Source organism: Bos taurus, chromosome 26 (assembly GCF_002263795.3).
Source record: "Bos taurus isolate L1 Dominette 01449 registration number 42190680 breed Hereford chromosome 26, ARS-UCD2.0, whole genome shotgun sequence".
Lineage (NCBI taxonomy): Eukaryota > Metazoa > Chordata > Mammalia > Artiodactyla > Bovidae > Bos > Bos taurus.
The window spans coordinates 14,607,441-14,871,586 of record NC_037353.1 but is presented as its reverse complement, the minus strand read 5'-3'; the positions used below and the strand labels follow the sequence as shown (position 1 = coordinate 14,871,586).

The 264,146-nt window shown below is 43.3% G+C and overlaps 2 protein-coding genes and 1 non-coding gene across 9 annotated transcripts; 1 reads left to right on the top strand and 2 right to left on the bottom strand.

Moving 5' to 3' along the window:
* Positions 1-22,794: 22,794 nt before the first annotated feature.
* On the bottom strand, positions 22,795-47,578 carry CEP55 (centrosomal protein 55). 2 transcript variants are annotated; one of them, XM_059881835.1, is made up of 9 exons: positions 47,272-47,578; positions 45,984-46,178; positions 43,741-44,016; positions 40,864-40,932; positions 33,125-33,275; positions 31,563-31,876; positions 29,934-30,005; positions 29,149-29,274; positions 22,795-23,307 (listed from the first exon to the last, which is right to left on the bottom strand). In XM_059881835.1, the coding sequence occupies exons 2-9, from the start codon at positions 46,164-46,166 to the stop codon at positions 23,287-23,289; spliced, it is 1,212 nt and encodes a 403-aa protein (XP_059737818.1). In that variant the 5' UTR covers positions 46,167-46,178; positions 47,272-47,578; the 3' UTR covers positions 22,795-23,286. The 2 variants fall into 2 exon arrangements, with proteins under 2 accessions (XP_059737818.1, NP_001192690.1); NM_001205761.3 differs by lacking the exon at positions 22,795-23,307 and adding an exon at positions 26,691-27,302 and having other exon boundaries at positions 47,272-47,530.
* Positions 47,579-68,190: 20,612 nt separating this feature from the next.
* Positions 68,191-248,481, top strand: MYOF (myoferlin). Of its 6 annotated transcripts, NM_001193212.3 has the most exon segments (56): positions 68,341-68,517; positions 96,622-96,677; positions 99,069-99,160; positions 120,068-120,176; positions 122,962-123,049; positions 141,487-141,492; positions 141,942-142,102; positions 142,954-143,082; positions 147,038-147,100; positions 147,185-147,235; positions 148,389-148,419; positions 148,891-149,006; positions 149,633-149,759; positions 151,733-151,836; positions 154,372-154,440; positions 154,536-154,579; positions 157,056-157,138; positions 160,332-160,370; positions 162,377-162,501; positions 165,242-165,358; positions 178,985-179,162; positions 180,317-180,441; positions 182,616-182,722; positions 185,080-185,272; positions 186,802-186,957; positions 189,657-189,788; positions 191,682-191,845; positions 194,360-194,474; positions 196,059-196,164; positions 197,561-197,706; positions 200,097-200,270; positions 201,266-201,374; positions 202,698-202,775; positions 205,222-205,403; positions 205,497-205,655; positions 205,781-205,879; positions 206,818-206,979; positions 208,880-209,045; positions 212,396-212,472; positions 215,789-215,800; positions 217,982-218,080; positions 219,826-219,951; positions 222,100-222,255; positions 222,666-222,757; positions 226,558-226,728; positions 227,684-227,832; positions 229,982-229,984; positions 229,986-230,122; positions 232,661-232,749; positions 232,840-232,935; positions 236,441-236,582; positions 238,787-238,886; positions 242,399-242,589; positions 244,687-244,796; positions 245,153-245,300; positions 247,769-248,481. In NM_001193212.3, coding segments are annotated over 56 exon segments (6,186 nt in total). In that variant the 5' UTR covers positions 68,341-68,429; the 3' UTR covers positions 247,808-248,481.
* Positions 167,723-167,795, bottom strand: TRNAE-UUC (transfer RNA glutamic acid (anticodon UUC)). The gene has a single exon. It is a non-coding gene; the product is annotated as a tRNA-Glu (tRNA).
* Positions 248,482-264,146: the final 15,665 nt, after the last annotated feature.

Sequence of the window (264,146 nt, the reverse complement as noted above, 5' to 3'; positions counted from 1 at the left end):
CACACAGTAATTGCTCCTGAAATGTTATCAATTATCAATTGCCATAATTAAAATCCAGGTAAATTCTGCATTCTGAACAAAGATATAAAATACTTTCGTGTAAAAAGAATGGGGCCCAAAAATATATTGAATAAACTTGGCACCCAGGAAAGACAGTCACTCCAAGTACACACAGATGGTGAATGTGCCTCTGGCACCCCAGTTTGACAAACACTGAACAAACCAGTCCCCTTACAGATGAAGAAACTGAGGAACAACACGAAGTGACTTGCCCAGGGACTTCCTTGGTGGTCTAGTTGTTAAGACTCTGAGCTCCTAAAGCAGGTGGCACAGGTTCAATCCCTGGTTGGGGAACTAAGATCCTACAGGACATAAGGTGCAGCCACCAAAAAAAAAAAGAGACTTGTCCAGAGTGGTGCCTGGTTAGTGATAAAGCCCCTGACCCAGACGTTTCTGTCACACCCCTGTTGTCCAGTTTTCTGTTATAGTAAGTTAGACAGAGAAGAAAGTGTGCCTGTGGCCCTAGACCCAGTGACCACTTCCCTGCCAGACACCGTCCCACCACCCACAGCCTCACTCTCTTCCCCTTTGCCATACTACCAGGCCCATCCATCTTGTAATCATCTGGGCATTAACTAAGAATTTGGGGCACTAGCATAAGGTGCTCTCTGGTGGGGCGGAGGGGGAGAGGGCAGTCATATCTGTGTTTGCTTATCACTGTGGCATTTGGGGTCTGAGTTGACGATGTGACCTCTGAACTGAAGGGCAGATTGCATGTCAGTGGGAGATTTTCAACTTGAACCTGGATTAAATTCAGGTAGTAAAAGGGAAGCAGTTTGCTTTCTGACACAGACCAAAAAGGGCAAGAGATTGAAGTAAAGGGAACTCGAGTGTGATTTGGTAACTGCCTGGTTGGGGCCACAGTGTGTTAGTTTCTGTGGAAGGGAAAGGAGGATTCTGTGTGTGTGTGAGCACATTCTCGATGCACAGCATGGAGGCAGGAAGAGATTTTCCCAGAGTGGCCAACAAGAATTCAGTCTCTGCACTAGAAAGCCTTCTCCATCTTTACCCTCCTGAGTTCTCTCAATGGCAAAATGCATCTTGCTAGCATAGAGGTTCCCAGACTTTCACATCATCTACATGGCATTCATTGGCCAAAAGAAAAACCCAACAGTTTAGTTTATTAAGCAGCTGGGGCCAAGTGACTTAATATGACTTAATGTCCTAACAACTTAGTAGCCATCTGGAAAAATAATAAACATCAATTAAAAAAAAAGTTTTCATTTCTTTCTCAAATAATGACTTCCTAACAGAATGGGTGACCCTATTGAGTTCATAAAGCGGGGAATCAGATGGAAGGCTGCCACTCTCATCTCCTGCTCCACATTGATCTGAATCTATCTGCTTTCCATCACAGTAATCCCTGAAGACCCAGATTTGTCAATGAGTTTGATGTTGGAACTGTGAATAAGAGCTAGTAGTCCATGTGGAGTTTGGTGAATGTTGAGTAGTACTGTGTTTCCGGGACTCCCCAAGCACACATGGGCAGTGGTTAAGAACACAGGCTTGAAAACTTGCTTGCTGGAACCAGAGTCCTGACTGTACTACTCACTGTGTCACCTTGGGCTAATTATTTTAGCTTTAAGTGTTTCAATCTTCCTGTGTATCCAAAGGGCAGAATAAAAGTATTATCTTATAGGTTTTGAGGGAATCAAGTGAAGTTGCCACCTGTAATGCACTTAGCACAGTAGATGTTCAGGGGACACTGGGTCAGGCTCTGCTCAACACTGTGTGTGGACTTAAGGGCTGACCACACAGCCCTGTTTGCTGGGATTGTCTCAGGTCATGAGATTATTATTAGAACCCTCTCCCAATATGAAATTGCTCTGATTTGGAAGATAAATTATCTGGCAGCCCACTGTTACATTTTTTAACTCATTTAGTGCTCCTACGGAGAAGGCAATGGCACCCCACTCCAGTACTCTTGCCTGGAAAATCCCATGGACGGAGGAGCCTGGTAGGCTGCAGTCCATGAGGTTTCGAAGAGTCGGAAGACTGAGAGACTTCACTTTCACTTTTCACTTTCATGCATTGGAGAAGGAAATGGCAACCCACTCCAGTGTTGCTGCCTGGAAAATCCCAGGGGCGGGGGAGCCTGAGGCCATCTCTGGGGTCGCACAGAGTCGGGCATGACTGAAGCGACTTAGCAGCAGCAGCAGCAGTAGCAGTGCTCCTACAGGTTGCAGGCACTGGGATTTGAATCTAAGCAGTCTGGTTATCTGCTTTTTGCCCTAATTTGCCCTGGCCCCTGCTCTTAAGCACTACAGCAGTGCTTCTTAACTGGGGTGAGGGCAGGAGGTAGATGTTATGCGCTCGCGTACACACACACACACTGCCACAGAGACATTTGGTAACCATCCAGAGACATTTTTTGCTTGTCACCCTAGGGGGTTGTTGTGGCATCCAGTGGGTAGGGGAGAGGCCAGGGCTGCTGCCAAACATCCTGCAGTGCACAGGACAGCTCTGCAGCAAAGACCTGTCTAGCCCCAAGTACCGATAGTGCTGAGGCTGAGAAACCCTGGGCCAGAGGCTGCGTCCTCTTGCAGCCTTGGCACACTCTACCGCTTACTGTTGGCTTCCGCTGTGAAGTCCCACCCTGCAGCAAAAACAAGAAATGTGATTCTTTTCCTGGTAGGAGCTTCACCATGAACTCTGTAACCCCTTTCATCAACCCACTGGTGAGGCTCAACGTCGTGCTGTGGCCCCAGGTGTCCACAGCTGCAAAATCCCCTTGTTCCGAGGGGCCGGGTACAGAGTCCCCTCAGTGCACTGACATCACCTGTTCCTCGGAGACAAGGCGGGAGGAAACCACAGAGGTGAGCCCTGGTCGTGACAGCTGGATTCACTGCTCAGGGCCATTGTTAGCATCATGTTTCTTTGCCTCTTCCACGCTTAGATAAACTGGTAGAAATGGAGATGAGGATCCACCAAATATAAATAAGGGCGGTCTAGTTTCTGAAATAAATGGAAGGTCATATTGAGGGTGACTCCTGTGCCTATTTATATTTTTAACCAAACAAGAGGAGGGGATTTTTTCCTGTGTGTGGGTTTTCTTAATTTTCCTCTGGAAAAACTTTATAAAGTTTGTATGAAAATGCTTTCTGGTCTGCAGTTTCCTCTCCAAACTTCTCCGTAGCCAGTCTGTGTATCATCTCTTTATCTATAGATCTATGTCTATCAGGTTTGAAACATAAGTTCTTGCAAAGTCCAGAATATCTCCTTGTACAATTAGGATCTATTCTGGAGCAGAAGGCAAAGGGCACTTACTCCTGTGTAGAGATTTAAAGTCTCCCTCCTGCCTCTGCTCCTCCCATCTTATCAAGGTGTTTAGACCCCAGGCCCCACTGCCCTGAGTATTCACAGCTGAGTAACCACCCCAGCCAGGCCGGTAGGGTGCAGGGAAGGCCACCTCAAGCTCCTTCTTCAAGGAGGCCCATGAGTTCCCAAGTGGACAGGGCACCGAGTGGCCTTCGGATACATGCAAAGTGTAGGACGTGACAGCCACACCGTTCTGAGTAAATAGCAGGAGCTTTCACGTGCCTCAGGCCTGTAATCCCCCTATCCATGTCACACCTATTGGCCAAAACAGAGAAACCCAAGTAGAAAGTGGAAAACGAAAAGCTAAGTCCAAGCGAGACAAGTGATCGGCACCTGGTCATGAAGTATTTGCGTACTAAAGGCCCAGGGCAGGCATCTGTCAACCAGACCTGGTGGCCCAACCACAACTAACGCATGCCATGCTGTAGCAAAATCAGAAAAGTGAGCGGACACTAGGAAGAGGCAAGGTGGATGCAGACAAGGCTTGGAGCTTGGGGAGGAGGGCCGGGCTGGGTCTCGGCCGCCGTTTATACCCTTCAGGCAGGTGTCCTCGGCAGGGAACAACCTGGTGGTTTGCAGGCTTGTGCTGCAAGGGCTCTTCTCCCTGACCCTTCCACTTGTCGGTGGTCTCTGCTTCAGCCCTCAGAGCTGCCCCCCCAACACCTATCACACTGGGGGCGCTGACTGGACAGGAGTGTGTCCCATCAAGCCCACCACTTGCCTGGCAGCTGTGCTCAAGCTCACCGCTGCGGGAATCTCGCCTGAGCAGAGGAAGAGAGGAGAGTAGGGGCCAGCCTTGTGCAACTGTGAGGACTGAGATGTACAATGAGGGTCTGGCGCCGGCCGGACCTCGGTTGTTGGAGACCTAGTGTGACGACACTTGGTTTCCTGAGGCAAACGAAGATGGTGAGGACAGTCCTGAGGAAGCCACTGCTTCCTGAGGGCATCTTAGGAGCAAAAACTCCAGGAGGGATCAGCCTCACCTCTGAGGTGACTTTGAGGAGAAAGGACAGTGAGGAGCAGGGGGCAGGGCTGGGGGTGTGGGGAGGGCAAGGGAGAATAATAATAATAGAAGCAGTAACAATATTAAGAGCAATCAACACATATGTACATGGTAACTACCATGACCCAGGCACTGTTTTAAGCACTTATTTGTATTAAGCCACTTAATTTTCATAACAATCCTATGAGGTAGTGTAGTGTTTATAACATATGGCTGCAAATTTTTTGACACTCCTCCCTTCAAAAAGTGGAACCTAATTCTCCTCCCCTTGCATGTGAGTGGGACTAACTTTTTGCCTAATGAATGGATGTAGCAGAAATGATACTACTCCACCAGTGAGGTCATTAAAAGCATGTGACCTCTGTCTTGCTCTCTCTCTGGCATCACTTGCTCTGGGGGGAAAGCAACCACCATGTTGTAAGGACACTCAAGCAGCCCACTGAGGGATAAAGTGCAGCCCACATCCAGCACCACTGTGTCAGCCAGGTGAGAAAGTCACTTTGGAAACAGCACTTCCAGCCCCAGCTGAGCCTTTGGGTAACTATGGCCCTGGCCCCTATCTAACCAAACCTCTAGAGAATCCTTATAGCGGAGTCACCCAGATAAGCTGCTACTGAATCCCTGAACCATAGAAACTTAGAGATAATACATGTTCATTGTTGTTCTAAGCCACTAACTTTGGGGAAAATTTGTTTCATATTATAGCAAAGATAATGAATGCAAGTGGGTACTTTTAAAAGCACATTTTACAGATGTGGAAACAGAAGCCTAGAGAAGTAACGGAATTTGCCTAAGGTCCTCATAAGTATGGTCTGAAACCAGCCCGTCTGGCTCCAGATTCCATGTTCTGCACACTGTGGTGAACCTGCCAGGACTTGAAACCATGAGAAAACAGAAGCTTGCCCAGGAGGCGGGGCCCAGTGGACTCAGCAGTGGTTCCTCCGCTGACTGCTCCTGGTCCTGCCCGTTTTATCAGCTGGCTGTAGTCCTCCTGTCCAAACTGGGAGTCAGCAGGAGCCTTTTCAGTACATTTCCTTCCTGCTTGAATTGGCCAGAATTAATTCCTATTGCTGTCGCCAAGACGGCTAACCTTGGAAGATCTGCCCTCCCCAAACCTTGTTGTTTAAAGGTGGTCTTTACTTTAGTGGCAACCAGATTGCCTCTAAGATAGGACCTTAAACCCACAAAAGGGAATTTGGTGATCACCTGGCTCCATTCTTCCAAGGAAAAGCCGCAACTACAAATTTTTGTACTCAGAAAAGCAATTCAGATAAGGTCCATTTCTACATAAATGGCAGCTTTTCTCTGTGGCCCCCTCTCCCTGAGGAGCCACACTGGCCAGTCTAGGAAGGAAAGTCGTCCACTTAACACACACTGATGGTTCCATCCTTACCACATGCCAGGCACCAGACCAGGCTCTAGAAATGTGAAGATGGGGGGTGGATGATACCATCACAATCCCAAAAGAGCCTTCTGCAACCCAAGATGTGGCTTTATTGAAATTCTGTGTATCCCAAGGAGACCATTGGCCAAGGTCTTACACAGTATATTGCAAGATTCCTCTTGCATCACTTATTTTTAAAAAAAAAACTTTATTCCTTCTATGTTTCTGATTATAAAACAGTAAGATCTGGAAAATATAAGAAATAATTCAGAGAAAATAAACATAAACAAATATAAGAAATAACTCAGAGATAACCCTGTGAAATTTTGCTGGGTAGATTTCCAGCATTTTTTTCTATGCATCTGAGGCTGGCTGTAGGCATATAGTACTTTACAAATTGGGGGTCAGGGTACACCCATGAATTTGTAATATGCATTTTTTAAATTGCCTGGAACATTATTTTCCTGCTTTGTACTTCAGTTCCCCTAATGCAAAAGGCTGCCCCATGACACACCTCTTCCTGCCGAGAGCGTGCCTGCAGGTGGGGCAAACACCCAACCACACATACCCTCCAGCAATGGCTCTCAGACATCCATCCTTGCTTCCCTTTCCACTGGTTTAAAGTGAAACAAGAAAAATATAGGCCACGTAGTTTTTCATTGGGGTTTCCCTGATAGCTCAATGGTAAAGAATCCACCTGCCTATGCAGGAGTCTCAGGTTCGATCCCTGGGTTGGGAAAATCCCCTGGAGAAAGAAATTGCAACCCGTTCTAGTATTCTTGCCTGGTAAATCCCATAGACAGAGGAGCCTAGCAGGCTATAGTCCATAGGATTGCAAAGAGCCAGACACGACTTAGCAACTAAACAAGTTTTTCTCAAAGCTAAATATGTCCACTTTTAATTGTAAAATTATGTTCTGCTCACTTTTATGCTAAGCTTCTTTTTCTTTTAGGACAAAGTATCTTTAGAAGAAACAATCCTATGTAAAAAGGTTGACCTGTGTAAAGATCCTATGAGGACTTCTCTGATGGTCCAGCGGTTAAGACTCTTCCTGCCAATGCAGGGGACACGATGGGTTCGAGCCCTGGTTGGGGAAGATTCCACATGCCTCAGGACAGCTAAGTCTGTGCACCACAATTACTGAGCCCACACTCCAGAGGCCGACCGGACCCCGGGATATGAGAAACCACGGCAACGTGAAGCCTGCACACAGCAACTAGAGTAGCCCCCACTCGCCACGACTAGAGAAAGCCTGCACACAGCAGTGGAGACCCAGCATGGTCAAAAATACATAAATAAGTGCATTTTTTAAATGGACTAAATATTTAAAATCGCTTACTTCTTTCTTTGGAGAAAAAAAACAAAAAACCTATGAGATTTGTTAAGATTTATAATAGAAAATATTATCCTGACCTGTGAGGTCCCAAAGACCAGGAACTTCTGCTCCAGGCCTCCAGGAAAACTCAGTCCAGGCTCAGCAGCCCAGACCATGACAATAATAAGGATGCGTGAATTTATAGAAGAAAAGACCTCCACATTAAAAACCCTCTCGTGTTCATGCTCTGATCTCCTCCTAAGGACAGTTATCCAGGGCAGGTAGTGTAGTTTCTCATTCTACACATGAGGCAGTGGAAGGCCCCAGCAGGGCAAGGGGAGGGGGTCCAGCTTCCATGGCTGGTTAGGCCCAACGGAGCAGACCCAGGTTGCTGACTGCCATCCCAGTGACCTTGGACAGGTTCTTAGACGGGCTCTTTTTGGAGCCACAGCAGTTTTGAGGTGACACCAGGTCCCACTCAGAATAGAGATAGGCAGTTGCAGTATCAAACTTGATGGAATATTCTGAAATTCCTCTCCAGGAACCACGAAGTTACAACCCACTTAAGTGGCCAGAAACCCAGGCCTGGGGGCTTCTTCTGCCACTGCTGGGGAGGTGCAGACTCTGGGGAATCTAGGCACAAGCAGCCGCAAGCCCAGCAATGAAGGGTGTCAGGAAATGCCTGGTCATACGGGTGGCAGCCTCCCAGGCTGGATGTTGGTTCTGAGGCTGATGGGTAGCCTTTCAGGAAGGGCTCCAGGGGGTAATGAAAGGGGTCCCCAGAGCCTAGGCAGCTGGTTTATGGGACATACTATAATGGGCAGAGTGCTGGACCCACCCAAGAGCCCAGTTCAGGAGCTGCCTGCCCTCGGGCACAGCCATCACCTTCTGGAGCCTCAGCTTCTTGTCTCACAAATGAAAATATTAAACAAAATAAATTCTAGAAACCTAGCTGCCAGCAAGGGTCTGGTGGCAGAGCTGGGGAATACTTTTAAAGCTGCTCCACACTGCCCCCTCGTGGCATCTGACTATGGTCCCTCAAAGCTCAGGTGTGCATCCATCCATCAATCCATCTTTTCTTCTTTCCATTTAAAAACACTAACAGGCACTCTGCCAGTTGTTGAGGATGCCAAAGCAAATGATATATAGTCCCTGTCTTAAGTCTGTGGGGAACTCACAAAACATAGATAAAATATGGGACCAACCCCTGGGTGAATGTCATGGAGATAGGTGGGGCTAGTAGCGGGCCCTCCCGGGAGACTCAAGCAGGATGCACAAAGGAGCTGGTGGGTCACTCAACAGACAAGCACTGAGGACAGAAATGAACTGGGGTGGAGGGCGAGGCAAGTACATACATGTCACTGAAGGGGGAAGGCAGACGTGGAAGAGTCGAGGAACATGCGCATCAGTCCCCACCCAGCGTTTCACCCAGCTTTGTCCAGAACTGTGGGTTCCTAACAGACTCGGTCACCTGAAGTGTGGAGCAGGGACTGATCTGGGGCATTGACCTTAGTTTGCTTTCTGGGCTTTTCTAAAGGAGAAACTTCCTAGAGCAGTTCCTCAACTCTCCCCCAGAACAGGGTTCTCTATCTGGGATAAGATCCAGTGCTTAAAGAAATGACTTCCGTCTTTGCAGCCTAGTTTTGGTAGCTGAATTCATCTCTGAGGCTGCTTTAATGGACCCTTGCTTCTGTAGAGGGAAACCAGAACTGAGTCCTAAGGGGAGAGGATGTGACAAATCATAGCCCAATGACAATACAGGAGATGAATTAGGAGAAAGTGCTGTCCCCAGGGGCCTGGTGTGTCTCTGAGGAGCATATCAGCTCTTAGATTTCAGAGAGTGGGGGGATTAGACAGCCCTGGGTCCACATCTGAGGTGGGGAGCGGGGGGTAATAACCACCTGAAGGAACAGAACCGCAAGGAGAAGTGGGGACAGGTAGTACTTGGAGCTGTGGTCTGACTTCAGTCAAATGAGGAGACTGGGCTCCTGCTGCGGGCAGGGGCTTGAATGACAGTTCTTTGGATGTTTAAGGATGAAGACACTGTGGAAAAGAGACCTTGAGACAGGTCTTATGCCTGTTTCACACATGTATATGCGTGTGCACACACACACACACAGTACAGAGATGCTGTTGGGGGATATATACCTACCTGATGGCTGCCCTTTGGAACCCCATCCTGTAATTGGAAAGTTTCCCGCACTGTGGGTCCTGCCTCCCCAAGGTCAGAGGCTGACACCGGCTTTCTCAGCTCCCTTGCAGCAAGACTGTATCCTAGGTTTAGCCCAATCAGACACCCCATGACTGACTTGGTCTCCAGGAGAGGACATGAGGAAGCTGGGGCGGCAGAGAATTCACTCTGGGGTGAGTGTTTAGGGCACTGTGGTGGGGGTTCCAGCACCCAGTGACCACACCAACAGTGGGAGCTGAGCATGACATCTGTCCAGACTGGGAAGTGTCCAAAACCAATTCTCTGGACCCACTTCAGAGATCTTGTAAGCTACATTAATGTCTTTTCGGTTTAACCCAGCAGAGTAGGTTTGTATGTGAATTTTGCTCCTCCTGTACTAAGGATTATTCCTTAATCTCAGAGCCCTCTGACCTGGCTTCATCAGAGTCCTAGCTCTCTGGGAAAATGCTCAGGCTTACCTGAGCATTGGCTGAGTGCAGGCCCCAAGTCCTTACTTTCTTTAACCACTACAGGAACAAGGCTGTAAGTCCTCGCCAACTTTCTCCTACTTTACTTTCCCTCTCTCCAAGTTGTGTTGCAAAATCAGCCAGTTCTGTCTTGCCAACCACGTCACCTCCACTTTTTCTTCGTCTCTTGAAACTTCTGCTATTTCTAACAATTGCCAACAGAAAGTTTTTCCAGGGCCTGGCATTGAAGGGGACCCTTAGGGAGTAAGGGTGTGTGTGAGTGCATGAGAAGGGAGGTCGGGGTGGGACCGGCTACCAGAGAATTAAGAAAGAGAAGCTCCTGGTTGAAGTTGCTGACACAGTACGTTCTCTTTTCTTACAATTTAGGAATCTATTCTCTATACTATTATGCATGGAGCAGTCTCTTTCCTTCTTTGGGGGATGGTGGTGAGGAGCTGAGATCTCTGAAGTCAGTCTTTTCTAAATTGTTAAAAAATCATAGCTTTTACTGACAAGCACATGATATGATTGACTCATGTAAATCTCAGAAAATCCCTTGTGGGAGGTGAGCAGCACTTTACTATTTGTGTCCCCATCTTATAGCTAAGAAAACTGAGACCAGGACTTCCCCGGTGGTCCAGGCGTCGAGAATCCGCCTGCCAGTGCAAGGGACACAGGTTTGATCCCTGCTCCAGAAAGATCCCACATGCCACGCAACAGCTAAGCCCATGTACCACAACTACTGCAACAAGAAAAGGCACTGCAATGAGACTCAGGAATCACAACTAGAGAAAGCCCACACACAACAATGAAGACCCAACACAGCCCAAAGTAAATAAACACATTAAAAATTTTTTTTAAAGAAAAGAGAACTGAAACCAGAGAATACCCTGTCAGGAGTCTTGGTTGGAAATTCAACTCAAAGTTAAACAAACAAAAAGAAGGAGGAGGAAGAGGAGGGTAAATGTGGGACGAGGGGGGAGGAGAGAAGGGAAAAGCCGTGTTCTGATTCAGGTAAGCAGAAAGGCCAGTAGGTGGATCCAGCTTTAGGCACACAGGATCCAGGGACCCAAACAACTTATTTGGGTGTCTGTCAGCCTCCTGACTCTCTTCTCTGAACTGGCTCTGTTTCAGGCAGCTCATCCCCTCATGGGAGCACAGAGGGCACAGCAGCTCTTGCCCACTTCCTACAAATTCAAAAACTCTTTTCTAACATTTTGGGCAGAATTCCCCACGATGGCTCTCATTGGCTGGGTTGAGGTCATGTGCTCACCCCTGGAATCGGGACCAAGTCTGAGAAAGGGCAGATTCCACAGAGAAAAGTCAGAATGCTGAGACCAGAGGTGGGCAGGGACTCTGGGTAGGCTAAAGCCATAGAGGTAGAGGGGTCCACAATGGTAACATGAAAAGTGGATGTGTCAGTTCACTCCAAAGCTACCATCTGACTGAAACTGTAGGCGAGACTCCAACAGAGAACAAGCTGGCCCCCTTGATGCACAAAACCACGATAGGCAGTAATACATTTTTGTGTGACTTCGGCATCTAAGGTCCAGGAATGGGCCAGCAGGTCTGTGCTCGAGTGCTGGTTTCATCCTAATGAGCTGGGTTGACCTTGCAGATTTAACCACTTCAGTTCAGTTCAGTCGTTCAGTCATGTCCAACCCTTTGTGATCCCATGGACTGCAGCACGCCAGGCCTCCCTGTCCATCACCAACTCCTGGAATTTGCTCAAACTCACGTCCACTGAGTCAGTGATGCCATCCAACCATCTCATCCTCTGTCATCCCCTTCTCCTCCTGCCTTCAATCTTTCCCAGGATCAGGGTCTTTTCAAATGAGTCAGTTCTTCACATCAGGAGGCCAAAGTATTGGAGTTTCAGCTTCAGCATCAGTCCTTCCAATGAATATTCAGGACTGATTTCCTTTAGGATGAACTAGTTGGATCTTCTTGCAGTCCAAGGGACTCTCAAGAGTCTTCTCCAACACCACAGTTCAAAAACATCAGTTCTTCGGAGCTCAGCTTTCTTTATAGTCCAATTCTCACATCCATACATGACCACTGGAAAAACCATAGCTTTGACTAGATGGACCTTTGTTGGCAAAGTAATGTCTCTGCTTTTGAATATGCTATCTAGGTTGGTCATAGCTTTTCTTCCAAGGAGTAAGCATCTATTAATTTCATGGCTGCAATCACCCTCTGCAGTGATTTTGGAGCCCAGAAAAATAAAGTCTGTCACTGTTTCCAGTTTCCCCATCTATTTGCCATGAAGTGATGGGACTGGATGCCATGATCTTAGTTTTCTGAATGTTGAGTTTTAAGCCAACTTTTTCACTCTCCTCTTTCACTTTCATCAAGAGGCTCTTTAGTTCTTCTTCACTTCCTGCCATAAGGGTGGTGTCATGTGCATATCTGAGGTTTACTGATATTTCTCCCGGCAATCTTGATTCCAGCTTGTGTTTCATACACCCCAGCGTTTCTCATGAGGTACTCTGCATATAAGTTAAATAAGCAGGGTGACAATATACAACCTTGACGTACTCCTTTCCTGATTTGGAACTGGTCTGTTGTTCCATGTCCAGTTGTAACTGTTGCTTCCTGACCTGCATACAGATTTCTCAGGAGACAGGTCAGGTGGTCTGGTATTCTCCTCTTTTTAAGAATTTTCTACAGTTTGTTGTGATCCACATAGTAAAAGGCTTTGGCATAGTCAATAAAGCAGATGTTTTTCTGGAACTCTCTTGCTTTTTCCATGATTCAGCGGATGTTGGCAATTTGATCTCTGGTTCCTCTGCCTTTTCTAAAATCAGCTTGAACATCTGGAAGTTCATGGTTCACGTACTATTGAAGCCTGGCTTGGAGAATTTTGAGCATTACTAGTGTGTGAGATGAGTGCAACTGTGTGGTAGTTTGAACATTCTTTGGCATTGCTTTTCTTAGGGACTGGAATGAAAACTGACTTTTTCCAGCCCTGTGGCCACTGCTGAGTTTTCCAGATTTGCTGGCATATTGAGTGCAGCACTTTCACAGCATCATCTTTTAGGATTTGAAAGAGCTCAACTGGAATTCCATCACTTCCACTAGCTTTGTTCGTAGTGATGCTTCATAAGGCCCACTTGACTTCACATTCCAGGATGTCTGGCTCCAGGTGAGTGGTCACACCATCGTGATTATCTGGGTCGTGAAGATCTTTTTTGTATAGTTCTTCTGTATATCCCTTGGTATCTTTAATTTTCTTAACGAGATGTCTAGTTTTTCCCATTCTATTGTTTTCCTCTATTTCTTTGCATTGATCACTGAGGAAGGCTTTCTTACTTAGACTCTCACTTTTCTCATTTACAAAACAGAAATAATAATACCTGTCCAATCTCCCTCATTGAATTGTTGTAGAAATGAAATTCAGTTCAGTTCAGTTGCTCAGTCGCGTCCAACTCTGCAACCCCATGAACTGCAGCACGCCAGGCCTACCTATCCATCATCAACTCCAAGAGTTCACTCAAACTCATGTCCATCGAGTCGGTGATGCCATCCAGCCATCTCATCTCTGTCGTCCCCTCTCCTCCTGCCCTCAATCCCTCCCAGCATCAGAGTCTTTTCCAATGAGTCAACTCTTCGCATGAGGTGGCCAAAGTACTGGAGTTTCAGCTTTAGCATCGTTCCTTCCAAAGAAATCCCAGGGCTGATCTCCTTTAGAATGGACTGGTTGGATCTCCTTGCAGTCCAAAGGACTCTCAAGAGTCTTCTCCAACACCACAGTTCAAAATGTTATACCTTGAATTAAAAAGCACTTTGAAGAGTCAAATATAAGGTATTATATTATTCTTGACGGGAGTGCTGCGACGGGCGCGCTAAAGCGCAGGCGGCTGCGACGGGCGCGCTAAAGCGCGGCCGAGAGGAGCCACCCCACGTCCGAGGTCAGGGGCAGAAGCCGGGAGGACCCCGTGCCCGAAGGGCGGTGGCCAAGAGGAGTTACCCCATGTCCGAGGTCAGGGGCAGAGGCCAAAGGTACCAGACTGCGACGGGGCAGGAACGGCCGAGAGGAGCTACCCCGCGTCCGAGGTCAGGGGGGGTGGCCCAGAGGAGATACCCAGCATCCGAGGCCAGGGGTGGCGACGAGAGGAGTTACCCCACGTCTGAGGTCAGGGGCGGCAACGAGAGGAGTTACCCCGCGTCCGAGGTCAGGGGCAGCGGCCGGGAGGAGATACCCCACGCCCCAAGCCTAAGGCCGGGGCAGCGGCCGGGACCACCAACCCCATGTCCAAGGAGCCGTGGCTGCGTGGGCGCAGGAGGGCCTAGAGGAGCTATCCCACATTGAAAGTCAGGAAGGGCGGCGGTGAGGAGATACCTCTTGTCCAAGGTAAGGAGCAATGGCTGCGCTTTGCTGGAGCAGCCCTGAAGAGATACCCCACACCCAAGGTAAGAGAAACCCAAATAAGATGGTAGGTGTTGCAAGAGGGCATCAGAGGGCAAACACACTGAAGCCATACTCACAGAAAACTAGTCAATCTAATCACACTAGGACCACAGCCTTGTCTAGCTCAATGAAACTAAGCCATGCCTATGGGGCCACCCAGGATGGGCAGGTCATGGTGGAGGGATCTGACAGAATGTGGTCTGCTGGAGAAGGGAATGGCAAACCACTTCAGTATTCTTGCCTTGAGAACCCCATGAACAGTATGAAAAGGCAAAATGATAGGATACTGAAAGAGAAACTCCCCAGGTCAGTAGGTGCCCAATATGCTCCTGGAGATCAGTGGAGAAATAACTCCAGAAAGAATGAAGGGATGGAGCCAAAGCAAAAATGATACCCTGCTGTGGATGAGACTGGTGCTAGAAGCAAGGTCCGATGCTGTAAAGAGCAATATTGCATAGGAACCTGGAATGTCAGGTCCATGAATCAAGGCAAATTGGAAGTGGTCAAACAAGAGATGGCAAGAGTGAATGTCGACATTCTAGGAATCAGCAAACTCAAATGGACTGGAATGGGTGAATTTAACTCAGATGACCATTATATCTACTACTGCGGGCAGGAATCCCTCAGAAGAAATGGAGTGGCCATCATGGTCAACAAAAGAGTCCGAAATGCAGTACTTGGATGCAATCTCAAAAACGACAGAATGATCTCTGTTCGTTTCCAAGGCAAACCATTCAATATCACAGTAATCCAAGTCTATGCCCCAACCAGTAACGCTGAAGAAGCTGAAGTTGAATGGTTCTATGAAGACCTACAAGACCTTTTAGAACTAACACCCAAAAAAGATGTCCTTTTCATTATAGGGGACTGGAATGCAAAAGTAGGAAGTCAAGAAACACCTGGAGTAACAGGCAAATTTGGCCATGGAATACGGAATGAAGCAGGGCAAAGACTAATAGAGTTTTGCCAAGAAAATGCACTGGTCACAGCAAACACCCTCTTCCAACAACACAAGAGAAGACGCTATACATGGACATCACCAGATGGTCAACACCGAAATCAGATTGATTATATTCTTTGCAGCCAAAGATGGAGAAGCTCTATACAGTCAGCAAAAACAAGACCAGGAGCTGACTGTGGCTCAGACCATGAACTCCTTATTGCCATATTCAGACTTAAATTGACGAAAGTAGGGAAAACCACTAGGCCATTCAGGTATGACCTATATCAAATCCCTTATGATTATACAGTGGAAGTGAGAAATAGATTTAAGGGCCTAGATCTGATAGATAGAGTGCCTGATGAACTATAGAATGAGGTTCGTGACACTGTACAGGAGACAGGGATCAAGACCATCCCCATGGAAAAGAAATGCAAAAAAGCAAAATGGCTGTCTGGGGAGGCCTTACAAATAGCTGTGAAAAGAAGAGAAGCGAAAAGCAAAGGAGAAAAGGAAAGATATAAACATCTGAATGCAGAGTTCCAAAGAATAGCAAGAAGAGATAAGAAAGCCTTCTTCAGCGATCAATGCAAAGAAATAGAGGAAAACAACAGAATGGGAAAGACTAGGGATCTCTTTAAGAAAATCAGAGATACCAAAGGAACATTTCATGCAAAGATGGGCTCGATAAAGGACAGAAATGGTATGGACCTAACAGAAGCAGAAGATATTAAGAAGAGATGGCAAGAATACACAGAAGAACTGTACAAAGAAGATCTTCACGACCAAGTTAATCACGATGGTGTGATCACTGACCTAGAGCCAGACATCCTGGAATGTGAAGTCAAGTGGGCCTTAGGAAGCATCACTACGAACAAAGCTAGTGGAGGTGATGGAATTCCAGTTGAGCTATTCCAAATCCTGAAAGATGATGCTGTGAAAGTGCTGCACTCAATATGCCAGCAAATTTGGAAAACTCAGCAGTGGCCACAGGACTGGAAAAGGTCAGTTTTCATTCCAATCCCAAAGAAAGGCAATGCCAAAGAATGCTCAAACTACCGCACAATTGCACTCATCTCACACGCTAGTAAAGTAATGCTCAAAATTCTCCAAGCCAGGCTTCAGCAATATGTGAACCGTGAACTTCCTGATGTTCAAGCTGGTTTTAGAAAAGGCAGAGGAACCAGAGATCAAATTGCCAACATCTGCTGGATCATGGAAAAAGCAAGAGAGTTCCAGAAAAGCATCTATTTCTGCTTTATTGACTATGCCAAAGACTTTGACTGTGTGGATCACAAGAAACTGTGGAAAATTCTGAAAGAGATGGGAATACCAGGCCACCTGATCTGCCTCTTGAGAAATTTGAATGCAGGTGAGGAAGCAACAGTTAGAACTGGACATGGAACAACAGACTGGTTCCAAATAGGAAAAGGAGTTCATCAAGGCTGTATATTGTCACCCTGCTTCTTTAACTTATATGCAGAGTACATCATGAGAAACGCTGGACTGGAAGAAACACAAGCTGGAATCAAGATTGCCCAGAGAAACATCAATAACCTCAGATATGCAGATGACACCAACCTTATGGCAGAAAGTGAAGAGGAACTAGAAAGCCTCTTGATGAAAGTGAAAGTGGAGAGTGAAAAAGTTGGCTTAAAGCTCAACATTCAGAAAACAAAGATCATGGCATACGGTCTCATCATTTCATGGGAAATAGATGGGGAAACAGTGGAAACAGTGTCAGACTTTATTTTTCTGGGCTCCAAATCACTGCAGATGGTGACTGCAGCCATGAAATTAAAAGACGCTTACTCCTTGGAAGGAAAGTTATGACCAACCTAGATAGCATATTCAAAAGCAGAAACATTACTTTGCCAACAAAGGTCCGTCTAGTCAAGGCTATGGTTTTTCCTGTGGTCATGTATGGATGTGAGAGTTGGACTGTGAAGAAGGCTGAGCACCGAAGAATTGATGCTTTTGAAGTGCAGTGTTGGAGAAGACTCTTGAGAGTCCCTTGGACTGCAAGGAGATCCAACCAGTCCATTCTGAAGGAGATCAGCCCTGGGATTTCTTTGGAAGGAATGATGCTAAAGCTGAAACTCCAGTACTTTGGCCACCTCATGCAAAGAGTTGACTCATTGGAAAAGACTCTGATGCTGGGAGGGATTGGGGGCAAGAGGAGAAGGGATGAAAGAGGATGAGATGGCTGGATGGCATCACTGACTCGATGGACGTGAGTCTGAGTGAACTCCGGGAGTTGGTGATGGACAGGGAGGCCTGGCGTGCTGCAATTCATGGGGTTGCAAAGAGTCGGACACGACTGAGTGATATGATCTGATGCTTACCTTCTATTTGGTTTGTTGAAACTAGCTTAAAATCCTCTATATTTTCCTAATTCCCTTCTTGATCTGTCTTTTAAAATATTCATTACAAAAGTAATACATACTATAAACAATTTTAAAAATATAAAGAATAAAAAAATTTTTTAAAGAAAAAAACCTATAATCCCCCTCACCCTCAAAAAATTACTATTAACATTTTGGTATTACTTCTTTCTTGTCCCTTTTTCTGTGTGTATGGATACAGTATGGCTTTTTGTAGTAAAGGTGGCACATATAATACAGTTTTAAAACCTACTCTTTTCCTATAAATAATGTTGTGAACATTTTACAAGACATTAAATAGTTTTGCATTAACATCAATTTAATGGCAGAATGGCCTTTCATTATGCAACAAAACCCTTATTGTTAGACATTTGAATTGTCTCATTCTTCCCTGTTAGCAAAAATACTACAACACAGGGACTTGCCTGGTGGTCCAGTGATTAACACACTGCCTCCCAACGTGAGGGACGTCGGTTCGATTCCTGGTTGGTGGACAGACTGCATGGCCACGGGACAACTAAGCCTGTGTGCTACAACTAGAGAGTTGCCCAAACACTGCAACTACTGAGTCCGTGCATTCTAGAGCCTAAGCTCCACAACAAGAGAAGCCCAGGCACAGAAACAGTCAAAAAGAAAATCTATATGGCATATTCTAATAACTTGGACTGCAAGGAGATCCAACCAATCCATCCTAAAGGAGATCAGTTCTGGGTGTTCATTGGAAGGACTGATGTTAAAGCTCCAATACTTTGGCCACCTGACGCGAAGAGCGGACTCATTTGAAGAGATGCTGGGAAAGATTGAAGGCAGGAGGAGAAGGGGACGGCAGAGGATGAGATGGTTGGATGGCATCACTGACTCAATGGACATGAGTTTGGGTGAACTCTGGGAGTTGCTGATGGACAGGGAGGCCTGGCGAGCTGTGGTTCATGGGGTTGCAAAGGGTCGGACACGTCTGAGCAATTGAACTGAACTGAATAACTATTTGTCCATACTCATGGCTATTTCCTTAGAATATTTTCTAGATGTGGAATTTCTGGGTCAAATATTTTGCAAAACTCTAAGACTTTTGGCATCTATTGCATACCCAGAAAGTCTGTACCAAATTATACTCCTGTGAGTGGCAGATACACGTCCATTTCTGTATCAGCTATTTTAGCTGATGTTATCATGTTTTTAAAATTCTTACAACTTTGCTATCCTTTTCCATTTTCAATTTAGACTTATGATTCCTTCCTCTTGATTACTCTCTGCTAGTGGGCCTCTGTCTCCCTCCTGCCTCTAGGTGCCAAAGAGTTCTGAGCCTAAGCAGCTGAGGAAAAATCTATAGTGTGCAGAGCCAGGAGTCAGAAGACCAAAGTCCACACTCCACGCCCACATTTAAAAGCTGTGTGACTTTTGGTAAGTCACTTAATTTCCCTGAGTGACAGTGTCCATGTCTGTTACTTAGAGATCTACACTTGCCCCTGGTTTGCCTGCCTTCTGGGCTGTGAAAGAGCACACGAGAAGTGGAGCACACATACACATCTGGGATGCTTCATACGTGCTCACTTAGCTTTGTCCACTGTAACAACCAGTCTCCTAAATGTCCCCAAGGAAGGATACTTCCTGGTATTTATTCCCTTGCATGCAGAAACTCTCCTTGAATCTATGCTGGTCCTGTGTCCAATTTTTAAGTAGCAGGATGCAGAGGAAGTGACACTGTGTGACTTTCAAGGCTGAACCTTCTGACTTAAACTATAGGAGAGATTCCAACACAGAAAAAAACCTTGATGGCCCCATCAACAGGTAATACATTTTTGTTTTATGAAACTAGGTTTGGGGCTGTACTATTACGCTGTAATGAATGAGCAAAACACCCATCAAATTTTCTTCTAGTACCTGAATCTGGGAGTGAGTTTAAAGCTTAATCGTAAAAAGTTGTTGTCTTTGGAACCAGATAGCCTGGTTCTCAATTTTTGCCAGCACCCTCTTAGCAGCTCCATACTGGGTAAATTATTAAACTCTCTGAGCCTTACTATACCAATCAGTGAAATGGGTATACTAGTACCTGTCTCAGGCTGCTGGTAAGATCAAATTAGACAATGTGCATAAAGCCTTCAGCACAACAGCAGGCACGTAGTCCTCAATACACTTCAACTACTGTGGCTGTCCGCCCCCTGACCTTCTTCTCTGAACTGGCTCTGTTTCAGGCAGCTCATCCACTCATAGGAGCACAGACGTCATAGTGGCTCTTGCCTACTTCCTACAAACTCAGAAAAATCTTTTCTGATTAAGTGCCTCATTTATTTGGTTCCTTTAATTAAAGTTCTTAAAAAGTATACATCAAACTACCCTAAATTTTTTTTTACCTCTTGCCTCATTCATTATCACTGTGACACCGCCTCTGGGCATGGAGATGCCCGGTCTTGGAGATGTAGTTTTGGTTAAAATGCCAAAGCCAGACTTAAGATAGTCTACGTGGATTTCCAAAAGTAAGTTTCCTTAAAGAAATGTTTTATATACATTGATGTCACTGATCAAATATTTACTTGATTTATGGTCACATTCTTGAAGTATGCTATATGGTCTCTTTTTGCACCCATGTTTATTTAAAGGTTGAATCATACTTCTTGTTCCTCAATGGCTCTACTAAAAATTCTAAAGAGTCAGGTATTTCTTAAAGACAGTGGTTAAAGACTGTCATATGACTGAAATCACTATTTCAAATGGACCCTCATTCAATTGCTCTAAAAATGTCTGTTGAGCACCTGCTTTGTGCCAGACCCTGCCTAGGCACCAGAGATGAAAAGGGAAGACAATTTCTGGGTCTTAAGAAGCTTATAGTCTATTGGGGGGTGGCATGGATGAAGGGAGAGAGTGACAGGCAAAGGGAAAATTATTATAATATTGAGAGGAAAAGGCTGTGGAAGAGGGTGATGTAGGAATCATGGAAGCTCAGAGAACATTTCCTGCCTTATCTTTAACCAGGTTTGCTGGTGAGGGTATGAGATAGTGGGCGAGATGGTGGGACAGGCTTCCACCCAGGAGCCATTCCCCAGCCACTTCTTCTCTAACATCTAGGGGTGGCCAATGAGACAAGAGGGAAGAGGGCAGAGCACAACCTTTGAAAAAAATTACACTGCCATTGAGGACACAACATAAACTGGTTAAAACCGATTAGGCCCAAGATGGAAGAAGACGTGACTTCCAACAACCCTTAAGCCTCATTATACGCATATTGTAATACACTGGCATATGCTAATAACATGCCCACAGGTGCCATGACAGGTCCCAGGCCAACCAGAAAAGGCGAAAAAGTGGGCAGTGGCCCAATTCCTGGAAACTCCTGCCCCTTCTCCAAGATAATTGGAATAATCTTCCCACTCATTAGCCTATGAAATTAAGCAGCCCATAAAAACTAACCACCCCTGGTACCCACCACCCTCGAACCCCCTACCCCCACACTCTCACCTCCCCAGACGGCCCACACTCCATGACGGGTGTTCCCCCAGGACCCCTCTTCCCTCCTGAGAGGACCGCATTCTGCCTATGGAACGTGTATCTCTCTCAGTGAGCCTGCTTTCCCTTTACTCTGGCTTACTTGTGAATTCTGTCCTGTGCCAAACCAAGGACTCTCACTTGGCACCTGTCCCAGAAACTCACCCAAGACCTGAGACACGACCGTCCTCTTGACACATTTTCCTGTAACCTCTTTACAGAGGATATTAACAAGACTACTTCTTACCTATCACGTTGCCTCACTGAATTCCTTCCCATGTGGAGACATAAAGAACCTGAGCTTCACTAAGTCCTGAGACTAGTTGCATAGTTTCGATTGAAGACTGTGAACAGTCCCATTGGAGGTGTGCAGTTTCACCACATTTGTGTGTGCGCTCACTCAGGCGTGTTCAACTCTTTGCAACCCCATGGACTATAGCCTGCCAGGCTCCTCTGTCCATGGGATTCTCCAGGCAATAATTTTGGAGCAGGTTACCATTTCCTTCTCCATAGTATCTTCCCCAGCCAGGGATCAAACTTGTGTTTCCTGCGTCTCCTGCATTGGCAGGTGTATTCTTCACCACTGAACCACCTGGGAAGCCCACAGATCAGATCAGATCAGATCAGTCGCTCAGTCGTGTCCGACTCTTTGCAACCCCATGAATCGCAGCACGCCAGGCCGCCCTGTCCATCACCAACTCCCGGAGTTCACTGAGACTCACGTCCATCGAGTCAGTGATGCCATCCAGCCCATAAGGGGCACACAATTCTAACCTGTTCTTCACATCTGCTTTGCTGGGACCATTCTTGGCAGCCATCTTGCAGGAGGGGCAGTGGAACCAAGATCTGACCAATAGGAATGTGAGCAGAGTGCGTCACTTCCGGTCTGGCACCACACCATCTCATAACTGTGCCAGACCGGAAGTGGATGAGATGGTGTGGTAGCTTTCATCACTCTTACCCTGCTTCTTTGACGTAGGGGGCCTCGTGTTCCAGGTACTGTAACTATAAAATGAAAGAGGGTCCCCCGGCCCTCCTAAATTGTGAGATGAGCAAGAAAGAAACCTGTAGTTAAGCCACTGAGATTTCGGGGCTTCCTTGGTAAGGGAGCCTAGCCTGGCTCATCCTGATACATTGTAATCCAGTTCTAGTCACTGAGATCCAAGGGAAGTGTACTGTGCAGTTTCCCGGTGGCTATTTCCACTTGCAACACATTTCCTTTACTGAAGAAAAGGAGAGAAAGGTATAAGGAGTGCTCATTCATTGCCCTGGCCAGCTGTCGGTTTCTCAGTTTTGTGGAGAAAAAGAAAAAAAAAAAGATTTGTCTCATTAGATTGTGATGCTGGTAATTGCATTATTCACTGTGAGCATGAGTAGGGAACAGAGGGTTACACAGAGCCTTAAGGTGGTGAAATTGCTGGTCTAAACTAGGATTATTTGATTCCAGACTTCTTTTTTTAACAAACAATAAGTGCCCTGATGGTGTCAGGGCTTCTGAATGCACCTGCCCTCATACTAGTTACGAAGAGAATGAGAAGTGTGGTTATAATGGATGAATAAAATGAACAGTTGTTTGTGGGGGTAGGTGATGTTACTGTCATCTCTTATCTTCATCCTCATTCACAGTATAATCGTTACTGAAAAGTAAAAATAGTCCTGGACAGTATTTCCTTGCCTGTGATGTGCTCTCATGTGTATTTTCTGGGCTCAAATGTGATTTACAAGTGGCAGCATAATGTAGATAACAGTTCTATCTCTATAGGCTAACACATTTGGGTTCAGATACTAACTCTGTCAATCCCTTTGATGTGTGACCTTGGACAACTGACAAACTCTCTAAACCATGGTTTCCTCATCTATATAATGGAACAGTTCTGGAAACTCACAGGTAGTGTCACTATGAGGAGAAAATGACATGACACAGGAAGTTTATAAGCATATTGTGTGGGACACTAAAAATGCTTAATATACAGGATTCCCTAAAATAGGTTGGATTTTGATTTGCATAACAGCCTAGGAAGAGGGATGGGGCAGCCATGAACATTCTCATTTTAGATGGAGGAAGCTGAGTCTTAGAGAGTTGAAATGACTTGCTCAAGGTCAGAAATAGATTTTCATCCCAAATCCCGTGATTCCCATTTCAGGGCCCTTGCCATAGTAACATGTTTCCTTGAAATTGCCAAATATGCTCAGTCGTGTCTGACTCTTTGTGGCCCCATGGACTGTAGCATGCCAAGCTCCTCTGTCCATGGAATTCTTCCAGAAATGGAAAGAGTTGCCATTTCGCACTCCAGGGGATCTTCCTGACCCAAGGATTGAATCTGTCTCTTGCGTCTCCTGCATTGGCAGGTGGATTATTTACCCGCTAGCGACACCTGGAAATTCCAAAGAAGCAATACAAAACAAAATTTAAATTCTGAGATGCTTCCTTTTTCATTTCCAATAAACAGAATAATTTTCTTTGGAAGAGAGTTATTACTACAGTTATTACTGTATTACGTGCAAATGTGAGCGACTGTTAAGTTTGTACTGGAAATAACAAACTCAAAAGGTTGGTTTTTTTACGTTTATTTTTGGCTGTGCTGGGTCTTCATTCATGCGTGGGCTTTTCAGTTGCAGTGAGTGGACATCAAGGCTGACCAGTGAATGACAGCACAAGTGAGGTCAGTGCCTTGTTAGAGGTCACCCCACGGGTGAGAGAGGAGAGGCTTTGTTGTGGTGTGCAGGCTTCTCCTTGCAGTGACTTCTCTCGTTTCAGGACACAGGCTCTAGGGCACTCGGACTTCAATAACTGTGGCACAGGGGCTTAGTTGCCACACAGCATGTGGGATCGAACCTGTGTCTCCTGCATGGCAGTTGGATTCTTTACCACTGAGCCACCAGGGAAGCCCTCGAGGTTTTTTCCTAACCCTCTAGTCTAGTTCCACCCCACCACCACCTATCTCCACTTTATAAAGATTGAGTGAAAATACACATCTTCCTAATCTACACAAGGTGGCATAATTACCATTCTACAGAATCTGTAAATCACACAGCAAAGCTAACTTTTTTCTTTCCTCTTCTTCATTATCTCCTCTGATATTTAACATTCAAAACAGTTTACTTTCTCTATCTTTGTTGCAACATGCCTTTCAACATCAAGTTAATAAGATACAAAGTGACATCTTTCACCCTATCACAATCTGGATCTACACCTCTGCCCTTTGTCATCACAAAGTAACCACTCTAACACAGGCCATGTTTTCCTTTAAGCAATGTTGAATGATTCACTCTCAACATAAGTCTAGGAACAAACACTGTTAAAACTTGAATATTATGTTTCCTTGAATCTAGCTTAGTCATCACCGCTTTCATAAAGCCTCTCCTCTTTCACCCGTGGGGTGACCTCTAACAAGGCACTGACCTCACTTGTGCTGTCATTCACTGGTCAGCCTTGATGTCCACCTTGCCTTGGCTCTTCTAAGGTGGTTCCTGCTGTACCCTCTCCACCTCTAGTGCCTGGCACCACACCTTGTCCGTTGCAGATTCATTAAATATTTGCTGAACCAAGTGAGGAAACCTGTGCTTGGTATATCCCCTAAAAGAGGTGAGACTCCTTCAAGGGCTTCCCTGGTATCTCAGTGGTAAAGAATCTGCCTGCCAATGCAGGAGACGCGGATTGGATCCCTGGGTTGGGAGGATCCCCTGGAGGAATTGGGAACCCACCCCAGTATTCTTACCTGGGAAATCCCATGGACAGAGGAACTTCACAGGCTACATAGTCCATGGGGTTGCAAAGAGTTGGACATGACTCAGCAACTAAATAACAACCTTAGGGCAATTTTTGGGCTTCACTCGCGGCTCAGATATTAAAGAATCTGCCTGCAATGCAGGAGACTGGAGTTCAATCCCTCAGTCAGGAAGATCTCTTGGAAGGAAATGACAACCCACTCCAGTATTCTTGCCTGGAGAATTCCATGGACAGAGGAGCCTGGCATGCTACAGTCCAAGGGGTAGCAAAGAGTCGGGCGTGACTGAGCGACTAACACATACACACACTTATCTGTAATACTTGTTAAACTGTGTAGTGGAAGATGTGTTGGTCCTTGGGTTAAATCAATACAGTGTGTCTGGCAAGCAAGAAACTGAAGGTTATTGTCAGGTGCTAATTCATTGTCCTACAGCTGCATGCCACTCCTTCTTTCTCTGGTTGCTTGGTTTGACACAACTTTAATCTGAATCTGAGTGCTCCTGTCTACTTGTGGACTGCAGGATGCACCCTAGGGCTCAGCCTTCCCTGCCCCTTTCTCCATTATCTCTTCAGATCCTGGGTAACTTGAACCTACCTTTTACCTTTGGTGAACCTACCTTTTACCTTGGGTGTCACCACTAGATTGGGGGTTTCCCTGGTAGCTCAGCTGGTAAAGAATCCACCTGCAATGCAGGAGACCTGGGTTCAATCCCTGGGCTGGGAAGATCCCCTGGAGGAGGACATGGCAATCCACTTTAGTATTCTTGCCTGGAGACTCTCGATAGACAGAGGAGCCTGTGGGCTATAGTCCATGGGGTTGCAGAGTCAGACACGACTGAGCAACTGAGCACAGCAGAGCACGGCAATAGATTGTACTCTTCAGTGTCTTACTCATGTTTCCCACTCAACCATCCAAAGCCAAAAAATACTAGGTTCAAAGCAGAGAGCACAGCACAAACAACAAGGAAAATAAAGAGAACCAGACCAACAAATACTGGATTTGCCTTAGAAGGCAGAGCACTGGGGATCTTGGAAAGAGTAATTTTTCAGGAATCATTTCATACAAACCAAAATGGTAGTGGCTCTAACAACCACTCCCATTGGGAGTCAGGGCCTCCCTCATGTTCCTACAAACCTGCTAAGTGACTGGGTAAGTCACGCCCCTCTCTGGGACTCTGTTTCATCAGGGAGTTAAGGCTGGACTAGTTCAGTAGTTCTGTCTTCAGTTTTACCCCAAAATGCATCTAGAGAACTTGTTGATAAGGCATATTCCATGCTTCCCACCCCCCTCCCCCCCAGAAACCCTGATTTGGACCTCAAAGAAGGCTGAGCACCAAAGAATTGATGTTTTCGAACTGTGGTGTTGAAGAAGACTTTAGGATCCCTTGGACTGCAAGAAGATCAAACAAACAAATCCTAAAGGAAATCATTTTACACTGTATGTTTATCTGTAACTCTCTGGCACCCTTCTCAGGGCAGAAATCTTAATACCAGTCTATATACATATACTCTCCTCATAGCAAAATTTATTAAATAACTCTTTATTCTTTTCTCCTTTACATTACCAATAGTAGCCCAGTGTTAAGCATTTTAGAAAACCTGAAGAAATTTAAAAAAAAATCTTGGTTTATGCACACATGTATAAAAATATTCAGATAACCAAATATCTGCTCATTACATCACCCAGCTTTCAAGACTGCCAAAAATAAATAAATAAAACATTTGCATATCAAAAGAGAGGGCTCGGTGGTTTTGTTAAAATTCATTTTAACAATTTTAGCTAACTAACATGTGCTGATGAAATTCAAGTTAAAGGTATAGCCAGTTAACATCACAGAAAGCACTGTGTGGCTAGTAAGGAGTATTCCTTAAACAGAATCTACTTTGTGCTTCAAACACAGCTAGGTCTACAGTTTCAACAGTAAGCAGCAATAAAGATGAAGAAAACGCCCAACTTTTCTAATAACTGCTCTATCATAGAAAGGAAATATAAATGAAAAGAAAAAAGTATCACCATCTCTTCACAAAGAACATCAAAGTCAGAATGGTAGGTTTATGAAGTGCTTGGATTAAAAAATAATAACAATAAAGATCCCTGGTTAATTGCCTTTGATTTTTTAAAAATCTGAAAAACATAAAATATTTGCTTGTTGGTGTAACAGATTTGACCTACAAGCAATAACCTGAACTATCTTTTCTTCATCAAGTACTTTAACAGTGCAAAATGTTGGCGGTCTCAGCATTCAATGCTCGGAAATGCAAAGCAGGCAAAAAAACAAAAACAAAAACAAAACACAATGATTCACTGCTATGCTAGAGTCTTAAAGGTAGACAGGCAGTTTCTGATGTGAGGTGAAATAAGCAATTCAAAATGTCCATTAGCTAACGTAAGATACAGTATTGAATCTTTTGGCACAAAAACAAAGAATAATCACATTGCTACTTGGAACAGTATTCAACGTGGACGAGTAGATCTCGGTGTTCGGTGGCTGGATATTGGATATTGCACTTAGGACATTCCACCAGGCTTTCATTTAACGCAGCAGTGGGACATTTTGGTGAGGCGACTTTTCCTCTGTTTTCAGTCTCCTTTTGGAAAGTGACTAATGGCTCTGTGAAGGCAAACTCACGAATCTGCTTCTGAAAAATAAGTGTCAAATGAACACGGTTTGTATAGATGGCCTACCATTCAGTAGTTGTAACTGCTCCATAGATACTCCAGTTGCTTCAGCCCTCTAGCTAGATATTCTTCTGAATCTCTCCGGTCACTGGTATTACACTGGTAACTTATGAGGTGGTTACGCATGAATGCAAAGTTGCTTCAGTAGTGTCTGACTCTTTGTGACCCTATGGATGGTAGCCTACCAGGATTCTCTGTCCATGGGATTCTCCAGGCCAAGAATACTGGAGTGGGTTGCCATGCCCTTCTACAGAGGATCTTCCCTACCCAGAGATCAAACCCACATCTCTCATGTCTTCTGCATTGGCAGGCGGATTCTTTACCACTAGCACCACCTGGGAAGCCCTTATGAGGTTGTTATATATCACTGAAATTACCCAGGAAGTACTAGGATCAGGCATTTACATAGGTTTTATTAAAATGCTTAGAGTCACATGTAAAGGTGGGCCTACGGGCAATGCTGACAAAGATTGCTAGGTTAAAGACGGGCAACTTCAGCAATAAAGAACTGCATGGAATTAAGAGCGGCAAAAAATTTTAGCAGGTCAAACAGGTTATACACAGGAATGACTAAGATACTGTATAATTCATTTGTGATGTCTCATTTTCATGTTTTTTTCCCTGAGAAATTTAGAACAGTCAGTAACTAAAAATGAACATTTTACAGCATACTGTAAAGACGAATGGTAGGAAAATGATGAAAAATACAGGAAAATTATAGATTCATTTGTATACTCTTTGGCTTCCTGTACTTTGATAAATAGTCATAAATAGGAATGAATTATAAATTTCAATTTTAAATATTATGATAAAAATCAATGACATAAACAGAGCCAAAAATGTATTTTCTGTCTTTTATTCATAAAGAAATTGCAAATGATTTTAAAAACTGCTTTTTTCTCTTTTGAAAACTGAGGAACTCTATTTGTAACATTTCACCCTGTGCAAATATTCTGCAATACAAGGATCATATACAAAATATGGGCTAATGGGACAGACCCTAACAGGTTTAGTCCAGGGCTTACTGTGTGGTTCTTTAGCTTCTAATTTGTGTCCAACTCTTTTACAGCTCCATGGGCTGTAGCCCACCAGGCTCCTCTGTCCATAGAATTTCCCAAGGAAGAATACTAGAATGGGTTGCCATTTCCTTCTCTAGGGGATCCTCCCCACCCAGGAATCAAATGATCTCCTGCATTGGCAGGTGGATTCTTTACTACTGAGCCATCAGGGAAGTCCCTCAAAGCTTATTAGTAAAATGAAAATAGGTAAATCAAAACCATTTCCTCAAAGAAGCAATGTTATTAAAAAGGTTAATGTTTTAAAAGGTTATGTGTTCAAGTTAATCCACAGAACGTGCTTAATTCAGTATGCCTACAAGAGTGTATTAACAGTAATAGTCCATTATCCCTAAAAGCAGCAATTTTTTCTTTCTTTTTTTTGTTTAAAGAGAAAAGCACAATTTCAGTTCAGAATCTAAAACTGCCCTGCCTTGCTGCCTTTGTCCCCCAGACCAAGCTCTGTTCAGTGCCTCCAGAATCACAGAGCCCAGAGTGGGTGGGGATGATCCCAGGCACTGGTAATGTTATCATTACCAAGAGGCCAGTAATGTCCCTCTGTCTAGTACTTTGAACTGATGCTCAAAGGGCAGATGCTTCAAATGAGGCAAGGGATTTGATTTGACTAATTTAAGAAACAGCTATTCTTAAACTGTATCCTTCTATTTTGGGAACTGCTTTGACATATAAATAGAAAGATGGCAGAAAAAGAAAGATGAAATAAGTTTTTGTCTAACCATTCCAGACTCACCAAGGATTCCAACTGTGTTATTTGATTTCTTGCTTTGCGGAGCTCCTTAAGAATCACATGCAATTGATGTTGCATATTTTGACGGTCAAGTTTTTCATTTTCAAAGTCTAAAGTACATGCCTGCATCTGGAAAAAAGTGCCCAAGACAAGACAATAACAGCTACTGTATACTGTCTAGTTTTCCTGACTGGATGTTTCTTTAGTATCATAAGAAAAAAACATGTTGTGCCATCAGAGCAAGAACTCCTCTGAGTACAGGGAGATGTTGATACATGAAGAAGCTCTGTCCAAGGAGCAAAGCCAAAGTGTGAGGTCTAAGTGAGTGAGGAGCAGCTTAAGAAGTTGCTGGTTAGAATCTGTCCTCCTCATCCTCCTTTTTGTGGGGAAGGGAAGGAGATGGCTGTTCCCTGGTTTCAAATATACTAAAAATCTCTGGTCTCTGAGAGTAACTGGTCTCTCTTTGAGTTCTACTTGAAGTTATCAAGTAGTTCTATTAGGAACATCCTGTCAGACTACCAGCCATTTAGGGAAGAAGAAATTTTGCTAAGGCAAACATCTACCTGTCAAGAAAATTGCCATGTCACCTTAGAGAATTCGGTTTAGCCTAAAGGTAGTAATGGGAATATACGGCTCGCACAAGTCATCACTTTCAATATTTTTGTTAAAGTTTTTAAAAAAACATTTTCTAGAACTTACAAATGGTTCTTCATACAACAGTGTAAACATGAGGAAAAATTCCATTTCTCAAAGGTTAAACTGAATGTAGAAGGAACCCTCATGAGTACCTGTTGTTCCAACAGAGCTACCCTTGTTTGTTCCTCCTGCTGCTTTATCAGAGACGTGTAAAGAAACTGGACCTGTAGGATGTAAATAGAACCAACACTGTCACGTCAACATTTTATAGCTTGACCTTGACCTAGGATGTGTGAAAGGCTCACAAATGTCACATCTCTAACCAGGGCAACACCTGCTCTTCTGGGTGAATCCTAGCTGTGGTTGGACAGCTATCTATGCAAGCAGCTGAGCAGTACCGCCCCGGCCGAGTTCCCTGAGGCATAGACTGTAGACAAAAAGCACTAAGTCGCAGTGGACAAGCAGGTCCTAACATCCACTGATATTTCTGAGTAGGATAAGAAAGCAGAGCTTGGCCTCCTCAGCCACAGAGTTGGAGCAAAATTTTCAATCATTTCTGCTTAATCTTTTGTAAATATCACTGCTCACACCTCTAGGCAGAAGTGAGCATGGTAAAGACTGAGAAGGCAAATGTTATAGACCATTTTTTCCCTCTCACTCAAATTTTGGAGGATTTTAGAAATCACTATTCTAAGAGTAGCAGTAGCTAACATTTACTTAGCCCTTTAATTTACAAAGCGCTTTCACCTTCTCTCAGCTGACCTTCACAAAAGTCCTATGAGGTGAGAAGAGGTTATAAGATTTATTATTATTAATTTGACACACAAATAACCTGTCAGTCAGAGAAGTTAGCTGATTTTCCTCAGGCCACACATCCTTGAGGAGAGACCTGGGATAGACCCCAAATTATGTGTTTTCCATTATTTCATGCTGCCGGGAAAAATTTAATAAGTTTCTCTTGAAATAGTACTGAATTCTAATAAATCTAATGTGGTAATGCCAACATTACTGAGACAAACATTCCAGATCTGGCTATGAGCATAGTGAGAACATGGGAGGTACATAGTGAATTAACTTGAGAACAGTTCACAGTGCCAGCCTAGGAATCAACCTGGACCCTCCTCTTTCAGCTTCCCACACATGCCCACCTCCTCCTCACCCGCCCTTTCAGCTTCTCACACACGCCCACCTCCTCCTCACCCCCCCTTTTTTGGCTTCTCACACATGCCCACCTCCTCCTCACCCCCCCTTTCAGCTTCCCACACATGCCCACCTCCTCCTCACCCCGCCTTTTTTGGCTTCCCACACATGCCTACCTCCTCCTCACCCCCCCCTTTCAGCTTCTCACACATGCCCACCTCCTCCTCACCCCGCCTTTTTTGGCTTCTCACACATGCCTACCTCCTCCTCACCCCCCCTTTCAGCTTCCCACACATGCCTACCTCCTCCTCACTCAGAACCTTTGTGTCTGTGATCTCGTCATCAGGAGGGAATTCCCAGTCACTCACCTCGCTGGTGCCGTCTCGCCATCAGCTTTGTCCAAATACCATCTCCTCAGTGAGGCCTTCGCTGGCCTCAGTTTCTCTTGATCATACTACCCTGTTTTATTTAGGTACTTGCTTATGGTCTGTCTCCCTTCTTAGCGTGAACTCCTATGAGGGGGTAGGAACTTGTGCTGTTCCATGCTGGTTCCTGAGTAGTTAAAATAGCCCCTGACACTTAGTAAGTACCATGAAAATTCTGGATTATGAACCATGGAAAACCGTGCTGGTTAGACTCACCCGCGATAACAGCTCCTCAGATCTTTTCTTCTCTTCTTCAAGTTTTTCCCTGGCAAGATCATTCTCTTCCTTGAGCCTCTGTATTTTCTCTGTTTTATGCCTGTCATCTTCTAGATGTTGTACATCTGCCTTTCTTTGTGAACACAACAGTTGATTTAAATCTTGCACTTCTTTTTGGGTTTCTTCATATTTTCTTCGAAATTCACTCAGTTCAAAATTCAGCTGAGTTATGGTTTGTCGTTCCACTTCAAGATCTTTTTTTGCATTTTCCAAGAGATGGTTATAATATTTTTGCTTTTCTTCTTGAAGATAACCTGTGACAAACACATCATGGCACAAAATAGGTAATTTTACAAATTACAAAATAGGTAATTTTCCTGAAGAAATAAATGTAAATATGTCTCTGTAAGCATGATTGCATTTTTTCCTCATCTTCAAAAATGAAGACTCAAGAGACAGGGATCATGGTTGATGTTTGACAGAACAAGAAACAGAAGTTCAGGTATACTACTTGAAGTTACAAAATGAATAGATAGAAGAATCAGAAACAGTAATAGAATTATTCTGGGTGGGGGGGAATGTCATTAATGTCTAAAGAAAACAAACCAACAAATAGAGACATTAATGCATATACCACTTTGATAAAACACAGAGAGAGAGAGAAAGAGAGAGACAATAAGAGAGGGAGACAGAAAAGAAAAATCATATTACCAAAGGAAAAAGCTAGACTTCACCCATAATTAAAAACCTACTTTTATGTGTAGCAAATTTATACAGGCAATACAGCAGTAACTTTGTCCCCTGAGGGATAAACAGTTTTGAATTCTCTAGAGACATTCCTTTCATACTGTTTTAGCATTAGCTTCATTTTAAATATTCCGATGTGAAGCTCTGAGATTATGAGCCTTCTCTTTCTATAATTCAAGGCTCCAGTGCCAGTGGGGCTGTCAGCACTTAAATGAGAGCCTTGCACAGAGCTTGGCTCATCACCCGGAACTGCTGCGTCTTTTGTAAAACGAGGATAATGATCCTTTCTGCCCCTGCTCTTAGGCTCTTGTGAAACTCAATGGAGATCAGTGTCAGAGAAGCTACAAAACCTTTGGCAAACAGCATCACTGATAAGAACTTCACCTCAGTTCTAGGGTGAGATTCAAATGATTGAAGGATCATGTATAAAAATGTAATCTTTCTCCTAGAGTTGATATGAATAACAGCTAAAGGGAAGCGGAATAACAAGATAGTCACTGACAAGGCTAGCACCGGGGGAAATGAAGCTGGAGCAGGACTTTGAAGGAGGGAAAGGATTTGCAAGGTGGAAAAAACCTAATGTGCCTGCAGAGCTGCAAGATCCCTTTACCCTGTGCCTCTCGCCCTCTGGTGTCAGAAAACAATGGGAGATGAATTCAGAAGGTTGGCTAAAATGGGATTTCTTACTTCAAGGCTAGCAGACTTGCTCTTGTTTTACTTTATAACACAGATCTATAAGAATCTAAATTTGATGCATCTCTCTTTTTGGAAAATGTCAGGCAGGCCAACCCAGAAGAACATTTTTACACCAGTACCTTCTGATTCAGTCTTTTTTGTCTGCTGCGGGAGTGTCTGAGGGGCTGTTTCCAGTTTCTGTTCCAACTCAAAGATTTTCGCTAGAAGCGCTTTCACGTAGGCCTCTCGCTGCTGATCATACACAAGCCACTGCTGATTTTTCTCCAGAGCCTCACAGTGCAAATGAAAGCAAATCAATAATCAAAACCCAAACCCTTCAGATGGATAAGAGACCACACGGGACGCAGTCTTTTCCAGCACATAAATACTCGATGGCTCATATCACAGAATGATTCCAGGCATCACTGTAAAGCTTTCCACACAGAGACACATTCCAAGGCCACACATCTTCAGAATTCCAAAGAACATGGCCAAGTCATGTCCACACAGAGTTACGTTCATCTGTCCACTGACTCTACAGTTTGCCTTATGTTGGTGCCCACATCATTCTCTGTTAACAGAATGTCTTTGTGGCAGAGGTGGAGGTGCAGTGCTCAGGTACTCTTTCAGAGGTATTTCCACCCACCTGAGGGCTCTGCCTGCGGGCTCTCCAAGGGGTGGACAGAGGCTCTGCCAGGCGTGCATCCTGCTCTGGCAGTGCCGCCCCCGCCCGCCACCCCGCCTTAATCCTGGGCCTTCTTCTTCCTTTCACAGATGTGGCTCCCCAATAAACTGCACTGCTGACTACTCCATCTCGTGTTTGCCTCCCGGAGAATCAAACTCAAACATCACCCTCTTTCTTTATCACCGGTTTTCATCTTTTAAAGCTCAAAAATCCCCAAATGGGACCTTTCATCTAGTTTGTATACGGGTTCAGGAACTCAGTTGTTCTAAACACATACCTACATATTTTAAAAACTTATTTTACCAACCATCATTAGCTTTTTTCTGTGTTTGCTTTTTCAAATAGATTGTGCATGCTTAGTCATTCAGTCGAGTTCTACTCTTCATAATCCCATGGACTACAGCCTGCCAGGCTTATCTGTCCATGGAGTTTTCCAGGCAAGAATACTGGAGTGGGTTGCCATCTCCTACTCCAGGGGATCTTCCTCACCCAGGCATTGAATCCATTATCTCCTATGTCTGCTGCATTGCAGGCAGATTTTTTTATATTAAGTTCCTTGAAGTGGCAGACCGTGTTCTTCCGAAAGGACTCCCAGCTTTTGCATACAACGTATAGTCAAGAAATTATTTGAATGATGGACAATATTAATAAAATAAGCAGTGTCTATTTAAGTTAGCTGGTAACAGAGAAAGTGGTTTACCATTACTGCTCATGTTCACTTTTCATTTCAGTTACATCTTTCCTACAAAAACCTCGCTATACTTTACCAGCCACCTAGCATAAGTTGGAAAATTTTAAAAAATCTCATCTACATTTTCTGTGGCTCATTCCACCTGATCTGTGGCAAGATATTAGCAAATATTCACATAAGAAGCTACATTACCTTTAGTGGATAAATCAAGGTAGCATATATGGACAGGGGTGTATAGGTTTATGAAAGGCTTTAGTATGCATTTTATTTATTTATTTTTGGCTGCACTGGGTCCTCGTTGTGGTGCATGGGCTTTCTCTACTTGCAGAGAGTGGGGGCTTCTCTCTAGTTGTGGCGTGTGGGCTTCTCACTGCAGTGGCATCTTTTGTTGCAGAGCATGGGCTCTATGCTCTCAGGCATTAGTAGTTGAGGCTCACAGGCTTAGACACCCCGCAGCATGTGGTATCTTCCCGGACCAGGGATCAAACCCATGCCCCTTGCATTGCAAGGTGGATTCTTAACCCCTGGGCTACCAGGGAAGCCCAGATTTATGAAATTTTTTAGTGAAAAATTCTACTGATATTTTGATTGTTTTTTTTTTAATTTTATTTTTTAACTTTACAATATTGTATTGGTGATATTTTGATTGTTAACTGGGACAAATTCATATATACTCTGACTCTAACTCTCACTGGTCTTAACCACTGGATCCTTGGAAATTCAGTCAAAGGCAAAGCCTGCCAGGGCTGTACACAACTGCATAAACACCTCCCCCTCATCCATACCCCCTGTTTTGCCAGTAGCAGCAGGACAGAAATTCAAGTTGAAAGCTAGCAAAGAAGATTCGCCTGTCAGTAGCAGAAGGAAAACGAAGTCTTGAAATGCTTATACTTTAGCACCAAAATGAGATATTACAACTCTTCTCTCCTTTCCAATCGAAGTCTTCCATCCAAGAGCATGGAAAGTGAAAGCTGCTCAGTCATGTCTGACTCTTTGAGACCCCAGGGTCTATATATAGTCCATGGAATTCTCCAGGCCAGAATACTGGAGTGGGTAGCCTTTCCCTTCTCCAGGGGATCTTCCCGACCCAGCAATCAAACAGGGGTCTCCTGCATTGCAGGCGGATTCTTTACCAATTGACCTATCAGGGGCTGCCTCTTTTTTTTCTATGTTTCTGGGAGGCTGAGGAAATAAGTCTCAATTACTACTTGTGTAAAGAGAACATGCACAGCTAAATCTAATGTCACAGGCGTAAAATGTTAAGGGCCCCAGAAGGAGGTACACACAGTGATACTAAAACCCCTTTGCCAATGGCCAAGCTCATTGGTAATGAGCCCTCTGCCCGTGCCACTTGTGCTAAGACTTGCCTAACACGAAAGTGTGAGTCACTCTGTCATGTCTGACTCTGCGACCCCATGGACTGTAGCCACCAGGCTCCTCCGTCCACGGGATTCTCCAGGCAAGAATACTGGAGTGGGTTGCCATTTCCTTCTCCAAGGGATCTTCCTGACCCAGGGATTGAACCCAGTTTTTCCATACTGCAGGCAGACTGTTTACCATCTGAAGCCCCAGAGAAGCCAAGACTCACATGAAAGTTACTCGGTCATGTCTGACTACTTGTGACCCCATGGACTGTAGCCTGCCAGGCTGCTCTATCCATGGAATTCTCCAGGCAAGAATACTGGAGTGGGTAGCTGTTCCCTTCTCCAGGGGATCTTCCCAACCCAGAGATCAAACCCAGGTCTCCCACATTGCAGGTGAATTCTTTACCATCTAAGCCACCAGGGAAGCCCAAGACTTATCTACCCCCACAGAAATACCTGCTTGAGCAGTGGCTCACTGTTGGATCTTGGTAATTTGGGGATTTATAAATCCTCACTTGGAGGCTGATTTCCTCATCAAGAACAGTGAGAGGAGACACAGGCCATGACCAATAGCTTTAGGTCAATTAATATAATGATCGCTTAATATTTTGAGGCAAAATAGCTATAGCTAGTAAGTTCAGTTCAACCTCTTCGTCTATCCCCCGAAGTGCTAAGTTATTTTAATTATATTAATAACAGAATATTTTAAAGCTTCAGGACAACACTTGCTGAAACTGAAGCTAGGTTCCCTTAGGCTGACATTAAAATTGTCCACAATCTGCCACTTCCCATCTCTTCAAAGCACAGCCTGGCCTTTCCTTTCCTTCACTGCTTCCTTGTTGTCTACACAATAATGCACACCCTCTGTGCCTCTTCCCTTCATGCAGTCCCTTCCTATGTCATCTGCCCACTTAAATTCCACATTACATCACGTTCCAGTGAGTCCAGGCTTATCTCTCAAGGCTCCTCACCATAACTCTCCTTATCAAGCTTCCCCTCCTTTGAAAGCAACTAGTGATTTTTGTGTGCATTCAGTCTACTTGGCATCTTATACTCATGAACTCTTGATTACTTCCTGATGATACTTCTTATCTTAACTATACCCTGAGTCCTCTGGACAGCTGGGCACAGGCTTGTTTAGATATTTTATTTCACAGTTCCTTATTTGTGTTTCTGTACCTAGAAGCTGCCTGATAAATGTTTGTGAATGATGTTGACAACATGGGTGGAGAAAATGCCTGCAAGAACCAGAAAGCCGTGTAGACCTAGACCGGAGTTTGAGAGTGTTCACAGAAGGGAGGAGAGAACAAGAAGGAATCTAGCAGTTCCTTACACACAGTAGAACAATACATTTAGTGATTCAAAAAGAATAAAACACTTTCAAAAATCTATTACTCATTAAGTAATGCATGAAAATGTAATCAAAACATCTTGTCATAGAACTATCCTAACTATTTCTGTAGTCTTACAAGTGCATAATATGCATCCTTTGTGTCATAATTAATCCTTGACCTGGGGGAATTAATTATTATCAATGATTAAAGTGTGGCAGCCAGGAGGTATGAGTTTTTATCCTTTAGGGCTGCCAGAAAAGAGATGGCACAAATACAAAGTTCTTAACAAAAAAGCTGCTTAGTGTAACTCAACTGAAGTAAAACATACGTGTGTGTGTGTGTGTGTGTGTGTGTGTGTGCGCGCGCGTGCGCGCACTAGTTGCTCAGCCGTGCCCAACTCTGCGACCCCAGGGACTGTATGTAGCCTGACAGGCTCCTCTGTCCATGGAATTCTCCAGACAAGAATACTGGAGTGGGTTGCCATTCCCTTCTCCAGGGGATCTTCCTGACCTAGGGATAGAACCAGGTCTCCCACAGTGCAGATTCTTTACCATCTGATCCATCAGGGAAGCCTGATTCTAGTAAATGTGCTGCCAAAGTGAGGATGAGGCATTATTCTAAAGGACCACATGATGGCGATGTTACTTCAATAAAGTAATAAACATTTCTTTACTCCTGATCTCAAGGACTCTGTATCTACTTTCATTTCTTTATAGAAGCAACAAAAAGTAGATTTGATAGCTGTCAGTGGATGTTGACATTATGAGTTTTGCATCTTTAGAGTCTTCCTTACATTAGTTATCTCTTCCAGCTTTGTGTCTCTACACATTTGTTAGACATGCATTTATCATGTTCACCCAAGTTATCAATAAAAATACAGAAGTAGGTAAAGTGAAGCTGTGGGGAATGCCATGAAAGCTCTTCTTCCTGCTTTGGCAGGGATCCATTAAATATTTCCTTGGGCAAAAACTCTAAGAGATTGAAATGTTAGCCTATATTGAAAGAAGAAAAAATATGCGTCAATTGATAAAACTAGAACACGGATGGTAGATTAGAAGTATTATGTCCATGTTAAATTTATTAAAGGTGGTATCTGTATGGTGGTCATGTAAGAGTATCTTCATTCTTAGGAATATACATTGGAATATACAGGCTGAAAAGGCTATATATATATATGCAACTATTTCATGGTTCAGAAAAAATATTATGTCCGTGTGTGTATGTGTATGTGTGTGGATAGGGCTGGGGACTGAAAGAAAAAGTATAAAATGGGATAAAATGCTAATGAGTTCAATTTTGGTAAAGAGTATGTGGACTTCTGTGTACTATTTTCCATTCTTATAACTTTTCTGTAAACTCAATTTTTTTCCAAATTAAAAATAATTATTATTTATCTTCAGTAATTCTGTTTAAAAGTCAGATTTTTTTTTTTTTTTTTTGGCTGCACCATGTGTCTTTACAGATCATAGTTCCCCAACAGTGGATCAAAACCATACCCCCCTGCAGTGGAACCCTAGAGTCCTAACCACTGGATCACCAGGGAATTCCCTAAAAATCAGATTTTTTAAATCAAGAGCAAGAAACGCCTATTAAAACCGACATTCAGTTATTTGATTTTAAAGTTACTGACCAACTGGATAATGATTACAGCATTGAAAGTGAAAGTCACTCAGTTGTGTCTGACTCTTTGTGACCCCATGGACTGTCTGTGAGAATTCTCCAGGCCAGAATACAGGAGTGGGTAGCCTTTCCCTTATCCAGGGGATCTTCCCAACCCAGGGATCGAACTCAGGTCTCCCGCACTGCAGGCAGATTCTTTACCAGCTGAGCCACAAGGGAAGCCCAAGAACACTGGAGTAGGTAGCCTATCCCTTCTCCAGGGGATCTTTCCAACCCAGGAATGGAACCAGGGTGTCCTGCATTACAGGTGGATTCTTTACCAACTGAGCTATCAGGAATGCAATTACAGCATTAACTCCATGTAATTATTTCAAAATATGAGCCAGATCTAAATGATAGCTGAGGAATGATACAGCTTGACCCTAAGAGAAGCAAAGTAGATTTTTAGGACTTATTTTAGCCTAACAAACACTGATTCTTAAACAGGTGGGCAAACTTCTACAGGAAGTTTTGTGGGAGCTCTGCAGAGGGTATAGGATTAGAATGGCTGAGTCCTCCAAAGCCAAATAAAGTGACGGTGTAGACTCTGAGGAGTGAGATTTCTCTTTCCCTGCTCCTCAGTCTTCCAACTATAATTCTCCCCCTGGTCCGAAAGATCTGCTGAGATCCCAAAGGGATAACCAGAGCTTGGCCACCTCTCGCTCCTCAAATGTAAGTTAATGGTTCTCACAGAGCAGTCCTCAGACCACCAACAGTAGCAGCAGCACCTGAAGCTTATTGGAAATGGAGACTCTCAGGTTCTACCCCAGACTAATCATCATTACATAAAAATAACTTTAGTTGATATTTGGAGTAGTTAGCACTGCTGCTGCTGCTGCTGCTAAGTCGCTTCAGTCATGTCCGACTCTGTGCGACTCCATAGATGGCAGCCCACCAGGCTCCCCCGTCCCTGGGACTCTCCAGGCAAGAACACTGGAGTGGGTTGCCATTTCCTTCTCCAATGCGTGAAAGTGAAGTCGCTCAGTCGTGTCTGACTCTTCGCGACACCATGGACTGCAGCCCACTAGGCTCCTCCGTCCATGGGATTTTCCAGGCAAGAGTACTGGAGTGGGGTGCCATAGCCTTCGCTGAGTTAGCACTGAGAAGCCTAAAAATTACACATGGGTTTAAGAAAACAGCATCTATTTTCAGGCACTTTGCTAAAAGAGACACTATAAGATTCAAGAAACTTCACCAGATTCCATCTAGTCATTCTTTCCAGTTGTCTAAATGCTGGGGATAATACATGACATACAAAAAACTTATTTTGATAGTTCTTTAAGAATTGTGTTTCTTCTTTATTTTAGCTACCTCTAGATAAATTACTTTGAAAAGGGTACTCTAGAACCCAGTTATACAGACACTAACGATTTAAATTCTTTTCTTGAAAATCAAATAGGCCTCAAGGTATGCCCGGTATGTGAGATAAAACAGGACTCTTAAGAGCATACTTAGATCAGGGTAGACATGCCAGGAATATTTCTGGAATCACAATATCTACCTATTGACCCAATGATTAAATCAAGAATTTCATACTTTGCATATCTAACCTTAAAATTTGAAAAAATACACTGTGACTACTAGTCCTATGTCCCCAATTTATTTAATTTTCAATGCAACCCACCAATCCATTTAAGATATAAGTTTGGAATAATATAGCTAACTTCATATCCAATTCTAGGAAAAAGAAATATTGAATACACAAAGAATGTATTTCTTTTTCAAACTAGGAAAGGAAATCCTGTTTCTAAAGGAATAATTTCAAACTAAAGAGGACATCTAGCATGGGTAAACAAAAAGAAAAAAATAATACATATTAAATTACATCACTATAATAAAATTATTGAGCAAATTAGATTTAAGTGAAAACGGGATATTGTTGAGTTATTTGGTAGAAATGGATGATTTATAGCCTAAAGATTTCCAAGGCTTTCCTAGCCATACTTACAGGAACTGGCCCTCTTGTATGCCTCGAAAGAGACTTAAACGTGGTAACCCAGAGAGATGATCTCAAACCATTCATTTCTTCATCTCCTCAAAAGAATTTTTCAAGCTACAGCATTACTGTTGTCAATTTCCATGAAATTTAATAATAAAGGAATGAGTCCTCTTTAGCCATAACTTAATAAAATAAAAACAAACTTACATCTTTCAGCTGTACTTCCATTTCATGAATATTACTCATTGATGAATTGAAGCAACTTGTAGCCACAGTCTGTAAGTAAATCAATATTAGTTAACATAATTTAAGAACATAAGTTTGCTCATTATACTTACCTTCATAATAAGACAGTATATTTCACATACATCCCAAAATCCAGAACTGGTACATGCCAGGTGATGAGTAGCAGTGCGGAATTAAGATGTCCTGGAGGCCTCCTAAGCAGATTGGACACCCTGAGATTTCATATCTAATTTGATATCTGATGTCATCTGGACCCCAGAATCACCAGACTAGCCCTCAGTGGATATGAACAGCCCTCTGATTTTCACCAGGAAACCAAACCAAGCAATTGGCCTATTTAAATGAAATCCCGAAAATATTAAATTGTCAAATAAAAGATAAATTTTGTTTTCTAGAATTTATTTATATTCAACATTAGCAATAGTATTAATTAGTATTCATTCATATAGAACTCAAAATATAATGTCTCCTCTTTTTTCTTCATTTTTCCAGAGGGAATAAAAGAGGGGAAGTAGATGGTAAGTCGGTGGCTCAGATGGTCAAGAATCCACCTGAAGGAGATCCAGGTTTGAGCTCTTGAGTTGGGAAGACCCCAGTATTCTTGCCTGGAGAATTCCCTGGATGGAGGAGCCTGGCAGGCTACAGTCCATGGGGTCACAAAGAGTCGAACACGACTGAGTTGACAACACTTTCATTTTCTAGGTGGTAAGGTACCAAAGCTAACCAACAAAGCTCATAAAAAGCTGCATTTCAGTCTTTTAACAGCTCTGAGGAAAGAGACTTGTGTGAAGGATGGCAAGAAAGCTCAAAATATATATTTTCTTCTCTAGAGGTGCTCTTTTCCCCCTCTCAATTTAGTCCTTCAGGTGGAAACCATGATAGAGATAGTTTATCACATTTCTTTCCTTTTACCCTGGGCACACTGCAAACCACATCTCCCAGCCTTCCCTGTAGTTAGTGAGGTCATGAGACTGAATTCTGTCCAGTGGAATGTAAGCAGAAATGAGATATGCCAATCCGAAGCCTAGACCCCACAGGCTACCCCAGTTCTTCACATGCTCTCTAGCCCACAGCTGTGTATAAAGGATCTGGTGGAGGACTGCACTCTGAGAGATGAGGGAGCCACTAGAAGGAAGGAACCTGGATCTCTGAATGATTCTGTTGAGCAAAGCCTCCTCCACTCCAACTTAAAATAAGCTGTGACATGAGCAGAAAAATAATCACTTGTTGTATAAGACTCTGAGATTTGGAGGTCAGTTGTCAGGTGATTAGATATGCTGACTAGTACAGAAATTAACAGTGAGTATCCCATAGTGATTATATGAATACATTTTTAAAATCATCATTTCTACCAAGATTTATATTTCCATCTTCAAAAGTAGAGAAACTAATTCTTGAGCTTTAAGTAAAAGTGAAAATGAAGTCACTCAGTCGTGTCCAACTCTTTGCAACCATATGGACTGTAGCCTGCCAGGCTCCTCAGTCCATGGGATTTTCCAGGCAATAGTGAAGTAGGTTGCCGGTTCTTCCTCTAGGGGATCTTCCGACACAAGGCTCAAGCCCACATCTTTTGCATTGTCAGGCAAATTCTCTTAGAGTAGGAAGCCCCACTCTAAAGGGGAGATAAAGTACAAAGACCCTTAACATCACTGAAGCATTTATTTGAAAGCAATAGATTTTCTTCTGTAAGTAAGTTTTGGTCACTCAGTGGTGTCCAACTTTTTGCAACCCCATGGACTGTAGCCCACCAGGCTCCTCTGTCCATGAGATTTTCCAGATAAGAATACTGGAGTGGGTTGCCATTCCCATCTCCAGGGGATCTTCCTGATTCAGAAATCAAACCCAGGTATCCTGCAATGTAGGCAGATTCTTTACCATCTAAGCTACCAGAGAAGTGTCCTTTCTTCTGTAGGTAGTGTTAATAGCTGTAGTATTAGTATGATTCATATGTCCAAATTTTCAAGAGAATCAAAGGTCTGATCAGCAAGAAACTATTTATTTAGCACTATGGTGGCTCAGATGGTAAAGAGTCTGCCTGCAATGACTCAGGTTCGATCCCTGGGTTGGGAAGATCCCCTGGAGAAGGAAATGGCAACCCATTCCAGTATTCTTGCCTGGAGAATCCCATGGATGGAGGAGCCTGGTGGGCTACAGTCCATGCAATCACAAAGAGTCAGACACAACTGAGCGACTTTCACTTCACATGCCAGGCACCCTGCTAGGTTATTCACATATATTGTAACATTCAATCTCCAGTACTCTTATCCTCATTTTATTGATGTGCAAACTGAGATTTAGGAGAGGGGTCTGGTGAATTCTAGCATTGTTTCTAAGGCTAGAGAGGTTAAGGAATTTGTTTAGACTCACACAGCTCGAAAGTGGAATCTGAACTCGGAGCTGCCTACCCATAAATCCATGCTCTTTCTACTACACTAGTGACTCTAAGACACAAGACGGGAGAAAAGCACACTTGCTGTTTTAATTGGGTACCTCAAATATGAAGAATAACCAAAAAATGAAGCCATTCTTCTCACAATACAAACTACAGAAAAAAAGAATTCAATAAAATCTTCCTGGCTATTGTAGACACACAGCAGAATCTGTATTCTGAATATTCCCTTGGGCAAAACAATGGTATGGTCAGTGGAGGCAGCCATATTACCTATTTTTGCTTATAGAGAAGAACAGGACTATGGGAAAAAAAAAAAGTAAACCTGTTAGTATACTATACTGTTTCACCATTTGACAAGCATGTTTTAACAAACCCATTCTTCATAAGAATTACAAACTGTATTAGAAAAGATTAAAAAAAAAATCAGGTTTTAAAGAAATTAGTACCTGCGATAAATGAAGTGTATTGGCTTTGCCTTCAAGTTCAGCAAGCCTTGCAGTTGTAGCAGACAACTGTTTCTTCAACACATCTGTCTCTTCAGACAAGGATTTCAACAGCTGTTCTCTTCTTTCAACTTCCTTGGTTTTCTCTTCGAGCTGTTCAAGCAATGCAGTACTGCTGTGCTTGGCTTTCAGCTGGTCTCTGAGTCGCTGTATTTCTTTGTCCTTCTCTGTGAGGCGATAAACATTCTTCTCTCTCTCAGCTTCAAGGACTCGAATTTTCTAGATATAAACTAAGAAGAATCTTAGAACAAGGCCAGGTCAAACACAAAAATAAACAGTACATTATAACAAGCGTATAGGATGTATTTATTATGTATCAAGTCAGCATTATACCAGATACCAAGACCAGAAAAATGCTCAGAGAGCTCATAGAGAATTAGACCAATACATTAATGCAGTATGATAAGTGCTGTGGTTAAGATATATATAAAATAAACGGGACATGGACACAGAAAGGAGAGACCATCTAGAAAGCTAAAGAAGAGCTGGCTCTCACCTGATTATCTGCTAATCATTCCCCCATCATGCCAATTCTAGTCATCTTAATGGCTAAAAGTTGAGTCACACAAAGAAATACATGCTCACTGATGAACTTGAAGCAACAGAATTCAGATATCACAGAATGCTATAGCTGGATAAAAGTACATTCATAAACTTGCTTTTTGTTAATAAATGATTTGGTATCAAATCTAGAAGGTGATCTTCAAGAGAATGTTCAACATTTTCAAGGATTGGAAAGTTAAAGAAGGCATGTTAGTTAAACTTGCTGGCAAAAGGGAGAAAGCACTAATATAGAGATGATAGAAAAAGTAAGTAAAATGGCTTTACATGCTGACAAAGGGAAAAAAGCTTAACAGTTATTCAAATAGAAATGGGGACATAGAATTGGATGCTTGTGTGAAAATGATGAGGGGATTTGTAGTTGCCTACTAGCTTAAGACAAGACAGTATTATGACACAGTACCAAAGAGGCCAATACAATTCTAAGATTTCAATAGAGTACAGCATCCAGATTAGAGGAAATAATACTACTGTTTGAATCTGTGTTTGTGACTGTGTGCAATCCAGAAGCATTAATTCAAGAGGGACATGAATACCAGAAAAGTGTTCAGGAAAGTGACCAGGATGAGAAAAAGCCAGTAAAGCTGAAGAATATGGGGCTGGCTTATAGATAAGTAAGAGGAAGCAAGATTTCCTTGTATATCTGCATGCATGCATGCTGTCACTTCAGTCGTGTCCAACCCTATGGACTGTAGCCTGTCTGGCTCCTTTGTCCATGGGATTCTCCAGGCAAGAATATTGGAATATCTTTACATGCCCTTCTCCAGGGGATCTTCCCAACCCAGGGATCAAAACCCCATCTCTTAAATCTCCTGCTTTGGCAGGTGGGTTCTTTACCACTGGCGCCATCTGGGAAGACTTGGACACCTGAAAAGCTGTCAATTGGATTAAAAAAAAAAAAAAGACTTGTTCTATGTAGCTTTAATGGACATAACTAGAACAAACTGGTAGAAGTTATAGGAAGTTTAATTTCAATTGATTATAAAGGGATTTTGACAGCCCTTGCTTGTCAGAAATAAAATGAACTGGAAAGAGAGCTCTCAGGAAAGCTACTAGATTCTTTCACCAGATTACAAAATAATCTTTATGTCTAAGAATTGGTGATAGATCATTTCTCCATGCTTGAATAAGAATTCACCTCAATATGTGTTTAAACAAATAATAAATCATTTGGTTTTATGATGTGCCTTATAAAGTAAAATTTAAAGAAATCCAATGGTATTATTTAGCACGGATAATTTGTTTTCTAACTATGAAAAATAAAAGTACTCTTGCAAAATAAATTGAACTGATTAAATTTTAAATCCTTCCAGTTCTAATATTCCTAACTCCTTTTCAGACTATGTCATAACAAACTGTAAATTAGGGAAATATAGTTTAACAAAACACAAAATGCTGATATCTGTAATGATTTTACCTTAAAAAAAAATCTGAAAACAAATATTACTTGTAAAGTAGCCAAAATACATGATTAAATGGGTTTTTAAACCTTCATGCTAAAATCTAAACCCCAAAGGTGACATGATTAGATTTGTTGTTTACATTTAGTGAACATAAAAACTAGATTATATCATATACTTTCTCATCTCCCATAGTAAAGCTTACTACAGTTTAAAAGGTCTTACCTCCAAAAGTTTGTGTCTGTCTTTATCAATCAGCTTTCCTTTTCCACTTGTGATTTCATCTACCGATGTTTTTAAAGCTGTTATTTCTCCCCTAAATTTTTCTAATGCAGTTTCTGATTTGGAGTTACTAGGCTTTGGTCCCCATTTACTTTTAATTAAATCTTTGGGATTTCTGGAAGACATCTCTGAAAGTGCCTGTAAAAAGAAATCTGAGTTTACAAGGTCAAATCTCAGGTTTGAAAAGATCTAATAACCTATTTATTAAACAGAAGAACCGTTCTATATAAATAAAAGTGATACAGTGGGGTATGGCTTCTAGCTTGCTAACAACAATATATATATTTTAAATCTGGGTGGTAGATGCACGGAGGTATTCAATATGTCAACCTGTATGTCTGTGTTTGTGTAGGATTCTCATGTGTGTCATACTTCAATAGAAATGTTTCATTTAAAAAAAAATAGAGGGATAACCAATGATTAAGCCGTTAAATGAAACCTGAAAGTTAGATTACAAAGACAAATTTTACTCCAGAATAAAAAGCCAATGACAAATAATATAATTCTGAATAAATGGACATTGAAACATCATTACCTGACATAATGCTGTGTCCTCTGTTTGAGAAGATAGGCCTAGTTCAGTTCTATCTTAACTGTAATGTTCAGAGAGCACAGTGGGCAGAAGTTAGAAGAATTCAGTATGAGGCATTTATAGGAAAAAGAGACCCAATATTCAAAGAATTCAGGAATGGCAGGAATTAAGAACAAGAAGTAAGGAGAAGCTTTGTTGCTAAGTCATGTCTTACTCTTTTCTGACCCCATGGACTGCCTACCCAAGCTCCTCTGTGCATGGGATTTCCCAAGCAAGAATACTGGAGTGGGTTGCCATTTCCTTCTCCAGGGGATCTTCCCATCCCAGGGATCGAACCTCTTCTCCTGCATTGGTAGGCGAATTCTTTACCACTAAGCCACCAGAAAAGGTTAGCCCTGGATTTCTGTCCATTCTAAGGTGAAAGATTAAGATACCTAGTAGAGGGCACAAAGCATCTATTACAGGCCACGTCTTCTACAAGTGGAGGCAAATCTACAAAAACCTTCACATAAGACCTCCAGTGCGAAGAGAGGCAAAGAAAACTGCAACAACAGGCACCTTTCTTCTCACTTCTGAGGTGAAGTTTGTAGAATAGACATTAAAGTGCTTGCTAATCCGCAAAATGCTGTACTAAGGAAAGGACTTGGCCAAGTCACTAGAACTCCCTGCGCTTGTCTAAAAGAGGATGATAACACTCACGGCAGAGCTGAAAGCGGGGATCCAATCGGCGACGGCCTCCCGGGGACAGGCACAAAGTGAGCGCCAGGGAACGGCGACTGGCTCCAAGGTAGGCAGAGATTGAATCCCAGCCAACGCGATCTCCCACTGATCCCGCCTCCCCCGCGGTCACGCCCGGCCTCAAGGCTGCGGGTCCAGGCCGCCTCCGCCACCCTCCGCGGTCGCCTGCCCGCAGCCAGCCAGCACCTGAGGCGAAGCGCAGCGCTCGAGTCGGCCCAGTCACACCCTTTGGCGCGGGAGCTGCTTCCGGGAGTTTGAATCCCGCGGCTGCGGGGCGGGGGACGTCACTGCCGGCGGGGCGAGGCTCTCCGATTGGCTGCGGTCTCCGGGGGCGGGGGCTGGAACCTGAGTGAGAAAGGAGTGCGGGACGTAGCTGGGCTGCGGGCGGAGGGGTGGGGCTGAAGTGGAGAGGACGGTGCCCAGGCCCGGAAGGCGTCTCCCGGATCCGCCAACGTTTTCTGGGACTTTGTCAATGCTTTTGTGAGGTCTCAGACCTCAACTCAAGATTTCTTTGTGAAGAACTGATTTGTGTTTATCTGCTTTGGGGCTGAAGCAAATTAGAATGCTGAGAGAGATAAATCCAGTGACTGAGAGCTGGGACTAACTCGTTCTGCGTCCTTGAGTTTGATTCGCCCTTCTGAGTACCAGTTTCGCCCTCTAAGAAATAGGAGAACTGGATTCCACAAGGGGGCACAGCCTTTCTGTTTTCCTCTTGGGGTGAGCCTTCATCCTGCCAGAAATCAGGGTGGAGCCATGTGGAGTGTAGCAGGTGGAAGGATTAATAGGCACGCCCAGTTTGAATGCTGAGATTAGGAGCTCTAGAGGAAGCGAGCTAGGCAGGCGTTTGCTCCAGATTGCTGCCCTCTGGCTTGGCATCTATTGGTTAAATCCGGGTCATGGTTACCTGGACTTTGAGGACTTTCGCTAAAACAAACAGGCACAGAACGCGTTTGGCAGGGCCTGACGTTCTCAGACCGCTGCATAAACTCTAGAGAAAAGGCTACAGAAGCAAACCATCCTCTGAAAGTAGTGTCATACAAGGGTTAAACTCTGGATTAGAAATGAGTTTAGCCTGACTGCCTCTTACTAGCTGTGTGATCTTGAATAAATTATTTAAGCTCTCCGAGCCTCTCAACTTCCTGATTTGTAAAATGATAGTAATATCTACTTCACAGGATATCTACTTCATGTGCATTAAATGAGAGAATCCATGTGAGGTGTATGGTGTTTAGTAAATACTGATGTCAGCCATTATTATATAAAAAGCAACAAATGAAAGTCATTCAGTCGTGTCTGACTAGACAGTCAATGGAATTCTCCAGGCTGGAATACTGGAGTGGATAGAGGTTCTCTTCTCCAGGGGATCTTCCCAACCCAGGAATTGAACCCTAGTCTCCTGCATGGCAGGTGGATTCTTTACCACTGAGATACCTGGGAAGCTCCACACCACCCCCCACCCCCACCCCCACCCCCACCCCCCACCCCGCGAAAGCAACAAACTCCTATGTCAAATAGAGTGGATGAGAAACCATGTAGAGAATTTTAAAGAATAAAAGAAAAGGCAAGAAGATAACGTTTGGTCTGTGCTTCCAAGGAGCTCACATTTCTGATGGAAAAATTAGAATCGGGCTCTTTCATATCTGTTGTATTATCAAATGGAATTAAGAGTGGGAGGAAGTTGAGGCAAACGATTAGTGAAGCTGTGAATTCTAATGCATTGCCTAGAGTTGAAAGCAAGGGCAAAATTAGTCTCCCTAGAAATTTATAAATGTCTTGGATGAGAGAGAGAAAGGTCTGACTGCTCAGCTTGGTGTCAAATGGGGAGAGAAAAGACAGGAATTGGTAGGAACTGTGTGAAGAGGGAGGCACCTGATAGACAGGGGTCTGGTGCCTGGGCCTGCTGGGCCAGACACCCCAGTTACACATCTGCTCCCCAGGACCCCTTCTTTTGGCAGGGACTTCCCCCATGACTGGGGACCCCCTGAGAAAGAGGAGTAGGCAGGAGGCTCATTGGCCTACCTATCAGCTGATTTCTCAACAGAAACTCTACAGGCCAGAAGGAAATGACACAGTATATTTAAAGTGGTGAAAGTGAAGAAGCTACAACCAAGAATATTCTACCCAGTAAGACTCTCGTTCAGATTTGATGGAGAAATCAAAAACTTTCCAGACAAGCAAAAGTTAAGAGAATTCAGCACCACCAAACCAGCTTTACAACAAATCCCAAAGGAACTTCTCTAAGAAGGAAATACAAGAGAAGGAAAAGACCTACAGAAAATAAACACAAAACATTTAAGAAAATTGTAATACTATCATATATATCAATAATTACCTTAAATCTAAATAGATTAAATGCACCAACCAAAAGACATAGACTGGCTGGGTGGATGAAAACATGTGCGTGTACGCACTTCCACTTACCATATCACTCTGCTTGACCCCTCAAATTGTATGTAATTATTTTATACTGTTAGGCTAATCATGTTCCCATTATGGTTTACAATCATAATTATTTTTATTTTTTGTCTGGCTATTGTGAAAACTGATAAACATCTTTTATTATTGTGATTATGTAACTATTATTCATTTCATACCATTGTATCATGATTGGTCAACAGAAAAATAATAGAATTCTATATCACTAAGACTACCATTTAATAGAAAAACTTGTAATCACTTTTTAAAACCCAGATGCATATCAGAATTATCTTGAATTTTTTGAAAAATACAAATGTCCAGGTATTGCTTTTTTTCCTCCAAAGCTCCAGTTATGTTTCTAATGAGCAGGCTTGTTCAAAAACAACTGGACTGTGTGATGATCTTTTCCTTTTATCTGGTTGGTTTCACTGTTTCTATGTCATATTCAGTACTCTCATTTCATTTAGCTTATGTTTTCCAAATTCTCCATCTTTTCTCTCTTTTTTTTTTTTTTGATGTTGTTTCTCAAGCCTTTACCAAGCATATTAGAAAGTTTTTGTATACACACATATAAATAATATGTATAATATATGTTTTAGAAAACATGAATTTTTGCCTAACTAAAAAATTTATGACATTTTGATTCTATCTGTTTGACTTAGTATGAATAGAATGCTAGATTTCTAATTTTTAAAAATAGATATGCAACAAGCAGCAAAGGTTTACTGTATTCCCACAGGGAACTATAGTCAATATCTTATAATAACCTACAATGGAAAATAATTTCAAAAATAATATATGTGCACACATACAACTGACTCATCTTGCTGTGCACCTGAAACATTGTAAGTCAACTTCAATAGAGAAAAATGTTCTTCATATTAAGAAAAATAAATATAAATAAATTTAAAATGGATAGTTTTTTATATAATTTTACTTATTTATTTTTATTTGTGGCTGTGCTGGTCTTCATTGTGTGAGCTTTTTCTCTAGTTGCCGTGAGTAAGGGCCACTCCCTAGTTGCAGTGCTTCTCATTGTGGCTTTTCTTATGCGAGAGCACAGGCTCTAGGGCATGTGAGTTTCAGTAGTTATGGCTCCTGGGCTCTTCTTTACGCATTCATGCATTCATCTGTTGATTGACCTTTAGGTTGCTTCCATGTATTGGCTATTATAAATGGTACTGCCGTGAACATTGGGGTGTAAGCCTATTTTTTTTTAACTGTAAATTTTATGAAAGATAAATACAGATGAAATATTTCTGATGAATATTTTGTGTTCCAATTGAGATATGTGAAATACACAGTAGATTTCAAAGACTAAGCTTTTTAATATTGTTACATGTTGAGATAATAATATTTTAGATATATTGAGTCAAATAAAATATATTAAAATCAATTTTACTATTGTTTTTTACTTTCTTTACTGTAACTATTAGAAAATTCAAAATATTTGGCTTATGTTATTTTTTAATACTATGCTTTTACTGGACAGTTCTGGCCTGTGCTCAATAAATGTTCTTTAAATGCAGTAAGAGAAGAACCTAGTAAACTTTTGCCTCCTTCCAGTCCAATCTGCAGAGTTATTTTTTTTTTTAATGTATATCTAGATTGGTTCAAAATGGCAGAGTAGAAGGATGTGCACTCATTTTCTCCTGCCGGGGCACCAAAACCACAACTAGCTGTTAAACAACCATAAACAGGAAGACACTGGAAGACCAAAAAAAGATACCCCACTCCTAAGGACAAAGGAGAAGTCACAACAAAACAGTAGGAAGGGCACAATAATGATAAAATCAAATCCTAGGTCGGCCAGGTGGGGAACCCACAAACTGGAGAACAATAATATCAAAGTTCTCCCTGTGCTACATAGCAGGTCCTTGATTATGGAAGGACCTAGAACCTATTGTGAATATTCTAAGCACCACATCAGGCTTCCCAGACTGGGGACATAGCCAAGGGACTGGGAATCCCCAGGGAATTTAACTCTGAAGGCCAGGGGGATTTGATTATAAAACATCCACAGGACTGGAGGAAATGGAGACTCTTGGAGGGCACAAACAAAATTTTGCATGCACCAGGAACCAGGGGAAAAGAGCAGTGACCCCACAGGAGACTGAGCCAGACCTACCTGTGAGTGATGGTCTCCTGCAGAAGCATGTGTCGGCAGTGGCCCACCATGGGGACGGGGGCACTGGCAGCAGCAGTCCTGGGAGATGCCTCTCGGTGTAAGGCCTCTGAAGTGTGCATTAGTTGCTCAGTTGTGTCCAACTCTTTGTCACGCTGTGGAATTGTAGCCTGCCAGGCTCCTCTGTCCATGGAATTCTCTAGGTAAGAATGCTGGAGTGGGTCTGTCCATGGAATTCTCCAGGCAAGAATACTGGAGTGGGTTGCTATTTCCAACTCCAAGGGATCTTCCTAACCCAGGGATCAAACCTGGGTCTCCCACATTGCAGGCAGATTTTTTTACCATCTGAGCCACTTAGGAAGTCCTCTTAGAGGTCACCAATAGCCCTACCAAAGAGCCTGTAGACTCCAGGACTGGGTTGCATCAAGCCAAACAACTGCCAGGGAGGGAGGGCAGCAGCACCCATCATCAGACAATTGGATTAAAGTTTTACTGATCATGGCCCTGCCCACCAGAGCAAGACCCAGTATTCCCCACAGCCAGTCCTTCCCATCAAGAAGCTTGCACAAGCCTCTTAGTCTCATCCATCAGAGGGCAGACAGAAGAAATAACAACTACAATCCCAGCAGCCTTCAGAACTGACACCTCAATCACAGAAAGCTAGCTAAAATGAAAAGAAATGGGATTATGTCCCAGATGAAGGAACAAGATAAATCCTCATAAAAATGACTAAATGAAGTGGATATAGGCAATCTCCCAGAAAAAGAATCCAGAATAATACTAGTGAAGATGATCCAGGATCTCATTAATAGGGTAGATCTAATCATATCATGTTCCCCAGTGAAAATCTTTAAACGTTTTATTGACCTGCAGTTTCTTCTCGGCATAAAGCACCAAATCCCCAGTGTATCCTCTCAGGCCTTGAAGGTCTAAACTGATCTCCTCAACCTAGTCTCAAACCCCCACATGAGACACCTCTTATTCCTGCCTCAGTGTCTTTTCACAGGAGGTTCCACCCGTCTGGAATGCTCATACAATTGCTCATCTCCCAGATCTCAGCTCAGTCCTCACTGCCTAAGGGAAGGCTTCCTGCCTCACAGAGAAAGCGATTTCTTCTCTTTACCTCAAATTTCTTCAAAGGCTTCACTCCAGTTATAGTTGCACATTGAATCGTGAGTGATTCTTTCATTGGTGCCCCTTTCCCTTGCTTCACTGTAGACTCCTCGAGGAATCTGCCTGATTTTGCTCACTCCTGTATCCATAGCACCTACCATCACAGTGCTTGAACAAATTAGGAAATTAAGTTCAGGGAATTCCCTGGGGGGGTGGGGGGATCTGGTGATTGGAACTCATGGTTTCACTGCTGGGGGGCCCGTGTTCAATCCCTGGTCTGGGAACTAAGATCCTGCAAGCTGCACAGTTCAGTTCAGTTCAGTTGCTCAGTCGTGTCTGACTCTTTGTGACCCCATGAATCGCAGCATGCCAGGCCTCCCTGTCCATCACCAACTCCTGGGGTTCACTCAGACTCACGTCCATCGAGTCAGTGATGCCATCCAGCCATCTCATCCTCTGTCGTCTCCTTCTCCTCCTGCCCCCAATCCCTCCCAGCATCAGAGTCTTTTCCAATGAGTCAACTCTTCGCATGAGGTGGCCAAAGTACTGGAGTTTCAGCTTTAGCATCATTCCTTCCAAAGAAATCCCAGGGCTGATCTCCTTCAGAATGGACTGGTTGGATCTCCTTGCAAGCTGCACAGTGTGGCCAAAAAAAAAAAAAAAAGAATTCAAATAATAAATAAATATTTGTTCAATGAATGAATGAATGGCAGTCTCCTCTGCCCTAGACTACGGTGAAGAAACAAACTCTTTACTCTCCTTTCCATTATCAATATTCCTTAACAGGCATCAAAAGCATTATTTTACAGCACAGTCCCAGTCACTGGTCTTCCCTGGATTAAAGTTCATCTCCAGCCAGAATGGGCTGCATTTTACATTGGTCAATAGAGAGACCCTCTCAGCATCTAGCTGAGACTATAACAGCCCTATTAGTAAGTGACAATTTGAAAGCCAATTCAGGGGCAAGCGGAGCAGATTTCTTCTGACTGCCTAATGTTATGTTAGGAGGATTCTCATTATCCAGTCAGTGATGCTTCCTAATTCACTTCTTGATTCAGGGGGTGTCCTCTTTGGAGAGGGCAGCTCTACGCGCAGTGAATGTTCTGTCTGTTTTAGCTCCTTATAAAATTTAAGTCTATTGGGTTATTAAATATTCCATTTGTATTCAGAGAATTGGTATGCAATTCAGTCATTTTGTTCCCCTGCTGCAAAATGTATCTGTAATGAGTTCCCACTGCCAGCGAGGCCTGGGTTAAGGAGTTAAAAGCATTGACTCTAGGAACTTCCTGGTGGTCCTGTGGTAAGGATCCCATGCTTCCACTGCAAGGGCGTGGGTTCAATCCCTGGTTTGGAAGTAACATCCCACAAGTTGCCTGTCCCAGCCAAAACCACCATGGACTCTAGAGGAAGATTGTCTGTGTTCAGATCTCAGCTCTGCATACTGTGAGAACTGGTCAAACTACTTAACCAAATTAGGCCTCAGTTTTCTCATCTGGCCTTCATGGTAAAGAATCTGCCCTCAATACATGAGACGAGGGTTCAATCCCTGGGTCAGGAAGATCCCATGGAGAAGGGAATGGCTGCCCACTCCAGTATTCTTGCCTGGGAAATCCCATGGACAGAGGATCCTGGACAGGTCACAAAGAGTCTGGATGTGTTAGCGACTAACACTAACACACTTTCTCACCTGTAATATAGGGATGGTAAAATAGTACTTACTTACTTCATAAGATGCAGTGGTGGAAGGATTAAATGAGACTAAATAAAATGCTTCGAATAGCATCTGGCATGTCATGAGCACTTGGTAGATGTTAGTTGTTAACACAGCAAACGAGGCTCTCTGGGCTGGGGCCTGCTCGACTGTTCCGCCTCCCACGTGATCTCTCACCCACATGAAGTTTGAAGTTGACACTGCTCATCACATGGATTTGTCTAACTCTGTTTCAGATCTTTTTCTCTCTCGCCACCCTTTTTCCTCCCTTCATCTCTCTGACTCTCTCTCTCACATACACACATAGACATCAATTCAACCATTAATACTCCGGCCATCTCTCACACCTCCAGAAACCTATTCTATTTGCCCACCCTTCCCTGTTGACACCTATCTCCTCTGTCATCGTGCTTTCTCCATTGTGCTGTGATTTCCTGTCAGCTTCTTGCAGAGAGGAAATATCATCTTTGTAGTTAGCATCATACCTGGCACCAAGTAGACTTCCCGTAAGGGTTTGCTGAATAAATGCACGTGTGCCTGAGTGAATCAAACCTCTTGCAGAAGAATGACTGGGGAACACTTGCTTATCAAGCATTTTGATGAGGAATTATGGTTTCCATAAAAGTAAACACAAGTTTAGGATGGTTCCAGGTTTGCTTTAGAAAATATAAGCAAGGTTTAAGATTTGTTCTAGGTTTGCTTTAGAAAATATACTTAAGTAAGTTAATACTTGAAGAAGATCAGATTCATTCCTGTCTTAAATTTAGCTCCTCCAGTTGTCTTGAATAATGATAATATAATGATGCCAAATGTTATAAGATAATTTATCTGCTCTTCCCACCTTCCCCCACCAAGTAGACTTAGTCACTTCCAGGTAGTTTTTAAAGGAATGATATTTAGATACACTATACATTAAGTTATTTAAAAATAGCATCTGTCATAGGTAAAACTCTATAATTAAACACTAAAAATAGTATTTTAGTTCTAAAAAGCACTTTAGTTATCAACTGAAATAATTCTTGAAGAAGCATTTCAGCAAGCAGATCTCAACAATGGACCCTCTGTGTGTGCCAATTTGAAAACTGCCATTTGATAATACCTAGGACTCTGTATGGAGAAGGCAATGGCACCCCACTCCAGTACTCTTGCCTGGAAAATCCCATGGACAGAGGAGCCTGGTAGGCTGTAGTCCATGGGGTCGCTAAGAGTCGGACACGACTGAGCAACTTCACTTTCACTTTTCACTTTCATGCATTGGAGAAGGAAATGGCAACCCACTCCAGTGTTCTTGCCTGGAGAATCCCAGGGACGGGGGGAGCCTGCTGGGCTACTGTCTATGGGGTGTCACAAAGTTGGACATGACTGAAGCAACTTAGCAGCAGCAGCAGCAGGACTCCGTATAACTGGAATTGAAATAAGATATTATGACTCCATCTTCATTTCTCTTCTGTTAAATCCTCTTTGTTACCTTCTCTTATTTTGCTCCTCCTGTCTAGATGTTTTGCTAAATCTCTCCTCTCACAGAAATATTCTTCTTTCTCTATTCCTTTTGCCTCACTGTCCAGGGCAGACCCAAGGCCACTCACCTAGACTGGAGCCTGAGTTTACTTGACGAAAATGGTGAGGATCATGAAATTGCAAAAGGTGTGCTCTCAGCTGAGGTGCAGTTGGAAAGGAAGGCGGGCTCAGAGACACTGGGTTTGAATCCTGGTTCACGTTTTTAATTCTTCTAAGCCTCAGTTTCATCAACTGTAAAAGAAGCTCAGAAGCCAAACTCCTAGAGTTGTTGAAAGCAGGGGATGATAGACATGTGAAACCTGGCATGTGGCTTCCACTAGCTTCGAGCTGCATCATGTTGGAACTTCGGCTTATTCTCCACTGAAGCTCTTTGGCTGATGCCTGGTACTTGTAGACTCTCAAATATTTGTTGAACAAATGGACATATTACTAATGAATAAAGGTTTGACCCCTCTGTGTGAATTTACTCTTAACTCTAACTCAATCTTCCTCGATTTTTCCAGGAGGAAATATTTTTCCTTAAGTGTTTTTCTTACAGTATTGATTGGAATCTTAAATATTTACATCTAAAACTGGGTTGTAGAAGGAAAAGAGGCCCTATGAGCTTTTTGTATTTGAGCGAAGCTAAGGAGAAATCTCCTATTCTTTTCTTCTTTCCTGTCTCTGGGAAAAAAATAAGGATTGTCCAAAGAGAGGTCACTGGGATAGAGGAACTGAGGAGTTAGCCCCATGAGGTGCAGGGATAATGCCAGCGGCCACCAGAAACTGTCACTCTTGCCTTCCTGGTGCAGGAAGCTGGAGAGCTCAGAGGATAAAGTCCTTAAGAGCAGATGGTATCCAGGGCTGTTTTTTTTTTTAATAAGTGATTATGGGATATTTTAATTAATTAATTTTCAGCTGCTTTGGGTCTTCATTGCTGCTAGTGGGCTTTTCTCTAGTTGCAGAGTGTGGGCTTCTTATTGGAGTGGCTTCTCTTGTTGCAGAGCACAGGCTCTAGGTACCCGAGCTTCAGTGGTGGTGGCATGCAGACTTAGCTGCTCCATGGTATATGGAATCTTCCTGGACCAGGTATTGAACCAGTGTCCCCTGCATTGGCAGGCAGATTCTTAACCACTGGACCACCAGGGATGTCTCAGGACTCTGGTTGTGATACATCTTAGCAGACTCAACACTGGTGCACTTGTCTCCAAGGTGTGTGGAGGCTGGAAAGCATGTTGTAAGGGACACATTCCAATAGAGTGTGGCAGGAAAATTCACAGCCAAACTACCTGGGTTTGGATCCCAGCTCAGCCATGTATAACCAGAACAAGTTACCTAATGTTTCTGTGTCTCAGTTTCCTTTCCCTCCCTCTATGAGGAGGGAAACCTCTACGAATGGGGGTTATTACACAATCTACCTCATAAGGTTGTTGTTAGGGACAATGTAGTTGGTAAAATTAAGCCCTTAAGACAGGAGCAGCCTGCTGAATGGGGGCTCCAGTGGCTATTGTTGGGCCAAAGGTGACAGGAAGAGGGTAAGGCTTAATGGTGCGGATGCCAGTTGTGATGGCATGTAAGCACATGAACCACCTTTGTGTGCAACTCTGCGGTCTCCAAAGCACAAGTTCATGTTCCCGCCGCTGAATCACCTCCACCCAACACACACACACACACACACACACACACACACACTCTCTCTCTCTCTCCCTCCAGGTTGATGTAAAGTCAATCTGACTGGCAGCTTCTGAGCACCTCCTCGCTTCTCCAAACACCACCTACCCTACTTCTGCCTCTGTCTCCCACTTAAAGGTCTTCAGTCTTAAAGTTCCTCCTTCCCTCTCACTCCCTAGTGAAGCACAGCTCATGGCTGTCTCTGGAATCTGAATCTCAACGCTCATGACTTTGCTCCGCAGCATCCCCCGATGTCAGGAGAGAAGCTCTGAGACCAGGTCACACCCCTCAAGCCCTCATCTTTTCTACCCTTTAGCTTTAAGTTACTACTTTCCAAGTATCCTAACCTGCCTCTCCTCAAATATTTATCCCTGAGGATAAGGACAACAGTGTTTCCTTCCACTGCAAAGCCATTCCGAGCTTCTTAAAAGGAGGGCTGGTCCTTTTACTAGGTTCTACTTCTGCTAGTTAGCTTATTCTTTCCTGCCTGCCAGGAAGTTATATAAACTTTCCTGCCTGCCAAAATTATATAAATCAGTGCCAAATAGAAGACTCCAGGAAATGCTAGGGATTGGAGAATTAATCTGCTTCAGGGCTTACTTAACAATTTAACAGAATCTTGCTTTTGGATATATTACATCAAAAACATATTCGATGGTACCTTATGCCACATTTAAAAATATATATATATTTTTGCTGTAAAAATCTGGAAAGGACTTTTAATAATTACATTTTTAAAAATTTAGGTTATGATTAACTAACTTCTGATAGGGTATGATTTCTTGGTGGTTATCGTGCATGTTCAGGAATTTTTTTTATAGTGAGAAAATCTAACTACAAGTTCTTTTCAACTGAAATTAAAATCTTATGAGTACTGCTGCTGCTGCTGCTAAGTCACTTCAGTCATGTCCGATTCTGTGCGACCCCATAGACAGCAGCCCACCAGGCTCCCCCGTCCCTGGGATTCTCCAGGCAAGAACACTGGAGTGGGTTGCCATTTCCTTCTCCAATGCATGAAAGTGAAAAGTGAAAGTGAAGTTGCTCAGTCGTGTCCGACTCTTAGCGACCCCATGGACTACAGCCTACCAGGCTCCTCTGTCCATGGGATTTTCCAGGCAAGAGTACTGGAGTGGGGTACCATTACTAAAACTTAACAGTTAATGAAACGGCATTTTGTTTTGCCCATACACTTTAAAAAAAATCTATTTTCTTGTTTTCTTTTCTTTTTAAATTTGGCTGCACTGGGTCTTATTTGCAGGATGCAGGATCTTTAGTTGCGGCATGCAGAATCTAGTTCCCTGACCAGGGATTGAACCCAGGCCTCCTGCATTAGGAGTTCAGAGTATTAGCCACTGGACCACCAGGGAAGTTCCTGCCTATACACTTTTAATGGAATAATTATTGTTTCAACTTTAGAGGCTTCTTTTTCACACTTCTAAGCCAATATTTACAAATTTATTTCAATTTTATTAACATTTTATTTTGAAATAATTTTAGATTTACAGAAAGGTTGCAAACAGTACAGTTCCATCACATCCTTCATTCAGCTTCACCTCATATTAACATCTTACATACACAGTAAATCTATCAAAACTAAGAAATGATTATAGGCACAATACCATTAAGTGCAAACTTTGGGATTTTTCCAGTTTTTCCACTGATGTTCTTTCTTTGTTCCAGGACCAGAGTCAGGATAAGATCTTGCATTTAGTTCTCACTTCTCCTTTGTGTCTTTCAATCTGTGACGGTTTCTCAATCTTTCCCTATTTTTATGACCTTGACACTTTTGAAGAGTACTTAGGTATTTTTGTAGACTGTCTCTCAGTTGATTTTGTCTATTCTCTCTCTCTCTTTTTTTTTTTTTTGCCATGCTCCACGGCTGGTGAGATATTAGCTGCTCAATCAGGGACTGAATCCAGGGCCCAGCAGTGAAAGTGCTGAGTTCTAACCACTGGACCACCAGGGAATTCCTTGATTGTTTAGACTGGGGTTATGGATGTATGGGAAGAATACCATATAAATGATAAGGTATCAATTCTCAATGTATTAGTTTCATTATATTTTATATGAATTGGCTGTATTTTTGGCTTCATACACTTTCTCTGGCCTCTGAAAACCTATAGAAGCTGGCAACTGTATCTCAGTTACCTTCATGCTCAGTCATTAAGTCATGTCGGACTCTTTGCGACCCCATTGACTGTAGCCCGCCAGGCTCCACTGACCATGGAATTTTCCAGGCAAGAATTCTGGAGGGAGTTGCCATTTCCTCCTCCAAGGGATAGCCTCAACCTTGGGATTGAACCCACGTCTCTTGCATCTCCTGATTGGCAGGTAGAGTCTTTACCATTAGCGCCACCTTGGGACGCCCCTCTCAGTTACCTTATTGGTCAGATTTCTTCAGCTAAATGCACAAAGGCAACTCATGAATCTTGATTGGGTCTTAACTTGAGAATATACAAAAAATGAAAAAGATACTTAGTATAATTTGTTTTTAGCATAATTAGATAATTTGAATACACACACAGATGTGGTTGTGTGGTTGCAATATTGTAGGCGACTATCACTCTTACAAAGTACAGTCTTTTAGCATTTAAGGGTGAAATTTCATGACGTCTGTAATTACTTTAAAATAAATTTATTTGAAAAATCTAGATAGATAACATACTCATGGCAAAATGTGAATAGCTGTTAAATCTAGATAATGGGAATAGAGGTGTTAATTGTATTTTTTTTTTCATTTTTTATATATTTGAAAGCTGAAAGAAGCATATCTAAAAAAAGGATGCACAAGGCCTTTCTAAATTATACACTTTACTGACAGATGTTTAGAAAATCTAGGTAAATGAAATGATATAATAAATTATTAAATTGAAATACTTATAATGACATCAATTCCTAAAAACCTGATTTGTAGGTTAATGCAATTTAAGACAGAATTCCAACAGATTTTTAAAATATTTGAAACTTGATAAGCTGATCCTAACATGGATAGTAAAATTCAAGAGGAGCCAAGACACTTGAAGAAAAAGAACAAGAATGGAGGATAAAAATCTTACTATGACATTTTTATAAGGCTATATCAAGACAGAATGATCCTGGTGAAAAGACGCAAATACAGCAATGAAACAGAAGAGAGAGCACACCTGATAAAGGACCTACGTTTGGGAAAGGGGCAAATTTTTCAATAAATGGTACTGGATCCATTGAATAATGTGAGAAAAAAATGAAGTGTGATCTCTAACCATACATGACACATAATCAGTTATAGATGGAATATAAATCTTAGGGTATAAGATGAAACAATGTTTCTAGAAGGTAATGCTGGAATATCTTCACAATTTCAGAGTAGAAAGGATTTTTCAATATGAAAAAGGACTGGGAGTTCCCTTGTGACCCAGTGATTAGGACTTGACACTGTCACTGCTACGGCCCCAAATTTGTTCAATCCCTGGTCAGGGAACTAAAATCCCATAAGCCACATGGTGTGGCAAAAAAAAAAAGAAAAAGAAGAAAGAAAAATACCAATCATAAATGAAATATTGATAAAGTCAATTATATTAAAGTTACAACCCACAAAGGATTAATATTCAAAGCACATAAAGAGCTCCTGCACATTAGTAAGAAAAACATAGCATACTCAATGGAAAAACCCATGAAATATTTGACTAGGCATGTCATAAATTAGGAAATATAAATATGAAAAGGCATAAAACCTATTAGTAATCTGAAAAATGCAAATTAAAGGTCCAATGATATAATGTCATATACTCACTAGATGGGTAAACATTTAAAAATCTAACACTGCCAAGTATATGAATGGGGAGACTCATCCACTAGTGGTGAGAGTGTAAACAGTCCAACAGCTGTGGAAAACAATGTTGAATCACCTAGTAATTTTGAAAATATGCATATACCCTTGGCTCCAGCAATTCCAGTCATAGGTTAGACCCCAAATCTGCTTATGCACACTTGTACATGAACTTGTACAAGTGTGCTCAGAGTAGACCTGTTTGTAACAGACCCAAATTCTGAATGATCCAAATGTGTATCAACAATGAAGTGGATTAATAAAACATGGTACACTCAAGAAAGTAGAGTTGTAAGGATCAATCTCACAATATGATGTGGGAAAAAAAGAAAGCTAAACACAAAAGAATTTACTTATATGCCACTGCTGTAAAGCTCACAATATATCAAAGAATTCATACTGTGTGTGTGTGCATGTATATACACATGCTGCTGCTGCTGAGTCACCTCAGTTGTGTCCGACTCTGTGTGACCCCATAGACGGCAGCCCACCAGGCTCCCCCATCCCTGGAATTCTCCAGGCAAGAACACTGGAGTGGGTTGCCATTTCCTTCTCCAGTGCATGAAAGTGAAAAGTGAAAGTGAAGTCGCTCAGTCATGTCTGACTCTTAGCGGCCCCATGGACTGCAGCCTACCAGGCTCCTCCGTCCATGGGATTTTCCAGGCAAGAGTACTGGAGTGGGGTGCCATTGCCTTCTCCAATGTATATACACATAGGTATAAATATATATATATAAAGTTTGTGATATATAAAATAACTCATATGATCATAATCAAGCAAATCTAAACTATTTGAGGGAATTAAAAACCATAAAGAAAAGCACAGAAATTATTACCATAAACGTCAGGATAGAGGCTACCTATGGGGAAGAGAGGTGTTTGTGACATATGGGTCATGTGAGGGCTTCCAAAGTTCTGGTAATGTTCTCTCTCTGGACCTGGATGTTTGTTTGTTAAACTGTCACCTTTATGTTGTATGCATTTTTCTGTAAATATATTTCACAAAAAAGAACACATTTGAGTTAGTTCTAATGAGGTGGATGAAACTGCAGCCTATTGTACAAAGTGAAGTAAACCAGAAAGAGAAACACCACTACAGGACATTAATGCATATATATGGAATTTAGAAAGATGATAACAACAATCCTATAAGCAAGGAAGCAAAAGAGACACAGATGTAAAAAACAGACTTTTGGATTCTGTGGGAGAAGGCAAGGGTGGGATGATTTGAGAGAATAGCATTGAAACACGTATATTACCATATGTAAGATAGATGGCCAGTGCAAATTGGATGCATGAAGCAGGGCACTCAAAGCCGTTGCTCTGGGACAACACAGAAAGATGGAGTGGGAAGGAGGTGGAATGCGGGTTCAGGATTGGGGGACACGTGCACTCGAGGCTGATTCATGTTGATGTATGTATGGCAAATACTACCACAATACTGTAAAGCAATTATCCTCAAATTGTTCGGTTCAGTCTCTCAGTCGTGTCTGACTCTTTGCAACCCCATGAATCGCAGCATACTAGGCCTCCCTGTCCATCACCAACTCCTGGAGTTTACTCAAACTCATGTCCATCAAGTCGGTGATGCCATCCAGACATCTCATCCTCTGTCCTCCCCTTCTCCTCCTGCCCCCAATCCCTCCCAGCATCAGAGTCTTTTCCAATGAGTCAACTCTTCCCATGAGGTGGCCAAAGTACTGGAGTTTCAGCTTTACCATCAGTCCTTCCAATGAACACCCAGGACTGATCTCCTTTAGAATGGACTGGTTGGATCTCCTTGCAGTCCAAGGGACTCTCAAGAGTCTTCTCCAACACCACAGTTCAAAAGCATCAATTCTTTGGCGCTCAGCCTTCTTCACAGTCCAACTCTCACATCCATAAGTGACCACTGGAAAAACCATAGCCTTGACTAGACAAACCTTTGTTGGCTAAGTAATGTCTCTGCTTTTGAATATGCTATCTAGGTTGGTCGTAACTTTCCTTCCAAGGAGTAAGCGTCTTTTAATTTCATGGCTGCAATCACCGTCTGCAGTGATTTTGGAGCCCAGAAAAATAAAGTCTGACACTGTTTCCACTGTTTCCCCATCTATTTCCCATGAAGTGATGGGACCAGAGCCATGATCTTCGTTTTCTGAATGTTTGGATTTAAGCCAAGTTTTTCACTGTCCACTTTCACTTTCATCAAGAGGCTCTTTAGTTCCTCTTCACTTTCTGCCATAAGGGTGGTGTCCTCTGCGTATCTGAGGTTATTGATATTTCTCTGGGCAATCTTGATTCCAGCTTGTGCTTCTTCCAGCCCAGCGTTTCTCATGATGTACTCTGCATATAAGTTAAATAAGCAGGGTGACAATATACAGCCTTGACATACTCCTTTTCCTATTTGGAACCAGTCTGTTGTTCCATGTCCAGTTCTAACTGTTGCTTCTTAACCTGCATACAGGTTTCTCAAGAGGCAGGTCAGGTGGTCTGGTATTCCCATCTCTTTCTGAATTTTCCACAGTTTATCGTGATCCACACAGTGAAAGGCTTTGGCATAGTCAATAAAGCAGAAATAGATGTTTTTCTGGAACTCTCTTGCTTTTTCCATGATCCAGCGGATGTGGGCAATTTGATCTCTGGTTCCTCTGCCTTTTCTAAAACCAGCTTGAACATCAGGAAGTTCACGGTTCATGCATTGCTGAAGCTGGGCTTGGAGAATTTTGAGCATTACTTTACTAGCGGTGGACACATAAAGTAAATACAGCCCATGTTTTAGTGGACTATAGACAATATTATGATTATTTGGGGCTTGTTTCTATTTATCCTTTGTGGTTTTTTTTTGCAGGTCTTGTGTTTTTTTAATTAATTTTTTTAGTTGGAGGATGTGAAGTCAAGTGGGCCTTAGAAAGCATCACTACGAACAAAGCTAGTGGAGGTGATGCAATTCCAGTTGAGCTATTTCAAATCCTGAAAAATGATGCTGTGAAAGTGCTGCACTCAATATGCCAGCAAATTTGGAAAACTCAGCAGTGGCCACAGGACTGGAAAAGGTCAGCTTGCATTCCAATCCCAAAGAAAGGTAATGCCAAAGAATGCTCAAACTACCGCACAATTGCACCATTCTCACACGCTAGTAAAGTAATGCTCAAAATTCTCCAAGCCCAGCTTCAGCAATGCATGAACCATGAACTTCCTGATGTTCAAGCTGGTTTTAGAAAAGGCAGAGGAACCAGAGATCAAATTGTCAACATCCACTGGATCACGGAAAAGGCAAGAGAGTTCCAGAAAAACATCTATTTCTGCTTTATTGACTATGCCAAAGCCTTTCACTGTGTGGATCACGATAAACTGTGGAAAATTCAGAAAGAGATGGGAATACCAGACCACCTGACCTGCCTCTTGAGAAACCTGTATGCAGGTTAAGAAGCAACAGTTAGAACTGGACATGGAACAACAGACTGGTTCCAAATAGGAAAAGGAGTATGTCAAGGCTGTATATTGTCACCCTGCTTATTTAACTTATATGCAGAGTACATCATGAGAAACACTGGGCTGGAAGAAGCACAAGCTGGAATCAAGATTGCCCAGAGAAATATCAATAACCTCAGATACGCAGAGGACACCACCCTTATGGCAGAAAGTGAAGAGGAACTAAAGAGCCTCTTGATGAAAGTGAAAGTGGATAGTGAAAAACTTGGCTTAAATCCAAACATTCAGAAAACGAAGATCATGGCTCTGGTCCCATCACTTCATGGGAAATAGATGGGGAAACAGTGGAAACAGTGTCAGACTTTATTTTTCTGGGCTCCAAAATCACTGCAGACGGTGATTGCAGCCATGAAATTAAAAGACGCTTACTCCTTGGAAGGAAAGTTACGACCAACCTAGATAGCATATTCAAAAGCAGAGACATTACTTAGCCAACAAAGGTTTGTCTAGTCAAGGCTATGGTTTTTCCAGTGGTCACTTATGGATGTGAGAGTTGGACTGTGAAGAAGGCTGAGCGCCAAAGAATTGATGCTTTTGAACTGTGGTGTTGGAGAAGATTCTTAAGAGTCCCTTGGACTGCAAGGAGATCCAACCAGTCCATTCTAAAGGAGATCAGTCCTGGGTGTTCATTGGAAGGACTGATGGTAAAGCTGAAACTCCAGTACTTTGGCCACCTCATGGGAAGAGTTGACTCATTGGAAAAGACTCTGATGCTGGGAGGGATTGGGGGCAGGAGGAAAAGGGGAGGACAGAGGATGAGATGTCTGGATGGCATCACCGACTTGATGGACATGAGTTTGAGTAAACTCCAGGAGTTGGTGATGGACAGGGAGGCCTAGTATGCTGCGATTCATGGGGTTGCAAAGAGTCAGACACGACTGAGAGACTGAAATGAACTGAAATAATGTATATGACATTGGGTTCATTGGTTCTTTTTTTTTTTTTTTTTTGGCCTTGAGTTATGCGGGATCTTGGTCTTAGCTGCTGGTCTTGGTCTTAACTTCCCTTCAGGGAAGTCCCGGATTCCCTGGTTCTTTGTATAAGCAGTTGAAACATTTACTCAGACAGAAGAATTCGTGTAGGTAAATCGTACTTATTCCATGTACTTGAAGTGTTTGCTTACAGATGGGTCTTCTTGATAGTATATTCAAAAGCAAAAGGAAGTCCTCTGTTTTTTTTCACTCAGTTTTATTTTAGCCTTTTCTTCTGAAACACAATGATATTCTGATTTAAACCCAACTTGCATTAACAGAAATGCTTTGAATAAGCATAAATTTCTGGTTGCTGACGTGTGGAACTTACTGCTTGCTTTTTGCCAGGTCCCACACTAAGACCTTGTAGACAATCTTCATTTTAGAGATAACTGCAAAAGAGAGGGTTTGTGACATAGTTCAGAATGACATTGAAACATGTATCATATCATGTATGAAACAAGTCGCCAGTCCAGGTTGGATGCACCATACTGGATGCTTGGGGCTGGTGCACTGGGACGACCCAGAGGGAGGGTATGGGGAGGGAGGAGGGAGGAGGGAAGAGGGTTCAGGATGGGGAACACAGGTATACCTGTGGCGGATTCATTTCGATATTTGGCAAAACTAATACAATATTGTAGAATTTAAAAATAAAATAAAATTAAAAAAAAAGAGTAACTAAGCAGGGATCCACATTCAGGTCTGGAGGACTACTATCACCAGGCTCCCTCTAGTGATCTTAATCACCAGGTTGTACCACCCAACACACCCTTAGGCCATAAAGATTTTTTTCCTTGACCAAACTTTAGTCACACCCATCTGTGTACTTCCTTATAAAATCTAGTTTTAACAAGAACCTTGCTGAGTCGGTTTAACCAGAATGCCCCTCTCTCCATGTCTGATCAACTTTCTGCATCTTTGGGGGTTTCTCATTCTCCATCACCCCCAGGTGATGTCTCATCACCCTGACTTGTGTTCAGTAAGAATCCTGTTAGGTCAGTTAAACCAGAATTACCTTTATCCTTGATGTTTTCTTCTAGTAATTTCCATCCACTGACTGCCACCCCCCCTCCTTCCCACCCCCGCACCCCCCCCCCCGCCCCCCGCCGCCGCCTGCTCATTGGCTTTTAAGTCCCTCTTGAAAGTGAAAGTGTGAGTCACTCAATCCTGTCTGACTCTTTGTGACCCCATGGAGTATAGCCTGCCAGGCTCCTCTGTACATGGAATTCTACAGACAAGAATACTGGAGTGGGTTGCCATTCCCTTCTCCAGGGGAATCTTCCTGACCCAGGGATCAAACCCAGTCTCCTGCACTGCAGGCAATTCTTTACTGTCTGAGCCACCAGGAAAGCCCCAATTCCCCCTTGTCCATGCCCTATTCCGATATGAGCCCAAACTCTCTCATACACTGAAAGATTCCAGTGTAGTAGTCCTCTCCCCTTGAATGAAGTCTTCCTGGGCCACTTTAACAAGTCTCATCAAATGTTTTTTTTTTCCTCTAACAAAGAAAAGGAAGACACTGCTGGGGTTTAGACCCTGAAGAATGGAGAGTCAGTTCTCCATTTTCACTGAATACTACTTCTAGCAGCTTCTGATGGACCAGGAAAACTTAGCTCGCCAGCTCTCACCTCTTAAGGATTTTTAAAGGTCTATGGAGAACCCTTTTGCAACTAAAAAGGATCAGCCTCCAGGACACCAATTTTGTAAACCCCTATTAGGACCTCGGGATTGAAGTTTGCTTGAAATAACTCATTCATTTCTCTGCCATACGATAGGGGGCACCCTTTAACTGATTCAAAACAATTTGTTCTGTAAGTTACTGCTGAGTGAGTATGCTCAACAGCAGGAGAAAAGAAACAGCAAAAGTTAAAAAAAAAAAAAAAAATTTTTTTTTAAACTGATTCAGTCAAGTTTTAAAACTCCAGGAAGATCAGAAAAGAATGGAAGGGAAACAGAAAACCAATTAATTGGGCTTCGAGTATTGTCACTTATTAACAGCAGCGTTTTAGTAGTCTCCTGACCTGTCTACATTTGTTAGCTCCATTTCATTTGTTGCCCATAATTATTTTTAGCTGGCTTTTGTCCTTTTCACTTCCACATTTCCCGAATTCTTAAGTGGGTGCCTGCGGAGCTGCGGAGACTGGGGCGTTTGGATATCAGTTTACACGTAACCTTCAGTAAATAATCCGTCAGGGACCCACCCATTGCCTCTCCTCCTTCCCTCTTCGCTGGACAAGTCATCCCCCGCTTTCTCTCCCGGGCAGCGCGGCCAGGATCCAGAGCCCTAGCCTCCTTAACTTCGTTGCTGAAGCTTGCTTTCTGTCCATTGAGAGCCATGCTTCGAGTGATTGTGGAATCTGCCAGCAATATCCCTAAGACGAAATTTGGGAAACCGGATCCTATTGTTTCTGTTATTTTTAAGGGTAAGGCCAAGTTTGCTTCTTTTTCTCCAGTCCTGCTTTGGAATGTTAGTTTCTTGGGTCTACACATTCTCTGAAAGTCTGCGATCGATCAAATCCTCTGAAGCTATAGCTAGAATTTGTTACCTGTACAGGTCAGGGGAGAGGACAGATTTCTGTGGAAGGCATTTGATTTTCCGCAGGGCTTTGAGGCTCATTGTATGACCGGATGTTTGAATTCTAATAGCCCTTGTAGTAAACCATATACCAAATTTCAAGTATCAAAATGTTCTGGGAAAAAAATAGTTATGTGTTGGTTCATATTAGGAGTTTCAGTAATCATGTATACGTTTTTATTGCCTCTGCCTGTGAGAAATGGATAAAGGAGGAAAAAGCACAATTAAGTTGTTCGAAGTACCATTACTTGGTAAAACAGCCCTTTGCTGCTTTTATTGTCACTGGGCTTCTGGGAGGTGGAGTAAAGGTATTGTTTTGGTTTGTTTCATGTTATTTTGTGCCTCTTTATAGTTGTTCTTCATCTCTCCAAAGTTAGGGTGTTTTTTTGTGTGTTCCGTAGCTTTTAAACTGCTCCTAGAGGAAAGAGCTCTGAACAATGCAAATTTGCAGTTTAGGCATCTAGTTTGGACTTGCTCTAGTGACTTAGAAATCTCTGGATGTCAGTTTTCTCTTCTGCAAAACAAATGAGGGGGGTGTAGAGTAGATCATCTTTAAAAGGCTTGTTGTAATTCTGACAGGTGATTTATCTTGACATTTCATTGCAATGGAGGGGGACATGAGTGGTTGGAGGGATGGCACACTGTCAGCCACGGTAGGTCATTCCAGTTTGGGCTGGAGTGATGTGTCTAAAGCTGAATTTAGGAGCTTTAGTGGGTTCTGTTTGTCCAAGGTCATTGGTAAGATTGCCAGTTCACTCCTTGGCAGGAAAAATGAAAGGGAGTGAGAGAGGAGGGCAGAAAAAGTGGGGGCCCTGATGGGTGTCTGGATCCTGATCAAACCTCAGCACGTTTCTCTCTTCCTCTGGGAACTCACTACTTCTCCCTTCCAGTTTCTGAGTAACCTGTGCCTTTCTTCTTTCTTTTGTCCATTTTATCTCTGTTCCTCTTCTGAAATCTCCCCCTCTGAGATGAGCAGAGAAATGAAACCCAAAGCTGCCAAATGATTGGTTAGTTAAAAAAGATTTGGGAGACAAAACTTGGATTCTTAATGTACAATGTAGTTAAGAATCTGGTTAGTGAATATCACATACTCATGTTATATCAGGGTTCCCCTGCATGTGTTCTTTTAAAAAATCTTTTTCTTTTTTATTTCCAAATTTATTTTTATTGCAGTTACATTGGTTTGTAACATTTTATGTTTTATATAATATTATATTTCTACTTCTGTATGTACTGCAGCATGCTTCCCACCAAATATTTAATTTCCATTCTTCATTACAGTTGATCCTGTTTACACATTTTGCCTTCCTCCCCACCCCTCCCCTTCTGATAACCGCTACTCTGTTCTCTATATCTACATGTTTTGGGTTTTCTTTGTTTTTCTAATTTGGTTTGTTCATTTGTTTTTTTTAGTTTGTTTTTTATATTCTGTATATGAGTGAAATCATAGGGTGTTAATATTTGTCTTTCTCTGTTTGATGTATTTCATTTATAATAATACCCTCAAGGTCTATCCATGTTGTTGCAATGGCAAGGTTTTACCATTTAAAAAAATTCCTGAGTAATACTCCATTGCATATCTGTATATACCATATCTTCTTTATCCATTCATCCATTGGTATGCACTTAGGTTATTTCTATATCTTGGCTATTGTAAATAATGCTGCAGTGAACACAGGGGTGCACATGTCTTTTCAAATTAGTGTTTGTTTATTCTTTAGATAAATGCCAGAAGTGGGATAGCTGAATTATGTTGCAGTTCTACTCTTAATTTTTTGAGGAATCTCTATAGTCTTTTTCATAGTGACTGGACTAGTTCACATCCCCACCAAGAATGTATGAAGGTTCCCTTTTTCCACATTTTCACCAACACATTTTATTTCTCGCCTTTTGGATAGCAGCCATTCTGACAGATATCTCACTGTGGCTTTGTAAAAAAATTTTTCCTGAAGCAGTTGCATAATTGGGACCTAAGATGAAAAGTTTGTTTCCTTCGCCATTGACATGTAAAGACATGTAAAAATATGTTGGGTTCAATCTGGTAATGTCGTGGGGCAAGTCGTACAGATCGTAAAGGAACTACAATGTAACACTATATTGAAATCTGACTTGTTTGTCTGGAGTATGTATGGGTCAAAAATTTCACATGACTAAAATTACATCTGCCTAAGGCTGTGAACATAAACACTCAACTGAAAGTGGAAAACTTCAGTTCATGTGGGCCAATATAGGTTATGTAAATTATTACATTTACTAGGTCATTTAGCTTCAGTCTCTTTTCTAGTCTCCTTTGGTTGTATAAGTCGAATGGTAAAGTCATTTATTTATTCACCTGACAAGCAATCTAATGGAAGAAACAACTCAGCTCCAGAGTAGGAGTATCTGGACTCTGGCTAATGTTCATAGAACAGCCGATGATGCGGATTTCACCACCAAGGTCTCAGATTTCTCAGCTGTGGAATCATGGGAACTGATCTCCTTGAGATTTCTTTCAGTTTTAGGGCTCTATAATTTTACAGTTCCATGTATTGAATAACTGCTCTCAGCAGGGTATGAAAGGCATTGTGTTAGGCACTAAAGCACATATAATAATGACTATGGCATTTTTCTTGCTTTCAGTCTATTTCAATAGTCTAAAATATTGGTGATAGCAAACCCTTTCCAGGCATGCCTTCCAATTTTGAGCACTGGGTAAGATTAAGTAACATTACGTTCTGACGGAATTGAGGATACTGATATCACCATAAATCCATCCATTGGAATGGAGCAAAGCCAGATGTCCTTCATGGGGTGGCGTGAGTGAGAAATGAGGAGAGTAAGATGTGAAAAGCCCTAACAGAGGTTCAAGACAGCACCAAAGAAAGCCCCTGAGTTTACTAACTGTAAACAGTTTTGCCTCTTGAGTACATAAAACAGCAAGATCGGGCAGTAATCAGCACTTCTCTTTTCAAGCTGTAGGATTGTAGGAAGAATGGCTAAGTGATGGGAGTGTTAATGGTGATGGCTGTGTTGACACTGAGCCCCCCTGTAGACTTTAGTTGGGAACGTGCTGTACTGACAGCCAACTGACTTAGTTGACCTCAATCTCTCATGTTCATTCCCCTTCTGAGGCTGAACTCAAGACCTTGTATGAACCAGCAGGATCTGAGGATTACTGAAGTCCCTATGGTGTGGATGTCATGGATATTTAGCAGTGCAAAAGGAGAGAGTTTTCACATTCTTAGGGTGTGCTGGGTTCTGCAAGCCAACTCTGAATCGTAAGAGCAGAGTGCTTGTCAGTCTGTGCTGGCCATTCTCCCTTGAGTCTCATACAGACAGCCAGGCTGTGAGACTAATCTAGTTGAGATTAGATTAGACAGACTTCTGAGGCCTCTTTCAAGGCTAAGACTTTATGATTCCCCCAAACATCACATATCAAAAAAGTTCGTTTAGTATTAAAGATTTTTAATTAAAAAATATATGCATGTAGAAACAAAACCGACTAACAATCCAAAGGAGATTATAAAACTAAAAAGTGACAGTTCTCACCATGTCCCTCCTTTCTCTACAGTCTTGCTACCTAGGGGTAACTACTCTAAATAGTTTGATTTGAATCCTTTCTGATTTTTTGCTGAAGAGTTGTAAGTTTGCTGCAATGCTGCTGCTAAGTCGCTTTAGTCGTGTCCGATTCTGTGCGACCCCATAGACAGCAGCCCACCAGGCTACGCTGTCCCTGAGATTCTCCAGGCAAGAACATTGGAGTGGGTTGCCATTTCCTTCTCCAATGCATGAAAGTGAAAAGTGAAAGTGAAGTCGCTCAGTCGTGTCCGACTCTTCCTGACCCCATGGACTGCAGCCTACCAGGCTCCTCCATCCATGGGATTTTCCAGGCAAGAGTTCTGGAGTGGGGTGCCATTGCCTTCTCGGAGTAAGTTTGCTAAAAAGTTGTAATTTTTTGCTAAAAGTTGTAAGTAGCTACTCCCTGTTAGCAAGGAGGCTGCAATGGACATCCTTACAGTGGATCTCCTTGTAAAAGAGAACATTTCTGAAAGACAGATTCCCTGGTGTTTGTATGTGTGTGTGTGTCTGTGTATGTATATGTGTGCATTTCTTTTCTTTTAAAGGCAGTCTTGCTGACTATTGCTGATGACTTCCATTTGGCTAGTCTCCTGCCTCTGTGTCAAATCTCTTGAAAAGATTGGTTGAAAGGAAATTTTCTTGCACACTTTTGTATTGTACTTTTACAATGTGGCAACATTGTGTCCACATTCAACATTTGACTCCAAAAGAGCATAGTTGTAGCAACTACTAACAGTTGTCTCATTTGTCCTTATCAAGCCCATTCCATTAGCCAGAATTTTCTCACTTCTGGTCTTGTGTAGTTCTTTGAGGTCTTTGTGGAACGGCTACTGCTTAGTCCAGATGTCACTAAAGAATTTTCATGTTATTGCTTATTTTTCCAGATATTTGTTATTTCATCTGGACATGTTTTGAGACTGAAATCCTGGTATTTCTAGGGTATCCCCTGCATTGAGCTTATCAACTTTGTAGTCTTGAGGAAACCACTTAACCTCTCTGAGAATCCCTTTTTCCTCTTGAAAAATGGGCCTCTGGTGGCTTATCTGAAAGGAAGTAGATTTGTGAAATTCCCCAAAGGTTGTGATTTATGCAATAGAGAATTCTCTGACTATTTTTAGCAAAAACTACTTAGCTACTTGAAAATTTGAAAAAAATAGTTGAGTTAGAAAAGTGATATTTAAAGTAAAGGGAAAAGCTACGAAATTCCAATTAGGAATGGTGAAGTATGATGGGAGAAAGATCCAGCGGGTCTCATTCACTATCATCTGTGAAGGTACCTAGTGAGTGGCCTACATGGTGACCTGGTTTACCCAGACCATACCGTGCTGTGCATGCTTAGTGACTGAGTCATGTCCAATTCTTTGAGACCCCATAGACTGTAACCCACCAGGCTCCTCTGTCCATGAGGATTCTCCAGGCAAATACCGGAGTGGGTTGCCTTATGCCCTCCTCTAGGGGATCTTCCCAACCCAGGGATTGAACCTAGGTCTCCCGCATTGTGGGTGGATTCTTTACCATCTGAGCCACCAGGGAAGCCCAAGAATACTGGAATGGGTAGCCTATCCCTTCTCCAGGGGATCTTCCCGACCCAGGAATCAATCCAGGGTCTCGTGCATTGCAGGCAGATTCTATACCAGTTGAGCTACCAGGGAAGCCCATACTGTAGGGCTAGTCAAAGATTCCCACTGGCACAAACTGACAACCATGCCACACTGGTACTCTGCTAGAACTACTGCGTCGTTTTTACAAAACACTCTGGAAAGCAAAAGTGTTCAAGGTACTGAATCATCCCCATCAGTTCTGGGAGAACAGGGTTTGGAGACTCACTATCTGTGGAAAGTGGCCCCACCTTATCAAGGCATGGAAACTCTGAAAGGTACACTTTCCAAAGGCGTATTTTATAGACTCTCAGTTATTTACAAAGCCACAATTACCTTTGAAAAACAAATCAGTGTGACTTGTTTTCCTCCTGCACAACAAATCTTAAGTGTATGCCCTTAAGGTATGTCCAGGGGTGCTGGTCTTTGATTGGTTGGGGTTTGCTAGTGGGTCTCTCCATCCCCATGGGATCTGGCTCTGCCACGGAGGCATGACGCAGGAGGTGGGGGATGCCCTGGTGGCTCAGTGGTAGAGAATCCACCTGCCAATGCACAAGACATGGGTTTGATCCCTGGTCTGGGAAGATTCCACATGCTGAGGAGCAATTAAGCCCATGCATCGCAACTACTGAGCCTGTGCTCCAGGGCCCAGGAGCCACAACTACTGAGCTTGGGCACCCTAGAGCCTGCGCTCTGCAACAAGAGAAGCCACCGCAATGAGAAGCCCATGCACTGTAACCAGAGAGTAACACCCACTCATCACAACTAGAGAAAAGCCAGAGCAGCAACAAAGACCCAGCAATGTCAAAAATAAATAAATAAATGATTAAAAAAAAAAGAAGTCATGGAGTTTTTATGTCCTCTGCCACTCTATCATATCACAGATGTTGAATATATGTTTTAAAGATTGACCCTGGAAACAATGCCCTGGCAGGAGATGTAAGACAATAAAGTCATTAATTCTTGGTCTTGAAATGGTCAGAAGTCCACCATTCTTTCTTCTTTCAGGAAGAATTACATTTATTATTCTCTCAGATGCTTTGTGGATTAGGCTTGGCAAAGGCCACTTCATACATTTCTGAACACCGAGTCCCTAGCACCTGCTACCCAAGGGCAAATCAGTATCATACTACTTTTTGCTTCCTTGATCCTGACTGGGAAAGGATCCAACATAAAACTGTGAAGCTGCCAGTTTTATGTTGAAAATTTGTGCATGAAACGTTCAGTGGTCTGTAAGACAGAATGTGTTTGCCATAATTTGGCAGTGATTACTTTACTTTGTAAGTCCTTTTGAACAGCTGTTCTGTTGAGTAGGGGGTGTGCTTTGAGAGACTCTGAGCAGTTTTCTCTTAGAAACAGCTGCTTAGACATTTAAGCTTTATCAGCAAACTTGGCCTTGAGCATTAGGGTAAAAGCTTATTGGACATGAGGATGCAAAAACCCTGGGCTTTGGAGCCAGGGAGGCTTAGGAATGAGCATTCCAATTTTCACCTCTTACTTTCTAAGTGCTCATGAGCTAATGAATTAAAACCTTCAGCTGCAGAGTTATTATAGTTCAACTAGGAGTTATTATATCTCCTACCTTGAGGGGATGTTTGAGGGTTAAATGAATACATATATAAAATTGCACATGGGAATTCCTAAACTTCCTTCCCTATTTGATAACGTTTACTTTTATGGAGCCCTAAAATGTGCCAGACAGTATAACAGAAATTAAGTCTAGAAAAATACATATCACATGGTTTGTCTTCTGTGTCTAGGGAACCAGCTGGTTGGAACACAAGAATGAGTTACAAACCAGAATAGGCATGCAAGAGCAGATGAAAGAGAGGAAATCTTCATGGAGACGGTGTTCTTGAGTGGTCTTAAAGGATGACAGAAATAATGAAAAGAAAGATATTCCAGGTTTGGAAAAATATCAGAAAGGGCCAGGGAGCCCCTGTCCTGTGGGGTGAGGTTGATCAAGGAGTAATTGGTGTGATTAGGGTTATGTTTTACTCATAAACCAGTTGGGAGCCATTAGGTAGCATTGTGGATGTTTTAGTTCTAGTCAGGTATAAGAAAGATTCAGGGAAGGAGGAGAAGTCAGGGGTACAGAGGATGAAATGGTTGGATGGCATCACTGACTCAATGGACATGAGCTTCAGCAAACTCTGGGAGATGGTGAGGGACAGGGAAGCCTGGCATGCCGCAGTCCATGGGATCGCAAAGAGTTGCATATGATTAAGTGACTGAACAACAACAAGACTAAGTGAGGGGTGTACTAGTTGAGACAAGCGCTTTCTAAGACAGAGGGAGCTCATTTCATGGCTAGAATGAGAAGGAAGAAACTAATGTGAACAGTACTAAGGAAGCAGCCCAACTGAATTAAATTAATAAGAAAACTGCACTGGGCAGGCTAGCTGGACCATGCTTTCTCACTCTCTTCTGTGAAATAGGATTAGGGTTAGGGAGTGCTCAGCCTGTGCAGGCCTGCAGGGCTAGGTGGGGCAGCCCTGCCAGAGGCGACCTGAGGGCTTTACCTGCCTGAGACTGGAGAGGGAGGTCCAGAGAGGTAGAAGAAAAGCACAGAAATGGAAAGTGATAGCAAAGACACATTTTGTCATTCTCCCAGAAATCCAATGAGGAGTATTTCCTCAACCAAACTGAACTGTGGTCTCGTAGAAGGTCCTTCTCTCAGGACTCAGTTGTTCCACCATCTAAGGGGTAAGGTGTCCTGTCTGTGTGTGTGCTCAATCACTAAGTCTTGTCTTTTGAGACCCTACGGATTGCAGCCCGCCAGGCTCCTCTGTCCATGGGTTGCCCATGCAAGAATACTGGCCTGGGTTGCCATTTCCTTATCCAGGGGATCTTCCCAACTCAGGGATTGAACCTGGGTCTCCTGTGTCTTTTGCATTGGCAGGCGGACTCTTTACCACTGAGCCACCTGGGAGTGTCAGCAGTTATGTAATTGCAGGGAACTCAGATTTGCTCAAGGTGGCCACCATACTGATTTCTATCGTGGCTGTACTATTTTACATCCCCACAAACAGTGCTAAAAGGGTTCCATCTTATCCACATTTTTACCACCATTTTGTATTTTCTGTGTTTTTTTGTTTGTTTGTTTGTTTCTGTGGTTTGTTTTTTTGGGGATAATAGTCATCCTAATGGGTGTGAACAGTAGATTCTTAGCAACTCTCTGTTGACTTGGATTGTCAGCTCATACTTGCCTCATTAATTCATAGTGTTTCTGCAGCCTTAGTGGCCAGCCATGAGGCAGCCCTCCTGTGACCAGAAGCCTGCCTGTCAGGGCCCAGCAGCAGCTCAAGAGCCTGGTGGCCTCTTGACCAGTGGCTGTGTAGCTAAGGTTGTGCTGGCAGCCATAGCAGAGCAGAAGGCAAGTAGAAAATAGCCTTGGTTCCCTGCAGTGCCAGGTCTCCCAGTTGGCCTGGACTCACCAGGGCAAGGCTGGAACCAGAGGGCCCCCTGCTTCTGCCCCCAGAACATCCTAGGAGATCAGAGTAGCCCCAGATCAGGTGCCCTGTCGTCCTCTCCCCTAACCTTCTACACTCCTTCGTGGCACTTAGTGGAATATGCAGTTGTGTATTTACTGGCTTATTTGATTTCTGTCTGCTTCCTCCAGAGACTAGAAGCTTCTTGAGCACAGGGGCCATGTCTCCTTCTTCAACACCTTGCTCAGTGCCTGGCAGATAGTAGATGACCAATTAGTGGTGTTGAATGAATGATTCTGGCTCCTCCCTTCAGTCATTCAGTTTAGGATCTCACAGGCCAGGGGAACCAGATGGGACCAAATGATACCAGATCCCTGTGCCCACAAACTACAAAACTGATCCTGAGTGTGTAGTCCTTCAGAGTTTCCACATGCTATTTGGGATCCATTAAGCTGCATCTCAAAGGAAACTGGAAGGCGGGGGAGTCCTAGCCTACCTCTGACCTTGATATTAGGGCTTTGGTCTAATCAATGGCAAGAAACCTCTCTGAATCTCAGTTTTCCTAGCTGTGAAGTGGTTATAAGACCTACCCCTGAAGGTTATAAAAGTCAAATGAGTATTTAAGGTACCTGGACTAAAAATAGATGTTTAATGCCATCTTGCCTCCCGAAGTTTTGTTACCTTTGCACATTGCAAAGTGAAAAATTAGTAGGTTAGTTTAGGGACTAAATAAATGTTTTCAAATTGAATGAAGACAGTTGAGGCAGAACCTGTTTGCTCTCCTTTTATTTAATTAATTTGTTTATTTCTGGCTGTGCTGCTTATAGGATCTGAGTTCCCCAACCAGGGATTGAACCTAGGCCCTTGGCAGTGAAAGCTCTGAGTCTTAACCACTGGACTGCCAGAGAATTGCCTGTTCTCCATTTAGAAGGTGAAGCTACAACCTAGAAGGGAGCTCTAGTTGGGTTCGTATTTTGTCAGAACAGCTAGTCATTATGGTGAGAATAAAATAGATCATTTTACTAAGTGTTTTTTACTTCATTTGGCAGACACATCTTTGTATGCCTACTGTGTGCTTGATTGTCTAGAGCATTGTTGTCTTATAGTCCCTTCTATGATAGTGGTGATGTCCAAGATCTGCTGTCTCTAACAGAGCCATGAGACACGTGTGGGTAGTGATCACTGAAATGTGGTCAGTGTGACTTGATGAACTGAATTGCTAATATTATTTCATTCAAATATTCATGGATACATGAGGTTGTTGGCAGCTGTGTTGGACAACACAGAGAACAGAACAGCCTCTGTGGCTAAGAGTTCACCATGTCCTCCCACTCACTGTTCCCAGCATCTCTTACCTCAGTTGTCTCATCTGTAAAATGGAGAGGATAAAGTCCAAAACTCGGAAAGTAATTACAAAAGAGAAAGCATGTAGGAAGTGCTTTAAGTGTTGGTTGCTGCTTAGGCCTTCTGGAGATGTCGGCATGGTGAGTAACAACCAATTACTCCACCACCACCATTTACTAAATTCTCACTCTGTGCTCAGACCTGTACGTATTATCCATTTCATCTTCACATCGTTTTCAGGAAGCATCACATAGAACCAGACATCCTGGAGTGTGAAGTCAAGTGGGCCTTGGGAAGCAATAGTATGAACAAAGCTAGTGGAGGTGATGGGATTCCAGTTGAGCTATTTCAAATCCTAAAAGATGGTGCTATGAAAGTGCTGCACTCAATATGCCAGCAAATATGGAAAACTCAGCAGTGGCTACAGACTGGAAAAGGTCAGTTATCATTCCAGTCCCAAAGAAGAGCAATGCCAAACAATGTTCAAACTACCACACAATTGTCCTCATGTCACATTCTAGCAAGATAATGCTCAAAATCCTTCAAGCTTGGCTTCAACAGTATGTGAACCAAGAACTTCCAGATGTACAAGCTGGATTTAGAAAAGGCAGAGGACCCAGAGATCAAATTGCCAATGTCTGTTGGATCATAGAAAAAGCAAGGGAATTCCAGAAAAACATCTACTTCTGCTTCATTGACTGCGCTAAAGTCTTTGACTGTGTGGATCACAACAAACTGTGGAAGATTCTTAAAGAGTGGGCATACCAGACCATCTTACCTGTCTCCTGAGAAACCTGTATGCAGGTCAAGAAGCAACAGTTAGAACCAAACATAGAAAAACTGACTGGTTCAAAACTGGGAAAGGAGTACAAGGATGTATATTGTAACCCTGTTTATTTAACTTATATGTAGAGTACATCTTGTGAAACGCCAGGTTGGATGAATCACAAGCTGGAGTCAAGATTGCTGGGAGAAATGTCAACAGCTTCAGACATGCAGATATTACCATTTTAGTGGCAGGAAATGAAGAGGAATTAAAAAGCTTCTTGATGAGGGTGAAAGATACAAATGAAAAGGCTGGCTTAAAACTCAACATTCAAAAACTAAGATTATGGCATCTGGTCCCATGACTTCATGGCAAATAGAAGGGGAAAAAGTGGAAGCAGTGACAGATTTTATTTTCTTGGGCCCCAAGGTCACTGTGTGTGGTGACTGCAGCCATGAAATTAAAAGACGCTTACTCCTTGGAAGGAAAGCTATGATAACCTGTGAAGTCGCTCAGTCATGTCCAACTCTTTGCAACCCCATGGACTGTAACCTACCAGGCTCCTCTGTCCATGGGATTTTCTAGGCAAGAGTACTGGAGTGGGTTGCCATAAAAAGCAGAAACATCACTTTGCTGACAAAGGTCTGTATAGTCAAAGCTATGGTTTTTTCCCAGTAGTCGTGTATGGATGTGAGAGTTGGACCATGAAGAAGGCTAAACACTGAAGAACTGATGCTTTTGGACTGTGGTGCTGGAGAGGACTCTTGAGAGTCCCTTGGACTGCAAGGAGATCAGCCAATCCTAAAGGAAATCAACCCTGAATATTCATTGGAAGGACTGATGCTGAAGCTGAAGCTCCAGTACTTTGGCCACCCAATCCAAAGAGGCGATTCATTGGAAAAGACCCTGATGCTGGGAAAGATTGAAGGCAGGAAGAGAAGGGGGCAACTGAGGATGAGGTGGCTGGATGGCATCACTGACTCAATGAACATGAGTTTGAGCAAACTCTGGGAAATAGCCCAGAACAGGGAAGCCTGGTGTGCTGCAGTCCATGGAGTCACAAAGAGTCAGACGTGACTTAGCGACTGAACAACAGCAGCAACAAGGTATTATTATGATCTTCATTTTACTCATGAGGAAACTGAGGCAGAGACAGGTTAGAATTCAACCCTGAACTCTGATTCCAAAGCCTCCAGTGTGTCTTCTTGGAGGTCACTGTAGTTACACAGAAAAAACACAATGTGTGCCTTAAATATCCAAGTCAGATTATGATCCTTCCTCCCTCCTCTGAACAAATTGAGTTGTTTTGTCTGCCAGGTCATCTGAACTCAGTCTAAGAGAGGAAGACTGTGTACCAAGAACAAAAGAACTTAAAAAAAAAAAGAAAAAACAAAACCCGGCTCGCCTGTGGTGAGTTTCCACAGGGTACATAAGTCTTTAGGACTGTGCTGTGATTCAGAAGCTCAGAGCTAACATAATTTCTCAGTGAATCAGTTCCTCTGAGAGTCAAGTGGGAGCCATTTTATTAGTGGAGATCACAACTCTTATCTTATATAAAATAGTAAGATCCTAAACGGCAGGGTGAGTTTCCACTTCTCATTACCTTAGTTTTCTGGATTTTTATTTTCATCATCTTATCATTGCAATAGGATAACTTACGTTTTGTTTTTTATTTTAATCCCTTCCCTTATCTTTCTTTCATTATTTAAAAAAAAGAAAAAAATGTTCCTTGTGGTTACCTCTCCTCGTTGTTGGAATTCACTGCCTGGGCAGTCCCTGTCTCTCTCCACCCTCTTTTTTTCCTTCTGTTTCTTCCCACTGCTCCTCTTAAGCATAAACTCATTCAGCAGATCTTGGTCAAGAGTGTACTTGGCCAGGCTGTGGTCTCAGCACTGCAAGTCGGATGGGAAACAAGCCAGACTTGACCACTGCATGTATGCAGCTTATAGTCTAGCTGTAGGTCCAGGAAGAGTTCAGTGAATTCAGAATTAAAGAAGTTTAATCTCTTGGAAAGGAAGCATTATTTTTGCAGGTTATATTGATGACCAGCTATGAAACATTGCACTAAAGCTTCACATAGATGCATTTATTTCACACCAAAAAAAAAAAAAATTGAAATCCCTCATTTTATAGCTGAAGAGGCCAAGTGTTGGGGAGAATAAGTTGCCTTGTTCGAGACCCCACACTAGGTTTGAGGTGGGGCTGGCTTACGGGGCCCACCCTGAGGCTGTAACATTCACTCTTCTGTGGTGACACTGGCTTTTGGTCACACCTGCATTTGACCTACCCTGGGGTAACTAGTGCATTTGACCTACCCTGGGGTAACTTAGATCCCTAAACCTGACAATCCAGATTCTGTTTCCTTGGGCAAATTCAGCCCTGAGGGCATCCACTCAGACCAGCGATAGGGCCTGGGGCAGTGGTTCCTTGGAGCCAGACACTTCAGACTTCAGAGGCCTTGTTCCAGGCCCCAGATGACCTCCAGTTTGTCCCAGTGTGCTGGACACATTAAGATGGCCTCCAGATGTGACATGGCCTGAGGAAGGAGCCTCCTCCTAGGGCACTTACAGTGTAGAGCCGTTTCTTGGGCTTACTTGTGTTTGTTCTTCATAACTGTAGCAGGTGTCCAGGACGTGATTGTTTATACCCCTTTCACAGATGAGGACCTTGAGTCTCAGAGAGGACAAGAGTGGCCAAAGCAGGGTGACCAGGAAAAGGCAGTGACCAGAAGCCCAGACCAAGACTCTTTTGCCCAGGCGCCTTCCCACTGCATTGTGGGTGTCTGGCTTTCTTTGTGCTTGGCATCTCTCTTGCATTTCTACCCTCCAGGCCCTCCCACTACCAAGCAGCCATGTACAGACACCCCCGATTCCCAGGTCTCCCTCATACCTGCAGCAGCTGATCAGCCTTGCTGGCTCAAGAGCCCAGGGACCACAGCCATTCTCAACATGGAGAGGAGGGCTGGGTGCAGTGCTGGCAATGGCACATGTCTCATTTAAAGACATGATTAATTATGGAACACCGAGACCTGAGGCTGAGCATCATAATTCAGCTAAAATTATTGCCCAGGAGGGTAAGGATGGAGTTAGCAAGATTTTGATTCAGAGCTTTGTGCTTATTTTCAAAATTCTTTTCTGTGACTATTTTCTCTTGATAACAGTTTCTTGGAGTCAGACGCCCAGAGGGCATGGATCCATGTTTATGATTCTGACTCTAATCCTACACAGAGGCGTGTCCCCTGTGTCCTAACACTTTCATTCTCTCTCCTTTGATCCTCAGCGCTGCAACGAGGCCTCTTACGTGCACCTCTGCAGGACACTGAGGCCTTGAGGAGCCCTTTTGAAACTGCTTTAAAACTTTGTTTTAGTCACTAAGTCCTGTCGGACACTTTTGCCACCCCATGGACTGTAGCTCTTGGGTAAACTCCTGGAGTTGGTGATGGACAGGGAGGCCTGGCGTGCTGCGGTCCTTGGGGGACACAGAGTCAGACATGACTGAGCAACTGAACTGAACTGGACTATAGCTCACCAGGTTCCTCTGTCCATGGAATTGTCTAGTCAAGAATACTGGAGTGGGTTGTCATTTCCTTCTCCAGGGGATCTTTCCGACCCAGGGATCAAACCCACGTCTCTTACATCTCCTGCATTGGCAGGTGGATTCTTTACCACTGAGCCACCAGGGAAGCCCTCTGAAACTCTTGGAATGCCTATCTCCTCCAGCAGGGTCCGAAGTGAATCTGCAGAGCACCAGGCTTAACTGACTAGCAAATTATGTCTCAGAAACATGCCAGGCAGAGGTATGAGAGTTTAAGAGTCTTAGGAGCCAGAACACCTGCATGGAGATTCTGGATTTCTTACTAGTAGGTGAGGCTGGAGAAGCTCCTTAATTGTATTGTGCCAGTGGGCATAAATAAGGATAATAATAGCAACAGGTGACATACAGAGCCCTTTGAAGAATCCCTGGCATATTATGAGCCCCCAGATTTGGTACCCATTTCTTCTGGGCATTAGGTCCCAATATTTATGAATGAGGAAATCTAGGTATAGAGAGTTGGAGTCAGTGCCCAAGGTCATGCAGCTGGTAAGTGGTGAAAATGTGGCAGGTCACCGGCACCCTCAGCCTGAGGTGGTGATGAAGAGCACAGGTTTGGAAACGAGGCAGGCTTGGGGCTGAAGCTGAGCTCTCCCACTTAGTAGTTGTGTGATCCTGAGCAAGTCAGTTAGCATCCCTGAACCTCAGTCTCATTTGCAAAATGGAGATATTAGTACCTCCCTGTTGACCACACCCACAGGCCTTGCCCAGCTTCAAGGGTGAAGACAGACCCCAGAGTCAGCAACAGAGACATGAGTGGTTTAATGGAGAGGGGAGTTGACATGGGGTTTAATGGAGTCTGAAGCCAGGTCCTGGAGTAACACTCACCACCTTGATGCAGCGGGTGCCTGGAAGGATGTGTTGGCAGTCTTTGCTCCAGGGGATGAGAGAGGGAGGGGAACTTACCAGTTATAGAGGAATTGATGTCAGGTGGGCTCACTAGTTACCAGGGAAACCTAGGAGGCCGTGTCTCTCATTGCCCCTTTGATAAGGACAATGGCTAGCTGGAGCCTGGGGCAAGTATCTAGGAAGGTCAGTCAGGTGAGTAAGATATAGGTGAAGCAGGGGATGGTCAGAGAGCTAGACAACAGCCATCTTTAGTGAAAACCACAGTGGCTGTCTGTATCGTATCTGTGGTATCTGGTTGCAGTGCCATCTACATACCTGACCCCAGAGATATCGCTGAAGAGGGGCAGACAAAGATTGTAAGAGTTGTGCAGGGTATGTAAGGGTGAGTGTATTGTCAGGCCACTCAAGATGGCTGTTCTCTTGCTCTCTGTACATCCCCCGCCCAACCAGTTCCTGCTTCGCCTGTACCCTATGCACACAACTGACCATCCTACTACTTGCCCTAGGTCCCAGCTGGTGATTGTTCTTATCAAAGGGGCTGTGAGGGGCCTGCCCCTCTGCAGTTTCCCTGGTAACCAATGAGCCCACCTGGCCTCAGTTCCAGCCCTGGGAGTCAAGGCTGCTGCCATATTCTGCCTGTTGTCTGCTGCACACAGTGGGGTGTTGCTCCAGGACCTTACTTCAAACGTGAACGCTCCCTGGTTCATTAAACCACTGATGTCTCTGTTGTTGACTCTGGCTGTTTCTTCAGTCTTGAAGCTGGGCAAGCAACAGGCTTTGTGGGCTTGCAGGGTTCAGCCCAACAACTGGCACAGCAGCCAGGAGACTGAGGAAACTCCCATGAGTGCCGAGATGTTGGGAAATACAGGACAGGGAATGGAACGTTGTGGGCGTCGTCCACGAGCGTATGGGGCCCAAAAGTTGAGGGGGTCGTCCCAGAAGGGATGGGGAAATTCTGAGGTGGCTATCCGCTAGTATGAGGGGACGCAGTGGGCTGTCCTTGGTGAATGGGGGCTGCCAAGAGATCTATAGAAAAATGGCCTCTAGTGACTGCTGTTGTATTAAAGGGAGGCTTTGGTAATTGGTTGAGTCAGCTTTCTAGAAGGAATTGGTATTCCTCATGTGCCTTTTATATGTCAATTATCTATCTGGCCTCTCTGGAACTTTAATCTTATGTGATCTTTAAGAGTAAAGGAGTAAAAATAACTTTTAGGTAAATTCTATAGAAATAATTATACTTTGGGAATGTTTATCTGAAATAGTCTCTCCAGATTTTAGTGACTTGAAGATTTTAGGCTTGAAACTAAAGTTGAAAGACGAGTGTTCATGGGTCATTTCAAATAGGATAAAATATTAGAACATTAATTGCCGGGCAGGTCTAAGTTTATCTACCTTTGCCTGCTTACAAGAGGGAGACCGAAGCATTAAGTTTTTCAATCAGGAAATGCACAATTACTTCTTGGATTTTGCCAGAGACTGAGGTTTTCAAGGGTTAAGATTATAATCAATCTTAACTCTTGTAACTGTTTCCTTATCAATTACATTGTGATCAGGTGTTTAACTGTGCCTTTTTACTTTTTTGTCATTTATGAATAGTTATTGTATTACTCAGAGAAGGCAATGGCACCCCACTCCAGTACTCTTGCCTGGAAAAGCCCATGGACGGAGGAGCCTGGTGGGCTGCAGTCCATGGGTCGCTAAGAGTCGGACACGACTAAGCGACTTCACTTTCACGCATTGGAGAAGGAAATGGCAACCCACTCCAGTGTTCTTGCCTGAAGAATCCCAGGGACGGTGGAGCCTGGTGGGCTGCCGTCTATGGGGTCACACAGAGTCGGACACGACTGAAGTGACTTAGCAGTAGCAGCAGCAGCATTGTTTTACTTGATGCTTTTGCAAAAGTGCTTTGTCTTCAAGAAGATTCATAGGAAGGATGTTTTGACAGGTGTAGGCCTCTAATAAATTTCAGATCATACTGCTGAACTGTGTAAAAAATTGAAGGATTCTAATAGAAAACCTGATGGCTTCATAGAAGTTAACAAAAGGATTGGTTATTGAGTGAACTGGTGAATATGGTTATAATGTGTATGGGTTTTGTCTGGAATGTTACTGGTTTTGATCTGTGTTCTCCAGGTAGAGGGAAGCCCTTCCCTTTAAGTTAGTTATGACTTACAACAATTTTGTAAACTACACCTGTGGGTAGAATTGAATCATTTTTCTTTTCTCTCTGCCTGGTTCTGCCAGAAATTGGAGACTCTTGGGTTCTGAGCAGCCTTAGCAGGTGAATGGCAAAGACTCTCCGGTCATGTGCAGGAATCTCAATATCTTGGGGACCTCTAGAACAGAGAATTCCCCTGAGATGGAGCCTGATAGCAGGTCTTTGGCGTGGCTTTCGTGGCCCTGAGAGGCCTTTCGGGAATTCAGTCTGACACTCCTTCTGAGGAGTTACACCGCAGCCAGTTTGGAGGAGCTGCTGTGGTCAATTGACCAGACTTGTTTTGCAAACAAATTAGTCTTGATTAGATTATGTTTGGTGGAGATGAGGGTAATTTTAAAGAGAGTAAAATTCTGTCTCAGTGAATGTTACATTCTAATTCTGTTGATTGAGGTCTGTATTTATGAAAGTTATTGTGCTAGCCGTACTTTTGCCCTGATGTTCTGGTTGTGAAGAAAATTATCTAGTGAAATTGCCAGGGTATAACTACCTATGAAGTGTTACACTGCTTGCTTTTTAAGTTTGTTGCTAAAAGCACAGGTAGGACTTCCCTGGTGGTCCAGTGGCTAAGACTCTGCACCTCTAATGCAGGGGGCCCGGGTTCCACCCTTGGTCAAGGAACTAGATGTCATATGCGGGAACTGAGAATTCATGTACTGCAACTAAGACCTCGCACAGCAACATAAATATTAAAACAATAAAAGCATATGTACAATGTTTGTGTGACAATTGGGTGGTTGTCATTGTTTGGTCACTAAGTCATGTCTGATTCTCTTATACCCCATGGACTGTAGCCTGCCAGGCTCCTGTGCGTGGGATTTCCCAGGCAAGAGTACTAGAGTGGGTTGCCATTTCCTTCTCCAGGGGATATTCCTGACCCAGCGATTGAACCTACATCTCTTGCATGGGTAGGCAAAGTCTTTACCACCGAGCCACCAGGGAAGCCCTGAAAATTGGATATAAGTGATAAAATGTATAGCCTATGACATGTTTCCCCATTAACATACCTCTGAGCCTGTTCATGAGATTGGATTATTTTCCTCTAATGTGAAAACCAGTGCTGACCTGTCTGTATCTGTGGTGTTTGGTTGCAGTGCCCTCTACCTACCTGACCCCAGGGATATTGCCAAAGAGGGGCAGACCAAGATTGTAAGGGTTGTGCAGGGTATGTCAGGGTAGAGGTATGGTCAGGCCACTCAAGATGGCTGTTGTCTTGCTCTCTGTACATCCCCTGCTTGACCAGTACTTGTTTTATCTAAACTTATCTGACTGACCTTCCCATTTACTTGTCCAGGGATCCAGCTGGTGATTGTTCTTATCAAAGGGGCATGCCTTTCTGCTGGTTTCCCTGGTAACTAATGAGCCCACCCAATGTCAATTCCCCTATAACTGGTACCCTCCCCTCCATCCTCAGCCCTAGGAGGGAAGACTGCGCCATGCTCTACCCACTGTGCATGGCACGTAGTAGGGTGTCGCTCCAGGACCTTACTTCAGATGTGTAAGCTCCCCCATCTATTAAACCATCAACAGTCTCTGTCGTTGACCGCGGGCTTTTTCTTCAGTCTTGAAGCTGGGCAAGCACAAGCCTGGTAGGCCTGTGGGGTGCAGCCCAACACTCTCTCAGAAGGATTTGGTAGGACTATGTAGGCACTAGATAGGATTTGATAGGCACCTTAAAGTGCCCGGCACAGAAAGGATTCCCATACACAAACGAAGACACTGAAGAGGCACACGTCTCAGTTCTCCACTGAGACAGCTGATCCGGGTGCCTGGCCCACCTGGGCTCCATCTGTCTGCAGCCTGGGCGGTTGGCAGGGCTGGAGCACACCCCAGGGTCAGCCTTTAGGAAGCAGACTCTGCTCGACTGGGCTTCACCACAACTCCCTGCAGGATTTGACTTTGATCCAAGAGCTTGTGTACCTGAAAGGGCAGCTCCAGAGGCCACTGGGGCACTGGGTGCAGAAAGTGGAGCAGCCTGCTTTTCTGTCTGGGCTTTCCTTTTATCAGCAGATATCAGTGACGCTTTCAGAAATATACAAAAGAGGCTCACTTTGTGTTGCAGTTGCCATTTGGCCAAAACGCCTTTCTCCTCGAACTCCTTTAGCAACATCTCCTGCAGGAGTAGTGCAGCCAGAGTTAGGAAACAGGGATGCTCCTTCAGTCAGTTCAACTGGGATGGGCCCCCTGTCTCTGTGCTCCCCTGAGTCCCTCTAAGATCCGAGGGGCAGAGGAGTCTCCTGTTGGCCCTTTCCGAAGCTTTCCCTGCTCCTGATTCTTGTGAAAGTTCTTTCAGAGGCTGTTAGCTGTCAGGCTCACTGCCAGGGAGGAGCACTACCCACATGTCAGCTGCCTCTGGCAGGCCTCAGAGGCCTGGAACCGAGCCATGTGGCAGAATTGCTCCTCCGGGGCTGTGCCCAGGCCACTTGCTTTAGTCACTGGGGCCCTGACCTCCAGGGAGGGCTCCACACCTGGGAAACCCTCTGGAGTCTGCAAGGAGTGCTGCTTGGGTGCTGTGAGAAGAAATAGTTCCTGGTGGTTCAGTGCTTACCCTGTGCTGGATTCTGTGTTGAGCACTTTGCATTTATTCTCTTAATCACTAAAGCAACTTGCGTTGTAAGACTTACATGAGCTTATCAAGTCCAGCTCACTCAGGTCGTGGAGAAATGACTCTGGCGGGGGGATAGTAATATTAATAAAATATAGTCCCATCCTTTAGGGAGTCACCGTCTGATCTTAATCCCCCAATTTTGGAAATTGCTTTGTGTCTTTATCTTCTAGAGTTTGAATCCTTGCTCTGCCACTCACTAGCTGTGTTGCCTCTGAGAAGTGGCTTACCCTCTCTGTGTCTTGGTTTCTTCCTCAGTAACTAGAGATGATCATAATAGAACTAGCCTCTTAGGGTTGGTGTGAAGATTAAATGAGACAGTCACGGGAAGCACTGGGAACAGTGACTAGTTCACAGCATTTAATAATTGCTAACCATGTGTGGAAAGGCTTGGAGGCAAGGAGAATCTGAAATTTTAGGCCAAATAGTGGATGCCTTTGGGTATGTGAATATTTCTCAAAACAAAGGGGGCAAAATTAAGGACCAAGAGAAGATGCAGAAGTATTTCTGAATGAGAAGTCAAGTTTAGATGGATGGCTGGTCTACCTTGCCTACCAAAGAGCTGGGGCTTCCCTGGTGGCTCAGACAGTAAAGAGTCTGCCCACAGTGCAGAATGCAGACTCCCCACAATACAGTCTGCCTACGGGTTCTATCTCTGGGTCTGGAAGATCCTCAGAGAAGGGAATGGCTACCCACTCCAGTATTCTTGGCTGGAGAATTTCATGGACAGAGGAGCCTGGCCGAACATGACTGAGTGACTAACACTTTCACCAAAGACCTGAGTTACATGTGGAAGCTTTGTGAATAGCACCCCCACTTCTCCTGCGGCTATCTCAGTAAGATGCAGCAGTCTAACCAGTCAGGACTTGGGGGGACTTCATAAAACTCAGGTTCTATTGGACCTGGTGGAAAACTTAGAGCTCCTCTAGTCTAAATTCCCTAGTTCATCAAAGAGGGACTTTGAGTTTAGTGGTTGAGCTTTATGTCTCCCTGATAACAGCTCAGAGAAATGGAGAGTTCCCTGATTTGAAAGTCCAGTCAGAAAAGCTGGACCAATACCTGCTTTCTCCTTGCAGGGTTGTTAGAATCAATGAGATGTATGGTTTTGAAGTATGTAAAATCTGTTACCATTGTAATGTTGTTACTTCCATGGCCACTTAGTGTTACCAGTTGGTCCCATTTTGTGGGAACCAATAGTATACATGTATATATAAATGGAGAAAGAGGCAGAGGCAGAGAGTGGGGAGGGAGAGGACTCATGCATTTGTAGAGTCAGCAAGATTGAAATTTGTGGGGCAGATGTATGGACAGGCCAGTCAAGATGGCTGTTCTCTTGCTCTCTGCACATCCCTTGCCCATCCCTTGCGTACTTCACCTGTATCCCAGTCATCTGACTGACCTTCCTAGGTGCTTGCCCCAGGCCCCAGGTGTTGATTGTTCTTTTGAAAGGGGCAGTGAGGGACACGCTCCTTTCCCTGGTAACAAATGAGACCACCTGACGTCAGTTCCCCTATAACTAATAAGCTCCCCTTTGCCCAGGAAGCAAAGACTGCCTCTGCGTCCTCCCCTCTGTCTGCCGCATGCAATGGGGTATTGCTCCAGGACCTGGCTTCAGACGTGTGAGCTCCCCCATCCATTAAACCACTGATGATGTCTCTGTTGCTGACTCCAGGCTCTTTCCTGGTCTTGAAGCTGGTCAAACACGGGCCTCATAGGCCTGTGGGGTGCAGCCCAACTGAAGGCTGGAAATTCAGGTAAGGGTTGACATTGTAGTCTTGAGACTGAAACCTCAAGGGCAGGCCAGTGGGCCTGATACAGTCTTGAAGCAAAATTCGTTCTTCTCCAGGAAGAGAGGGAAAACTTCAGTTTTTTCTCTTAAGGCTTATCAGCTATAGGCCCACCCACCTTACAGAGAGTGATCGGCTTTACTTGAAAACAATTGAAATTACTTGAAAACAATTTTATACATTGTTAATCACATCTATAAAATACCTTCACAGCAGCATCTAGACGAGAGTTGAACAAACAACTGGCACCACAGACTAGTCAAGTTGATACAAAATTAGCCGGCACCCTGGTGCTTTCGGCCTGGATGGACCAGTACAGACTAGGAGTCATGGTGTCACTCTCACCTCTTCAGTAAGGGCTCCGCACACTGTTTGGTAGGTGGACAGCAAAGGAAAGTTTCCGTGCCAGAGGGTGTGGTGGCTTGGTAAAGAGTGCTTGTTCAGTTCTTCGGAAACCTTATTGGGAGGTTGGCATAAGAGTTAATTACTGCAGTGTTGACCTTCACAGATCTGAGAGAGAAGTAATTGTAGTTAATAAAAAAAAAAAAAACAGGAAATGTCTCAAAGAATGCCTTTGAGTCCAGAGTGTATCCTGCATTTAAATCAATTGTTGTATTTCAGGTTGAAAGTTTTTAATTCTTTACCATAGGAAGAAACATATCTTCATAACATTAGAGGTGGAAACGGGGGAGGTAGGAGTGTGAAGAAGGGGAAAGAGTTTCTGGTAATTTAATCTACTGATGAGTGCCTGTGGCTGAGACCTTTGAAAAAAAGACATGGAATTGAATAATTGAATAAGTGTGTAACTGTGGTTGTTGATAAGACAGGAATTTATGTACTTTCTTTTTTGGCTGACATGTTTATGTGTGAAAATAGGCTTTCAATAAAATGTAATGTGGACACATCTTGATTAAAAAATCAAAGCCGCCTTCTTGGAAGGGGTTGGGCTGGGTTTTTCCAGAAAGCTAGGAGCTAATGCCAACTTCTTAATCTTTCCTTATTAGCCAGAGAGGTAGGAGGGTAGTTGCAGACTAGTCCTGAGTTAGAGGATTTCTTCCTAGCTCCCTGACCCTGGGCAAGTTACCCAACATTCTGGGCTTGCTTTGCTCATCTGCAGATTGGGGATATTAACAATGCCTACTTTTTCGGCTTGATACAAGAGTTAAAGTTAAATGAAGTGAGGTATGTGAAGGATTTAATACAGACCTGGCTGGGAGGGAGAGTCTCACTATTAGTATCAATATTATGCGTAGGTACCAGGTGTGGCAGGAAATTCCACAGGGATAGCCCCACCAGTGGCATCTGCTAGGACTCGGCCCTTCTGCTCTGTTCTCAAGACAGCTGAATCATGTGTTCAGGAGTATGTCTTGGCAGATTCGTTGAGCAAATCTTAGTTTTTCCTGTTGGATAATGAATTCCTGAAGTTATGGAGTCAGTTTCTAATATCCTCCTTCCTAAGTGACTTGAATCAGCCAAATGATGCTTTTCCTGTCATTCAGGGCTTCACGGTGTGACCATAACCTTCCCACACAGCCTGGTCGCCTTGATTCCCTTACACATCCTCTGGTTCCAGCCCACTGGGCTGTGTAGTGTCCCCAGACATTACTTGTTCTCCATCCATGGCTGACCCACCATGCTGTTGCCCTCATCTGGAGTGACATTTTCTTCCCAGCTCCCCATTTCCAGTTCCTTCCAACCCCTACTCAGCCTCTGCTCCCCAGCGTGAGGCTCCACTTCCTCCACTTACCTCCACTTCCTCTGAATCTGCATCTTCATCTATACCCCTCTTTCTGAAAGAAGCTTTCTTTCTGTATCAGACACCTGTAGCCATATCTACCTCCCCAAGGTTGGGACCCCAAGGTCTTGGGGATCTGTGTATCTCTCACAGCAACCTGCTCAGTGCTTGGCAACTGATATTTCAGAAATATTTGTTGGATGGAGGAATCAGGAGGTTGATTAATGTCATGGGAGAACTCACTTAGTAGACCATTTCCGTGGGCTGAGCTATGAGGTCCCTGACCTGGCTGGTCATCATTCCCATTATTACCCCTCTTATGGGAGGAAACTCCAAGATAAAAATAAAACACGATGGAACTTTTTATACTGGGTGAAAACACGCAGGAAGATTTGTTTGGTTCTTCTATTCGGTAACCCATAAACTACATTGACGGAATGTTTGAGACCAGGAACTATCTTATACTCTTTTTCTTCAGTTATTAGCAACATCCTTGTTAGGCCTTATGCTGAGCTGTGGCCCACTCTTTGGGACCCCATGGACTGTAGCCCCCCAGGCTCCGCTGTCCATGGAATTTTCTAAGCAAGAATAGAAAATGGAAATAGAAATGAAATGGGTTGCCATTTCCTCCTTCAGGGTATCTTCCTGGCCCAGGGGTGGAACCCTCCTCTCCTGTGTCTCCTGCATTGTCTGGCAGACTCTTTACCATTGGGCCACCTGGGAAGCCCTCCATTATCATATAGTAGGTGCTTAATGAATGTTTGAGAATGAATGAACAGGTGACCTTTATCACACTCTTCAGCTGCTGACTCTGGAACAATCCCCACTGGGGGTGGAGAGTCATTAGTACCAGGCTTGGCATCAAGACAGCCTTGCAACATGCCTTCCTACACTGATCCCCAGGTTGGTAACCAGGCTTGGGACTCAATTCAAGTGAGTAAATGCTGGCTCTATTTAAAGCTTCCCTGGAGCCCCTGTCTTAGCTCCTTGTCTGGGATCTTAGAGACTTAGAGGAGACTGGAATTTTGCTTCAAGACCATCCTTGAGTGTTGCCAGTCTTAAGGCTTCTGCTCAGTTTCTATAAGTTATTTGCTGCCTTCTTGCTTTTCCTGTTGGCTGGGACCTCATGTTGCCCATCTCTCTCTTGAAGGCCTGCCATGACTTCAAGGTCCAAATTCACTCCTTCCTGACTCAGGTCTCCACTCCATTCTCCCACCTCCCCTAGCCTAAGCCCAGGATATGGCAGCCAGCCAGCATGGTGGTGAGCTGCAGTGAGATTAATGGTAACCCTTTCATGCTTGTCAAAGGCAGAAATTCCTAACCTTTGTCCGGGTCCCTAACTCATCTGAGAATCTGATCAGAACAATAAACTCTGTCTCCAGAAGAACTCTCAGATGTCATATTTTATGTCTTGGAGCAGACAGTCTTGGACACTTTTAGGACACCCTGAAACCTGACCTTGGACTTTTCCTATGGCCACTGCCCAGGATCCCAAGCCCACTATCCACATCGTGCCTGTGCATCTTCTTTAGTCAATATTTCTGACAGCTTCCAGTGCGGCATCGGTGGTGGCAAACACACACTCTGGGTTTGAAGCTAGGAGATGTAGGTGCAGATTCTGTTTCCTTGTTAGCTGTGGCTTGAACAACTTAACCAGCTTTTCTTGATTCCTGTTGAGAATGTTTACCTTGCAGGGTTAGGGTAAGCATTTAGAGACACCAAAGTAGAATGCACAGCCTGGCACCTGTAGATCATTCTCTAGAGGGAGCAGCTGCAGTTGTGGAGAGAAGCCATTTCTTCCGTTTCCAATTTCAACAGCCTTTGCAGGGCTCCTTTTTGTCTCTCACACTTTCTGGTACTGTAACCAGAGAGAAAGCTTGAGAGGCTTCTGTGAGATGAGGGGAAGAGTGAGTGGACTCAATAAGGAAGTGTGGGAGGGGAAATGAGGACCGCTTCTAGGTGACATCAGAATCCAGTGAGGGGCTCTGCACAGAAAGCCTATAGTCATAGTCAGGATAGATCCAGGCATGAGCCGATGAGTAGAGTCCTGCTGAACTTTGAAAAGGGAAGCCAGCAGGGCGATGGGAGCCTACTCAAGTGGAAAAGTTAATGCTTAGCCGTGAGGGTGCTGCCTCAGCTTTGCTATGCTGAGGTCGTGGAAGAATGTGGTGGCTATTCCCATAGCTGGCCGTGTGCTGGGAGCCTTAGCAATGTGACATTCAGCCGAACAAAAGCCACTACCTCCTGCATTCCACTACAGTAGAGGGGAAGCTGTGGAGTGGTTCAAAGCATGGCCACTGACGTGGGACTGCCTGGGTCCATAACCTAGCCTTGACCCACTTAATAGCAATGTAACTTGGAATTCCTTACTTGACTTCTCAGTTTCCTTAGCTGTGAAAGGGGGATGGAAATGATTGTACGTAGGATTTTTCAGGAAATTGGGTCATGTGAGATGATAGAAAAAATATACATCGCCCTGACCTGCTGCTCATTGTTCCTGGCACAGAGCTCCTAAAACCCTTGTAATTTTCTAAGGGATAAGAACAGTAGGAACATTTCTGGTTCTAATCTTTGACCCCATCTCTAACATAGGGCTCCTAAAACCCTTGTAAATTCCTAAGGGATAAGAGAGGGCAGTAGGAGCATCTTTTGTTCTAATGAAGCCACTCTGGGTGGACTCCTGGATGGGGGCTGGTCACCCGAAAGACCAAGCCATGATTAGAAGTTTGGAATGTTCAGCCCCACCCCCAGCTTCTCTCAAGTGGGGAGAAGGGCTAGAAGTGGAGTTAATAATTGATCAAGCCTATGTGAAGAAGCCTCCATTAAGCATCCCAGAAGTATGGGGTTCAGAGACCTTGCAGGTAGGTGAGCACATCCATGTACCAATAGGGCAGTGCACCCCAACTCCATGGTAACAGAAGCCCCTGTGCTTGGGACCTTCTCAGATCTCACACAGCATATCTCTTCAGCTGGCTGTTCCTCTATATTATTGATCAAATCCTATAGTAAGCTGGTAAGTAACTGTTCTCCTGAGTTCTGTGAGCTGCTCAAGCAAATTAATTGAACCCAACGATGGGGTCATAGGAACCTCAGATTTGTCTCCAATTGGTTAGAAGCACAGATGACAATCTGGACTGAAGTGGGGGTGGGGCAGTCTTGTGGGACTGAGCCCTTAACCCGTGGGATCTGATGCTAAAGTGTCAGGACTGAGTCAAATTGTGGAACACCCAGCTGCTGTCGCAGAAAACTGCTTGGTAGGGGAACAATCCCCGCCCAATGCAGCAACATTCTGCTGTCAGAATGTTGTGAGTGTTCTGTGTGATAGTAAAGGAGACACACAGGAAGAAAAACTGGTTTTTTCCTCCCTGAAAACAGATGAGCTAAGGCTTAGAAAACCTTTTGTACTCAAACATTAGTTTTTATTTTGTTATGTATTTGGGGACTTAGGGATTCAATAGAAGCCCCTGCTCTTTGGACTTTGCTCCAAGGAAACTTTAAGCACGAGCTGGATTAACATTTGCTCATCTGGGTAGGTATACTGTCCAGTCTCAGACACACAGAAAGAACACCTTTTGTCTTCAGGAAAAAAATGATCCAGGAGTAAGGAAAATCCCCAATTCTCTGCTGGTCCTAGAAAGCATTCATCTACTAATTATTACCTTGTATTAGGTCTGTGAGAAGGGGTCTAAAAATCTGTCGCGAAGTCATGTCCAACTCTTAGCAACCCCCTGGACTGCGGCATGAGGATCCTCTGTCCTCTACTATCTACCGGAGATTGCTCAGATTCATGTCAGTGAGCAAGTCTAGCTTAATCTTTAAGCTGTGTTGGGGTCTTATCACTTGCAAAGGCAGCATGGGCTTCAGAGCTGAAATTCCAGGTTTATATTAGGCACCACTCCTGCATATGAGGTCAGACACGTTTCTCAACTCCTTGGAGTCTCAGTATCCTCATTTATCAAATGGGATACCTGTGGGTCAAAGGTTACCTTTGTTGACTTTCCACAACAATCTGGGGAGACACACAAGCTCTGGGTGACTTTGGTTTGCAGGATTTGGTGAGAGAGAAGCAGAGGCTTATGGCATGTCTGTGATTTTGAGTCTCCCAACTCTTGGCTCTTTAGGGATGGGAAAACATTTTTTTAGGCCAAAAATGCTGTTCACTTTGGCAAACTGATTCAGGTAGTCCCCACCCTAGTCAGATGAAGGTAAAATGTAGGCATTGTACCTTCCCTCAGGGAAGGTTCTTTGAATGAATGAGTGAATGTTACTGGTTCTGTTGTTGTTTCAAACTCATGTCCTTAGAGGTGATGATGCCATCCAACCATCTCATCCTCTGTCGCCCCCTTCTCCAGCCCTCAGTCTTTCCCAGCATCAGGGTCTTTTCCAATTAGTTGGCTCTTTGCATCAGGTGGCCAAAGTGTTGGATCTTCAGATACTTCTAATTGATTGCTATCTCTTATTTTTTATTTGCAGATGAGAAAAAGAAAACAAAGAAAGTCGATAATGAACTCAACCCTGTCTGGAATGAGGTACCTTCATTATTTTACAATTTTGTTTCACTGGATAAGCTACCTCTGATTGCTCATCTTTGGTCAGAGGTTAACCCTTCCATTTGGAAGGAGAATCTCTGCCCTTTCGCCCTCACCCCCTCCATCTCCCTTTGTGGCCCAAAGACAGCAGAGCAGTTCAAGGAGACATAACAGTGACGTCTGCACAGTGGTGGTGTGGCGAGTGGAGCCTGGATAGGGTGAGGAGGCCGGGGTTCTAGCTTGGTGCAGCCATGAACTTGCTGTGTGACCTTTTCCAGTTATGCTGCAAATTAGAGCAGGGGGTGGGATTAGATCCTCTCCAGAGCCCCAGAAGGGAAGCCCAGTAATTAAAACCATATCTGCATGTGAATAATTGAGTGTAATCCATGATACTTTGAGTGTCTGGAAGTCATTTTTTTTATGTTGATAAAAGTAATACATACTTAATGTAGAAATTTTGAAAACTTCAGCTTTAAAAAATTACTTTTGACCCTACTATCCAGAAGTGACTGTTGATAACATCTCGGAGGTATCAATAAATGTTTATTGAGTGAATATATTTATTATGTTTTAAAATCAGCAAATAAGTATATAGTGAGTACAGTTTCCTATCTTTTTCTTACTATTATATCCTGAGCATATACCTTTCTCATTCCATTTGAAAATCTTTTAATTACTTGTGTAATATTGTATTGAAGTAATGTAATTTATATAGCTCCTCTGCCTGTTGACTATTTTATAAATGGTTCAGTGTTTAATATATTTATAGATATGTGAAGTTTTAAATTCTTTCTATTGAGTAGGATTTTCCTATGCTGACTAATTTTTGAAAAGTCTATCATCCACCCCATTGTTTTTCCAAAAGCTAGGTCAAACCTTTCTGGAAAAGTACAGTGATAAATATCTTTGTTATTTTGCTAAGTTACCAGGCTATGAAGACTTCCCCTTCACCAACTGCAAACCTCTTCCCCTGTTCCCCTCCTAACTAGTTTCAGTATCCCTATAAGATAAAGATTACTCATTCTCATTGGATGAGGCCAAGACTGAAAGTTTCCTGGTGCCTTCCTGAAAAGCCCTGCTGGTCTCATATAGGTTGAGAGGAAATTCCACTGCTGCAGTTTCACTGGAACCCAGAATACAGCCAGCTGGACTACCAGCTCCCTGAGAGCAGAGGCCTGTCGGGTTGATCCCTGTGGGCACTATGGGATCCTAGCACCTCACACACAGCTCCAAGACTAAAACAAAAAGTACATACATGTATGCATTTAGTTGTGTCCGACTCTTTGCAATCCCATGGGCTGTAGCCCACCAGGTCCTCTATCCTTGAAATTCTCCAGGCAAGAATACTGGATTGGGTTGCCATTCCCTTCTCCAGGGAATCTTCCTGATCCAGGGATCAAAGTTGGGTCTCCTGCATTGCAGGCAGGTTCTTTACCATCTGAGCCACCAGGGAACTCCAATAATTTAATTTTTTTTTTTTTAGTGGTAGCATACCACTTAAGTTTGTGCTCAATCCATGTGGCCAATGGCAGAGAGGAGTGTGGTCACATGAGTGGGGTTGTTTTCCACAGGGCATCATCCATCTCACACTATTTTGTTTCTGACACATTTTTCCTTATAATGCATATATGTTTATCAAGGAAATTTCCCAATTGAAATTTTATAACTGAAACCAAACTTAAATGAAATGCCAATCCCAAACCCATTGGGGTTGGTGGGCATCTTCTAATATGACCTGTGAGATGCCTCCTCCATCCATATCAAACATAATCAGGAACTGCTTTATTGAATTCATTTGTTACATAATTAAAGGCATCAGTGGTGCTAAGTGGATTTCTTTTTTTGTTTGTTTGTTTGTTTTAATATTTACCCTTAGAAAGCAATTTACTGCTTTAAGATGAGAGACTTGCCTGACTACCGCACTGACTGTGGTGGGGCTTAAAAATAAGGGGCTGATGCAATTCAGAAAATGTTTTCTTAGATTTATTCATCTCTTTGTTCACTAGTAATATGATTAATTTAAAATTAACCCTTAAAGCATTTTTCATATACAGATTTCATTCTATTCATGCGACAGTTGTGGTAGGCGTTAAGTCTAGATCTCCGCCCATGAGATGGATTTGGTCTTGTTCAAAGCTAAGGAGCCTAGAAAACAGGGAGCTAGGAGTAGCTACCAGGCCCTCTGAGGCTAAGTCTGGTGTGCTTTCCCACAAGTCTCAGCAGCTTCCAGGTTCAGAATTTGATCACTTCTGTCTCACTGTAGAATTGAGGACTTGAAAAGATTGTCATTGGTGAAGATGAACCAGTGTTTATTAATAGTATTGGTGCATCTTATTATATTCCCAGATCCTTTTAACAGACTTTTTATCTCCATAACCTTTCTGTGGACAGATTTTGGAGTTTGACTTGCGGGGTATACCGCTGGATTTTTCATCATCCCTTGAGATTGTTGTGAAAGATTTTGAGACAATTGGACAAAATAAGTAAGTTGATTTTGATTGTTTTTGTCATTTTACATATTGTTGTACTATTGTTTGTTTTGTTGAAGGAAAACATCTTTAATAACATAATGTTTTCAATATCATTGTGCTTTAATTCTGTCCGCTGACCCCCTTCCCACTTATGAGCCAACATCAGACATAGCTAATCAATCACTGTGATTGCTGTATTCCTAAGAGGTTGGAAACATGAAGCCACCACTGCTGTTGCTAAGTTGCTTCAGTCGTGTCCGACTCTGTGCGACCTCATAGACGGCAGCCCACCAGGCTCCCCCGTCCCTTGGTTTCTCCAGGCAAGAACACTGGAGTGGGTTGCCATTTCCTTCTCCAATGCATGAGAGTGAAAAGTGAAAGTGAAGTCGCTCAGTCATGTCCAACTCTTCGTGACCCCATGGACTGCAGCCCACCAGGCTCCTCTGTCCATGGGATTTTCCAGGCAAGAGTACTGGAGTGGGATACCATCGCCTTCTCTGGAAGCCACCACTAGTCTATCCAATTTGTATCCAACAGGTACTTACAGAGAAACCTGTTCACACTCCTGTAATTTCTTTGTTAATTACATGTAGGCACTGATGGTTTATCCAAACTGTAGCTTTATTGGACACAAAATCATTTCTTCTGATTACGTGTGCCCCACGTGCATCTCATTCAGGTTCTCTTTCCAGCACTGCTTCCATTTTAATGTCTCACAAATTGAAACCAGATTCCTTGCCTTACTGCCTCTACCAGTTTCAGACGGGGAAGAGTCGTGGTAGTCCCCAGGAGTGGTACAGAAGGTTGTCTCCTGGGTAAAGGTGAGGTTCCCATGGGACTGAATGACCCCAGTAAATTCACCCAAGTCCTTGATCTAGACTTTGGCCTTAGACTCAGAATGCAATCTTAGGTTATCAGTTCAAATTAACTAAGCTCAGTAAGAATTGTTCAAATCTAAAATCATAATACTTGTTATTTTCCAGTGGAAATTAATTGCCTGGTTGAGGAGGGCATTCCTGCTCTCTGATTAATAAATTTAAATTAAAAAAATTTTTTTTATATTAGGGTATAGTTGATTTACAGTGTTAAGGTATTATAGTTAATTTACGATGTTAGTTTCAAGTGCACAACAAAATAATTAAGTTATACATATACATATATCTATTTTTCAGACTTTTCCCATATAGGTTATTACAGAGTATTGACTAGAGTTCCCTGTGCTATACGCTAGGTCTTTGCTGATCATCTATTTTAAATATAGCAGTGTATATATGTTAATCTCAAACTCCTAATTTATCCCTCCCCTTCTCCCACCTTTACTCTTTGGTAGCCGTAAGTTTTCTAAGTCTGTGAGTTTATTTCTGTTTTGTGAAGAAGTTCATTTGTATCATTTTTAAGATTCCACATCTAAGTGATACCATACAATAATCTCTCTGATTTACTTAACTTGGTATGATAATCTGTAGGTCCATCCATCTTGCTGCAAATAGCATTATTTCCTTCTTTTTAATGGCTAATATTCCACTGTATATATGTACCACATCTGCTGTGTTCATTTGTCCCTGTCAGTAGACGTCTGGGTTGAGTCCATGTCTTAGCTATTGTACAATGAACACTGTGGTGCATGTATCTTTTCAAAGTGTGCTTTTCTCCAGATGTATGCCCTGGAGTAGGACTGCTGGATCATACGATAGCTCTATTTTTGGTTTTTTTAAGGAACCTCCAAACTGTGCTCTGCAGAGGCTATACCAGTTTACATTCCCACCAACAATGGAGGAGGCTTCCTTTTTCTCCACACTCCCTCCAGCGTTTGTTATTTGTAAACTTTCTGATGATGGCCATTCTGACTGGTGTGAAGCGATATCTCATTGTAGTTTTGATTTGCATTTATCTAATAATTAGTGACACTGAGCATCTTTTCACATGCCTTCTGGCCCTCTGTCTTCTTTGGAGAAATGTCTATTTTCCTTCATGTCGTACCACATAGGAAACCAAGTTACTCTGTATTTTTGGTTATAAGACATCATTGACTGTAAGATGTACTGTTAATAACGGGATTGGGGGAGAGGGTAAGACGCCTGATACTAAATGCCCACATCAGTTGAAGAAGCATCCCGGTGTTTAGTAATGTGAATTTCTTTTCAGATGTATGTCTTAGCCTCATGTACATTTGGTAGGATCAGAAGGCTGCAATGAGAGCAATAAATTAGAGTAAATTAGTTGAGATAGGGTGACTATATACTCTGACTTACTTTGGATCGTCCTGGTTTATTATCCCAGCACAATGATTTATGATGTCCCTTTTGCTGTCAACAGTGACGTGGGTTGGACAGTGAGATACATGGTCATCCTAGTCATTGGGGTCTTCTGCTTCCTGGCGTCAGACTGATAGCCTGGACAGTGCTTTGATAGATAGTACCTATGTCACTTTTCACAAGATCCTTCCTTTCTCCCATGTAGCATTGCTAACCAATGCCTCTTGTGACCGATGCTTTTTTTTTCCCCCTTAAGGTACATAAATACATTTTGACAGGTTTTGGCCCTACTCTCTTAGATCAAAAAAACATTTTAGCTTTTGAATGTTATGCTGTACATCTCAGCTTTGAAGCAAGTATGTGATTTTCTAGCTTCACTCCAACTCCCAGAGGACAGTTTTATTTCACTGATTTCAAAATTCTAGGAAAGCAAATAGTTGAGCCTCACTATAACCTTCTATCTATTAGTACGAACAGTCCTTTCTCTTCTTTCTTCTCCTCTTTCTGCAAGTGGTACCACTGTTTGTATTCTAGACCAGCCCTCTCCAATAGAAATATGCGCAGGCTGCATGTGTAATTAAAATTTTTCTGGATTTCCCTGGTGTTTCAGTGGTTAAGAATCCACCTTCCACTGCTGGGAACCTGGGTTTGTTCCCTGGTCGGGGAACTAAGATCCCACATGCTGCAGGGCAACTAAACCTGTGTGCTGCAACCAAGACCCTACACAGCTAAAGAAATAAACATTAAAAAAATTTTTTTTCTAACAATCATGTTATAAAACAAAAAGAAACAGATGAGAATTTTAATGCTATATTTTATTTAACTGAATATATCCAATATTATCATTTCTATATGTAATCTATATTTTAAAAATCATTGAGACATTTCACATACGTATTTCCTTATTAAGTCTTTGAAATCCAGTGTGTATTTCACACCAACAGCACATCTCTGTCCAGACTAGCCACATTTTAAGTGTTTCCTCACCACATGTGGCTGGTGGCCACCAGAGTGGTGGAGAGTGACCACTGGTCTCAAAACCTCAGTCGGGTCTCTCTGGATCTTCTACCTTTTACCTCCCATCCAATCTGTTTTGCCAGATCTTCCTTTCCTTTCTTTCTGCTGTGCCTTGTGCTTCTTACTTCTGGTCACACCTACCAGCCTGGTTCAGGCCTTGTTACTTGATGCCTCCTCTATTTTAACATGGCAGTAAAGCCTGGCAGGCTGGCCTGAGAGCTCTCATTTGTTTCAAACAAAGTTGTTGCTTTCCTGAATGTTACATACTTGGGGGAGAGAGAGAAACAGGAAACAAACAAAAAAAAAGACAAATATATGCTGCTGCTGCTGCAAAGTCGCTTCAGTCCTGTCCAACTCTGTGCAACCCCATAGACGGCAGCCCACCAAGCTCCCCCGTCCCTGGGATTCTCCAGGCAAGAACACTGGAGTGGGTTGCCATTCCCTTCTCCAATGCATGAAAGTGAAAAGTGAAAGTGAAGTCGCTCAGTCATGTCTGACTCTTAGCGACCCCACGGACTGCAGCCTACCAGGCTCCTCCATCCATGGGATTTTCCAGGCATGAGTACTGGAGTGGGATGCCATTGCCTTCTCCGGACAAATATATGAAGAAATATATAATAGATCAGGTCCTCTGAAGTGCTGTAATCTATGGAGAAAACTGTCGTAGCCCAAGAATAAAACTAGAGTGAAAGGATAGTTTATTGAGAGTGGGGGAAAGTTTTATATGAGGTGGTAATAAGGTGACACTTGAGCAGACACCTAAATAAAGTGAAAGAATGAGCCGTGCAGCTTTCTGGGGGAAAGAATATTCTTGGCAGAGAGAAGAACACGTGCAAAGGCCCTGAGGCAGAAGTGTCCTTGGGGGTACTGGAGCAAGATCAGGAGGTCAGAGGGCTGGGACGGGGAAGGAGATGAGATCGGCAAAGCCACAACATACCTGGCTTTGTTGAGCCATGGTGCAAGCTTTGGATTTCATTGCTAGCAGGATGGAAATCCACTAAAGAGTACTGAGTATGATCTACCTTTCATTTTTAAAATATTGCTTAAGCTTTCTGTGGGGAGGTTGGATGTAGCAATCAGTTAGGAAGCAGGGAAAACAATACTGGGAGAACACTATATAGTTATTTTATACCTGATGAAGACACAGGGGCCTCTTGGATGACAGCAGGGCAATGTTTTAGGTTTGTTTATCCAAAATATTTGTGTATTTTGGCCTTGTGTTTTCAGCTAGGCTTTTCTACTAAAGATCTGGCTTTGGGACTGTGTTCACTGCTCTTATGGGAACGTCTTCTTCACCTGGAAGCACTGGGTGGGGGCAAAGGAATTTTCTACAGGTGTAAGGCATGTCCTGCCTGTGGACTTCCCTGTTGCCTTGGAGACCAACTATGTAAACAGAGCTCTCTTGCAGAGTCTGCAGCCCCCGGGCATGTAAGCAAACTGCACTGGGCTGCCTGGGTTTGCCTGAGCTCGGAGCCCACACCCACAGGAACTGGACTGGGCAGTCTGAGCACTCACAGCACTGGCGCATCAGCAGTGTTCCTCCCCAGGTGTAGGGAGCTGGTGGGGCTGTTCTGTGCAGACTCTGTTTTTCCTCATTTTACAGTCATCCAACCAGCCTTGTGAACTGAAAGAAAGTGAGGGAAGAGCCAGAGGAACACTTGGTCACATGATGAACATGAACTGGTATATTTAGCTGAAATGTCAGAGTGGAAGGCTTTTCCCAGCAGCTGAAGAATGAGAGTTCCCTTTGCAGACAGGCAATGTGGCTGTCCCTTAATGAACCCTTCAAACACTTTATCCCACCAGTTCCACACACACACACACACGCAGATTTTTTCTCAGAGAGTTTAGTCATCTGCTCAGGGTCACACAGCAGGTATATGTCAGGTGTATTCTTAACTTTTATAGTCAGACCTGTACTCTTGATTTTTCCATTATACTGAGAACCTCTGACCACCTAGAGGAACCAAAATGTAGGTGGAATGATTATCTTTTACCTTTTCATGGCTGTACTGTGAGGCTTGCAAAATCTCAGTTCCTTGACCAGGGACTGAATCTGAGCCACTGGAGTGAATGCACTGAATCCTGACCACTAGGGAACTCCCTAGCTTAAATTTTTCTAATCTTGCCCAAAAAAAGAAACTCCCACTCATTATCAGAATATTGGTACCTCCTTCCTAGGTAAGAGTTTAAGCAGTCATTTCATGCTACTGAATAATCACTTAAGCTCATTCCCTACGAGATGAGTTCAGAGAAGGTATCTCATCTCATGTGATCTTCACAATGACCTTGAGAAGTGGAGATGAGACCTGAGGCTCAGAAGGGTTGAGGCTGAGACCCTGATCCCTTGACATCCGGACCCTGCTGGCACTCCACTTGAGTTTCTAAAGAAAAATCGTCTTCGGGAGCCTGGAAATGTAGGAATGAAAGATTTTTACAAGTTTTCAAATGTGTGCTGCTCATGCCAAGATGATGTAGCAGGGACCAGGTTTGCCCTCTCTGCTGACACAATCAAAAAAGTAGGTGAAATACATGCCACAATGGCTTCAGATATTGGGCACTGGCAGCACAGGACAGTGATCCCCAGGAGGGGAGTGAATGAGTTGAGTTCCCCGAGCAACCCGGCTTCTGGCCTGGAGAGTATTTCCAGGCTGCAGTGCTAAATGGGCAGATCCTAGTTGTCTTCCAAATTGTGGAGGTACAGGTGGGAGTCTAGAGTCATACACACAGCCATGTAACACTCACACACCCCCCACACCATTCTTAAGGTTTGCAAAGGGTTCTTCTTGACTCTTCAGGTGAGTACTAGTCAATGAGGCAACTACCCGAGGGCTGAGAACAGTTAATATTCCCACCATCCGGAGTGGGAAAACCTCCTAATTCATGAGCAGTAGGTAGTAGTCTGGGAGGAAATGGCAGCCCACTCCAGTGTTTTTGCCTGGGAAATCCCATGGACAGAGGAGCCTGGCGGGCTACAGTCCTTAGGGTCTCAAAGAGTCAGACATGACTTAGCAACTAAACCACAACAAGGTACTCAGAAGGATTTTACCTCAGTAATGTGAAGAAAAAAAAAACAGAAAAATCATTATTAAACACACACATTATTAGGGTATTATGAGTAGGCATAGACAGTGAAACAGGTATTATCATATTCTACAGGTTTGGGAAGGTAGCTTGAGCATGTAAAGTAGAGAAGTGGAAGATATATTAAAAAAAAAAAAATCCAAATTGAATGGGTAGAGATGCAAATTACAATGTCTGAGATAAAATGACCATAATTAAGAGTTTGCATTTCTAGTACTCTTTTTCTTCCCCCTCCATATGTGTGTACTTGTATATTTGAAACCGTCACATATATCCCCACACAAATGCAGAGTGAAGTTGGAGACATCATCTGAGAGTAAATCATCTGTTTTACTTATGTGTAAGAAGGAGATAACAACTTCACAATATATCTAAGAGGAAATTTACCCAAGTTCTTGCATAAGAAGTGATGGAGACAAGTGGTCAGCTGTGTGATCATGAGATTAGTTTGGTGTTGGCTCTGCTACCTACTGGTTGGGTGGCCTTTGGCAAGAGTCTTTATAGTGGTCGCTGGATTACTTCCTCAATAAAGGGCAAATTTTAATATAACTAAGAAAAACATAAATTTCATGATGAACAATATAATGTCTAATATCTATTGTGGGCTTACCCTGGACCAGGAATTGTGTTAAAACTGCTCCACACATATTTGGTTTAAATCTTTATAATGACTTTCAGTCAGACAGGCTTATTGACATCTTCAAGTTGAGGAAAATATGGCTCAGAGAGGTTCACCAAGTTTCTTGAAGTCACCCAGCTCTTTAATTGGAACCACGTGGATTTAACCTGATAAATCCAGAATTTAACCTCAGACTTTCCAAGGTTTATTTATTTCCTGTGTATGTGTGTTTGGGTGAGGGCCAGGGTGCCAGGGTGTAAAAGTGAGTGACTATCATAAATAACACAGACTCACAGGGTGGTACTTAGGGCTATAGCATTAGAAAAAGGCCAAGCCTGGGCTATGGAATGTACTGACTCCCTAGGCAAGGGTATTTTTGTGTGTGTTTTCTGTTGTTTTTTCTTAGAGAAAACAGAAGAATTGCAGTTTGGAATGAAATTAATTTGATGGGACAGTGTGGTATTGCTTATGAGAAATTCTTATTTTCTGATGTACAAAAGACCTTGTGTTCAAGCTTTCAGTACTTTTATTTCCCCTAATAGTGAGCCTAGTTTCTGCTGTTGCTGCATATAAACCTGGCAGGGGGATTTATTGAGGCTGTCCCCGTGACCTTTCCGTTTCCCCACTGTGGTTGTTGAGAAGGGTTCAGGTAGCTTCTAGAGTAGCTTCTGAGGCTCTGTAAAAATCTAAACTGGAGGCAGATGTTACTTGAAACAGAATTCCCAATTCTGATTTTAAACTGTGTTTTCAGTGAAGCGGCAGAGCTATGCAAAGATCAAAGCTGGTTTGGGCTGGCCGGCTCTGGGTACCGGAAAGGCTGAACCCGCTGTTTGGGGAGACCAATTGAGTAGCTGCCGCAGCCCTACTGGCATCCGTTACCATCTTGCAAGTAAATAAAGGTGGATCACAGCCCTGGAGAAAAACACCCAGAGAGACTGAAAGAGAAAGGCATTTCATAATGCCAAGAGCTGTAATTATCTCTTAATTGCACTTGGAGGACTATCTTTTAGGAGATGAAGCTTTATAACCTATAAATCATTTGCAAGATCATTGGACTGTCTTCAGTGATGTATCAGTTTATTAATTCAACAAATGTTTGGTAATGCCTGCTGTGTCAGATACTGCTCTAGGTACTGGGGTTCTACATGCCTTTCATGGGGCTCACATCTGAGTGGAAGGAACAGACAATAAAAAATAAATTCACATAGTGTTTATCAGATGGTTGTAAGTATGATGAAGAAGAATGAAGTAGGGGAAACAGGGAGAAAAGATAGGGTAAAGTGTGTTTGTGTGTGTGTGTATGTGCTGGTTTAGAAAGGCTTTTTATATAAGGATTGTTCTGGGGTCTGTTTTATAATGAAACGTCTTATGAGACCTATGGCTTTAAAAATTCATTCTGATTCCACTATTTGGATTTAATGAGAATTCAGCTACAGTTGAAATTTACTTCCTGTCTAACCCTGAAAATAAAAATTGTTTTCCATGCAGATTCACAGTATATATAGCATTGAGCGTGGGGAGGGAGCTATTTGATGTATATAAGAGAAAGGGTTAGTTTTAAGAGCTCTGCACAGTGATTGTATAGAAATGACTATGGGCAGTTACAAATGATTTTTATCTGTTCATTCATGTCTTCATGCCCGCCTGTCCACACTCCACATAGATAAACCCACCTCCCTGTGCTTTATGCTGTGCATGAGTTCAGACAAGCGTTCCCTGTAAGCACTGACTTGGAGTCGTGTGATTTTTAAGATCCCTTTTTCTAGAATAGTGTCTGAAATAATAATGAATAGCAATGTTAACCACTTATTAGATCATCCCTTTAATCACTAATAACAGCACTGTTAGGTAGGAGCTGCCATCACCCCCACTTTGCAGATGAAAGAACTGAGGCTCAGAAAAGTTACACAATCTGTAGTACAAGGATGAGTCTGAATCAGTCTTAATAACTATGTTATGTTGCCCCCCTTTATAAGGTCCAAGTGCTTGATTGATGAATGAATGAATGGATGGATAGATGAATGAATGAAAACTCAACCTTGATTCTAATGGATGAGGGCATTAGAGACAGAGCCTGGGAGTTCTGCTGAACTCCAGAACAGGCACGCATAGAGTCAGAACTTTGAGGACTGAATGAATAGCAGAATTGGTCAGGAGCAAATAGCAAAATAGCCAGTTACATCATTTATTCAAGAAGTAACTCTTGGACATCTTCTACACGCCAGGAATTAGGCTAGTTAACCCTCCCCTGGCCTCATAGCCTCTCTGCCCTGGAGGGCTTTGGTGAGGAGAGTTGGGTTTCTACTCAGCTCCTTCCCCTGTTAAAGTGGCACCGTCTGTAGCAAGGGCTATGATGCAGAGGGGCTGTCCCTGAATCCTGCAAATCTTACTGCAGCCTCCAGGCTAGGTCAGTGATTCCAGAATCTGGACATGGAGTTTGTTACACCCCAACTCAGAGGGCTTGTGCATGGCTAGGTTTGGGAACCACTGCATGGACTAGGAGGTTCTAGGTTTTCTGAAACCCCTGCCTCCTCGTGATGAGCAGGACAAAGGCCTCAAGGCCCTTAGACAGTCTCAGTGTGGAGTAAGGATGGGAAGCCATGGGAGGGTGCAGGTAACTAGGCCTGCTGAGTAGGTTTTGATGGAGTTCTGCTTCCTACTTTATTCTGTTAAATTATTGATTTCTATGTCCATTTCTCAAATGTGAACCTGTATGGTCACACTGGATGTACTTTAACAAAAACTGCACACGTCCCCCTTTCCCCAGATCTGGCTTTGCCCACTGCCTTCCCTGCCCCCCAGCCCTCCACCCACCCCTCCACCTATTCTAGACAATTGTTCCTCAAACTTCCTGGTTATAAGAATTAACTAAAGGAAAAGTGTGACTCAGGGTCCTGGGAATCTGTAACCGCCCTGCTGACTCTACTGCAGGGCAGCCACACTCTGAGGAACAGTTTTATGGGCTAATCCAGAGGGAAAGGGTAGGCTGGCTGGGGAACTCAGAGGGCTCCCCACAAGTAAAGGAGCTTGCCAGGGTTCCCTGTGATGGGATTGGCTGCCATGGCTGCCCATCTGGTAAAAAGCAAGGTGTGGGACTTGGCTGTCCCACCTTTTGGCTCAGGGACCAAGGGAAGAGCTTGACTAATACCGGCCAGGGCGGGGAGAAGTGTGTAGAAGGAAGCAGACCCAGCTGAGCATCCCCACTGGTCTTCCCACCCTGGCTCACATGACAAAGGCCAGCTGGCAGAGAGCCCAGTGCCTCAGAGGGTGGGCAGGTCACAGTCCTGCAGGAGACCAGAGGGCTGTTCAGAAAAGTGTTTGTCCCTGGCCGAGTTGGGGCTTGTCATTCCCCCTAGGAGGATGGAAAGTTGGAGTACTGCAGCCCCAGGGAGCAGAAACAGTGTGTGATTTACTTTCCAGCCTCCAACTTATTTTTCCTTTCCTTCATGAGGGAATTTCCAGTAAACCTTCCTATGCTGTGGCCTGGTGCACAGAACAGCTTGCTAGATGTGAGCTCCCCTGATTAAGAACTCGGCCAGCAAAGCCGTTACTCACGGCAGTGGCATGCGGCTGTTAACATTTGCGTTCAGGCCAGTGGGGAGAATGTTTTCCATTTCTCTATTAAACACACTAGACTCAGTTTCAACAAGAAAGAAAACAAAGTTCTTGACCAACACTTGCATGATTGAGTTGACTGGTTTAAACTCTTCATTTCCCCCAAACCTAACATCTAACTTTGAAGTAGTCGCTTCTATGGCTTAGAATGAGTTTGATGTCACATAGAGAACCAACAACAAACTATATGAGTGATCATGGGCTGGAAGGAATAGGAGCAGGACTGGTTCTTCATTTCAGAATTCATCTGCTGTCTATTAACTCCACGGGGAAAGGGGAGAGCCTTGAGATTCTTTCACTATAAAGTTTCTTTTTGAGATGTGGTCCATCTGTTTTAGTGTTGGGTGGAGTCAATGGGGGAGACTCGTATTGTTCTATGAAAACACAGGGCAAAGATTCCTCATTACTGTCACACCATAACATTTTAGCTTATTTATAGCATTACTAATATGAAAGAAAAAGGGCTTTTGTTTTAGTGTCACCGCCTTTAAAGGAAATTGGCTTGTGGTCCGACTGAACTGTTATTCCCTGTGTAGGAGGCCAAGTCATCATTTCCCAGTCTCTCACTGTATTTTGTATCCAGGCAACATCATAGAAAACAGGCCAGGCCAGCCTTGCCTTCAGAGTCCTATTAGAGTTCAGACTCACTATAGGGGATGTGTTCTTCAACTTACAGTGAAATCTCTTAGAAGTTGTAAACATTTATGTTTTTCTTCGGCTCACTGTACTGTGAAAACTATTTGGGGGATTAAACTCTTTCTAGGCTTTCATCTAAACATACACCATCTTTACTGCATAAAAAGAAATGTAAGATTTCTTTCACATCTCCTTCCCCCAGACCCCCAAACCTAAGAATTTTATAATGAAAAAGCAAATCTTAAGAAAGGAGACTAAAGGTTCCTGGAGGAAGGAATTGTGGTCAGACTTTGTGATTTGCTAAATTTTCGTTCCATTCCTGGTCTGTTATGTGTTCCACCCTTTACACCCTCTCATGGGGAAGGAAAAGGAGCAGATATTGGATGAGTCAGAATGGAGGCTGTAAAACCTTTCAGGGCCATAAAGGGCCAGCAGATGGCTTTGTGTTTTAGGCAAGCCTGCTCTCCCCAGTTAACCACAATCCCATCACTCCTTATTGTCTTACCTAACACTCACTGTATTCCACATTTCTATTATTGGCCTCACCTTTCCTCCTGACACCCTGTGGGAATCTACATTTGACTCCTAATGTTAAAGACCAATACCTTTGAAGGCAGAAAGCTTGCCTACTATTCTGGATTGTTCATCATGGAGATATTCTAGATACTTCCCACCCCCACCCCCCCCCCCCCAACCCGTACAAATCAACAAAGCCTTTAAGAGAAATATGTAACATGAGATAGTCTTCTGAATAGACATACACAAGAACATTGATGGGGCTTCCCTGGTGGCTCAGACAGTAAAGAATCTGCCTGCAATGTGGGAGATCTGGGTTGAGAAAATCCCCTGGAGGAGGCAACGGCAACACGCTCCAGTGTTCTTCCCTGGGAAATCCCATGGACAGAGGAGCCTGGTAGCTACAGTCCATGGAGTTGCTGAGAGTTGGACAGGACTGAGCAACTAACACTTTTCACTTTCACTTTAGGAGCATTGATGTGTAAGCCAGTAGCAGACTTCCAGAGCTAAAAAGTGTGTGAGGAATTATTTCAATCTACTCATTTGCAGATAATGAAGAGGGCTCAGATTTGGGTGACTTAGCCAAGATCTCAAAGGAAGCTGGGACACTGAGTTAGGTCTAGAACAAAATTTGTCCAATCCAATGATTCTCAACCTGTGATGTTTCACCAGGGGACAACTGGCAATGTTATAGACATGTTCTAGTAGGTAGAGGCCAGGGGTGCTGAACACCTGACAAGGTTCAGGACAGCTCCCCAAAACAAAGAATATCTAGTTCAAATTGTTAGTGGTATTCAGTTCAGTTCAGTCACTCAGTCATGTCCGACTTTGTGACCCCATGAACTGTAGCACGCTAGGCCTTCCTGTCCATTACCAACTCCTGGAGTTCACCCAAACCCATGTCCATTGAGTCGGTGATGCCATCCAACCATCTCATCCTCTGCCGTCCCCTTCTCCTCCTGCCCTCAATCTTTTCCAGTATCAGGGTCTTTTCAAATGAGTCAGCTCTTCACATCAGTTGGCCAAAGTACTGGAGTTTCAGCTTCAACATCAGTCCTTCTGATGAACACCCAGGACTAATCTGTTTGCAGTCCAAGGGTCTCTCAAGAGTCTTCTCCAACGCCACAGTTCAAAAGCATCAATTCTTCGGTGCTCAGCTTTCTTTATAGTCCAACTCTCATATCCATACATGCTGCTGCTGCTGCTGCTAAGTCGCTTCAGTTGTGTCTGACTCTGTGTGACCCCATAGACGGCAGCCCACCAGGCTCCCCCGTCCTTGGGATTCTCCAGGCAAGAACACTGGAGTGACCACTGGAAAAACCATAGCCTTGACTAGATGGACCTTTGTTGACCAAGTAATGTCTCTGCTTTTTAATATGCTGTCTAGGTTGGTCATAACTTTCCTTCCAAGGAGTAAGCATCTTTTAATTTCATGGCTGCAATCACCATCTGCAGTAATTTTGGAGCCCCCTAAAATAAAATTAGCCACTGTTTCCCCATCTATTTCCCATGAAGTGATGGGATCAGATGCCATGATCTTAGTTTTCTGAATGTTGAGCTTTAAGCCAACTTTTTCACTCTCCACTTTCACTTTCATCAAGAGGCTTTTGAGTTCCTCTTCACTTTCTGCCATAAGGGTGGTGTCATCTGCGTATCTGAGGTTATTGATATTTCTCCAGGCAGTCTTGACTCCAGCTTGTGCCTCTTCCAGTCCAGCGTTTCTCATGATGTACTCTGCATATAAGTTAAATAAGTAGGGTGACAATATACAGCCTTGACATACTCCTTTTCCTATTTGGAACCAGTCTGTTGTTCCATGTCCAGTTCTAACTGTTGCTTCCTGACCTGCACACAAGTTTCTCAAGAGGCAGGTCAGATGGTCTGGTATTCCCATCTCTTTCAGAATTTTCTACAGTTTATTGTGATCCACACAGTCAAAGGCTTTGGCATAGTCAATAAAGCAGAAATAGATGTTTTTCTGGAACTCTCTTGCTTTTTCGATGATCCAGCAGATGTTGGCAATTTGATCTCTGGTTCCTCTGCCTTTTCGAAAACCATCTTGAACATCTGGAAGTTCAGGGTTCACGTATTGCTGAAGCCTGGCTTGGAGAATTTTAAGCATCACTTTACTAGCGTGTGCTGCTGCTGCTGCTGCTAAGTCGCTTCAGTGTGTCTGACTCTGTGCAACCCTAGAGACGGCAGCCCACCAGGCTCCCCTGTCCCTGGGATTCTCCAGGCAAGAACACTGGAGTGGGTTGCATTTCCTTCTCCAATGCATGAAAGTGAAAAGTGAAAGCGAAGTCGCTCAGTTGTGTCCGACTCTTAGGGACTCCACAGACTGCAGCCTACCAGGCTCCTCCGTCCATGGAATTTTCCAGGCAAGAGTACTGGAGTGGGTTGCCGTTGCCTTGTCCATACTAGCATGTGAGATGAGTGCAATTGTGTGGTAGTTTGAGCATTCTTTGGCATTGCCTTTCTTTGGGATTGGAATGAAAACTGACATTTTCCAGTCCTGTGGCCACTGCTGAGTTTTCCAAATTTGCTGGCATATTGAGTGCAGCACTTTCACAGCATCATCTTTCAGGATTTGAAAGCTCAACTGGAATTCCATCACCTCCACTACCTTTGTTCATAGTGATGCTTTCTAAGGCCCACTTGACTTCACATTCCAGGATGTCTGGCTCTAGGTCAGTGATCACACCATCGTGATTATCTGGGTCGTGAAGATCTTTTTTGTACAGTTCTTCTGTGTGTTCTTGCCACCTCTTCTTAATATCTTCTGCTTCTGTTAGGTCCCTACCATTTCTGTCCTTTATTGAGCCCATCTTTGCATGAAATATTCTCTTGGTATCTCTAATTTTCTTGAAGAGATCTCTAGTCTTTCCCATTCTATTGTTTTCCTCTATTTCTTTGCATTGATCACTGAGGAAGACTTTTTTATATCTCCTTGCTATTCTTTGGAACTCTGCATTCAAATGGGTATATCTTTCCTTTTCTCCTTTGCTTTTCACTTCCCTTCTTTTCAGAGCTATTTGTAAGGCCTTCTTGGACAGCCATTTTGCTTTTTTGCATTTCTTTTTCTTGGGGATGGTCTTGATTCCTGTCTCCTGTACAATGTCACGAACCTCCATCCATAGTTCATCAGGCACTCTATCTATCAGATCTAGTCCCTTAAATCTATTTCTCACTTCTACTGTATAATCATAAGGGATTTGATTTAGGTCATACCTGAAACTCCAGTACTTTGGCCATGTCATGCGAAGAGTTGACTCACTGGAAAAGACTGATGCTGGGAGGGATTGGGGGCAGGAGGAGAAGGGGACGACAGAGGATGAGATGGCTGGATGGCATCACTGACTCGATGGATGTGAGTCTGAGTGAACTCCGGGAGTCGGTGATGGTCAGGGAGGCCTGGCGTGTTGCAGTTCATGGGGACTCGAAGAGTCGGACACGACTGAGTGACTGAACTGAACTGAACTGAATGGTCTAGTGGTTTTCTCCACTTCCTTCAATGTAAGTCTAAATTTGGCAATAAGGAGTTCATGATCTGAGCCACAGTCATCTCCTGGTCTTGTGTTTGCTGACTGTATAGAACTTCTCCATCTTTGGCTGCAAAGAATATAATCAGTCTGATTTTGGTGTTGGCCATCTGGTGATGTCCACGTGTAGTGTCTTCTCTTGTGTTGTTGAAAGAGGGTGTTTGCTATGACCCGTGTGTTCTCTTGGCAAAACTCTATTAGCTTTTGCCCTGCTTCATTCCGTATTCCATGGCCAAATTTGCCTGTTACTCCCTGTGTTTCTTGACTTCCTACTTTTGCATTCCAGTCCCCTATAATTAAAAGGACATCTTTTTTGGCTGTTAGTTCTAGAAGGTCTTGTAGGTCTTCATAGAACTGTTCAACTTCAGCTTCTTCAGTGTTACTGGTTGGGGCATAGACTTGGAATACCGTGATATCAAATGGTTTGCCTTGGAAACGAACAGAGATCATTCTGTCGTTTTTGAGATTGCATCCAAGTACTGCATTTCAGACTCTTTTGTTGACTATGATAGCTACTCCATTTCTTCTAAGAGATTCCTGCCCACAATAGTAGATATAATGGTCATCTGAGTTAAATTCACCCATTCCAGTCCGTCTTAGTTCTTTGATTCCTAGAATGTCGATGTTAACTCTTGCCATCTCCTGTTTGACCACTTCCAATTTGCCTTGATTCATAGACCTAACATTCCAGGTTCCTATGCAATATTGCTCTTTATAGCATTGAACCTAGCTTCTATTACCAGTCCCATCCACAACTGGGTGTTGTTTTTGCTTTGGCTCCATCCCTTCATTCTTTCTGGAGTTACTTCTTCGCTGATCTCCAGTAGCATATTATGCACCTACTGACCTGGGGTGGATGTTAATAAGTTTCCATCCAACTCCAGACCAGCCCGTTTTCTACTTCAGCAGTGTCCATCATGTGTTTTTTGTTTTGTTCTGGGAGTTATATATTGTTAATAAAGATTCAGGTCATTTAAGCTTTAGCAAAAGCAGATTAGTACATGTTCAATGTACAGTATTATGATTTAAATCATAAAGTTAGGTTATGAATCATGGAAGCATGAGGAAGAAAATCTATTGTTGTTTCCATGTCTTTCAGGGTGAGTACCAGTTATATAGCTTTTAAACTTGTAGTTGTCACATTTTTTAGACTTGAACATTTTCTAACTTTAATTTTACTTTGAAGGAACAAAAACATATCTTTTCAGGCTATCACAGTTGGCTACCAAAGTAAATAATTCCACTTGATTGATTTTTCCATCAGACATTTGACAAATGACATTTCAATTTCTTATTCAAATTCCTCATTGTTGGGCTCTATTATTTTCAATTTATTTTTAATTGGAGGATAATTACAGTGTTGTGTTGGTTTCTGCCATGTAACAATGTGAATCAGCCATAAGTATACATACATTCCATCCATCTTGAGCCTCCCTCCCAGCCACCCACCCTATCCCACCCCTCTAGGTCATTACAGAGCCCCTGATTGAGCTCCCTGCATTATACAGTGGTTTCCCATTTTATTCAGCCGTCTGTGGGGTCGCACAGAGTCAGACACGACTGAAGCGACTTAGCAGCAGTAGCAGCAGCGGTGTATATGCGTCAGTGCTACTATCTCGATTTGTTCTCCCCTCCCCTTCCCCCACTGTGTCCACAAATCTGTCTTCTATGTCTGCATCTCTATTCCTGCCCTGCAATAGGTTCATCGGTACTATTTTTTTTTTCTATATTTCATATGTATGTGTTAATATATGATATTTGTTTTTCTTTTTATGATCTGCTTCCTTCTGTACAACAGGCTCTAAGTTCATTCACCTCATTTCAACTGACTCAAATTCTTTCCTTTTTATGTCTGAGTAATATTCCTTTGTATTCATGTACCACTACTTCTTTAGCCATTCATCTGCTGATGGATGTCTAGGTTGCTTCTATGGCCTGGCTATTGCCATTAGCGGTACAGTGAACATTGGGATACATGTGTCTTTTTCAATTATGGCTTTCTTGAGGTATATGCCTACTAGTGGGATTTCTGGGTCATATGGTAGTTTTATTCCTAGTTTTTAAAGGCATCTCTATACTGCTTTCCATAGTGGCTATATCAATTTACATTCCCAACAGTGCAAGAGGGTTCCCTTTTCTCCACATCCTCTCCAGCTTTCATTGTTTTTAGATTTTTTGATGATGGCCATTCTGACCATTGTGAGGTGATACCTCATTGTAGTTTTAATTTTCATTTCTCTAATAATTAATGTTGAGCATTTTTTTCATGTGTTGGCCATCTGTATGTATTGTATGTTTGGAGAAAGTTTTCAAAATTTTTTATTGTTTTTAAAAAACAAAACAAGTTGGCCAACCCCTTGGCCTACTGTCTTAAAATATGGGGAAAAGTTCATGAAAACTCACACCCTGTGCAGCTGAGGGAGACGTGGAAGAGATTTTCAAGTGGTCTCACTTTGTGTGATGATTCCCTGTTTCATCAGGTGGAAATGGAGTCCTGGACAGCCTCTTGTCCTCAATATATCAGGAAAATAAAAATCCAAGTGAGAAGAGAACATACTCATGTTAAAATAAAAAAGCAAACTAACATACTGAATGAACATACTGATCTGAAAAATTACTCTGTAAAGGTCCCATCAATTCTCAGCATTAACAGAGAGAATTTCTATATTGACCTAAAAGGGCTGAAAAGTTCACTCTTAATCTTCTGGAAGCAAAATTTTTCTTTTCCATTGTCATTAACTGACTCTACTTGTGATATTAGAAGAGATGAGAACCCATCATGGTTGATTTAATGTTGTGTGTGTATCTGGTCCAAGTTGGTGCACTCTTCCAAGAAACCATGTGCAAATGGTTCACACTGTTGGGTAAATTCTGTGATACAGGGTGCCATCGCAATCTTTGGTCTTGTGCAGTATATCTATGAGGAGGGCATGGCAACCCACTCAAGTATTCTTGCCTGGAGAATCCCATGGACAGAGGAGCCAGGTGGGCTACAGTCCATGGGGTCACAAAGAATATGACACGACTGAGTGACTAAGCACAGCACAATATACCTATGCACAGAAAGTGAAGTCACTTATTCCGAGTCACTGGACATATGTGGTTGGATGACAGAACCCATATCTACAATCTGCTCCAATTTCTGAGGTCCGAGTCGGGGAGGAGAATACAGATATATGTCAGTTTAAAAATAATGTATCTATGTTGACATCAACTTTCACTTCCTGATTTTTAAAAGGAAATGTACTACATTTTTAAATACAATGAATATTTCTCCACAGGGGGAACATTTTTTAATTTGTTTTTGCCTGAAAGCCCAAAGCTTTTTTTTATTCTCAACTAGAGTTTCCTCACAATGGGTTTTTCGATGTAAGGAATTTCTTCTGTCGTTTTGAAGACTTGATGTTTAGCTTTCTCATTTATTCTAATGATATTCCATGCTATCATATCTGCTATTGGTTGGTATAAGTCACTGCAAATATAGACAAGATATAAGTAAATAACATCTAAAAATTCTTACTATGTCTGTTTTCCTTTTTCAGTATCTATACTGAGAGCACACCCCTGGACTCGCTTTGCTTTTGATTACATTTTACAAAAGGGCTTCCCTGATAGCTCAGTTGGTAAAGAATCTGCCTGCAATGCAAGAGACCTCAGTTCAATTCCTGGGTCGAGAAGATCCGCTAGAGAAGGGATAGGCTACCCATTTCAGTATTCTTGGGCTTCCCTTGTGGCTCAGCTGGTAAAGAATCCACCTGCAATGCGAGAGACCTGGGTTTGATCGCTGGGTTGGGAAGATCCTCTGGAGAAGGGAAAGGCTACCCACTCCAGTATTCTGGCCTGGAGAAATCTATGGACTGTATAGTCTATGAGATTGCAAACAGTTGGAATCAGTTGAGCGACTTTCACTCACGAAAGGATCTCCTTCAATTCACCCACTCTTATATCATGTAATACTTTATAACCTCCAATTTACAGACTGTATTTCACAGGTTACACTTTTGTATTGACTAACTCCCTGGGGTTGTGTGTTCTCTAAAATTGTTTTTTGATCATGTGTCCTGACTACAAAAAATGTTTCTTTCCTTCATTCAGTAAATTTCTATTAATAAAAAAAACTATGTCCCAAGCTCTGGGGTTAGAGTAATGAACAACAGGAAACACTTAGAGGAGCTTTACTCTGGTGAGAAGAAACACAGGTGTACTTCCGCACCAGTATGCTGTGTGCACTGAGGTAGATGGTCAGAACCACAGTGAGATGTCACTCAACACCTGTCAGCATGGCCGTCATCAGAAAGATCACAGGTAACAAGTGTTGGCAGGGATCTGGAGAAAAGGGAAGCCCAGTACGCTGTTGTAATTGTAAATTGGTGCAGGCTCTATGGAGAACAGCATGGAGGTTCCTCAAAAAACTAGAAATAGAGCGACCATAGGATCCAGCAAGTTTACTTGGCTATATATCCAAAAAAAAGAAAAACTCTAATTCAATGAGATATCTGCACCCCCATGTTTGCAGCAGTATTATTTACAATAGCCAAGATATGGAAGCAACCTAAGTGTTCATCAGCCGATGAATGACTAAAGAAGATGTGGCGCACACACACACACACACACACTCAATGGAATGTTAACCATGAAAGAGAATGCAATTTTGTCATTTGCACAACATGGACAGACCTAGAGGGTATTATGCTTAGTGAATGAAAAAAGTCAGACAGAAAAAGGCAAATATACTGTATGTTATCACTAATGAATGAATAAAACTAATGAATGAATATAACAAAAAAATACAAGAGGTGGATGGCTAAGTGGTAGAGGCTGAATATAGTCCCTTGGGTCTTGGAAGAGAGATAAGTACACACATCCAACTTTTGAATGATGCTCCATAGCATTTGGTTAACAAGCTCCCCCGTCAGTAAACTAGCAACCTATTTACACTTCAAGAAGGTCAACTTGGGATGTTTTTTACAGTAGGCAGTTTTTTGTTGTTGTTGTTTTTTGTTTTAAATTAATTTATTTTAATTGGAGGCTAGTTTCTTTACAATATTGTGGTGGTTTTCTCCATACATCAACATGAATCAGCCACGGGTGTACAGGTGTCCCCCCATCCTGAAACCTCCACCCACCTCCCTCCCCATCCGATTCCTCTGGGTTGTCCCAGAGTACCAGCTTTGAGTGCCCTGCTTCATGCATCGAACTTGCACTGGTCATCTATTTTACATATGGTAATATACATGTTTTAATGCTATTCTCTCATATCGTCCCACCCTCGAGTAGGCAATGTTTTATGAGTTCTTTGAAATTTCCATTGCAGAAGAATGCCTAAATTTTGTCCTATTTTTCTCTCTCCCTGGATTCTTCAGGGCTTTGTCTCTCACCCATTGATTTCATTTGTGACTTGAAATTTCACAGGCATCATAGTGTGATTCTTGAAATGACTGCTTGTTATGGAGAAGTAATAGCTAATATGTGATTGCTGTCAAAATATCCTGCTAAGGAGAGCACAAAATGGCCCACGTTTCATTATGAGTGATTTTTAAAGATGACATATGAACAGTAAGAGAATTGGGAGGTCCAATGAATAAATGGAAATACGCCTCTTATGTAGTTTACTTTGCGCTTTCTCTTTTCCCTGCAGGTTAATTGGCACGGCCACCATAGCCCTGAAGGACCTGATGGGTGACCAGAGCAGATCACTGCCCTACAAACTGGTCTCCCTGCTAAACGAAAGGGGACAAGAGACTGGGGTGAGCATTTCCCTCTTGTTGAATGGCTTTGGAGTGAGATGGTTAAGCACAAAGATTCATTAAGATAAGTGTGACATTATAATTAGCTCACTACACACACAAACACACATATACAAACCTATTGTTTTTGAGGTAAATAGGTGTATTTGCAAATGATATGGCCTCATCCTATACTCTTACTGACAATACTGCAGGTTAGATAAACTTGATTTTCTGTGGCAGAATCCTATAGCTCGAGTGGGACCCTCGCTTGGTACAGCTCTGTGCGTATTCACTTAGGTGTTAACATTTGTGTGGTGAGTGTAGCTCGTGTGTCAGACACACTTTGAAACATTCTGTAGAAGGTAATTCATTAATATTAGACCAGAATATCAAGATGTTCATATCATGATCTTTATACTTGTATTGGCAGCTGAATGTTTTCTGATCACAGCCTCTCTAAATAAGTATACACTGATATTGTCTGATATGAGACCAGCAGAGAGAGAGAGACTTTCTGAAATGTGCTATAAAAAATTTGACTCAAGTATCACAACTCTCAGATTTAAAAAAAAAAAGTGTACTTATTTATATTTTGGTTGTGCTGTATCTTCACTGCTATGAGGGCTATTCTGTAGTTCGGCACACAGGCTTCTCATTGCAGTGGCTTCTCTTCTTGCTGAGCTCAGGCTCTAGGGTGCCCAGGCTTCAGTACTTGCAACACATGGGCTCAGTAGTTGTGTTTCTCAGACTCTAAAGCACAGGCTTCGTAGTTGTGGCTCATGGGTTTAGTTGCTCTGCAGCACGTGGGATCTTCCTGGGCCAGGGATCAAACTCATGTCTCCTGCATTGGCAGGTGGACTCTTTGCTACTGAGCCACCAGTTAAATCAGATTTCTAAGATTGCTAACAAGCACTCATAAAGCTTGCCTTGTTAACCTCTGATGCCTTCATTTTCCGAACAATTTATTTTGGGTGGGAGTCTGGGCAAATGGGAGAAAGTTTAAAGTAAAAGAGGCCCTCCCTGTAGGCAAGAATACGTTAATGCCCATTAGGAATGTCGGTTTTGCTAGTCTAGTCTCCAAAACGTATAGGTTTGCTTTTAATCATAAAACGTGGATTCAGAATGTCAGCTGTCATCTATCTACCCAAAACCTGACTGTCAGAAATGATACTAAGGGAAGATGTAACAAGGCAGTGATGTTTCTGGGTATTTTTCTTCTCTTTAAAGCAGAGAAGGCAAGTGTATGTAGAACCCTGAAATGGCAGAACTGTGGTGATTGAATGGAGTAAGGAAGTGTAAGGTCCTGGCCCCCTGGTATCATCTCACCCCTATTAGGGGGCCTTCAGCACCTCTGAGAATCCTGAGGTTATTGGGAAACCATTGATGGTCAAGCCATTCATGGACTCTTCTAGGGTTTGAAGGTTGAATTCTTGGATTAGGTTTGGCAGTTGAGCTCCTAATTGCGTTCAGTTTTCCTATTGTTCACTTGTAGCCATGAGATACTGTTCTTCCAATTCTGTATTTGCCAAGAGACTGCTGCCAGAGACATCATTTGCTTTCCTGTTCAGTGTCTCCCAGGTTATAGTTCCTAAGTTGGCAAAGAATGTGCTGATCCATGTGGGAATATTCACTGATGACTAGACAGGTGGGAAAAAGCAGGGCAATACATAATGAATGTGTGTGTGTTAGAGTTTACCAGGTGTAGCAAAAGCAGCAAATGAAAGCGTGGGAGATGCCCATTTAAATTTGAATTTCAGATAAACAATGAGTCATTTTGTAGGATAGGTATGTCCCCAGTTTTATGCCCTATATTTTATCTGATAACCTGGGTAGAGTGTGAGTGTGCCCCATTCTTATTTTCAAAGGACATCTTTTATTCTGAGATTTATCCATCCTCATTCTTGCTGTTGAGATCCTTTATTTTGTGAAATGCTTATAACAGTAGATGGTAGTTGTGGGCATGCGTTTGACAAAATAAAATTAGTGACCCAATGTTGAGTCCCACTAGCAAACTCTTTTGAAATTTTATCGGTTTACTAAATATGAAAGTATAGGAAACTCTGCACTAAAATAATGCTCCACATGAGAAATTTAACTCAGATTTTTTAAATGGACATAATTTTATTTCCTATAATGAGTTTAGTATGTTTCTTCCTTTCTGATAATGAAAGTTTATGTAACATTTTCTGTTCTTCTACTTCCCTTGGCTTCTAGCCAACTTGGGGTCATATTTAATGCAAGAGGAGTGGTACTTATGTTCAGTTTCATATTTTGCCTATTTGTTTCCTCTTTCATCAGACTTGTTTCCCCTTTTTGAACCCCATTTTATGAATCACATTATGACTTTTTGTTAGCCACATAAAAATCTTTTTGGAAAGAAGTGTAAAAATTAATTTTAGCAATTAGCAAAGATGTCAGTGAGTGAACAAAAACCTTAATCACTTAGAATGAGCCTCTGGGACTGTCATTCTGTGATTGGAGGCCATCTGCAGCCTAGGAAGGAGGCTTGTGACAAGTTCTTGCTTGCTTGTCATAGCCTTCCTCCGGTTTATGAGGCTGCCCCTTAGCAATAATACACTTGGCAGCCTGTACTGGTACCTGCTTTTGCAAGTGTTTCCAGTTCACCTGGGCTCGTGTTTGGGAAGACAAGGAGGGTGTGTCACCCTTCTCTCTCTCTTCTCACTTTCCCATCCCCCTGCTCACTCCTTTGAAAACTGTTACTGCTGCTGAATTGATTTGTGTTGTGTCTGAAGCATTTTGATGCCCTGCACTGATTCTATCTGCAATGAATTTTTCTACCCAGGCCACAATTGACCTGGTGATTGGCTATCATCCACCTTCAGCTCCACATCCAAATGACCCCGGTGGGACCAGCGTGCCAGGCACAGGAGGTAAGCTGACTCTCCTGAAGGCCCAGCCTATGCCTTTAGTAGGGGAATCTACTAAAGGGACACAAGGACTCACCAGGAAAGCTTTCTTGTCACTAGACTCTATGGGCTTCCCTGGTGGTTCAGTCAGTAAAGAATCTGCCTGCAATGCAGGAGACCCAGGTTCCATCTCTGGGTTGGGAAGATCCCCTGGAGAAGGGAATTACTACCCAAACCAGTATTCTTGCCTGGAGAATTCCATAGACAGAGGAGGCTGGTGGGCTACTTTCCATGGAGTCGCAAAGAGCTGGACATGACTGAGCGACTAACATTTTCACTATTCACTTTCAGACTCTCTAAACTTCCCTGCCTAGCTACACAGGGCCCCGGGAGGCAGGTGGAGCTGCCCTGAATTGGGACATTACAAGAGTCTACCAAATACCCTTTAAAGGAGAAGAGACTGAGACAGTTCCTTGCTGTTCCTGAAATTCAGCCTCTGTACATGGGTGCTAGATTAAAGAGTTTTGGATCAAGTAGAAAGAAATAGCTTTATTGTTTTGCCAGGCGAAAGGGCCGCAGCTGGCTAATGCCTCAAGACTGTGTGTCTCACCCTGGAGGAAGTAGTGAGGAGTCACAGTGTTCAAGGAGTGGGGTGTGATCAGCTCGTGGACATTCTTCTGATTGGCCGGTGGTGAGGTAATTGGGAGTCAGCATCATCGACTTTCTGGTTCCAACCGGTCTGGGGTCCATGTGCTTGTGGGCAGCATACAGTGAGCTTCTTCCTCCTGGTTGGGGTTCCAGTATCTGCAAAACAGCTCAAAGGACGTGGCTCAGAATATTATCTATATAGTCCTTGAAGAACTAAAGGTCTTTGACTTTGCTTCATAGCTAAAGTATTATTATTTTGTCTGGCTTTACTGTTCTTTCTGCATGTTCTCACTTCTCTGATGAAATTTGTTCTTTGACTAAAGCTGTTATACAGACAAAAGGCAGGACATGAGTGGGGGGTCTGTTCTGGAAAGCCTCCTAGGTTCCTGCTTGGGTACCTGACTGAGCAGCCTCATGAGACCGCCCAGCACACAGACTCCAGCAGGACATCCCAGGCAAGGCTTTGCTTAGGGTTTGTAGCTTGCACCCTGGACGATGTCAGCTGGTTGTGAGTCTCAGGAGTGGTCTCTCCCTTCACATGTCTGCACCTCCTAAATGTGCCATCACCAGGCTGTGCGCTCAGTCTCCTGTCTCATGGGTTGAAGCCCCTCTCTCCCCCTTGGCCACAACCCCTTCCCACCTCCCAACAGCCCCCCTCTCCTTTAACCAAGTGCTTCTGGCTGCACAACCCACCTTGTGCTCCTTGTTCTCGGACGTGGGCTGGGGGTCATTCAGGGTGCTGCTCTGGATGGGGTTGGGTCTCGGGGTAAATTTGGGGCTGCAGGTGAATGGACATCTATAAGACAGTCAGGCCTTTCACACAGCGGAGTCCGAGCTCCTCCTGGTATCTTTCCAGGGTGACATGATGCTTCATGTCTCTCTGTGCCTTCTTCTGCCTGAAGGTGTGTCACCCCAGCCTTGCCGTGCACCCCAGGAAGGGAGGGCCCACTCACCCCACCATGCTCACTGCCACCTGGGCACTCTCCTTCCTGGGGGGGGGTGCCGTAACCCTGGTTCCTGCCAGTCTTGGTTCTCAGGACCTACCTTCTCTGCATTTCTCAGAACTCAGTGCTTTGACCACCTAACGGGTTTTCTCAGCACCTGCAGCAGCACCTCCTTTCCTGTCTCGTAGTGTCTGTCCCCTTCCTGTGTGACTTTCTGTCTGCCTCAGTCTCATCCCAGCCATTGCCCCCACTCACCCACCCTGCAGATGGCTGACTATTATGGTTTGGACCTAATTATTGACCCGGAAGTTGTGTGTTCAGCATTAGTTACCTGACTCCTTCCTCCTCAGAGATAGTTATGACTGACATAGCCCCTTACCTCTTATAAGGACACCAACACACCAGCAATGCACTCTGCCTTCACCCTCTTCCCAGTGGCACCTCAGGCACGCTGCTTGGTCCTCTAACTCTCTCGGCCTCACAAGGGCCTGGCAATGGCTCAGGAACATCTGTGGCTCCCTTTGCTGTCACAGCAGTGATGACAGATGCACCACAGAGGAAAGTGGGGTCCTGAGCAGCACTCCATGAGGGGATGGCCCGAGTGGTCCAACCCTATCCTTCCTGCCGCCTCCGCCGATGCCTACAGTCATCAGCATATGCTCTGGCCTGGGAAGGACAGTGGGTACTTTTTGGCCCAAAAAATGCACCCCCAACTGGTGGGCTGTCTGCTGGAGCCACTGAATTGGGGGAACCAGGGTGCCTTTTCTTACCCTGATATTTTCCCTAAGCCACTCCCTGTTTCCTGTTTCTTAGTTTCCTAAGGCTGCTGTAATAAGGTAATAAGAAACTAGTGGCTCGACCAATGGAAATGTGTCCTCTCTAGTTCTGGAGCCTAGATGTCTGGAGTCAAAGTGTCCAATGCTTGGTTCCCTCTAAGGACTGTTCCGTGTTTCAGTCCCAGCTTCTGGGGGTTGCTGCCAGTTCTTGGTGTCCCGTGGCTTGTAGACGCATCACTCTCGTCCCCACCTCTGTCATCACATCATGTTCTCCCTAGTGTCTCAGTCTCACATGGTGCTCTCTGCATGTCCGTGACCAAATTTCTCATCTTATTTGCACACCAGGCATTGGATTCAGTCCACCCTAATCCAGTGTGATCTCCGGTTAACTTGATTATGCCTGCAAGACCCTATTCCAAACAAGGTCACATTCTGAGGTTACAGATGGACATGACTTTTGAGAGGACACTATTCAACCCTGTATAGTGAAAGTGAAAGTCGCTCAGTCGAGTCTGACTCTTTGCAGACTCCTCTGTTGGTGGAATTCTCCAGGCAAGAATAAAGAAGCAGAGCCAGTATTTAGTGGAGCCATAATATTGGAGTGAAGCCACTCCCTTCTCCAGATCTTCCCAACCCAGGGATTGAACCTGGGTCTCCCTCATTGCAAGTAGATTCTTCACTGTCTGAGCCACCAGGGAAGCCCTTGTATACTGGTAGATAAAAGGCAGTTTCATTGTCTTTATTCCATTTCAAGAGCCAGGATAAAGGGCCCTTTTGTGATACCCTTTCAGCTGGGCCTTTAGAGTGGGGGGGGGGGAAATAGCTCTGAGGTTCATTCAAGTAGAAAGCATAAACTTATAGTTTATAGTGAACTAGCACCACACAGATTCTTAGTATTGAATATTTATGGAGTAAAGAAATTGGTTGTTGGGTATTCTGATTCGTTGCTTGGTGCTGCAGTGCTGAGGGTGGTGAATTCTTTAAGATACAGCTCCTGCTCTCCAGGAACTTTCAGCCAGGTTTGGAGACAAGACTTTTCCTGAAGGTATAACATTATGGATAACAGCAAGGGTTTTGGAGTCAGACCGGCCTCCACAGGTTGGATTCTGTGTCTGTTGTTAGTTAGCCATGTGACCTTGGTTAAGTCATTAGCCTTTCTGAATCTCTGTTTTCTTTTACTGTAAGGTGAGGAACATAGTAGGACATCGTCTGGAAAGACTAAATGAGATAATGCATAGAAAGCACTCAGCCCAGTGCCTGTCCTAGAGTAAGTCCTACATGAATGTGGTCTTTATTTGTACAAAAAATAATTCTGGATGACTTGTAGTCATGAGCTCAGTTGAGTGCCTCAGTCTTTATGAACATTCAAATTGTTTCTTCTAAAAAGGAGAGCTATTAGAAAAGAATGATCTGAGTCACGCTGAGATGACTAAGTGCTTTCTTGTTAAATATCAGGAAAAAAAAACAACGGATTGTGTCTTAGTGGACCAGGAAGATTTTGAGAATAAGCAGTTTACCAAGCTGTTGGGAGTACAGGCAGAGGTCCCATCTCCTGAGACAGACCCTTGTGAGCCCAAGCTCAGAAAACATGCCATTTCCCTGGAGCAAAGGCTGCTTCCTTAGCAATGAGAAAAACATCAACTCTTGAACTTTTAAACTCACTGGGGAGAAAACCCTTGCATCCAGACTCCCTTTGCCTGAGGCTCCTTCTCCTCGTGGGTTGTCTGGGTAGCACGGAGCTCCAGCAATGCTTATGGATTGAGTCTCCCATCCTCTTAGGAAGCTGACTCCCAGCAGGTTCTGTGGCGGGTGGCCAAGATCTGCTTCATAAATTCTTTTTAATATCTGATACTGCTGGATGAAGATAGGAAATGAGCCAGAACTTGGGTTCTGTTTATTTGAATTTCAAACAAAGAATGTTGATGAGCTGTGTACACAGGACAATTGTGTGTTAAAGTGTGAAATGACAGAGTGAAATTTCTCTATTCAAAAAATGAACAGGTTTCTTTGATCCGGAAGTACTGCCTTTGTTCTACAAGAGTAACCTTCACCATGACTGGGTTAAGGGTAGCATTCTGAATATTGATTTCATAATCTGGCTAAAAGAAACTTTTGTTCAACACTTAAAAAACTCTGAATGTTCTAGATTATCTGGATGTGTTAAGATAAAACTCTTTTTGTCTTAATATGACAATTCAACTAAGCAAGGATATCTTTGAGTCCTTAGTACAACTCAATGCTAGGGAAGACCCTAGGAACAAAAAACCAACAGCTTACAGTCTTGGAGGAAATAGGACTGAGAAACGTGAGACAGAGAAATGACAGCAGGGCAACCGTACCTCCTGCCATCACAGACTTTAACATACAGACGATCAGGCCCAGAAATTGGTTTTTCCACTTCCCTTAAATTTTTTTTTAAGTTTTTTTTTTTTTTTTTTTATGTGGACCACTTTTAAAGTCTTTAATCTGTTACACTATTGTTTCTGTTTTATGTCTTGCTTTTGGACCATGAGACTTTGGGGATCTTAGCTCTCTGATTAGAGATCAGCACCATCTGCATTCAAAGGCAAAGTCTTAACTACTGCACTGGCCCGCCAGGAAAGTCCCATCACTTCCCTTAAATTGACTCTTTAAAAAATGTTACAATTTTATATAAAAGTAATGAGTCTACTCCCTCTAATTTAAATACATCTTTTCAAAGTTTAAAATGTGACTTTGTTGGGGGTGTTTTTTTAGTTCAAAAGCAGTATCTGCTTATAAAATTATAAACACAGGGAATATAAGACATAAGAACATACAGACCTCTCATAGTGCCACCCTCCTGTGGTAACCACTGTCGACCACTACTGATGTTGATTTTTAAGGTTACCATCCACATAGTGGTTGGAAATATTAAGGATAGAACACAGAAGTGCAGACGTTCAGAAAAATTCAGCTCTGCAAATTGAAGAAACTAATTATGACCATAGATTATGGGAATGAAACAATCTGGAGGCTCTTTTTTTTTTTTTTCTTAAATACTTTTTAAGAGCAATGTTCAGATCAGATCAGATCAGTCGCTCAGTCGTGTCTGACTCTTTGCGACCCCATGAATCACAACACGCCAGGCCTCCCTGTCCATCACCAACTCCCGGAGTTCACTGAGACTCACGTCCATTGAGTCACTGATGCCATCCAGCCATCTCATCCTCTGTCGTCCCCTTCTCCTCCTGCCCCCAATCCCTCCCAGCATCAGAGTCTTTTCCAATGAGTCAACTCTTCGCATGAGGTGGCCAAAGTACTGGAGTTTCAGCTTTAGCATCATTCCTTCCAAAGAAATCCCAGGGCTGATCTCCTTCAGAATGGACTGGTTGGATCTCCTTGCAGTCCAAGGGACTCTCAAGAGTCTTCTCCAACACCACAGTTCAAAAGCATCAGTTCTTCGGCGCTCAGCCTTCTTCACAGTCCAACTCTCACATCCATATATGACCACAGGAAAAACCATAGCCTTGGCTAGACAAACCTTTGTTGGCAAAGTAATGTCTCTGTTTTTGAATATGCTATCTAGGTTGGTCATAACTTTCCTTCCAAGGAGTAAGCGTCTTTTAATTTCATGGCTGCAGTCACCATCTGCAGTGATCTTGGAGCCCAAAAAAATAAAGTCTGACACTGTTTCCCCATCTATTTGCCATGAAGTGATGGGACCGGATGCCATGATCTTTGTTTTCTTAATGTTGAGCTTTAAGCCAACTTTTTCACTCTCCTCTTTCACTTTCATCAAGAGTCTTTTAAGTTCCTCTTCACTTTCTACCATAAGGGTGGTATCATCTGCATATCTAAGGTTATTGATATTTCTCATGGCAATCTTAATTCCAGCTTGTGCTTCTTCCAGCCCAGCGTTTCTCATGATGTACTCTGCATATAAGTTAAATAAACAGGGTGACAGTATACAACCTTGACGTACTCCTTTTCCTATTTGGAACCAGTCTGTTGTTCCATGTCCAGTTCTAACTGTTGCTTCCTGATCTGCATACAAATTTCTCAAGAGGCAGGTCAGGTGGTCTGGTATTCCCATCTCTTTCAGAATTTTCCACAGTTTATTGTGATCCACACAGTCAAAGGCTTTGGCATAGTCAATAAAGCAGAAATAGATGTTTTTCTGGAACTCTCTTGCTTTTTCCACGATCCAGCGGATGTTGGCAATTTGATCTCTGGTTCCTCTGCCTTTTCTAAAACCAGCTTGAACATCAGGAAGTTCACGGTTCACATATTGCGGAAGCCTGGCTTGGAGAATTTTGAGCATTACTTTACTAGTGTGTGAGATGAGTGCAATTGTGTGGTAGTTTGAGCATTCTTTGGCATTGCCTTTCTTTGGGATTGGAATGAAAACGGACCTTTTCCAGTCCTGTGGCCACTGCTGAGTTTTCCAAATTTGCTGGCATATTAAGTGCAGCACTTTCGCAGCATCATCTTTCAGAGCAATGTTAGTTTACCACAAAATTGAGCAAACTATACAGAGATTTCCCATATACCCTCTGCCCCTGCCTATGCATGGCTTTCCCCACTATAAACGTCACTCAGCAGAATGTACTTTTTTTTAATTTACAAAGGATGAACCTTCATTGACATATCATAATCATCCAAAGTCCATAGTTTACCTTAGAGCTCACATTTGGTGTTGTACATTCTAAGGTTTGGACAAACGTATAATGATATATATCTGTCGTTATAGTATCATGCAGAATATTTTAATTGCCCTAAAAATCTTCTGTGCTTTGCATATTCATCTTCTCCCCAGCCACACCCCCTAACCTTTGGAAACCACTGGTGTTTTCATTGTCTCCATAGTTTTGCCTTTTCCAGAATATTATAGAGTTGGAATCAGTCACAGTATACAGTATACAGTCTTTTCCGATTGGTTTCTTTCACTCAGTAATGTGCATTTAAGCTTCCTCTATGTCTTTTCTTGACTTGGTAGCTCTTTTTTTTTATTTCTGAATAATACTCTATTGTCTGGATTTACCATAATTTATTTACCCATTCACCTACTGAAGGACATCTTGGTTGCTTCCAAGTTGCAAGGCAGTTATAAGTAAAGCTGCTATAAATATCCGTGTGCAGATTTTTGTGTGGACATAAGTTTTCAACTCCTTTGGATAAATACCAAGGGGCATGATTGCTGGATGATAGGGTAAGGTATCGGAGAAGGCAATGGCACCCCATTCCAGTAATTCTGCCTGGAAAATCCCATGGACAGAGGAGTCTGGTGAGCTGCAGTCCATGGGGTCGCAAAGAGTTGGACACGACTGAGCGACTTCACTTTCACTTTTCACTTTCATGCATTGGAGAAGGAAATGGCAACCCACTCCAGTGTTCTTGCCTAGAGAATCCCAGGGATGGGGGAGCCTGGTGGGCTGCCGTCTATGGGGTTGCACAGAGTCGGACACGACTGAAGCGACTTAGCAGCAGCAGCAGGGTAAGGTGTGCGTAGTTTGTAAGAAACCATCAAACTGCCATCCAAAGTGGCTGTACCAGTTTACATTCTCACCAGCAATTGAGGAGAGTTCCTGTTGCTCCGTATTCTTATCAACATTTGGTATTGTCAGTGTTTTGGATTTTGACCATTCTAATATCTGTGTAGTGGTATCTCATTGTGTTAATTTGCATTTCTCTGATGACGTAAGATGTAGAACATCTTTTCATATGCTTATTTACTAACTGTGTGTCTTCTTTGATGAGGTTTCTGTTAAGATCTTTGGCCTGTTTTTAAACCAGGTTGTTTATTTTGTGATTGTCAAGTTTTAAGAGTTTTTTGTATATTTTGGGTAACAGTCCTTTATCACGTGTATCTTTTGTAAATGTTTCCTCACCATCTTGGCTTGTCTTCTAATTATCTGGATATTGTATTTCGCAGAACAGAAGTTTTCAATATTAATGAAGCCTAGCTTATCAATGACGGCTTTCGTGGATCAGATCTTTGGTGTTGTATCTAAAGGGTTCATTTTTTTTTTAATTGATTTGGCTACACTGGGTCTTAGTTGTGACATGTGGGATCTTCGATGAATTGCTGCATGTGGGATCATTAGTTGTGGCATGCAAACTCTTAGTTGCACATGTGGGATTTAGTTCCCCAATCAGGGATTGAATCCTGGCTCCCTGCAGTGGGAGCACAGAATCTTAGCCACTGGACAATCAGGGAATTCTTTAAGAGGTTCATTTTTAAGGAAGGCTTCCTTGAAGCTCTTAATGTCAAAATGACAAAGGCTGCATACCCTGGGGCCTTGGTGACTTAACTGAACATGAATGGTGTCAAAAAGTCCACTTTTCTTTGCTTGCCTCTTGAGACTGTTCCTATGACAGAGGGGTGGGCTGACTCAGACCACAAGCTTGACATTCTGAAAGTTTGTTATTTTGCTGACTTGGTTTGCCAGATGTCATTTAGTTTGACTGGAACCTACATTCCCATGGCCAGAATAAACTATTTTTAAAATCTCACATCTATTTTTGAAGAACAATCTGTTTAAAGTGTATATCCTTTGGTTCTAGAAATGCAAAAAAAAAAAAAAGTAGCTAGACTTGGCTGCTTCAAATTCATTCCATTCCACGGATGCCAAAGTCATTTTGCTTGAAGTTAAATTTAGTCCAGTTCAGAAAACACTTACTGACACCTGTCTGTGGAGCATACAGAAGAGAGAAAGGAATTATTTGCCACCAAGGAGCTTGTGTTTCAGTACAGAGGTAAGATATAAACATAATTGTAGATCAGAGCTAAATATAATAAATTCCTCAAGGGAAGACTAAGCTAATTATTACATGGGAAACAATTTCTTAGAGAAAATACTTTTGGGGCTATATTTCAACTGTGTATCTTTATTACTTAGTACAGCACTTGGAAAACCATAATTGTTCAATAAATGCTCAGTTGATTGAGTGAATGAATGAATGAGTGAATGGTGGATGAGCAATAGATACAGTTTAAATTTTTGTTCAAGAAGGGCATTTTGGTGAACACCAGAGTATAGGCCAAAGTGACTGATACATCCAGAGAGTAATAAAATGGAAGCATGTTCCTGAGGTCTAGGAGTACCAGACTGAGGATAGTGTTTTTTTTCAATGGAATATTTATTTTAAATTAAAGATTTTTTTTGGCGGTGCTGGGTCTTTGTTGCTGCTTGGGTTTTTCTCTAGTTGTGGCAAGCGGGGGCTACTTGCTAGCTGTGGTGTGCAGGCTTCTCACTGTAGCGGCTTCTCTTGTTGCGGAGCACAGGCTCTAGGGCAAGTGGACTCAGTGGCTGCAACTCCCAGACTCTGTAGAGCTCAGGCTTAGTCGGTGTGGTACATGGTCTTAGCTGCTCCGTGGCATGTGGGATCTTCCTGGACCAGGGAGGTGAATTCTTTACCGCTTCACATTGGCTGGCGGATTCTTTACCACTGAGCCACCAGGGAAGCCCCCAGACTGAGGATTAATAGACCTTGAGGATCCATGGAAAACGTTCTGGACAAGGGACTGTTGTTCAGAGCTGCCCTGAAACATGACCAATGTGTTAGAACATCAGTTGTAGGCACTCTTTCTGTGATTGGGTCTCTAATTGGCTTTATCCAGCAAATTGATGGTATTAGACTATTTCTCCCACTGAGGATATTTAGGAAAATCAAAGTGATCATAATACACAGATGGTTCTTAAATATTAGACACAGTAAAATCATCAGGGGAAATCTTTAAATGTACAGATTTCCAGCACCTAGCTTCAGAGACTGATCTGAAGTGCAATCCCTCCAGTGTGTATGGTTAACAGGAACTTCCAGGAGATCCTGATGAAGGCTGATGTTGTTTTTGTTTTTTAAATATTATTCATTTCAGTAATTTATTTGGCTGCCCCATTTCTTAGTTGTGTCCCTCTGGATCTTCAGTCTTCCTTGTGTCTTGCAGGATCTTCAGTTGCAGCCTATGAACTCTTAGTTGCAGTATGTGGGATCTAATCCAGGCCCCCTGCATTGGGAGTATGGAGTCTTAGCCACTGGATCACCAGGGAAGCCCCTGAAGGCCAGTTTTGGAGTTCACGTTGAGAAGCCCTAGAGTTGAGCATTTTAATCTGGTTAATGTTATCTTGTCCAGACTCAGAGCTCTTGGGCAGCATTTCCTAGATGGGCTCATGGTGTCCATCGATCAAAGGCAGATGCTGCCAGACTTTCCCTGCAAGCCCATGTTTGTATCGCTGTTCAGTTACAGACCTTTCTATGGTACCTTTGCTTTGGTCAATGTATTGGAACTATTCCATAAGATTGTTAGGGCCCATATAGTGTGATTTACCCCAAAAACCAGAGTAGAGAGAATGAATTGCTCACGCTTGAATGCAGACATTTATTCCAGCATGTTAGAAACCCAGCAAAGTTATTATTCAACATTCCAGATAAATCAGCATGTCATCTCCAAAATATTTTCATGCTTATAAATTTACTCTCTCCTGTTCTGCTTCATACTTTTTAACTTGCACTGATTGTATCATACCAACTCTTGGTCCTGATTTTGCCATGACCTTTGGCCCAGGGTAATTAAATTCTGCCTTAACCAGTACCACCATTTAACAAGACCTTGTCATGAGAAGCATAGTTAGTATCACAGGCAGAGATTGACATTCTAGGACTCTGGAAAAACAAGGTTGCTGTGTTTAGGAACAGGAAATAGTAAATATTGACCAAAAAAAAAATTCATATAGAAAGAAGGCTCCATCAAGGAATGAAAGAAGATTAGCTGGGATGGTGACCCAAGAAGTGCATAGGTGGAAAAGATGAGAGGCATGGGAAGTGTTTGGATAAAGGTGCTTGCTGGTCAGGATGGTCCTGGTCACCCTGATTGCCTGTTTTCTCTGTGAAATAAGAAGTAAGATCATTAGTTGATGGTGAGGAGGACAGAGCATTGGACACTTTCAAGGTAAAAGTAGGTGGGAGTTCAAAAGGGTAGAGGGATTTGACCGTCTTGGCCAATCAATGGCCATCTCAAACCAAGATTTAGGACAACTTGGAGGTAGATGCCTTGGTATGATACCTGGTCAATCCTGTGAGTCCGCTGAAGGTTTGAGATCATGAAATTAAAGTGACACTAGTCAGACACAGCTGAGCGACTTCACTTTCACTTTTCACTTTCATGCACTGGAGAAGGAAACGGCACCCCACTCCAGTGTTCTTGCCTGGAGAATCCCAGGGACGGCGGAGCCTGGTGGGCTGCCGTCTATGGGGTTGCACAGAGTCGGACATGACTGAAGTGACTTAGCAGTAGCAGTCAGTAAGGTGTGTGTCCAAGTTCAGTTATCTTTGTGAATGAGTGTAGTCAGTGGAGAGTCAAATGAACCAGGTGAATACGATCAAGGGAGGGATTGAGGGGCACCTAGAGGCGTAGTTGCCGTGTTAGATCCCGTAACCTGAGGGGTTGGGAGAAAAGCAAGGACATGAAGGAAGTGGGAGCGGGGACACGATGTGATCCATAGCTTGTGGCAGCATGTGTGGCTGCAGACTATGGACTGGAGTGCCAGAAGGACCAAACTGGAAAGATCTGAAAGATGGCCAGTGTAGTGGGTCGAACAGTGTCCCCCGCTCCCCACTTCCAGTCTACACAGAACCTCAGAATGTGAACTATTTGGGAACAGGGTCTTTCCAGAATGTAATCTGTTAAAATGAAGTCATCCTTAAATAGACCGGACCCGAAGGTCAATGACTGGTGTCCTGTGAGAAAAGGTGAGGACCCATGGATACGTGGGGGAGGAGGCAGAGATTAGAGTGATGCAGCCACGAGCCAAGGAACAGGCCAGGAGCCACCAACTAGTAAGAGGCAGGGAAGGATTTTTCTCTAAAGGCTTCTGAGGGAGCATGGCCCTGCCAACACCTTGGTTTTAGAATCTTGGGATTTGGGTCTCTCAGAATAAATTTCGGTTGTTTTAAGCCACTCAGTTTGTGCTGCTGCTGCTACTGATGCTAAGTCACTTCAGTTGTGTCCAACTCTGTGCGACCCCATAGATGGCAGCCCACCAGGCTCCCCCATCCCTGGGATTCTCCAGGCAAGAATACTGGAGTGGGTTGCCATTTCCTTCTCCAGTGCATGAAAGTGAAAAGTGAAGTCGCTCAGTTGTGTCTGACTCCTAACAACCCCATGGACTGCAGCCCACCAGGCTCCTCCCTCCATGGGATTTTCCAGGCACGGTTTGTGCTACTTGGTTACAACAGTCCTAGGAATAAATTACCACCAGCAACTTCCTATTCAGTCAGCAGTTCCTGGTTTACTGTTGCTCCCTGTGGTTATGAAACACTCATACTTTGTAGATCCTCTTAGCCGTTCTTCAGCTTACGCCTGGGTCTCAGTACAGAGCATGCCAGCACAGCGGCTCAAGTTGGGTAGTGAAACAGCTTGTGCTGTGTGAAGTTTGGCAGTGCCCTAAGGGCCCTGGTCCTTCTTTGGAACACTTAGGGTGTCAGCATTGTTTAATCTTGTGCAGCTTCCCCCCACATAAAGGGGTGATTTCCTGCCCAAATAAACTTTCTCCTGCTACTCGGAGATGCAGGTGGTAGGGATCACTTGGTGCAGTTTCCTGCTGATCCTTCCTTTCAACCTGAAGTCTGACTAGCAGAAGGTGTTTGCAGAATAAACTGGTTCTTTGTCTCCTGCAGGCTCTTTCTGGAGCATCCATCAAGAGGTTAGTGATTAGGGCTTGTTCAGAGCCCAGCACTGCAAAGGGCTATGATTTACCACTTCCTCTGCCATAAACAATGGAAACAGTGACAGACTTCATTTTCTTGGGCTCCAAAATCACTGCAGACAGTGACCACAACCATGAAATTAAGATGTTTGCTCTTTGGAAGAAAAGCTATGGCAAACCGAGACAGCATATTAAAAAGCAGAGACATCATTTTGCCTACAAAAGTTCATGTAGTCAAAACTACGGTTTTTCCAGTAGTCATGTGCAGATGTAAGAGTTGGACCATAAAGAAGGCTGAGCACTGAAGAACTGATGCTTTCAAACTGTAGTGCTGGAGAAGACTCTTGAGCATCCCTTGGACTGCAAGATCAAACCAGTCAATCCTAAAAGAAATCAACCCTGACTATTCATTGGAAGGACTGAAGCTAAAGCTCCAATACTTTGGCCCCCTGATGAGAAGAGCTGACTCATTGGAAAAGACTCTGATGCTGGGAAAGATTGGGGGCAGGAGAAGAAGGTTGGATGGCATCATCAACTCAGTGGACATGAGTTTGAGCAAATTCTGGGAGATAGTGAAGGACAGGGAAACCTGGCGTGCTGCAGTCCATGGGGTCCCAAAGAGTTGGACATGACTGAGCGACCGAACAACAGCAACAACAACTGCCATGAATAACCACCAACCCCACATGGAACAGTCCACAGCAGGGAGGAAATCCTTTTTGGGCCGAGAATGGCCCAAGGACATTCATCTTAGTTGTTGTGTGTGCACAGTCCTGTCTGACTCTTTGGAACCCCATGGACTAGAGCCCACCAGGCTGCTCTGTCCATGGGATTTTTCCCAGAAGAATACTGGAGTAGGTTGCCATTTCCTCCTCCAGGAGTTCTTCACAACCCAGGGGTTAACCCCACATTTCCCATGTCTTCTGCATTGGCAGGTGGATACTTTACCACCAAGCCACCGGGGAAGCCCTTGTCTTAGATGGAGGAAACCTAAAGCATGTGGCCCAGCCATTGCCCAGTCTGAAACAGGTTTGCACAAGGGGAGCCTGACCCTCTGGGCTTCCCTAAGGCTGGAGCCAGGTTTGAGAGGGGCAACCCCTAACCATAGTGTGCTCTTGCCTGAGCTCCCAGTGGGAACTTTGCCAGACTGCTGGAGAACGATACCAGAAAGCTGGAGTAAGGGTCAGGATGTCCTCATTCCACATTCATCAAGCCCCTGCTGTGGACAAGGAGGGAGTGTGTCCAGCACGGGGCAGGTACAAAGAAGAGAAGGGCAAGCCCCCTGCTTCTGAATAGTGGATGGTAGTAGGAGGCCCACAGTCCAACAGATGCAAGATCACGTGGTGAGGTGCTAGCAGGAGAAGGGATTCTTTCCATCCGGTGCGAATGGGTGGGACAGACTAAGACTGTTTCATCTGGAACTTGAGGGAGGTGAGGAGCCCACCTGGTGGAGAACAGTAGGAAGGGCATCCTGAGAACTTGCATCCAGGCAGCAGGCAAGCCCTTCTTTTGATGCTTCTTTAAGAACAGAGAAGAAGAAAATCTAGGAAATTTACTTTATTTCTTTTGGCTGTGCTATGCAATGGAGAAGGCAATGGCAACCCACTCCAGTACTCTTGCCTGGGAAATCCTATGGACAGAGGAGCCTGGTAGGCTAGTCCATGGGGTCGTGAAGAGTTGGACCCGACTGAGCGAATTCACTTTCACTGTTTACTTTCCTGCTCTGGAGAAGGAAATGGCAACCCACTCTAGTATTCTTGCCTGGAGAATCCCAGGGACGGGGGAGCCTGGTGGGCTGCCGTCTATGGGGTCGCAGAGTCGGACACAACTGAAGCAACTTAGCAGCAGCAGCAGCAGCAGCGCTATGCAAACTGCGAGATCATAGTTCCCTGATCAGGGATCAAACCCATGTACCCTGTATTGGGAACACAGAGTCTTAACTGCTAGACTGCCAGGGAAGTCCCAAACCTAGGAAATTTAGACTGGAGAATGACGAATAGTGTGGAAACTTAAAAGCGCCTTTAAGGAGAAGGAGGAAAAAAAGAGGGTTGGAGATTTCATTGTGTGAATTAACAGTGCTGAAACTGGATAGATCAAAGGAAATGTCAAACAATTAAGCAGGTAGCAAGCCCTGCAGGCCTAGAGGAAGAGCATTCCAGGAAGGAGAACAGCAGTTGCAAATTCTTTGGATTGGGAGGAAATGGAATTTGCTTGAGGAAAAAGCAAGGCCAGTGTTTCAAAATGCTGGGAAGAGATAATCATCAAGGGTTTTGCTTCTCTCTTAGAACTGAGTTAGCTAGAGTCAGTTTCTGTGCCTGCAAGTAAAAGATAGTTAATAGCGAGTTGCGTTCTTTCAGGAGTTCTGTTTTTCTATTGATAACCTCTGTGTTTTTTGAGGCAATGTCACTTTGTTTTGTTAACAGGTACGTTGATTATCTGTTAAGATTACTGTTTTGTTATTGCCCTTTGTGAGTTTCCTTGTCTGTTTTGCTTGTTCTTTCAGATAAAATTTACTGTTTTATTAATGTTGCCAAAAATTGTCAGTAAAATTAGCAATTATAGAAATAAAATGTTTTTTAGGAAAAAAAAAAAGAATAGGGAAGAAGAGACCCAGATTATTGTGTAGAGGGCTGCTGCTGCTAAGTCATTTCAGTCGTGTCCGACTCTGTGCAACCCCATAGACGTCAGCCCACCAGGCTCCCCCGTCCCTGGGATTCTCCAGGCAAGAACACTGGAGTAGGTTGCCATGTCCTTCTCCAATGCATGAAAGTGAAAAGTGAAAGTGAAGTCATGCAGTCGTGTCCGACTCCTAGCGACCCCATGGACCGCAGCCTACCAGACTCCTCCATCCGTGGGATTTTCCAGGCAAGAGTACTGGAGTGGCAGAGGTAGCCATTCTTCACCTGTGGCTTCTCTGGGGTTTCCTGGTGTCCTGACAAAGATATTGAGGAACCAGGAAGAGAGCATTGCCTTTACTAGATCCAGTCATAAACCAGTGAGGGAGAACGCGGATGTGGTCTTGGTTTTAGCTCAGTTCTTAATAATGTAACAAGTTGTTTCTGCTTTCTGGACCTCAGTTTTTCTACCTATAAAACAGGGTGAGGGGCAGGTTGGATTTAAGATCTTTTTTTGAAAAAAAAAAAAAAATTTATCTTTATGCTCTTGATTTTTCTAGTTTCTTTTATATAGCTATTTTTGACTGCGCTGGGTCTTTGTTGCTGTGTGAGCTTTCTCTAGTTGCAGTGTTGTAGCCACGCGTTCCGGGAAACAAACTCACTCAGAAGGACAATGCAGATAGTGGAGTGCAGTTTATTACACCGGCGGGCCCAAGGCAGAGTCTCCTCTTAGCCAAGGACCACCGACCAGTTTTTGTGAAAACTTTATATACCCTAAGTGTACGTGCCCAAACCCACCTCCCCAGATTCCCTGAAACTAGTCTGAACAATGGAAAAGAAAGATACAATCAAAGTTAACCCGTGATTCATATGCCTTAAGCCCAGGTAGCTAACAGTGGACAATTATCAATAGGCCTGTGGTCATACCCCAGTAAGCATAATAGAATGTATGATTCTATTTGGTTACACAGATAATTAGGGTATTCTTTTAGGGATGGAGAGTCTAGGTAGGAGCCCTGGGGCTTTTCCAGGGGCCTGGTTTTCCAGTTGGTATGTCATTTCCATAGATACTGAGTGTATAGCTCAAAGGCCACAGCCCCGCCCTAAATGGAGTCCTGCTTTCAAGATAGAGCCTTTTCTGTTTCCTCCTTCAGCAGCAAGCAGAGGCCACTCAAGTTGTGGTGGATGGGTTTCTTATTGCGGTGACTTCTCTTGTTGCAGAGTACGGGCTTTAGGGCACAGGCTGAGTAGTTGCAGCGTATGGTCTTAGTTGCTCCGTGGGATGTGGAATCTTCCTGAGCCAGGGATTGAACCCGTGTCCCCTGCTTTGGCAGGTAGATTCTTAACTGCTGAACCACCAGGGAAGTCTCTGGATCAAAGGTCTTTAAGGTCCATTCTTGTCAAAATTCTGTGAGTTTGTGACTTCTTGGAAGACTGAGGTGTGGCTCCAGAGAATGTTGGGTCAAAGAAGCAGAGAGCAGAGGAACAGAGCGGGAAGGCACGCGCGATGAACTGGAGACGGGGTTGGGGAGGGTGCGGCCTCGGAAGACCCTGCAAAGTGCCAGGAGGAGAGCTTCTCACTTCACAGAAGTCTGTGTGATCCCAGTGTCCAAAGCCATGGAAGGTGAAGCACGAGCATTCGGGAAGGGTCCTGAGCTTATCGAGGAGAGGTCGTGGTTGGTCTTTGTGGAACAGGAGCCAGACTCGGATGGGATGAGCATGAATGGAGGGGTGGTGAGGAGGAATGTTCCCCCTGGGCTAAGCGCTGGGGAGACCCTTTACTTCCTTGTGGTTGTCCGTTTCTCACTCTGTGCCCTGTCCCCCGTGCTGCTCACTGACTGCCTCCCTTCCCTACCCCATTACTGCTCTTTAGGAAGTGCTCCAATAAAACGGACTTCTCAATAAAAGTTTAAAGAAAAAAAAACAGATTAATTTGTCGGGAGCTGTTTTGTGTCAAGCACTATATTAAAGGCCTTGCGTATAGATTAATTTTATCTTTACAATAACCTTTTGGTAAATCCCATTAGTTCCCCCTTTTTATGAATGAGGAAACTGAAACAGATTGAGAGACTACTCAGAGTCACATAGCTCAAAACTGGAATTCCCACGCAGACAGCATGACTCCAAAGCCCAAGCTTTAAGAGCCATGCTACAGGGCAGTTGGATGGAACTAATTCATACTATGATGTGAGTGACTGGCAGATGACTCCATATGGAAATTGTCTCCTACCATTTCCATATGGGATCATCAGTAAAGGAGGAGGTTCAGGATCCAAAGGCAGGGAGTACAAATGCTGGTATTTTTTAGACAAGGGAGTTAGTTGGTCTTCTAGTCTTATATTGTACAGGTTATCAGGAGTTTAAACTTTCTGTGTATTAAGAAAACAATAACTGAAGTTTGTCATTAAGTTTTAAAAAGTTTGTGAGTAATAAAAGGAAGAAACACAGAAGACGGACTTGATGTTTGTTTTTGATAGGAGAGAAAGATCCGTGCATATTTGAAGGCAGAGGTAAGGTCCCTATGGGGAAGGAGCCACTGGAGGTACTTGAAGGGGGGACCATTTAGAGGGTCCTCAAAGAATCAAAAGAAAGTGGGGTCTCAGGGATGGGAGGGGGTTCACTCGAACCGTGTTTTCCCCACTGAGTGTGAAGGGAAGCTAGGGTACAGATGCGTGTGGAGGTGACAGACCGGGAGGGTGGAGCGAGAGTATGATGACCACCTCGGTCTGCTTGGCAGGAAACTGGAGGCCAGTTTCTCTCCTACCATGAGGATGGAGAGGGCATTCGAGATCAGGAAACTCAGGCAGAAAGGAGACAGTGCAAGACCTCACGAGGAAAGTTCTAGAGAAAAGACCTGCAGTGGGAAGGGTGGAGTGGAAGTCTCCCCAAGTCTCCAATTTCCCCGGCATTTCCACACATCACCGTCCTAACCTCAGGCAGACCCCTGACCTCAAGCTGGTTCCCAGATCAGAACTGAGTGATGGTGGTCTGGCTGGGTCCATCCATACCATCTCCTCTTCTCAGCTCCCCATGGCCTCTGGCATTCTCCTAGTCACCTTGAAAACAGCCCGAATGAATGCCGTGTTGCACGTGAACACATGTGCCTAAAGAATCTAGATCTGAGTCACAGCTTGTCCCAAGTCACTGTCACCAAGAAGCGTCTCCCTCACCTGCTGCCTCAGCAGCATGGAAAACTCTCTGGAATGTTGAGACTCATACAGGATGAGGACTGTCTCTGAATGCATCCCTTTTTGGTATTTCAGAAGAAGAGGAAGATGGAGGTGATGAGGACATGTTGGACAGTACGGTCAGGGGCCCAGGGCCCAGGGGACCAGGAGGGACCGTGCCGGAAGCTCACCTTGCCCGGAGGCTCACGAAAGTGAAGAGCAGCCGCCGCATGCTGTCTAACAAGCCACAGGACTTCCAGGTAGGAACAGCCCCAGGGCCCCACATCCCTGTCGTACCAACACCGTGTTGTCCAGCTTCTGGCAACTGTGGTGGTGTTAGAAGAGCTTCTGCCTGTGGGCAGTGGCTTAACCAGTAAAAAGGGATGTAAGGGCATAAACTCAATGAGAAGAGCTCCCCATCTTTCTTCTGCAAGCAGCAGTAAGTGTTGTCAATCCGGATGAGGCTCTTCAGAGAAATAAAATTCCCTTTTGTGGTAGGAAGTGAGAGAGTTAGTCATGTCTGACTCTTTGTGACCCCATGGACTGTAGCCCATTAGGCTCCTCTGTTCATGGGATTCTCCAGGCAAGAATACTGGAGTGGGTTGCCATTCCCTTCTCTCGGGGATCTTCCCAATCCAGGGATCAAACCTGGATCTCCCACACTGCAGGCAGACTCTTTACCATCTGAGCCACTAGGGAAGCCCAAGAGCTAATCAAGGAATGGAAGCACAGGTGTTGTGTTTTCTCACAGCTCTGGCTGCTTCCTTGGGAGATAGCCATGGAGGGTGTTAGTACCTCCCAGGGATCAGGAAGACCAGGTAGGAGGCTGACTCTGGGCAGCAGCCTCCACCCTGCCCTTCACTTTCCCAGGCCAGTTCTAGACTACTGCAAGCCCATGACCGCTCTTGGTTTTGGCCAACCTGACCCCAGTTCCCATCACGAGAATGGGCGCAGGTGGACGCTCCCAGTCCTTGAGCACCAGTACATTGCAAAGCTGCGCTGGCCTGGTTTCAGTGGTCCTTACGGGCGAATGAGCCAAGGTGACACCTGTGGATTCTCTTACACATTATGCTGGGAAAGGTTCAGTGATGACTCCCTTCTGTACTTGCAGATCCGGGTCCGAGTGATCGAGGGCCGGCAGTTGAGTGGCAACAACATCAAGCCTGTGGTCAAAGTCCACATCTGTGGCCAGACGCATCGAACAAGAATCAAGCGAGGGAACAATCCATTTTTTGATGAGGTAAACGGGCAAATGCATGTCCTGGAGTGTCTGTTTTATTTACGTGTACCTTCTCAGCTTCCGCCCACTTCTCTACAGTCCCAAGTGGGAGAGGAACACATGTGCAGGCTCAACTGTACACAGAGGACAGAATTCTAGCCTTAAACATTCTGTGCTAAGAACCCCTGGGTCTTGGAGTCACATGGCCTGCTTCATTATTGGTTCTCAGAGAAGCCCGGTGTCTTTCTGATGGTTTTACAGCAACTTCTGGAGGGGGCCCTTCCAAATGGGTCCTTGCACCTCTTATTATGGACCACACAGAACACTTAGGACCTGCCTTTGTGCTTTTTAATTAGCAGATGTCTCTGAGGGGTGACTCCATGTGACTTAAGTAACCCAACTTTATAAAGGTGTTAAAACCTACTTGACTATAAAAACAATATAGGTTAGAAGAAGCAATTATGAGCAGAAAGGGTTTTTTCCTCCATAATGAGATTATAGCCTGTTCTGATGACCTCTTCTGCAACACTCTTCAAAAATGCTGAATACCTTGACAGTTGTCTTCAATGCCACAAAATTCCACATTTAGGACTGTGAAGAGAAATGATAAATTTGGGGAATTTATCACATGCCAGCCTTACTCCGTCGAGCAGCCACGTTTCTGAGATTCCTGGGGCCTCATGCTCTGATCTCTGAGGCCAGGCATTTCCTACCACGGCTTCCTCTCACAGTTCCTCTTAGTTCCCAACAGCTTGCAATCCCAGCCCTGGTATTGGTTCTTTTTTTCTCTGTTCGCAAAACGAACGGGTTTTTTTCTGTGTGGTGCTCCTGGTTGTTTTCCTGTGTTTTCTTGGCCCCCAGCTTTTCAGAGGCTCCATTTTCTTCTCACTTTGGGCTTCTCCTTAGATGAATCACAGACACCAGCAGGCAGGTAGTGTCAAAGCTAACATGAGAGGTGGGTGCATTCAGAGATGGGCACTGGAAGTGGACTTTAGGGAAGGCTGGGTGAAAGTCATGATGGGGGACAAGACAGGATTGCAGGAAGGACAAAATATGGGACCCTTGATGCCTAGAGCATAGAACCCATCCAGGTGTTTACTGAAGGAAGTTATAAGGCTCAAAATAGCCTGGAGTTAAAACTCCCCTCCCAGTCCTCCCCACTGTTCTAAGAAAACAAAGAACTCTCCCACCCGGAGAAAAAAAATGGCCATAAAGGTTGATTATGCTCAGCTCCCAGCCAGTCCAGCCTCTGGCCAATCTCCAGAATTCCTTGCCCCAGCTGTTTAAGAGATAACTACTCCAGACAACCTTGGAGAAGAACAGGCCCCCTTAAGACTGTAGATTTCCACATGTATGCCTATATATACTTACTCTTTTCTTGGGTTAGTGCAGAAGCTCACTAATCTGACTGCTGCCCCTTCTCACCTCATTAAATGTGATCTGTTCCTGTAAAGTGCTGGTGTCTTTTTTTTTTTCCAAACCTCGCCTTCTCTAACTCCCTTACCCTACATTTGTAATGTGGGACATTTACTCAACTACATCTATAGGAAGTCCACCTCAAAACTTACCATTTTAATACTTTTGAAATTAGATTTCTCAGTTAAAGGGAAGAATCAAATAACTGAGCTTCTAAAAAGACCATAAATCAATAAAAAGATTTTACAAAAAAATCTCTAGTTTACACACACATTTTTAACCAAGTGATTCAACTTGGCATCACCAAGGACAAATGGACATGTGTGTCCTGATGTGATATAATGGGAGTAAATCAGCATCACTTGTGTCGTTTCTTGTCCAGTGGTCAACTTGAATCTAACAATGAGGAAACACTGACAAAAATCCAGACTGTAAGATATTCTGCAAAGCAACTGGTCTTGATAGAAATAAATAACAAAAATAAGCCAGGAGTACTGTTCTAGATAAAAGGAAACTTAGGAGATACAACAACCACGTACAATGTAAGATCCTCGAGTGAATCCAAATTTTTTTTTAAAAAAGCTAAAAAGAACTTTTTTCAGAACAAGTGTAGGAATTTGAAAATTGACTGTGTTACATGTTAAATTTTTGGGTGTGATAATAGTGTTGTTGCTGTTCAGTCACTAAGTTGTGTCTGACTCTTTGTGACCCCATCGACTGCAGCATGCCTGTCCTTCACTGTCTCCTGGAGTTTGCTCAAATTCATGTCTGTTGAATCAGAGATGCTATCTAGTCATCTCATCCTCTGTCATCCCCTTCTCCTTTGGCCTTCAATCTTTCTTAGCCACTGCCGCTGCCAAGTCGTTTCAGTCGTGTCCGACTCTGTGCGACCCCATAGACAGCAGCCCACCAGGCTTCCCCGTCCCTGGGATTCTCCAGGCAAGAACACTGGAGTGGGTTGCCATTTCCTTCTCCAATGCATGAAAGTGAAAAGTGAAAGTGAAGTTGCTCAGTCGTGTCCGACTTTTAGCGACCCTGTGGACTGCAGCCCACCAGGCTCCTCCATCCATGGGATTTTCCAGGCAAGAGTACTGGAGTGGGGTGCCATTGCCTTCTTCGATCTTTCCCAGCATCAGGGTCATTTCCAGTGACTCAGCTGTTTGCATCAGGCGGCCAAAGTATTGGAGCTTCAGTTTCAGCATTATCCTTCCAGTGAATATTCAGGGTTAATTTCCTTTAGGATTGACTGGTTTGATCTCCTTAGTCCATTATAGAAAAAAATGTTTTTGCACTTCAGAGATGAGTGCAAATTTTTTTACTTTTTGAAAATAATCTTTTATTGTTTTTAATTTTTGGAAATAATCCCCTCCCCTACCACTGATGAGTGTTTTATTTATTAAAAAAATTTTTTTTGAACTTTTTATTTTATATTGGTGTATAGCCAATTAATAATGTTGTGATAGTTTCAGGTGAACAGTAAAGAGACTCAACCATACGCAAATGTACTTTTAAGGAGTGTATTGTATTATCTAGAACCTTCTTTCAGATGGTTCAGTTAAAAAAAAAGAGTTATAAAGCCAAAAGCCAGTGTGACAAAATTATAGCAATGATTCTTTCATTTTTTCTCTGTAAATTTTAAATATTTCTAAGGAAAATGTAGGAGAAAAAAGTCTCAGTTTAAATAAATGCTCCATCTTTCTCTCTTAGGATTAAAGTCTATTGGCACACAAAACTTTGACTTTATGGTAAAACCTCTGCATACCCAATTTTCATCTTCCAGGAGTCAACCTTCTTAAACTTAGCTGTTACAATGAGTTAAAATGTGGTCCATACTGACTCTACCGAGGCTCTAACAGTATCTAATGTGCAGTGTTGGCTTTACAAGTATTTTGTTAGAAAGAGCAAAATTAGTGACTGGTTACAGGTAATAGCACTAAAAATGGAAGAAAATTAACCTCAACTTTCCAGAGCATCCAAGCTCTAAGCACATGAAATAAACTTGATCTTTAGTTAGCTGCTGCTGCTGCTAAGTTGTGTCAGTTAGCTACTAGAGGCTAAATCACTTTAGTCGTTTCCAATTTTGTGTGATCCTATATCCTGTAGCCCTCCAGGCTCCTCTGTCCATGGGATTCTCCAGGCAAGAATACTGGAGTGGTTTGCCATGCCCTCCTCCAGGGGATCTTCCCAATCCAGGGATCATATGTCTTCTTATGTCTCCTCCATTGGCAGGCAGGTTCTTCACCACTAACACCACCTGGGAAGCCCTAGCTACCAGATATCTGGTGCCAAATGAACAATTATATTTATTTAAAGAAACACTATACATAATTGTTACTTAACCCTTTTTCTGATATACAGAGTTTACCTTGAAGCTCATGATACTTAAGCTTCAGAGCCTTTTCTGAGGTCCTGCAGTGGGTTCATGCAGTCACACCTGATTTGAGGTTGTGTCTTGTATTTTTTTTTTTTAGGAAGCCCCCTCAAATTTTAGCGTCAGATCCCACTAAACCTTATTCCACCCCTGTTGACATTCAAACATTTTCCCTTTTTGTTTCAACAGTTATTTTTCTACAATGTCCACCTGACTCCTTCTGAACTGATGGATGAGATCATCAGCATTCGGGTAAGGGGCCACAGAGTAGGAGGGTAGTGCTCACTAGCTGCCAGATAAAGCCGGTAATCTTCTCACCACTCTCCTTTCTTCCAGGTTTACAATTCCCATTCTCTGCGGGCAGATTCTCTGATGGGGGAGTTTAAGGTGGGTGTCCACTGTCTGTTTCATTCAACTTAGGTCAAACATGGGCACTTTCATGATGAGGAATCTGGTTCCTGGCCAGGATTCAGGGTACCCATCTTGGTGACATCAGAAGGTTATATGTAAGGCTTTGATGCCATGATCATTGCTGAAAGCTGGACACAAATGCTGTGGGGTCAAGAAGCCAGTTGAATGTCCTCTGGCTGGAGTCTAGTCAACTTCCAAAGTACAGCACTTAGCACTTAGTCCCGCACTTAGTCCGAGAGCAAGATGCCTGGGAGCTGGCATACCAGGGCCCTTCACAGAGTGCCTGTTGTGGCTGGAAGCCCAGTGCTGCTACAGAGGGAAGAGTACTTGCCTGTGGCAAGAAGCCCGTTACCCCGCTCCACTTGTCAGTAGCCCAGAGTTCTATCTACTAAGTCAGTTATTATAAATCTGGTGTATGACAGGCAAGCCAAACCAGGGAAGAGAATCAAGGTGCTTTTCCGAGCAGTTCACACTGGACTTACTGATAAAGACTTCTTGTGTCTGCTTAGCGATTCCACATGGAATGGGCTGCTTCTTGAAGCGAGTCTTAGAAGATGATTTGGGTCAATTCATACTCTGTCTGCCATTAACTAGCCACTTGTAAACCTCTCTGGTGCTTAGTTTCTTCATCTGTAAGATGGGATTATTGTGAAAATGAGGTGAGATACAATATATAAAGCACCTAGCTCTTGGCACATTGGAGTGGCCAATCAAAGGGTCTATTAATGTTAGTATTAGAATTAATTGGAGGAAAAGGTGGAGGAATACTCAGTAAGAAGTCCCATATGGTGATCATGGTCCGGGTTTGCTAGGGTCTGAGGGTTTCCTCAGAATGTGAGACTTTCTATGCTACTGGAAAAGTCCCAAGCAAACCAGGCCACATTGGTCACTGTGTCTGTTCCAGCTGTGAGACTGGCTCATTCATTCAAAATGATGGATTGAGAGCCTTCTATGTATCACACCTCAGAGGAGGCATCGGATATACAGAGACAGTAAGATGGAAATGGTGGATCTTAAAGCAAGTAGTCAAAAGCCTTATTTTTTTAAGTGTGATAATAATGATAGATTCTAGAAGTGACTGAACTGATTGTAAAATTTGTTTGAACTATTTTAAATTATCTTTTCCCAGATCGATGTTGGATTTGTTTATGATGAACCTGGTAAGTAATGTCTTCCCATGAACTGGAAGACTCTGGGAATCAAGAAAATTTGAGGGATGAAAGAATAAAGAATGATGTTTTTCTTGACTGAGAAAAAGAACGGCTATACCCAGTGGGAATTATGACAGCAGTTTAGTATGGGTGTCTTTTTTAATAATCTAATGGCAATCATCCTAAGAGAAACAAATAGATAATTTCTCTGTTCTGTGAGGCTACTTTAACCTTATCAAAATCAAATTATAGAATCAGTGACTAGAGCTTAGAGAGTCTTATTCAGTCACCCCAGGGCAGGATGTGGGTGGAGAGTCAGTGTGAAGGAGAGAGCATTAAAAGGGAGCCTCATCTGGGGAGTATGGCCCGTCATGAAGACACATTGGAGAAAATACTTGGTTATCTTACTGCAGATGGAATCATGGACTTGTCAGCTTCTCTCTAGAGTATTCCTGTCCTTTTACACCTTCTTTATTTTAGGTCATGCTGTCATGAGGAAATGGCTTCTCCTCAATGACCCTGAAGATACCAGCTCGGGTGCTAAAGGCTACCTGAAAGTCAGCATGTTCGTCCTGGGAACTGGAGACGAGCCTCCTGTAAGCTCCAAATTCTCTGTCCTCTCTGTTTTTTCACTAAGAAAGAGGACCCAGAGTTAAGCAAGTGGGCACCAGTCATTGTGAAATGGAGCAGAGCTTCCAATCAGCAACCCCAATCCTCCAATTCCTCCAACTTTCTGGAATTTGTTACTTTCTTCACAACAGAATTATTATTCCAGCTCACTTAGCTCCTTCCTTGTGTCTGTGAGCAGGTCTTTCATTCAGTAAAGATATGTGTGTTTTTAAGAGTTCCCCACATCACTGCCTCTACAGAACCTGGCTCCATTGCAGAATCAGGCATTGCTACCTAAGAGGATGGTTGTTATTCTAGAAAATTGGGCAGCAAGCCAGTAGCCAGAAAGAAAGTAAAAGAGCTTCAGTAACTGTCTCTCTATTTAGCGCTCAGAAGATTAAAAAGGACGCATTATTTTCTTGTAGCGTATTGGTCAAAGAAACATGAGCATTGATTTTGTAGGGCAGTTTTGAGGTTGAATTGGTGCCAAACTCTTAAGCTCAAAACACAGGAAATCCTAATGAAAACAGTTATGATGGGTTTTATCCCAGATTTGGCCTCTTGAAGTGCTGCTTTCCTATGTGTATAATTTGCCACTGTGTGTCCCCAATAGCCTGAGAAACAAGATCGTGATAATGACAGTGATGACGTGGAAAGTAACTTGTTACTGCCTGCTGGCATTGCCCTGCGGTGGGTGACCTTCCTGCTGAAGATCTACAGAGCGGAGGACATCCCCCAGAGTACGTATTGATTTAATCCAGCCCCAGGATTGTCAGTTGCCTGCATGATTACATGTGATAAAAGTAATCATACTCCAAATCATGTCAGTGCTCCCTGCCATATGTCTGTCTCCTTAAAGGCCTTCACAGAGTTATTTTCATTCATTTTGGCCCTATTGCAAACTACCTAAGCAGATTCATGGGGAAGCCTGTTGGTCACTGACCCATGGCCCTTATGGAGCCTTTGACCCATTCATCTCTGTTCTTTCTCTCTTCTGGGTTCCACACTTTCCCCTTATTCTAAAGGATACCAAAACAGAGGTCAGCAGTCAGCATGGCCAACTCCTTTCATCCCAAATGAAACTGAAGTTTCTATAAACAGTTCTATAAACAGATAAATGTATTTTCTATCAGAGTATTAAAAATGGCTGGGCCAAAGTTGCACGTGCCAATAACTAGAAGTCTGTCACTAGTGTGTTAAGAGATTGGGTGCATTTAAGAGAATTACTTAGAGTGCTTCCATTCATAGAGGCTAATCTAGTTGCTCGCCTGTCCTTGCTAAGGACCTGGCATCCTCTCTGCCTTGCCTGGTGTGCCTGCTTCCTGCTGGGCCCTGGGACATAGGACCCTCTCCCCATCCTCAGGAGGGAGCACCACTGTACAGGCCATGGAACTCTTCAGGATTTGCTACTTTTCCAGGAACCCCTCCCCTCTAATGACTCCCCAGAGCATCCTTCCCTTGGAAATATCTTAAATGAAGTAAATAAATTAAACCTCACATTATAATACCTGCTGGGCCTGTTCAACTGAACTCTGTTGACTTTTTTAAATTGGAGTATAATTACTTTCCAATGTTGTGTTAGTTTCTGCCGTATAACAAAGTGAATCAGTTGTCTGTGTACATACACCCCCTCCCTCTGTGCCTCCCTCCCCCTCCCCCCACCCCTCTAGGTCCTCATAGCGCACTGAGCTGAGTTCCCTGTGCTATACAGCAGCTTCCCACTGGCTATTTTACACGTGGTAGTGTATGCACATCAGTGCTATTCTCTGACCCACCCTCCCCTTCCTCTGCTGTGTCTGCAAGTCCATTCTCTACGTCTGCATCTCTAGTCCTGCCTGCAAATAGGTTTATCAGTATCATTTTTCTAGATTCCATATGTATGTGTCAATATATGATAGTTGTTTTTCACTAGGTTCATCCACATCACTAGAAATGACCCAATTTCTTTTCTTTTTATGGCTGAGGAATATTCCATTGTATATATGTACCACATCTTTATCCATTCATCTGTCAATGGATATCTAGGTTGCTTCCATGTCCTGGCTATTGTAAATAGCGCTGCAGTGAACTTTGGGGTACATGTATCTTTTTGAATTATGGTTTTCTTCAGGGTATACGCCCAGTAGTAGGGTTGCTGGGTCATATGGTAGTTCTGTTTTTAGTTTTATAAGCAACTTCCTTACTCTTCTCCATAGTGGCTGTATCAATTTACATTCCCACCAACAGTGCAAGATCTATTCACTTTTAAGTTTGTTAAAACAGAGTTCTGTTGTTTGTAGGTGATTAAACATGTTACAATTATGCTAAATTTCCTGGAGTTACTCAAGAAAAGATAAAGCCTATATGTTGACCTAAAGAACATTTTCCAAATCACAACTAGGCCTCAGTTTTTAATTACCCTGTTTGGATGGACTTTTTTATTCTGTTGGTTTCCTCAATAAGTGATTGATTCTCAACAAAGTAATTTATTGATTTGTTTTTTCTGAGACGCTCCCGTTAATTTTTAAATTTTGTGGGGAGAACGTGTTTTCTCTTTCTCTCAACTAAGACAAAGGATTTCTGCAATCCAGTGCCACTGGTACTTGCCACTTTTCAGAATGATTCTCGTTGCAATGGTTTTTCCATACAGGAGACAATTTTTAATTTTGCTGAGTGGTTTCTGTTCTCTTAAGAGAATCAGATTTGATTTCTTCTGTGACGCCTTCCTTTCCAGTGGATGATGCCTTCTCACAGACAGTGAAGGAAATATTTGGAGGCGTCGCTGATAAGAAGAACCTAGTGGACCCTTTTGTAGAAGTTTCCTTTGCCGGAAAAAAGGTTTGTATGTGACCTCAGTGTCGATGCCTCTAGAAACATGTATTTAAACCACCATGCTTTCTTTGACTGATTTCCTGCTTAATCTTTTTTAAGTAGCCCCCTGATGAGCTGGGCACTGTGCAGGAACACAGATTATCAGACTCTGAGCATGTCAGACATCTTAGAGGTTTATTTTGGAGTGGAAAGTATGCCGGACTCAGGTTAGAAAGACGTGGTCTTTTGTAAGAGTAGAAACAATTCCCAGGCCCCGGCGTTATCTTACTCCTAGGTAAAGTCCCTAACCAGCAACAGTGATCCCTGGTCAATGTGGCAGGAGTTCCCACCCTCTGAAATCTAATGCCTGGCGATCTGAAGTGGAGCTGATGTAATAACAACAGAAAAAAGTGCATAGTAAATGTAATGCACTTGAATCATCCTGAAGCCACCTCCATCCCCTGTCCATGGGAAAATTGTCTTTTACAAAACTGGTCCCTGATGCCAAAAAGATTAGGGACCGCTGTGTAGAGGAGAGCCTCCAGTACCCGGGTGCCCATTTCTATCATGTTTATTACTCACCATGTTCCAATGAGCTGTAGAAACTGGGGAGTCTGGCAGGGGAACCTGTCTCAGTCCTCTGATAAGAGCTGAGGGACTCTTGGTGTAGGAACACATGTAACTACCACTTTTACCTACAAAAATGGTCAAAGATTGTAGAGTGGGATTCCATAGTAGAATAACGATGTACCACAATCAGTTCTAGGTGTGAGGAAGTAGCATTTACTACATATTGGAACCAACTGTATGTGAAAGTGAGGTTTGGCAACACACACACACACGCGCGCACACGCACACACACACACACACACACACACACACACAGGGTTATGTCCCAGGAGAGTCAGTGGGAGATGGCAGAAAAAGTCTCAGTTCTGGAGCTAAACGAGGCCAGATTTAAATTCAGACTTCACCTCACTCCATAGCAAGTGAAGTCAAATTCTTTAACCTCTGAGTCTCAATTTCCTGAATTATATATGAGGATAAGGATAATCTCATAGGATTGTTGAAAGAGTTAATTAATTCAGGAAGTAAACAGCGGGAGCCTGCTAAGTCTCAGACACTGTCCCTCCCTTTGGAGATAGAGAAGTGAGTGGAACAGTTTACTCTCATGGAGCTTACTGTGTGAGAGAAGGGACAACAATAAGCAAGCAAATAAAAAGTTGTGTAATTTCAGTTAGTGCTGAGTACTAAGCAGAAAATAAGGCAGGGGACAAGAAGTGATGGGTGCAGGGTGTTTGGAGGGGTTTCAGTTAGTTTATCAAGTGGGATATCTTGGAGGAAGTGACATTTGAACAGAGGCCTGGAAAATGCAGAGATATTGGCAGGGGGAGGGCTTCCAGGCAGAAAGAAGAGCAGATGTAAAGACCCCAGGGAGGAGATATGTTCGCAGTGGATGAATGCCAACATGGCTGGGGTGGAGCAAGCAAGGGATGAAACCAAGAGATGAGCTCAGAGAGGAGGAGGTGAGGTGGGCAGGCAGGGCTTTATCAGGCAGAGGATGAGTCAGGACTTAGTATCCTAAGTACCCCTGGGAACTGACTGAAGATGCTACACGGGGAATGACATGAAAGTGAGGAGGCAGGAGAGGAAGTGGGCATCCAGATGGGAACCAACCACAGGCATCTGGGGCAAGATCAGATGAAAATAGGGATGTCAGCATTTTCTGATGGATTGGATGAGGCACGTGAAGGAAAGAGAGGGGTTGTGACTGACTCTGGTTCAAATCTGAACACCCTTGCGAACAACAATGGAAAGACAGCAGCTAGTTTGGGGAGCAGGGAGAAGGGCTGGTGGGCAGGATCAAAAGATATGTTTGGACATTTTAGTGAAGAGATGTGTATCAGGCAGTATGTAGCAAGTGTCCACTTGCCAATGCAGGAGACCTGGGTTCGATCCCTGGGTTGGGAAGATCCCCTGGAGAAGGAAACAGCAACCCACGGCAGTTTTCTTGGCTGGGAAATCCCATGGACAGAGGAACCTGGTGGACTACAATCTGTGGGATTGCAGAAGAGCTGGGTATCACTTCACAACTAAAGAACAAGGGCTCACTAAATAGCAACTGTTGCATCATTACACTAATCCAATATTAAAATTTGGCAATTAGAAACTAGCTCTTAGTGCATAGAAGAGGCAAAGATCAGTATACTAAATCCATGTCCTATTTTACCAAATTGTCATTAAGAAAACTTTAATGCAGTTACCAAGTCTATGGGCTTCCCTGGTGGCTCAGCTGGTAAAGAATCTGCCTGCAACGTGTGGGACCTGGGTTCAATTCCTGGGTCGGGAAGATCCCCTGGGAAGGGGACGGCTACCCACTTCAGTATTCTGGCCTGGAGAATTCCATGGACTGTATATTCCATGGGGTTGCAAAGAGTTGGACACGACTGAGTGACCAAGTCTATAACATAAGTATGCTAGAATCATAATCCACTGTGCATATATTATAAACTTTCCAAAATTAGAAATTTGAATACCTACTCTGTTTTGATGATTTTACAGGTTTGCACGAACATAATTGAGAAAAATGCAAACCCTGAGTGGAATCAAGTCGTTAATCTTCAGATCAAGGTTTGGCTTTCTTTTCTTTTAGAAAAAAGTAAGGATACCCTAGTAGGTACTGAATAAGTTGAGAAATAACTACTTTTTTTTCTCTCTCTTAACAGTTTCCTTCAGTGTGTGAAAAAATAAAACTGACAATATATGACTGGTGAGTTAAAAAAGACTTGTGTCTAATTGCAAATTGGAGAAGTAAATATTTGGATTTGAAGAAACTTTACTTTAGATGGTCTAACCCTTACTTTTCAGGACATTTGCTTTTCTTCCAGACAGAAGTGGTACACTGCTCCTTGAATCAGGTGTTTTCTTTAAAAATAGTAACAGTAAAAATAGTAACAGTAGCTGTTGCAGAAAAGCTTTGGATATCTTGGTTCAACTGCTCATGAACAAAAGGAAGGAAAAGTGATCTGAATATACCCCAAGATAAGAAATTAAGGCTTTAAATACTATTAGGCTGTCCAAAATAGACTTCAGAAATGGAGTAAACTATTTCTAGGGACGAATTAATCAAAACATTGAGAGCTGTTCTCTGTCATTGTTAGAAGGGAAATTGGACAGAGCTTCCTATGTGATTGAATGCAGAGAAAATTTGTTGAAAGTTTCTGATGGACTTGATACTAGACCAACATCCTAGCAACGATCAGCCGTAATGAGGCGATTCTTGGGTGTATTCTAGTTGGATGGGGCATTCAGTTGGCAGCACTTAGCTCCCCGAGAGTAGGAAAGATAAATAGCACCATCACTGATGCTGGCACCATCGCTGGTGCTGGCATCATTACTGGTGCTGGCACCATCACGACAGCACCACCATCATCAGTGTTTGCTATGATGTCAGCCGCTTGTTCTGAGCACTACTAGTAGCAGGTGCTGGCCTCTTGCCTTCCCTACACTATTCCATTTACTCTTTAGAGGAACCCTATGGAATGGAGACTATTATTAGTTCATTTTGCAGATGAAGACTGAGGCTCAGAGAGGTCAGGTGACTTGCCCACAGTCACTCAGTGACTCAGCTGGGTTCCCAACCTGTCTGGCCCTGATTTTTCCTTTGGCTAAATGTATTTGACTTCCATGTTAGTTCCCTCTTGGCACTATGGTAACAGTACACATTGGGAGGAGGGGAGAAGGCTTTATTTTGTTCATTAACCACAGCATAGTTCATTGAAGTCCATAAAGGGGTCTGAGGACAAAATGCCCCTTCCAATGAGTGTGAGCTTGTTTTAAGTCACTTGGACCCTCAGTTGACACCCCAAAGGTGCTCCAGGGGCCTCCAGAACTCTCCAGAGTGTGTTTGGGCCCTATATAGCGCAGATGACCACTCCAGCCTGCTGATGCCACAGTGGGAGGATCGCTGGCTGAGTAATCCTAGAGTCCCCCATGGTCTTGGCAGATGTGGGTTTTTCCCTATCTAGTCGGCCCTCTCCAAAGCAATGGTAGATTCAGATGTGCAGAGAGACCCTGTTTAACTGGGGACTCCTTGGATCCAGATCTTTCGTTATATACCCTATAGGTGTTTGCACAACTGAGGGAAAGCTAAGGATTCTTGAAATGTAGTCTAGACCCTTCTGGACGGGCTGAGAGGATGCAAGTTCCACACATGTGGCTTAATAACCCCCAAATAATAACTTTTTTCCTCATGTATACTGTTGTTAGTCACTTTCTGTAACCTAATTTTATTAAACCATATAATATATATAACATAGTATTGCTATAATATATAATAATATACTATAGTATAATCTTTTCTCAAAATACTAAGTCAAACTTTCCTCCCTCCTGTGGAGTTCTGAACTTCAGAGTGAGTATGACACTAGATGGAATAAAGAGAAGAAACTAAACAGAAGATGTTATTAATATAAACCTGTTTGTTACACTTACTGTGTGCCCAGCTAGAGACCACTTCACTGGTTAGGCTCACGAACTCTCTACGATACAGACAGATACACAAAGTTGCATGTACTTACAGTGAGCAAACTTATCCAACAACATAGATAAGATTTAGGTTATAGACAAGCAAATGAAGTCACACAGTAGATAATCAAGAAATATTTGAATTGAATTGAAAGGGAATTTTTTCCCTATGAGGGACCCTTAGAAAAGCCTGTTGTAATTTTTCAACCATCATAGTAATCAGTATGAACGTGATAAAATAAGATACAAACACTTATTCTGTGTAGTGAGATTTTTATTACCCTCATCATGGTATGTGCCTATAACTGACCCATTCACTTCATGACAACAGTACTGAGTGTGACCATAGGCAAATTCCTGGGCCTCTATAAAAATCTGTTTCCAACTGAAATTAGTTGTCCGGTTAGATCAACATTTCTCAGAGGGTTGTTGGAGGACCATCTGTGTAAGAATAAGTTGGGATATATACTTGTTATAAATGCAAACTCTTGTTCTTCATCTCTGCTTTCATTGAGTCAAAGCTTCAATAGGAAATTAGAGGTGGTGTGGGGTGGGGGCCAGGGGAGCAGTGGTGGTTTCCAGGTGATTTTAAAGTGCAGTGACGCCTGAGGCCCACTGGACAGGGTGATTTCTGAGATCTAGGGTCTTTTCCAGATCTATTGTTGAAACAAAGATCTGTCTTCATAGGTGGAGGTCTTAACCTGTTTTTTTTAACACAGGGACCGTCTTACCAAAAATGATGTTGTTGGAACAACGTATCTGCACCTCTCTAAAATTGCTGCCTCTGGTGGGGAAGTGGAAGGTGAGTCACACAGGGAGCAGGAATGGGACAGGGCGGAGAACTTCTGGAGAGAGAATGAACTGGGCAGCCACCTGGCAACAGACCTGGTTTCTTAAAAGCCAAATGAGATGAGTCTAGTGAACCATTTCAGTGATGTTTTGATGGTGATCAGCAAAATAATAGATTAGTAATTAATAACTGGGGTAACGATCAACTATTTGTGGAGAAGGAAATGGCAACCCATTCCAGTATTCTTGCCTGGAGAGTCCCCATGGACAGAGGAGCCTGGCGGGCTGCAGTCCGTGGGGTCACAAAGAGTCCCACACAATGAGTGACTAAGACAAGACATCAATGATTTGAGTTTAAAAATTTTAACTTTCTTACTTCAATCCAAAAACTTGCCCAGTAGGTGTTTTGCAGATTTTTAAGTGTCAATATAAAGAGCACCTTTTTTTTTTTTTTCAAGTGGCGTTGACATCAGTCCACCCATATATATAACAATATTCCTTGGCAGGAGTGAGGTCAGATGGCATTTGAACTGTGTAATCTCCACTCTAGATATTGTGTATTTTGTTTTCATACATTTTATGCTAACAAGCATTGATAACCAATATACTTTTCTTTTTGTTGTTTTATGTATTGAGAACTAATTGCCTATACCCGGTATTCTAGTTCTGTGCATATGTGTGAAACTGTAATAGAGAATGAAGGAATAAATTAAGATGATCAGAAAAATTTAGTGTTAACCCATTACTATCATCAGCAGCTTATTGTTCGTTACTAAAATAAAAATAACAAAAATTCCTATAATTATCACTTGATTAAACATATTGAATAAAATGAGAAAATTTGAGGCAAATTTTTGTTTTAGAGAACTTAAGATTTCTCTCATCCTCATCTTGTTTAAGAGAGGACTTTATGTTCTTAGTCACTCAGTCATGTCCAGCTCTTTGCGACCCCGTGAACTGTAGCCCATCAGATTCCTCTGTCCATGGGGATTCTCCAGGCGAGAATATTGGAGTGGGTTGCCATGCCCTTCTCCTCCAGGGGATTGTCCTGACCCAGGGATCGAACCCAGGTTTCCTGCATTATAGGTTTTTTAAAAAAGACACTGTAAGCCAAGCAATAGATAATATGAAAAAGAATCTGAAATATAATAGAGACTTGATGAAAAAGATCTAGATTTTCTTTCTCAAGAAGAAGAAAAAGGCATTAGAAATTTTGAGAGAAATAAAGAGTTGAACCAAGAAGATAATAGTCCAAATATAAAGTCAGGTATAGCATTATTTTAAGCAACTGGTAGAAGGTGAGAAAAAGAGTCCATCTAAGCATTGTCTGCTAAGTGGCATAAGGGACCATGTTGCTGGACCTGTAACAAAAGAAATGTAATTACAATTCTTCTTTTCGCTGCAGAGAATACTTATGTGGTTGTTATAATGTGAGCACTATTCATTGTTTCTAAAATATTTTTGTTAAACTTGTAGTCAAAGCATTGAAACATGTCTAATATCATATATGAAACGAGTCGCCAGTCCAGGTTCAATGCACGATACTAGATGCTTGGGGCTGGTGCACTGGGATGACCCAGAGGGATGGTACAGGGAGGGAGGAAGGAGGGGGGTTCAGGGTGGGGAACATGTGTATACCTGTGGCAGATTCATATTGATATATGGCAAAACCAATACAATATTGTAAAGTTAAAAAATTAAAAAAAAAACTTGTAGTCAAAGCTCTAAAGAGAAGGTAAATATCACCTCTTACAATGTAAAAGTACAGGAGATAGAGCTTAGAAGTGAAAAGAAGTGGAAGGTTGGAGAGGGTGGGCATGCTATTAACTTCTTATCAAGTGAAGGATCCAGATGTAAAGGTTAGATTAGACAGATGAGTGGATAAAGAAACTCGGGTGTGTACACACAATGGAATATTACTCAACCATATAAAGGAACACATTGGAGTCAGTTCTAATGAGGTGGATGAACCTACAGCCTATTATACAGAGTAAAGTAAGTCAGAAAGAGAAAAATATCATATATTAACGCATATGTATGAAATCTAGAAAGATGGTACGGATGAACCTATGTACAGAGCAGCAGTGGAGTTGTAGACATTGAGAGCAGACTTGTGGACACAGTGGGAGAAAGAGAGGGAGGGATGAATTGAAAGAATGACATTGAAACATATACATTACTATATGTAAAATAGATAGTGGGAATTTTCTGTAGATGCAGGGAGCTCAAACCTGGTGCTCTGTGACAACCTAGAAGGGTGGGATGCTGTAGGAGATGGGAGGGAGGTTCAGGAGGGAGGGGACATGTGTTTACTTATGGCTGATTCATGTTGATGTATGGCAGAAACTAACACGATATTGTTAAAGCAATTATCCTCCAATTAAAAATTTTTAAAGGTTAGATTAAATATTGGGTAGATAAAAACTGGTTAAAGATTAGATGGAATTTATTGGTCAAAGGCAACCAATAGAGTAATTAAAATCACGCTATGAAGTCTTTGGGAGGAAGCGTAAAAATCACTTTAACTCATTTATCATTAGCAGGAAGTCATTAAATATCACCTAAAAATAATTATCCAAGAAATAATGGAATAAACATTTGTCTTAGTGGTATGATGGTAATACCCAGAAGAACTACAAATGAATTGTTACAAGCAGTGCCAGCCTCTGTCTCTGAGACCTTTCACTGCAGGCCCTACAAGACAGTCTATGATAGGGTCTCAGAGTAACAGTGAGCAGTAGCCATTCCCTGCAAAGAAACAGGATAATGTATCGGCAACTATAGGTCTTTGTTTACACAGCCTTCTACTAAATTAACTTGGGTTGTCTGGTCTTAGTCCTAGCTAAGTCAGAGATGAGACACGTAAATGTTTTATTAAAATTATGGAATGTTGGTAACTTCCCCAGGCCTCCTTTGATGGTGGGAAGCTGGCTCTCAGATGCTTCACTGCTTTGGGGCTGATGAGGTTGGGCTATTTCCTGTGTGACCATGCTACTGGGTGTCAGAGTCTCGAGCCATTTTGTATTTAACTGCTGGTGATATTTGTATAAATGACAAAAGGGTCATGTGATTTGAGTCTGGATTTGGGATTTTCCTGGTGTTGCTAAACCGCTTACCTATTGTTGGATTTGATTAACTTTTTCAATGTCTCTTTATAATGCCTGTGTTTCTCTTATTGTTTAACCAATGGTATTTTTACTACATAGATTTCTCATCCTCGGGATCTGGGGCTGCATCGTATACAGGTTTACGCTTTGTAATTTTGCTATCTTCTAGATCTTTCTGTTTATTATTATCTTATTAAGAACTTATCAACTGATTGCTTTAGCACTTTTTTTTTTTACTTACATTTTATTGTCTTAAATATAGTTGTGTTAGAGTAACAATTTTTGTATTACTGTTGTATGGTTGTCCTGCAAAGCTGAGTTTAAGCAAATGGGCTAACTGGGCTTTGCTACATGCCTCATGTTTTCACCTAGATATATACCCTCCTGGTTTCACTGTAAATAATTGTATAACATTTTTTTTCCCACTTTGTACCTTGAAGAGTCATCTTCCAACTCTGTGGGATCATAGCATGTCCTTGGTTTGCACAACATTTGCCATTCTTTGCAAGTTTGCTCAATGTGCTCACACTTGACCTTACAACCCTCTTACAGCAGATGTTGTTTCCCTAATAGATGAAGACTTTGTGATTTAGAGAAATTTGCCTTCTTTCAAAAAAAAAAAAACCCATGATACTCCCTGCCATTCTAACCACCCAAGGTTGTAGTGAGAGGGGAAAAAGGGATTGCATACAAGGAAGCTTGCAAGCTGCAAAATTAAGGTATTATCATCTGCCTTTATATTATTGGCACATGCCTCATTATTGTTTGTTTATAAAAATCCAACTTCATTATCTTATAGTCATACTTTATATGACTATTAAGTGGTCTTTAGGTGTGTAACAAACATGGCAGATTTGATCATACTTCATTCAACCAATCAAAAAATATTTATGTGGTAGTACTCCAAGATAGAACTAGGACTAAGAGTTTAAGGATTCAGAATAGAACACACTTGATTCTTACCCACCCACCAAAGGAATTTATAGTGTAGTCATAGACATAGCAGCTATTTAAAGTTTAAAAATGGAAATATAAAGTGACAACTTAATAGAAGTCCAAAATGCAAAAGAGCCTCAAAAAGGTGAAAAAGATTGCTAACTACAAGTGTATACAGTTTGCTCAACTGTTTGAGTAGGTACTCCACTCACCTACTACGTGACATTTATCCTTCTGCCTTAGTTGTAAACATAGAGTTGGAAAGGGCCATAGAGTTGATCTGGTCAACCTCTCATCCACAGAGGAAGAGTTTTGACTATATCCTGAAAGATAAAATACAACACTTGGCCTTAATATTTCTTCTGCTCCTAATGCAATCTGTCCCACTGTGTGACACTACTAATTCATAGAAAGATCACCCTTACATCGAGTGAACCACCGTTGGCCTCCTTGTAGCTCCCAATAGTGGTCCTTCCCCTGCTTATTGGAAGCAGGTCCATCCCTCTTCCATGTGGGAGCCATTCGGATGGCTGAAGGCAGCTCTTGTGTTTCCCTGTCTTCACCTGCAGTCTCTCTGACTCCACTATTTCTTACATTGCCTGCAGTGCCCTTCACTGGGGAGTAGTCTTGCTGAGATGAGGTAGCAGAAATAAGAAGCATATTGGATCCTCATCAGAGATAGAATGTCATGAATGGAAATTTCACATTGCTTATGAATATCATACGGCCATAACCATAAGCAGACAGTTCACTATTATATATAAAAATTTTAAATGTCTTGTATTTTTAAAATCATCTGCCAGATTTATACTAACTACTTGAGACTAAATGATATTTTGGAGGAACAAATAAAATTAATCTGATAGTCATTTAAATGACTTCCTGAAACAATATACTCTACCCCAGTTGTCAGTGACATGCTTGCTACAATTGCCAGTTATAAACTTGCAAAAAATGTGAAGATCAACTTCTTTCATTTGAATAGTATCACCTTTATGTTTACCTGAATTATCCCCTCAATGTTTTTTATTTAGTGTTTTATAGTGATAAGAGAAATATGGCAAGTCTCACAAGCGTTTACAATTTGCGCTAATACAACTAACACAAAAAGGAGGAAAACTGTCTCACCCAGCTAACTAATAACTAATATTTATTTCAACAGAATGGTGTTAAAAGCCTAAAATACTAACGATGATGTTCTCTCTCAGCGAATACAGGAGAAACAGAGGTGGGCTTTGTTCCAACTTTTGGACCTTGTTATCTGAACCTTTATGGAAGCCCCCGAGAGTACACGGGATTCCCAGATCCCTATGATGAGCTAAATTCTGGAAAGGTTAGTTCTTCAATTAAGGTGTGTTATTAATGAGCACTGATTCCAAATTCCTTTTTCTAATGGTTATCATTAAGTCTCATATTTAGGAGACCTCCCTACCCTCAGAGGCCCACCAGATGACCAGTAAAGTGTTTTTTGTGGTTGTTTCTTGGTTTTGGTTTTGTTTTCTATTTTTTGGCCTCTTGGCATGTGCGATCTTAGTTCCCTGACTAGGGATCGAACCTGTGTCCCCTGCAGTAGAAACAAGATGTCTTAACAGCTGGACCACCAGGGAAGTCCCTGATTAAGTGTTGAAGGATGGAAATCTCATGTTCCTCAAGTCTTAGAATGCAGGGTAGGAAAGGATCCTGAGGTCATCTCACATGGCAGTTGCAAATACATAGCATGGTCTTAGGAAGGAAGCATCACTTCAAACAAAGCTAGTGGAGGTGATGGAATTCCAGTTGAGCTATTTCAAATCCTAAAAGATGATGCTGTGAAACTGCTGCACTCAATATGTCAGCAAATTTGGAAAACTCAGCAGTGGCTACAGGACTGGAAAAGGTCAGTTTTCATTCCAATCACTAAGAAAGGCAATGCCAAAGAATGCTCAAACTGCTGCACAAAAATATTCATCTCACACACTAGTAAAGTAATGCTCAAAATTCTTCAAGTCAGGCTTCAGCAATACATGAACCATGAATTTCCAGATGTTCAAGCTGGTTTTAGAAAAGGCAGAAGAACCAGATCAAATTGCCAACATTCTCTAGATGATCGAAAAAGCAAAGAGAGTTCCAGAAAAACATCTATTTCTGCTTTATTGACTATGCCAAAGTCTTTGACTGTGTGGATCACAAGAAACTGTGGAAAATTCTGGAAGAGATGGGACTATCAGACCACCTGATCTGCCTCTTGAGAAACCTGTACGCAGGTCAAGAAGCAACAATTAGAACTGGACATGGAACAACAGACTGGTTCCAAATAGGAAAAGGAGTATGTCGAGGCTGTATATTGTCACCCTGCTTATTTAATGTATATGCAGAGTACGTCATGAGAAACGCTGGGCTGGAAGAAGCACAAGCTGGAATCAAGATTGCTGGGAGAAATATCAATAACCTCAGATATGCAGATGACACCACCCTTATGGCAGAAAGTGAAGAGGAACTAAAAAGCCTCTTGATGAAAGTGAAAGTGGAGAGTGAAAAAGTTGGCTTAAAGCTCAACATTCAGAAAACGAAGATCATGGCATCCGGTCCCATCACTTCATGGCAAATAGATGGGGAAACAGTGTCAGACTTTATTTTTGGGGGCTCCAAAATCATTGCAGATGGTGAGTGCAGCCATGAAATTAAAAGATGCTTACTCCTTGGAAGACAAGTTATGACCAACCTAGACAGCATATTAAAAAGCAGAGACATTACTTTGTCAACAAAGGTCTGTCTAGTCAAGGCTATGGTTTTTCCAGTGGTCATATGTGATGTGATAGTTGGACAATAAAGAAAGCTGAGTGCCGAAGAATTGATGCTTTTGAACTGTGGTGTTGGAGAAGAATCTTGAGAGTCCCTTGGACTGCAAGGAGATCCAACCAGTCCATCCTAAAGGAGATCAGTCCTGGGAGTTCATTGGAAGGACTGATGTTGAAGCTGAAACTCCAATACTTTGGCCATCTGATGCAGAGAGCTGACTCATTTGAAAAGACCCTATTCTGGGAAAGATTGAGGGCAGGAGGAGAAGGGGACGACAGAGGATGAGATGGTTGGATGGCATCACTGACTCAGTGAACATGGGTTTGGGTAGACTCTGGGAGCCGGTGATGGACAGGGAGGCCTGACATGCTGTGGTTCATGGGTCACAAAGAGTCGGACACGACTGAGCAACTGAACTGAGCATGGCCATTCCCCCTTCCTAGACTTAGGGCAGATGTCAGTAATCAATGTTGACTCTTTCCAAAAAGCAAAAGCGCTATCTCAGAATTCTGTCGAATGCCATATTCTAGGAATTTGCTGAAAGATTGAAAGTGACATGCTTGATATTGCTATCCCTGATGTTATCCAACCTCTTCATCTTCTAGATGAAGACATGGAGGCCCAGAGGTGGGAGGTTGTCTTTCCACCACGTTAGAAGCCCAAGTACTGTCTTTTGGTTAGCTGCCAAAGCCCAAGAAGGGAACTAGGGTAGAGAGAAAGCCCTGGGGGTGAAGGTGGGGGTAGAGGGCTGGCAGTGGAGGTGGAAGCCTTCCCTTCCTCTACAGAGGGTTCTCCTGCTAACACTGCTGAGTATGTTGGAAGGAGTATCCGCAATTCATCCTCACAATCCACCACACCCAGAACATTTTCCTCTTTTATTTCCTGACTCCTCTGAGACTTGCCCTGATTGCCAACATGGCTGCCTCCCTATTCTGAGAAAAGGAGCCAAGTTAATGCAGACAAATGCAGACCTGAAGTAGAGTGAGGGAGATTTCAAGCTCCTTCCACTCCCACCTCAGCCCCTGGGAACCCCTTTCAGATCTAAGCATGGCTTGAAAGCCTCTGACCCCAGCCATGACTAAAATCCCTTTTAGCCCTGACTACCCTGGCTCTCTCTGGGATCCTTCCTGAAGTCATTGGTTCTTCTCTCAGAATACAAAGACCAGCTGAGAGAGTTACTGACTGGTTCATTTTGGAAAGGAGAAATTTGAAGTTGTAGCTAGGTTAGCCCGCTAGAGAGAGCTTTTGATTGTTGTTCATGCCTGGAAGAATAATCCTGCACTGTTGCCTTTCAGGGGGAAGGAGTTGCCTACAGAGGCAGAATCTTGGTTGAATTAAGCACTTTACTTGAAAAGACACCACCAGATAAAAAGCTTGAGTCCATTTCGCATGATGACCTGCTGGTTGTTGAGGTAAATGTTGGTGTGTGTATAGCATGTGGTATGGAAAGGATATTGTAGAGAGTGGGTGGTGGAGGGCTAGTGTTGGCCTGCCTTAGTCAGCAGGTCTGAAGGGGATGTCCAGGGACTGGAGGGTCAGCTGTGGCAGAGGGGGAGAGACAGGAGTCATAACAAGAGCCCCTCAACACCCTCTTGGTCTGTCTATCATAGCCTATGGGGGTGATGAGACTTGCTTTATCTTTGAGATGTTAATACCCTGCTGAAAGCTGGCAAATGCAGTGATACCCCCCAAACAGAATGCCTTGTGTGCTAATTGGGCTTGGGTGTGTCATGGGGACGTGGCCACAAGAGCCATTCCAGATGGTATAGCAGCCATTAAAAGTCACTTCCATCTTCAGAAGTAACTACCATATCTCAGGTTTTGTAGCATGTGAGGCCATGTTTATATTAATGCCCACATTACAGTAGACATTGAGCCCCCAGTCCTTCTCAAAGACAGGAAGTCTTCCAAGCTCACCTTTTCCACTCTTATATTTTTCCTTTTTTCTTAAAAAAAATTTTTTTTAATTGAAGTATGTTTGATTTCCAGTGCTGTGTTGGTTTCAGGTGTCTAGCACAGGGATTCAGTTATATATATTCTTTTTCAGATTCTTTTCCCTTATAGGTTATTATAAAAGTGTTGAGTATAGTTCCCTGTGCTATACAATAGGTCCTTGTTTTTTAATATTTATTTATTTCAGTGGCTGTGCCGGGCCTTAGTTGCAGCATGCGGGTTCTTTTAGTTATGGTATGTGGGATCTTTATTTGCAATGTGTGGGATCTAGTTCCCTGGCCAGGGGTGAAACCAAGTCCCGTACATTAGGAGCACAGAGTCTTAGCAACTGGACCGCTAGGGAAGTACCCAGTCCTTATTTCTTTTTCTTTCTATAAATCAGCTCCTTCCCCAGTATGGAGACACTTCTGCATAACACCCATGATTCGCAAGACAGAGAGCCACAGATGTGATTTTTTTTCCTAGTAAATTCAAATAGTGTAATTAATTCAAGGCAATAAATACAAAGAAAAACATTCCCATCATGAAACAATTAAATGGTCAATTTTCCTTGTAAACTAATTGACATATGCAGTACAGATTTGTTAGCATGTGTGATAGCTCAATGTTAAATTAACCCTGTCTCTGTTACTCACTGAATTGTTTCTAGTACATTCTATACCATTATTATGACTGTTGCTGGTTTTTTTTTTTTTTTTGATAAATCATGGTAGTGTACTTTTTTGGTTTTGAACTTTAAAAATATTATCTAACATATAACATTATGGAAGTTTAAGATGTACAGTGTGCTGGTTTGATGCATTTAGTGCCACCTGTGAAGCCCATACATTCAGTATGAATAGCACCTTACTGTTAGCTAACACTTCTCTCGTGTCATAGAACTATCATATTTTGTGGTGAGAACATTTAAGATCTAGTCTCTTAGCAACTTTGAAGTATATAATGTAGTATTACAATGCTGTGCATTAGATCTCCAGAACTTACTCATCTTCTAAATGCAGCTCTGTACCCTTTGACCAACATCTCCTCAATTTTCCCAGCCCCTAGTAATGACCATTCTACTCTCTGCTTCTATGAGTTCAGCATTTTTAGATTCTACATGTATGTGTATCACACAGTATCTGTCTTTCTCAGTCTACCTCACTTAGCATAATGCCCTCAAGGTTCATCCGTGTTGTTAGGCAAATAGAGAATTTTCTTCCTTCTTGTGCCTGAGTAATACTGCATTATGTGTGTGTGTGTAGATACATACATATATATATGCCATCTCTTCTCTGATTATTTCTAAGACTCGTGGGTGGGTCAGTACATGTTCTAGAAATCTGAATTGTTTCTCAGAGCAGCCAGCTCATTGATGCCCACCCCCACCCTCAGGCCTCTCTGCTGGGTTCTACCACCCATTCCCTGATGGCTCAGATGGTAAAGGATCTGCCTCCATTGCAGGAGACCTGGATTTAATTAAATAGTAATTTAATTATTATTAAATCAATAATGATAATTAAACAATAATTTAATTAGTATTAAATAATAAGTGACTAACACTTAACACACATACCACCCCATCCAACCTCCTCCCCAGCTCACAAAATTTTTAATAAAATTTTATAAATAAATATTTATATTTTAAATAAATAAATAAAATATTACATAAATGTAATAAAAATAAAAATGACCTACATGAACCCAAATCCCCAAAATATTTAAAACTCCCAAATTATGGGAGTTTGTTTCATGCCCAGTCACCTGAGTTTTGTTTTTGCCTTTTTTAGATTTTTATTTATTTATTTATTTTTGGTTATACCTTGAGGAATGCAGGATCTTAGTTCCCTGCCCAGGGATTAAACCTGGGTCCCCTGAAGTGAAAGTGCAGAGTCTTAACCACTGGACTACCAGGGAAGTCCCCCAAATCCCAACAATATTAAAAAGCAGGAGAGGAGCTGAGATTCCAAGGATACACTCACTCTTCAAGCTACCAGGAGTCCAGAAAGAGAGTGAGATGAGCAGATCTGTGCAATTGCTGGGAGGATCCTTTCATGACAGTGGTCAGCCTGGAATGTAATCATGACCTTTGTCACACCTAAAAAGATCTTGTGATTTATTTACAAGTGATGAAACTTTCTGGTAGAGTTGAAGAGGCTTCAACAAAAGGGCAACTTGGTCCCTGTGAAATAAGTGTTATTCACTCAGTCTTGTCCAACTCTTTGCGACCCCATGGACTATAGCCCACCAGGTTCCTCTGTCCATGGAATTCTCTAGGCAAGAATACTGGATGGGTTGCCATTTCCTTCTCCAGGGGAACTTTCTGACTCAGGGATCAAACCCAGGCCTCCTGCATTGCAGGTAGATTCTTTATTGTCTGAGCTACCAGGGAAGCCCTGAAATAATATAATATATATTTGTCTCTGGTTCCTGACACAGAACTCCTAAAACCTATGTGATTTTCTAAGTGATAAGAGCACTTGTGAGCATCTTTTGTTCTCATATTTGGTCTTTGATTCCTGACATAGAGTTCCTAAATCTCTTGGCTGAGCTACTAGGGAAGCCCTGAAATAATATAATATATATTTGTCTCTGGTTCCTGACACAGCACTCCTAAAACCTTTGTGATTTTCTAAGTGAGAAGAGCACTTGTGAGCATCTTTCGTTCTCATATTTAGTCTTTAATTCCTGACATAGAGTTCCTGAATCTCTTGGCTTTCCTGGGTGATAAAGTCTTTTGTTCTAATGAGGTGACTTGGTGGGCTCCTGAATGGGGGCTGCTCACCAAGCCATCATTAGTAGCTTGGAACTTTCAGCCCGACCCCTCCACATCTTTCAGAGAGGGGCTAGAAATTGGGTTAATTGTTGATCGTGCCTATAGTATGAAGCCTCCATAAAATCCCCAGAGTACAGGGTTAGGGGATTTTATGGAGGGGTACATGGGTTGATGAACTCATGGAAGTGCTGGGAGAGTGGTGTGTTCAAAGAGAGCTCCTTCCCACAGACCTTGCCCTGTGCATCTCTTCCATCTTGATGTTCCTCTGCATCATTTATCGTATCCTTTTATACTAACCCATATACAGTAAGTGGGCTCCCATGCTGGCTCAGATGGGAAAAAATCCACCTGTAGTGCAGAAGACCTGGGTTCGATCCCTGGGTTGGGAAGATCTCCTGGAGGGGGGCATGGCAACCTACTCCAGTATTCTTGCCTGGAGAATCCCCATGGACAGAGGAGCCTGGCAGGCTACATTCCATGGGGTCACAAAGAGTCGGACATGACTGAGTGACAAAGCTCACAGCACATATACAGTAATTAAACTGTTTTCCTGAGCTGCTCCAGCAAATTAATCTAACCCAAAGAAGGGATTATGGGAACCTCCAATCTGTAGTTGATAGGTCAAAGGCACAGAGGAAGTGGATGGGGGTAGAGTTGTGGGACTGAGCCTTTTACCCTGTGAGATCTGATACTATCTCCAAGTGGATAGAGTCAGGATTGAGTTAAACTTTAGGATACCCACCTAGAGTTGGGCTTCCCAGGTGGCACTAGTGATAACCCATCTACCAATGCGGGAGATGTAAGAGTTGTGGGTTCGATCTCTGGGTCAGGAAGATCCCCTGGAGGAGGGTATGGCAATCCACTCCTGTATTCTTGCTTGGAGAATCCCAGGGACAGAGCAGCCTGGCAGGCTATAGTACATAGGATCACAAAGAGCCAGACATGACTGAAGTGATTTAGTGCAGAGATGCACATCTGGCATCAGAAGTATTAACTGTGTGATTGTAGTGTGAGAGTAAAGGAGACACACAGGAGGAAGCGTGAGTTTTTCCTATTCAGTTGCCAAAAATCCCGGTTTCCCATCTTTCTAGAGCAGAAGCTGATGTGGTGCTCCAGATGGGCTTGTTCAAGAGACCCTACAAAGATAGGTAGAAGGATGTAGCCTGGGTATTTTCCTAGGCAATCAGGCAGGTCAAAGATCAACTGTTGCATCCTCAGCCTTAGCTCTCCCATAGGTCTGGCTCACGTTAAATGTCAGTAAGTATTGCTTGAGTAAGTACGTTGAGATTCATCCATTAGCTCCTTTAGATCAAAGGTGGTGAGCTGTCAGTTTTCTTTGGCACAGTCTCCTTGTCTTTGTCCTTTAATGTCCCCTGTCCTTTAATGTCTCCTGGGCCCACAGCCACTTTTAAGAGCTTGTTAACTTTCTCCCTCTTATCAGGTATTCTGCTTGACAATCCCCTTCCCCGAATTTACTTCTAAAACTGTACCTTATACTTCTTGAGAGTCCCTTGCATCCCTTGGAAAAGACCCTGATGCTGGGAAAGATTAAGGACAGGAGGAGAAGGGGACAACAGAGGATCAGATGGTTGGATGTTCTTACCAACTCAATGAACATGAGTTTGAGCAAACTTTAGGAGATAGTGAAGGACAGGAAAGTCTGGTGTGCTGCAGTTCATGGGGTCACAACGAGTCAGACAGGACTGGCTCACACTGATCATGGATAATCAGAAAGCCCGAAGGCCCTGCAAAGTTAAACACCCATCAGGAGATAGTCAATAGACTATAATTTATGTTCTTCAACTTGCCCTGTTATAGGAGGTTTTTCCCCAAGGCTACTAAGGACAGGGAACAGAAGCTGAGGCTTACAGACTGGTCTAAACTGTTGCTGGTTACTTCTTATACCTCTTTGTGCTCTAAGAACACAGGGGAAGTGGGAAAGGACTGGGGGAAGGAGAGAATTCTCAGCCTCACTGTTCCTCCAGGACCCCAGGGCTCTGGGCAGGTGAGCAGATGGTCTGGGCACCCCTCATGGACTCTGATTTGCACAGTGGCCCAGGAATCTTGCTCACAGTGAGAACCTGCTCTGTCAGGAGTTGTGATGGCCAGAAACCCCAGTTATTGTCTTAGAGCTCAGACCCTCCAGGGTGAGGATCCTATCAGGGTTCTGTAGGTGACTGTGAGCTCTGCACAGGAAAATCCAGAGAGAGCTAATGGAATCCTGGCCATGAGAGATGTGCAGGGCAGAGCCAGCTGGACCAGAGGTGGTGTCCCCACCTCTTTGCAGCACCTCCCCTTTTAACTTCTCTTTTCTCTGCAGTAACAAGTTATTGTTGTTCAGTTATATCCAACTCTTCATGACCGCATGGACTGCAGCACAACAGGCTTCCCTGTCCTTGACAGTTTGCTCAAACCCATGTCCATTGAGTCAGTGTTGCCATCCAACCATCTCCTCCTCTGTCGTCCCCTTTTCCTCATGCCCTCAGTCTTTCTCAGTATTAGAGTCTTTTCCAAGGAGTCAGTTTTTTGCATTAGGTGGCCAAAGTATTGGAGCTTCAGCATGAGTCCTTCCAATGAATATTCAGTATTGATTTCCTTTAGTGTTGAGTTGACTGGTTTGATCTCCTTACAGTCCAAGGGACTCTCAAGAGTCTTCTCCAACACCACAGTTTGAAAGCATCAATTCTTCAGTGCTCAGCCTTCTTTATGGTCCAAATCTCATATCCATACATGACTATGGGAAAAACCATAGCTTTGACTATATGGACCTTTGTTGGCAAAGTAATGTCTCTGCTTTTTAATATGCTGTTTAGGTTTGTCATAGCTTTTCTTCCAAGATACAAGTGTCTTTTTTATTTCATGGCTGCAGTCACCATCCACAATGGTTTTGGAGCCTAAGAAAATAAAGTCTATCACTGTTTACATTTTTTTCCCGTCTATTTAAGCTAGAGCAGTAACAGGTGGCTCCAGCTTAAATACCAATCATTCTTTCTGAGCCCTGACCTAGGCTCCAAATTATGTTTCATATTTTTGTTCCTTCCCTTCTCTGATAGGATCCTAGATGGTTTACAAAGAACAAATCATGCTGTATATATACAAGGTCTGACTAATACAAATAACTTCCTACTTTTAATTTTCATGCAATTTAAACCAAACCTAGAATTTCCACAGCACTTTGGAACCATAGATTTTTCAGGGGACTTAGTTGTAGGTATTTAAGGAAACTCCTGATAAGGGACAAAAGTCTTCCAGTCCCCTCTCTACCAAAGTGAAAGTGGACTCAGGTAGAGAAGCTTTTAAAGCATAAGCTCCAGAAGATGGGGCCCAGCTATAAGTATAATTTAAAGCTCTTCAGGTGTCTTTCAATATGTAGCTAAGGTTGCAAACCAATGTTTTAGAAAGGCTTTCAGAAAAGTTTGAGACTCGGAGGGGTTTCTAATGAAATACTTTGGGATGTTTCAGTTATACCATGTCAAAAATTTCTTTAACCAAAATGGAGGTTTTGTAATAGTGGGATGCCCCAAGGGTTTTTTTGTTTGTTTGTTTTTTGAAAGTATAGTTGATTTATAATTTTGTCTAATTACCTATGTACAGCAAAGTGATTCATTTATACATGTATTTATATACATTCTTTTTAAAAATATTATTTTCCATCATAGAATACTGAATATAATTCTCTGTGCTATACCATAGGACATATATTTATGCTGTTTATGCAGTCCATGTGTAATAGCTTACATCTGCTAACCTCCCAGTCCACCCCCAACCCTCTCCCCCTTGGTAACGACGAGTCTATTCTCTATGTCCATGAGTCTGTGTTTTGTAGATGGGTTCATTTGTGTACTATTTTACATTCCACATATAGGTGACATTATATAGTATTCGTTTTTCTCTTTCTGACTTACTTCTCTCTATGACAGTCTGTAGGTTCATCCACATCTCTACAAATGACCCAGTTTCATTCCTTTTCATGGCTGAGTAGTATTCCATTGTACGTGTAGACCACATCTTCCTTATCCCTTCCTCTGATGATGGACATCTAGGTTGTGTCCATGTCTTGACTATTGTGAATAGTGTTGCTGTGAACAAGGGGTGCATGTATCTTTTTGAATGTGGGTTTTTTTCTACATATCTGTCCAAGAGTGGGATTGCAGAATCATATGGTAATTCTATTTTTAGTTTTATAAGGAACCTCCATACTGTTTTCCATAGTGGCTGTACCAACTTAGATTCCCATAAACAATGTAAGGGGTTCCATTTCTCCACATCCTCTCCAGCATTTGTTATTTGTAGAGCTTTTATTTTTTTATTTATTTATTTTTATTTGTAGAGCTTTTATTGATGGCCACTCTGACCAGTGTGAGGTAGTACCTCACTGCAGTTTTGATTTGCATTTCTCTAATAATTAGTGATTGTGAGCATCTTTTCATGTTCTCATTGGCCAGTTGTATTTCTTTATTTTTCTTCCATTTTTATTTCTTCTTTGGAGAAATGTCTAGGTCTTCTGCCCATTTTTCTATTGGGTTGTTTATTGTAGTCATGTTGTATGATATGTCTGTATATTTTGGAAATTAAGCCCTTATTGATTGCATCATTTGCAGATATTTTCTCCTATAGCTTATCTTTTTATTTTTCTGTTTTTATGGTTTCCTTTGCTGTGCAAAAGCTTTTAAGTTTGATTAGGTCCCATTTGTTCATTTTTGTTGCCTTGGGAGACTGAAGGCATTGGTAAGAAAACACTGGTATGATTTATGTCAGAGAATGTTTTGCCTGTGATTTCTTCTAGTTTTACAGTGTTATGTCTTACTTTTAAGTCTTTAAGCCATTTTAAGTTTATTTTTGTGTATGATGAGAGGGTGTGTTCCAGATTTATCAATTTACATGCAGCTGTCCAGCTTTCCCAGCACCAACAGTTGCTGAAAAGACTTTCTCCCATTGTTGGCACATTCCCCTCCTGGTTCCCTTCTTACTTTCTTCTATTTCCCCCTTTTCCCCTTTGTCCTACCTGGTTACATGGGGATTTTCTTGCCCTTTCAGAGTCTGAGATCTGCCAGCATTCAGTAGATACTCTGTTGGAATTGTTCCTCACGTAGATGCATTTTTTATATACCTTGGAGGTGAGCGTCATGGCCTACTACTCTGCCATCTTGATCAGTCTACCCAAGTTTCTTTAAGACAGCAAACTGCAGTCACTGTCAGATGTTTTTAAAATGGTACTCAAGAAGTGTAAAATAGAATTACCATGTGCTGTGCTGTGCTGTGCCTAGTTGCTCAGTCATGTCCAACTCTGTGACCCCATGGACTGTAGCCCGCCAGGCTCCTCTGTCCATGGGGATTCTCCAGGCAAGGATACTCTACTTTGGGTTGCTCTACCCTCCTCCAGGGGATCTTTCCAATTCAGGGATCAAACCCAGGTCTCCCGCATTGCAGGCGTATTCTTCACCAGCTGAACCACTAGGGAAGCCCAGGAATACTGGAGTGGGTAGCCTATCCCTTCTCCAGGGGATATTCCTGACCCAGGAATTGAACTGGGGTCTCCTGCATTTCAGGTGGATTCTTTACCAGCTGAGCTACCAGGGAAGCCCATATGATCCAGGAATTCACTGCTGGTTATATACTCAAAAGAATCAAAAGCAGGAGCTCAAGTGGATATTTGTACAGCAAATGGATAGCAGCATTATTCACAGTAGCTGAAGGTGGAAGCATCCATGAGTTCATAAATTTATGAACGGATGAACAAAATGTGGTATATACATACTATTTTATTAATTAAACAAGAAGGCTAGGACTTCCCTTATAACTCAGTCCATAAAGAATCTTCCTACAATGTAAGAGACCCAGATTCGATTCCTGGGTCAGGAAGATCCCCTGGAGAAGGAAACAGCAACCCACTCCAGTATCCTTGCCTGGAGAATCCCATGGACAGAGGAGCCTGGCAGGCTATAGTCCATGGGGTTGCAAGAGTTAGACATGACTTAGCGACTAAGCCACCAAACAAGGAGGCCATTAGACAGAGGTGGCTCTGATGTCTTGGCAACCTACATTAAGCAAACCAAAACTGAGGTTTGGCAATATTTCGAGATTAAGAAATCAAAGGACAAAAAACCAGAAATATCCAAGTGGGCTTTCCCAAATAATGCAACCACTTAAGCTATAGCCAATCAAATAATCTCCTTGCCTTCCTTCTGCCTGTGTGCTGTAAAAGGTTTTTTCTTCACTCCTGTCCTGGAGTGCTCGTAAGCAATTCCAGTTTTTGCTGCCAATTCCAATGGATGTTTGCTTACATAAACACTTAAGTCTTTTAATATGTCTCAGCTTATCATTCAATAATACAATGAAGTATTATTCAGACTTAAAAAGGAAGGGAATTCTGATACATGCTACACCATGGCTAAACCTTGAGGACATTATGCTAAGTGAAATAAACCAGTCACGAAAGGACAGTACTGTTTGATTCCACTTACATGAAGTACTCCAGAGTTGTTAAGCTCACAGAGACAGAAAGTAGGTAGAAATGGGAAATTAATATTGAAAGGATAGAGTTTGTTTTGTAAGATGAAAAAGTTCTTGTGGATGGATGGTGGTAATGGTAGCACAACAACATGAATGTACTCAATGCCATGGAACTGTGCACTGAAAAACAGTTAAGATGTTGGATTACATTATGTGTGTTTTACCATAATTTTTTTAAAGTTTTAAAAATAGTTGGTTAAGTACTTCTGCAAATGAATTTCTGCATTCTTGCATCATACTATGCAGAAGACCCACCCATGGTGGTGATTCATTTTACAGAATTAAGGTCATGCATGGTATGGATGAATAACAAGGGAAGGAAAATCAGTTAATAAATATCCTTCAGGCATGAAATAATTTTTATTAGCTTTTTAGAAGTAAAAGTTGTCACTATTCTGCTACTTAGATGGTGGTACACAAATTGGTAGAGAAGTAATAGGGAAAAAAGCGCAACAACAAAAAAGTCACCAATAAGATAGCTATGTGGACCTTGAGGCTCTTGGCTCCCGAGGGCAGAGCGCCGCCCAATGTCCCAGTTGATGGCGTTTGTGGCAAGCGGGAGACTTGTCACGGTTTGGACACTCTTTGGCCCAATGCCCCGCCCATTTACAGATCAGGCATTTGTCTCGTGCCTTGTCCTTCAAGGACTCGGGGTTTGCCATAGGGCTTCTCTGGAGGGTGGCCAGCATCTGGGCATGCCTTGTCTCTTTCTTTCTCTTCTTCTCCTGGGCCTTGGCCGCCTCCTCCTGTTCTCTGTTATAAAAGATACTGGTGGCTGTCTGGACCATCTCATCTAAAGAGGCAGCAGGGTCCTGCTGTTGTAGGACTTAATTCTGTTATCTCATGCACATTGGGACAGGAATTTGTCCTTTAAAGTCACCCGTCCCTCGTAAGAGTCTAAGTCCAGGTTGGTAAACTTTTGGAGTGCCTCTTTTAGCCTCTCCAGAAAGGCAATGGGGTTCTCACTGGGCTCCCGAGTTATTGCTGAGACTGGGCACAGTCCCACAAGTAATAGGCTTCTTTATGCTTCCATGGTGGACTTCCTTAGGGGTGAGTCTTTCTGAAGCTTATCCTACCCAGAACTGTTGCAACCTGAGAGCCAGGCCTCCCTGGGTAAGAGTGCAGATCCCCAGGCAGGCTGAGGGGTGACAGCCTCCTAGAGATCGAATCCCCGGGCAGATTGAGGCATGACGGCCTCCTAAGCATTGGGTCCCTGGGCAGGTCGAGGCATGACGACCTCCTGGGACCCCTGGGACTAGAGGATCCCTGAGCAGGTTGAGGCGTGACAACCTTTCAAAGACCGATCCCTAGGCAGGTCAAGGCGTGATGACCTCCTGGGACCCCCCGGACTGGAGTTTGAGCGTCCCCAAGATCTCCAGTGTGACCAGTGCTGGGTAGAATTAGGGGCTTGGATATTATAGAGAATTTCCCTCCCAAGGCCAGCTATTTTCTGGTTGTCTATCCAGAAAATTGTGGAGGCAACCTTGTGGGTCTGGATGGGAAAAAAAAAAAAAAAAAGATAGCTATGTGACCTCCAAAACGCAAAGGACTACGGAACTGGGATTTCCTTCTTTAGAGGTTTTTGAACAAAACTTGCTATGTTGAGAAATTTGTTAAGCAATTTGAATATTACCATTTGTAGGTCCCACACATTTCCCAGTGGAGCACACAGCCAATGTGGTTACTCTATAGTAAACACATGTTCTCATCTCCAAGCTGAGCAAGTATATAGAGACTGAGTTCCAGTAAGGACCCAGAACAGACTCTAGATGTGGACAAAATTAAATGGCAGAAAGCTCAAGACATAATGAAGCACAGCAACTTAAATCATTTCATGTCTCTCTTTGATTGAAAAAAAAAAAGTGTCTGAAGATCAGTGGTAATATGATCCATAAAGGAGGCGAGATGCTATCTGAGCAAGGATTTAGGGCAGGATGGGGATTCAAGAGACTGTATGTGCCCTAATGAAGGAAGGCCTGAAGGGGGCTCATGGTCATTTCTGCTAGGCTGATAGATACTCCACGTGGTCATTGTTGGCCCTGTTTCAACTCCCTCACTCAGTAAGCCAGTAATAAAACAAGCAGCAAATAAAACAAATGTTGGCAAGGATGCAGAGAAAAGGGAAACCTCATGTACTGTTGGTAGAAATGTAAAATGGCACAATTACTATGGAAAATAGCATGGTGGGTCCTCCTAAAATTAGAACTGCCATAGGATCCAGCTTCCTTAGCTGTGCAAAAGTTCATAAGTTTGATTAGGTTTCATTTGTTTACTTTTGCTTTTATTTCTATTGTCCTGGGAGACTGACTGAAGAAAACATTGCTGGGATTTATGTCAGAGATGTTTTGCATATGTTCTTTTCTAGGAGTTTTTTGGTGTCATGTCTTATATATATAAGCCTTTAGGCCGTGTTCAATTTATGGTGTGAGGGTGTGTTCTAACTTCATTGATGTGCATGCTTTCCAGCATGTGACTGTCCAGCTTTCCCAACACCACTTGCTGAAGAGACTGACAGTGAAAGTCTTATCATTTGTGACTACAGAATACCTAACAATTCAAATCATTAGAAATGTGTAAGTTAGATAGTAATGTTAACCATAATCTCTCTACCTTCCCGAACGTAACTGCTGTTAACAACTTGATTTATATTCTTTATTTGCATATTCTTTGTATATGACAGTATTAAAATATATATTTATTGGGTTCACTTAAGAATCTAATGTGGTGGCTCAGAGGTTAAAGAGTCTGCCTGCAATGCAGGAGACCTGGGTTCGATCCCTGGGTCGGGAAGATCCCCTGGAGAAGGAAATGGCAACCCACTCCAGTATTCTTGCCTGGAGAATCCCCTGGATGGAGGAGCCTGGTGGGCTACAGTCCATGGGGTCACAAAGAGTCGGACACGCCTGAGCAACTTCACTTTCTTTTCTTTAAAAATACACCTTTTTTCCCATGTTTGTGCATATGTATCTACCTAAGTCCTTTTATGAACTTTTGCTCCATTGCATGGATGTTGATAGCTCAGTTTGTAAAGAATCCACCTGCAGTGCAGGAGACCCTGGTCAGTTCCTGGGTTGGGAAGATCCACTGGAGAAGGGATTGGCTACCCAGTCTAGTATGCGTGGGCTTCCCTCATGGCTCAGCTGGTAAAGAATCCACCTGCAGTGCAGGAGAGCTGGGTTCGATCCCTGGGTTGGGAAGATCCCCTGGAAAAGGGACTGGCTACCCACTCCAGTATTCTGGCCTGGAGAATTCCATGGACTATAGTATAGTCCATGGGGTTGCAAAGAGTCAGACACGACTGAGCAATGTTCACTTTCTTTCACAGATGTAACATAATTTGCTTATCCAGTGGCCTGTTGTTAAACATTTGTATTGTTTTCATTTTTTTTCCTCTATTTCAATCAACTCTGCAAAGAACATCCTGGTATTTCTATCTCTGCCCTCTGTGTGAGTACGAGGGGAACTGCTACATCCAAGAACATTCTCCACTGTCATTTTTTACTTGTGCTTAGTCACTCAGTCCTGTCTGACTCTTTTGCAACCCCATGGACTATAACCAGGCTCCGCTGTCTATGGGATTCTCCAGACAAGAATACTGAAGTGGGCTGCCATGCCTTCCTCCGAAGGATCTTCCCAACTCAGGGACTGAACCCAAGTCTCTTGCATTGGCAGGTGGATTCTTTACCACTGAGCCAGTATCCCCTGGCATTTAACTCAGCACTAATTATTAGGGTTAGAACCATATCTGCTAGAGTTCCATGTGTAAATAAGAGCAAAAGGAGTTTCTCTGAGCCTTGTGTCTGCTGGTGCTTTGCAGAAATATCAGCGAAGGCGGAAGTACAGCCTGTCTGCTGTGTTCCATTCAGCCACCATGTTGCAAGACATTGGCGAGGCCATTCAGTTTGAAGTCAGCATCGGGAACTACGGCAACAAGTTTGACACGACTTGTAAGCCTCTGGCATCAACCACTCAGTATAGCCGTGCTGTATTTGATGGTAAGACTGACGCTGGCTGTCCCTCCTGCACACGTTTACAGGGGGCGCACCACGCGATGAGAGACACGCTGTGCATTCTCTCTCCGGCAGGTGGTATTCCCAGCATATGCGTGGTAGAATGGTGGAATGGGCAAGAGAGGTGGCTGGAGTTTAGACGCAGACCCCTTTCCAGGGGCTGCATCTCGAGGCTTCTCCCATGCCCAATTTTGACACTGGCTCTGTTTTGTAAAGTCATAAGATGGCAGCTAGCTGAACACTGAGCCTCCCCTAAAACAGCTCTTGCCCCTGCCCGCCTCTGCCCTGCCTGGCCCCAAGTTGCTTTTAGTTTGAGTAGTTGAAGTGGATGGAAAATCAGCTTCTGGTCATCGCTCTGTTTCTCCCCAGCACTATGACCTTAGCACATCACTTCATTCTATCCCTCATCTTCTCTAGAGTTGCCATGAGGATTAGATAGCTATATTCAAACCAAGATGGATGGAAAATAGTCCCTGCTTTTATAGAACTTACATTCTAGAGTATAAAATAAATCGTAATAGAAGTCAGAGTATGAGAATGCCCTAATAAAGATACAGACAAATGGTTGGAGAGTAAAGAGAAGGGAGGAAGAAATTCTGATCCAATGTCTCAACAGCGTTGCCACAGTTTTTAGCTAATTTTTATGCAAGTTGTGTTAAGCTAGCAAATGTGGGCTAATCTTTATAAGGCTCTGAGCAATACCAAATTCCATGTATCCAACTAAGGTTTTCAAAAAACAGGAAATTCTTTTTTTTCTTGTCCCATTCCAAAAAAATATTTGCTTAGGATAACCATTTTCAGGGACAAACACATATAATCTAATCTCTTATGCTCTGTTTTCTGCTACCCTGTTATGTAATTATCAGTGATGCTCAGATGCATGGTCCCAAATCACCAAAAGATCCTGAGATCATTGTGCTAGGTTTACCAGGGCCTTTTAGAGAGATTTTTCAAAGCAGGCTGCATGAATACGGACTTTTTATTTATCCCTCAGTTGCTTAATTAAATAAAATGAAAGAATCAGACTACTCCGAACCACACCCCCAGGCCTATGATTAACCAAGCAGTCCAGTTTGTACATCTCTTCAATAAATGTGTTAAGTGTCCAGTGTTCACTGACCCTCAGTACTCTACACCAGGAAACTACTATTACTACTTGCCTTGGGCCCACACGAAGCCAGTTGTTACACTGACTTCCTACTGGGAGGATATTAGTCATCGCCTGGATGCTGTGAACACGCTCCTAGTCATGGCAGAAAGGCTGGTGAGTTTCTTTTCTACATTTCCTTTTCACCAAACAGGGTGAATTATGTATTAGTTAGAATGCAGGTTAGAATGCAGTTAGGCTACTGAGGTGGTATCTGAGGTACCACAAGACCTCAGAATGTAATGGTAAGCAAGGTGAACACTATTTCCTTAGTAACAGTGGAGGTAGGTAATCCAAGGCTGGTATGGAGGTTCAGTGGTACTGGGGTACCCAGGCTCTTGCCCCCTCCACCTTGTTGCTCTGCTATCACTATGGCATTGTCGTTGTTTGCAAGGGAGAAGCAGCTCACCACTACACCACCCCTTCAGTCGGAGGGAAGGGGAAAGAAGGGGAGAAGATGATCCAGGCTCTCCCTTCAAGGGAAAGACCCAGAAGTCACACACTTGATTTCTCCTCATTTCCCACTGGCCAGAATCCAGTCATGCAACCACATTTTACTGCAAGAGAGTGGGAAATGCAGTCTCAGGCCTGCACAGGCGTGTGTCCAGGTGCAAGTTCAGTTACTGTGGAAAAGAGAGGATGGATGTTGAAGTAGAAGGACAGCTCACACTTTGTTCCATAATTTGTATGTGGAATATGGTGTGGAGAATGGTTCATTCCAATAGAAATATTGCGCCCCTTAGAGCTTTGCTGTCAAAGCAGTAAAAATCCCTACTGTGGAAGAAGTGGGTTCAGAGGACTTTCTTGTTGGAGGTGGGAGAGTCCCTCTGGTGGGAACTTGCATAGATGAGACATCTGTGGTTATCCATCTGGTTGATGTTAATGAGAGGAGGAAAACATGGTTGGGATATTTCTAATCAAGTCAAAGATGCTAAGTTATTTCTGTCAGGTACTGATAGAATCCATCTGGGATTAGTGTTTTGATTTCCAAATTATATGAGTATTAATTTCTCTAAGGTGTTCCAACCTCTGTCATCCTTGTACCACGGTGCAGAGGGGTCCTGGAATATACTTGAGCTAAGACCCCATGGCAAAATCTGAAAATGTTGTTTTATGCTTCAAAGACAATATTGAAGAGAACTGTACATTTAACTTAGGCATAATTGTCCACATAACAAAGTTACAATTGATGCACAGTGTGGTTGTGGTGTTAATTTCCAAGTTTCCATCTCAAGGGACTTGGTGGGAATTGGTCACACCTCTATTCTAATTATGTTTTGGGTATTTCCAGCCTTTTTCATCTTCAGTCTTTTCATCAGCTCTCTTCACTGTCCTAATTCCATAATAATCTGGACAGGAGGGTGGATTTCCATGGTCAGACTTCTGGGGACCATGGTGGGCTCTCCCTCAACCTCTCTGTTGGTAGATGCTCAAAGTGACACAGTAATACGTGCTGGGTTTATCTTATACTTTCTGTGGCCCAGCTCTGGAACCACACTTGCTCTAAGGAGCCCTGGTTCCTTTGAGTGGGAGAGGAATGTAAAGAAGAATATCTGGTAGGGTCCTGGAGTGTTCACTACTACTGAGATGCCTTTGCTTCTAGGCCTTGTCAGCAGACAAACCCATATGTGTGTATACACATGTATGTTTTATATCTGTCAGTGTACTGAATGCAATGAGTTTATAAGGATGACTTCAATTCCATTTTATTGATAGTATTACGGGGTTTATTCTAGTCTTCCCTATTTCCATATTTATAGCTCCCTTCTCCAGCTTCCATTATCGTCAGTATATTTACTCATTTGTTTAGTTCTTCATAGGTAAAGTACTGGGATAAAACAGATCTAATTAGAGTTTGATATACTTACAGTTCTTTCCTTCCTTCAAACTGAGGGAATCATTGTGCTCAAAAGTTACTTGGGCTAATTCAGTGTATTATGTTATTCATGTGGAATATAGTTAGGTTCACTTGTTCGTGTTCTACATTCCATTTTAGGGTTCTTTCCCCCATCCTTGTTGGTTTTTCTTTTATTTACTTTCTGAATATATAAAATTTGCTTCATTTCAAAGGTCAAAGTTACAGGAAAAGATTGTCTTATTACTTTATATATTGGTGTTGGTTTCATTTTGAGGAAAAATAGTGTTAATTTGTGGGGAACATGTTAAATGAAGGAAAAAATTTCATTTTTCTGTTAAATCCTTTTGTGTATTTTTCTTGAAAATAAAAGTTAAACCTTTGTTGGGTATAATGCACAATTACCAATTCTTTCTCCCCTCTCCATATTCTTCAGCAATCAAACATAGAGGCTCTAAAAGCAGGGATACAAGGTAAAATTCCTTCAAACGAACTGGCAAAAATGTGGCATAAGCTCATGGATGAAGTTATCGAAGACACAAGGTACAGTGATCTTACTTGTACTCTAGAATCCCCAGCTGTGCTCCCCTCTCTTAAACTGTAAGACCAGAAGAGTCTCTAGAATTTTCTAGCATTTGCCAGAAAAATAATTTGAGTCAGCCAAGTTTCTCAAAAGGGAAGAGTCTGAATCACCAGCAGGAAAAGCTCTGCTTTCTGCTGGTGCCAATTGCAAAGCAGAGGAGGGAGGCTGGGGCCCCCTCCAGGAAGTCGTCCAGGTGCAGCCGCAGGGGAAGGGTTGGGCAGCAGGGAGGGCTGGTCTGTCTGGCCTCTGCCTCCAGGCAGCCCTGGTGTGCCCACCACCCCAGGAAAGGTGACTCCTGGCTCCCACAGAGAATGGGATCTGATGGTGGGGCATTAATTTTAGAGCCATTTAGAACAGCGTTCTTAATTCATAAACACATTTTCAGAAACAGCGGTTTTACTTTACTGTCAGATGGCTAATGAGTCCCCTGGCCAAGCCTTCTTTAGGTGAAGCTGGAGAACCTTTATGACTTGGGGAAACTGTTCAGATCTCTGGGCATTAGTGATCATTCTGAACTCATTTTAAATGTTGGCCAATAAAGCAGAGGTCAGGGAAGTCCCCAAAGAAAAGCATATTGAGTATTTCAGAACTTACACTACCAGTAAGAACCAGGGCTGTCCACCCACCCCTGCCACCCTCCTTGCCTCTGAGCGAATGCCTTAACACTGTCTCCCAGTCTCCTTGCGCCCTCTAGTGGTTTGGCTAGGTAATTGTGATGCAGCTGAGATTAAAGCGCCTCGGGGAGCTTGTTTAAATGCAGAGAATTTATATCTGGGTCCTAAGAGGTCATCTCTTCCAATCTTCTTATTTTGTCTACAAAAGAGGCCCAACAAACAGAAGCCCAAGGAGGTGAAGTGACTCATCTGAGGCCCGGAGTTGGGTTTATTAACTTCTTTTCCTACCACGTGGTTCCCACTGCTGTATCTATTTATTGAACATCTTATGTGTGGCCTTTGAACTACAGCTTCCATTGATATTTTTGCCTCAAAGAATCATTTCAGGGACTTAACCCTTCTAATGTATTGCCATAATTACCAGTGAAGCCAAACAATAACATTTGGTAATACCTTTCATGTAGAAAATGCCTATGAATTTCAAGGCTTGTTGAGCAAAACACAAAAATATTTATTTATACTTTTTTTTGAAGAATCAAATTGGATGTGTTTTAATTTTAGGAAATTTATGTTTAGGGAAGTCAGCTAGGATTTCCTTAAGAGTCTGGGTGAAATTCTAACCAATGAAAGTTCTAGGTAGAAACAGTGAGAGTAGAATTTCCTGGAACAGGTGACAACTTCACTTTGACCCCATCAGTAGCCCTGGTGAGAGGGAGGCCCTGGCAGAAAAAGGCTAATTCTGGCTCCAGCTCAGCTGTTCTAGTGGGAGCTTGACCTATACAAAGGGTTCTTGCTTTTTTAGGAGGGAATGGGCCCCTATGATTATCTGATGAGATGACAGTGATGATGGCAACATCATTTAGACTGTGTGTGTGTGCGCACACTCTCAGTCATGTCCAACTCTTTGAAACTCCACAGACTGTAGCCCACCAGGCTTCTCTGTCTATGGAATTCTCCTCACAAGAATGCTGGAGTGGGTTGCCATACTCTGCAGTAGACATTGCTCTAAAGGCTCGCCATATGTTAATTTACTTACTTCTCACCACAACTCTAAAGGTAGATATCATTTTCCCACACTTGAGGATAGGAAAACAAAAGATTCAGTAACTGGTCAACATCACAAAAGTAGTAAATGATGGAGTCAGGACTTGTACCCAGATATTCTTCTCTAAAACCTCTGGTTTTCATCATGATGCCATCTTTATCATGATGTCACACTGCATGCCAACCCAGACAGACACTTTTCTTTGTAAGTTTCAGGGAGTCACAGACTTCCAGAGGCCTCCTGCAGACTACCTAGGGGTGCATGGGCCTAGGTTAAGAAGTCTTCCGCTAAATAATCTCCAAATGTCCCTTCCTTCTTCATTTTGTGGGTCTGTACAGTGATCATAGGAAGCAAAAAAAGGGAAGGCCAGTTCTTTCCAGCTGTCGCTTCTGTTTTCATCTTCTTCCCAGTGATTCCACAGGTCTTGGGTCAAACCCAAGGAATTGCTTTGGAATTTTCATCCCCCTGCATGCCCATGTCTGCCTGGCAGGTCTGCTCTGCCAAAGCCACGTACATTCACCTTCAGCTTTAATGTGGTCACTCTTGTAGAGTCTGTTAGGAAATTGGTGTGGTTTGCAAGATTGAAACCAATTATAAATGAATTTGATAGTTCTGAAACCCAATAAGCCATTCTGCATATTCTGTTTTCCCTTTTTAGATACACGTTACCTCTCACAGAAGGAAAAGCTAATGTCACGGTTCTCGATACTCAGATCCGAAAGTTGCGATCCAGAGCTCTCTCTCAGATACATGAGGCAGCTGTGAGGATGCGGTCTGAGGTCCCAGACGTCAAGTCCACATTGGTGGAAATTGAGGACTGGCTCGATAAATTAATGCAGCTGACTGAGGAGGTAGGGTTTTTAAACTTCATCTGGTATGGAAGTGGGATTCTGCAGAATGGCACCAGGGGTAGCCCACTGGTGCCATTTTCCCACTGGTGTTGGGAAAATCCAGTACATTATCTTAGACATTGAGCAGACCTGATGGATGATGAAATCAAGGAGTTACTGGACTGAGATGCTAATGGACAAACATCACTGAGGTCAGGGTAGAAGAATTTCGAGTTGGTTGTCCTGGAAAGGTCTTCATAATGGACATGCTGTCATTGTCGTGGTACAATCAGAGAACATGTCAATTAGAGTGACACAGTAGCAAATCTGTGTAGTACCTTTGGTTGGGATCAAGAAGACCTGGCTTTGAATCCTGGATCTACCATGCGTAACTTTGGGCAAAGTATTCAGTCTCTCTAAGCGTCAGTTTTCCCATAGATTAAATGAAGAGAATTTCCCTGGTGGTTTAGTGGTTAAGAATCCACCTGCCAAGGGGACATGGGTTCGATCCCCGGTCCAGGAAGATTCCACAGGCTTCAGAGCAGCTAAGCCCATACTCCACAGCTACTGAGCCTGAGTGCCACAACCCCTGAAGCCTATGCACTCTAGACCCCATGCTCCCCAACAGCACAAGAGAAGCCAGCACAATGAGAAGACCACCCACCACAACAAAGAGCAGCCCCTACTCGCCCCAACTAGAGAAAAGCCTGCACGTGGCGATGAAGACCCAGCGCAACCAAAAATAAGAGAAAGACATATTTAAAATAGATAAATAAATGGGGAGAAAAGTAGTACTCAGTTTCCAGCACTGCTTAACGAAGTTAAACAAGATGAAGAATGAAAAGGCCTTAGCTGGTGTGGGGCACCCAGCGAGTGCTGGATTACTGTCGGCTGCCACTGACCTCTGTGGGTTGGAAGAACAAGGGAGCAGGAGCCCCCTCCCTCCTGACCTTCACAGATGGGGAGGTGGAGGGCAAGGTGTAATACGTTTGTGAGTAGAGGTACATTTGAAAAACACATGTGATGCCAGGGCATTTTTGTTTTTCACTTTCTATGCTTTGTTACTTTCCAAGTTTTTTTTTTTTTTTTTTGTTACTTTCCAAGTTTTTTATGGTGAGCTTATATCAGCTTTAAAATCAGAAAAAAAGAGGTTTTAAATAACTAAGTTAATATTGCACATTTGGAAAATGTCGGATTGTGAGGTAGAGATGCTCTGTCTATGCCCTGTGAAATAGATGAAGCCTGTAACCCTTTGACTGCTGTGGATGTCTGTCTTCAAATGATGGGAGAGGTAAAGGGGGTATTTCACACAGTTTCTCTGTCGAAAGGGTCTTTGGCAAGTCAAGGCCCTCTGTTCCCTTTGGCCAGTCACAGGCCAACAACCTGGGGTCCTGGAAGCCAAGAGCCTCAGAAGAAATTTTGGCAGCGCCCTAACCACATTGTTTCTTTGATAAATGGAGCCCTGAGGGTCCAGCCTGCAGGCTCTGTGGCCTTTCTGCATTTGGACTGACTCTAGCTTTGCTTCCTGTTCCATCCCCTCCTGTGAGCAGCCTCAGAACAGCATGCCTGACATCATCATCTGGATGATCCGGGGAGAGAAGAGATTGGCCTACGCACGCATTCCCGCGCATCAGGTTTTATACTCCACCAGCGGCGGGGATGCGTCTGGGAAGTACTGTGGGAAAACCCAGACCATCTTTCTGAAGGTATGGCTTCCTCACTGTGCAACGTGAAGTACTTGAGTGCAAACCCCATGTTCCCAGGAAGGGCTGTTTTATAATTTGCCTGCCATTGAATGGCTAGGGTGATCCTGATCCATTTCAGCTTCTTCTGGTCCTTCCTCTAGGGTGGTAATTACCAGAGTGCCCTGAGGTCTGCTGGCTTCAATCAAGGACACTTCCGTAGAGGTCTCTGTGACACTAATATTAATATGGCATTGTGAATGCTTTGCTTTCTGGCATGAATTTTCCACTTCTAATGTCTCTTGTGAGGCAATGCCACTCTTGCTTTCCCTACTAGTGAGTGAGTGGGAAGCAGAAAAAAACAAAGGAAATATAGGTAGTCCATGCAATCTATGCTCTAATCAAATGGGTCCTCAGATTGAAAAAACTTTGAGAATTACTACTTTAGGGTTGGGGTTCTGAACATATTTGGAGACACGGACTCCTTTAAGAGTCTGATGAAAGCTATTGGCTCTGTCTTCCAAAATAACACACATCTCAGATGTCTCCAACATTCTGCATATGATTCAGGGGCTTTGTAGAACCCATCAATTCATCCCAGGACCCTGGATTAAGAACTTCCCTTGTGTGCATAAGAAGAACCAGAGGAGGCTGGGGATGGAAATAAAGAGATCCAAATAGTTGTTAGATACAAGTTTGACATCCCTCTCCCTTCCAGACTCCTCCTGAGTTCCTTAGAATATCAGGAATGGGGGAAAAATCGAGAGAGAGAAAAGCAGTCACGGGAGAATGTTCCATTAAAACAGGGAGATATCTGCTAACTTTTAATAAATGCACTCTTTGCTCTTTAATCAAGAGGGTGAAAATAGAACCAAGGTGATTATCTTCTTTCAAGTGTCTCTTGGTGGAATAAATTTTACTTAAGATAGAACCACAATTATAATTGACCTCAGCACTGCATGGAAGCAAACTGATTAATAAGTAAAACTTCACAGCGGGTGGGAGAGGAGGCAGAGTGGTATTCTCTGTATTGGGTTTTAGAACTCAGTGCATAAACAGCAAAATGCTTTTAAGAGAATGTTGTATATATGTATTGATATGTATATATATGTACATACATATATCAATATATGTATTGATAATACTCATTATCTAGTTTAGGTAGTCATTTAAGTCAGTGTTTTTTTTGTTGTTGTTGTTGGTCTTGCGACCTCTCTTCACTCTCAAAAAAAAAAAAAAAATCACTGGAGACCCCAAACGCATTTGTGTACATGGTTCTATCTATCAATGTTTACTGTAATAGAAATTAAAACTGACATTAAAAAGTATTTATCTATTTTAAGATAACTATAATAAATCCATTATATTTTAACAAACTATGTATTTTTATAAAATATAACTGTATTTCCTTTTAAAAATCAGAATGCTGAGTGATACTGTTTTGCACTTTTGCAAACCTGGCTTCACAGAAATATAACTAAATTCTCAAAATTGCTTCTACATTTAGTCTGATGCTCTGAGTTGCTTGGTTGAAGTGTATGAAAAGAATCTGACCTCACATATTATATGTATTTGGAAAAAGGTGGAGTATTTGAATAACTTTTACAGATAATTGTGGGTACTTATCTTTGATACAACACCAAATTCAAGTGGTAGCTTTTAAAAGACTAACTGCCATATGGAACCTGAAACCATATCAGTGAACTTCCCATTCTCTGCTACATTAAAATCCATTGGTCTACCTTGTACTTTGAATGGCTCTTTTACCCATGCCTGATTTTAGTAATAGAAAGCTTTCATCATTTGGAAAATATTCGTTCCCTGAGTTAGGCAAATCTTCCTAATGTTGACACGTTTCATCATAGAATAAAAAGTCACATTAACATCACTTACAATAAAAGCTCTTATGTATTGGGACGCTATCCGGTTCACCCACTGAGGCAGAAACAAACTTTCCAAAATTCTAATTTTTAACTTGAAACCTTGAATTTGATCATTGGCAACAAAATACAGTCACTTATTGTCCTTGACGTGACAAGCTCACTTGTTTTTGTTCAAGAAAACATCTGCCCCATATCCAAGCATGAATAACCATATTGGGCAGCCAATTGCTGTTTCAGAAAGAAAAGATATTTCATTTTTAAAAAAGTCTAGTTCAATTCACAGCTTGATTGGATAAGAATCTTATCTCAAAATAGATACAAATACACAGCAGAATTTCATCATACAAAAGACATGTATTTGGATATCATGATTTAGGATTAGCCATTTTTACTGCTTTATCAAAGGAATTCATAAGTGAAACTGGCATTTTGTTTTTTTCATTGAGAGTGATGAAGAAAACTATTATTACCAGTGCGGTTTGGTGTTGCTGCCTTGATTCCTGCCACAGAGGTTGGAGTCTTATCCACGCTTGCTTTTTTTTTTCACCATCAGTGCAAATGTCAGTACAGTGAAAAAAGCAAGTAGCATCCTAGTATTATTAGGAAAATAATTTTGACCTCATGAGCCTCCTGGAAAGATCTCAGGGACACCCAGGCGTTCCTGATTTAGTTGTTATTTTACTCTTTGTAGACGGGTCATTTGGAAATATTTTAGCTGCACAAACAAAATTAGACTGTTGAAAACAATGATTAGACGTTCAGTCCACTTTTGTTTTCAGCTTAATATCACAGTCTGTGCTGTGCCTGGCATAACGGCTCATGTTATTATACATCTCTCAGTATCCACAAGAAAAAAACAACGGACCAAAGGTGCCCGTGGAGTTGCGTGTGAACATCTGGCTGGGCTTAAGTGCTGTTGAGAAGAAGTTCAATAGCTTCGCAGAAGGAACATTCACCGTCTTTGCTGAAATGGTACTTGATTATCTTTTCCTTTTTGTGGGGGAGCACTGTTATGTTTTCAGTTCAGATGTCAAATCAACCACCAGCATAATCGCTAACTAAAATTCCATCCAACGGCCCTTCACTAAGGGGGTTGGGAATGATTGACTGGAGGTCTTTGTTGGGACACCCCAGTGTGATTCACACACAAGCACCCCAGGAGTGAAGAATGCTTGAGAGGTGCCAACCTCGAGAACCTGCTTGGGGTCTCTTTTCTGCCGTATAGCAAAGTGTCTGGAGTCTTTAAAACACAGAAGACTCATTCCTCAGAGGGGTTTGCCCAAGGGCAAAGAAAATGCTGCCTGAATACTTTAAAAACAGTAAGAGATAATTTGTAAATCCTTCACTGGGTTAAAAATCCACTTAGTTTATCCAAGGTCTCATTAGAGTTAAACCCTTGAAAACAATTTTCACAAACTGTTACATCTAAAAGTGGAGTTAGTTCTATTTCTTTTATTCAAAGTGCTTATTGATATAAATGTATTAGATATAGTCAGTGGATGTCTTCTGACAATTTTCAGATGAATTCCATTCTTTTACAGATGGGCCTTCATGCTCAAATAATTGAGGAGAAGACTATCTTCATTCTAGCTAAATTGTAATTGTGTTTCTACTATCTGTACCTGACTGCTGGTTCAGGATTATAGCTCTGATCTTCTTGCTGGGCAAGAAAACCCATGGCCATCTTTTAGTTTTGCTTTTCTTTACCTGGCACATAGTAGGCTCCTGAAAATGAAAGTGAAAGTCGCACAATCATGTCCAGCTCTTTGCGACCCCATGGACTATGCAGTCCATGGAATTCTTCAGGCCAGGATACTGGAGTGGGTAGCCTTTCCCTTCTCCAGGGTACATTCCCAACCCAGAGATCGAACCCAGGTCTCCTTCATTGCAGGCAGATTCTTTACCAGCTGAGCCACAAGGGAAGCCCAACAATACTGGAGTGGGTAGCCTATCCCTTCTCCAGAGGATCTTCCCGACCCAGGAATCGAACCAGGTCCCTCATCAGGCCCCTACTCAAATGTCTTCCATCCTTCTTTAGCCAAAAAGTCCCCAGCTACTTATGTAAATCATGTTCTCAGTGAGCTCATCAGCAACAAATGGAGATGTCGGCTCGGACACAGAGACTCTCACCACTGGCAAATCTCAGCCCTCTTTATGGTTTGCATAGTGCAAAACCGACCAGACTGTAGATCTATAAATCCTGACTTAGAAAGGAATGCCCTATAAACCTGGATCTGCCATTGCCACAAAACCTGCTTCCAGAAAGGTCTTGGCCTACTCACCATACTCAAGAAGCAATGAGGGCTCAGAACTTTTTGACCACATAGAGGCTGGGTACTAAAGGACCTTCATGTTTCAGATGGGTCCTTTGTGCTGCCTAGAAATATATACCATTAATTCTAATATTGTTTCTGTGGGGAAACGTGCCCCATGTTTTAGGCAGCCGACTTATAAACAAACTTTAGAAGACTACATGTTCATAAATTGAGGATTTTTGTAGGTATCTAAAAGATTAGGTCCAGAGAACTATTTGGAGCCATTCAAAATAATGGTGGAAACAACTAGCATGATATATCAATGTTTATGAAGCACTCTTACAATCATTTGTACACCTGAACTTCAGAATAATCCTATGAGAAAGGGAGTGTTACCTCAGTTTACAGATGAGAACACTGAGTCTTAGAAAGATGAATGATTTACCCAAGGTTGCAAAATCAGTAATAGTCCGATTTAGGTCCATACCTTCTGAATATAAAGCTTTTTCACTTCTCATTGTTTAGCCTAAGTCCTAGATGGACCTAAAAATTTATATGTTGGCTTTATTTCTTGCTCCCTGATTATGTTTCTCCAATTTCTTTTTAATAGTATGAAAATCAAGCTCTCATGTTTGGAAAATGGGGCACTTCCGGATTAGTGGGTCGTCATAAATTTTCCGATGTCACAGGAAAAATAAAACTCAAGAGGGAATTCTTTTTGCCTCCAAAAGGCTGGGAATGGGAAGGAGACTGGATAGTTGATCCTGAAAGAAGGTAAGTTTTCTATTTTCTGAGAAAAAAGGATGGTAATGGGGTCTTTCCTGAGAAACTGATAAATGAATCTTCTCCATCATCATTCTTGATCAAATTTATATAACACTTGCTGAGCAGAAGTAATCCACAGAAATGCATAGAAGCTTGAATGATGTCATCAATGTCTCATAATAAAACAAAAAAATATTAAAAAGCACTTGGTACCAATATAGCTGAGAATGTATTACATGCAAATGTGTCAAGCAATGTGTCATTTTTAAAAAATCTGGATTGCAATCTTACAAGATAGGTAGTGTCAAAAATCATGAAGAGCTTGAGATTTTTTTATCTTCCTTGCAAGCTAGCAAGTCACCTGCCACAATTTTGTGGATGTTGGCAGGAGACTTTAGACTCCCAAAGCCAGAGACAAAGGACCCACTGCAAAGAGCAGTACCAGAGTATCAATATTTGCTCTCATTCTCCGAGCCCCAATTCCTAGAGGGTGACAAAAAAGGGCCAGGTGACACTTGAACATGAAGAGGATTGTGCAACAGGAATCCTGAGCTTAGGGCACCCAAATCATTTATAATGTGTAGTAAGCAGGCTGGCCCTTTGCTCTGGAGAGAAACACTGTGTCTTTTGACTTTGTTCCTCATATAAACATCCTTGAAAAGATAGTTTGTAACAAAAGTTATGGAGCCTATGTTTAGAAATGCAAGACACACAAAGAATGATCTCCCAACAAAAAGTTCCCAACAAAAAAACAGTGTTATCTCCACTTTAAAGATGAAACAGACATGGAGAGACGAAGTCACTTGTCCAAAGGCATACAGCCTGTGGCTGAGTGGTATAGACAGGGCTGGAAGCCAAGTCTAGCCTGGGTGCCAAAAGCAGTTCTAAACCAATATGCTGGAAGGTCTGCAGAAAACAGATGGCCGTCTTTAAATGGATGAGTTGGATGGTCTATGCGTTACATCTCAAAGGCTATTATTCAAAAGAAACAGTAGAGGGGGCAAGTATGTGTCCCCTGGAGTCTGGAGGAAACCAAAGGGTGGTTTCTGAGTGTTGCCAAAAGCTTTGGAGCCAGAACACCCTCTTTTTTCCACCTCAGGACAGCGTACTTACTTTTGGAGGAAACAAGCTTGTGAAGTTGGAGTTGAAGACCTCAAGCTAGAGTTTGTTGTTTTTGTCCACATTTGCTTCCTATAAGCACACAGGATTAGGGAAGGAGGGGAAAGAAGTGTGCTGGGTCTGGTCTGTTAAGTATTTGCATACAATTACTTTTAACCTTTGACGGTCTTCCCTTGTGGCTCAGCTGGTAAAGAGTCTGCCTGGATTGTGGGAGACCTGGGTTTGAACCCTGGGTTGGGAAGATCTCTTGGAGAATGGAAAGGCTACCCACTCCAGTATTCTGGCCTGGAGAATTCCATGAACTGTATAGTCCATGGGGTCGCAAAGAGTCAGACACGACTGAGGGACTTTCACTTTCACTTTTAACCTAAGACAGCCTTTTCTGGGGTAGAATTGGGGTTGCTGGTGAGAAGAAAGGAAATGGGATTTGAATTAGAAGGAAGGAAGGAAGGTTAGTGAGGACTGGAAAAGGTCAGGGGAACTGGAACTGGAAAAGCTGAAGGTCAGAGCCTGCCAGAGCTGGATGGGACCTCAGAAGCAGCAGTCAGAGAAGCGATGGAGAAGCCCAGCTTATACCAAGGGTGGGAACTTTTTGTTTTCTGATTTCCCTCCAGCACTTGATTCTAGGGGAGGATACAGCAGGGCAAAGATGTAGAGACAGTAAAAGGAAAAAAGAAACCTCAGTTGAGCAGATACCTGGCAGAAAACTTAAGCCAAAGTTGGAACCTCTGTACTTTCCTCTGTGGGTTGTTCCAAATCCAGGAGGAAAGTTGGCATGACAGGGAGGCAATATAGATTTCTCAACTGGCCAAATAGACCATAGAGTCTAAAATGACCTGGTTTGGCTGCCATTCCTACCAAGGAACTATCCAGAAAATGTAAACCCCTCCCTTCAGTTTGTGTTACCTAGACCAAGCAAACCCCGAGAGAAAGGTTTCCACACTTGGCCCATGAGACCGTCTCCATTCCATTTTTAAAATAGGAGGAAAGAGGGAAGATGACTCTCTGTTCTTTTGAACTGTTAGCCAAGAGTCAGGCTGAGAAAAAGCTGAAGGGCCCTGACCTGACCCAGAAACAGAAGCCAGGTCCCTAGAAGGAGCTGCCCACAACGGCAGTTTTCCCAGTCCCACCCTAATTACTGAGCAGAAGCAACGCTGCTAATTTGAGACGTTCTCTGTAATTTAGGTCTCCTTGTTCCAGCCGCCCTTCTTCAAAGGAATGTCAAAAGCTATTAGTACTAAAAGGAGTTTGGAGTGGGGAACCCAATAGGGTAAGGGCGAGGAAGGAACAGGGGGCCTCCCCAGGGGTGTAGATGTTTTCTGGCCATTGGAAATAGCCGGGGTGGTCAGCGACCACCTTTGGTAAAGGTTTCTCCTTTGGTAACACGAGCCTCTTCCCACACAGCTTGCTGACCGAGGCGGATGCGGGTCACACAGAGTTCACAGATGAAGTGTACCAGAACGAGAGTCGCTACCCCGGGGGCGAGTGGAAGCCGGCGGAGGACACCTACACCGATGCGGTGAGAGCGCCTCTCCTGTGTCAGCTCCGAGAAACCGTCACCAAGCACAAGGCGGGGCTCCCCGGCTCTTCTGCCCCATTTCACGTTCTGAACAGTCCTTCCTTTATAACTTAAGCCTCCAGAGCACATCCGTAACTATTTCCTATAGAGAATACATGGAGCCTATTTTAACTAGGTATTGGGACACGGAGACCTGGGTTCGATCCCTGGTTTGGGAAGATCCCCTGGAGAAGGGAAAGTCTACCCACTCCAGCATTCTGGCCTGGAAAATTCCATGGAGTCAGTGGCGTCCAAAGAGTTGATGACTGAGCGACTGTCACTTTCAAAGTCTGGGTTGTGCAGGGTTTTTTTTTTTTTTTTTTTACTGTATTATGTAACTAGCTTTTAAAATCATAAATTGAATTCTCGAGTCTTTGGAATAGTCAAACAGCATAAAAGGAAATGAAAAGTAATTATTCTCCTTGATCCATACCCCCCACTTTGAGATAACCATTGAACCAAAGATAGCAGTTTTCTGTTCCTATACAATAACTTCTTTTTTTACCCCCCCGAATAGAATGGTGTCAAAGGCACAGTTCCACAACTTGTATTTTTCACTTGTATTTTCATTATAATGTGTCTTGGACATCTTGAGTTTTTTTTTTTTCATCTTGAGTTTTTTAAAACATTTCTGCAGAGTGTTTGATTATATGCACCCCTCTATAATTTAACTGATCCTCTTTTTGACATTTAGGTTGTTTTGTTTTTTTTTTACAGTCTTTGTTTTTTATAAGTAATGTGACAATGAACATCCTTCTACATACATTCTTATTCATTTAGGAAAGTTTGCCTGGAGGAGAGGTCCCTAGCTTGGTCAAGGTTTCAGTGCATATAAAATTTTGACAAATATTGGCAAATCACTTTCAAAGAGGCTGTACAAATTTATATTTCCAGCAACAGAAGAGAGGACTTTTTTTTGTAGACACACACCATCCCACATCTGTGTCAGTACATGAACAGATGGTCTCCTGTTGATCAATATTCACACTCTTAAAGTGAAACTATTTTTCTGTTTATCTCCTTTATTTCTTTTACTATGTACTTCTTTTTCATACTTCTATCAGTTTTAATACAGAACTTGTCAATATTTTCACATAAACTTTGCTCAGTCTTACATGATTCGCATCTACAGCTTCCTGTAGCATTACCGCCTATTTGAAAACACCTATTTTTCATGCTCTGTCCATCTCTGATGGGTTCTCTGCAATATAACCCCTCGTAAGAGTTGCATCATTTCATAATACTAAGTTGAACCATATGAAATTGCTGATCTTTGACCATTTTTAACTTACAAAAAACAGTTTCCCGTGGTTTAGCATAACATATCCCTTAATAGTAGAAACGGAAAGTATTCTTTTAACAACGAGTTACTGTTTGGCAATTGTGTATAGATTAGGAATTTTTCTGAAAAGATTGCCTATGAAGGTATCAAACTAGCATGTGAATCTATAGTTAAGTGTGAGGAATCCTATCTCACATTTGCCTCTTATTTAACACTGTGGCTTCTTTCTCTTTTTTGTTTTTGTTTGTTTGTTTTTTGTAAAGAACGGCGATAAAGCAGCATCACCAAGCGAGCTCACTTGCCCTCCAGGCTGGGAATGGGAGGATGATGCATGGGTCTATGACATTAATCGTGCAGTGGATGAGAGAGGTAACATTTCAGACCTATTACCTGACCAGGGGCTCTCCAGCAATGCCTTGGTTAAAGTCAAGTTTCCTTTGGAGGGAAGAGTTTCCCGTCTTCTGGTCTAAGACAGGAGGCGGGTCAGGTGTTTGGAAGACAAGCAGGTGCTTGGACAAGGGCAGGGTGGTAGGCTCTCAAGATACAAGGTGACAGGCTCACGGGTAGCTGGACTTCAAGATGCCAGGGATCCAGTGAGAATTTGGGAGGGGATTGGAGTTTCGAGTTTCTCTGTTCTAACCATGCCATACCCTCCCTGGGAACATCACACTAACTCAGGAGCCCCCTACCTCGGAAAGAAGAACTGCAGAATGCCTTAAAAGTCATCCTATTCAGCAGTAAGGCAGATTATTGACATAGCTTCTGGTAATGATGCTTATCCTTTCCTATGGCTAGAAATCTAACATTAAATGGAACTAAAACATTTAGAATTGTCCAAATAGAAACTTTGATTTTTAAATTTCTTCTGAAGAACTAGTATGCAGAAAGAACTACCATTAATAAGGAAGATTTCAAATAGATTATAAGTTTCTTGATCTGGATGCACACACCAGCCCTTCTAATACTAGTTAACATTGTTAGAGTGCAAACTGTGTGCTGATCATGGTCCTCGTGCTTTGCTTGCATTATTTTGATTAATTCTTTTGAAAAAGGTATATTTTCCCTTTATGCTGGGGACATTTGGTCCCCAGCAGATTTACCAACTTGCAAGAAACTTTTTAAGTAAACAGTCCACATGAGGAGATGCTGGGATTTGAACCCAGTCTGTTACTACGCAGGCCATGCCCTCTATCACTGTTCCCAAATGCCTCTCATAGTTGGCTTTATTCTTGTGTGAGGGCATGCTCAGTCGTGTCTGACTCTTTGCCAACCCCATGGACTATAGCCCACCAGGCTCCTCTGTCCTTGGGACAGACTTGGGAGTCTCCAGGCAAGAATACTGGAGTGGGTTGCCATGCCCTCCTCCAGGGATCTTCCCAACCCAGGGGTCGAACCTGCGTCTCCTCTGTCTCCTTGCATTGGCAGGTGGGTTCTTTACTACTGAGCCACCTGGGAAGCCCCACTTTATTCTTACATACATTCAATTTCCATGAATGTTGGAAAGTATAAACATGGAGGTGAACCCCATGGCCACAAAGGAAGCTTCTTGAGGAAGAATCCAGGGGAACAGGGCTTTATTCTGTTTGGCTGATTGCACAAGAGTGAAAGGAGCAATGGCATTCAGTCAGGACAGTGGAGAATGTTGGGAGGGGGCAGAGAGTGACTGAGTATTTCCTGGAACTTTATTTAACTGTATTGCTGAACTTTATTTGGCAATCTGGCAAGTGCATCTCTTTTGGATAACCATTCACCAACTCTATTCCAGGCTGGGAATATGGAATTACCATTCCTCCTGATAATAAGCCCAAATCCTGGGTTGCAGCAGAAAAAATGTATCATACTCATAGACGCCGAAGGCTGGTCCGAAAACGCAAGAAAGATTTAACACAATCCACTTCGAGTACCGCAAGGGTAAGAGGAGCAGTGGGAGGGAGCAGGTGGCTCTTTCTTCTAGATCACTGAGAATCACAGTTAATCCAGCTGTTTCTACAGAAACCATTTACCTGAGACCCTGCTCAAGGGTTCTAAAAGTGTGCCCCGACCTCTGACCTACTGAATGAGGAAGTCTAGGGGTAAGCCCAGCATTCTATGTTTCAACAACTAAGTCTTCCAGGTAATTCTGAAGCAGGCTAAATAATGAGAACCACTCAAGAGGCACTGATAGAAGCAGAAAATATTTTGGTAGCATATTGTAGTAGTGGAAGTAGCTCAAGACTTTGAACAAGACATCTAAGGATTCAAATCCGGGCTTTGTCTCCTTTCTCATCTGCAAAATGGGTATAATATCATGCATCTACTTAGAGTATTATAAGCTTAAATGGAATAATAATAAATTGAGTGGAACAATAATACTAATAACAATAGTAAATGGTATGTTTTGTGTTCCTTCTATGATGGTAAGTACTGAATATATATCATCTCCAACCCACAAAATCTGCGTTTCATTCTCATTGTACAGACAGTCCTCACAGAGGTTAAATGGATTTGCTTCAGGCTACCCACGTAGCTCAGTTGGTAAAGAATCTGCCTGCAATGCAGGAGACCCGGGTTCGATTCCTAGGTCAGGAAAGATCCTGTGGAGAAGGAAATGACAACCCACTCCAGTATTCTTGCCTGGGAAATCCCATGGACAAAGGAGCCTGGCAGTCTATAGTCCATGGGTTCACAGGAGTCAGACACAACTTAGCAACTAAACCACCACCATATGTCTAGTAAGTGATAGAGTGAACTCAGGCTAAGCTCATTCTAAATAGGAATTCTTTCTATTCCACAAACTGCCCAGCTTACAGTAGATGTGATGAAGTGATTTTTAATTAGCCAGTGAGCTTCTCAGTTCTTCTATGCTTCCAAAGATGGAACCATTCTCATCCTCTTATCATATCTTTTCTGCTAGCTTAGGACCTTGTTCCTAATTAATAATGGAGTAGAATGAATGAGCTGATGAATGAATATTTGTTTTGCAATCAGCCCTATTCTGATGGGGTGAGAAGTTTCTAGAGGCACTTTGACTCCGTTCTTCCACATGAGAGTGCCAAGGAGAGGTGGAAAGATCACTGAGCGACACGTCAGAAGGCCGGAAGCGTGGCCCAGTTCTACAAAGAGTATTGTCGAGAGACTTTGATCACGCTCCCCAACCTGCCTCACTCCTGGCTTCATGAACTATTTCGATGCCACTAGTGACTGCTAGAGGGTTAATTACAAGATCTTCCTTGACCTGGATTTTCTGTTTATTCAAAGTTGAAAAAAATAGCCCCTACATTAATAACCTACGTGAAGCTCTTATTTCTGAAATCATAAATATTATTCAGTATTATTTTACATCTACTAAATCTAGTCATACTTGTAAGATATTTATGTAAAGTTTCTGCCACTGAAATGTCAGCTACAGGAGGGCAAGGACCCTGTCTCTTTCTTCACTGCTTCCTCAGCTCTTAACCCAGTGCTGCATGGTAGGCACTTGTATTTGCTGAACGAATTGAAGAAAACATTGAAAACTGAGATAATTAAATAGAAATAGATTTTACGATAAAAGCTACCTTAGTCATTATAGTAGTTATTCTAGAAGTAGTATACCCTGATTTACTTATTAGCTATAGAAGTTTTTATCTTAAACACTTAAGCCCTGGGGAGGGTGGCATCATTTCTTCCCTCCATATGTAAAGTGGAGATAATAATGTTTTCCAAACTATATCACAATAGCAGTGTGCTTATGAGCTAGTGAAGTGAGAAAATAGAAAGCAATTTGCAAAAGAATCCATTTGATTTGCCTCTGACCTCATGCCCCACCCCATCCCTGCTACCAACTCTAAATAAGGGGCTCCTCCTGATGGTATAGCCATCACCTTGGCAAAATCTCATTTCACTTCAGTTGCTGCTGTTCTCTCTGCATCCCCAGAGTCCATCACCTCTGCAAGGGCAGAGAACCTGTCTGTTATTTTTTTAGTATTTTATTTATTTATCTGGCTGTGTCGATTCTTAGTTGAGTCATGCAGGATCTTTTGTTGTGGCACACAAGGGCACACAGGCTCAGTTGCTCTGTGGCATGTGGGATCCTAGTTCCCCAACCAGGGATTGAACCCACATCCTCTGCATTTCAAGGCAGATTCTTAACCACTGGACCACCAGGGAAGTCCTGAGACTGTCTATTTTGTTCTCTGTTGTACCCTGGATTCTAGCACGGTGCTTTGGCCCAGAGTAGACTTTTGGTACGTATTTGTTGATTGATCAGGTAAACTGCTTTATCAATATAAGGAACATTGTTATGGTGATGATTATCGTTAAATGTTTTACCTCTGTTTTAGGCCATGGCAGAATTTGAAGACCGGGAGGGCTGGGAATACGCTTCTCTAATTGGCTGGAAATTTCACTGGAAACAGCGTAGTTCAGATACGTTTCGCCGCAGACGCTGGAGGAGAAAAATGGCTCCTTCAGAAACACATGGTGCAGCTGCCATCTTTAAACTTGAAGGGGCCCTTGTAAGTAATAAATAGCCAAAATTCAAATTATATTCACAGAGGGAAGACACATGCGTGTTGGACATAAGGCCACCGACTCCACTACTGAAAGATTGCACCTAATTTGGTAGAAAGCCACACATCATAGGTGTTCAGCAATGTGGAATAAATAGACCATTGACACGTGGAAGGTTCTAAGAAGCCCGTTTAATATTGGTTCACCTAACTGTTTCTTCAAGTGTTCAAAAGCCTTTGCTGTGGGTGACATCTGTTAACATTCCAAGCTTAGATTCTTTGGATCATACTCTGGAAACTACAACTGTTCAGCAAGCCAAGAAAGTTAAATATACAGGTGTGAGGGGAAGGAAAACAGAAGATTGGCTCGCAAAGTCAGAGAACGATTCACATGCAAGCACAATAGAAAGGCAGGGAGGAAAAAAGCAGAATGGCAGAAGGAATGAATTAAGAAAATGGTGGTGGTTGATTTAAATCAGTGAGGTGGTCAGGGACCATTTTTGGAAATTTGTGTTTGGACACAACCTATTTTTATATTTCTACACACTAACCTTTCTCTGTTCTTCCTCCCTTCCTCCTAATACTCTTATGTATCCTTTATGCTTTCCTCCCCCCACCTCCCAGAGCTTCCCTGGTGGCTCAGATGATAAAGAATCCACCTGTAATGTGGGAGACCTGGGTTTGATCCCTCCAGTATTCTGGCCTAGAAAAGTCCATGGACTGTACAGTCCATGGGGTCGTCAAGAATCAGACTGAGTGACTTTCACTTTTCTTTCCCCCACCCCTCCACCCTCAAGGGGTAGGGGTTTGGTAAGCCTAGACTTGAGATAGAAAGGCTGGCTCTAGCTTCCCACTCTGTCACTATGCTGAGCGTCATTCATTTTTAAAAATGGAATGATTGAATTAAGAAAAGCTCTTAAAACTGACCATTCCATTTGTTTCTAATTCTTACCTCTTCATTTTTAGGCATTACTGATTGGTTTTCCTGCCTCTTATTTTAGGGCGCAGACACTACGGACGATGGAGAGGAAAAGAGCGCAGAAAAGCAGAAGCACAGCGCCACCACTGTATTTGGAGCAAACACTCCCATTGTTTCCTGTAATTTTGACAGTAAGTTTTAAACGTGGATTTGTGAATTTCACTTCTGTGACTTTTATCTCAGGATAACTATGACTCACCAAATGTGATTTTTAAAAAATCCTTTTATGTAAATGTGACTTGCATTTTCATCATATCATGAATGTGATTTTTTAAAATGCAGTTTTAATAACTATATTTGGGGTAGAGTATGGTCAGATATTTAATCTTAACATAATCTGTCTGATATTTACTCATTCTATCAAGAGCCCTCCAAAGATTATTTTAATTACTGAAAAAGTTCAGAAAGTTAAGGTTGGTTTTAGTGATACCCTTCAGGAATTTTGGAATGAAGCAGACCTACTCTATAATAATAATAGCAAATACTTACATTAGTCTTAGTATGTGCCAGGTACTGTGCATATATTATCTCATTTAATTTTTATAACAACCCTAGAAGGGAGGTACCATTATCGTTCCCAATTTCACAGGAAGAAATCAAGTACAGAAAGATTAAATTATTTGACCAAGATTTTGTAGCTTGTAGGCACTAGAGATAAAATTTGAACTGAAGTATCCTGGTTCCTAGCATTTGCATAGTGAATCACAATACTCTGAAAGTGTTAGTCGCTCAGTTTGGTCTGACGCTTTGGAATCCCATGGACTGTAGCCGCCCAGGTTCCTCTGTCCATGGAATTCTCCAGGCAAGAATACTGGAGTGAGTAGCCCTTTCCTTCTCCAGGGAATCTTTCCGACCCACGGATTGAACCTGGGTCTCCTGTATTGCAAGCAGATTCTTTACTGTCTGAGCCACCAGAGAAGCCCAGAATTTGTGTAGTGAATCACAGTACTCTACCGCTTCTCAAATTATGTGTGTTTGCAGGGGCAGGATGGGGTAGCAGTGTGGTGGGGAGGGTCGTTTATGTATTAAAATAATAATGAGAAGTATAAAGTCTTTGAAATACCAAAGAAAAACTTAACAGATAACTGTTTCTTAGATCTGGTGCTGAAATGGTATAGAAAGCCCTATTTCAGTAACTCCTAGAGACCCGGTGTCATTTTAAAGGTCGGCAATGACAAGCAGTACCCTAAATCCAGGAAGTTTATACCAGGAGTATGCTCTCCTGACTGATACACTTGCAATGAACTTCCTGTGGCATTTTTACAATGCTTCATTTTGCAGGAAACACTTGGAAGACACATCGTCACCGTTGTATACCTTCTGTATATACAATATAAATTGTGGGGAAATGGATTTGGGTAACCCATTTATCTGAAACATGTTATGTCCAATAGAAAAATAGGAGTTTACGGTGTTCCGTTTCTTGCAAGTAACCTGCATCCTGTTCTTTTTAGGAGTCTACATTTACCACCTGCGCTGCTACATCTATCAAGCCAGGAACCTCATGGCTCTAGACAAGGATAGCTTTTCAGGTAAAAGAAAAAAAAACTCCATCTCACATGTTATTACACAGCAGGCTAGCTTGATTCTACTTTTCATCGAGTGGATGCTTTGAGTTATTTTGCACAACAACAGAAAGCTTTTCCTTATTGAGAGTAAGTAGTTTGATATGCATGAAGTCAAGGGCTCAGTCATTAGACAATGGCTGAGTCTGTCGAGCACAGTTGCTGAGTGACGAAGAAGATATGTGGTCTTTTAATACTAATAATCATTAAGGGATTAAGTGATGAAAATCACCAAGAAGAAAAGTAGTTTCTGCTCTCTTGTTTATACTTATACTCTTTTTACCCCAGAACTCTTGGGTTGATTGGCAAGTCAGCACATTTATGGAAATATAAATATTTTTTGTAACTCTCTAAGTTGACAAAATGATTACCACCAGTTCACCCATTTCCCTACTTTGGAGTCCATCTTGACCTCCTCTGCTGCCTGCTCCTCAAATTTCCAGCACCAACAAACCACGAGACTTCATCACCCCTCACACTGACACCCTAATTTTGCTGCCTTTGGACTGGTTCTCAGAGGAAGGTTCTGGGCGTCTGCTGCTTGGGAATTTGTGTGCTGTTGCAGGTGTAACCAGTTCCTGGTCTCCCTGGGCTAGTGTTGTTGTTGTTGAGTTGCTCAGTCCTGTCCCACATTTTGTGACCTCATGGACAGCAGCACACCCGGCTTCCCTCTCCTTCACTATATGCCGGAGTTTGCTCAAACTCACGTGCATTGTGTTGATGATGCCACCCAACCATCTCATCCTGTGTCCCCCCTTCTCCTCCTGTCCTCAATTTTTCCCAGCATCAGGGTCTTTTCCCGTGAGTCGGCTCTTCACATCAGATGGCTTCACCTTCAACATCAGTCCTTCCAATGAATATTCAGGGTTAATTTCCTTTAGGATTGGCTGCTTTGATTTCCTTGCTGTCCAAGGGACTCTTAAGAGTCTTCTCCAGCACCACAATTAGAAAGCATCAATTCTTTAGTGCTCAGCCTTCTTTTATGGTCCAACTCTGATATCTGTACATGACTACTTGAAAAACCATAGTTTTGACTATAGGGACTTTTGTAGGCAAAGGGATGTCTCTGCTTTTTAATACTCTGTCTAGGTTTTTCATAGCTTTTCTTCCAAGGAGCAAGCATCTTTTAATTTCCCTGAGCTATAGGAAGAGCATTCCACTTTAGGACCTGCAGGCCAGCAGAGCGTCCCTTATGGAACCAGCTCTAGGACCAGTTGCCTGACACTCTGGCATGCTCACATCAGTTGTGAGGTGTGTTCCGAGCACTAATATTAACCAACATTTGTGAATGGTTTCCTTCTCTGACAAATTAAGGCAGATTTAAGGTTATCTCTAATACCGCTCCAGAATGGTTTTTGAAGACATTTTTGAATATTCACCACCAGGGGGCACCCAATCATTGCAAGTCAAAGTTAATTTCTTGACTAAAGCACATGCCTTGCAGTTTGATACAGAAGATATACCATCAGGGTAAAAGCAAGGGATCCCATTCATGAGATGCTGCAATGCTAAAAGCCAGGCATCCTGTCAGCTTGTGCAAAAGCTTCAAGTTAGACAGCAGGGTATTGCTCACAGAGGTCAGCTCCCAAGCAGTTGTAAAAAGGTTTAGTGAAATTATTAAGCATAGAGAAGTGGGTTACTTTTTTTTTCTTAGCTGTTTTCAGCAGTACTGAGGCATAGTTGACAAAGTTTAAAGTGAACAACATGATGATTTGACATATGTACACCTTGTGAAAAGATTCCCACAACTGAGTGAACATATTCATCGTCTCTCAAATTTACATTTTGTGAGTTGGTGCAAACACTTAAGTTGTACTTTCTTAGCAGATTTCAGTTATACGAAAAGTATTAACTGTAGTCATCATGTTATCCACTGGATCCTCAGACCTTATTCATCTTGCAGGTGAAGTTTATACTCTTTAATTCACATCATTTCCCCTGCCCTCAGCCACCGCAGGGACCACCATTTTCCTCTCTGTTTCTCTGAGTTAAGATTTTTTTGTTTGTTTCACGTATAAATGATACCCTGTAGTATTTGTCTTTCTGTGTCTGGCTTATTTCACTTAAGCCCTCCAGGTTCATGCATGGTGTCACAAATGGCAAAATTTCCTTCTTTTTTAAGGCTGAATTATATGTTATTGTATGTATGTATCTACCTATATAGATGGATATTTTTTCTTCATTCATTTATAGTTTGCCTTTCATTTTGTTGGTGATTCACCTTGCTGCACTGAAACCTTTTTAGTTTGAGGTAGTTCCATTTGTTTATTTTTGCTTCTGTTGCTTTTGTTGTGTCAAATTAAAAAACCAGGCCAAGTCAATGTCAAGGAGCCTACCCCTGTGTTTTCTTCCAGGAGTTTTATGGCTTCAGACCTCAGCCATGGCCCACTGTTACTCTCTTTTTCTGTTTTAGATCCATATGCTCATGTCTCCTTCCTTCATCGAAGTAAAACCACCGAGATCATCCACTCAACTCTGAATCCGACATGGGACCAAACGATTATATTCGATGAAATTGAAATTTATGGGGAACCCCAAACCATCCTACAGAACCCACCCAAGGTTATCATCGAACTTTTTGACAATGACCAAGTGGTAGGTAATTTAGCATTTCTAAGATGATTTAGGGAATGATGGAGCTCTATAAGGTTGTTTGTCAGAGAATTTCAGGATTGCTTGTTTCTCTAGGGCAAAGATGAATTTTTAGGACGAAGCATGTGCTCTCCTCTGGTGAAACTAGACTCAGAAATGGACATCACTCCCAAACTTCTCTGGTACCCAGTGATGAATGGAGACAAAACCTGTGGGGATGTCCTTGTAACTGCAGAGTTGATTCTGAGGCACAAGGTACTTACTGAGTTCTCACTCATACATTTTTTTCAGAGTAGCCAATTAAAACACTTGTTAACAACTCCAGGCACTGTTTACTTGAACCAAAGGGAGGCATTGACTTTGCCGTGTTTGTTTCACAGGATGGCTCCAACCTTCCCATTCTTCCCTCGCAAAGGGCACCAAATCTGTACATGGTCCCCCAGGGCATCAGGCCTGTGGTTCAGCTCACTGCTATTGAGGTATGCTGCTTGCCGTTTCATTGGTCAGATCAAATGGATGTGGCCACCCAACTGGAATCTTTTGTATAGACATGGAACCTTGCTGTGTCTTTTCTTGCTATCTCCAACTTCCTTTAGAATTTGTCCACAAAACAGAAATATTCATGGAAAATAGAATACTCATCAAAGCAATAAAAACAAGTCAATCCCAATATTGCTGGGGGAATTTAGAATTCCCATTTACTGGGAGCCAGTGGATTTCTAAGTTTCCCGGGTCAACTGGAGAACTGGGAGAGAGGAGATGGACTCAGAGCAGCATGTCTGTGTGTGCTGAGAAAAGGGGACCTGAGGGGGGAGGTGGAGGGGAGGGGTGGGAAGAATGGGAAATGGTGACGTGTCGGGCAGTCTGAGCAGATACAGGTGGAGGGAACTTGATGGACGGCATCCTGCCTACTAGTGAGGGCTCCCTGTTTGTCCAGTCAACAAGCTGTTACTTGGAGGTTTCCATCCTCGGGCTGTCTTGCTAATAAGACTGAGACAGATGACTTTAAACTACAGCTCTTATTTTTGAATAAATGCCTGCAGGTCAGACTCTGTGTTAAGAATTTTACACTTGATCCCCAGAATAACCCTATGATGGGGAATACTCTCAGCTCCTTTTGTAGCTGAGCCAGAGGGGTTACTAACTTGCCAGAGTTAGAGCTGTGGTGCAGCCAGGATTTGATCCCTGCGCTCTTATCTGCTCTGCTGTTTATCCGCTCAGATAAGGGAAGAAAATGGGCAAAGACACTTTCTCTGTCTGACCTCCAGGCTTTCTAGGATAACATTCTCAGAGATTTGAGGCAAATCGGTTACAAGTCCATCTTAAAGAATTTACCAGTTATTAAGAAAGAGTGTTTCCTTTTGAATATTTTTAATATGCTGGGTTTTCTTCCCTTCTCTTTATATTGTTCTCTTAGATTCTAGCTTGGGGCTTAAGAAATATGAAGAATTACCAGATGGCTTCTGTCACCTCCCCCAGTCTCATTGTGGAGTGTGGAGGGGAAAGGGTCGAGTCAGTGGTGATCAAAAACCTGAAGAAGACACCCAACTTCCCAAGTTCTGTTCTCTTCATGAGAGTGGTACTGTATCAAGACTCCATATTAGTCCATGTGTATTGAATTGCTGACTTGTACTTGAAAAATGAATATATACAAATCCATACATTATATATTAATATAGTTCTAAAGTCCGACAACAAATAGAAAAACCCTGCCTTAGTCTGCTTGTCAGTGGCTATCCTCCCTTATCTTCTCACACTGTAGCGATAGTTCCTTAAAGCTTCAAAGAGCCCCAGTGACGCACAAGTATCTATGAGCAGTCCTAAGGTATTTCTCCAGAAAACTTCCATCCAGTCAGCTCTCTATGACAAGCTCTTAGTCCTCCAGGAACAGAATATTAACCCCCAGGCATGCCCCTGTCGGTGTGTGAACCAGAATCCCCCATAGTGACTGGCTGGCTGGGAAAGGGAGCTGCAGAGGGAGCTGCAGAGTAATGAGGTGATGGCGCTTGCCCCGCCTCCAGGTGCCCCTAGGGATGGTGCCCACTTTTGCTCCATAGATGTTCCCCTCTGGTTATTAGAAGTTTGGCAGCCTTAGATCTGGTTCACAGTCCTCGACTGCAGACCCCATAATACTCTGGAGCAAGAAGAGGCTACTCCATTTTTCTATCTTTAAAGCAGTTAAATCCTTAACTTTTTAAAATGGAAAAACCTTTCTTTTAATACTCTACTATAAAAACAGATACAAAGGCATTTCCTCAGTTTTGATGGGGTGGAAGTTCCAGAACCTTCCCATTCCTTTTCCCACCCCAGTCATTTTTCTGACCCTGGGGCCTCCAACACACGGCTCTTGAACTCTAGGGTCATGTGGCTTAACTCCTCCTCTTACGGATAAGGAAACCAAGGCTTGGAGGAAAAATGCCCTCTGCAAGTTCCATAACCAGTGCCAGGTGCGGCCTGCTGTGCTCAGAGACTCTGTCAAGACTACAGCAGCAGCTACATAGAGCCCAGTGCTGGCTGCGTTCACACTCCCTGCATCGGTCTTCAAGCTTGCAGGGCAGGCATTTTCATCCCTCTCAAGTGTGCTTTGGAGAAAACTGAAAGGTTAAGTGAGGCTAGCAAGTGGGTGGCCAGAGTTCAGACTTAAGGTCCCTCCAGCTTCAAAGCCCATGCTTTCCCCTTGGGATGCTACCAGTGAGCACCCCCTGGAGGCTCCAAGCCAGAATCTCAGAGTGATCCCGGGGCCACTCTGCCCATCCTTGTCTTCTCGCCAGCTCCCTCCCCTGACTCCCAAGCTCTAGTCTGGGATCTAGCCTTGGTCAGCAGAAGTGAGGAAAGCCTCTCAGTTGACCCCAACTTCTATTCCTCTGCAAGGACAGAGGTGGAAATAATCTGAACCACACACCAGGCAGACCTGAGACCAGCCCATGATTCCTCAATCAGACAGTGTCACCAAGGTCACCAGATTGTACATAGAGGAACCAGGAGACAATGAGAAAAGAGCGTCCTATTTTGGCATTGAACTTCCAGGGCTGAAAGACTCCCAAGCTACAGTTACTTCCTGTGAAGGTTCAGTTTTATCTCAATCATTTCTAGATTTTAACTAATTCTAACAAAGTGCTGACTTCACACCCTGTTAACAGAGCAGAGCCAGGGACTAAGATACACTTTTAGGCACTTCTCGTTCATTAGTTCAGCAACCCGACTGTTACTGAGATCCCTGGGACACAGAAAGGTTCCCTAAGATCATGCCATGCAGCTATCAGTGGCAGAGCGGGGATTTGACCCCAGGCATCTGGTTCAGAGCTCAGGCCCTTCGTCTCTAGGCTGCTAGCTGCTCACTGTGGGGCCCTGAGCCTATGCCAAATGGGCAGAGAGAGCCTGAGATGGTCCCTTTGGTGGGGGTTAATTGGCAAAGCTGCCCTTGTCAGGACTTGTAGAGAGAAGTGACACCTACCTCTGTGACCCACCTCCCTCCCCAGTTCTTGCCCAAGGAGGAACTGTACATGCCTCCACTGGTGATCAAGGTCATCGACCACCGGCAGTTCGGGCGCAAGCCCGTTGTGGGCCAGTGCACCATTGATCGCCTGGACCGCTTTCGCTGTGACCCTTATGCAGGAAAGGAGGACATCGTGCCACAGCTAAAAGGTAAATGCAAGAGATGACTGAGAAAGTAGCATTGACATAATTACACAACCATGTGTAAAACAGATAATGTGAAGCTGCTGTTTAGCACAGGAAGCTCAGCTTAGAGCTCAGTGATGACCTAGAAGGGGGGGATGGGGAGGTGGGAGGGAGGCTCGAGAGAGAGGGCATATATGTATACTTAAAGCTGAGTCACGTTGTACAGCAGAAACTAACACAACACTGTAAAGCAATTATCCTCCAATTTTTAAAAAAGGGAAATCCAAGTCTCTAAATAACATCTTGGATCTTTTCATGTTGAGCTGATTTCATCTTCACCAACTTCTCAAGGTGCAAGTACTTATTCTCCAGGTTCTGCAGATGAGGGAACAGTTTGATTGACAGCATGCTATGTAACCTTCCCAAGGTGATGCAGTTAGTAAGTGGCAGAGCGCCCCTTGAATCCTGGCCTTGTTTGGAGGGGCCCAGTGCTCAAACTGCTACCTTCTGAAATATCCTGCTCCTGGGAAAAAACATTTCTTTTTTGTGTTGTCCAGCAGAAAAATCAAACGGGACAATGGGTGGTTGCCGTTTGCCATGATAAATATTTTGATGGGAGATACAGGGGCCCCTCTGTGAGCACTGAAGGAGCAGGGAATTTTTAAATTGCTTTCTATCTATTGTTCCACCTCATTAATGCATCACAACATCCTTACGATGTGATTTGAAACATATGATTTCATTGTTACCCTTGGAGGAAAAAATAATACCTGCTGAGTTTAATTCCTGGCTTTAGGTCACATAATTAATGTGTAAGTGTTAGAGCAGGCTATAGTATTATCCTAGGGTTCTGTATGAAAGAATAACTATATGGATAGCATTTTGCACTTGTTTATTCAAGAATTACTTGTTTTTTAGTTTACCATGTGCCAGAGACTGTGTTAGGGGCTGGGGACTGGATCCCACCCATGAGCAAGATCCCTAGGCTTGTGAGATTAGACCCAGCGGAGAACTGACACCCATTCAGCTGATCGCTGATGGCCTCAAAACTGAAACAGATGTCTTCTGTTTGAGCAGCTGTGCTGCTAACTGGTTCTGTGTAATCTTCCATAAGGTTTGGTATTGATTTTACAGAGCCTCTGAAACTTATCTGCATTGTGGGTCTGAGCATCCTGAATCCCTGATTCAGAGAAGAGAGAAAAAAATCCACAGTCACACTTGAGCCAAACCCTACATGTGTTTATCCACACATTTCCCGTGAAATGCATTTTGTGCTGAATAGATGGTGCCTAAACAGCAACATTTTTATAACAAGGATTCACGTAACTGCAGACGTTCTTTGATCTGGGATTATATAATGGAGAGAAAGTGTTTCCCTGGTGTGTTTTCTACTGCTTTCATGAGGGAACACTCTTTGACACAAATATGTGAAATCATTAGGAAGGTATAAATGCACATTTTCTCTGGCCTCAGAATCTGAGTGGACCTATGTATGTCAGTAGGTCAGGGGCAGACAGAGGCCTCCTGGTTCATAATTCTATGGAGTTAACTCAAGGCTTCAGAGAGTCACTGAAGAGGAAATGGGGAACACATTAAGGTGTGTGGGAATGGGTGAATGGGGAACACAGTGTTCCCAAGACCAGAAGCTGTTATTTTAGATCCACCTGATACTTTGTTTAAACCAAGTTGAGGTAAGAGTGCAGGGATATGCTCGGTTGGTCTGGTGGGGGAGGCACACACCTCCCATCCCCAAGGTGTTGTTGACATGAGGACTGTGACATGGAGAACTGATGATATAGAAAGGATCCCCCGTGCGGTTTTCCAGCATGCCTGCCCACTCACCCTTCTGTGCTGCTGCAATTGTTAGGAGTTGGGGGAAGCTATCTTGGAAGCATAGAGACTGCTGATAGATCTGGGTGTGCCACATGGATACTCAACCACCTAGCAACAGCATAGCAACTGGTGCATCATAGATTCTCAGTGTCAGTCTCCTCTGCTTCCCCAGTGTTCCTCTGATCGTTTCTTTGACATTTACAAAGGGCATGCTTTGCTCTGTACTCTGGTATGACAGTTAAAACACAAGCATTAACGTCAGAGAGACCTAGGTTACTTACTTGCACTTGTGATTGATTGTTCAACCTGAAGCAGACTTGCTTTCTCTGAGCCTCAGTCTGTTTGTTTTTAATCTCTATAATGGGTATAATGCCACATATGCACTTATTCTACAAGATTTTTGAGGGGTTAAATGAGATCATGTATGTAAAGAGTTTAGCCCACTGCCCAGCACATGGCAGGTGCTTAAAGAACGTGTTTTCCCTCCTGTATGTCCTATGCATCAATTGCTGGGTCAAATAAAAAGTTCTTATGCCTTGGCAGAGTTTGTTCTGTCTGGGTTCTGGCTTTCTGATGAATGTCTGTCTGCCTGATGTCTTCATTCATAAAGCGCATCTGTACTTCTCACTCCATCCTGCCCCAAGCTGAAGCTTTGGCACCCCATTCAGCTGAACCAAATCTGGTGAGCCCTGGGAGGCTACTCATGAGCCCTCGCTCTAACCCCAGACTCTAGAGCCACACATATTCTGGGAATTATTTAAAGTCAGGATGGGTGCCTTTTCCCTCTACATATACTGTAAGAGGGAGAAGGCAATGGCACTCCACTCCAGTAATCTTGCCTGGAAAATCCCGTGGATGGAGGAGCCTGGTAGGCTTCAGTCCATGGGGTCGCTAAGAGTCGGACACGACTGAGGGACTTCACTTTCACTTTTCACTTTCATGCATTGGAGAAGGAAAGGACAACCCACTCCAGTGTTCTTGCCTAGAAAATCCCAGGGACGGGGGAGCCTGGTGGGCTGCCGTCTGTGGGGTCGCACAGAGTTAGACATGACTGAAGCGACTTAGTAGCAGCAGCATACTGTAAGAACTGGGGCTGAAAGAGGCCGCTGCAACTTCAGCCGTGAAATGTGCCTATTCACCCTGCTTTGCTTTTCTGTGTCTTAGAACAGATCCCATGAAAAGGAGGCTCCTTTTCTGTAGCCCCCCAGGGCCCCAATATCACTCCTGTATCCTCTAAAGACATGTGTTGATAAAATGCTTTTTTTGAGCATTCCCTATCTACAGGCATTGGGCTAACTAAGGTGAAAGGAAAAAAAAACAGGCCAGATAATCCCCTTAAAATGTCTCAAACCAATCATATTTTGGGAAAAGTGATGAATTGTTGGGTTATTTTTCTACAGTCCAGTGTGGTCTTCTCCATTTAGTAAGTCTCATCCAGGAGCAAACTCTACCATCTACTGTGTGGCTGTTAAACTTGAAATAGAAAGCTTACCACTATATTTTTGTAAGTATCTGAGATTATGAAATTGTCTGTCTTGCAGCCTCCTTTTTGTCTACCCCACCCCGCCGGGACATTGTTATTGAAATAGAGGACACCAAGCCATTACTAGCTTCAAAGGTAGGCTTAGAATTGATCGTTCATTGAATGATGTTGGCTTTATCTTCCAGGTATCTAAGCATTAGTTGAATTCAGTCGAACAACCATTCAATGCGACTAAAGATAACAAACGAACTTATCACGGTAAAGAACCTGGCTCTTACATTCATCAGTAGCTTTGGTGACATTGTGTGAACTCCTGTCCTCTCCCCTCAGTCACCAAGGATACTTAAAATAATAGTTGGAACCGTGCTGCACTCTGCACGAGGGAGGGGAATCTAGACAGCAATAAGTTTTAAAATCTCCCCAAGTGATTCTAACGTGCAGGCAGGTGTGAGAACCGTTGATGTGGATGGTCTGAGTGGTATCATTTGCAAGAGCAATCTCAGGACCGAATATACAAGCATCACAACATTCAGAAGAGAGATTCATGGACTAACTCACCAGTTCTTTTCCCCCTAAATGAAACAGAGGAGTCATGGATTTTTAATGACTCTATTTGTCAGTGTATGGGATATCCCTGACTTTTATATTCACTGTGGTTTTGAAATTAAGACATTGGTGGAAATGCTCACTCAGGACCCTATTTTAAAACCATTCCATCCAGTTTGACAAGAAGGAAAGGGTTGGCGGGAGGGAGTTCTCAGCCCAGAAAAAAGAAAACATCAAATATCTCCCTGTTTCTGTTGGCATTCATGATGGACTTTCACAGCATGTTTTAATGTGCAAACTGGCCAGAAAGTACACATGATTGCACTTTAATGTGTTAGATCCATAAACAGTGCCTTTAAAGAAATCGACTTTCTTCCCACTGCATTAAACTCACTAACAATTGGACCATATTAAATGTGGGCTCCACAGCCAGCACCGCTAGCAGTGCGTTTGATTCTATTCCCTGAGAACCCTCTGCAGTCAGAAATGACAATATCAAATTTGCAAAACCACTGTGTTTACTTTATAAACAACCCCAGATACTCTCAATAAAACAGTAGTAGCCCAGGGAGAAGTATAATATACTTAAGATCTTTTAAGTACATTTTCACAACTACTCTGGAAAAAGCCAGTTTAAGATACTACCCTGTGATCTGCCTCCAGATTCCATTGCCAATCAGGTCTTTGTGCCTTCTGTATACCCGGTAGCCCCAGGTGTGGAGGATCAAGAAAAAGAATAAAGTCACCTATGCGCCAATCTCACTCATTTCTTCCCAGTAGTTAAGAGATGAGGCTGCTGTAGCAACACACAGTGAAAGCTGAATTTACAGCATATTTTAAGTTGCAGCCCAGTGGGATTGAGGAAGGTCGTATCATTCTCACATACTGTATATCACTTTAATCAGCCGCTCTCCTAACACCTAGTGGATGTATACTGGGTTGATAAGAAAGACTATTCAGAATGGCCTCTGAAAGTCTGATTCCATCTGTTCATTGGGGAAGACAGGGCTCATCTATGCAAAGTCAAATGAGCAAAGTTGAGCTCTGGAAGAACCAATGACCAGCTTGCTGATGTCCTGGATTATATGTACATGTAAAATATGTCCACACATGTAACACACATACCCGCATGTAATGTGTGTGTTGTGTATGTTACATGTACATGCTTTGTGTGTGTGATGAACGTCTATTACCACTAACTCAGTTCAATCCTCTTATGTGGGTAAATGGAGGGACTGGGTCAACACTGTGCTGAGGATGGAAGCTGGAGGCTGTGGCTTCAGGTGACAGCCTCATGCTCACAGAAACTCACACCACCACCCTGTGGTGACTGAGAGCTCTCGTGCGATGGGCTCAGCACCACCACAAGTAAAGTGGGAAATACACACAGGGCGGGGTGGGGGGATCACTAAGTGCTAGCTGGGTGTCATGGACATTCCTACATGGCCGTTTCAACGATTACCTTCCAATTCCAGTGCTTAAGCAGTATGTCAACAGCACTCAGCAAAATGGCTTCTCCAAGGACAGTGCATGTATGTATGATAAGAAAACGCACGGAGCTGCCTGGGGCTGCAGGGACTTCGCTCTAGAGGCTCGAACTCTCCTTTTCAGATTCTTTCTAGATTTTGGAGCGAAAGATGATCTTTAAACAAATGTGATTGAAGCTTCAGGGGAGAATCTGCTGTGCCCTGTGGATGTAATGAAGCAAGTTACTTCAAGTTGCTTCAGTTACTTTTTCATGTGAAGTTATGAGCAAGTGGACGTGAATATATTTTCCTGTATTCTAGATTTTAACATCAGCAATCTGTTTTGAAAATGCTTTTTAAATCATGAACTGCTCATTTCTTTGAAAAGATTTCGGATAGATGAAAATAGATGTGAATAAAAAGATTCTAAAAATCTGAATTCAGAATGTGCAAACACTTTTGGTATAAAATCCCTCTCTCCAAAATCTCATTTCAGTTGTGGTAATTTAACTCTTAATCGCACTTTGATACTAATCTAATAGAATTGTTACATCTGCCTCTCTGCTTCTCTTGGCAATTCTGTGTGCTAAACAAAAGTTGATCTGGAAAATGCTGAGGGGCACTTGCAAAAGAAGCCTCATAGCCATCCCGCACTCCCTGCAGGAAGTGCCTGTAGTAAGTAATCACAGTTCCCTTATATTGGAAATGAAGTTAGGAGGCCACAATTCTTCAAACTGCCCTGAGGGCGAGCTTGGCTAATGTTCCAGCAGGTACCAAGAGAAAAGTGAAACCCCAACATCCTAGCTGTCAATTCTTTCATCTCCTGGTAGATTCTCCATGCAAAAACTCAAAAGGGAAGGATTTGGTCAGTGAGAGACTTGACATCATAGAACAACTTTGATGGATGGATATGTATTTGGTACTTTAACATCAACATGGGGAAAAAGCAAGAAAAGATGCTTATTAATAATGATATTGCAATCATGCTGGGTATAAACATCTTGCAACAGGAGTTTTTGGAGAGATGAGAATTAAGCCAGCTGGGAATATACTTTAAAAGCTAAATGGAATGAAAGGTTTGGGGCAGGAAGGAGAACAACTATACCCTGCTAATCCCCCAATGCCATATGTAATCACTGTGCTGGTGGACAGAGATTGTCTAACTCTATTAAAATGGGATGTGGGTGACTACCTCCAAGCCTTTTGTTTTAATACTGTTTGTAACTCTTTTGCACATTTTCAGAGAAGAAACCAAAAAGATGTGTTTAATAATGAGATCATCTTGAATAAATAAACCATCAAAATGTTGATAATATAAATGATGGTTGAAAATAATGTCTCTTTTTCTCTTTCTTGTTCAACCTAATGCTCATGGTTCTCTACCTCCGTGTGACCTATACATGTTTTGCCTTCTTCCTGGCCATATATGTGATGAACAGCTAACAGAAAAGGTAACTGTTTTATACAATTTGCTAGATTTATAATTCATGTATTTTTCCTATGGCTGATATGTAAAAAAAAACAAAACAAAAAACTGTTTTTAAATCCAGGATTGGGTTTACTGATCCACAGAGGGGAAATAACTGTATGTGTAAACATATGTGTACTATACACAGAGAAGAAGTAGCTTTTCTTGAGTATTTCTTCTGTCTCACCCCCTGATGAAATAGGAGCTGTGTTGCCGATGACATACTATTTTGGGCAACCTCTTTACTAGGTGGATTAAGATGCAGGTGGGTCTGATGAGGATCTATTCTTGTTATAAATCTGAATGGAATTTATAGTCATAGCCTACTATAAACTACAGCCTTCTGGAGTTTGAGAATATTTCACAAGTGATTCCAAATGCCATCCCTTCCGCCCAAAGAACCACCAAAGGTTCTCAACTCTGGCTGCACATTGCCTGGGGAACTTTTGAAAGCATCCTGGACGCCAGGTCTCACTCCAGGCTGATTGAATTAGAATTTTCAAGAATAGATTGGGAGCCACTGGTCTGAACAAAGCATAATGCCTCCGTACTCTTGCTTCACATTTTATAACCAAAGTTCCTCCTCCTAATCATCTTTGATGTCCAGAACAACCCTATGAGAATGATGTGGAAAGACAGTGTTAGCCAATTCAGTGGATGAAGAAAATGTTGCTCAGAGATTTTAAACAGCATATCTAATGCGGTGTGGTTTGTAACTTAAGGGTATGGCTTATAATGTAAAGGATAGAACTTGAGTTAGAAACAGTTTCTCCCATGCTTAGCTTAGTGAGCTTTGTTTTGCAATGTGTTGCTGGCTAAAAAGGCTAAGAAAATGAAATAGTAGAAAAACACATACTGGAGGATGGAACAGTCAACACATACTACAGGGTTGTTTTTTCACTTTACCTGTGTACGCAAATGTTGTTGAGTCGCACTGTTGGCGACCCCATGGACTGCAGCATACAGGCTTCCCTGTCCTTCACTATCTCCCAGAGTTTGCTCAAATCATGTCCATGGATGTGATGCTGTCTAACCATCTCATCCTCTTTTGCCCTCTTCTCCTTTGTGTATGTAAATCAGTTCAGTTTAGTCGCTCTGTCGTGTCTGACTCTTTGCAGCCCCATGAACCACAGCACGCCAGGCCTCCCTGTCCATCACCAACTCCAGGAGTCCAACCAAACCCATGTCCATTGAGTTGGTGATGCCATCCAATCATCTCATCCTCTGTCGTCCCCTTCTCCTCCTGCCCTCAATCTTTCCCAGCATCAGGGTCTTTTCAAATGAGTCAGCTCTTTGCATCAAGTGGCCAAAGTATTGAAGTTTCAGCTTCAACATCAGTCTTTCCAATGAATATTAAGGACTGATTTCCTTTAGGATGGACTGGTTGGATCTCCTTGCAGTCCAAGGGACTCTCAAGAGTCTTCTCCAACACCACAGTTCAAAAGCAGCAATTCTTCTGCACTCAGCTTTCTTTATAGTCCAACTCTCACATCCATACATGACCACTGGAAAAACCATAGCCTTGACTAGATGGACCTTTGTTGAGAAAGTAATGTCTCTGCTTTTCAATATACTATCTAGGTAGGTCATAACTTTCCTTCCAAGGAGTGAGCATCTTTTAATTTCATGGCTGAAATCACCATCTGCAGTGATTTTGGAGCCCAGAAAAATAAAGTCACCACTATTCCCACTGTTTCCCCATCTTCATTTCCCATGAAGTGATGGGACCAGATGCCATGATCTTAGTTTTCTGAATGTTGAGCTTTAAGCCAACTTTTTCATTCTCCTCTTTCGCTTTCATCAAGAGGCTCTTTAGTTCTTCTCCACCCTGCATACATAAGGCTGGTATGTAAATATCAACAGGATAAAAGAGTAAAAACAGTCAAATGAATAGACTGTATCCATAGAATGTTAGAAAATCACCCAGTATAGCTGTGGCCATTAAAGCCACACACATTTCATTGGCCAAGGATCATCACCTCACCTCCAGCTTCCAGGTGGAAGAATTCTTATTGCTTTGGTTCATGTAAACAAAAGTCACATAATCTTACTTCTTTCAGGTTCAGAAGTACCTGTTTCTCTTTTCTATTACATAGTTTTCCTGCAATGATTGGAAATCCAGGTCATCACTAAGGTTTTGCCATTTTGTTGTGTCTTTCTTTAGGAGGAAGAAATTGTTGACTGGTGGAGTAAATTTTATGCTTCCACAGGGGAACATGAAAAATGTGGACAATATATTCAGAAAGGTTATTCCAAACTCAAGGTACCTGGGCCTGTGCAACTGTGGGTGGGGGATGAACATGCGTTAAGACTGGTAGCATGCCGAGCTGAGTGAAAACCTGAAAGGTCGATGGTAGGGGTTGAAGGGGAGGGGCCAGGAGCACCTCTAGGGGAGCCGTCTTGTGATGGATTTTGGCTTTGCTGAGATTTCCAGGGCTTGAGAACAGCTGTTGATTTATGGTTTTTGTGACTGCCACTTTGGGGCTTAGGACATCTGGCTGAGTGAGGGCTGGATTGGGTTGGCACTGCGCTAATTAGAGCCGTAAACAGCTGTCCAATTTGACCAAGGGAGACCTTAGAAGTCATGGTGCTCTTGCAAAACAGCATGAAACATCAGCATGCTTCATTCTGTCCTCCATTCTGGGCCTCAGTTTTACTAGCTGAGCAGTTGATTCTTTTACATGCATGCAGCATACAGTCACAACTGGGTGTCCAGGAGGGAGATGAGCTTTTGCACTAGGCAGATCTGGTTATGGATGATCTTTCTGTTAAGGGTTTTAGTTTTCTAGTTCTTTTTTTTTTTTTTTTTTAGTTTTCTAGTTCTTTATTCAGTTTTCCAGTAGTAAAGCTAAAGCGAAGGCTAACATTTTCAGAACAATGCATAGCAGAAAGAGAAACTTTAAAATGAGAAATATCAGGCCATTAAAGTAATCATCTCACATGGAACTCTGCTCAGTGTTATGTGGCATCCTGGATGGGAGGGGAGTTTGGGGGAGAATGGAGACATGTATATGTGTGGCTGAGTCCCTTTGCTGCTTGCCTGAAACTGTCACAACATTATTAGTTGGCCATACCCCCAATACAAAATTAAAAGTTAAAAAAATGTTTTTCTCCATCAAAGTGGGAAAATCCACATTCTTGCATGTGATTGTCATCACGTCTCAATGTAGCTTAAGAAACACCAGCATGTAAAGAACCTCTCATTTAGAGAAATAGACTAGTCTGGTGGATCAGCCCCACAGTCCATCCTCCGTCTCTCCCTCTTTCCTTCCTTGCTTCTCCTCTTCTTCTAGCTCTTTATCAAGGTATAATTTATATACAGTAAAGTGATTCATTCAGTGAGTTATGATTATATACATATACCTACATAAACCACTACCAAACAAGGCAACAAACATTCCCCTCTCCCCAGAAAACTCCTTTGTGTACCTCTTTCCAGTCAATTCCTAACAACCTTCCAACCCTCTTTGACAGCTGATCTGATTTCATCATCACAGATCAGGTTTGCCTGTTTTCATACTGCGTATAAGTGGACTCATACAATACGTATTTGTGTGTGTGTATTTTTGTGTGTGTGGCTTCTGTAGTCCAAGACAGTAGTTTTGAGATCAGTCAGGTTGTCGCATATCAGTAGTTTGTCATATATCAGTACTTTGCCCCTTTTTATTGCTGAGTCATATTCCATTGCATGGATGTATCATGACTTGTTTATCCGTTCTCTGATGATGAAGCTGCTGTGGACATTCTTATACCATGCAGACATGTGTTCATGTCTCTTGGATGAAAACCTAGGAATTCAACTTCTGTATCACAGTGTAGCTGGATATTCAACTTCAAATTGCCAGACACTTTGACAAAGTGTTTTTATCGTTATGCACTCCAGCTGGCAATGTGAGAGTTCCAGTTGCTCCATCCACATCTCGGGCGCCTTTGGTATTGTCAGTCATTTTGATTTTAGATCCCACCTGTGTTATAATGAGAAATTAAGAATCTGTTGATGGTTTGCAGATATATGATTGTGAACTAGAGGATGTAGAGGAATTCGAGGGCCTGACGGACTTCTCAGATACTTTCAAGCTGTTTCGAGGCAAATCAGATGAGAATGAAGACCCTTCTGTGGTAGGGGAGTTTAAGGTGAGTAAAATGTATGTCTATCCTGTTTAAAATTCATATTTATTTTCATTATAGACCTAGGATAAAGGACCACCAGTCTCTGGGTCAGAGACCTATCCTCTGACACCTGAAGGATGCTCGGAAATGCTAACAAGGAAAAGGGCAGTGGGATTGGGGGCAGAATCCTCAAAGCCAGTCTTCCAAGCTGATGCCAACCAGCCTTGAATCTTGTAGAGTCAGCCTCTCTAAGTCCTACCCCGCACCACCACACGCGTGCGTGCACACAAGTACGTCCCCCACCCCCTCCCAGGCTTTCAGCTGGATCATCAGTACAACACCTTCCCAATCCATTGTCCTTGTTCCCTTTCTCATTCACGATCCAGTCCATCCTCCATACAACCAAATCCAATCATGTTTCTTGACCACTTAAAGGCATTGCTTGAATTTCCACTTGGTCAAGTCTCAACTCCTTCCTAGGGTGGAGCTGGCCTTTCACAAGCTTCTTGTCTCCCCTGCCACCACACCCTCTCCAAGCCCCAAACACATGCTGTCCTCTCACAACTTGGAGCCTTGGGACAAGCTCTTCATTCCCTGGATGCCCTTCCTTCCTGCTCTGTGGTCTGACAAACTCCTACTCATTCTTTTCAATGCCAGCTCCAATGTCACATGCTTTGTGAAGTGCTCCCTGATTGCTCCTGGCAGGGTGACTCACTCCTGCTCCAGGCTCCCTGGGTCCCCACCACTAGTAAAGCACCTTTCACATCATAAGTATCTGCTTTCACGACTGCACCTCCCCCCAACCACAGGTAGCAAATCTATGTTACTTCTAATCCTTTCAATAGTAGACATTACTAATCAATCAGACCAGTTTACCCTATTTTGGCCTCAAAATCCTTGTCATTAGAGCTTCCACTCCATTGACTGAAGATAGCATGAGAGTCATCCCTGTGCCAGACTGGATTCCTTGAGTTCATTTTTGGGCCCCCAGTACCTGGCACATGGTAGGTCCTCACTTCATGCTGCTTTACTGAATGAAAGTAGCTGGATCCTAAGACCCATGTATTCTGAATCCAACTTTAGTGCTTACTCTTGTACATAAGCTGGTTTCAAGATAAAATATAAAGCCTCTCAAGCTGACCTGATGGCTCACTCATTCAAAAACCACTTACTGTGCCCAGCTTCATGCCCAGCCCTGTGTTAGGTCCTGGAGACAGTGACAAACAAGAAATATTTCCCCCCTTCAGGAAGCTCAGTCTAGTGAGGAATATAGACAATAAATAGTAATGACGCTCCAACAGCTCAGTTGGTAAAGAATCCATCTGCAATGCAGAAGACTAATTCCTGGGTCAGGAAGATCCACTGGAGAAGGGAGAGGCTACCCATTCCAGTATTCTTGGCCTTCCCTTGTGGCTTAGCTGTAAAGAATCTGCCTGAAATGTGGGAGACCTGGGTTTGATCCTTGGGTTGGGAAGATCCCCTGGAGAAGGGAAAGGCTACCTACCCATTCCAGTATTCTGGCCTGGAGAATTCCATGGACTGTATAGTCCATGGGGCGCAGAGTCAGACACGACTGAGTGACTTTTAGTGAAGCAGATGTCATTGCTGCAATATGGATGAATGTGGTGTTAGACAATGTTAGGAAACTTATCCAATCCGGGGGCAGTCAGGGAGGCTTCCTGGAAGAAGTGACACTTTTCAACTGAGACCTGAAGGGTGAACAGGAGTTTGCCTGGGAGTGGAAGGGGATTTATGCAGTAATGCAAAAAAAAAAAAAGGGAAATCACCTTAGTATTTTATTGGGTTTAAAAAATAATCATTTTTATTCCTGTCTTCAAAAAATGTGCAGAATTTCATGCCTACCACCTCCTTTGCCATCATATTGGTCCAAGCCACTTCCATGTCTCCCCTGGGGTTTTGCCAGGCCTCCCAGCTTCTGCCCTGCCCTTCCTTCTCTCCTGTGATCTATTAGTTACTTTATCATCATTCACTTTCCCCATCAGAAACTTGCAAAGCGCACCATAGCTTTCTTTCACAAAAGTGGTCCTTCCTCCCCCAATCCCACAGCCCTCTGTGGCTGTCCCTCATGTCCTGGGGGTACGCCACTGCCCTGGGCCCTCTGCTCTGGTCACCCAGGGCCCTGGGCTCCATCTGTGTGTGTCTCTCCTATAGGGCTCCTTCCGAATCTACCCACTGCCGGATGACCCCAGCGTGCCGGCCCCTCCCCGGCAGTTTCGGGAGTTACCTGACAGCGTCCCGCAGGAATGCACGGTTAGGATTTACATTGTTCGAGGCTTAGAGCTCCAGCCCCAGGACAACAATGGCCTGGTAAGAGTCTGGGTGTGGGGCCTTCTCCTGTAGCAAGATAATTACAGTCTTCAACCACCATAATTGTCATGTTCCTTCTTTCTGGGCGTCTGTTATCTCTCGAGGGGAAAGATACTCTATCAAAACAATCTGTTCAGGAGGACAGTCCCAATGGGGATTTACCTAAGAGCTTGAAGGGAAGGGGCTTTGGAGCCTCTGGATCATCCTTCTCATTTTACAGATGTGACCTCAGAGAACTGCTTTGTCACCGCTCCCGGCCACCGCCTCTCCTCCAAAGGCGCGCTGGGTGCATGGCGCCAAGAAGGAGCACTACCCAGACCTGATCTGAGGCCGCCCCGAGTCTGTCCCAGACACTGACTGAAGTTGGCACCCCACAGTGACATAACCTGTCCTCTGTTTCGTCCCCACAGTGTGACCCTTACATAAAAATAACACTGGGCAAAAAAGTAATTGAAGACCGAGACAACTACATCCCCAACACTCTCAACCCGGTGTTCGGCAGGTAACAGCTATTTCCTAACATTTTTCTGTGTTTTTTTCCTCCATGGCCTCCATGCTAAGGATGCAGTATGTGCCGCCATGCTTTGCTCTAGGCCCAGAAGCTGTGAAACCATGTCTATGAACTATTCAGATATCCAAGTCAGTGGGGCGGATAATGAATATGTAGATACATAAATAAAAGCATTTCATGAAAGCAAAAAGTGCCATGAAGAAAATAAAACCAAGTCTGCGAGACCTGCCCTAAGACCTGGGGGGGCAGGGGTAATAGGACGTGGATGGTAGGAGGCCCAGAAGTCCAGAGAATTTGTGGCTTCTAGACAAGAAGAATAGGCAGTGACTTCCGTGGAGTGACAGGGTGGTTCTCACACCCCGATCCTGTTGAGCTCTCTTATCTGGGATGCTTTGATTCCATTGTTTTGAGCCAATGTTGTTGACTCTGTTACCAAAAACTGGGAAGGGAGAAGAACATGATGGCATCAGATGTCCTGCTCCCTGTCTTCTGCTCAAGAAGATTCTTGAAATAGCATTACTATCTTCATCCTTGCCATCTGACGTTTGTTTCTGCATGGTTACACTGATCTCATCAGAACCTTCTCAAGGATAAGGCAAACCCAAGTGACCTCTAAAGAGGACTAGTTTTGTCAGCTATAAACTTCTTCCACATTTAATAATAGCTACTATTACAAGCTTTCCTGGTGGCTCAGTGGTAAAGAATCTGCCTGCTGATGCAGGAGATGCGGGTTTGATCTCTGGGTTGGGAAGATCCCCTGGAGAAGGAAATGGCAACCCACTCCAGTATTCTTGTCTAGGAAATCCCATGGACAGAGGAGCCCAGCGAGCTATGGTCCGTGGGGTCACAAAGAGTCGGACATGACTGAGCAACTAAACTATTTGCTAAGCTTTTACTGAGGGCTTGCACTATAGTGAGCCCTTCATAGAAAACATCTCAAGAATCCCACCACTCTGAGGGGCTACTGACAAAGAGGAAACTGAGGCACAAAGGGAATGAACACCCAGCTCACCCCGCTGGGGAGTGGCAGAACCGGGGCCCATGCCCCGGCCACCTGACTGCAGGGTCTGCATGGCTGCCATGCTGCACTCTGTGCAGCCGCCGCCATCTGATATTCACCTCCGTGTCAGACCCTGCAGCCGGCAGGGCAGGGGGTCTCAGCCCCACGTCACAGTGAGGGAAACGGCACCTGAGCTGCGTGCACAGGAAGCCTAAACTTGGGGAGAAATCCTGACCAAGCCCCAGGCTTTCCCAACCAACTTAGTACTGCTTCGTGCTTATAGCCAAGCCATCACCTGCAGGGCTTCCTGGTGGCTCAGACAGTAAAGAATCTGCCTGCAATGAAGGAGACCCAGGTTCAGTCCCTGGGTTGGGAAGATCCCCTGGAGAAGGGAACAGCTACCTGCCTGGAGAATCCCATGGACAGGGAAGCCTGGCGGCTACAGTACATGGGGTCACAGAGTTGGACATGACTGAGCAGCTTTCACATCACCTGTAGAAAAATGTTCTTGGCTAAAAACATTTGCATTGTTTTCCCCAGAACACTAGCGAGGAGAACACCTTGTTCTTATTTGATGTGTGGCTGGTATCTTAATTTCTGGCTTTATTATCCTGCCCATCTGCTGCTTCTCATGTGTGGTGGATGGAACCCTTACACATTCCTTCCCTCTCTCACGTGTGAGTGTGCGCGCACACCCACATCCACCCACATGCGAACACACACACACACCCCCACACACACACAGCCATATACACACATACCCACACCCACAGCTACACACCCACATCCCCACACACCCCACACATACCCCCTCACACACATACACACTCCCCCACCCCCATTCCCCCCCGCCCCCATACACACCCTTTGTGCTGCACATCCCGGAGCCATGTGCTGGAGCCAGGCAGTGGAAATAATCCTCTGGCATGGCAATATGATCGTTTTCCTTTTCTTCCGCTGATCCAGCCCTGAGGTCTAGACAGGAAAAGGCATGCAGTGCAGGAAGGAGGGCCCCATGCGAGGGAGACAGGGAAGCAGGGAAAGCCAGCTTTTATGGGAGAAAAGCAGCACTGCCTACATCACTGTCTTGGAGAAGCCAAGCACAAGCTTAATTAAGTGTCAGGAAAAGTCTTGGTCAAGCCACCTCAGGAGGAAGTGATGCCATCAGGCTCCATGTGGCCAGTCCCCGTCCAGTGAACTCAGACTTGGCTCCATCCAGCAGGGTGGAGCCAGGGAGACCCCAGCTCCACAACCCCTCCTAGGCTCCAGGCCCTGGCCTCAGTCTTACTGGGTGACTTTCTTCTCAGCGGAGACTCAGGAATTCTGGGACAGAGATTCAGGAAAGAGCAACCTTTCCTATCTGCATGGCACTGTTATCACATCACATTCAATGGAATGTTAGTCTGCCAAAAAGATGTTAATTGGTGTTCCAAGGAAAAGCATATTTCTTCATCAAACCAGGATGCCTGGGTTAAAAAGATAACTGCAGGATTTCTCAGAGCCTTCAGTTTGCCCAGAGGAACACTGGAAGAAGTGATTCTCAGCCTTATTTGAGCAAAGAATTTTTTCTCAACAGACACATATTACCTGTCCCTTGGGATTCAGTAATAGAATTTGGGGGCATGTGTGGATACAGTCTGGTCAGGACTATAGCCCCTTCTCTCCTGGGATGCCTGCCTTTTGCAGGCCCCGCCTGGCTGCAGAAGTCTGGGGAAGTCACTGAGATGTGTCTAGGAGACCCCTGGAAGCTTGTATCCAGAGCCCCACTGATGTATACCCTTTTATTCCAGAGCTTAGTAGTTCTGGCTCTTTAGGCAAGAACCAGACCACACACCAGAGTGACAGGAGGAGGGGCAGAGGCACAGGGGGAGAGGAGAGATTTGAGGGGCTGCTCACAGTTTGTGGTCCAGAGTTTGTTGAGCACCTCCTAGGGGACCCGCCCCTCTGTGTGCAGGTACAGACCCAAACCTCACCCATCTGCATTCATGCCATACAGTCATTACCCTCTCAGAAGTGGTGCCACATTGCTCACCTGCCACAGAAACTACTGTTTGATTATCTGGTGGTCTCTCAGAAGGGTTTGTGTTTTCATACAGATACTATAGGAAAGCCTTCGAGAATCAGTGGAGAGCCAGAGAGCCTGGGAGGAGAGAGGGAGCCTTCTGGGCAGCTTTCCATTGCCCTCCTCCAATCCCGATGCTCCCGTGGGGTTAGCCCAGGATGTTCCATGGTCTGTAAAATGGGGATAATAATCCCTACCAGCTCATGTTGTTGTAAGAGTCAAGGGAATAAATGTTTAGAAAGCATTTGGTATAATTCTTAACAATAAGTATTATTTAATGTATAATAATAATATTATTATTGCTGGTGGATTTTGAGTAATGCCCTCATACCAAATGCTTTCTAAACATTTATTCCTTTGACCCTTACAACAACAACATGAGCTGGTAGGGATTATTATCCCCATTTTACAGATGAGAAAACAGAGCACAGAGACTTTAAGTAGTTGCCCTAGGGTCCCACAGCTAGTAAGCAGCAAAACTGGGATTTTCCTTAGGCACTTAAAGCCCCAGATCTTCTCCTGAGCAAGTATATACTCTGCTGATGTTCTTATTACTAACGTGTAGTACTTCTCAAGCACCTGCCACTCACTGCCCACCACCCACCTAGCTATCCTGGCCATGACAGCCTCCTCCCATGGCCCAAGGAGTCTGTGCAGAGCTATAGAGTGTGCAAGATAATCGGGGGGAAGGGGGATCATGCAATTCTAACCTCACTTTCATTTATTCAGAATGTATGAACTGAGCTGCTACTTACCTCAAGAAAAGGACCTGAAAATTTCTGTCTACGATTATGACACCTTTACCCGTGATGAAAAAGTAGGAGAAACGATCATTGACCTAGAAAACCGATTCCTTTCCCGGTTTGGGTCCCACTGTGGCATTCCTGAGCAGTACTGCGTGTAAGTGGCTTGGGATGTAAACGTTGGCTGTTCCATCTAACATTAGTACTGGGAAAGCTTTGATGCTCTACCTCAGGCCTGTCTTCATTGAGCCTCGGACCCTTTAAGTCAGGAGGGAGAATTGGGCTTCCCTGGTGGTTCAGATGGTAAAGATCCCCTGTGGAAGGGAATGGCTACCCACTCTAGTATTCTTGCCTGGAGAATACCATGGACAGAGGAGCCTGGTGTGCTTCAGCCTGTGAGGTCACAGAGAGTCAGACACGACTGAGTGACTAACACTTAGGAAGAAGCAGGGCCATAGCACTGCACGACTCCAGGGGGCGCTATTCACATTGCATCTGTGTACCGCACTGGCCCCTGAGGCAGTGTGGTGCTCAGTGAGGATGGCACTTAGTGAGGTGGCAAAGCCTGGGGAGCCAGTCCCTCCCCTCCCCTTCTTTCTCCCCCTCCCTCCGTGATGCCAGGGACTGAGAGCTAGCAATGTTTGATGGTGGGAATTCCCTGCTCCTGCCCACAAACTGATCAGTTTTGTGATGTTCCTCTTTCCTTAAGTGCTAAACAGTGTCTCTCTGTATTATCCAGTGAGATATAGCTTGTGATTTCTAATTTATGTTTGCCTATTATGATTATGGTGATCTCAAACTCATTATTTACAGAAGGCCAGAGAAGAGGCGGGGGAGCCTGGTGGGCTGCCGTCTATGGGGTCGCACAGAGTCGGACACGACTGAAGCGACTTAGCAGCAGCAGAGAAGGGGAGGACCAGTTGGCTGAGGCCAAAATACCTGTGGATTTTAAGTCTCTAAATCCTAAATAGATTTCTAGGCAAAAGCCAGTGTCTAGAGTGCATTCCCCGTTCCCCCATTACATGAACGTGCCTTTAAGTATGTGTGTGTATAAACCTAAGAAGAACGTGTGTGCCCTGCGGTAACTCTGAGTGTGGCATTATTATTCACAGTTCTGGAGTAAACACCTGGCGAGATCAATTGAAACCAACACAGTTGCTTCAAAATGTGGCCAGATTCAAAGGCTTCCCACCGCCCGTTCTTTCTGAAGATGGAAGTAGCATCAGATATGGAGGAAAAGACTACGGCCTAGATGAATTTGGTAAGCACACCGCCATGGATTGCAGGCTGGTTGCAAGGCACAGCAACACGTCTATGCTGCTGGGTTTGCGTTACGGAGGGGTGTGGGCAGAGTCGTACCCTAAAACCGTAGGGAATTCATACACGTGACTGTCTAACAAAAGCCCCATTATACTAGGGTTTTGCAGACATGTCAGGTGTCAAAATGGACACGTTTTCTTGTCTGTCTTATGTTTCACTTGACCTTTTTAGGTCATAGCCATTTGAGCTCTGAACACAAAGTTCTAATAATTAACTTATTTCCATGTGATGTATAATTAGCTCAGAAGTGCTCAGATGGTAGTGCAAGAATTTCTCCTCCAATATTATTCCATCATTCTCCCAACCCTCTCTGGGAAGGCTCAGGGATTCTGGGGGCTACTTTGAAGAATCTGCTGAGTTCACATCTGGCTCATGTCCGAACTTGGGGTCTTGCTCTTTCCTGAGCAGTAATTTATAAGGCAGTCTGTCCTGACACATACACAGCTAACTGCGTTATGACATAGACTGAAATCAGCTTAATAGAACGTTAGAGTTGTCACATGATTCAGTGTTTTGTAGGGAAGAGGGCTTCCCGGTGGGGCTGGCATGGGGCCGGCTTTGAGGGCACATGGGATATCTAGAGAAAGCTGAACAAAGATACATGGGAATCAAAGTGCTTCCTGATCCTCAACTGTTTATTCCTGGCATTGTAAGAAACTGTGTTTGTCTTTCTATCTGAAAGAAGACTTGAAGACTTTGTCAATATCAGGGATTATTAGATATTTAACAAATGATGCTGTTTACATCAGAACTTGCAAAGGGCATTGGAAATAAACTAGCAAGCAACATGGCCTGATGGAGACAACTACCCCAGCAATCAAACAACACCCTCCAAAAGCTGTATCAGTCAGGGTTGTTCCCATTACTTTGGCCCCATAACAAATCATCCCAAAACTTAGCTGCTGAAAAAAAACCATTGTATGTTTTTTAAAAGTTTTATTGCCGTATTTGATTTACAATGTTGTGTTCGTTTCTGCTGTACAGCAAAGTGAACCAGTTATGTATGTATATCCACTCTTTTTTAGAGTCTTTCCTCATATAGCGACCATTTTGTTTTGCTCACAGTCTTGGGGGTTAGCCATTCAGGAAGGGCTCACCTGCACACTTCTCACTTGAGTGGCAGTTGATTGTTGTCAGATGTTGGCTGGGGCTGCAGTCACCTGAAGGCTTGATGTCCAGGATGGCCCTTGGCTGGGAGCTCGCCTGGGACTGATGACCAGAGCACCTACCCAGGCCTTTCCCATAGGGCACTGTCTGGGCGCCCAGGCTCCTTACATGGCTGCCGGCTTCCCTCAGAGCAAGTGATCCAGGAAGACCAGTGTGGTCCTTCATGCTTAGCCTTAAAAGTCACACAGCATCCTTTCTTTAGTGATCAAATATGTCTGCAGATTCAAAGGAGAGGACTTAGACCCCCACCTCTCAATGGGAGGAGTGACAGAAAATTTGGGAGTCTGTGTTTTTTAAATGCCACAGTGATACTAGCTACTGTAACAGTTAAGCTTAAAAATGTTAGTGGTTTAACACAATAGAAGTTTATTTCTCATAAATTCAAAACAGGTACTCCTACAGGTAGGTGGCCCTCTTCCAAATAGTCCTTCATGGACCAGACTCTTTCACCTTGCAACTCTGCCCGTCATTACCTCAGGTGTCTAAGGTCACTGCATCCAGAAGAGAAGGTGCCAGAGGTGATCCTACATGAGAGGGTATTACGAGCTGGACCTTGAAGGACACGCCTGTCACTTCCACCTATGTTACCGTCTAGCCTGCCTTGTTCGCGTGGCCACACCTAACTGCACAGGAGTCCAGCCGTGAGCCCCTGACACCAACACAAATGGGGGTTGCTCTTATGCAGTTTGGAGTGTTTTCGGTCTCCACAAGTCAGGAATGAACTTGGTTGGGCAGGGCTTCTGGTCAGGGGCTGTTTCTGTCAACAGCTCTTTCACAGGCTGCAGTTCACATGCTGGCACTGCCTGACTGTGTCTGCAAAGTCTGGGCCGAAGTGCTGAGAATCCCTCAAGGCTGAACTGTTTCTGGATCTCTGTCCCTGTTTCACTGTCCTTTTAAAAAAAATATATATATATATATTGCAGAAGGCAAACAAAATCCTGCACCAGCACCTTGGGCCCCCCGAGGAGCGCCTTGCCCTCTACATCCTCAGGACTCAGGGGCTGGTTCCTGAACACGTGGAAACGAGGACTTTGCACAGCAGCTTCCAGCCTAACATCTCCCAGGTAAAGCACCCTCCACCTTTGAACATGCATCATCCACACCCCAAAGGTGGTGGCAGTAGCTGACACAGACTTGCCTTGTTTATCTCTTTTGGATACTTTAAACTATACGAGAAATAGAAATGAAGCTCAGATTATCTTCATTCCTGAGGGGAATTTAGTGGGTAAAGAATCCGCCTGCCAATGCAGGAGACCTAGGAGATGCAGGTTCGCTCCCTGGGTCGGGAAGATCCCCTGGAGAAGGAAATGGCAACCAACTCCAGTATTCTTGTCTAGAGAATCCCATGGAGAGAGGAGCCTGGTGGGCTACAGTCTCTGGGGTTGCAAAGAGTTGGGCACGATTGAGGTGACTGAGAGCACACGTCCATGCATACACTAGGGGGATTTATTGTAAGAATTTTCAGGTAACTCAGTAAATCCAGACAGGAGAGTGATAGTGACTCAGAACAAACTTGGGCCAGGATCTTGCCCTGTCTTTTGTCTATTTCTGAGTCTCCTTTAGCCTGCACTTTTCCTGTGAGCACTTTCCCATGTGTCAGAATATTGTGGATGGTTTCTGGGTTTTGTATATTATAATGCAGCCCCACCTGCTTCCAAATGTGGAAAGGATGGGCTGCCCTAACTTGGTCCCTTCATCCACCACTAGACCACTAAGCTCTAGCCAGGAGGACAGGGTACAGTGCACAGGATGGATCATCACAGGCACCATGTGGATAGTGACGGGGAAGGTCAGTTCCCAGAGAAGCAAGGGGAGACACGGAAAATGACAAAATAGTCTAAGTGGAGAAGGCAATGGCACCCCACTCCAGTACTCTTGCTTGGAAAATCCCATGGACGGAGGAGCCTGGTAGGCTGCAGTCCATGGGGTCGCTAAGAGTCGGACACGACTGAGCGACTTCACTTTCACCTTTCACTTTCATGCATTGGAGAAGGAAATGGCAACCCACTCCGGTGTTCTTGCCTGGAGAATCCCAGGGACGGCGGAGCCTGGCAGGCTGCCGTCTATGGGGTCGCACAGAGTCGGACACAACTGAAGTGATTTAGCAGTAGCAGTCTAAGTGGAAGCTTGTTAGAATGAAGATTCCCAGACCATGCCTGCAGAGATTCAGTAAGTCTGGGGTGGGGCCAGGAATCTGAATTTGTAACAAGTATCTAGAAAGGTTCTGATGCAGATGGTTAGGAAATCGCACTTTAAGAAATATTAATATAATGGGTGCAAATATTGTTGATACGGATAGCAGAACCGTGGTCGCTTAAGAAGTGAGTACAAGTGGGCTGGGCTTACTAGATTATTTTGTCACTCACTTTTATTCTGTTCCCTATTTTCGTATCTTCCTTCTCTCATTATTCTTCCTTGCCCTCAAAGAGCCCATTCCTCTTCCTCTTTCCCCTCCCACCTCTCAACTGAATAGTCTTAAGACATAACAAAGCAAGGAAGATTTCTCCCTGGGCATCCACCGATACTTCCATCACGTCTACCTACCACATTGGACAGACTGTGGCTGGGTCTTAGGAGACACTGCTAATTAGGAGATGGCTAATTTCTGCAGTGTGCTAGATGTATGCTGGACCCTTGAGCCCTCGAGATTAGTTGGAAGAGAATAAGGATCACAGTAAAATATATCCCTTTCCAAGAGCCCCGGTTAATTCATTTTGATCACAATGCATTAGGAAGCCAACCTAGTGGTTTCCTTGGCAACCGTCTTTAAGAAGTTTTAAGTCTGTTTTTGTCATGAAGGCAGAGTATACAGAACATCCAGAAACAGTCTGGGGAACTTAAATTGGTTTGTATGGTTGATACAGTGTGTTAACAGCATTCCTAGGCTGTCTGGAAGAATATTCCAGTCAGATAAATGGGCCTGGTCTGTAGCCATCAGAGATATAAAGGGAGGTGAGGGGAGCTCACCAAGATGGCAGCACAGGCGTCAGTCCAGGCTTTCACCCTCCAAGTTCCTGCAAGCCCCCTTCCAGGCGGTGGGCCCTAGCAAGCCAATGCAGGGAGCCCTCCCTTTGGTGAATGGTAATGTTTTTGTCATTGAGTCTCTGCTTTGAAAGTGCCAGGCTGTCTGTCTTTTACAAAATTAAGTACATTTTTACATTATTTTGATTTTCTCTCTCAAGGTAAGTGGAGAAACCCTTGGGTGTCAAAAAACTGGCACTGATAGCAAGTAAACAGTCTGATGATGGACGAGAGATGGTGTGAAAACTGTTCTGAGAGTCACCGTAAGAGGGAGTATGTGTGTTTGGGGTTGTGTTAGTGATGGCAAGCCCCTCATTTCATTAACCAGGGAAGACTCAGATTTTGATAAAGTAGGCACATGTAGAGACTCCTGGGAGAGAACAGAGGGTGGATGGCCTACGTGACACTGAAGGTATAAGATTCATCTTGATTTGCTCTTTTACTGCATTTTTCTTGCCTTCCATATGGACTAACAAATTAGGAGACCCGTACTAGTTTCACTGAAGATATTTGAAAGAAGGTTGTAGTCTCTACCACCCATAATGTAACTTCATTTCTCTTTTCATTTTTGAATGGCTTAGGGAAGACTTCAGATGTGGGTGGATGTTTTCCCCAAGAATTTGGGGCCACCAGGCCCTCCTTTCAACATCACACCCCGGAAAGCCAAGAAGTAAGTAATCTTGAGACCCTGCTGTGTCTCACTGGGGTCTTGGTTCAGGACCTGAGAGGATAAAACACCTTCAAAATGTGCTTCTCGTAGATACTACTTGCGTGTGATTATCTGGAACACCAAGGATGTTGTCCTGGACGAGAAAAGCATCACAGGAGAGGAAATGAGCGACATCTATGTGAAAGGGTAAGGCTGGCATGCAAGAGCCTCTGACAGACTCAGAGAACAAAGCAGACGCTCCTTCATGAGTGTTGCATTATAGGGTGTCCATTACAGGATCTTGATTATTGAAGATACTATGTCTTACTGGGATTCCCAGGTGGTGCTAGTGGTAAAGAACCCGCCTGCCATTGCTTAGGAAGAAAGCTCCAGGGAGACAGAGAGAGAGAACAAAGAAAAGCCTGTATGGAGGTTATTTATGAGCAGCGGCATCTGATACCTATAAGAAAAGAAAAGTTTTATTTCATTTATTAAGCAGACTTTTTATTTATGAGACTTTTTAGTCATGCAGTTCATTTTTATTCCTTTTTGATACTTGGAGTCACTAGCCTTAGAGGTAGAAGTAGAGCTCCCAAGGTGTTTTTTTTTTATTATTATATTACCTGAAGTTATTAACATCCATGGACAAGAAGAAACATTAGAGCTTTTTTAAAAAAATCATTTATTCCACCAACATTTACTGAGAGCCTACATCCAATGTGTAAAGTGTCATAGGTGTTCATTATTCTGTTACTTGCATAATTCAATTCCAAATAATCTATGTTGGTGTCAGTTTTGTGTTACACACTGATGCATACAGAACCCAAGGATTAAGAAGTCAGACTCTGGATTCAAATTAGCTGGATTGAAATCTGGTGGTTTCCCTCCTAGCTGGGCAAGTTAGCAAGCTCACTATTCTTCATCTGTAAAATGGAGATAATGACAGTATCCACCACTCTGGAATATTCAGAAGATTGCATTTAGGCTAGCACCTGGCAGATAGTAACCACTATGTGCATTAACCAGGATTCGCCAGGAAAAAGGACAAGTAGGAGGCACGTGTGTGTAGAAAGAGGGAAAGAGAGAAACAAAGACAGGGAGAGAGAGAGTTGTTATGGAGGCTAAAAAGTCCCACAACCGATCACCTGCAAGCTGGAGACCCAGGAAAGCTGGAGATGTCACTCAGCCTGAGTTCAAAGCCTCAAAATCAGGGGAGCCCACGGTATATATCCCAGTCTAAGGTCAGGAGGAGATGACCTGAGGTGTCTTGGTTCAATCAATGAGACAGCAAAAGGAGGTAACTTCCTCCTTCCTCTGTTTTTTTGTTCTATTTAGGTCCCCAATAGACTGGATGATGCCACCTACATTTGGGAGGGCCATCTACTTTATCCAGTCCATCGATTCAAATTCTAGTCTCATCCAGAAACATTCTCATAGACACACCCCAAAATAATGTTTAATCTGGGCACCCCACGGCCAGTCACGTTGACACATAAAATTAACAGTCACACCATAAACTTACTATTCCACATGAATTGAGTTTGGTTCCTTGATATCTAAAAGATAAGACTTGTTGAAACTTAATATATTCATAAAGTGAGAATAAAGTTTCACTTATGATCCCAAGTGGCCTTCAATCAAACCTTTGTTAAAGACATAATTATTGTCATTTAGGTTCACTCTACACAGGGAATGTTTCATCAAGTACTTCATTATTCTTTCTCATTTCAGGATATTATTACCATTCCCCAAGGAAAACTAATTCTGGCTAATTATATATATGCAAATTTATTTGACTATCATAAGCATTTTTTTTCCAATCGGAAACAAACTCAAGTAATACTGGACTGAGATAACTCTGGTAATCAAAGAATAAAATACAACCTAAAATACCATGTCAGGACTTCCTGGTGGTCCAGTGGTTGGGACTTCATGCTTTCAAAGCAGGGGGTTATGGGTTCAATCCCTGGTCAGCGAACTGGGATCCCACAGGCTGCATGGTATGGCCAAAATATTAAAAAACTTAAAGTACCATGTCACATTTGGAATGAAAAGTCAAAATACTGTATGTGAAAGGATGAATAATGCACAAATAACATGCCTAGCACTGTACACACATGGGTATTACATCCAAGTACATACGCTGAGAGTGGCTGTTTACCTTGTTTTCAAATTAAAATGTGAAAAGATTCATAAGAAAGGAGAGGGAAGAGCTACAGGGGTGAGCCATCTGGGGAAGGATGATGGTGCCAATAGGGTTGGGTTATAAGCTGAAGCTACCACGGTCATAGCCAAAAAGTGTGGTCTCTCTTCATTGAGCTAGTTCAAAAGCTTAAATGTTAATTGTCAAAAGGAGTATTTCAACTCAGTTACTTGGTTAGTCAATTGACGAGAAAAAGTAAAATTACCAGTCGACTGCTATTAATACCACTACTAATAATAGGACCCAGTATTAGCACATGAGTTTCTAGTCTCCATGGTCCTTTGAGGCAGAGTAATAGTCCTGTACTTAGGAGTCAGATAGACCTGGGAGTTATACTTAATTCTATCCCTTACTGGATATATGAGACGTAGATCCTCTCTGAACCTCCGTTTCCTCATCTGTGAGACGGAGCTAGTTATCAGTTGAAAAGAATAAAAGAAGGCATGCTATATACCTGGTTCATAGTAGCTGATCCTTAACATGTGTTAAGGATCTCCCTCTTCCCACTCTGGCCTTTCTCATTTTGTCCTCAGGCTGACCATGTGAAGGAAGCACGTATCATTAGCCTCGTTTTACAGATGAGAAATGAAGCTCAGAGAGTCAGTAGCAGAGCAGGTTCACAGCCAGGCCTGCCTCCTACTGACAGTCTCTATCTAGGGGGTCCAGGCAGCAGTATTTCTGAAAGCTGCTCCAGTTGATGCCAATGTGTAGTCGGTACTGAGATCCATGCATTCCACCACTTTTGCCGTCTCAAATCTCGTGTGCCTCTGGTTCCAAACCAGAAGTCTTCCCCATAGTTGGTGGATGTGGTAACACTTTCTCCCAGACATGCTCATTCATCCCTCTAACCCATCTGCCAGGCACAGGCCAAAGAGAACTTTCCAAGTGTCAAAAGTTAAGATGTTCACTTGTTGGTAGAAATGAATTTTCATAGATAGGAATATGGATGCAGCAGCTTACATCTCCCTTGCTCGTCTCAATTAATGTGATCATAGTACATTTAAGAAGAATTTAAAAAGGAAGCTGTAAGATTACTTGAGTCGTGCCTGTTTTGTTTGCTTAAGTAAAACATGGAAAAGGAAATGCTGAAATTTTGAACTAACCCACATTCATTGAGCCTATCAGCGGTGATGACAGACAGCAATGAGTTATAGTTAGGGAGACTAAAATCATAACCGGCAAGCTTCACCATTCCCAAAATAGCAGCTAAGTTGTTGATATTTTCCAGAAAATTTCACCTTATCCCTGTTAACTGAAGTCTAAAGGGTTTCCTGCGCTGGTTTTAGAGTAATTCTGTTTTATTTGGCTACAACCTGTGTCGGATGCACCAGAGTGCCTCCCCTTCATAAATCACCACCCCCAGCCTCCCCATCTCTGTAGATAACTGGAACCTGCCCAAGAAAAGTGCATTAATTCTCCTGCCCTTCACTCTCCTAATCACTGCATGATTTTGCGGCTAGATTACTTGTCAATCACATGGAGCTAAATCTGTTTGCTTCTGCTTTTCAGCTGGATTCCTGGCAATGAAGAAAACAAACAGAAAACAGATGTCCATTACAGGTCCTTGGATGGCGTAGGGAACTTTAACTGGAGATTCGTCTTCCCTTTTGACTACCTCCCAGCTGAACAGCTCTGTCTCGTTGCTAAAAAAGTGAGTTCTGAAATGTGCCAGTGGGGCGGGGACGTCATGGTCTTTCTTAATGTGGACACTGAGAAAAGCTCGGAGGTGCTCAGCACCTTGGGGGTTATGGGTCCAGCTCCCTCTTGGTGAGGTGGGGATTCAGAGACCCCAGTGGTGCAGATACTTGCCCAAGGTCACACAACTCTGGTAGGTATTTGTGTAGTTAGGAGTAAAAGGAACACAGCTTTTCTTCCCTGACATGTTGGCAGCTGGGGGAAGGATCTGGTTAAAGACCCCCTGTGTCCATACATACCCCAACCTAAGTATGTATTTATGTCACGGGAGACCGATTTCTTCCCCTGATAAAGAGATCTGTTGGACTAGCTAGCCAGAGACAAAATATTAATGTAGGTGCAATTTCCCACTTATCTTCCTTATTAAACTTAAGCATCTGCCTTCCTTCCTTTAGGAGCACTTCCATGAGGGTTCAGGGCCCTCCTGGTCTTAATTTATAAGACTCTGGGTTACAGAACTGAACTCAAACTGGCTTGTACTAAAAATGTGATTTCTTGGTTCACATTACTAAAAAGGCCAGGGTTGACTGGCTTAAGGAACGCCTGGAGCCCAGGTTGAACTGATGTCTTTAGAAACTGCAGTCACCTCCTCCACCCCTCTGCTCTGCCTTCACCCATGAGCCTCACTCCCTGGTGGAGGTAGGATGGCTACCAGCAGGTCTCAGTAGAGAGAGAGCAAGTCCCCAAAGGCGCCAACCAGGGTTCTGAGATTGGACCCTAGAGTTGGCCTGTCTGAGGCCGAGTGCCCCTCTCTGAGCCAGCCAGTGGTGCAGCTCTAGAGTTAAGGATAAAGTCAGTCCTCCCCAAACTGCATGGACTGGAGGAATAGAATCTCTAAGAAAAATCTGTGGGGCAGGTAAGAATAACCGCTGTCTTTTATAGGCCCTTGTCCCATTTCCCCTCCCAACCACATTCCATAAACTTTTCCTAGCTCTGTCCCAGTCACCTCTTCCCCTACACCTGGATCAGGATGCTGCCCCTTCTGTCCCAGCAGGCCAGGCCCTACCCACTGCTGATGCTCTAATGAGCACTTTTTCCATTTAGGTGAGATGCATGCCTTCCAAGGGCACTTTTTAAAGATGCAGAGGCTCATCCTGGTGCTTATGCATACTTTCAAATGTTGAGACAGACCGGGGGAAGGTGAGAGGCTTGGGGTCAGGTAGGCCTTTAGGTAAAGTGTCCTTTCCTATTTATTCACATCTAAGCTGGACCTCTCAGCATCCTGAGTAACCCCACACAGGACAGTTGGGTGAGGCCAGACAATGGTAGAGCGGGCTTCTCGGCTCCTCAGAGCCAGGCCCTCTAAGTCCTGCAAAGGGAAACATCTCAGACTGTCATCTGAAAAACCAACAACCCAATAATCTTCCTTCAAATTCATGAAGCATTGGGGGAATTCCCTTTCTTCTGGAGCCAGAGGAACTTAGGTGTAATCAGGCCTTGGAGGTGTCATGATCCTTGGGCTGATACTGTCTGAGCAGAGGCAGGGACCAGAGGTGAGAACCTGGAGGAACCTCACCCCATCCTCTGTGCACCTAACTCAAGTCTGAAGGATCAGAGGGTCTTAGTTTTACAGTACGTAAAACTAGCAGTATTTTTCAAAAACCAAAACTGCCAGGAATTTAAAATCTGCACTGATAAGAGTGAAATGTGGGCCGCCATCTCTCATCCCCATGTGGAGTGTGCTCAGACATCCTTGGGACGGTTGCGGGTGGGGCGGGGAGATTGCTGGGCAGAAGTAACACCCCAGCAGGGGATATTTCAGTCTGGCCTAGAACAGCTTGGCTTTGGGAGGATAATCTAACTAGGCCATGGTGTTTAGGAGACAGAATTACCCTCCCCACCACCCCCAAACCCCAGGAGTGGCAGCAGGAAGTCACACTGATAGAAACCCGGTGGGGAAACCTTCTGTTTGGGAACTGCCTCGGACAACCTTTTTGTCGCCCAGCTGGTGGTCTTGAGATTTCCTGGGGTGCTTGCCTGCCTTACATAATACACATGGAACGGGGGCAGCAGGCTAGAAGATGGGGTTTTGGGTGGGGATGCAAAGGAGACAAGAGGTCCTGTGCCTTGATGTTGCATTTTCAAGAGGCCCCAGGGGAGGGTTTTAAGAGTCCAGTAATCTGTGTCATTTTGGCTTGTCTGTTCCTCTTGGCATTTTAGGAGCATTTCTGGAGTATTGACCAAACTGAATTTCGGGTCCCACCCAGACTGGTCATTCAGATATGGGACAATGACAAGTTTTCTCTGGATGACTACTTGGGTAAGGCTGACATGTGGATACTTTTCTCTAAGATATTGTACTTGAAATTAGTTAAATCAACTAGAACTTGGAATCAGTTATTTAAATCTTCAGTCCTGTGGGGCTGGGGTCACATTCACTGCCTGGATGGCCTCTGGGCACTGTGGCCTGCCGGGCACTATCCCAGGTCTTCTGAGAAGTGGGCACAATGAATGGCACCCCTTGTGTGGGCCCCATCCACCCTCAGGGTCCTGGTGTAGGCTCTTGCACCAGCTTCTGACATGTTATGAAGACACAAATTTTGTTTTCAAGTATGCCTCAGCCTTGCGTTCACTTCCAAACCTCTTTCCTTTTCTCTCTCTCTCTTCTTCTCCCTCCCATCAATACCTCAGAATTGGCTTGAAGTCACTGCAGTCCTCTAATATCCCAGCCCTTGTTCCTCCCCACCCTTCTCTGTGGTAAAAGGCCCTTGTTAAGCACCCTCCCTGCACTGCGGGCCCCTCCATTTCCGAGCCCTCTCCCCAGTCCCTGCAAAGCACACGGTCCAGATTTTCTCTCTCCCAGGCCTTGGGTGTCTCACTGGCCCACTCTGTTTCTTCCTCTCACTCTTTAAACACAGGCCTTTGTTCTCCTAGGGTTTTGTGGATCCTCCCCAGGCTCTCTCAGTGACTTACCAACCCTCTCCTCTGTTGAAGGCAAAGCTTCCATTCTCGCTTTGTGCAAGGTATGACTCCTAGACCTGGAGGTGCAGCCTGGCCGCCATGGTGCCTGCCGTACAGTAACAAGAAATACTGGGATGACTCACACTGACTGCTGTATGCAGTGTATCAAATCAACACACTATACACCTTAGACTTACACAGTGCTGTATGTCAATTATGTCTCAGTTTGAAAAAAAGACACACTTACGATGATTATTCCCCACTCCCCACCGGAACCTTTTACCTGTATGTTCAGCTGGCACCTCAAATTTATCGTGACTAAGATCAAACTCGGCCTCTCTTCCCTGACCTCATACCTGCTCGCAGCCTCTCCCAGTAGCTCAGGCCGAAACACCCAGAGTCCTCTGAGGCCATCCTCTCTTTTCCTCCCTCTTTCCTAAACAATGTAACCTGCTGTATCACGCTCATTTACTTTCTTATTTCTATGATCTCTGCCACTTGCCAATTCAGACGTAACTTTCTCGAAGCCAGCATTACAGAAGCCCCGAACTCACTTCCCTGCCTCTAGAGCATCTTTCCTGGCAGAGGAGAAGCCCACGGTGGCCAGTGGCTACATCTTGTTCATCCCTCTGCCCTTCACAACACAGAGTGCAGTGGCTTTGGCTTAGTTGGTTCTTAATAAGAGTTAATGGTGTGGAGATCCCTTAAAAAACTGGAAATAGAACTGCCTTATGACCCAGCAATCCCACTGCTGGGCATACACACTGAGGAAACCAGAATTGAAAGAGACACGTGTACCCCAATGTTCATCGCAGCACTGTTTATAATAGCCAGGACATGGAAGCAACCTAGATGTCCATCAGCAGATGAATGGATAAGAAAGCTGTGGTACATATACACAATGGAGTATTACTCAGCCATTAAAAAGAATACATTTGAATCAGTTCTAATGAGGTGGATGAAACTGGATGAAACTGTTTTTCTTTCTCCAGAAAGAAAAACACCAATACAGTATACTAACGCGTATATATGGAATTTAGAAAGATGGTAACAATAACCCTGTATACGAGACAGCAAAAGAGACACTGATGTATAGAACAGTCTTTTGGACTCTGTGGGAGAGGGAGAGGGTGGGATGATTTGGGAGAATGGCATTGAAATATGTATAATATCATATATGGAATGAGTCGCCAGTCCAAGTTCAATGCACGATACTGGATGCTTGGGGCTGGTGCACTGGGACGACCCAGAGGGATGGTATGGGGAGGGAGGAGGGTTCAGGATGGGGAACACATGTATACCTGTGGCGGATTCATTTTGATGTTGTCAAAACCAATACAATATTGTAAAGTTTAAAAATAAAATAAAATTATTAAAAAAAAGAAAATATTAAAATAAACAAAAAAAAAGTACATGGATTTGTACAAAAAAAAAAGAATTGAATAGACAAGTGAGTATAAAAGTGTTGAACTGAAGAAAAACGTACAATCTAAAAGTTGTGAGTCCAGGCATCTTACCGAGGACTGCAACCTAGGACACCACCTCTCAGAGAGCTCTGAGGAGCCAGGATAGAAGAGGTTTTTGCTGGGGGGAAGAAAAAAACAGGCAAACATCAAAAGATTACGCCTAATCACAAAGAACAGATATCTCAAGTTAATGATTTTAGTGCTTTGCTATGTTTGGAGAGATACAAGATCCTGGACCTATTGAAATTTTGCCTTAGATATGGATCTTAGCTAGCCAGAGCCAGACCCAAAGGTCAGAATGCTTCCCCCTGCATCTTGAATCCCCCTTGGGTCACAGACTCAGGTGGGGGCTGCAGCGACTAGGGTCCTGACCCTTGTAGAACTGGGATAATGGGTGGCACTTTGTTTACTGGAAGGCCGGGCAGTGTTCCCTGTTCACAGGAGTGTGCTAATTTGCATGAAGAACAGGAGAGAGTTTTCCCTTGAAACAAAACAGTCTGACAACAAATAAGGAGATGACTGTATCTCTGATAACTAGTGGGTAAATGGTTGCAGTTATTACCAAACGGAGAGAGGCAAGATAAAAACAGGCATAAACTCCAGAAAGGCTTGTAGCTATGGATACATTAAGATGAAGGACAGTTTCTGAGTCCAAAAGTTTATAGAGAACCTGTCACCACCTCCCTGGTGCTCTTTGCTATCCCTGTTGAAGACCACCTTTTGTCCTAGTAAGTAATTCATAGACTTGACCCAGCATACCCAGACAATTATCTGAAGGAGAGGGGTCCCGGGAGTTCCCAAGCCCCAAAGACAATCAAAGATGGTCTTTAACTACAAGAGAGGTCACACCTCACATCATGGAAGAAAACCTGTGCTTCTCTGGGCACCCTGAGCTGGGCTTCCTAGTTCCTGGGAAGAATTTTCTGATGAGAATTCAATGTTCCTTCTCAAATTCTTATTTCTGAGGTTACACTAGGAGAGACTTGAACTTGACTGTTCGATGGCGCTTCGCATGTTCCAAGTACCAGTTGTCTTTACCCAAAGCCAAATGACAATGTTCGGGGAAGTTTAGAACCAACATGAGCAAATTCCAAGTTCAGTGGAAATTGTGTTCCTAGATGTTTAATTAGTTTGAGCTTGGAGAAGAACTCTATTTATGCTCCTGTCTCTGAGAAGTAAAGCAGGTAGTCCTCTGTGAGACGCAGAGCAGAGGACAGATGCTTTTGCACTTTCCATCCTATCTGGAAAGAACTTTAGCTGTCTACCAGGCTCCATTTCTCTAACTCACCTGTCACCTGTTCAGAGTCCCAGTCTAGACCTCTCTTCTGACAAGTACATTCTGTTTACTTGTGAACATCGCCTGATCCACTTGAAATTGATTTGGGTTTCATGTTTCCTTGGCTAGGTTTCCTGGAACTTGATTTGCATCATACCATCATTCCAGCAAAGTCACCAGAGAAATGCAGTTTGAACATGATTCCAGACCTCAAAGCCATGAACCCCCTGAAAGTGAAAACTGCCTCTCTCTTTGAGCAGAAGTCCATGAAAGGATGGTGGCCTTGCTACACAGAGAAAGATGGCTCCCGTGTGATGGCTGTATGTATGAGTATTTCCTGCTTGGGGGTTGTTTATTCCTTTTCTTCTTTAGGTTTTGCCCTTTGTGAGTAGATTTGCTCCAGATAAGGAAGGTTGAATTGGTGGTACTTTTAAGTTTTGGGAACAGGTTGTACCTGAGATTATAGGAGAAGGTGGCAGATGCTGCGAACATATGTTTGGGGTTGAGTGGAAGATAGAAGGATTGGAATTGTCAAAAAACTGGGAGTGCATGTGATTATACTATATTTTTGTGGGACTCTCTTTCACCAGAAATGCTAATTTACGCTGAGCTTCCAGTACAATTCAGTACAGAAAAAGCAACTTCAAATTTAAGCTGTTCTCATCTTGAAAAAATTAAAATTTAAAGATGGAAGAAGCAAGGAGTGTGAGCATCCATTGAACTTTAAGGCCATAAGTTATGAGCACATTTGGGAAACTCAAGATAATTTCAACATAGAAGCAATAATGCGAATTGCCATGCCCTGTCACAAAAAGGCTACTTAATTCTTAATTCATTGTGTATTACTAATAATAAACATTTTATACTACTTATTACAAACTAGACAACATACTAAATGTCTTACATTCATAATCTTGTGTTTTAAGACAACTTTAAAATTTATTGGGTTGGCCAAAAAGTTCATTCGGATTTTTCTGTACCCAAATGAACTTTTTGGCCAACCCAATACATAAAGTAAACTGCACTCAGCTTAAAACAAAAGACAACAAAAGTGCACAATTTGAGTTTTGACGGATGTATGTGCTCCTGAAACCACCACCATAATCAACCTCCAGAACATTCCCATTATCCCCAGAGGTTTCCTTGTGCCCTTTGCAGTCTATCACTTCCTCTGTCCCTGGCGTAGCTTCCTGCCACTCTAGAGCAGGTTGTACATAATCTCATTTAGTTCTGATAACCCTATGAAGCAGAATCCATTTTATAGATTTGAAAGAACAGGCTTAGAAATAAGAACTACCTTGCCATAGACAGACTTTCCTGATAGCTCAGCTGGCAAAGAATCCACCTGCAATGCAGGAGACCCCAGTTCCATTCTTGAGTCGGGAAGATCCCCTGGAGAAGGGATAGGCTACCCACTCCAGTATTCTTGGGCTTCCTTTATGGCTCAGCTAGTAAAGAATCCACCCTGGGTTTGATCCGTGGGTTGGGAAGATCCCCTGGAGAAGGGAAAGGATACCCACACCAGTATTTTGGCCTAAAGAATTCCATGGACTGTATAGTCCATGGGGTCGCAAAGAGTCAGACATGACTGAACAATTTCACTGCCATAGACAGATACCCATCTTTGACGTGTCGACTGAGGAGGCATCTGTGCTTCATCACCTAACGAGCATCAACATCAGAAGTTCTCAAATTGCTGGTGACTTTGTGGGTTCCAGGGTTCTAGAAAGCCTGTTGCCACCCCGGTTAAGCCTGGCTATCAGAGAGGGCAAGTTTCTAGAGCTCTTGGAGCCTCAGTGTCCTCGTGTGCACAGGAGGATCACAGCAGTACCTGACTTCTAGGACTGTCCTGAGCATCACACGAGAGTGTCCCTGTAAAAGGCTTAAGCAGTGCCCAGGGCACCACTCAGGCGCCTGTGAGCAGGGAGGAGCATTCATTCATTCACTCATCCTTTGTTCTGCAGGTACACAGTGGATGCTCACTAAGTGCCAGCACTGCTCCATACAGTAGGGGTCCCATGAAGCACGGAGGCTCTCCTGGAGCCCACAACAACTGCTCAGTGTTAGCTGTTGTCATTAGCAGTATTCAAATTAATCTGGGTCCAAGCACAGTTACAAAGGGAGATAATGTGAGCAGGCCAGGAGATGGATGTGAGAAAGTTAGAATGATGGGGATCCGAGAAGACTGGAAAGCAGGGAGGAGGGAAAGCAATTTGTCCTCTCAGTTTCCCACAAGGAGTCAGTTCAGAAACACATGGAAGAGGAAATGTGATGAGATCTCTTGAGGAAGATTTAAGGCGATCTCAGGATTGTTTTACAAGAATAAAAATCACTGCTCGGGGAATATGCCTTGGGTCGAAGTGAAAATATTTGTGAAACGTGATGTCATGTGTTTAACGTGTTCTGCTTTACTGAAGGGGAAAGTGGAGATGACGCTGGAAGTCCTCAATGAGAAGGAGGCCGACGAGAGGCCAGCTGGGAAGGGACGGGATGAACCCAACATGAACCCCAAGCTGGACCCACCAAAGTGAGAGGCCCTCTTTGTTCTGATCCCCAAACACCTGCAGTCTGAAAGCCCCCCTCCACTTGACTTAATGCAATGGATTAGCCGTTGTCTTAATTTTGTACTGAACAGGCGGGATGGGGGATGATCTGGCTTCATTTTAACCATTCTCCTTTCCGTGAAACCAAAGTCCAGTGTGTCTTCAGCAACTTTAGAAGTCATAAAAGGTTAAAGACTCTCTCAGCCAACTAAGGGGAATAATATCTTTCCTTGGCTTTGTAAAACATTATTAATTATTCTTTAAACTGTGTTACGCTCTGAGATGTAAAATATCTGTCCCTCCTGAGTTGGGTAGGTAAAACCATTTCTTTGCAATGCAGCCGACCAGAAACCTCCTTCCTCTGGTTCACCAACCCGTGCAAGACCATGAAGTTCATCGTGTGGCGCCGATTTAAGTGGGTCATCATTGCCCTGCTGATCCTGCTGATCCTGCTGTTCTTTGTGGCTGTGTTTCTGTATTCCTTACCGGTATGAGTCCTTGGCCTCTTGTCTTGGCTTTCTGGGTGTGAATTATGGCTGGTCATCTCAGTTGGTACTTGCCTTTTTTGCTGTTCAGTAAAATGACCTACCTTGGGGCTTCCCTGGTGGCTCAGTGGTAAAGAATCCACCTGTCAATGCAGGAGACTCAGGTTTGATTCCTGGGTTGGGAAGATCTCCTAGAGAAGGAAATGGCAACCCACTCCAGTATTCTTGCCCAGGAAATCCCATGAACAGCGGAGCCTGGTGGGCTATAGTCTGTGCTGTGCTTAGTCGCTCAGTCATGTCCAACTCTTTGTGACCCCATGGACTGTAACCTGCCAGGCCCCTCCATCCATGAGAATTCTCCAGGCAAGAATACTGGAATGGGTTGCCATGCCCCCTTCCAGGGGATCTTCCCAATCCAGGGATGGAACCCAGGTCTCCTGCATTGCAGGCAGATTCTTTACCATCTGAGCCACCAGGGAAGCCCATGGGGTCACAAAACAGTAGGATATGACTTAGCAACTAAACAACAACAAAAATGACCTACATAGCAGTTGTGGTATTACAACCTGTCAGCTTTAGGAAAGTTTAAAGTACTATGTTCTGTGAATTACATTCTCCAGGTTTTATGAATTACAGGTAGAACTTCAGGGTCTATTAAAAACAAAACAAAACTTTGGTCTCAGGAATTCTAGAAGAAATCCCTCAAGCCTTTATCACTGTGGGTCTGAACCAGAGCCAGCATTTCTGATGGATCTTTCTGCCTTCAGACTTTTTGTTCCAAACCATCCTACATCCTAACTCTTGACCTTTCATGCATCCTGGGCTCATTAGAAGCCTACACCACCCTTGAACTCTGGGGGCTTCCCAGGTGGCACCAGCGGTAAAGAACTCGCCTGCCAATGTAGGAGACACAGGTTCAATTCCTGAGTTGGGAAAATCCCCTGGAGGAGGGGATGGCAACCCAATGCAGTATTCTTGCCTGGAGAATCCCATGGACAGAGGAGCCTGAGAGGCTATGGTCTATAGTGTTGCAAGGAGTTGGACACAACTAGAGTGACTTACCACACACCCTTGAACTCCATCCAAATTGAGTTGGCCTCCCCGAACAAGTATTGCCCTAACCTGCCAGGATGCCTCTCCCAAGACTGTTCCTTTACCTGTGTTCTGTCTGTTAAAAGCTCCCTCATTCTTTAAGGCCCACATCACATAACATCCCCCTTAATCTCCACAGTCATAAAGGGAGTTCAAATGGCAGGTTTGTCAGGGTGCCTGGAAGTAGTGCCTTCATTCCTCTGAGAATCAAGGAATTAGTTGAGCATTTGCTGTAGGGTAGAAATCGGAATACAGAGATGCCCGAGGCAGGACTTCTGCCCACAAGCAAATCACATATCTGCTTGTCTGCAGGAATATGAACAAGTAAATTACTATGAAAGGCAGGCTGGTCCAGAGGTATGAAAAAATGACCATCAGACCCCATTGCTGAGGATGGTTGTACCAAAGAGGGGGCGTTTAAGCTTAGTTTGCCCAGTGGAGAAGTGAGAGTCCAACCATTCAGAAACCACTCCTTCAGTTCATATTAATAATACAGATTATTTTGTGTTTAGTAGCATAGTCACGGAGAAGGCAATGGCACCCCACTCCAGTACTCTTGCCTGGAAAATCCCATGGACGGAGGAGCCTGGTAGGCTGCAGTCCATGGGGTTGCTAAGAGTCGGACACGACTGAGCGACTTCACTCTCACTTTTCACTTTCATGCATTGGAGAGGGAAATGGCAATCCACTCCAATGTTCTTGCCTGGAGAATCCCAGGGATGGGGGAGCCTGGTGGGCTGCTGTCTATGGGGTCGCACAGAGTCGGACACGACTGACGCGACTTAGCAGCAGCAGCAGCAGCATAGTCACACAACCCCAAGAGCAGGGAGTTGGTGTCTTCCTTTTCCCCCAGCAGATACTTTCAGCTTGTTAACTGTGAGTACATGCATACTACTGGCTTGGCCAAAAAGTTCATTTGGATTTTTCTGTAAGATCTTATGGCAAAACCTGAATGAACTTCTTGGCCAACCCAATATTTTCTTATTGTAGGTAGCTCAATATGTCTTGACCATTTAGAAAACCCCTTATAGTTATTCTTCTTGAGTTAGACTCTATTGATTTAAAGCAGTGGTTCTCAACTGGGAGCAATCTTGCCCCCCAGGACATTTGGATGCTTGGAGACATCCGGTTGTCACAACTGGGGGTGATGCTGGAATCTAGTGGGTAGAGGCCAAGGATGCTGCTAAACATCCTGCAATGCAGTGTCCAACAAGCATCATCTGGTCCTAAGTGCCAATGGTACCATGATGAAGAATCCCTAAGTTGACACTTAATCCCTAAGTGCCAATGGTACTGTGATGAAGAATCCCTAAGTTATATAATCCCTAAGATATATATATATAAATATATATATAACCCTGTTTCTGTTTCCTTTTCAGAACTATTTGTCAATGAAGATTGTGAAACCAAATGCATAACAGAAGCAAAGTCTTCAAGAGTCATCCAGCAACGAGAGAATCCTGTCTCTATTAATAGAACAAAACCAAGAATGAGTCTGTGTCTGAGACTACATTGCAGAGGATATTACACTACTTCACAGAGCCCCATCACTTCCCAGAGCGTCTAGGTTCCAAGTCAGGCTAACAGGCAACATTTTTATCTTACCTTTTGAAGTATTAAAGGTTTTCACCATGTTTTTTCATAGTAATTTTCAAGGTGGCTGGTTCCATTTAAAAATCTTTTTATGTGTCCTACTTCTATAATTCAATTTGTAAATTGCTGAAATCAAACATGAGAATTTCTGCATTGTGATTTCATATACTTCTTACCTGTAGTCCACAAAAAGGGCTGTGCATTATAAAATAGTAGAATAGTTAGAGGAATTGTTATTTATGTCTGCAACCATTGCTATATTTTGTATGGATAAATGTCTTAAGAGTGTATTCAACCTCTGTGATGAACCCAAATAAAAACATTTCACCTTCAGCATATACTGGTTTGTTGCAGCTGTGGGCCAAACTGAGAAAGAGGCAACTTCTAGTCTGGGTGTCAGTGGATAGAATGGTATGCCCTGGCAGTTAGCTATAATTCCTTTATAAGCATATTGCCAAATCTTGCCAATATAATAAATTAACATTTATTTATTCTATGCACACTATTGTTCTAATGCTTTATACTTATTAACTAACTTAGGCCTCAAGGTAATCCCGTAAAAGGTAGGTAACATTATTAACCCCATCTTGCAGCTGAAGAAATTGAGATATGTGCATGAAAATCAATGACGTTAGAACACATTCTCTCACCGTACACAAAAACAAACTCAAAATGGCTTAAAGACTTAAACATAAGACATGACACCATAAAAATTCTAGAAGAGAACACAGGAAAAACATTCTCTGACATAAATAGTACCAATGTTCAATAGAAATAAAAACAAACAGGACCTAATCAAACTTATAAGCTTTTGCACAGCAAAGGAAACCATAAACAAACCAAAAAGACAGTCTACAGAATGGGAGAAATATTTACAAATGATGTGATCAACAAGTGCTTAATTTCCAAAATATATGAACAGCTCACACAACTCAGCAACAACAGAACAGTCAACCCAATCCAAAAATGGGCAGAAGACCTAGAGACATTTCTCCAGAGAAGACATATAGATGGCCAATAGGCACATGAAAAGATGTTCAACATCACTAATTATTACAGAAATGCAAGTCAAAACTACAGTGAGGTACCACCTCACACCAGAGTGGCCATCATTACGAAGTCTACAAATAACAGATGCTGGAGAAGGTGTGGAGAAAAGGGAACCCTCGTGCACTGTTTGTGGGGATGTAAATTGATGCAGCCACTATGGAAAACGGTATGGAGGTTCCTCAGAAAACTAAAAATAGACTAGCCATATGACCCAGCAGTCCCACTCTTGGGCATATATTCAAAGAATATATATTTGTATATTCTTTGAATTCATATAGTCAAAGAATACACGCACCCCTATGTTCATAGCAGCACTGTTCACAATAGGACATGGAAACAACCTAAATGTCCACTGACAGATGAATGGAGAACACGTGGTACATATTACAACACAATGCTACTCAGCCATAAAGAGAGTGAAGTCATGCCATTTGCAGCAACATGGATGTATCTAGAGATGAGCATACTAAGTCAGAAAGGGAAAGACAAATACCAAATGATATCCCTCACATGCATAACCTAAAATATGACATACTACTACTACTACTAAGTCGATTTAGTCGTGTCCGACTCTGTGCGACCCCATGGACTGCAGCCCACCAGGCTTCTCCGTCCCTGGGATTCTCCAGGCAAGAACACTGGAGTAGGTTGCCATTTCCTTCTCCAATGCATGAAAGTGGAAAGTGAAGTCACTCAGTCGTGTCTGCCCCTCAGCGAACCCGTGGACTGCAGCCCACCAGGCTCCTCCATCCATGGGATTTTCCAGACATTACTGGAGTGGGGTGCCATTGCCTTCTCCAAAAATATGACATAAATGAAGCTAAAACAGAAACAGAATCATGGACACAAAACAGACTGGTGGTTGTCATGGGGAAGGAGGTTGGTGGAGGAATGGAGTCAGAGGTTGGGGTTAACAGATGTCAGCTTTTTTTTTTTTTAATTATTTATTTTAATTGGAGGCTAATTATTTTACAATATTGTAGTGGTCTCTGCCATAAGATGTCACCTTTTATATACAGAATGGGTAGACAACAAGGTCCTACTGTATAACAGAACTATATTCAATTTCCTATGATAAACCATAAGGGAAAAGAATCTTTTCTAAAAAAAGAATGTACATATATGAATAACTGAATCACTGCTGTACAGTAGGAATTAACACTGTAAATCAATTAGACTTCAATTACAAAAATTAGAAGAATTCAAAAAAATTTAGAAGGGGAAATCTGTATACTTGAGCTGATTCACATTGTTGTACAGCAGAAACTAACACAATAGAAGATTTTCTAAAGAAATTGAGGCATAAAGAGAATAAGTAACTCACTTGAGGTCACACAACTAATAAATCAAAGAGCTAGAATTTGAACCCAGGCAGTAGGGATTCTTTTCATCTTTTTTTGGGCAGGGGGGTGATGGGTCTGGACAGTTCACTTCAGTATTTGTATGTATTTGCCTTTTTTAATGGAGAAGGCAATGGCACCCCACTCCAGTACTCTTGCCTGGAAAATCCCATGGACGGAGGAGCCTGGAAGGCTGCAGTCCATGGGGTCGCTGAGGGTCGGAAACGACTGAGCAACTTCACTTTTCACTTTCATGCATTGGAGAAGGAAAGGGCAACCCACTCCAGTGTTCTTGCCTGGAGAATCCCAGGGACGGGGGAGTCTGGTGGGCTGCCATCTATGGGATCGCACAGAGTCAGACACGACTGAAGCGACTTAGCAGCAGCAGCAGCCTTTTTTTAAATTGAGAAATAGCTGATATACATTATATTAGTTTCAGATATAGAGCATAATGATTTGAAATTGTATATACTGCAAAATGACTACCATAAGTCTAGTTAACATCTGACAGCATACATAGTTACAGAATATTTTTCTTGTGATGAGACCTTTAAAGATCTATTAGAAACTTTCAAAGAAGCAACGTTCAAATAGGCAATACGGTATTATTAACTATACTCACGTGCTGTGCATCGCATCCCATGACATTTGTAACTGGAAGTTCGTACCTTTGACCCCCTGTACCCATTTTACCCACTCCCACCCTCCCTCCCCGCTTCTGGCAGCCACCAATATATTTTCTCTATTTATGACCTTTCACATTTTTTTCCTTCAGATTCCACATATAAGTGAGATCATACAGTATTGGTCTTTCTCTGACTTCATTTAGCATAATGCCTTCAAGGTCCATCCATGTTGTGGCAAATGGCAAGACTCTACTCTTTTATAGCTGAATAATAGTCCATTAAGTATATGTATTACATTTTATCCATCTGCCCATCAGTGGACACTTAGATTGTTTCAATAGCTTGGCTCTTGTGAAAAATGCTACAATGAACATGCTGCTGCTAAGTCGCTTCAGTCGTGTCCAACTTTGCGACCCCATAGACGGCAGCCCACCAGGCTCCACCGTCCCTGAGATTCTCCAGGCAAGAACACTGGAGTGGGTTGCCATTTCCTTCTCCAGTGCATGAAAGTGAAAAGAGAAAGTGAAGTCGCTAAGTCCTGTCCGACTCTTAGCGACCCCATGGACTGCAGCCCACCAGGCTCCTCTGTCCATGGGATTTTCCAGGCAAGAGTACTGGAGTGGGGTACCATTGCCTTCTCTGAACGATGAACATGGGGGGCTGTATATATCTTCTTCCATTAATGTTTTTGTTTTCTTTGGACAAATACCCAGAAGTGGAATTGGCAGATAGTATGGTAGTTCTATTTTTAATTTTTTTAAATCTATTTTTAACTTTACAAAGAACCTCCATACTGTTTTCCATAATGTCTATACCAATTTACCAACAATGCACAACTCAGCAATAATGCCGAGACAATCACCACTGCAAGACATTCGAAATGTCCCAAAGCATCAGCACTACCATACTGTTTCTTGCCCCCCTGGTTCTGTGTTGCTCTTTGAATAGAAGTGTTTGCTGATCTCACCACGGTCTCATACATTAACAGGACAATGTTCTCAACGTGTTATAGAAGACACACCAACTGTCCTTGGCTTCAGCGTGGAGCCACAGGGTTTTCTGTCACTCATTGCTTGACTATCTCAGGTCCATGCTCCTCTTGACAGCCCTCCCCCTGGTGGTATAGCACTGTGGTTAAAAGAAGCTAAGTACACAGCAAAGAAAGCCATCAAGAAAATGAAAAAGGGTTCCAGACCAGAATGTTACTTGGAATGTTTAACCATCATTATCAGAGAAGGCAATGGCACTCCAGTACTCTTGCCTGGAAACTCCCATGGACGGAGGAGCCTGGTAGGCTGCAGTCCATGGGGTCGGTAAGAGTTGTACACGACTTAGCGACTTCACTTTCACTTTTCACTTTCATGCATTGGAGAAGGAAAGGGCAACCCACTCCAGTGTTCTTGCCTGGAGAATCCCAGGGACGGGGGAGCCTGGTGGGCTGCTGTCTATGGGGTCGCACAGAGTCGGACACGACTGAAGTGACTTAGCAGCAGCAACCATCATTATGGCTTCCCTGGTGGCTCAGATGGTAAAGAATCTGCCTGCAGTGCGGGAGACTTGGGTTTGATCCCTGGGTTGGGACGATCCCCTGGAGAAGGAAATGGCAACCCACGCCAGTATTCTTGCCTGGAGAATTCTATGGACATAGGAGCCTGATAGGCTGCAGTCCATGGGATCTCAGAGAGTCGGACACGACTAAGCGACTAAGCACAGCACATGGCTCTGGCACCAACTAATCTGAACAGATGCTTCACCCCATAAAAATGGAGAAATGGCTGTGAAAAAACTAGAACAGCCATACCAGTATGTGCAGACAGAATATTAGCCTTCCTTCCAGGGACCCCCACCAACACAGTCTCCCATAGTGCCTCACTAAAGTAGGCTGAATGGATACATGAATGGCTTTGAGGATAGGCTTTTCCTCCTCTGCCTTCAGCACACCTAACTGGTATCCACCAGTGAAGTTCCTTTGAGAAACTGGTGGCAAAACCCTATCAGGAATGAGTAATTCCCAAAGAAAATGTTGAGCTGGGCTTTCTGGGTAGCACCCCTCCCCCTCATCCCATCCCCCCAGAAAACACTTCATCTTGTCAAAAGATAATGGTCCCTCATTTGAGGTTGTTAGCCGCCCGGTGACCTATAAATGATAGCTAAAAGCTGGAACTAATCACAGTCCAGTCAGATTGTCGCTTCACTGTGAATTAAATAACACTTAGTCCTAACTGATTCTAGCAAGTGCCACCATTAACGCTGGAGCCTTCATTAGGAAAATAAACCTCCATCAATGTCTTGAGAGTGACAGGGAACTGAAAATCCTGACAGGCTAACACTTGATTTTGTTGTGTGTCAGAAGGGGGAAAATGTCACAATTAGACCTGCGTGTTACTTTAAAGAGCTATTTATGGGCAGAGTTCTGAAACCCATTTTGGAAAGGAAGCCGAGGGGAGCAGAGTAGTCTGGCTTTCCAGGTGCTGGCCAAGCGGCAGCTCCTTGCCCCTCAGAGCTCACTCAGGCTCAGAGGATTTTGATTGTCCAAAGACTGGAGCTGACTTGTCTTACCACCGTTGAGCAGATGTTATTACAAACACAGCTAAAAGGTGAGGGTGCGTTCCAGAAATGGCTGTTCAGTTCAGAGAAAGTACAACTTGACTACCATATGGGGAACCAATGATGACAATAATTTCAAGGTTTAAAAACCCTCTACAGTTTAAATATTTCATGCTAAATAGATTTCTTTATTAGGTCAATACATTCAGTACTGTGGACCATATGCACATAGCCTCCCAAGGCATATGGGAATTCCATTCTAAACAATGCCTTTCGTAAGTCAGCTTGATGTGGAATTAGTTCATAATGGAGTCAATGTTGTAAATAGATTAAGCACCCGCCATCTTGGCAGCTGAAGTTTGTGTTTGTTCAGCGTTGAATGGCAACTCCCTAATCTTTCTTAGGTTAAACATAATGGGGTCCCAAGGAAGATCAAAGAAAGGCTGCTTTTCCCTTGGATATCCATCCCTGAAGTGAAATGCCAGAGTTCATGAAGTTCAAGAAAAACACCAGAGAAACGTGTAACTCAGACTAAGTGCAAAGCCTAACAAGTAAGGGAACATAATGAAAAACACAGCCCCGCCATATGCATGGTCAAGCTCAGAACCTCAGGGGTGCAACTTTGCAGGAGACGCAAACTCTAGACTCTATTTAAATAAACTTAACACAAGAGAAAAACCGCAATTCTTTTTGAGCAACTCCCTCATAGTAAATTGAATGCTTCTCGGGGGCAACCTGATTTTGCTGAAATTTATCTCAATTTCTTAAAAAGGCCCATTTAGTCCTTGACTAATATTAATGTGCTACTCCCACGTTTTCACAAAATCCTAGAGCCAAACCCGTAATCCTCCCCCCATCATATTTCAGCAAAGTCCTGCCCCAGCAATTATCAGGAGGAGGACCCAGAATATCCAGCTGGATTCCAAAGCAGCCTCTCAGATGAGGTTTCACCTGGGTCAACAGGATAAACAAAATGGATAGACGGAATCCTGTCTTAGGGGTGGTAAGAACATGGGGCTTGGGGGTTCCAGATGTTTTGAAGCCCATGAGCTCACCCGGCTTGGTCACAATGTAACTGTGACTCTGTGTATCTCCTCTCCAGCCTCCCTTCTCTCTTTAGTGAAACTAAGCACTGGACTAAATGACCTTGAATTTTACTGGGTTGGCCCAAAAGTTCATTTAGGTTTTTCCATAAGATGTTATGGAAAAATTCAAACGCACTTTGGCCAACTCAGAATTACAGTTCTGCTTATCCGCGGCTCCATTTCCTCATCTGTAAAACTGAGATACTAATTGCCATGGGATGACTGTGAAGACAAAATGATTTAAGAGATGCAGAAGTGTTTAGAACAGAACTTGGGACAAAGTAAGCACTCAGTACATTCTAGTTATCATCATCATCAACAAGACAAGAACAACTGAACACTTATGGGCCAGAAGGTGTCAGACATGTTCTGCTTTTAAAATGTCATCCTTGAAAGGATGTGAATCACCACTATCCAAAATGATACTGATTTTCCCCCTCAAGTTCTATCTGCATATTCCTAATTAGACAAAAGTAGACAAAAAATGCAGAGAAGGCGATGGCACCCCACTCCAGTACTCTTGCCTGGAAAATCCCATGGATGGAGGAGCCTGGTAGGCTGCAGTCCCTGGGGTCGCTAAGAGTCAGACACGACTGAGCGACTTCACTTTCACTTTTCACTTTCACGCATTGGAGAAGGAAATGGCAACCCACTCCAGTGTTCTTGCCTGGAGAATCCCAGGGACGGGGGAGCCTGGTGGGCTGCCGTCTACGGGGTCGCACAGAGTCGGACATGACTGAAGTGACTTAGTAGCAGCAGCAGACAAAAAAAGCTAGGTAGGTCCTCAAAAAATTAGATATAGAATTACTATATAATCTAGAAATTCCACTTCTGGGTATATGCCTCGAAGAATTGAAAGCAGGTACTCAAACAGGTATTTGTACACCCAATTGGTAACACCATTATTTACAGTAGCCAAAAGATGGAAGCAACCCAAGTGTCTGTCAACAGATGAATGGATAAACACAATGTGGTCTATAAATACAGCGGAATATTAACCAGCTATAATAAGGAAATTCTGATCCATGCTACACCACGGTTGAACTCTGAAGACATTCTGCCAAGTAAAATAAGCCAGATACAAAAGAACAAATATTAACATCATTCTATTTACATGAGGTTCCTAGAGTAGCCAAATCGTAACTCAGAAGGTATAGAATGTTGGTTGCAGAGGCTGGGGGTAGGGGTGGGGCAGGGGATGGAGAGTTGTTTTTAATGGGTACAGAGTTTCAGTTTTGCAAGATGAAGAGCGTTCCATGGGGATGATGATGGTAACACAGCAGCATGAGAGTACTTAATGCCATTGAGCTGTATCTACACCTAAGAATGGTCAGTTCTGTTATATATATATAACATATATATGTTATCTACATACACATAGATTAATACTGACAGAATGAAAGGTCCCCTCACACAGCCCCTTCCAGGAAGTCAGTTTTCACCTGTTCCCTCAGGATCCTGGCCCCAGGCAGCAGATAATACTTGCCGACTGACCAAGGGATAAATCCTGTTTCATGACCAAACAGATCACAAAGGGGCCTTCTGACAACTAGATCCGGTGGCAACAGACACAGTTTGTTTGGCCCAAACTGGCTTTTCATAATGAGCTACCAAGTGTTAAAAAAAATGGAAAAAATTCATATTAAAAAAATGATATTTTGAGCTTTTCTCTACCAATCGTAAGTTCACTGAATACTTCAGAGTGCAAAAACTGGCTGGAGTCACATGTCTGCCCATTCACCGCAGAGCCCCCACCCCCCACCCCCTGCAGCCTTACCAAGTGCCCCTCACTTCCTGGACTCTTCTTACCCAGCTCTGAGAGGCTGAGTGTGGGACTCAGATACACATTTTGTTGTCAAAGGCACCAAGGCATGGGATCAATTGTAAGCCCCCCGGGCTGGGGAGCTCTCTCAGCCTGTCTCTGCCACTGCAGCCAAGCCCCTGCCTTGTTCCACCCTGGACTTCAGGTCATCACCTCCCTCACTCCTGGGCTCTCCTCACCTCCCCAGCTGCCCCAGGTCAGCCACGACCCCAAGGTTCAGGGAAATACGATCAGCTGCTCTCAAAGGGGCTTCAGTCAGAAACAAAAATCCAAATGGCCAATATGAAAGGAAACTCACTCATACAGAGTAAAGCCACAATGAGAGATCATTTTGCACCCTCCAGATTGGCAAAAATTTCAAAGCCTGACATCAAGGACCCACAAAGGATGTGAACAGTTGCGTATTTTCTACACAGTTGGTGGGAGTACAGTTGGTAAAACCACCGTGGGAAAGAATGCAGCATCTGCTGAGGGTGACAGTCTGTTCTGTGACCCATCCTCTGCTCCTCAGTTTTTACCCTAGAGAAACATCCACACACTGGAGATGGACTCAAGAATGTTTGAAATAGCAAACACTGGAGGAACCCCTGTGGCCATGAACAGTAATTGAACAGTACACTGATGCATGGATCCAGCACAAAAAGCTATAAAGCAGTGAAGAGAATGAACTGCAACTACACATGGCAACATGAATAAACCCTAGAAATAGTGCTAAGTGGAGGGAGATTACCTGAGGCATTACATCTCTTATGGGCTTCCCAGATGGTTCGGTGGTAAAAAAAAATCCGCCTGCCAATGCAGGAGATGCATGTTCAATCCCTGGGTCAGGAAGATCCCCTGGAGGAGGAAATGACTGACCACTCCAGTATTCTTGCCTGGAGAATTCCACGGACAGAGGAGCCTGGCGGGTTATAGTCCATGGGGTCGCAAAGGGTCAGAAACAACTTAGTGACTGAGAATGTGCGCATGCATTACCTCTCACATACACAATTTAAAAACATGTTAAACTAAATATATTGTTTGGGTTTTCCGGTAGCTCAGTGGTAAAGAATCTGCCTACCATTGCAGGAGGTGCAAGAGATTCAGGTTTCATCCCTGGGTCAGGAAGATCCCCTGGAGGAGGGTATGACAACCCATTCTAGTATTCTTGCCTGGAGAATCCCATGGACAGAGGAACCTGGTGGGCTAGAGTCCATGGGGTCGCAGAGTCAGACATAACTGAGTACACACACATGCGCGTGTGCACACACAAATATATTGTTTATGGGGTAGAGACGGTAAATCCACAAAGAACAGCAAAGGGGTGACAGACTCAGGACGGTGGAGATGTTAAGGATGAGGAGGTGGTGATGGAATCAGGACGGAGTTCACAGAAGGGTCCAAAGACATATGGGGATCTTGGTCCAGACATACAGTCCAAAGATATGGATACAGGGGGTGGGGGTCTGTTCATTGTATCATTATTCTTTATATTGCGTATATCCTATGAAGATATTCTTTTATATCCAATATATAAGTGAAAGTGAAAGTCACTCAGTCGTGTCCGACTCTTTGCGACCCCATGGACTATACAGTCCATGGAATTCTCCAGGCCAGAATACTGGAGTGGGTAGCCTTTCCCTTCTCCAGGGGATCTTCCCAACCTAGGGATTGAACCCAGGGTGGATTCTTACTAGCTGAGCCACAAGGGAAGCTCAAGAATACTGGAGTGGGTAGCCGATCCCTTCTCCGGGGGATCTTCCCAACCCAGGGATTGAACCAAGTTCTCCTGCATTGCAGGCAGATTCTTTACCAGCTGAGCCACAAGGGAAGCCCAAGAATACTAGAGGGGGTAACACATCCCTTCTCCAGCAGATCTTCCTGACCCAGGAATCAAACCAGGGTCTCCTGCATTGCAGGCAGATTCTTTACCAACTGAGCTATCAGGGAAGCCCCATATCCAATATATAATTTTTTAAATTGGTTTCCTCTCCCCAAATGATTACGTCAATTGGACAGGATGCTAAGGTTAAACAGATATTCTTTTTGAAGTAATCAAACTCATTGCAAAGGTGATCACGAAGTTGTGTAAAAGTTGTTTATCACAGTCATTCAAAACATCAAGTCCAGCAAAGGTTGGAAGAGTGTCCGGGTCTAATCAGAAAACTGAGTCCACATCAGAGATTTCGGCAGAGGGAACTATAATTACAAAGGGGACCTCCCTGAGGCAGACAGGGGCAGGGAGGAGGCGGGCTCCCCCAAGGAAATTGCACGGACTGTCAGCAACACTGCCCAAAGCACAGCAAGAGAGGGACAGTGCCCTGTCTTTCCCCTCCTCCTGCCTCCAGTCTCCTAGCCCGAGGAACAGAGCTTGCATAGGTTGCCCCTTTGCAGTATAGATGAGCACAGGGAAGGGTGGAGAATGGCTCTGAGCACAAACTCGGACAAGCTGTAGCACCCGCCTCCTGGGTCTGGGCTCTCTTATTTAATCTTTGCAACAATTTAGTTGGGTAGGTTATACATTTTTCCTCTTCTACATATGAGGAAGGCTTAGAGAGGTTAAGTAACCAGCCTAAGATCACACAGCAATTTAGTGGTGGAGCCAGGATTTAGACCTGGAGAGTCCTACTCCAGACCCACTTTCTCTGCTGCTCCCACTCCTTAAGATCCTATTTAGGCTTTGGTCAGGTGAAATAACAACATCAAACTAAGGGACCAAAATCTTCAGAACAAGTTATTTAATGACTGTCTTTCTCCCCAAAGGGCTATGTTTTTCTTGTGTAATTTTCATTCCATTACCTTTCATTTTATTGCATTGCATCAAACCTACACGTTTCTCCCAGTGAATAAAAGGAGGGCTTCCAGAATGAAACCAACTGGCCTTCCCAGTTACACCAGTTTCACATATGTCCTTGATGAGTTTCCACTCCTGGTTTCCACTGGTTCATGCAGTGAGCATAATGAAGGTTTCAGACACAAGCTCCCTCGGCCCTGGAGGAAGATTCTGGCAGGAATGTTGTAGACAGAAGAGTCTGGGAGATAATTCTCTCCGTATACCGGCAGCATAGAAGGGCTGAACACATCTCCTACTACTTTCCTTTTTCTCTTCATTGCTTTCAAGATTTCTAAATTAATTTATATTCATTGTAGAAACTTTGGGAAATGCCAAAAGAAGCATAAAAAATATCCATAATCTCATTATCATGAGATAACTACCATTAATAATTTGTATTACTTCCTTCTACATAGTCTTTTTTTTTTTAAGATATAAAATTGGGATCCCATCCCCAGAACTTCCCTGGCCTTGTCTTCACAGCACACCGGTTTTATAGCTTACTTTTCTTCTCCCTTCTTGAAACTGTATTTCATAAAACTTTTTCTTCCACATCAGGGAAAAATCTGATTTATAATGGCCATTTAAAATACCATGATATGTATCTACTATAATTGAACAAATCCCCTATCATTGGATATTTGTAGCTTCTAATTCCTTGCTATTTTAAGTAATGTTGCTTTAAACAAAGCAACAAAGATCTTTGCCTGCAGTTCAAGGCCTCTAGATCTACTAAGCTATTAACATTATGAAGGCGGGATAGCGTCTGTTTTGTTCACCCAAGTTGGTAGATGACACAGAGCGGCCATTGTTGAATGAATGAATGAATGCATTTCTCGCCAGTTTTTTTAAGTTAAATCTCTAAAAAAGAGAAATCCTTGAGTCAAAAAGCAGAAGCATATTTAAGACCCTTAAGACAAATTACCAATTGCTTTCCTGGAATGTAGTACCAATTTACAGCTCCACCCCACCCCCAGCAGAGTCTGAGAGGCTTCAAGCCAGAACTGATAGACATTCCTGAGCTGCTCTCCAGCCCTATGGGGTGCCTTTCCCAAGCCCTGATTGCCGGACATCCCCTAGAGCAGCATGGGGAGAAGGGGCTGCTGCCAGAGCTTAATAACAAGGCTGCCGTGAGTCCTCTCCGAGGACCTCCTGTGAGGACAGAGTCTCCCCTCTGTGTCTGGAGAGGCAGAAAAATCCTCCAACACCCTTCAGGAAAAGCACATGCTTGGACTTTTTTTTTTCACTTAGAAAATGTAAATTCTGCTAAAGAACTCTCAATGTGCTTAAAATAACCTAGGCAAGAGTCCCCAACCAATAAACTGAGATCTAAGTCCATCTTTAAACCTCACTAAGTTTTAAATTAAACTTCTTTGTGTTCTTTTTATAAAGAGGAAGAAGGGGCTTTGAGTGAACTCACACACACACACATACACACACACAAAAGCAGAATCAAGCAAATGAAATTTTCAGGAGGTTGAAACAGAGGTAACAGAAGAAAAATAATGTCAATTCTAAGACAGCACAGTTGCTCTTATTTAGGTTTAAAATGTGGCTTGGAATGTCTAGGACACTGAGGTTAGAAGAATCTCATGTGGCTGCTTTTATCTATTTCATAAAAACATACTAGGTCCAAAGAAAAAATGCAATTTATTTCTAACAGCCGAAGGGGATAAAAACATCTCTCTAGGGTGTAAATTGATAAGCCCCTATGGATAACAGTATGGAGGTTCCTTAAAAACCTAAATATGGTGTTACCATATGATCCAGCAATCCCACTCCTGGGCATAAATCCAGAAAAGACAGAAACTCTAGTTTGAAAAGACACATGCACCCCAATGTTCCCTGCAGCACTATTTACAACAGCCAAGACATGGTAGAAACCTAAATGTCCATCGACAGAAGAATGGATGAGGAAGATGTGGTACATATATACAATGGAGTATTACTCAGCCATAAAAAAGAATGAAATAATGTGATTTGCTGCAACATGGATGGATGTAGAGACTATCTTACTAAGTGAACTAAGTCATACCAAAGACAAGTATCATATGATATCACTTACATGTGGAATCTTTATAAAAATGATACAAATGAACTTATTTACAAGACACAAACAGACTCACAGAAAACAAACTAGTGGTTATCAGTGGGGAAATGCGGGAAGGGATAAATTAGCAACTGGGGACTAACAGAGACACGCTACCATATAAAACAGACAACAAGGACCTACTGTATAGCACAGGGGTATACATAAGATATTCAGTATCTTGTAATATCCTATAGTGGAGAAGAATCTGAAGAAGTATATATACATACACAAACACATCATCATACATAAATATATACTTAGCAGAGATATATGCGTGTGTGTGTGTGTATGTATATGTGCGTGCTAAGTCTCTTCAGTTGTGTCTGACTCTTTATGACCCCGTGGACTGTAGCACACCAGGCTCCTCTGACCATGGAATTCTCCAGGCAAGAATACTGGAGTGGGTAGCCATGCCCTTCTCTAGGGGATCTTCCTGACCCAGGGATCGAAGAACCTGCATCTCCTGCATTGCAGGTGGATTTTTTACCTCTAGGCCACTAGGGAAGCCCATATATATATAGGCTTCTAGGTCTTTCCCGTGGCTTAGCAACCCCCTGGCAGGCATATACGAGAAAGGTCTTTGACCGAGTTTAACAGATCTTTATATTCTCTTGATCTAGTGCAGTCCCTATGTGTGTGTGTGTGTGTGTGTGTGTGTTACTCAGTCAAGTCCAACTCTTTGCAACCCCATGGACTGTAGCCCATAAGGCTCCTCTGTCCATGGGACTTCCCAGGCCAGAATACTAAAATAGGTAGCCATTCCCTTCTCCTGGGGATCTTCCCAACCCAGGGATTGAACCCAGGTCTCCTGTATTGTGGACAGATACTTTACCCTCTGAGCCACCGGGGAAGCCCATATATATATGAATCACTTTGTTGTACACCTGAATCACTGTAAATCAACCATATTTCAATGAAAAAAAATTTTTAAAAGTCCCCCCCAGGATCTAAGAACAGTTCGTGACATTTGCTACATCCACAATTGTATGGTAACTTATGTTGTCACTATTTGTAAAGTGCAGAAATACCTCTTGTAATGACTTCTGATACAAGTCAGAGTGCGATAGGAAAGCACAGTCCTGTGAAGACTACTCTTACAACTGACATAGACAACTATTGGGTTGGCCAAAAGATTCATTCAGATTTTTCCATAGCTGTTAAGGAAAACCCCAAACGAATTTTTTGGCCAACCCAATATTATGAAGCATACAGCTTTTCAATTCTTGACCAAGTCTTTTTTCCTTTTCACCAGGCTTTTGATAATAAGCTAGACGATGAGGACAGCAAAAAGATCAAAGCCGTGCTCTTGAGGAGGCCACTTTGTTACTGCCTAGGGACAGGATGTCCCCATGTGTCCCACATGAAGATGGAGTGACATCCAGGAGCCACACCTGGATGGAAGCCACGCCACCCCTGCGGAAGTGGGTCCAAGCCCTGGCCGCATGCTCTGAGGGTTTCTCACCATCTTCCTTTTTCTGGGGGCTTTCTCTGACTTTGGGTTGCCACTGTAAGCACCTGCTTCATCCCTCCAGACCTGGTTGCACACCCAGCACCTGCTACCTGAGAAGGCAGGCACATTCAGACAGCAGGATGGTGTGGAGGTACTAATAATGGTGGTATACTTTCTGCACAAGACCTCTGACTTCAGAAGAAAAGCAGCCGTGCTGGGGACACCCACGAAGCTTGGAAGATGTCTTTGCAGTAGTCACGGGAAGACGATTGCCGCCAGGCATTTTGGAACGGACCAAAGAGGGCACTTGCTTGTTTGACTGAATCCAGGCTCCTGGGTTGTATATTTCACGGGGCCTCCAAGACCTCTGGATCCCTATCACTTCCTCTAGAGTCTATCTTTTCTTAGCTTCTCCCCTTTCCCCTTTCCAGTTCTCCCTTATGCTCTCCTTTCCTCTCTGTATCCCCTGTATGTATGTCTTTAGCACGAATGGGTGTCACTTCACAGGGCACTGGTACTTACAGCTGAGAAATCTGCCAACCCCAACAGGAGCTGAGACCTGCCTTCCTATCTATTCGTCCCAGAAATACTGCAAAGACTTACATGAGAAGTGCTGAGGCAGGGGCCAGCTCATATAAAAACAGGTTGTAAAGAACTGGGTGGAGAAGCCTGGAGGGCTACAGTCCATGGGGTTGCAAAGAGTCAGATATGACTGAGCGACTAATACACACACACACAAGAACTGGTTAAATGACTAATCCCCCCCAACCCCAACTCACTACCTTTGTCATCTCCATTACAAACTATATCCCAGGAGCATACTCTAGGTCTTTCCTGTGGCTTAGCAACCCCCTGGCAGGCAAGGAAGGTCTTTGCCCTAGTTTAACAGATCTTTTATTCTCTTAATCTAGCGCAGTCCCAGTGCATAGCTGCTGCTCAGAGATACATAAAATCCCTTTCCAACAGCTCTGACCAACTCCCACGGGGCTCACTGTCTTCTTGCTGGGGAACCAAACATATAAATAAATCATTAAGACCTGATACGATGGCAGGTGCTGATGTATTGTCAAAACAGAGGGTTGGAAAGGGAGGAAGAACTTTAAAAAGAAAGTAGGAAAGAGTTTGGTATAACAACCAAGAGTTGGGCCCAGAGCCTGTCAAGCTGAGGTCAAATCTTTGTTCTCTCTTCCCACTTACTAGCCAGGTACAAGGTGTGCAGTCTCAATTTCCTTTCTCTACAGTAGAGATGGTAATAGCAGCACAGGCATCAGAAGGCCTCCCCGCCCCCCCACTTAGAACAGAGCCTAGAACTCAATAAATGTGATTTATTACTGTTGCTA

What these genes read in the sequence shown, in the direction of transcription:
- MYOF (XM_024985587.2), top strand. Translation starts at nt 68,430, where the DNA reads ATGCTTCGAGTGATTGTGGAATCTGCCAGCAATATCCCTAAGACGAAA. An exon ending in AGTTGATTCTGAGGCACAAG is followed by an intron (nt 205,656 to 205,780) that starts GTACTTACTGAG and finishes TTTGTTTCACAG; the next exon opens with GATGGCTCCAACCTTCCCAT. An exon ending in ACACCCCGGAAAGCCAAGAA is followed by an intron (nt 232,750 to 232,839) that starts GTAAGTAATCTT and finishes TGCTTCTCGTAG; the next exon opens with ATACTACTTGCGTGTGATTA.
- CEP55 (NM_001205761.3), bottom strand. Translation starts at nt 46,166, where the DNA reads ATGTCTTCCAGAAATCCCAAAGATTTAATTAAAAGTAAATGGGGACCA. An exon ending in TGGAAGTACAGCTGAAAGAT is followed by an intron (nt 33,276 to 40,863) that starts GTAAGTTTGTTT and finishes TTGCACTGTGAG; the next exon opens with GCTCTGGAGAAAAATCAGCA. An exon ending in AAAAAAGACTGAATCAGAAG is followed by an intron (nt 31,877 to 33,124) that starts GTACTGGTGTAA and finishes TGTTTGTCACAG; the next exon opens with GTTATCTTCAAGAAGAAAAG.